This window comes from Synchiropus splendidus, chromosome 3, assembly GCF_027744825.2.
Source record: "Synchiropus splendidus isolate RoL2022-P1 chromosome 3, RoL_Sspl_1.0, whole genome shotgun sequence".
In the NCBI taxonomy this organism is placed as follows: Eukaryota; Metazoa; Chordata; class Actinopteri; order Syngnathiformes; family Callionymidae; genus Synchiropus; species Synchiropus splendidus.
Genome location: NC_071336.1, coordinates 11,582,806 through 11,867,127, shown reverse-complemented (window position 1 = coordinate 11,867,127; position 284,322 = coordinate 11,582,806). Strand labels below are relative to the sequence as shown.

Genomic DNA, 284,322 nt, shown 5'->3' with positions numbered 1-284,322 from the left:
AGCACGATCTGTGGCAGACACCAGGTCACTGCGTGTTTCATGGGCTCATACAGGAAAAAAAAAAGCTCTGAGAGAGTCTGCAGCGAATCAGGCCCCAGGCAGAACAACAACAAAGGGTCCAGATGGGCCGGTACCCTTCATGGCAGGTCAGTCCCAAACTGGTCTTGGCTGAGAATCAAAGCATGTGTGTTCCTGAGAGGTGGCCTTCAGAGCGAGGAAACAGAATGATTACTTTTTGGAAAAGTGGCCATGAAAACCTTTGAGGGTGTTTCGCTGCGACACACTTTGGAGGGTGACGCAATCAAAGTGATGTCTGTTTGCAACGTGGGGGAAATTTATACATTGATTATGTCATGACTGCTTCATGTTGTAGGAAGACTGGGACTTGATGGAACTTGTCAAATTATTTTTTCATGATTCCTTTTGAGTTTCACCAAATAAAGAAATCACATGTTTCTGAAAGTCTTCCAATCTGAGACTTTAGATGGAGGCCAATCTTTTTCCATTTTCCCTCATTTTTATACATGAGAGGAAAATGTATCGTCCGTGACGAACATTTATCGATGTTCCAACTATTTTGTGAAAAAAAAATTCAGTCCAAATCAAAAATAAATGGAATAGTCCACAGATTCGGAGAACACTTAAGGTGAAGAGGAGAGTGCAGGCAGGGTGGAACAGGCAAGGCAACACTCAGTATTAGCTGTGCTCTTGCATGAAATAAGTTTGTTTTGGTTGTAATTTCTTTTCATATCTTTGCACTCTACAGATTTTCTTCTTCAGTTCGGGTACTATTTAGATTTCTTCTTCTTTTACATCCAACCTGCAAAGATGAAGCCATTACATCTTACGATGGTATTTACTGTCAACAGTAACCAAAAACATGGCAATGAAGAATAGACACAATAATAAACAAAACCTTATTGACTCCATCGTGAGGATATTTTGAGCTTTCAAACAGGGTCATGCCGTAACAGGCCTCTCTTGTCTGAGAGTGTCCCTGCCTGAAGAAAACATTGGCACAGAGGAAGACAAACACATGCTGCCCCTCTGGTCACAACTGAGAGTCACTTCTTCATCCATCTCTCACTTTCATGTTGACTGTGGGGGTCCGACCGAGGGTCTAGTCCCCTTCATGCATCACAATTTGAGCTGCAGCCAAACTGCCTCCACTGCCGCTTTTATTTTTCAACACTTGCCCCAAAAATACACATGACAGAATGATGACAGCTCGGCGGCCAGAAAAACACCAGCAGGCCCAAGAGAACGAGGGGAGGAATTAGAGAGCAGAAGACAGGCCAGAGGAGCCCCAACAAAATCTGAACAATGTTTAGCTTATAGAAGGAGCAAAATGAGGACAGCAGTTCACGCTTCACACCGGTGTTTGTGCATCTCTATATGTGAAATACTGATCACATCTTCACACAAGGGTGACTCTCAATTATGGAGCATGAACATTGATTTTCACTACCAGACACAAGGGGACATTTCTGATTCTTAATGTAAAATGAAATCACAGTATGAAACGCAATCTGTGAAATATCAATTCTGTTCAATGTTTTAAGGACATCTAACTTTTTGACAGCACATATTTACGATCTCAATAAATATAAATAAAAATATACAATAACTTGAAGAAACAAGGCTGTAAAATGAATTTACCTGGTTGTTTCACCACAATTCTAAGCTATATTAGCCCACCACCATTAATACATTAATACAACTAATATATATATATATATATATCTTGCAGGGTGTCAACGCCAGATAAGTCTAAATCCTGGTCTTGAGCAAGGGGGTCAAGACTAACAGTCCAAACCAGGCAGAAGTACCCAAACAGGGACGTGGCAGAAGACACAATGAGGTGTCAAACCTCAGACAGACAGATATGATGTAAAACTAGGTAGGATTTAGATTGTGGGAATGAGTCTGGGTACAAAACAACTGATAATGAGCAACATTGCTCGCAGCACTATGAGTGTGGGTGTGGTCAGTTATGGATAGGACTGGAACCACAGCAAGGTGGAGTCCAGATTGACAGACAGGTAATGTCAACTGAAACAAAAATTGGATGTTGCATGTTGGCCTCCGCCAGGGCTGCCCTTTGTCACCGGTTCTGTTCATTACTTTTATGGACAGAATTTCTAGGCGCAGCCAGGGGTCGGAGGGGATCCAGTTCGGGAACCACAGAATTTCATCTCTGCTATTTGCGGACGATGTTGCTCTGCTGGCCTCATCGGACCGGGACCTTCAGCATGCACTGGGGCGGTTTGCAGCCAAGTGTGAAGCGGCCGGGATGAGGATCAGCACCTCCAAGTCTGAGGCCATGGTTCTTGACCAGAATAAGGTGGTTTACTCTCTTCGGGTCGGTGGAGAGTTCTTGCCCCAAGTGGTGGAGTTTAGACTTGTTCTTGAGTGAGGGAAAAGGGGAGCGTGAGATTGATAGACAGGTTGGTGAAGAGAGCTTATTGCTTCATATATGGTGAAGAGGGAGCTGAGTCACAAGACGAAGCTCTCGATTTACCGATCGATCTAAGTTCCCACCCTCACCTATGGTCACGAGCTTTGGGTAATGACCTAAAGGATGAGATCACGGATACAAGCGGCTGAGATGAGTTTCCTCCGCAGGGTGTCTGGGCGCACCCTTAGAGATAGGGTGAGGAGTTCATCCGGTCATCCGGGAGGAGCTCGGGGTGGAGCCGCTGCTCCTCCACATCCAGAGGAACCAGCTGAGGTGGCTCGGGCATCTGATCCGGATGCCCCCTGGACGCCTCCATGGGGAGGTGTTCCGGGCATGTCCTACCTTGAGGAGACCCCGGGGAAGACCCAGGACTCGCTGGAGAGATTATGTCTCCGGTCTGGCCTGGGAACGCCTCGGGATCCCCCGGGAGGAGCTGGAGGAGGTTAGTGCGGACCGGAAAGTTTGGGCTTCCTTGCTCCGAATGCTGCCTCCGCGACCCGACCACGGATAAGCGACAGAAGAAGGTGAGGTGTGAAGGTGGACAAAAATTGGAGGAAACCGTGAACAACATGAGGAGCCCAACAACTCCTTGAATTACCAACTCAATTGTCAGTGAAGCTTTTTCCCTCCATGAAGAAATGTTGCGGAAAATCATCTCCACTTGCCTGCAGCGCTGCCATTTACTGGATGAAACTCAGGCGTTTTCTTCGTATGTTGTCCTGCTTTGAAATAAAGCAAAAGCTAGCGGAGTGAAAGTATTGAACGTCATCAGTAAAATAACACATCAATGTGCTGGAGTCGTTTTTTGGGCCACATAGTTTTGTTCTTCTTTTTCACCAGACTTGAGCTGGTGATTCTTTTGCTATACAGTCTTTGAATCCTGAAGATAAACGCAGCGCTAATTTGCCTATTAAGAGGATCCCTTCTGTTTCATTCTTAATGAAATCTATTTCCTCTTCTGGCTTCTAACACTTCCTCCAGTGGCAGCAGACAGACGAGTGTCTTCATGTATAATTCAGCGCCAACTTCTTCAGGCGTTTACAACAGTTACCTGCTGTTATATAACGCCGTGGTTTCCGTAAAATTAACGTCCCTCCTTAGAAGCCCATTTTCACAGGAAACTAGATTTAATCAACTGCTCATGCATGTCATTGAACACCCTCGCAAAAAACACACCCCAGCTTTGTTCGCGTATTTACTAGGATCTTAAGCAAATGGGACTGCGTTGACAGGAAGTGAACGTGAAAGTGGGCTTGTAAAGAACACCAGAGCAGCTGTACAACAGAGTGTCAATGTGGGTGTACAGCAGGCGAGATGGAAGAGCACGTGGGGTTTAACTGTGCGTGTGAAGTTTTTTATGTGAGGGCTGAGCTAAGTAGAGGGAGATTTGAAGGCACAATAAACGATAGCACTTGAGCTACATTTTGCATTTAATAGTGCCTAAGACGTGACAATGGGAGTGTGTCTTCTGTGTGTACAGAAAATGGTAGTTGAAGTCTGGAGAATACTTGGACATTAAGTGAGATCGATGCCCCCTCTTCCACTTCTTACACACTTTGTGTCATCAAACGGTTATCTATCTCCACCGCAGATTAAGGTGGCACATTCTGTCAGTCAAAGACCAGACATTTAGAATTCAAGGTGCACCATTTTGGATGGAAGATTATCTCAATCTTTCCACTTGATATATATCTAAAACAGAAGGATTTCACTCTTCCTTGCTCAAACATCTTCTATCTCCCCGGCCAGTATCAGGCTGCACATCACCTGCGTGTCTGCTTCCACTTGACCTTTGTCTGACAATAATTTAGGTTATGAACATCGACGACACGCCTGGATGACCTTGTTAGTGCCGTCGCAGTTGCGGGGAAACACATGAATTCAAATGAACATGAAGAGCAGAGGCTTGTATGAGTGAGTTCCGCTCCGCTTCCACGAGTGCAGCTCATTATATGCAAATGTTGTGATTTTGATTATTATTTTTTATTACCGTTTTTAAAAAATGCACTTCAGAAGTTTACACTCAAAGTCAATGTTTGACATTGTCAAGCAAAGTTTATGACAATATTGGAAAAATCTCAACAACTAGCTTGGTTTTAAAATGTGCTTCCCTATGAGCATATCAACTCAATAATAAATGAATAAAAGATGAGACTGTGGGTTCAATAATTTGTGATTTGAAATGTTTATGCACTAAAATGAGACACTTTTCCATCCTCTATTATTGTCTGAATGTCTGAGGACTGACTGAGGACTGAGCGGAGGCGGTAGTTGGACAAAAGACGGCCACTCTTTCTCTGTCCTGAACCCCAGTCCAGATCATTCTTGGCAACACTGAGCTTTCCCAGGTCGAGTGAGAGACAGAGCACTTCAACGACTGATGTCTCTGCCCCTGGGTCCCGTCCAAGGTGAACACCGGACTGAGGGGGCTCTTTACTTAAGACTGAACATCCCACCAAATCTGTAACGGAGTCCAGACACCCTTGGAAAGAAAACTCATTTATAAAGATTCCGTCTTGTTTATAACTCATGTTTGATCATTAGTCTAAAACCGAAAGTGCAAGCAGCTGAGTAAATCCGAGCTTCGATAAATCAAGAGCTTAATACTCTGCCCTGCTTTTTAGTGGGGAAAAAAAAATCTGCTGCATCATTCTATCTGTAGTTTCATCCCCTCCTTACACAAGAGTGGTTTGCAAGAAGGCACTTTTACAAATGAAAATACTGGTCTCAAACTTGGATGTGTTGATCCTGATCCCAGCTGCCCCACTTTCACTTTGCCCACAGCCAAATGGGTGCTCACCTCAAGAGATCTCTAGACCAAAAGGTCAGTAACCGACAAAACCTCTTATACAAATTCTGAATATGAAAATTATCTGGATTAAGGGACAACTCTTAGTGGAGTCTGGGCTTATTGCTTCATACTTAAGGGCGATGGGCCTTGCAGACTGGCAATGCAATCGTATGTTTTACCACCACCATGTGCTCTAAATGTAGGATTTGGGCCAATAAGAAGAAGCCTAGAAACCCCTCTCCATCAGCAGTGGTGAGGCACCAATTTTTTTTTTAAGCAGTTCTGTACTTCACACCAAACCCAAGCTAATATCCATTAAAATTTTAGCCAACGTGATCCAAACATTCTTTTGCTTTCCCGTTATTTTTGGTGGATTGGATGATCTGGCTCAATGGATTTAAGACCGTGATAGAAGACACAGCTCATGATGGCCTTACAAGGCTTCATGAAATGGTGTCCTCAATATCAGAGCTTAGTAGGTGCTCCTAGTGGTCAAAAGTGATGGAGATTCAATTAAAATTATTGTTAAATCCAAAGATTTTAGAGCAAACAGTGCCATCTAGTGGGGCTTGAAAACCAGGATACTGTTTCATGAAGCCTCATCAGTCCATTACAAGACAAAGCCACAACAGTCATCAGCGCAATGGAACAGTGATAAGCAGCTTTATCTCACGCAGATGTCTGACGCATTTTTTGTACTGAAAATGCCACAGCTCTCCCAAATGAATGTCAGCAGACCAATGCATCTGCCCCACTTGTAAGTGATGAGTCAAAAAGCCTTTGTGGCGTTGCACTTCCATCCTTGAGTCTAAGGGTGAAGCTCAATGAAGATGTGATATTGGCACATGTTTCAAGAGCTCCTCTCCAAACCCATCTGCCTTCTGATTTTCTTTATTTATTTCCAACAATATAACCAATAAATGTTGCTAGAATCTGAAGAAGTTTAACCACCCTATTTCTTTGTTTATAGCTTCACTTCAACTGTAGCTTGCAAAACTGCTGTAATTTTTCTCTGATTTTTGGAGGTAGCTTTCATTCAAGATGTATCTTGTGTTGAGAAGAAAAAAATATTGTTCTCATTGCTATGTAAACAACTGTTTGTTTTGTGTTTTTTGCTCTGATGACTGATCGTCATGAATGTACTTTAAAAACAGTATTCATCAACACATCCTACTTGTGTGCCTGGAATTGAGGTTTTGCTGAATAAATGCTGAGCAGAATGATAATGATAACTCCTATGAATTTCACATTTGAGGCCTATTTTCCTTCCTGTTTGGAGACTTTTCATGAGTGACAGATCTAAATCTTTCTTCCATCCCTCTGGACAACATAAACACACACACGACAGCTTCCATACTCGGCTCTCTGATGGCCTACGGTTCAAAAACAATAATAAAAGCCCCGGGTCGGGCTGCCAGGGGGCAGCTGGAGCTGAGGCAGGTTGAGCATGCCTAATGAAAACTTAATGCTTGCTGGCAGTGACTGCCACTGCGCTCGTCTCCAGGGATTTAAGATCAGGCCCGCATCAAGCCAATGTCGAGATCTGTAGCGGCCAAAGTCAAAAAGTCTGGCACTGACTCTGGACCCAGAAAATCTGCAAAAGAGATCTAAACAGGCTCTGAACAGTTGCCCTCGTTCTCCAGCTACAAAATTCCTCCCCGAAGCTTACCCTGCACGCTGGCCTGATCCCTCGGAAAGCTCCGCAATCCTGACTGCCGCTTGGATCTGGAATCTTGAGCGAGAGCAAAATTACTCTCAGTAGGAATTAGGTCAGCGCAGATAGGAAGAAAGAGGCGATACATATCGAGATAAATGTGTACAGGAGGAACTGGGAGGAGGAGACTTGTCGGAATGTTGGTGGAAGTGGACTGTCAGCCCGCAGAATTTAAATGAGGAAGTGTCTGCTGTCTGGATGCGGCTGGTGCTGGTTAATTCAAACCAGAGTGGGAGTGAGACAGACACAGAGATGTGAAGATATGAGATGCTAGTGCTGTGATATTCCCATGTAATGAGTTCCTCTCTGATCCGAACAAGGAGGCTGGGAAGACGGAGGGAATGGATTGATGCTTGGAGATGTTGGAAACAGAAGCCAGCCGCCGGAATATTTGAGAAATTGAATTAGCTGCCAGATTACTGAAGCTCACTTAAGAGGCTGTGGTCAGTTACAGATGTGTAATCGTTGTTGTCAGCGTGGCACATGTTATAACCACACACACACACGCACACGCATTGAATTAAAGTGAAACAAAATAGTGAGTCGAACGTGTAAATATTGACGTAACCTGATTGTCGACTACAGTTGCTCAAGATTAGCGCTAACTACTGATGTTTTGTGGATTTGGTAAGATATGACAGATTTGGGTCGATGTGTGTTTTTAGCACTGAAATATTAATTTCACTTGGACTGCAAAGTTGATCGGTGTAAGATTATTTGGTCTAAATCCAAATGTTGACTTCATTTAGTTGTTGACTAACATCTGAACGTTGGAATCTGGGTTGAACATAAAGTTCTGATCTTGCTCAGATCAGAATATTCCCTCTAACCAACAGGAAAAACTAAAGAATCTTTTGTGCCGATGGCTATATTCAAGAAACCTGTTGATTTTATCAACGCATTAGATCATCAACCTGGACAACCCTCTCCTGTGTGCCCACCCAAAAAACGCTCTACATGTTTATACTTATCATTCTCCGCTTCACGACTCTTTGGGCCGTGGATAGGTGTTCCATTCATATCTGCAGCGACTACTGTATAAACACTGTACTGCACAGTGGCTGCTGACAGAAGACGAAATTGCAAGAAACACAAAAAGTCAGCCTTGACTGTCCGCATCATGTTCTCTTACTGAGGTGTGACTTCAATTTACTTTAGTGTCAGGTCTGGATACCAAAATCCTGATATATATCTCTCATAAAAGCGTCCAGAGAATACCAGCAGATCTCAAAGAGGTTTATTTGAAGATACAAAGCGTCTCTGCTGATATTGTTTGGTGATGACACCTGTGTTTACTGTCAGTCTTCCTCAGAATTCCTCGTCTGTCTTCAGCTGTAAAATGTCAGAACCTGAATTTGAGATGCAACACATCTCCACATCAGCCAAGAACCTGCCTTCCATCAGCTGCACCCAGCCCAGTCCAAGAAATGAGGATAATGGCGATAAGCATTTTTCCTGGACTCATGAAGGATTTTGGGTCTTTTCCTGGTGCGCTCCAAAACGACTCTGTGAAGTGGGGCCAGCCCGGCCTGCTGCTGGAGCTGATGACTTGGCTCTGGGTTTAAGCGGCTCAGAGGGACTGGTGTGCTGATCCCAGGGTTTCCAGGACTGTACTGGGGTCACGCTGGAGAAGGCCACTAAATGTTGGTGGGGGGGAGATGCGTTCCAGCTGCAGTGACTTTGCAGACGATGAAAACTCAGATTGCATAATGAGCTTTAAGAGATGTGTGTGAGTCACATTATGTTCCAGAAAAATACATTGCATGAGTCAAGCTACATTGAGATGTAGCACTGTGAACTTTGGATCATGCTCAACTTGAATGAGTTTGAATGATATTAGGGATGGACTGATGAGGCTTCATGAAGCAGTGTCCTCATTTTCAGTGGGTGGCACTTTTGTCTTCAAACAATTGTGATGTTGAAATGGTCATACAAATTCAAAGGTTTTAGAGCAGAGAGTGCCATAGTTTGAATGGTTGAACTCGATGCTACCATGGTATTCACAGATCCACTGAAATCTAGTGTTGTAGTACTCGAAATCAGTCTGGGTCTGAAGACAGGTCTGTGGACCACTTTTTGGGTCTTGGTCTCAAATGCATTTTCACTTGGTCTTGTCTCAGTCTTGGACTGGACGGACTCAGGATTTCTATTCAAGACCAGTCGAGACGGACAGAGAAAACAGAAATGCGGCAGCTTCCTTCCCGGTGTCACACACTTGTGGGGACCATGCCTCCTCTGCACAGTGGAAGACGGGGAAATTGTTATTAAATACCTTGCTAAAATGATGTGTTGCAGATGTGTTTATGTGAAAGCTCATTTGTGCATCAGTTTAAGACTCCTTATATATTCTGCCTATTCTGCCTCGGTCTCCACCTCCAAGTATCTTGTCTTGATACTCTCCAGTTAAGATAATATCTTGCTCTCAATTGGTCCGGTCTTGATCACCACAATGCTGTAATCTTTTCAGTATTTAAAAACAAAAGTGTAAAATGGGTTGCACCTAACGTGTGTGTGCATCATCGTCGACAGTTGATGGTTCCACTGGATGCCGGTATAAAGCTTTACTTCTCATGAAGCTGTCTTGCTTGCTCTCTGCGCTCCACAAAATGGTCACAAAAAGGAAACATTTTCAGAGCGTCTTCTTATGAGCTCTCAAAACCGGTGAATACAGGACTGAGGACATGTTGACATCAACTGTAGAAACATGTTCAGGGTTTTTTTTTTGGAGCAGATGTGAAGCAGGACACTGCTCTGAGCACTGAAAGGGCACAAGTGATTTGTTTTATCCTGCTGCGACTATTTCTTCACACACGTCACCAACAGTAATATTCCTATACGCATTTTCAGACCCAAATAGATTTCTATTTTTGTGGAGATGCAGGAGCTTTGTATGTGTTCCAAGGTCGGAGCAGGAGGACAACAGGCCAGCGTCACTGCTTCGTGGGATGAGGGCCATGAAATCACGTCAACAAGACTTGGATTGATCCAAACTTACATGCAAACACATTAGCTTTTTCTGCCTGTGAGCAGGGAGACAGCTTGATCTGTCACAGGGACTCGTGTCTCACCTCAGTGTCTGGAGGATCCGCTTCAATGTGGGAGTCAGGTTGTGTGACCGAGACCTGCATGAAAGAGACAAGCGATCGCTGCGATCACAACACATTAGCTCCACTGGCTGCTCACTGTTCCCCATGAGAGGAGACAACCTGCCAAAGATCCAGGTCTGGAAACACGGATGGAAGAGGAAGGAATTTCCATCCCCCCCGATTATCATCCATCAATGCTTTAAACTCTGATGAATCTGTGCATCCATCCCTTCACTCGTCTATTAGACAATAAAAGCCTCACTTGCAGCAATGCATTTTTCTACCACCACCACAGGACACGTGCATTCATCATGTCTTTGGCATCAGCATTGCATCAAAACAGGTGTCAGCTGAACTCAATAATTCCTTCTGTAATTTAATTGATCACTGTAACAGTGATCATGATTGTTCATACATCTGTCTTCTTTCCCTCCACACATTCATATTTCATTCAGCCATCAACCCATCAATCTGTCAAGTGTTCGACTGAACATTTACATCTCATTCCATCTATCTATACATATTTTTTTTGACCTTGTTTTATTCAGAACCATCATATAATCTTTCATTTGTTCATTTTCATCCCTTCACTTTTCATCTATCAACCCATGTTTTGTTGAGCGCTGGCAACATCCATCTTTAAATCAGGTTACGAAATGCATCCCCTTTTCATTCATCCGATCTGCTATCAACCATGCGATATTGCCCGCCAATGCATCGACCCGTCGCGAGACTCTTCAGGATGCCGTTCACTTATTCAACAAGTGGGTCCGAGGCCCATACAAGTAATAGAACTTTCCATTACTCTTAATTTCATTTGTGATCAACAACCATATTTAATCTACTTACACGTAAACAAACCAAAACCTTGTGAAATGACATGAAACCATGTGATCATTGCAAAGATTTTTATCTGTCATCGAAAAGTGAACCAGGTGCAAGTCATGTTCATCAAATTTACTGAAGAAAAAAAAATACACTTGATGCAAGCTGTGGAGAAAATTGGAAAAAAACTGAGTAAAATTATGAATAAAATAAATATAATAAAACCGTGTCTTAATATTATAAAATAAAAATTGTATATTTGCTTTAAACTCCAAAGAAGATATAAGTTATTGTAGTTAGTGTAAATATCTACATAAAATTAATTTTCAAAACTGCTTCAACAGGTGCTTTCATGAACAGTTTTTACTGTTATCATTTTTTCTTTTGAAGAACTCCTCCATAGTTGTTCCATAGTCAAATCAATTCAGTGACACACTACTGCCACCATACGTAGCTAATGTATTAAAACTGAGCGTCTTGTGGCCCTCACGGCCCAAAGGTGTAAAACAAAAAAAAACTTTTTGCAGCCCTCAACGAGGCGCTCGTGGCCCCACCCCTATGGTTAAGAATCTCTGATCCAGTGACAATACAATACGTAGAATATAGAGTCACTGTGAAAGACTGCAGGAGGAATCTATACAACAGGAACGAAGGACGAGCCAAGGCGTAGTGAAACAGCTATTTATTCATTTTAAAATAACATCCATCAATTTTCCAGTCCACTCATCCAAGTGATCATCTGTGTTTCCATCCATCAGCGCATGTTTATTATGTTCATCTGTTCACCAAGTATTGGCGCACCAAACCCTCTAGTAAATCTGACCCTTTGTTTCATTTCTCGCTGAAATGATCAGTAAAAGTATTAAATGCATGACGCTGTTCTTATTCTCAGCCAGTTCCTCTCAGCTCAGTGACCTCTATCACCCCGACAACCATTACTTCTTTTATCCTGCTCATCTGGAAACCCGGGAAACCTTCCACTACCTTTTTATCGCACTTCTCATTCCTCATCTGTCCTTCCTCCATTGTAACCAGCTGTGTCCGAGCGAGAGCGCATAGCTGGGACACACACACAAACTATAGTTGTTCAGCCTCGTCTCAGATCACCTGAATATCTTGTCCTATTTGGAATATTATTCACTTTAACCTTAACAGAAAACTAGCAGCTTTTTAAAATATTTCAACTTTTTTTTCATTTTTTATCATTCAAAAAAGGAAAAAGAAAACTGCACCATGTTAACAAGAATATTTGTCTATTTAAAATATGACCCATATCGATTAAAAATATGGCCCCAATTTTCAACAATTAAGTTGAAAATACATTTTTAAAAATGGTTTAAAAAAAAAACAAAAAGAAATCACCTAGACGCACTAGCACGTTTCAAAGTTACCAGCTCTTGTTTTGAAACTCGACAAGCAGAATTATACTTCCAGATGTGCTTTGTTTAATGTGGATCCACTCAGGAATACATGGCTTCTGAAGCGACACTGTGGAGTCAGCGAAGGTTATAAATGAGAGAACTGAGGAATAATGAGTTCAGCAGATAAAGAACAAACTTTCAACCCTGTATAGACACACACACTGTGCAAACAAGTGACTGCATAAACACTTCAGACAATGATACACGTGCAGACACACACTGCATTCCCTCAGTGGCCACACATGCATTAAAGTCTTCAAGAATCTCCATTGGAATGAGTCTGTGTGTGTGCCTTGTATGGCAATACTTGTGAGGACAGATCCTTGGAAACACACCTACTTGTGAAGATATTTTGCCTATTTTCTGGTCCCCACAAGGTTAACCCCAGAATCCTGTTGAAGTCCTGTTTGAGGTTAGCCATTTATTGGTGTGAGAGCTTTGAGGTTGAATTTATACAGAATGGCAAAATGAAATATGAACTGTACATTCACAAAACTGAGGTCGTGCTGGAAACAAGTGAGCCGTGGAAAATGCCTGAGATCGAAAGGTAAAGTCAAAAATGGACACTTTGTAAATGTGACGCCAAATCTCAAGAATTCAGGAAATATTAACAATGTTACAGTTCAAAATGCACCATTGAAGTGAGTATTGTTATTATTGTTTTTATGTTGAGCTAAGGGGAGCTGTGGTCAGCAACTACAGTAAAGTAACTAACAAAGTAACTTGTAATCTCATTTGTAATCGCACTTGGTTAGAGTGATTTGCATGGTAACTTAAGTAAGGTAAGTTAATTTCTGGCAATTTTGGCAAACACACGCACAGCATAAAATACAGTACAAAGTATAAAGATCACGGAACACAAAATAATGTGAACAGATATTAGACCAAAAAGTTTAATGAGAAACAACTAGTTTTGAGAAATGTTTGTTTTATCATTCAATGAAAATATAGATTCACTTCTTAAAACACTTTTTAAAAAACTATGTTTGTGTTTTGATTTTTTGCTTCAGTGGGGATTTTAATAGTTGGATGAAGGGTGTATAATTCCGCCAATACTACAGTTTCATGCACCATGTTTCACGACTTCAATGCATCCTTGTGACTGCAAGAAAGCTGAAGACTCCACAACTGTCCAAGCCCGACCTGAACGCACCACAGCGTTATCAGGTCGGTACACTTGGGGCTTCTACAAAACACAATCTGCAGTCGATTAGCGTGTTCCCATTTCACACCTTTTTACAAACATTCTACTGCGTGGGATTCGAACTTTGGTATGCGCAGCATACGTGACTGAGTCGGAACCCAGAGTACCCGTAAATGAGGTGTTTAAAAAGAGCACACCGGCACATCAGAAAACGGAGATGCATGAGTTCTATTACTTGTCCAGCACAGCCTCATGTCATGTGGGAGCGACAATGGTGATGCAACCATCTTCGTGTGCTAGATAAATAAGTCCAGTGTTTTTGTTTTAACTTGCAGTTGTTGGACAGGTGGCTGTCACAGTACTGTTATTTAAATTGACATTAATATTGACAGCTCAAACGTCGCCATCTCTAGGTGCGGATTCCCCAATTACTGTGGTCCAGCTCAATAAAGTTGTCTGTGAGCCAGACCAGCGTCAGGTCATCAGCATGAATGTGCTTAGTTTATGCTCAAAACTTACCCGAATGTTTGACTCCTCCACTTGATGACTTATGTCCTGGGATAACATCAAGATATATGCACAGCATGTGTGTATGTGTCTAATGTGTACGTGTTGTATCCGTCCATCTGTTTGGCTCCCAGTGGAGCAGATGACTCAGTGGTTGTCAGTGGACATGAAGAACATGATGCAGGGCTCAGCCTTGGCTGCCCGCTGGGTGGTGGCGTCGCAGCATACACACATAACACATCACACTCTGCCTTCCTCTCCACAGTCCTTCTTCATCCTCTTTCCACATCTTCAACTCTCAGTTTTCCTCACCCAAAAAGGTTGAATCCGGTGTTTCAGAATGTTTCCGGGGAGTAAACAGACCACCAGTGACGCCCTCCAATCTTTCATCTCAAACAGTTTGTGGAGAAGGTGACACTGATTGACGGCATCGCTTCATGTTCCATCAGTCCTGGGAGATGACTGACAGCTAAATATTCTATGTCGTGAAATAATTTCAGAGACAAATTTAAAAGCTCCCATGAGTTGCTTTTATCAAAAGAGCTAAAATGGTTGACTTCTGATGAGAGTTCAGGAGCTAAAGCGCTTATATTTCCAAGCCTTTATTTGAGAGGAATAAGACATCAATGAACGCTATCTGGTAACTTAACATTAGCAGCAACTGGAAACAATGTTGAGATTAAAAACAAACAGAAAACAGAAAGAAAAACTGCTTGCCAACCTCATATATCAGCAGACATATTGTAATACCTGTTAAATAGTTAGTTTTATTGTTGATCTGCAGTGTTCTGTTTGGTTATGTTGTTGCAGAAGTGTGTCAGAGAGGGGAGGGGCAGCGGGACGGAGTTGCTCGGGGTTGTGGGAAGAGAGAGCGCGGTGCGACAAGCGTGAAGAAGTTATCTTCGGTGTGAAATAAAGACCCGTTGGAAAACATCCTACACTCGTTGTGTGGAATCCTTTTGGATATTACAATATTTTGACTGGGTCAGATTTAAAAAAAAGTTGTAAATTTCCTCCAACAATAAAGGTTAATACTGTAGCTTGCCAAACAAAGATTTGCAAGATGGTTATGATAACAAATGTCAACGTAATGTGAAAACATTTTACATCAGGAAAAAATGAGATAAAAACCTATATCTAAAGAAAAGTACAATTTATTCATTTACTTCCAAATTTATGTCCCATTCATGATTTCAGGCTTCCGGTCAATAATATAAATGTAAGCTATAAATATCAACAAAGATGAGGGAAATAATAGGAGAGACGTGAAGGAGCAAAGGTAGGACAACAGCTTTACTCTTCTGCTCACTTGTGCTTTGTTAGTTGTGTACGTATAAGTGTGTGTTTGATTGGCAAGATGAAGCTGTGTGTGTGTGTGCGTGTTAGTCAGGCGACAAGACAACGGACGTTGTCAAAGTTTACAAAAAAAGTTAACCATCTGCTCTCAATTAATCTCTGCTCCTCGCTTCATTGTCTCTCTCTCCAAAGCCACGTCTACAACAGTGTTTTACATCCAAGCTTCTGTTCCTCTTTTCAAGACATGCATCTGTACTGTCGAAGCGCTTCAGAGTATCTTTAAGAATACAGTTTACTGACACAGCATATCAGTTGTACGTATGACCAACAATAATGAAAACAACCAGAGGCACTCATAGGCTTAGTCGCATTTTTAGGGATGCACCAAACACTCGGTAGCAGAATAGAATCAGCCGACTGGTGTAACACCGCACACCGCAGTCCAAACAATGATTTTCACTTCAAGTGCACGACGCGATGCCATGTTTTTTAAAATACAAAAATGAGACATAGAGGTGAAATGAGCTCTGCGAGACCACTCCACCATGCTGGACGCACAGAGAAAAATCTGGCAACATAATCCTCCACTTCAGCGGTGGCAGCGACAGTCCTCCCGGCTGCCCGGTCGGCAGGTGGCCGAACAGGAGCGGATCAACACGAGTCAAAATGATTTTGACTTTCCAACCCATGTCTCACGTTTTTTTTTTTTATCATTTCTTTGTTGTCCATCATGTTGAGCATCAAGTGCAGCTGGTTCTGACCGTTGTCATGGTAACGCACAAAGTGTGATTCAAAATCAGCATACAGTGTTGAAATTTTAAAATCTTTCAATCCGGGGTCTTGAACCAGTCAAACCAAAACATCCAGAACCATCACATTGAACACGTCGGCCCTCCAAGGATGTGTGTTGAGTCCCCTCCTTGTCATCCTGCTGACACACAGCTGCACTCCAGTGCACAGCTCCAACCTCTTCATTAAGTTTGCGGATGACACCACTGTGGTGGGTCCCATCAGGAATGCAGATGAGACGGACTGCAGGAGCGAGGTGTGAGCCGCCTGGCCGGATGGTGTGCTGACAACAAGCTCTTCCTGGTTGCTGATCAAACCAAAGCACACATGTGTACATACAGAACATACATATGGCCGCATTGAAGAATAGAGCTAATAAAGCAGAACAAAGCTTACTTGACCTTGACCTTTCTCAATAACTCACAGTTCAGTGCATGGAGTTGTTCAGTGCTCAAACAACACAAAGAGCTGAACTACAAGAGGAGAGGTGTTTTAATGTGAAAAGAAGATGGGAATGATAATGTGAGAGACGGACTGTTGCCCGGGAAACTCTGGAGGACTTTATCCTGGTATATGAGGCAAAACGCACTTCATTTTTAAAGACTTGTTTCAGTCATCTAACAGCTGATGTTCTGTTCTTAATGGTATGAAAATTCAAGTTATTTATTGGCTCCTCAGTGGTGCTTTTCGGAAGGCTTTGAAGACCACCATGGCAAAATCTCTTTTGGACAGAAGTCATTGTGATTTTGCTGAGGATATAGTGATCTGTGGGGAGAGTAAAGATGAGTTGGAGGAGAAGAGCGGAGATATGAAGCACAGTACGAGTGAGACAGAATAAATGTGTGTGAGTAAGGAAGTGGCAGGTGGACCTGTGATGCCTTGAAGATTTTGGGAGGAGCCATACAGAGTGATGAACAGGGAGAGCAGGCAGGATGGAACGATAGGGACAACTGTGAAGGGTGAACTGTGACAGAAGACAAGAGTGAAAGAGAAGCTCCATCGGACATTAGTGAGGCCTGACATGATACATGTTTACAGATAGTAACCCGGACACAGAGACAGGATGCAGACTTAGATGAGACGCACAGGTTTTCATTGTGAGTGACTAGGAAGGACAAGTTGATCAACGAGGTCCACCGAGAGACAGCTCATGGAGAATGTTTGGAGACCAAGTTACGGAGGACAGAGTCAGGTGGTTTGGACATGTAGAGAGGAGAGACACAACAAGCGTAAATAACCCGGCAAAAAAAAGGAGGAAGACAATCACTGAGTGTCATGGCTGTTTTAAAGGAAGAGATGAACAGGTCATGAGTGAATAGTGAGTGTGCATGAGATAACTTACTGTGAGGAGGAGCAGGCAATCTCGCTGTGGGAAGCACCAACAGACACAGAAGAAAATATGGTTTTTATATTTCTACTTCAGAGCAGGCAATATATCTAATCTAATTGATGAATTCTTATTTTCCAGCTCTAAATTCTTCAAATGTTACTATACACCACTTTGGTCAATGTCATTGCATAACACAGATTGCCGGTAGCATGGTGTCACCAACAGTAAGACTTTCGTTAAATAATACTGAGGTCTGTGTCTCCGATTGGGCTGTACCTCTTATAAATATGTCACATAATGCTTCAAGGAAAACTGCTGAGATAAAGATTATATCCTATTCCTATTCACTGAGATGGCCGTCTGCTAAATGACCAAATGTATAATATACCATGAAGCTGCAGTGGTCAAAACTGCATTCAGGTAAAAGATCAACAAAGCATTAGAGAAATGACAACTCAAGTACTGAGGTGCTTGTCATTTGTGACATTGGCTCATCTGGAACTATCATAGAAAAATTGTGAATGCTTGTGTCAAAAGAGCATATTAAGGAAGAGATGACCGCCACATGTTTTGAAAGGTTGGATTCAGACATAGGTAAGTTAAGACTGCTGAGGTCTGACAAAGTATTCACTGCGCTACTTTATTTCATCCAGGGAAAACAATGACCCACCGGTGTTGGTTTTCCTCAGACCATGAAGCAGCCAGTGCATGTCAACCATCATTAATCTGGTGACCAGTGCACAGGTATTTTAGCGGGGAAATGCTCGCGCCAGAAAAAAGGGCATTCATTATGTAAAATGTCAAAAACTTGTTTTTGTGGTCCATACATTTGAGCAGAATTGATAAGGAACGCCTGATCTTTTTTTCTTATAAATATGACAGGGACTAAAAAAAGGGCATGCAGGGAAAATGTCTGGTGCTTGAGCACTGCCATGGGGCTCTCTGCGCACGTGCCTGCCAGTGATGATGGTCACACCATCATGTCGCTGATTCAGAGTTCAGATAATGGAGCTGCCATGAAACGTGGGTTCGGCTCACAAAGATGAAAGTGAAATTATACTATACTTTCAGAATAGCAGTGTAAGATCGATACATCAATGCATCGATTCATATTCCTGTGATGCCACTACATCGATCTGTGGTCAGCAGGTTGGCCTTGTAAATGATAATTTTATTTGAATTGTCATTAGTAAATAATGCATAGCACTTCATCACGGCAGACAAATGTGTTTTTCTACACTTTTTTACTGGTAAACCCCACTCATTTGAGCTGGCCTGTCACTGTCGCTCCAGCAGAAAACAAAACAGCATGGCAGGTGGCAGTGGCACGAAACGTGATCAAGCCTTCATTGTGTGAAACATTTTGGCTTTTTGCAAGAACAGAGGTGTTCTAAATAGGTCTCTTGCTGTTTATTGGATTTGTAAAGGTGAATTAAAATATGGCAAAGCTCTCCAGCCAACCATGGAGGCACCTCCCACAGCGTTAACACTGTTAATGTTAGTGCATGGTTTGATCATTAGAATGAGACTTGCAAGTTCAACCGCTGCTCATTTAACCTGAAGAGATGTTGCACTTTATTTTGATATCTGAATTATGACTTTACATTGGCAACGTTTGTTTTTCCACGTACACATATTACAGTAAGACTAAAAAAAAAAAGGTGCAACCAACATTTCTTCGGGTTGAATGAACTGTCAATCGTATCGGAAACCTCAAGTCATAATACTAATCACTGTTGTGGAGTTGAATCACTACACCTCAATTCTGAAGCATACAGTCGTATATCCCAGATGAAGACTGCAGGCACTGTGGTATATCCCCGTTGAATTGTATAATTTAATGTACGAGGGAGAGGAGGGAGCACCATGAGGGATAGGGAAACGTACGGAAGCTCTCCTCACTGAATGATAGTGACGGTACGCTAGTGACAGTAGTCAAAAACAACTAAAACGCATGGACGTTTGACGGGCTTTTAATAGCAATTGACACAATGTTACATGGAGAATGAAAGAGCGCCATCCCATGGCTGCAACATCATCTTCGACTTTTTTAAGTGTTTCGCTGCTGCAGAAGGTGCAAGATATGAAAACATTGAAAACATCATCGTGCAACACTGAAGGTGTCAGTAGAGGAGTCCACTTTCCCAACATCATTCTGTTATGCCATGGGTGTGAGGACGGTCTTGCTTACTGAAAGTTTCTGCAATGCACCGAAAGTGGTTTGCAACCCACTTTTGGGTTACAACCTGCCAGATTGAGAATCGCTAGTCTAGGAAAAAAGTCAGATGATTTCATGATCATATTTTCGCCCCTCGAAATTGATGGAAGTAGTTTCAGTAGTTGCACTCTTGACTGGATCCATATTCATTGTTGTTTGTGCTGAATTTCTACTGGGTCTCTGGTAATGCAAGTTGTTTTCCTGTTTTTGACATCAGTTATTCATCACTGAGAAAGCCTGACCTCAGCCTCCTAAAGGCTTCCAGCATCTTCACACCAGGCACGGCGCATGTGTTCCGCATGGCCAGCACAAATGGATTATTGTTATTGTTATTATTCCCTCCTAAATCCCTGGCTGACACATTATGAAGTCATTGCGGAGCCGCAGATCCGCTGCTCCGTGGCACAGATGAATAAATGGAAACTCGGCAGGCAACTGATCCGATCAACAAAGCAGAGAATGCAGGTCACTGTCCTCAGAGCGAAAGTGTGCTGCGGCAATATTCTATGAATTATATAAAAAGGAAATGATGACAAATACTTAAACCTCCACTTTCTTATTGACACTCACCAGCACACAGGGAAGAAAGTAGGTCAACAGCCAGAACGCCACCCTGCTCCTCAGTCATGTGCTCCGTGACCCAACGTGCAAATTCACCAGGATGTACCAGTGCGCAGTAAAACTGATGCGGGGAGCGGGTCAGAAACAGCAATGTTACACATTCAACATTGAGGGTTTGGTCAATTACATGTATCGGTCAGATTCTGCGGGGATGAACAGAGGATTGTAGGGAGCACCCATGTTGAGTCTGAGGTCAGTTTGTCAACATGCTGTCACACTGGAATGCATTTGAAAAAATGTGGCCTCCATGCATGGGCCGTCGAAACTCATTTGGTCGGTTCACTCAGGATCGGCTTTGGCATCACTAAAAATACAGCTCGGTCAGGCTCGGCGCGACATGTTTTGACAAAAAGCCGAAAGGCGCCCAGATATGACACGTAGGCACTGCTGGTGATGGATCTTATCATCAGTGATGTAACTGTTGGAAAGAGTCTTCCTCATCTCGCTGCTGTGAATGGAAATAGACAGACCCAGATCTTGAGCCAAAAAAGGAGAGAAAACTTGTCTTCCTGCTGGTTCTCTGGTTGTTTTGTTCGATGGAGTGATGACACGGCGATGGCATAGAGTCTCCTCAGACCGTGTTCGCCTTGTGGTTCGCGTCAAGTGTGGCTAAGGTGCGCGGTCTCTCAGGGGCTGTGAGCCAGAACACTGTTCCAGTGATTAAAACGACGGAGACTAGCCGGAGGCTGGTAGTTGGCACAGATTCTGCTCCCCTCAACTTCACCCTCCATCCCTGTCATATCAGTGCCAGCTGTCAGTCACAGCACTGGCAGGGACGCGCCCTCGCTAAGCGCAGTGATACATCTGTCATACTCGCATCACACTCTGCATGCAAAGAGTCTCTGAGATTTGTAGTCAGGAGAGTATGAGGATGGAGCGAGGACGTGAGGACAGGTGCAGCGGTTATGAAAAAGGTTGACGAATGTTTGGCCTCTTTCACAGTCAGAAAAGTGATTCCTCAATATTTTGATATTCTCTGCATACAAATTGTAGGTTGTGGTGATTTCAACTTCTTCATGCAGCAGAGTAAAAGTTGGACACGGTTTTTTTTTAGGTTGAAAAGAATCATTAATAATTCACAAGTGCAGGGAAAAGTAAATGCGTTTGCTCACGCGGATGTAAACATGCCATTTAAAATCTTCCTGGCTCCTGAAAAGGAAAACATGGACCCAAAATAAAAATTAAAGCAACTGTAGGGTTCCTGTTTGGGTCATGCACAGAGGGTCAGCACGCCAAAGAGACACTGGTCAAGGACAATGTGGCCGAATGTGGTACTAACAGCAAAAATGTTGCTGTTAGTACCCAATACATAGCTCTAATGAGACATGAAGGAGACATAGCAATGTCGGAAATTGTTCAGTCACGATATATTTAATGGCTTCACAGATCTCTGCCTCCTACAACGCTGCCTCCGTTTCGTCTTTTGTGCAAGAGGTACATTGTCAACGCTTCTTCCACAGTCGCCATGTTTCTTTTGGAGTTTGTCGTTGTCATACACTTTTGACTCTGGGCTGCTCCCCCTGGTGGATATATTGGTGAACAGCAATACCAACGTAAATGACACATGGAATTCTGTGATCAGTGACGGTAACATCCGGATACAATTTCATATGTAAAGGGAGCATAAATTGGCCTTGAAGGTGACTGCACATTAGCCCCACCCACGAAGAGTCCTCAACATTCATAGCCATGTACTTGCTAAACATGAACAGGTCCGGACAAAAGGATCTTAGGGCAGACTGTTAAGTTCTGAACATTGCTATCAGGAACAGTGTATGTAGCCTCTTAAAAAGCTCTTTGCTTGCACGGGTTTCACACAAAGATGTCAGACAATGACTCTGTAATGCCAGCCTGTGTAAGGATGTGGTTGTCTTCTGGACATACGTCCCGCACAGGATGATAACAGGACTAAAGAACCAAAAAGTGAATTTAACTGGGATAAATCTGCTGCTGCCACTTTTCACTAACTGGGAAGTGAAAGTAACTTTTTCCTCTTATCTTCCCTCGATGACACCCCCACGTCTCCTCCACACATTTGTCTTCATCAATCTGCTTCCTGTAAGCGCTTCAATTCTATTGGCCTGTCATTTTTCAGTTCTGCCCATCAGTCAGCAGAGCGATGATTAACCGGGTCCAGCCTCCATCAGGACTCAAGGCCCCTCATGAATGAGAGCTACTCAACCCGGGTCACAGTATCAAAGTGTTGCGGGGAATGAGGAATGACTGCCAGGTGCTAGTCTAGGTCACCACCAGTTCAGTTTCGGCCCCATTCCCACTGGCAGTCGAACATAAAGGGTTAAGTAGCAGCAGGCTTTGCTACCCTCCGGCAGCTCATCAGATTACTCGCCAACATCTCTGAGGTTCTTCCAGGATGAAGTGGGAATTCAGGGTCAGGATGGAAACAGAGGTTTCATTTCCTCCAGACCAGATCCGGGCTGCGTATGGGGGGATGCCCTTGTCCCGGAGCAATAAGTGGTTAGACCTCAACGATGGAATATGTAATGTGGCCCCTCTTTGCGTCACAACATTCAGACGCTTAGGATTACAGTTGAACACAAACAACGGCTTTTATTCGTGAGGATGATACTTCTGAGGTAAACAAGAAGTAGGAAGTCCCGTGGTGATGAGAGAGCATTATTTGCTGATGAGGAAAAAAGAGGATTGAAGAAGATTAAAAAATATATGAGGTCGTTACAAGACCAAATATTTCCTTTACCGACAAACCCAACAGCAAAATAAAAAAAAAAAATGATGAATGAATTATTTTCTTAATTCACTCGCTGACCACTGTTTTGTGAGAGACACAAGAAGAGTGAAGGAATGGTTGCAGCAAAAGTTTCTTGTTATATATTCCAGACTTGCGACAGCAAGTCAGTCTCCTCCAGCTCAATCCATCTTGCACATCATCCATCCTCATAACATTCCCCTTGTCGTCCTCCTTTATCACATCCTTTAACCTCTTTGGTTGTCTTCCTCTTCTCCCTAATATTGATGCGTCCATCACATTTTCAACATTTTCTCAACATGTGTGTCCACTGTCCATGTGACATGAGTCCTGAAATGCTCCCAGGGGCCCACGACAGATCACATCTCTTCATCAGGTCTGCCCAGCAGTGAGTTACCCGGCCGTGGTTCAAGAAAATATGCATCTTCAAAATGACGCAAACCAGTATCGTCACCCATATTCCTGTACGATGCTCACTCACTCACAAAAATAGCAACTCTTTTCAAGTCCACCTTTGCAGCCCAGTGTGACGCAGAAGTCAACTTTCCACCTCGCATATTGACACACTCAATTAAAGCAGGTTTTGCCTTCCATGGCATATCCTGACATTGCAGGGAGGATATGAAAGACGGAGGTTGGGGCTTAGCCACATGGTGTTGCTCTTTCATTCTGCTTCTTCAATGATGTCACCTACTATATTTAGTACTGATGAGGCATCATGAAACAGTCTCCGCATTTTCAAAGTGGACACTGCCTCTTCAGCCCATCACTAACAGTAAGCATCATGCACCGGAGTCTCAGCGCTCTCTTGGAGGCACCATCAAGGCACTGAGTCACAGAAACACTTAGGTGTCAACAGGCAACACAGAAGGCTTCGGCATCAACATTGGCCGCAAAAGTCCACTTGCAAATAGACGCTATTTGACACCTTGGAAGTGAGAATGTGTTTTCCCTCACAGACGGAGCAATAGCAATCAGAGCCAGAAGGCCCAGACTTCCCACTGCCCAGAAAGCTCCGGGGCAAGGGAAGTCTGGGCCTCGAAGGCGAGGCATCCTAAAAAGGTGCCCAAGCCACCACAGCTCCCGACATGGAGGGACAGAGCTTCCACATTCATTTCTCCCCAATGACTGAGCTCCTCAACCAGTCACTAAGTCCATGAGTCCTTGCACGCTGCCAAGAAAACAAATTTCATCCGCAAACTTGTTCTTTTGGACTCACACAGTTTGTGACCATGGGTGAGAGTAGTGAGAAGACATGGCCTGAATGACTGAGGACTCCATAAATCCATCTGCTGTACACAAGATCCACCATCCTCACTCATGAACAAGAGCCCAAGTTACTTGAACTCCTCCACCAGGGGAAGTCAGACACCTGTTTTCTGCCTTGCATTTAGTGAAGCTGACTTTCATCCAGGCTGCATCTCATACTTATGGCTGAAAAACTTCCCAATGAGAATTAAAGGTCTCTCTCTGAAGCAGCCAGCACCACCACACGACCTGCAAGCCACCATGATGAGACCCTGAGGCCACCAAACTGAAGAGCCTTTGGGGGTCTGGCTCTGAACGCGTGTGCTTTTTCTGCCCTTTTAGAGGCACAGTAGCAGCAAGAAAGGCCCTGTACCATCTTTAATGAAGACAAATACAATGAAAAACCTACATGCGAGTCTTTCATTTTCTTTCCTCCTCCTGCACAAGAAGCAGACCAGCTCCTGTTCCTGCCCACATTTAATTCCCAGGCCCATAACTCCCGCATCAGCAGATCCATGTGTTTGTGGAGTGCGACACAAACAAGCACGGCCACATTCTCTGCAGCCTCTCTCCAAACATCAGCCCAGCTCTGCCCGCAGTAACAGATTTGTCCTTAATTGGCCGGTTGTCCTAATTGACTCCAGCTAATTTATGGATTAGATTATTTTTACCCTCTTGACTAATTGAACTATAACTGTGCTCCGTGTTCCCGGGCTCGCTGGGTGAGTGGGTATAATTGCTCCTGAGAGCTGCGGCTGGTGTGGGAGTTGATGGTTTTTGCACCATCACATTCACTTATGTACAGCATCCGCGCTGGCGACCGGAGGTGGAATAAGAGCAGAGTCCCAGCAGGAGTAAACAGCGGCCGAGCACATTTCTCAGGCTGATGGAGTGCGGCGCCTTCAGGTGCTCGTCCATCCAAGGAGTGCTGTTGGTTAGACTGTTGTAGCAGAGAAGTCCGTGGCTCAGAGGCACTACTGACAAAGTGAAACTGCCGCTTCTGGAATCTGATCCTGCCGGCACAGGCAGACTGTCATCGGTCTTATGAGGGAAGAAATCACCTCACCTTTGAATCATCTCAGTGGGAAATACTGGTCAAGAAGAGGAACCAGAAACAGTTCCATGTTCAAGGTAAGAGACAGCACAGCTGAGTAGTAGAGATGCTGTGCGGTGGATGCCTTCCTCTAATGGACCCTTCTCAGCTGTTGGTGAGTTGCCGGCTGTGGATCTAAAGACATGTGAGAGACCTATTGAGCCTGGCTGAAAATTCAGACTTTTGCCTGCATATTTGGTAACTTTGTCATCATCTGCATCAGAGTTTAGGGTCACTGCACCACATTTCAAATAGCAATGACCAAGTACATCTACTCTGAGCTTTCTTCAACTGACAAAAAAAATCATACAGTATATCTGTACAGTAGTTGCAGTAGTCTTATGTCTCAGTTATTGCTGCAATAACACACACCTTCCCTTTGTCCTCTTCACATATTTTCTTCATCTTTGACATATGTGGAGATTACATCTTTTGCCTTTCAGCGCCATGGTTTTTAAATGTCGCTTCACAAGCCACATTTAGTGACACTGCCACGACCCTCTTGTAGTGACACAACGCAAATTTCAGTGAGAAAAAGATGGACGGAACACGAGCACATCCGCACACATCTCTTGATCTATTCAGATTTTGAAAAGGAAGCCAGTCAACATACAATATGCGCGATAATGTACATAGTACATAATGCAGAGCAATGTACACGAGTACTCTGGGAGTTTCCTCAAGCAGGGGGAGGAGGGTTTTTATTCTGAAGATCCACTTCAGTTTTTACATCAACCATCAAAGCAAACTCTCATTAAAAAATGATCCATTTTATTTTTCTGTTTATATTGTTAAAGGATTAAACAGTAAGTAAATAACTTTTTTTCTAATGATGTCCAACTGGCGGCTGGAGCAGCTGATTTTCCTGATAGAGTCAGTCAGCCTGAGAGAAACAGAGTGAGTCTGACACCGAATGCCTTCATCAACGGCTAAGAGTTTTAGCTTCTTTCCAATACTGTCATTAACCACGCAGTCAGCATGCCTCACTTGACTCTGCATTGATCTGGAATTTTAAACAACCTTTTGCTGAGCCAAGCGGTGGCTTAGACAAACAACTTCATCCAAACAAACTTGCACTTTAACTTACTATTTTCCTGTGTCTGGTGGCACTCAAGTTTGCCTTTTCAGTCAGAGCCAGAGCGATGCTACCAGACGTGCAGGCTCATCCTCAGTGCCCATGAAAGAGCAATTGTCGGACTATTTATCTTTGAGAGAACAACATCAACGTCAGCAATTCTTTTTTAAACCTGCCATGCTCTGTTCATTCTTCCTCTGTTGTCAATCAAAGACAAGTACGCCTCAGTCCATACAATGTCTGTGTTTATGCTCTGAGAGTGACACTGACACAATGAAATTACAGGGGAATAGATGGTTTTTGTTTGTACTGCGGGCCTTTTTGCAGCGTCCAATATTTGCACCAGATAAATGTTGATATGGATTTAGTTTTCTAAGGGTTCCAGACGCTTCATTTTGGGTTGGTTTTTTTTTGGTTTTATCTGCATCTTTCCTTCTCAGTTTCAGCTGTTAGGACAAAAGCTGCAACTGTAACGTCTCAACAACTCAAAACACAAGTCCAGCGGATCCATGTCAGACCACACTTGTTTTTTGGCTCCCGATTCTGATGCCACAGAGAAAGTAAGAACACTCCTTCCAGTGAAGTCTAGAGATGATTTCCTGGAGAAGATTCCTGGTTGAAATGTTTTCAATTAAATGTGGATTTCTGAGCGCAAATGTCTGCAGCTCAAAAACCCGCCTGAGGCCACCGCTGCCGTTGTTCCACACACAACAATCCATCATCTCAGCTTCAACTGTAACGTCCCAACCAATAAATCCTTGCTGCAGCTTTGATGTGGCAGAGGTTGGAGCGGAGCAGCTCGGTGTGTCGTGGCGTAATTGCAATATTTTCACTTCAATCATGAATTCCACGGACAACTCCGAACATCGAGGTGCTAAATTATTGACGGACACGGTCGTGGCAATCAAGTCCGGTAAACACACCTGAGACCAAACAGGCAAACACCCGATTGTAGTTTTAGGCTATATCTCCACCTGCCAATCATCTTCAAACTTATTGCTGCACACAGTTCATTAGTCCAAACATCACAAAACATCATGTGAAAAAACAAAGGAAGGTACAGAATATGAGTCCAACAGTCTCAGCGGGATTCGCATAGATATTATTTTATATCCCTTTTAAGGATCCATGTGGTGCTTCAGTGTGACAGGGAATCCAACATGCCCGACATCCCACTTCCCTGCCCCTTCAGTCGTCACCAACACGACACAAACTTTTCCAAATCAGAATGGAAAAGCCCAATGACTGGCAGACAGACGCAGCTAACACTCCAGTAGAAATGTTGCCGAGTAAGTCGGATTGGGCATCATCTTTGGAGGAGCTACATCCATAAGAGATATCAATGTGAAAGGAGCATTCAAACCTCACAGAGACCTGCAGTACTTGGAAAATTTCTCAGGTCTTTTGTGAGAGCCTTTGAGAAAACACTGGCTTCAAGATGTTATTAAGCTCCCTTTCAAGGTCACAGGTTTGTTCTGCTCAATACGTTACAACCTGATGCTTTGAAACCTTTTACTTGATGAGCATTCGCTGGTAAGTCACCGCTGCTACATCTCAAGTACTAGTGCAACACTGTGGAGGACCTGAAGTACTCGTATGAAATGTAGCAATGAATATGAAGCTGCTTGCTATGAACAAAGTCAGGGACACAAAGGCCCCTGTGCTCTGCCCTCTCTATTATGAGCAGTGGACAGTTCACGCATGGATGAATGAACATGTCACACGTCTCGTATTAGACCTCCTCCTCTGCGGACCGTTGTATGCCAAGATTGTTTCATCACTTTTGACGTGTGGATGTTCCCTGCTGCATAGGGCAGAAAAGAACTTTCGTCGAATCTCTCAACCTGGCATGTCAATCTTGCTCCTATTTATAGTCTCGCCGCTCTCTCTTCATCTCTCCCTCAGTCTCTAACTGTCTTTCAAGGTTTCCTGACTCGCACTCTCTGCCTCCTAAATGTGCCTCCTTGTTAACACGAGGGCTTTGGTGTGGGAGGAGAGACTCCGTCCTTCCAGGATCTCTTCTGTCTCCTCTCTCCAAACTGACTCACAAACAAGAAAACTCTCAGACGCAGAAACAGTATCGCCCCCCAAGGATCGTCTGCTCTCCTGCAAAAAAAAAAAAAAAAAACAGAAATACACCATGAAGACTCCAGCAGCTATTTGTAGAGCTACAGATCCTGACCGGCCGATATGATGAGAAGTGTTTAGTATTCTGGTCCTGGCGCTCAGTGTGAGGGGACTTAATCAATTCCAAATTATTGCACCTCTCAATAACTAATGGCCGTGTCTGTGCAGGAGCAATGATTGATGAAAATACTATGGACAATATGAGTTGGACACACTGAGGCTTTATCACTTTGTGATTGAGAAAGAGACACTGCTTCAGCCTGTTGTCAGCTTCATTGGGCATTGGGATGAATGAAAGAGAAGTAGATCGCAGTCGTAAGTGGAGATGGAGAGGGATGCTTGCTCTGACATTAAGAGAGTGTTATCAACTCCTGTGACAGGAAGAGAGAGAGAGAGAACTGGCTAAATGAAAAACAATTGCTTGACAAAAACTGTGTAATTGAGTCGTCAGTTTAACAAATAAAACAACGGTTCACTATCCATGTGCAGCTCTGCCACATAGCGTAACATTCTAAAGTATCTTTGGAGACCACATGAGGTAAGAGTTGATGGAACGTCCCTATTTTCACTCCAGCCTTGGGTGAATTCTCCTGGTCTCCCATATGAGAGCGGAATGCTCCACCTTCCAAAGCTTTTTAATCTTCTGGAAGTGCCTTGATAGCAAAGTTACGATGCTGAGAAAAAGTTTCATGTATAGACAATCGTCTCCGAATAACAGTTTCCTTCTACCCGACCCTTGTGCCATGATGACAGTGGTGAACCGTCTCTGTCAGCATGGAACACTGTCGCCTTTCACGCCTCTTTGTCTCTTGGTGTAGCCAAAAATATCAACGTGTGTGGTGCCATCTGGTGGTTTTTGGAAACACATGGAATCATGGTTATCGGCGTGAACAGAGTTTTTTGCAAGGGAGATAGTCTGGGGAATTTGTTAGCCCCGTGGGGCAAAGGAATCAGAGGGGAGCACTTGGTGTGAAAGCACCCTAAGAGCTCAATTATACGCCTGCCCCATTAAGAAACAACACCAACTCCATCTGTCACCCATTCTTTCTAACTTGGGTTTCTTCAGGGTAGCAGGGTAATGGAGCTCATCACAATGAATCAGTCCAAAGGCAGGGGCAGAGGACTCCCCGGGTAGATTCACAGTCAGACATCCCCTCACGTCTACAGAAAGCGTGAGTCACCGATCCATCTGACTTCATCAGATTTTGTGAGAAAAGGAAAGCGTTTTGAAGACAAACCTGACCAGGCACGCGGATGATGTAAACAAGTCACCCTGAAAGAACAAGTTTTATCCCCAGCCCAAGGATCCCTTGTGCTGGAATCGGTATTTTCAATTTGCCTGTGCAGAAGAATCCCGAGGCTGTTTGTGAAATGAAGTCAGTGAGAATGTCTTACTGCATAGATTCACAATCATGACACATTCATATTCGCCACCTGTTGTTATTCTTCCTTGACTTGCTGTGTGATTCTACCATTGAAAATCCAATATCCTCACCCAGCTGAACAAGACCCAAGCAGCAGGGCAGCTGGAGCTAAGTTGGTAGTGCCTGCTTCCAAGTGTATCATTCCTCTCCAAGATAAATGTATACGTGGCCCTTGAAACACTCTGTTTGAACCACAAACATACACCTGCATTCCATGAAAGTCTCTTCCTTCCACTTCAGTTGTTTCTGCATTTCATTGTCATTGATGATCTTGGCTGCATAGCTTAGTTCAAACCTTGGCACCTTCATTGCTCACATTAATTTGCACTAACTTTTCAGCCAACCATCTCATGGGCCACATAAAATGACTTCAGGAATCTGGATTTGGGCCCCCAGGCCTTGAGTTTTGAGCATTAAGAGGTCTTGTTATAACTTAGCAGACACAGTTCTCTCACTCTCTTTCCCGCTCACATGTACTGTTAGTGGAAAAACATAACCTGGTACCTTTATTTTGAAACCCATAGTTGTAACTTTCATTGATGCAATGGATATTATGGCTTTGTGTTCGACAGTACTTGGCTGTTTGTTTGTTGTGGCTTGCTGCTTGTTGCATGGAGAGGACCTTGTTAGAAAACCTTGCCCAGGGCCTCGAATCATCCTCGGCCAGCCCTGCTGTTTTTCATGAGCTATTTAATTGTTTGTGCATCTGAATTTACACAACAATTCTTGCGTCTGAGCTGTTGATCTATGACTTCCCTGAAGCACAAATCATCCCCATCATGACTTCTGCTCACATTTGGACAGGAAAAAAAAAAAAAAAGTCCTATAAACACTGTTGGTTGGAAAAGCTTTCCACAAAGAGCTTCTGTCACACCCACGACCCAAATGGCTGTTTTGTGTTGTCAGTCATTCTTTCCCCAAACATTCACTTAAGAGTTGCAGCCTTTATTATCCTGCCTCACAACAAAGCCCAAATTCATCTCTGCTTTCTATCTGGCTCATCATCTTCCTCACAGCGCTACGACTGCACTCAGGGGAGTCATCTAACACACACACACACACACACTCCCTGCTGCCGTGTCCCTGATGCACTTGATAGCTGCTGATGGAGGCTGTTGTGAGCAGCAATGTTCTTTTCTCTGTGTTGTATTCTTGATACATTAGCAGCTTCTTTTCCTTCTCTCTGTCCACCACACACTCCTGAGAGTGTCCCCTCCCGTGATTACTCTCATGCTGCATCTTTGGCAAAACTCCACCCCCTGCTGAGCCCCTTTCCGAATTATTGCCATTGATTTGTGTCTTTATTGTCTCTACAGAGGAGCCCTGCTCTCCAGTGTCACACCGCTATGACTCTGAGTGCAGCTCAACACTGCCCTCTACTGGTGCCCTGTACACAGCCTGTCTGCAACGGCTTTCTCACAGATGAATCACCTGCATGCTGCATCTGAATCCAAAGCGACAGTAGACAGAGGATTTTAGCTAATGTTATTGTCAAATATCATTTCATGTGGAGCGGCATGATGTGCAGTGGTGAGTGCTGGAATGTAGTAACTCCTACATCCTGTCAGTGTGTCGCTGTTGTGTCCTCTCTGTGCTTGCATGGTGTGTTCTCCAGTCCAAACACATGCAGAGGTGAACAGGTGACTTAAATGTCCATCGGTGCGAGTGTTTGTTTTTCAATATATGGCATGTGAAAGGTTGCCTCTCGCCCAAGCAGTTGGGATAGACTCCAGCCCTCAAGACGCCAGTGGGGAACGAGCCTAAGAGATTTGACCACTTAATGTGAATTGACTCTGTAATGAGACATTTCATTCAAATTCCCCTTGAAAGTCTGGTCTGGTTGGTGTTGATTATTTTCGGTACTGGGAACATACTCCAAAACAAAAAAACACACAAAACACTCACCAGTGTGTCTGAATAATGCATCATGTCTATATGAAAGTCAAGTCAGCATAATGACTTGTGATTGGTCCAGTGGATTTGAGCTGGTGTGTGTCATAGGTGAACTTGTTGATGTTTCCTCAGGGTGTATATCATTAAAAGGCGGCAACTCCAAAAGTTACTTTGCCCTCCCTTCACCACCATGGAACCAAAATCTTCAAAACTTTCATGGCAGAACACAAACAAATACTGATCAGAAACTCAAACAAGGGTAGGACTAGGCAACCAACAGGACAGTAGTCTGGTTACCTCCCGCATTGATATCTGTGACTCTTGGTCCCCCCTCAACGTCCCTCCACAAACTTTCCCACAGCGCTGGTGATCATAACCAAACCCCCTCCAACCATCACCTCCAATCATCAGCCTTGCAAATACTCTCAACTCCATGTTCCCACTCCCGTCTGTTCCCTCATATTCTTCTTCTATCACATCTCTGGCGCTCCAGAGACTTTATTTGGGGTGGTTGCATTCGTTTCCGGGCCTGACCAGGTGCTGAAAGCAACATAAACAGAGCCTGAAACAGTGACCCAATCCGTGTCAACCCCATGAACACACAGGAAGCAGGTCTTCAAAAAATACCCAGGTTAATATCTGTAAAAATTGGGATGCACCTAGTGTATCGACAGTGACGCAACAATCGTGGCAGCAGGCAGGATATTCCATCATGATATAGACTTCAGGTATTACCTAGGTATTACGCGGTAGGTCGGCATCAAGCATCCAAGGTCTTCTTTGAACTTCACCACAGAAGGATGAGGACCTCTAGCTGGACTATGAAAGGGTTACAGTTTGGAACACACGCCCTGGTGGATAGAAACTCACCACCAGGGGTGTAAAGCAATAAATGCAGTTTTTTTCATGAGACTGGACTCATTGAGATGGACCACGTGGAAATTTACGATTCACTAGAGTGACTTTTGATCACTTGTTTTTACAGATGTTTGTTCTCTGATTTAATGTTTTTGAAAATTACAGATATAAAAATGTGAAGTTGCTATTAGCATCCATATGGAGATGTTTTCCTTGACACAAACATTATGCTTCCACATGTGATGAGTTTTGGAAGAAGAAGAAGAAGAAGAAAAAACTGCTCATGATATTGTTTTGTGATTCTTCCTGGCTCGTAGTGTGTGAGGACAAAAAAGTGGAAGGTCGGCAGATTAAAAGCTGAAAGTCAAAATAATTGCATCACAAAATTCCCCTTTCTGAGCGAAGCACCAAATGAAGTATTAAAAACACATTCTGTAGTGTCTGAGTGTTTGCCCGTGTCTCCATGGTGACTCCACGGTGGCAGACGTGTCCCCGGGTGACCGAGTGCAGTGGTGGCTGGTTGGATGCAGGGACGCTCCACGACCATCTGCTGCATATTAGAATTAGACCTTCAGCCCAATTCAATTAGCGGGCCGAGCCGGTGCCACTGATTGGACGGGAGGGGGGGCAGGCTCCGCTCCGCTCCTAATGTCTCACGGTTAACATGATGAAGAGGAGGGATCAGGACAAGAGGTCAGTTTTTGTTGATTTACATATTAGATTACTGATAAAGGGAAGCAGTTCAACGCACTCTTATAAACATTTTATGAATCGGATCAAACAGAGAGTTACGGTAAAAGGGGATGTGATAGCATCTTAGATAAAGAACACCAGGTCGCCTCTCCTCCAGTTAAAAATGTCTGCTACGGTCAAACTGGTTTGGTATCCAGGCCATCACAAGTGTTTATTTGTTGGTACAAAATTCTGAACATTTTGAACATTTTGTAAAGACACTATATAAATGAAATTAAAATTTTGTTTGTTTTTTTTGCGAGCTGTTGAGGTCTATCATCCAGGAGAGACTCAGAGTAGAACCAATGCTACTCCACTTCGAGGGATACCAGTGCCTTGGCGAGGTGTTCTCACAATGTCCAACAGGGTGGAGGCTCATGAGTTGACGCTTGTCCCGGGAATAAGGAGGTTTCCGTGGAGCAGGGAGCTGGACCTCGATGCAACCTCAAATAATGGCGAGAAACTGGGCGGAAGGACGTGTAGACGTGGCCAAAGGACTCAAGATTTACTGCTGCGTACTAGAGCTGAACAGCAATGTTTTGTCAATGCTGAAAGGGAAACTGTCTTGATATCGACTTAGCCAAGGAGATTTTACTGACAAAAATTTAATGGCAGCCCAATCTTGGCCTTCAAGGCCAGTTAAGCAAGTTAGGAAAAATTACATTTTAAGAGGGTCCCAACTATAATGCTCCTGGGTCTGCGCTCGATCACAGACTGATGTGTTTTTGACCACATGGTTCATGGATCAGAGAGAAAAATGCTCTGCCTTCTAGCTTAGCTCTCAGCCAGACATTTGCAGAAATCTCATCTATTTTGCTGCTGAGTTATCGTCTCATCTCACTTCACTTCGACCTCTCAAACAAGAGATGCCAGGAATTTTTCACCTCTGGACATGAACCGATCCCCACTTCAAGAGCCAATTGTGTTGCTCATCTTCATCCTGGTCATATCATCAGATCCGACATGTCATCCCCATATTTGAACGTGAACACGCCAAAGTTTGAAGTTGTTTTTGTTTTAACTTCCCAAAACCAGTGACAGTTTTGCTGGCTTGCAAACCACAAGTCTGGCCACATTTAAAGCCAGATCAGATGGAGTGAACTAATCTGATTGGACGGAAGATTTAAAAATCTGAATACGTCCACAAACACTCTGATGGAAACTATTTTTTCTGGCGAAGGTAGAGAAATGGATGAATGAATGAGACCATTGTCTCCTCCAGGGATGTGAGCAGTGTGTGGTCCACAGCACAAATGCTTTGTGGTTGAATCTGTGCAGTGGTGCTGAAACTCAGAACTCCAACTTGGGCTCACTAACTGTCACTTCCTAGACTGAGAGGCTTAAAACATTGAAAAATGACAATGTTGCAGTTGTTTTCCTTCCGTTGCATTTTCTGTCTGAAACATTTTGCAGTGGTTTTTCACTCAGTAGCACATCACAGAACGCTCACAGTCGATTGAATCATGCTTTTATCAAGACAGATCGAACAGTCGTCTGCAAATATAATCAGAGCGAGATGTTTATGTAGCTAATAATGTAAAGCCACATTTGTATATTTCAGGGTGAGAGCGAGGTCGCCAAAAGCACACACAGCTGTAGTCTAATCTCCGCGCTGAAGTCCGTGTAAACACGCGCACACAGTAAGAGGACATCAGGGATACATACTTCCTCATCGATGCTGTCAAATACGCTCGGAGCCCTGCGAGACATAATGCACAGAAACACGAGCTCATGTAAACAGAGTGCTCCATGAATATGTTCCCAATTATCTGCCCCATATTTTTCTGATTCTCCACTGGCTTCAGACCGCCATCTTAGGAAAGCCTTTAAACAAATGCTGGGTTGTGCATGAACAATCTGGGCTTTTTTGTCTTCAAATAGAAAGCCGCGTTGAGCGAGTTTCTGCCTCCTCGGTTTGCGTGTTTCAGAGATGTGATTGTGTTGCTAAAGCACGGAGGGCACCTTGTCGACTCTAGTTTCTCGTCTCTCACCTGTTTCCTCACACCTCCCCAAACCCCGCCGTGTATCAGAACACCACGCTGTGCAAACATGCCCTCAGGCAGGCACCACACAGCCGAGCACACACACTCTTTCAAAAGCAGCAAATACACAATATAAAGCTCCAAACCTCTGCAAGATCACGTCTTGTTTTAAAAATAAAAGCACAGAGCAAACACAACATTCATAATAATCAACTCGCTGTGCTTGAATGCTGGAGCACTGATGTGAAACTTTTTCATGATGGAAAAACGATCATCATTCGCATGCCTAAAAGAGAGCCAACAGTTTTCCCAGACATAAGAATGGCGCTTCCCCCAAAGCTGTCCATTCTTGTTTAAAATTGGTAGATTTTTTTTTTCAATCAGTTCCTCCTCTCAAACGACTCAACTATGCCTTGAGTCTTTCACAACACGAGCACTTCTGAGATGCTACGATACTTGCTGGAAAATGATATGCGTTGAAATGGCGTAACCAAAAGAAGAAAATAAACCTTCCAAGAAGTGACGCCTCGTGTCATCTGGCAGCTGCTTCCATTTCCCTTCAACGTCACTACAGTAGCTTTGAGCGCTAGAATCCATTGCATGGAACCATGATGCGGGAAAACCAGCAGATGTTGAACATTTGCTTCAACATTAAAGCAGGACTTTGTGTAGAACCAGGCTTTCCACAAAGATATGTGACCAAACCTGTGATACTACAGTACAAACTTTGAATTGCACAGACCAGCTCATTTCCATGTCTATAACTATAACTCCAACTTAAAGTCCAGTCAGAGAAGCCCTGGAGAAGGTTGTTGAAGTGAAATCTGTGCAGTGCATCTGTGTTAAAGCACAGTGTTAATGCAAAGCCATGCAATAAAGGAGTTAGGAGGTGAACACAGAATGGAGGCAACGTTACCGTGGTCTAACTCAATACTTCTCTAAGACTCGCTCAATGTGAGCGTGTCAATGAGAGAGCCAAGTATGAGTCAGGGAGAGAGAAAAAAGCAAGCTGCGATGCTTTCAGAGGGACTCTCAAATCAATCACTGGACTGCAGCTGAGATGCAAAACAAAAGTGAAAATGTCATGTCTCTCCGGTGGATGCTCCAGAGCACGACAAACCTCAGATCCCATGGTGGTGTTTTGGAGGTATGAGTACCCTCAGTGACCCCATCATCCATGTATATTCACATTGAATGTGAATTATCTGTTCATGAATGATCTATATGTATATATAGAAGGGTGTTTAAACCCTTCTATACATGTTATAGAAGGGTCTATATATATATATATATATATATATATATATATATATATATATATATATATATATACACATTTCGTTCCAGACGGCCATTTGAGAAGCGATTTGTTCGAAATCTGAATCGATTTTTCCCATTTACCAATTAATGGAAAAAGAAATAATGTGCTCCAAGCCTTAAAATAGTCTTTTGTAAGAGTGAATGCAGAGTGTCTGCTGCAGGTGCACTGTTCGTCTATGTGTGTGGCCGCTGCATGTGGGAGGGGTTGCCGAGTGAGTGACGTCTCTCCAGAAGTGAAGAGGTGCCCGGTGCGTGTCCAGCTCTGAATGTGCGCTTCTGTGCAGTTGGGCTGTGACAAAGTCATAAACCAAGTAACGCTCTGTCCCAGACTCGCCTCATCCCTGTCCCAGCTCCAGCCCACAACAGGACATCAAACCCTGGAGTGCGCGCTCCAGCCTCGGAGGTGTCGAGAGTGTGACACTCAACCACAGTCCAGGGCGGAGACAGGAAGGGTTTTACACCTCAATATGAAAAAAAACAGTAAATGTAGCTAACAGGACACGTCTGCACACAGACACAATAACAAAGCACGTAGTGGGTCAGCTGAACGGTCCGTGCACGTTATGTTTTTTTTAGACTTTTGACAGTGGAGCCTCAACCTAAATATAAGAGTATAAATCTTGTTTTACGCCTCCACTGTACTTTCTGTCATTATGAATTGTGACAGAAAAATTAAAATCTTCCTGAGGGATGCGGAGCACAGGTGCAATTTCCTTGATCCACGTGGATGTCGACACAGAAGTGTAGATACGAGTGGCTCTGACTCCCCGTGGGTCTCAGATTAATAGTACAACACTGAGGGAAGTGTTTTCACTGTGAGAATCCTCAAAGAGGGGGATTGTTTCGGTGCCCATCTCACACCACCAGCATGTGAAGACTGGATTAAGTGCACTTACAGTTCAAGTTGATGAATACTTTTTCTTCAAGTGGTTCGTTGAGTCCACTGGGACGGAGATACGGTAAAGTGGAGGTTTTGGCTCAGCGGCTTTTTGCTACAGAGGGTGTTACCCACCAACCTGTGTTGTGCACAGTTTCTAGTGAGGCTGTTAGTGCTTTCAAAGAAGGTCAATGCTGGTCACGTTGTTCAGTGAGAGAAGGCATGAGTCACAACACTGAGTCAGGCATACGTCAGGCCACACTTGCTCGCTTGAGCAAACATACATTTTTCCCATTTCAGGAACCACATTACTGTTTGGACCGTTGATTTTCCTCCTGTTCCTATTCCCTGTATGCGAGTCGATCATAGATCTGCATTGGTGTAAAGGTTGTTCCTATTGTTCATCATTCGACAGGCATATATAAACCGTCGTGTGGATCAGCCCTTCATTATAAGTCCTGTCAGTCAGGACACCTGCTTCACATCTCCAGGACCTCCTCTCAAACCTCTCATTATTTTATAGGACAAACTTTACATCTGGTTCTGTGGCTCACACTGCATTGCATGTGTTTTGTCAACAGTCCCACAAGATCGAGGTGGACAGAAAACAACATGCTCTCTGAATCACTTTTTCCATTCCTCCCTGCTCAGCGCTCGGTTTCCTCTGTTTTAAATGGATGCACACACAAACACCTGTGACCAACACTGGGAACACAAAGTGTGTTTTCACCACAGTGTGGTCAGACTTTGGCCCCTGGCAATAGATTTTTTTTTTTATTTCGCCAGAGACACTTTCATATAAATCAGAGCTGGGACTTCATGTATGCTCTTTTATGCACAAGGGACAGATAGGGAAGGTCTTCTTCTCCATCATTTATAAAATGTATATTTCCAATGGAAAGTCGGCAAACACGAGCCAAGAGATGAGCATGATATCAATCTGCCTTTTCATTCTTGGAGGTTAATTTTGGCCACCTTATCTCTCTGTTTACTTTCACAATGCATAAATACAATTTATTATCCCAATAAAGAGAACTTCAAACAATAATCACACCCTTATATTTAAATCCCCCACCTTACCCATAAACAATGAGATTTTCCCAAATGACAAGATTGTTATTTGCATTATACTTTGTACTTTATTTGTCCAGGATTAGCATTTCAAGCCATTGCGCACAACATAAAATGACTTGGTGGTCCAGATTCAACCCCTGGGCATTGAGCATGTGCTATTGTAGAGAGTACAGAGAGAAAGTTGTTGTTTTTTTGTCTGGTGCAGGTCTGCCCTGATTTCCATCCAAATTTGTAAGGGTAAGCACAGCCGCCTAGTTTAGAAAAATAGAATCATTGAACTAAAATTACACATCATCATCATCATCATCATCATGTTCTCCTGAGGTGTAGCTGTCTTCTCCAAGTGGAAGACTTGAGGTGTCTCCGGGACAGTCTGGGTCCGCACTAGGGCTCTCCCACCGATTGAAAAAATCATTTGTAAAAAACTGATACTGACTGAAGGACATTCTCTCAATGTTGAAGAGCAAGAGTTTTACCCTGAGTATATTCTCATCAAAGACCAAGCAAACCTTTTTTGAAGAATGGATCCAGACAAATTGTAGAGAAACGCTTTTTGGCCGTTTCAATCATTTGTCCCATATCTTGTGACATGGATGAGGGTCTGACTGTTGACTGCAAATTGATAGTGTCCGTAGATTCCACACACCATTCCCTCACTCGTGAGCAAGACCCTGAGATGCCTGAACACGATGTACTGCAGGGATCACCTTAAACTCAGGAGTCAATTCCAGCCTTTCCCAGCGAAATATCAGGGGAGGGGAAGGGGCTGAACCTTCAGTCAAAGCTCGGCCGTAAGACAGACTGTCTTATTAGTTATTGTTGAACCACCTAGTCCTGACCTGTTCAGGGTTGCTGGAGCCTCTGTGCTGCCAGGGGTTTGTTGCATGAGAGGTATTTATGTTGTTTCTGGTGGAAATTAGAGACTAGTTTTGATAACTCTTTTGTCAGACATGTTTATCTGCTGCAGCTTGTTATTGCAGAACCACAACATCTTTACACTTCAGTGTATTCAGACATGAAAATCTCAGTAAAACTTGTCAACTGAGCATTGAGACCCGCTGGAGTTTGAGATCAGAGGTAGAGGCTGTGTTGACACATTTCTCCAACAAGGCCTGTATTGACGCAACCGTTTTCATCAGAGGTCGATTCCTGGACCTTGTTGCTCCCAGTGTTAATGAGAGTCTGACAGGAAAGAAAATGGCAGCCTCAGTATGAGTGAAGTATGAAAGAATTTGTGCTTCACCTGTTTTCTGGAGGTCAAGTAGAACTGTGTATACTTCAGTCTGACCTAAAGACCTGCCGCTTTTTCTCCCTCCACCTCCCTGACTGCTCTTTCACGCCAGCTTTTATCCTGGCTCAGATGCAGACAGAAGATACTCCATCCTCCTCCGACTCTGTGACCACCATCTTTTCAGCTTGGGAAGAACAACAAACGGTGACAGACTTTGACAACGCTCTCATCCATGCACACGCATGTATAGATCATTACCTCACTTTTCTTTCTGACCTCCCAGAGATATGATGTTATGTAAATGAGGCTGGGAAATTAGCATAAACGTGTGTGTGTGTGTGTGTGTGTGTGTGTGTGTGTGTGTGTGTGTGTGTGTGTGTGTGTGTGTGTGTGTACGTGAAGTGGGGCGTGCACGTGTGAGCTGTGTGTCTCTCATCCTCGGTCCATTCCAGGAGCTCAAATTGACATTGGGGACCTGGTTATTAATACGTGGAGTGAAGATGTGATGTGAGTGTGTCTCATGTGAGTGTGTGTTTGTCCGTTTGTGTGCAGCTTGAGGGACTGGTTGCTCGCCTCATTTGTGTGCCTTGATTGGTTGTGTGATTTGTGCTGAGTGAAGTAGAGAGATGCATGATTCAGAGCCCTTGTGTGAGCGTGCACGTCTGCGTATACCTTATTGCCTTCTTAGCTTCTCTGCGTGTGACCTATACCGCACTCACTCAGGCTTTCCTTTGTTCCTTTTGTTTGTCACGGGCGTCCTGTGTGTGAGTGCGTTCATTCGTGCCTGCGTGTGTCTGAAATCATCAGGTGTCACCCTGTGAGTGTTATCCCTGCCAGGAGCAGTGGCTGCTGTTGGCATGGCGACGGCTGCAGACTCCGCTGCCATGGTTTCCAGGCACGCCGGACTCACATCAGAAGGTGTGTGTGAGGCTGCGCACGTGTCGGTAAATGTCACACTTATGTGTTTTAAGAATGTTGAGAGGAGCCATGGCCATCGCATTTTCCGCCCAAGGATCGACAAAAGTGTGCTTGCTTGGGAGGGTCGTGTGCACGTGTGTGTGTGTGTGTGCACGAGTCAGGTTGCGCTAATCAGCATAATCAGTTACAGCAGAGATGATTATGTGTCAGTCAGTCAAACATCTTTTAATTATGGAGAACTTTTCATTCTAAAGTTGGAATACAAAGTGTTTCGTGGAAAAAAAGGATGTACAGAGCATTTCAAATGAAAACAGTAGAACCTCTCAACCTAAATGTCCAAAAATGATGGTGAAAGCTGTGCTTTTCAGTTTAATTGAACAAATATAAACAAAAATACTGCATCGTATCGAACCATCATTACATTTCTAGTTTCATCACAGTCTTTCTCCAGAGGTTCAAGTGGACATGGAAGCCAGCCTACAGCAGTGGTGGACTCAAATGTTTCTCCTCCACTGTGACCTGCTCGAAGGAGGGGTTGGTGAGGGTGAGGATGGTGAGCTCTCATCACTTCTACATTGATGTTTCTTGGTGTATTTATTAGTCTTGTAGTCAAGACCACGTCGCGACCAGAGCGTACAGAGACCAAGACCAAAATGATCAAAATCCAGCCATGCGAGTGCCAAAATCATCGCATTTCAGTTCTTATTATTTTATTTTTAAACAACCATTGCGGTAAGAAATGAATGTCTATGTCTGCATGACTAATAGACTTCGGCCTTGGTCTGGTCTCGACACGGTCTAGTGCAGGGGTTCTTAACCTTTTTGATCTCGGGGCCCACCTTTCCCAGAACAAGTGGGCTCCGGGCCCATTCAAGTAACAGAACTGATTCATGACTCTCAATTTCATTTGTGATCAACAACCATATTTAATCTCTAACATACCAAAACCTTGTGAAATGACATGAAACCATGTGATCATTGCAAAGATATTCATTTCTCATCAAGAAGTCCAACCAGCAGCAGAACCAAGTGCAAGTCATATTCAGCAAATTTACTGACAAAAAAAGAAAAAAATGCATTTGATGCAAACTGTTCAGAAAATTGGAAAAACTGAATAACACATATAATAAATCTAAGTCTAAATATCATAATATGAAAATAATAACTCCATACATGATATATGTAAGTGTAACTGAAAGTATTGCCATAAAATTGCAGTTGCTTTCAGTTTTTGCTGTTGGGGGGAGCAGCATCACTTTCTTCTTCATTTTTTTCTTTTCAAGAACTTCTCCATAGTTGTTAACTGTTAGAGATTTGCAACTGTCAAGTCAATTTAGTGGCACACTACTTCCACCATACGTGGCTAATGTATTAAAACTGAACGTCTTGGCCCTCGCGGCCCAAAGTGAAAGTTTTCTAGCGTGTTTCATGGCAAGTATAGTGTATAGTATAGCAAGTACAGTGCGTGAAACACATCATTTGAGGAGCCATATACATTAAGTGATAGAGCGAAAGAAGTCTTTCTTTTAGGCGGCATGCTGCCATCAACGTCACCCTGCGGCACCAAAATCCACTTGGAAATATTCACCATTTGGAGTGAGTTTCACCTCATTTTGTATTGAGGTTCATATATTGGCAAAATTTCACTTCAACTAAACACCTCAATGATTCTATTGTATTGAAGCGTTACTAACCCTTGGGTGTCCAGAGGGTAAAGATCAGTCTGTTGTTTGACTCAGTAAAGCTCCAGTTGCAGATGATCTAACATCAATGGCCATTCATTCAAATTGTAATTCCATGTCATGATTCTCTTTTTATGTAACAACAAATAGACTGGATTACAGACCGGAAACACATATAACCACAACTCAACCATCTTTTTTTTATTTCTGACCAGTGCTTCACACAGTTCTTTTTCAATGGTAGTTTCTTTCTTTCTTCACTGGTCACACCTGGACTTCGACAAACCCACAGGCGCATCAGGTCACCAACACACTGGCTCATATGAATGAAACATTCTTCAGGTTCACTGTTAACTACATACACATGGGAGAGTTTCCAACAACTCTCAACAAACATAAATACAATTATTTTTAGCTGAGGACAACAGGACCGGGCAAATGTCACAATGTCACAAAACTGCCACCATAACATTGAGAAAGCCATTCTGAGGGCTCTCTGGTTTTCCACTGAATTATAGCCATGTAGATGAAACAGCCTTCTGTTCTTTACGTGAGGAGACGAAGCTGCCTTTCTCGGGCAGAGATGCACTTCTGATTGATCATAGGGATTCAATAGAAATAAAAACCCTTCATGTCTTTTCATATTAAGATTTCCTACAGCCAGTGCTCATATTGTCTCAACCAACAGTGGTTGTGGACGGGCACCAAACTAAGCAAATGCCAGGAGCTGTGTGTGTTGATCCATCTGTTGCTCGGGTGATTCGCCGGGATGTAATGTTCCTGGATCAGTGTCAGAGTGGCCCTGGTGGGAGTCCAAAGTGTGTAAGTGTTCATGTGTGTGATGATTCCCCGAGACACATGGTTCGCACGGCTAAGAACTGGACCAGGATTAGTGCCGACCCACCAGGGAGCTTTGGTGCTTTGCTTGGGTTTTAATGAGACACGGGGTGTTCGTGTGTGTGCATAAAGATGTGTTGATGTGTGTGTGTGTGTGTGTGTGTGTTCCAGCCATGTTCCATGACAGCAATGAAATGAAATGATGGTTCAGTGTGCGCTTCAAAACCAGACTATAATTATCTATTACACAAGTGCATGAAGACCAGTTAATACCCTGGACGCGGCAACAAACACGATTTCACATTTGTACACAAACGGAGAGACCCAGAGGTGTGGCGACCGTGGGTTTATGGGTCTGGGTGGGTGAACTGGTGACCTATGAAGGGGGTCTCTTGTTTTGGTATGGGCTCCAGTCACCAATAAAGGCAGCCATACAGAATAGATGAACAACATATTTTAGCCAGAGGCTTCCTGCAAGGATAGCAACAGTGCTACAAAGAGATGAAATGCACTAAAAACCAGTCTGGTAAAATATACATTTGAGTTTTGAGGATTGGTCATTTCCCGACATCCTTTGTGGTGAGTTACGGAGCACAGAAGATCTCTCGCAAGTATCATGGTGGGCACCCAAAAAGGAGAAATGGAGTGGAGGCAGCAGAGGAGTGTTCTGAGAAGAGTATGAGGTATAAGAAGAAAAATGATGCAAGAGAGAGAGAGATAATGGAGGGTTCTTAAACTGAGTAGTTTGAAGATTAAGCATTGAGCATGGACAACTGTGTTCAGTGGAAGATGATTTGTTGATGCCTCCAATTGAAGTTCATGGATTTGTGTGGTTGACCAAAAATAAGATCACCACAGCAGACCAACTGCCTGCCTTCAACCCCAGTCAGTCCTCTGTGCTGCAGCCTCAACTGTGTCCAAGTCCCACTGAGCCCACACCCTCCACCAACATCCCCCCCTGCACCAGCCTGCACCTGACTCTCACCCAGCTGAGGACCAGCTCAGGGTGATAGAGGCGAAGAAAGCAACGGGTCCAGACGGATTCAGTTCCAGGCTTCTGGAATCCGGTGAGGACCAGATGTGTGGAATTGCCCAGCACATGTTCAACCTGAGCTTGAGGCTGGGCATCGTCCCCATGGAAGACATCCTGTCTGGTTCCACTTGCAAAGCCCTGCCAGCCGAAGGAGCTAAACCACTAGAGGCTGGTGGCTCTGACATCTCATCTGATGAAGACTCTGGAGATTGTTCTCCAAACAACACAGAACCTTTGTAAGTGCAGGAGTTCCTGGTCCACTGATCACACCGATGCACAAGACACGTCGCAGCTAGGATGATAACAACAACAACAAACATGGAGGAATCCCTGAACAAAAGCAAACAAAAGCATCTGTTTGCTTTTGTTCAGGGATGTTTTTCACTACACAATGGCCAGGGTTATTATAAGACATGTATATGTGTATATATATATATATATATATATATATATATATATATATATATATATATATGAGAGCATCAGTGGAGGTGTTGTTGGGGGGAGTGAAGGACGAAGTCAGGTGATGTTCGGAAGCTGATGGGATGATGCAACTTGTGCACAAGAAAGACCCTTGGGAAAGCAACCAGTCCCAGGTGAAGCTGTACTTCTCTTGAACAAACACGTTGAGCTCCATCCAAACTTGGAAGGTGACGACCAGGATTGACCCTGGGACCCAATGTTTCTGACGCACCGCCTCATACTGGAGTAGCGTTGATGAGTGCAGATGAGGGTTTGACATGAGGAAAATGTGTGAAACAGCCCCCGGGGGATTCTCTTCTGATCAAAAATGGATCAAAGTCAGGTTGAGACTTGAAACAGCAACTTGAAAGGACCTCGTCGTTTTGTAAGCCATCACAAAATCTTCTCTTCAACATTTTTGCGGGCAATGTAAGCCGATGGTTCCCTAATCGCGGAGCATGACTGGCAGCTGTGGTCTTTTCATTCTTCACAAAGGGAAGGTAAAAGAGAATTATCTTCTATTTCAAAGCGATCTTAGCTTTGCAAGCGGCTGTCAACCTGCCCCCTCAGGGGTTGCCCTGATGGCTGCCTGGTCCAGGCAATAGCAGGCGGCTGCTGTGACGGCATGAGTCCAGACGCAAATCCGAGTCGGACTGTCATCCCCCTTTGAGCTCCCTGTCCATCATAATACAGCAGTTGTAAATACAACATCCACCTTAATGGGGTGAAACACATAGCTGCTCAAACTGATGCTCACCACTAGAAGTCTTGTTTGGTCCTCCAGCAGTACATAAGCTTTTGCTTTTGAGATTTAAAAAATGTTTGTCAGCAGAATAGCACTATATCTGATGGGCATATTTCAATGAAACTTGCAGGGCTGGTCGGTCCTGGGCAAAACTTAGAAGCGATTTGATTTTGGTGGGTTTGGTTGGTGCATTTGGATGTTCTGAATTTGACCTGATGGTTATGTGCCCTGTTAACTTCAAGTGTGTTCGACTCACGTATGTCATGAGATCCTTCTTGGTCATATATAGGACTTAATCCCACTGATGGGTCACTAAGAGAAATCCAGTGGAATCTAAAGAAAAGCCACTGGCATCAGCCATAGATGGTTAAAATTCTACTTCCTTTTAAGCTCTATGTCGTCTTTGTTTTTCTGCATTGCCCAGCAAGTCATCTTTCACAGCAACACCTACCCTCCTTTACTTTGTCTTCCTCAATATCATGTAAATCAAAGGAAACATGTGACCAGCTTCACCCTGCCGCAGTGAGAACATCGACGACCATCAGTGATTTACCTAGGGCAACCCAACACCTCAAAAGGTCAAGTCCAAGGACAAGAGGAGCAGTCAGCTCGACCTCTGGACAGGAGAGACTGAAGTTCACTCAAAGTTCAAAGACCCAAAGAAAAGCTCTCTTGGACTGTCGGCTGCTCCTCAGACAAGCATGCAGAGCTCTGAAACTCACCCCAGTGCTGTCACCGGATGCGCACACCCGTGCACAACGGAGCAGCGGTGCACCGTCATATGCTAAGCTCAAACCGCCTGCATTATTAATTCGGCTGTGATAATGCTCGTCTCTGTGAAAAGCAGATGGCACACTTTCAGGTGGCAGTCATGTGTGCAGGAGAATGGAGAGCTGCTTCATCCACCGGGTGTTTTTTTTTTTTTTTTTGTCTTCATCTCTCCAGATTTAGCCCAACTTCTGTTTCCGTCTTCATACCTGCAAATTTCGGAAATGTTGGGGTTATTGTTTATTTCCATGTCTACACAAAGGCCCATCCAGAGTCCAGACCCATGCGCTTTCAGGGTGCTGATGAAGGGGTCATTATTGCGGCGAGACGCCTCCACTATTAGCTAATGGATTCTCCTCCATCTGGTCCGACAAGCTCCACCAGCTTCTCATTACGACCTCCATCAGCCTCACTTCCTGAGCAGAGGTTTTAAAAGCTGCGGAGTGCCCCCTGCTGTTTAGCAGACCGAACGCAGCCTTTGTTTGTCTGAGTCACCCTACTGTTAATGGACCTGATCAGCTCCCTCGACCAAGCGCGCCTCCACCGGACATAAAGCACCAGCACCTCCACACTAGCACAGCTCGGCGTCTTCGACAACCGCCACAGCTGCATGCTAGCGGGTAGTTCCTTTTCATTTCTGCATGTCACTCTCTCTCTCCTGTTTTAATTCCTATTCTGGAGACAAAAGAGCTTTTCTTTGCTGGATTACTCCATGATGGACTACATCAAAGGTGAAATTGTTGCTGTGATGTGTGATGGCAATACACAGTGTTTGACCAAAAAAAAGAAGAAATAACGGGTGGACCATTTTTAGCTTCAACGTGGAATGTATTCACTGTCTTTTTTTATTTTTTGTTATCTGTCTGCACTGTCACAGGATTTCTTTTCAGTTCTTTTACTGATGTTGGATCGTCTAACCACATTGCAAAACCTTCCTCTGTACTGGTGATGGGCTGATGAGGCTTCGTGAAACAGCGGAACTCATTTTCAGAGCTCAGTCGGAGGTGCTCTCAGTTTTTCTAAATGATATGAGATGTATTGAAATAGTATGTGCCCCATCAATACCCGAACACTGGGTTTAACTGGATTCTGTATTTCGAAACAGCGTGTGATAAATGACGCGTCGAGCACCGCCTGAATTCAGTGCATGGTGTCTCTGCGAGGCTGTCCTCATTTTCAGAGCTGACTGGGCGGTGCTCTGCACTTAAAAATGTCGTGAGGTTTCATTGCAATGGCCGTACAACTCCAAAGATTTTTGAGCACCTGAAAATCAGGACATTGTTTCATGAAGCCTCATCAGCCGATCACTTCTGCTTTTCAAAGGATTGGCAAATGCAGCAAGTGTATCTGTATATTTCATGTATTAATTCACTTTCTCTCGTCTGTTACCTTCACAGACTATCTTACCTATTTGGACCAAGATAAGGAAGACACCCTGGAAAGGTCGTCAGCCAACCACAGGACACGTATAGACAAGTACACACACTCGCACCTACGAACACCTCAGAGTCAAAAATAAATTCTGGGTTTGGACTGTGGGTAGAAATCAGAGCAAACCCACACATGCACAAGGAGAACATACAAAGTCCATGTGAAAAGGACCTGTGTTTGCCCGAACCAGACTTGCCTGAAGCTGGAATCGAACTGGGTACCTGTGAGGCTGCAGCACTTTTGTGTTGTTGTCAGAAGTCTTTTTATTGAACTTTTTTTTCTTTCTTTTTTTTTTTTTTGAAGATACACACAAACAAAAGACAACAATATGAAAGTCTACCAATTGCAACAAAAGAAAATCCTCAAAAAATGAAATCAAATGAAAATCTGCATTGATATGAAAACAAATACTGGTGATATAACAACTGTAAATGTAACTTACAATAAAGTAGATAAAGTATATCAAAATAAATTGAATTGGAGGTCTGTCCAATAAAATGTATATATTTTATTTTATATATATATATATGCATATTTCATTTGTATAATGTGCAATGATCACCCACTACTCCTGCATTGATTTACACTTTTTTGTTTGTTTAATATTTGGAAGGGAAAAAATAAACAAGCCACTGTTTCTTTATGTTTATAGGAATAGTATGTGTGAATATTTTTGGAGAGTTTCCATCCAAGTTTGTTACATGTCATAACATAAGGGTGGGGAGGCTGTACACAGAGGAGCCGGGCAGGTTCAGACTGGCAGCCATTAACGGTGGAACATTTTCCTGCATCCTCGAAGAACACTGTGACAGCTGAGCCGGTTGGATGAAAAGACGCTTTCTTTTGAGAGGTTTGAAAGAAACAGAATATGAGGAGATATTTTCAGGCCTGATCAAGTCGCTCTGGTTTAAATGTGTGCCTGATTTCTGCCTCCAAAACCCAGAACAAATAAGTTCAAGGTCTGCTGTGGATGGAGCAAATAGATATCATGCAGAGAACCCAATTGGAGTTACAATTTTTATATTGTTAGGAAGGTGGTATGAGACTCTATACCAGGCCTGGCCAACCTGAGGCTTCCGGCTCTTTACAGAATGAGCCACAAACTGGCTGCGACCTTGTGACACACAGGGATGTGCTTTAACCACTATACTGCAGTGAAAACAATGTGGCTCCTACTGGTTGGCCATCCCTGCTCTATACCGACTCAAATCAGTGACTAAACAGTTGATAGAACTTCATTGATACTGAGGAAATCCAGTCAGGAAGCACAACAGCAAGAGACTCCGGACAAGATATGGCTCACACGCGGTGCAAGTGAATCCTACTTTAAACCCCAGAAGAGCCAAAACATGGCAAAAAACGCCTCTTAAATTCCTGTTTGGTCGGGAAACAATTTGTGTTGAGCATGCTGTCACCCGAGAGATGGCCTTATTCCTTCTGGCTTGATGGAGGAAGGAATGGAAGCTGGCATGGTCTCCACAGGAAGCAGAACCAGGTTTGAGTAATGAAGACAGAGAGAGCAGAGCAAACATTCCACCTGATGGAGCGAGTGTTTATTCACCTGCTGTGCTGCTTCATCCTCATCAGTCTTCATCTTGTTGCGTTAAACTGACTTTTCATGAAGTGTCTGAAAATGCTGCCGAGCAACATCAGGGGATGGTAGACTGATTCCCTAAATGTCAAACCGATGCGAAAATAGAATCCATGCTTTATCCATTGAGGACTTTCCGAAGCGAGCAGGCAGAGAAATGAACCAGCGTGTCAGTGGAAACAGATACTATGATTGATGATTTCCAACCTTCCAACAACTCTGGCATCAATGGAGCGGCGTTAATTATCATTGAACTCTCAACATCAATTATTATCGAATTCTAAAGGCCAGCAGAGGCAATGTTGGCCTTTAGAATTCTGACTTTTATTCTGACAAGCTTTTCGTAATTATGAGTCGGAGTGAATACACAGGCAGAAATCTCTGCCTGAATATCAACCAAAAGTATTAATTAGACTTGAAGTATCCTCTTTTGCTTTTCATGGACGCCATTTCAAGGCAGGGTTGTGGAAGGGACAGTTTCTGGTTGGAACAGCAGCTTACAGGCTGAGGCCATGAGTCTCTGCGCTACCAATGAGCCAGACCTTCAAGCCCCAACTTTGGTTCACCACTGGCAGCTAGTTGTAAAATACATGAACCCTCTTGGTCAGAATTTCCGAAAACATCACATTCAGTTTCATCGCTGCATGGATGGGTCCGCAAAACTCAATCCTCCTTGAATGAAAGTACGTCACATTACATGCAGTGGTTTTCCAACATCTATGATAATTCCTCTCCTCTCCTCACCTTGAAGTTAAGAGCTCTCACTCTTGATCGCACCCTTTCCATCGGTGTCAGAAATGAAAGCACTTCCTGGTCTGCCTATTTTCATCTTCGCAGCATCAACCACCTACGCCGCCCCTCACACCTCAAACCGCAGCTATATTTGTTCACAGTCTAGTCAACTCACACGGTATTGCTTTGGCTCTGAATGCAAAACTCAACTCTTCCTACTTTCCATGAGGGAGACCAGACAAAGACAAAAAAGTCTGGCAAAGTCTGGCCTTTTGGTGACATGAGGCCCTCTGCCTTAGTCTGTCTGGCCCAGATCAGAGTTTTGTGATATTACAAGGTCCGACAGTGAAATTTTTTTTTTTTCATTTTACTCCTCCTCAACATAAATCACAGTAAAAGACAGCTCAGAGCATTTTAACTCTCATTTGTATATCTAACATCCCTTCTCTCTCCCTACTCTGTGTTGCATGTTGAGACGATGATATTTCCGAGACAAGGCTGAGACCATGAAAACACACATATTTGTATATCTATCCTTGTGGGATCATTGCTGTTATGCTTAATCCAGCCTCTCACCCTAAACATGACCATCCAACCCTAATGGCTAAACTTAACCGGGCATTAAACCTATTATTAAAATTATTATGACCTTGTTATTTTGAAGTCTTCATCCTCAATTTGAGGCCACAAAGGCATCCATCCCCACAAGGATAGCGTTTTGTCAAGAATTGGTCCCCGTAAGGCAGGATAAACAAGTACACACGCACAGGGTTGTCACACCATCATTGTGGGATCCGCTCTTTGACATAGTGCTTTCCCCAGCAAAACAAATGGCTCACCTTAACCAGGACCCCTAACCAAACTTAAACCTAGTTACAATGGCCTTGTTGTTTTAAAGTCTGGAGGCTTGACCTTGTCGGGTGCTACAGTGGGTCCTCATAAGGATAGATATGATTCAACGTACATACACACAGAGAGTAAGAGAGAGGACAAATCATGTGTTACGTTAATGTTGAACTAACTCTGCACTTCTTATGTTTGCTTTCCAGGTGTCAGTAAAAGTACAATGTTGCGTTAGACTCTTGATGTTACTCGGTGCTCTTTCCTCCCAGATGCTTTGCGGACAAACACTTTGTAGACAAAGTGGCAAAAGGGTCACAATTAATCTAGAAATGCAGTTGAGTCCGAGTCCTTGAAAATGCTGTAAACATTCCAGAAGGAAGGGTTGGGGTTACGACACGTGCAGGGGGGAATGCCTCTTGGTCTACATACAGTAGGATCTTGAGTTGCTCTTATCATTTCATCAGGTACCAAGCTCGAGAAGCAACACTCCATGCAACATGCAACATGGACAACTGACTTTGCTGCAAACAAATTGACACCTTGGAAGCGACAATGTGCTTGTTTTTACAGTGTTCAGAAGCAAATCAGCTTCTGATATCAACAAGGTCTGAAGTTGTTTCCACCCAGCCATCATTGGAGGCCCAACACCAGCGTGCAGCCTCCGCCCCTCTCTTCAGTGAGTTCTCAACCACAGCAGAGTATTATCCCATGGGCATCAAGTGTGAGAAAGCCGATCATCGTTCCATCTGTCAGAGCTGGATAGGAAAAGAAAAGAGTGGAACTCTGCTCCAGCAGTGAGTGTATGTTGACGTCTCTCGTAAATAAGTGTCTGTACACTGCATCCTTCTGTTTAAATGACTCCAGCTCACCTCCGCGGTGCAGCCCTTCCTCCACTCGCTGCCTTCTCTCTCCACTCGTGTCTCATTTGTTATGAAGATCCCAACAAGTGTTCCTCAGGGGCCTGTCTAAGACATTACACATTATCACCCCTCAATCTGACATGGACGTGTCGGAGCGTTTATCACACCTATCAGGATGAAGCCTCCACATAAGAGGGTCTCCCGGGTGGGAGCGAGTGTTGGCTGAGGAACTCATCCAGAACTCAAACATCATAGACGCTGACAAACATGAGGATCAATCTTTGAAATCTATGATGCTCTTCACACTCACATAAACACTCGCGCGCGCACGTACGACTCCCCTGGGTGCTGTGGATCCGCATTCTGTTTAATTGAGTGTATCTCATCACCTACTCATCAGTTTTAAGAGCTGTTCCACTTTCTATGACACTTAATTGTGTGTGTGTGCGAATGCCAGAGCGACTCAGGATGAAGATGGAAATGAAGAGAAACACTTACCTCACCCCACCGCAGCACCTCCGGACACACCAAAAACAGATTAGAAATAGATGTGTGTGTGTCGCAACTTTTTAAATTAGCGGTTTAATTAAATCAATACTGTTTTATATTTCAGAGCGTTTGTAGCCAGGTGATATTGAGACAGGGTGAGACTGTGCAACTTTTCCTTTTTTCAATCTCAAAGCTGACAACCAAACAGACTTGTGTTGCGATTGAATGAATTGTGATGGACCTTCTTGGCGGCGCAAATTAGACATGGTACTGGCCTTTTGCAGCATGAATGGTGAAAGAGAATGGAGTCGTTTCGCTTCTCGATGTAGAAAGTCATCTGAATATAATGTTGTACTAAATATAGAACCATCATCCTCCCAGCACATGATCATTTTTTTTGTTTTCAAAAACCCAATAACTGGTAGCTGTAGTTTCTCCACCACCTGCTGACTGAAAATCTCAAATCATCAATGGGTTAACTAAACAAAAACACAGAACATCACATTGATATCTGGGTATTGTCACGGCATAGTCCGTTGACCACATAGACTCTACAACTGAGGTCTGTTGAAGTGCTTTAATAATAGGTTAAAACTGTGAGAGAGACATCAAAGTGCTTCCTTTGTTACGCACTTTTCCGCAAGCTGAGATGCAGGTGAAAACAGCGTTAAAAAAATAATAAATAAATTTAAAAAAAAAATAACAAGGAAGGCATCTTTCACCCTTCTCAACCTACAACACAGTGCTGTCCAATTACTGGTAATAAATACCCCAAAACACAGACCCCTAGAAGCTCAGTCTCATGACCTCATGCTGAGGAGGAATGGAAAAGTAAAAAAGATAAAAGTATAACAATGAGCAAAAAGAAATTAAATATAGATGACAAATACATTGAATACATGGAGATAAAGAATTAAGAGTAGTAATAATAATAATGCCAACAGTAAACTATCAGTTATGTGTGTTGCAAAAATAACAAACAAAAGCAGGGAACATTCTGATAAACAACAATCTGCTTTTAAAGCGAGAAAAACTCTACTTTGGTTGCAAAAGCATGGACCAAGGTTAGAAAATGATGCCTCCCACATCATTGTCAGCTACAGGATCTGAGGGCTTATGACGGCTCTGAGGGTTAAAGAAGTTTGGATAGATGAAGTTTAAGAATCTCAATTTGCAAATGAGAAAAGGGAAAACAGCTACAATACCTGTGAGACGCCTTGCGTCACTTTCTTTAGTTCCACTCACAAGCTATAAGCTTGAGAAGACGTTGTCTTTAATATTTGATTAGGAATGAAACAGAGTGAAAGAACCTCATCAGTTCTTTCATCCTCAGTTAGACGCGGGTGTCTGGTACACATCTGAAACTTGATCTCCGATGACATTGTCCTTCTTCTGCCTTACCTTCAATCCGTCTGAGACATGCTTCAAATAAAACTCCCAACACATCACCTATGCAAATGTGCATGTGTCAATGCTCAGGGTGACTCATGTTTCATTTTCCGTCAACTCTTCTCGTGTTTTCATGTGTTCCATCCACATTTCACACCCCGCCTCCAACACGCTCAACTTTCAGACCCCCACCCCACCGTACCTCCCCCTCACGTACCTGCCATCTTTCACTCTCTGACTCAACACCTTGTACTTTGCATGTCTATTTCTAGTCTCTATCTTCTTCTCCCCACGCCAGCGCCGCCACCCCCTGCTTCTCATTATCCGTCTCTCTCTCTCCGTCACTGCTGCATGTCTCAGCTCTGATACCTTCTATTCCTGATCCTGGCCCCCCCACCTTTGCTCCTGTACTCATATATACATGCGCATGCTGTGAGAGACTCACTCTTCCTGCTCTAGTTCCTTAGGCCTGTGACAAACAAAAAAGAGCCAAAGAGATTTTGCCAAAGAAGGAAAAACCAAAGTAATTAGGCCAGGTTGTTTTTCAGCTAGCATTAAAGATGATGTCAGGCGTTTTCAATAACAGGAAAATCAAACAACCAAATATTAATCATCCTCTTCAGGAAGAAATGGGATGTCAATAGAAATTTAAGAACGACTTGCAGCTGCATCAAAGAAACGCAATAATCTTTAGCGTCTCCAGAAGGTTGTTGAAAGCAGTGCGCCCTCATTTTTACTTCATGCAAACAACAGGTGGTACACAAGACATTCATACACTATATTCATCTATCCCAGGTACATAGGTAAGTAGCAAGCAACACTCACCATCCTCAGGTACATAGACAGCCATTCTCTCACTCTCTCTTCTCAATTTTAACTGATCAGTCAAACTTTTCTGGGCTGTGGGAGGACACCAGAGTACCAGAGAAACCCACGCATGCTGCATGTTTGACAATGAGAGTCCAACAAGTTCCAACAGAAGCGTTTTTCCTAGAGTCCAAAAGTATCAACGCAGGAAGATCAGTAACAGGGTCGGGTCAAGGAACTCAACCCCAGCAAAGCCACAGTGACAGACATGGCAGATATGACTGGTGAAGGCCATGCCAGGAGAAAAAAAATTTAAATGAAGGAGTCACAGCAAAATGCTCAGTTAAAAAAAATAAAATCCAGGAACAGCAGATCACTGTGGGTCAGGATGGCATGGAAGGCTATAGCATGCATGAAAGCATTGCCGATCTGGCAACGGTGAAGAGCTTGTAGCTGTTTATTAGTAGGTTGGGTGACAAGCAGACTGAGTCAAGACGCCTGTGTATTGGCAAAACTGTGCCTAGACTGAGTACAAGCAAAACTTTCAAATGAAAACCAGACATGGCAAATATGTTATAGTCAAAGTTATAATAAAACTCTCTTTGTTTTAAACTCTGTTCTGTAGTTCTGCATTACTACCCAAAATGTTAGAATACCTAATTCCCTACATACTTTGGACGTATATTACACTTTACTCTATGGAGTTGACGTGAGTAAAATAATGCTCATCAATTGAGGCCTGTTTTTGTCAGCACTCTAGAGGGCCAGGGTCTTAAACAGTTCAGCATGGATGTTGCCATCTCCTGCATTTCTCCAGTGGCTGCTTGGAAGGTCAAACAAGACTCTGTCAGAGTGTCAGAGTAAAGCCTCTTGTTTTCACCTGTTTGACACAGTCCAGTGGGACGACATGAGCAGGAGAGTTTATACAGTACACCAGGAGCATCAAATGGGAATGGTGAGGGATGGCACCTGCCATTGTTTGGCTCCTGGGGAAATTGTAAATCTTTGTTTTTTAAATATAATTTATGAAATTGCTTCTTCATTTTATGATAGAAGAGGATTCAGGCTGTTGACGTGACTAACTGACCTGCTATTGAGAGAAATGGATATGTTTTATTAGGCTGTTTATAGACTGTTGATCATTGGACGGAAACAAACCAGCAACCTTGTGAATAAAGAGGAGCTACTCTACACGTGACAAGAGGCACATGTGAGCACTGGAAACCCAGCTTACTTCTTCAAAAACATATTACACTGATTAAAAAAAATGTGTGGCTATTTAACCAACACATTTGCACCACATATTGAACTGAATTAAACCTTGAAAACTTGTGTGAGAGGAAAAGTTTTACCATGGTTGTATGGGTCAAAATGTTATCAGAAGATATATATATAGAAGATTGCTTGGAAAAACTTATGAACACCTAAACAGGTAGGTATAGTCGACTTCTCAGTTTGTTTAACCGGCTGAACGTATCAACTGGTAAATGAACTAATGTTTGGTGGTTATATATGCTTATTTGAAATAAAATTTAAGCAACAAGTCAAACCTAAGTGTGCGGGTGGAACTAAGTTTTGAGACGAACATTTGAAACACAGCTGGAGCCATTATTTGGTGAGAGGCAAAGGACACCCCGGTCAGATCGCTTGTCCATTTCACATATAGGGAGAAGAGAACTTACAGACACTCACACCTAATGGCTATTTAGGAGGAAACCAGAGTGCCAGGAGGAAACCACACCTAGCACAGGAAAAACATCCAGACTCCACTCAGAGAGGCCGCAGATTTACCGCAGCTTTCCTTTCCTTTAAATGTAACTAACAGAGGAAATGACTTGCCATGGGTCTACTGCTCCTTTTGCCTTCTCTAAGCCATGGTCACCACAGTTGACAATGTTCATGACAAAGTGACGGATGTGGGTCAGAATTGTTCCCAAGATAACACCCTTACATCTGGCAGGAACTTAATTAAATGCACAATTGTGTTCTCAGGTGTTTGATCACGAATCTGTTCCAGCTGTATTTTTTTTTTCCAAAGTGAAGCAACTTTCGCGAGCTGACAGCAGAGAAGAAAATCACTGCTTCCTGTTTGAACTTGAACGAGCGGAACATCACAAGTCGACGTCCCTGTAAATGTGAGTGAACCTTTAATGTTCCCCTGCCTGGTGTTTTTGTCGCTGTCGTCCCCACGCAGATGCTGATGTTAAATTATGGCACATTTTGTAATTTGTCATTCAAACTGCCGCATCTAACAAACATGGCTGCCATCGGTGATCAAAGCGTAAAAGCAAACACTTGTTCTGTCAGAGCACTGTGTTCTCTAGATTCTTGTCAAGTGTTCCTGCGACTTCTAAATAAAAACCTGCAGTTGCGACCTGAAATGTTGTACTAGAGTTCATCAGACTGAGGTGTATTTAACAATGTATACTTTTCAATGGCTGCTAGACATAGACAACTTGTGATGTGAGTTGGTAATTTGAGAATGCATGTTAACCAAGAAGAGGCAAACTTTGTCAGTGTCAGCTCTGAGATGCTGAGTTTGGACTCTTGCTGAAGCTGAGTTGGCAAGTGGACTTCAACATCAAGACCCCAACCAAAGTCCAGAATATTCTTTGAAAGGGGCTCTTTTGTACTTTTGAATGTTTTAAGAGTCATCTACAGTGTTAGCAAGATGAAATCTCTCCTTAGGAAACAATGCTCTGTGAGTCATGTTCATCCATTTCCTAGTCATTTTCGGTGCTTTTAAAAATAACAAATATGGCGCCAACACAAATGCTGCCTTTCACAGATTTATTTTGCCGACACTCCTCATTACACCACGGAAGCTTGCTCATGTAGCCCTCAAAGGGTTGTGGATTTAATAAGACTCTGCACTACATAAATGACAGACTGCGTGATGATCACAAACTGAGGGAGGCTGAGAACATGTCGACTCACAAACAGTGACAGCGTTCCTCAAATCAGCATCATTGCATGGTGTCAATGTTACTCATCCATGTTGAAATGCAGCCACTCGCGCCCTGCCAAGATGACACATAAATCAGCATTGTTTATGTTCACAAACAAACATGCTTTTTTAGGTTACGTTTTGAACGGTTGATCCCTGAACATAGTGGCAGGAAAAAAAAAAACATACTTCCGTGCTGCATTTCAGGTAGGGGTGTGGATCGCACATCACAGAGAAAGGGACGAGGAGACATAAGGAAGCTCTCTTCTATGAACTACAAATAGATATTACGTGGCTCTCCTCCCTAGTGATGGTGCAGAGACTAAAACGCGCAACCTGTGACAGGCTTTCAATAGCAGTTGACACTGCTACATGTGAATGGCGCACCATCCCATGGCGTACCTAACCCCAACCACTCTTTTTGACTCATCGCAATGCCAATGCGTCAACACGCAACTCTATTAGTCTGTGATAATTCTTAAATGAAGAAAATAATTTCTGACTTGGTCAGAAATGAGAACACATAAAATCTCTAGCAAGTTGTCATGGTGGCTCAGGGTAGCAGACCCAAACACTAATATCGCTATATATATACAGAGGACTCGACACAACAAGGATTCGTTTAACACAAGGTTTTAATAAAAACAAGAATGTTGCCACCAAAATGCAGACTGAATCGAACACGCAAGGACAGGGAAAAACTTGAAACAGAAAATGGGCGAAATAAAGTCAAGCCTAAAAAACGGTGACAACAAAAACGCACTCGGGTAAACTCACGAGGCCCAAATCACGAAAAGCGCTCAGTGGTGGAATAAACACACACGCACGAGGAAGAAAGCTAACAAGAGAAAACAAAAAGTGAGTTACAGAAACACTCACACAAAGCATGCAGCTAATAGCAAAAGGCAGAAAACAAAACGAGGAAGAAATCAAGAAGGCTTAAAGATAAAACACGCACGCATGATCTAAGAGTTATCAAATAAGTTGGGAGAAATGCATGAGGGGAAGTTCTTAGGTGGACGCCAAGTAACCATCTGGCAACACAGTCTGGAACCAAAGTATTGAAATCAGTGGAGCTTGATTGGCGCATGGGTTCCAGCTGTGCTGCTGTGAAGGTGGAAAGAAAACAGAAACAAGGCACCAAAAAACGGAAATGGCAAAATGAAAGCACGAATTTTGGAACACAAGTTTTTGTCCGGTTACAAGGATCTGACCATCTTCAACAAGGACTTGTTGGGCTTTCTGGGTCAATCGCGTCATTCTGGGATTAACGGTGATGAAAACATTGTCTGCACAACTTGCCAAAGCTTGGTGACATTCATATTTTCCAGTAAGATCATTCAAATTTCAAGATGGTGTGATGGACTGCTGATTTAATAAGCTAACCTGCGACACTCCAGGTAAATAATAGCGTGCACAGAACACAAATGAATAACCAGTGAGTGTGTCATTGTGGAGCGTCAGAAGGCCAAGCAAACTCCTGTGGACAGATTGAGAGATTTGGGGAAGGATGGGAGGAGGCAGATGAGATGAAGAGACTGATTGAGACAGAAGTGGAGTGTCGCCTCAAATTGGAAGTGAAGTATCTACAGCACTTTGGACACACGCACACATACATACACACTCATCATGGCACAATCAAGGAAGGAGGGAGACATGAAGCACACAGCTGTGTCCTGTTGCCCCTGACGACCATCTGCCTCCTCCAGTTTCTCTCTGGTCTCAGTTCAGCCCTTACACATCATTACCTGGACCCCCTGCTGCCACCACCGCTGCCTCGCCCTCTCTCCTGCCGCCACTAACAGCCCAAACTTATTCCTGCTGGCTGGACGCGGAGAGTTGAGGCCTGGCGGGAGGTGACTGAGATCGAGGCAGGTGTGCCAGCCAGGACAGAATCCTTTTAGCCTCCGCCTTCAGTTCTAGCCTGCGATTCTTGAGGCTATTTTCTGCTCCCCTTCCTTCCGCATAAACATTTTAATTTCTGAACTTTACCCTACATTCTCTTCACATAGAGGAAATGGATACTGCTCTATCTCAAAATCGCATCAATTCAGTTGCATTTTTCACATCTTTCCTGGTCATCTGCACTGTTTTGTTTGCCATTTCCTCCATGCGCGGTCCAGACTCGAGCTCATCTTCTGGGACAGCGTTCAACATTTTCACAAACACATTTTGGCCGGAACAAAAAGCCCGATAGGATTCCTGTTCTTCATCTGCAAATCACCTCAGAAACGGCCGCTCTAATCTTTCTGGCTTTGTTTGTTGTTTGATCAGGAGTCTTTCAGCTGCTGTCACATTTTTGTTGCACATGTTGTACCTGGCCGCATCATCAAAACCAGGTTGAACCCATGCAGGGAGATCTCAACAAAAGTTGCCAGATTCCACGTGTAGATCTATTCATCATTCTTCTGAGCTGAACCAAGGGTGTGGCCTAAACCAAACGATAAAAACGAGTTTCAAGCCCATCGTCGTGATAATATATCCCAGTTGTCGTCACTGTGATTGTTACGGCAGTGACGGACTGGTTACGTTTTGAATGACGCTACTGTTTGCTGTTTTTTCCATCTACCCTCTGTGGATCCCAAACATCCTTGAAGTTTTACGGGAAGACTTGCGCCAGTTTCTCCCAATTTTGGAATGACTAATCCCCTCCTCAGACTCTCCGGTGGGCATATTGAACAATATTTGAGGAATGGTTCTGGCGGCACAGCCGAGGCGCCTCTGAATTATTCAAGTGAGACGTGAGCGAACATGAAACCTGAACACTAAAAATGACGACTGAGACTCCGGAGAGACGGAGCACGTCCACTCACCCTCCCGTCGCAGCACATCCATTCATCCCCTTATTTCCTCCGCTCCATTTCTCCACCTCTAATTGCTCCGTCGGCTTCTCCTCCTTCAAATTCATCGCCTTTCATGCGTCGCGTCTCTTATCACAGTGAAATTTATCTCTTCACTGTTCTCGCCGCAACTCCAGCTGTGTTTGTGCTCCAGCTGAGACACAACCAGCAATCTATCTATAAATCAATCACCGTGTCACCTGCTGGCACTTTTGCCAGGATGTGCATCCATGTATTCATAGCCACACCTTCCACTTACCCCCACTTCCCCTCAATTCCCTTTTCCCGCTCTTTATCCAGCTCTCATTCTATAACTGACAGAATGTATCGTTCCGTTTACCTTGTTCTAGTCCGTGCTGGTAGGTAATAGTTTGCCTTTGACGCCTCACTGCTCCTGCTCCTCTGCTTTTATATCACATATGTCTGAGAGCTCTACTGGGCTGTGATAGTCGAAGACGTCCAAGATGGGCCTCCCTTGTCTGTTCCCATCCATTTCGGTGGAAATGACTGACACCTAAAGTGCTGACAATCAGACAAATTCCACCTTTGAAAATCTTTGGCCACATTTCATGCTGCTGTCAGAAGAGTTGAGAGTTTTCAGCTGCTTGGACGCCCTGCTGACCCCACATTGAATGTTAACGTTCTGTCACAAAGCCATTTGGATTGACTTTTTCTGTCATAACTCAAGTGTTTACAAGTAAGCAACAGAAAACTTGATTTAATAAAATACAGCAAAACAAGTGAATCTCCAAAATAAATCAACTTTCATCTCACTGTGGCGATGAAAAAACATTCGCAATATTGTAGACGGCAGGTAGTGATGGGCTGGTGAGGCTTCTGTTTTGAAAATGTTTAAAAATGTTTCCAGGTTTCCTTGAAATGGTTGTACAAAGACAATGTTTTTAGGAGAGAGTGCCGTCTAGTGGACCCCGAAAATGAGGACGCTCCTTTATGTAGCCTCATGAGTCCGTCGCTGTCAGTTGGCACAAATTTGACGGCACAAAAAGGGAACTAACCCGGTGGTGACAGCACAAAGTACCAGGAACACTGGATGAGCAAATTTTAGATCCTGGTTTTCATGCGGAACTGTATTGAAGACAGCTATAGTACAAACTGTTTCCATAGTTGAAACATGTGACTTTTAAAAGTGGCAATGGTACAAACCAAAAATTCTTCTTATTGACGCTGTGACTGTCAGGAAAGAGGCCACTTCTGTGAGAGAGTCTGGTACTATGGGATATATTTAAATGATCAAGATGAATATTGTCCATGTTGTACATGTCTCACTGATATGTTTTGCTCAAAGGCTGTGTCAGACTGATTTCAGTTCTCAAGAGCTGCAACGGGATCATGCAAAATGGAAGCCATCATCATCATTATCATCATCTCATCATAAAGACTCCACACTGGCGTCTCTCTCTCTCTCTCTCTCTCTCTCTCTCTCTCTCTCTCTCACTCTCTGTCTCCCTCCACCCTCCTCACTTCCTTTCACACATTCATATATATTTTGGGAAGAGTGCTTCTCATGAATCTTCCACCTGCTTCCATCCTCCTCTCCCTCCTCCTTCCTTCTGTTCATCTGCTCCTCTATTCATCTCATTCCTCTCCTGCTCTTCTTCTAATAGCGCCATTTCTCTTCTCTTTATCTCCTCGTCAGCATTGATCCATTTCCTTATTCTGTCGCTTTCAGCTTGACTGACAATTCCCAAGTCACTTTATTGTCTGTGGTGTTTGCTTATGAATTGGGGAGAACAAGGCATCTTTTCACTTTTCTCTCTCTCTTCCTATCCTGAAAACTTGTCAATTATCCACATTAGTGAGCCCTTGTGCTACAATTAAGACCTATTATTGCTTTTTGTTATTATTGCAGTGGTGTGACATATGTCACATACATACACACAAGTAGATTAAGACAGTAAAATCTATTTCACAACACAACAATACAGTTTTGTACATCAGTTTCTTTCATAACTTAATATTAATCTGGTCTGATCCTTGGCTCCACCAATTGTTTATAAGCCTAAAAACCTAAGAGCAGCTCCAGACAATGACTAGATCACTACTTGAATTTTTTAATTCCTGTGCTGCAAACCACACCGTCAGACAAGGAGGTGGTGGCTTTACATCTAAACCCAGAGTCTCCCTGTTGTAGATCCTTTGACATGTCCATCCAGTATTGGTGACCTTCAGTGATGTACTGCTTTACATATTGCCATGGTTAACTCCTTCAACCCAGGCCTGCTGGAACAACCGGCTGATGATGGATCAGGGAGCGGAGCTTTGACGCACACACATAGAAAAAAAAAAACCCTACAAACAACACATGTCACTCAAGAGCACAAAATAAGCAGCACGACATGCAGAAAAACCTTCTTGTGAGGATGCTGTTTTCTGTTACCATGGCAACTCCTGTAATGTTCTTGTTCCTGTTATTTGGCATTCTTCGTCCTCCATCACCTTATTTTTGTGCTTTCTCCCTTTTTCCTTTCCGCCTGACTGGAATTACTGTGATTATGATTATAGGCATAATAATCATGATAAGCACGGCTGAATTACACTCTCACCAGCGTCCTTCTTTTTCCCTTCTCCTTCAAACTTGCGCTTTCTATCTCTTCTCCCCCATTAGCCCTCCCAGCTCACCTCTTGTCTTTTTCCATTTCCTGTCCGTCTTTCATCTCGGTTGTTGTGGTCTTTTCAAACCTTTGCAGTCCACCGTCCCTCGGCTACTTGTCCCCGGCTCTTGCGGTTCTGCCGCTATAAAGAAAGATAATAAATTTGCTATTCGGTCATGTTGCACTCAGGAAATAATTACGAGAGAGCTCTTCACATGTGAAGTAGCTCCGGCTTTCATCACACCGCGTCCTTCATTACGCCGCTGTTTTCTAGTTCTGCCGTATAATAACGTCCATGCGGATCACAATCAGAGCCCAAACAAGACGGGTCCTTGCAGGACAGAATGAGCCCGACAAACATAGTCGTAGGAAATAAAATTAATTTAAAAGACTATAATAGTAAATCTGGGGCATGCAGCAAATATAAGGCACTTGTGGTTGACAAATGTTCAGAGAGAAAAGGGAAATTGGTATTGCAGTGTTTTCCTTTATATTAAGGGGGGAGCCAAACTGAAGTCCTGACCACAGGGTCATCACAGCAGGTCAACCTCGGGCTAACCTCCGGCTGCCACTCATGTGACAGTCTGTCCCACCGTGCCAGCACACTTTTCTTCACCACTTTTAATCTCTGTCCATTACACGACATGACTTTCCCCCAATACATTCACGCACGTTGTGATTGTGAGTCCTCTTCTCTGATGCTCGTACTTCCACGTCTCCAGCTTCTCAACTATTGCTGATCTCTGTAGTGTCAGCAAACATCGTCTGCGGCCTCATGGTCTTCATATCATATGTGTTGCCAATCCTCACATATTTCTGACTCTGCTGACCTCATACAATACCACACTTCCTCAACAGGAACACAGGCTCTCTATGGACCCACAAAGACAGTGCAACTCCTAAGCGTCACCCTCAGTGCAACCATGTTGTGCATCATTACCCTTTAAAGATTTGGGGCCTGGCTTTTGGGCATGATTTTTGGGAGATGCGCAATTCAGCGAGACCAAAAAAAAACAAATGGCATGACTGCTATTTGGAAGGTGGCATTAATCTACATCATGTTTGTATCATCGTCAGAATGTCTGATGGTTAAAATAAGTAATAATATATAATATTTCTATCAGGGGTGGTGCCCCAAAACCAACATGAAAGTCAATATTTGGGATAATAATTAAAATGTTACAGGTACAGCTGTAGTGTGAATAGTTTCAAAATATTTTATAGTTTTGACTGGGCCAGGTGAGCAAAAGATTATTATTACTTATTTCCACCCTTATCGCTGGTCCACATTCCAAGCTTCTTCTTGATATACTGTCCAAGGAGATTGTTAGTAGCAGTATGCCGGGCACTTAAGTGGTGTCGGGACAGAGTTCCCTAGTTGGCTTGCCTCTTGCAATTTTACAATAAATAATAACAAAATTTGGGTGCCACATTATTATTAATTTCTGAAGTCAAGTGTACTGCTTCTGCAAAATATCATAAATGGAGCCATCATTGATGAATCACATGTATCTATGAAGTTTTCATTGACATTATCAGAGTACACAAAAATGGGGAAAATAGGCTCAAGTGTTCCGGGCAGTTGGTCTTCATAATGCAGGGGTCTCAAACCGATCCTCAAAGGGCTGCAGTGGGTGCAAGCTTTTGTTCCAACCAATCTAGAGGACATCTTCTCACCAGTCCGGTGTCTGAAGGCTGAAACCAGTTGACTGTCAGGCCGGTGCTGTTGTTTCAGCTGACCCCTGCTTGGCTAACCTACATGTGCTTGCACCCAGTGCGGCCCTTCAACACCCCTGTCATAGAAGACAGATGGGAAAACACAGCGGTGTCCTTCCAAAAAACGTTTCTCGTAATTTTTACCAGAATGACAGATAAAGGCCAACTTCTAAAATTGAGCTAAAATTGAACTAGCTTATGCGATAAGATATAGAATTTTGTGTTTCTAATCTGATTCGTCCAAGTAATTGTTGTCCCAACTAATTTTTGTGAATGTGCGCTTACTGTAACAAACAAAGTGAGGTTTCATTGTTGACGCATTTGAAGAGTGTAGAAAAATAAAAGGGTGTCTAAAGAATAAAATGTATTGGTTGGTAATGTTGAAACATGAATTGGTCTATGCAGCAACCTTTCAATCCATGTCCTCGGAATATTCTGTCCATTCACCATCTTCAGACAGTGAGGTCAACTTGTACTGAACAAGCTTTCAAGCGTTCTGGAAATGCTTGTCCCTGGAACACACTGTTCATCGTGATATTTGAGAGTTTTTTTTTTCTTTTTTGTTAACATGAATGTCTTTCACTGACGTCATTTTAAATGTTAGATTGTTTTCATGGCAGAAATGTTTGTATCATCTATAATTATTAGTTATTAGTCTTTCGCGACTAATGACATTTTTTAAATGTATTGTTTAATGCTGGTGGGATGTTTTGTCAGAAACAAGATATTTTCAGAATAACTCTTGCCTTGTGGAAACTAATATGTATTGACTGATTTGACTCTTAAAAAAAGTGGTGGTACCAATAAAATGATCACATAAAACTAAAGTCAAAAGTTGTAGAATCTCTGGGGAGATTGCACAGCTAGGCACAAAACAATAAGAGGATTAGAAAAAAGATTTATGGCTTTAAAGACATTTGTTTTTATTGGAAGTGGTGTTTCCTTAAACCCGTCATGATGACCTTGAGATTCCTTTCGGGTAGCAACCGCACAACTCTGTCTTTCCCGTGATAAATTATTTATCTGTTTGCCCCGTTTGTTCAGTTATCATAAAATCAAGTCAAGTTGTTGAAAGGCTGCAGGGCACATGAGGTTACAAATTGACACGGCCATGTTAGCTTTGTGCGATTCATCGAATAGAGTTGGAGGCTCTTTGCTTTGCACTCATCTTCTTGGATGCTGTTATTATGGCGTAATGACTGGAAGATTTAACATATAGAAAGTATTTCATTCAAGTATTTCTTTAATGGAAAATATATATATTTAGACCTGATTTGAACACTGCAACAGTAATTCAATTGTGTTTGTGTTGGAGTGCATCAGAGTGAGTACATGAGGCCTCAGAAAAATGAATTATTGCATTAGTTCGGACTCCTAAAATGCCTGTAAAGAGCTCAGTCCGACTACTGGAGAGAAATTTTAATTTCTCGTAGTCGGGCTACATGACCTGGATAATGTGGTTACTAGCTAGACTAAGCTAGCATGTAGCCCTGCAGCTCAACTATGGTGGGTGCTGCGCAAGCTTCAGCTACACAGTGGCAGTAAACAAATTCCAAGATTAATAATAGTCTAAAGATGTCTAATAACCTTCTATAGAATCGAGAAGTCGAGTGTGTAACCTGATGCAGTATGTGTGTTGCGCTGTCTTAGCCGATGTGATAAGGGCGTTTTGATTGTTCGTTCACATGAGAAGATGATAGAATGTGATCTGTTGTGGGTGTATTTACCACAGCGCCAGCAACAGTTAGCATTGTTGCTAAGTTATTCTGGGCATTAGTTACTCGACATCTATGATTCTTGCGATACAAAGAGAGTCTCCTGAATGTTTCATTCTATTCAGAAACTTTAGAGTATAATCAATCACATGATGATGAAATATTCACACGGATGTGCTGGTGAGGCTTCATGAAACAGTGTCATCATTTTCAGAGTTCAGAAGGTGGCATTCTCAGTTTAAAAAAATGAAGTGAGGTTCAATTAAAATGGTTGCTCAAATCCAACGATTTTAGAGCAGATAGCGCCATCTAGCGGGCTCTGAAAATGAGGACACTGTTTCATGAAGCCTCATCAGCCCGTCACTAAATATTGAACCCATTCAGTGCTACATCGCAATAACTTCCAAATTATGGAAGTCCACATTCGGAATTGTTCTGACAACAACTGACACACTCAAACTCTGCACAGTGATAACTGCTGAAATTAAGAACTATCCAAAATAATAACTCTGCAGCAACATTTTCAAAGAAAATCACCATTGATTCCCAAGAAGAGGAAATGGTTGAGTAGACGAATGATTCAGTGGAGCTGGTGCGGTCAAGTTCTGACACAAGCTTCGACAATGAGATGCCCTAAGGAACCAGGAACCAGGAACAAGTGTGTGTTTGAGTGTGTGATGATTTCGCTGTTTTCAGTGGTCATGTCAATAATAAATTAAATTAGATGATTGATTTATGGAGGGAATGAGCAACAGAAGGGACGTTGACCCATTGCTTCAGCATAGGCTTGGTTGGGGGAGAGACTTCAAATCAGTGTCAAAGTTTTGTGGCGGAATATTGTTTCCTTGTGCACTCAAATTGATTTCAATTATAGTTGTGTATTTTATTTTTTTTAAAAACATAACAAAGGAACAAGACTTACGGTCCTCTACTGGGTAGTGATGGGCTGGTGAGGCTTCATGAAACACTGTCCTCATTTTCAGATCTCAGTATGTGGCGCTGTCAGACGATGGGAGGTTTCATTTAAATGTTCTTTTTAACAGACACTGTAATTTCCAAAGCCCCTGCAATGAACAGGATAGGGTCCCTCTGACAGAAACCAAAACACAACTCAACACATTCTGTTTACAAATCAAACAAAGCAATATCAACAAATCCAAGCACTTTGTGAATGAGAGACAGACACATTGTAATTCGCAGAAATGTCATTGTTGTTCTCAGTGGCACAGAAGCCCCTTGGTGGAGAAATATACAGATGTTTTATTGTGGATCCGAACACGCTCTCAAGCTAAAACATTTCTCGATTATGTTGATTTCAAGCTGAAGCAGAGATGCCGACGCAGCAGGAAGTTTTCAGTTTAATGTTCCAACTTAAGGATATTTTTTTCCAGCTGACTGCAGATGTTTTATTGTTTATGCTGCCATTTGACTTCGTGGGGATAACAACAATGCAGACGTAATATCCAGGATGGGACAGACAAAAGAATATTGAAGACTGCACCAGCCTGTGAGTCTGCTCCTGTACAGCAGCACACTGAACCGCTAATACAATGATGGATTCGAGGAGGGACGCTGGTTCAACACTCGATCAATAACAATATCTTAACTGACAGATTGATGAATACGGCAGTGGTTATTGATGTGTTTATTTTGGTGTTTGCAAAGATTTACGTGACATGATGGATCAGTTGACAAGCTGGACTTGAACCTGACGCATGCTAAGCACATGAAAATGAAGACCACCGCGTCATCGAGATCAATACCAGCCATCCGCCTGCTGATGTGTCTCTATTGTCTTCACTGTTTGTGGCTTCTGCGTTTCGCACTCAGTTTGAAAAGTCACAGCATGATGCATCTAAAAGGCCGGAAAAAACCCACCCATCTCCCACAGCAGCGAGACTGATGACTGCCGCCATGTTAGCTCGCTGCGCTCCGGATCGATAACTCTTCATTACCAACTCGCCACTGTCCGCTCCTGTCTGTTTATTTCTATGCTTTTGCTTTGTAAAGCGCTGACGGACGCCTGGGAAGACGTAGGGTTAGCAACTGAAAGCACAAAGGCGTTAAAGAGTCCTTCAAAACAGAAGCAGCTGATGAGAGACAATGACGCTCATCAAAATGTCCATCGGCAGAGGAAGGTCACCGTGGTTGTTATTTGTGATAAATAATTTGTCTGAGAGTGAGATGCTGGGATACTGTGCTGACATAATTGTCGTGCGTGTTGCCGGGTTGCTACGTGCTGCCGTGCCTGACGTTGAATTTCAGTTTCTACCCTCTTGCTTGAAGACTGATATCAGATTTAGCATTATGTCACAGTAGTGACAGCAATCATGAAGCATTGTGCGTTGTTGTTTTTTTTTTCAAAGCACTTTCCTAGTTGGCGGGATCCTCACTAACATTGGACCCAGAGACGTGCAGGTCGGATCAGAGCCGACCCTTCTCACCCTGGACATGGACTGTTTGTTCCTCTTCCCTCTGGCAAGAGGCTATGGTCCATCCAGACCAGAACCTCCCGTCACAGGAACAGCTTCTTCCCCTCAGCCATCAGACTGTTGAATTCCTGAAGAGCCTTGTTATTTTATTTTATTTTATTTTATCTTATTTTTGTTTATTTTATTAATTTTTTGAATGGCACTTTATTCCATAGCACTTTCCTAGTTGGTGGGATCCCCACTGACCATGGCAATAAATTGATTCTGATTCTGATTCAGATTCTGTTAGACTCTAAACAGTGTCTTCTCTCTAATGCATTTAATTAAATTTAAATTCACTTTACTTACTTTAAAGGTTTCCAGGAAACACAACAGAATTTCAGCAGCCATGTCTGGTTGGAGAACTCGGCCTGACTGTCCTCTGTTATAAGTTGCAAATTACCCGAACAACATGAACAAAAAACAAACTGTTTCATTCTAAAAGAGCCACTATTGTATTCAACAAATCCACATACAGTGTCTTCATGGACTGAAATGAAATGGAGTAGCACGAGCCCAACGCAATCAACCTCTTTGTGTTAAAAATAAGAAAATAATAATGACTGAATGAACTCCTTGTACGCCATGTACCCGATATCTGTGTGCCACACACTCACCACTGAAACAGTGGCTGCCAAAAAAAGCTGCACACCATGTCCTGCTTCATCTGGTACGCAGCATTTCCCTCAATGATAATCCTGTCTGCTTGTGTTTCACAGCGTCCTAACCTCCACCAGAACATTAATACCATTTGTAAAAGCATAATTAAAGTAGAAAATTCCATTTTGCTAATGTGTCGAGTCGAGTACTTAGCAACTTTCAGCTCCATGAAAAGGCCAGATCAACCAGCAGGTCTCTGAGCAGTGGATGACTGGCGATCCAATCTGCAGTTTCTGATGGATTTTTACATTCACATGAAATTTGGTCCAAACATGACTCAGCGTGGGCAATTGAGCGATGTTATCTGCTGATTCTGGGTCAGTTCGACCGTTTTGAACTTTGAAAATGCATGTTAGGGACATGATGTGCCGAGCTTTGGATAAAAATATTCAGGCGGATGGTGGAGATGGGTTTTCATGTTTAATGTGAATGTGTTGAATCCTCGTGTCAGCTTGTTTAAGTGCACCTGTCCAGCCTCTTTGAATGTTTTCAGCCAATGCAATGTATCTGACTCGGTCAAATGGTTCTAGTAATAATCTTAGGTCTGTTCAAAAGGGCCTTATTATACTTAAGAGTTATCACCGTAAAATATCCTGAATGATGAAAGATGTATTGTCCGGTTATTTAGAATTGAAAATAAGCCTTCACTAGCTTTGCCCACTGCCCCCGACTACAGACTTTCATGACCATACCTTCTTTCAGGAACTATATATTCTAATATTAGGCAAGTCTGTAGACCAATGACACAGCCACCAACAGTCTATTGGTCGGTGCATCTTAAATCACACAGTCAAGCACTTAAGTCATACTTAAAAACTGAAACAAAAAACTAGATACTGAGATGAGACGGGATTTGATTGTCAATTCTGCCATAAGCATTATATACAGAGGTTCGAAATGTCATTACTGTGCAGTGACATATACAACATTAAATCAGTGACGTGCAGTCAGGGGAGTCAACAATCTTGGAAAGAAAAAAAATGTAAAGTCAAGTGCAGCTATCTGCTTATGTTTTCTTCTAATTCGGCCTCACTTTCAAAATGGAGGATTACATATCTGAACTCAAACAACTGCCTTAAGTGGACTTTCAATCGAAGCAGGAAGTAATGTAAGACCATTTTGTTGTTGTTGTTGTTTTGTTGAATTAAATATGCTTTTTGTATACTGCAGTTTGTATGTCAAAAAGCTGATATGAGATTTGAAACATAACCTGTTCACTGCTGCCAGTCAAATGGTGAGAAGGCTACTCTGTAGGGTTCATGTGTTTGTAAATCTGATAGTTATGAAGTCAGTGCCTCACCAGCCATAAACCTCACTGCACGTCACTGCGTTAAACCATGTATAAAATACAACATAAACAACATGTATGACTGTTACTTGCATGATGTCATGATGTGCAGTGACAAGGCTATTTGTGCACAGTGCAGTAACTTAATACTAATTGTGCTCAATGTAAATAGCTTAATAGTGCAATGTTGGGGGGAGAACCGCAGAGCAATAAGACAAAAAATGTGTCGACTTAGCAACAAGAGTGCAAATAATTAAATGCAACTAGGAGTGTAAGACTGGGATACACAAGCACATGTAACAAAGCACATAATGGTGTAACAGTGTACATGTGGGTGTGTGTGTGTGAGTGTGCATGTGTGACTGAATCAACACACAAGTCCCCGAGATTCTAACGTCGTACCATCCATACTGTGGTGCAGGTAGAGGTCGCAGCGTGGGTAGAGAGTTCAAGCGTCTTGATGGCCTGTTGGATGAAGCTGTCCTTCAGCCGGCAGGGTTGCAGCCTCCTTCCTGATGGTAGCAGATTGAAGGTGACATCAGATTTGTTTCTTTATTTATTCAGAAGGATACCGTGTCATTGGGAGACGGTGCTTTTCTAGTTGAAGTCTTATGTTGCCATTTAATCACTCCAAGGAAGACGATGACATAATAGTGTCCTCTGATCAGGTCTGGTGCGATGAGGCTGACCAACACATTCAAAAGCAAAGAGTCAACTAACTTTCAATAAATGAGAGTCCAATAGGCGGCTGCTGAGAAAGGTCCAATGCCTTACAACAAAGATTGTATGGATTGTAAAAATATTTAATAAAAATAAACAAGTAGATAAATAAAAAGTCACGTTCTGTACGGCAAAGATGGCAGAACGTTTCAGAGTAATGAAGCTGAGCTCAGCTCAGCTGAGTTGGAGATATCTTGATGGCTCGGCCAGAGAAGGAGTGTGTGTATCACTCTTGCATGCCTTCTCCCGCAGAATCGCAGAAAGTTTCTTCTGTAGTTGCCTTCTTTTTTTTCTTTGTCTTCTCAGCATACTACGTATGCAAAAGTGCTTCATCCCACTACAAAACGGTGGGTGCGGTGCTCATGAGTCCGTCCAAATGAAACGGCATTCTTTCCAGCGAAGGCTACCTATCTTGCAGGACAAGTCCTCTGAACAAAGGTGAACTGCTGGTTGGTGCAGCAGCGATGAGGGCCTAAACTCCACGTCGTCTCCTCAGTTAGTGCTAATGAGAAATGACAGATCACAGCAGCGGGGGTCGACTTCCTGTGCTGGCGCCGTCCTCCCGTGTCCGCGCACACACACACTCGCTCTGGGTTTAATTAGCTGTACAGTGCCGTGGTCACATATAATGCGGCTAATTGGCAGGGCAGGCACCATTACCCTGAGCTGATCACCATCCACTGGGTGATGAGGCATCATGAGCCACTGACCACAGGCTGCCACGAGGATCCCGGCCTCACCCATCCCCGCGGGCCGACTGTACCAATTACCCGGGCACACCGGCTCATGGAGAGGGTCTAGTCAAGGCTCTTGGACTTGACCTACCTTCATTAAGCCTCACTTTCCGATTTGATCAGTCATGTGCACCCACTGTGTGATGCAGATTTACACACCGCACAACAAAAACATGACTCCAACGGAGCGGGAAAGTTAGGGCATCATTTCTGAGAGAATGAGTCCGACTTCTTTTTTGGGTTCCTTTAATCAGAGAGTCAGCCCGAGGGGAGGTTGTTGACGCACACTCAGTAGGCTACTTCAGAGCGCTCCATGAATGACCTCCATGACCCAGACACTGTGTCACGTTCTTCTAAGTTACAGTGTTACTGTTTAAGTTTTAGCCTCTCATTAATATTATTCGTGAGGTCAGCAGCTTCAGAGGACAAACACATCTTTCAACTTATACAACTCAACAGTTTCCTTGTTTTATCTGACATGGCTACCAGTGCTTGACTGAACATGATTTGATGCGTTGCTTGAAAAAGGAATTTTCTGCATAAGTTTGACCTCTAGAAGAAACACATACACATCAATCATCTGTTCTGTGACAACGTCAGAGGATTGTCAGAAAATGTTGCGGCATAAACAACTTCCCGATGTCTGTGGAACACACCAGTCAGGTCAGGGATCAGGCTGAGTTTAAAGAAAGTTCTTGGAGCGTTACGGAGGAAAACTAGCACGCCATGACAACACTGTCCCTGCTGTCAGACATAGTGGTGGCAGCATGCTGCTGTGGGGCGGGCGGGGTTCTTCTTCAGAGATGACAGGAAGGTGGATGAGCCAAACAAGGGGCAGTATTGTAAGAAAGCCTGTTGGAGTTATTAAGTCTGGAGTAGAGGTTCACCTTCCAGCAGGACAAGAACCTGAAACAGCGAGCCAGAGCTATGATGGAATGGTTTAACCCTTCAGGCGCTTCAGGAGTTTCTTTCAATGAAGTATTCAACTTTGATATCAGTCTTTCAAAAGGCTGAAGCTTGAGAATGGTAAGAGAAAACAGTATACCATCAGTAAGAAATGGCTTCAGCATGGCCTGAAGTATGAGATGGAGTGAATTGACTCTTTATTTTACATAGCTTTTGCAGTTGTTGCACTGAGCTACTCATTCTCATCTCTCAAGCAACAATAACGTAGACTGGGCATCATCACTGTTATTTGGAAACATCACTGCTCCTCCGCCGTGATTCACAGTGCATTTTTTAGTTTCATTTTTTCATTTACTTTCTCGCAATCTCACGTTCTGGTAAACAAAGCATCAGCTTGTGGACCATCAGCTCGGACCCTTCGCTTGAGGCCATTCATAAACCAAGTGCCACATTGTTACACATAGATGAAATTTATACAAGTCAAAATACAAATATGAAGCCTTATCCAGTTATTATTTCACACAAGCGGATGGCGGACACCTGTAACTGAGCAACATTTGTGGGAGCGTTTCGGTCACAGTTTTGGAAAGACGGCGCATCAGTCGCATAGATGAGAGAGGATGTAGTTCCACTGTAGGATCACAATAGCGGTGGAGACAGCAGTGGTCTTCAGCCATGATCATTGTTGCTTTAGAGGTGAGGAAGAGTATCACCTGTGGATTAGATTAACGTAATGTAATTCACTATGTCCGGTGACATCATATGAAAAGAAAAGAAAATACACGAGTGATTTTACTCCCATACTGAAGATTTTTACAGAAGATGCCTTTTCAGTAAATATTTTAAGCTACAGCCTTTTGAAAGTTGAATATTTCAGCAAAAAAAAACAGGTCTAAAGGGTTAGTAACATCCAAGATAGTCAGTCATCTTCTTTCTGTAATGACCACCTGTAATCGTTTTCAAACTCACATTGTAAGATCTATTAGTGGCCCAGATGGGACATTTCTAGAAAACAATTTCAAGCTGCGGTTGTCTTCTCACTAGACCTTTTGATAAAATCACTGCACTTTTTCCAGTGATTTGTAGAAAAACATTCTTAAAAGAAAAGAAGAGCAAATCCATCTCAAGTGCCCAAACTCTCACAGCTGATCGCCATGACGACAGAAAATCCTTCCAATTGTCAGAGTCAAGTGGCAATCACCTTTAGAGATGAATTCATCCTGGCCCTTGACTTTCTTTTCAGCAGATTGAAAGTTAAGAGAAGAAACTTGCTTGCTTCTGTGGTGGCTATGAATTCAACAGTCACAGATCAAGAACCATGTGGATGATGCTGGGAGGAACTTTCGGGGCTTGAAGCAGGTAGATCTTTGCTTCTTTAAACTTCCTGCTCAGGCCTCGACTGATGCGGCCGCTATCTCAGAATCAGAATCAGAATCAGAATCAGAATCAGAATCAAATTTTTTGTCATGGTCAGTGGGGAGCCCACTAACTAGGAAAGTGTTTTGGAATAAAGTGCTGACAAAAAAATAAATAAATAAATAAAATAAAATAAAATAACAACAGGGGCTGCTCATGAATTCAACAGTCTGACGGCCGAGGGGAAGAAGCTGTTCCTGTAACTGACCCCCCCCCCGATGTTGTGATATAGATTCAAGCACTGCTGGGATTTCTTTCAAACGCCTCAGGGTCAAAAAGAACTTTTCAAAGTTCAGTAAAACAAGCCAAGCCACAACAGCTGCCATGCGCTAGTTTTTGCGCTAGAGTGTTGGACCCTCCTCATGCTAATCTAAGCAGTTATTATTTTTGGATGGTTCAAACGGTCGTAATGAGGTTCCTATTTGACACGAAAAAAAAAAAAAAAACATTTCAAATAATCATTATTTTTCTGCAACCTGATGAGTTTCACACTCATTTTCATGTTTAATTGGGGTCAACTTTGCTGAATTAGCACCTGTGGTGGTATTTATCACATTAGCAAGAAATGAAAGGTAACAAAAGTGTCATCTAAACTTATGGGAGTAAGACAACAACAACAATGTTGATTTGGGATGATCAACTTTGAGGTCAAGTGAAGTGAATAAATACAGTTCTCAATTGGCGTTTAATATTTGCGCTGAATTTGTTATGTCCTCATTTTCAGAGCTCAGTAGGTGGCGCCCTGGGTTTAAAAATCTTAGCCTTTGAACCTCCATTTGAATAAAACCACTCATTATTAAACTGAGAGCGCCTCCTACTGAGCTCAGAAAATGAGCACACTGTGCCATGAACTGTCCCATGAAGTCTCATCAGCCCATCACTACCTGTCACACCTAAAGACAGTATAGATTCTCTCAGGAACCATGATGTGTTTGCTCAAATATCTGGATGTAACTGTGGTACTACAGTATGTGACTAGCCTTCTTGTTTACTGAGAAATACGAGCGGACAAACTTTTTGACCTATTGTTTCAAACAGCAGCCCACTCAAACATGTTATATGTTATGTGCTGTAACAATGAATCTGAGCTTCCCTCAGTTTAACACGAGTCATGACATTTTAGATAACAACTGTGGCTTGCTTTATCCAGCATGGTTTTAGATTAGAAAGCAGAGCGCAGAACACAGCGAACAATTTACCTCCGTCCACATTTTTATCTCACTTTCTCCTTTCATAATCCCTTTTCATCTCGGCATGATCTTTTCTCCTGACTACTGCTTCTCAGTCAACTCCTTTCAGACGCCGCCATCGTCTTTGGTCCGCCTGACCTTTTACTCTGACTCTTTCTTCCTCCTGCTCGGCCTGACCATCCCCACTTCTGTACAAAGTGGCCACAGCTTGACATTTCGGGACAATCGAACGAGTGGTAGTGCTTATAGATTTGTGACTGCTGCGCTTCAGAATGATGTCTTTTGGCAGAGTCGTTGGTTTCCTTTGACTTTACCATATTCAATAACTCTGCGAGTCTTGGTCTCTTTATTGTGGGAGTTTTACGACATGGGGGATCATCAGGCAGCATTTATAGAGCACAGCGTTGACAGCAGTGGCTTATGGAAAAGTTTAAATGGATTTAAAATGCAGTTGTGAAAAATGAAAGTTCAAAAGTGAGAGCTGTCCATTTAACTGCAGGACAACAGAGACATATGTGGCCAACTGTTACGGCAACTGTTTAAAGTTAGCTCCATTGGTGCTGTAAGATTATGGAACACATATTCACCATTAAATAAGAAATTACTCTCTTAATAATCAGTAAACAGGGAGTATGGAGTGCTCTCTTCAGCTATTGTCCCTGGGTACAGTATAGTCATGGTTAATGTAACAACCAATGTACGTGTGAATAAGAATGTGTCCCCTCACCTGCAGGTCACCTCCAAGAAGCTCTCCAATGACTGCTAACAGAGTCACGTTCGCCAGTTATGACTAGTTTACATTTACATCTTTCACAATAAGGTGTGGATAAAGAGCAGCGATCGTATTTTATGATGAAAATTTCCTTTTTCGCGAGCTGAATTCCTGTCCGAACATACTCTGTGCTGAGGTGCCGTGCGGGCTCCGCAAAAATAGAACTGCCGCGGAATTGAAGCGGAGCGCCAGCAACGGCACTCTGCAGCAAGTGGAAATCGACAAATTGAAAACAATTTATTCTTTTTGAAAAAAACGCCACACAGCTCCACCTCCGCCCCACTTCCTGGCACGTGGAAAGCTTAAAATATGAACTTGAAACTATCGAATCAAGAAACTATGTTTGTAAAACTAACATTTCTACATGGTTTACCTTCACAGTTTCTGTCTGCACTCCGTCATACACCCCTTCATCCTCGCTCAACTTCATTCCCAAACTTCAAGATCAAGTCTCATATCTATTTTGATTCATCTCGATGTATTCATCTTGAGACTTGACCTAGTTACCAGCCTAAGCCCTTGACCTCAGAACCTAAAATCGAAAGGGAGCAGTGTCCCTTTCAGCCCATGACTTCGACTCACAACCTTGCAATGAGCGTAGGCTGGTTGCAACTTCATTTTAATATAGAGTTGTAAATAAAATTCAAATAAAGTTCAGTCAACATAAGATATATATTTAGTCAACACACAATATGTTGATCAATTCCAGTGCAATTGTTTCATTAAAAAAAACTTATCTAAATAATGATAAACTTGTATTTCTTTCAGCAAATGTCTTTTTTTAAGACGTTCAGCAAAGGGCCGGGGCGGCGCAGGTTTTTGTTCCAAACCATCAAGCCCACACCAATCAGGTGTCAGCTGAAACAAGCAACACCGGACTGACAGGTCATTGGCGCTTAGGTTGGAACGAAAACCTGCTGTCATGTAGTAAGCAAACTATCCGACCAACAATGAATCAACTCTACCTGGAAGTCACCTTCATTTTCACTCGTGTCCTTCCAAACTTCTGTGTCCCAGATACTGCGCACAAGTGGGCCACTCGAGCTGGAATTTACAATTTCTGTCCTTATTTTTTTTTGGCAGACACAAAATTAGCAATCATTCTTACAAGACCCATATTTAGTGGAGAGGTTTTGGCCTAAATGCCACATATTCAGCCAGGGCCTCTTTTGGCAGAGCAAGGCCATCTTGGCCACGCGCACTCTTATGTGGCCTGAATGTGCGCCACCTGGACAAGGCAGGCTCGGGGCTCCTTGTGGCAACAGTTTGACAAGCGGGACACCACCCGAGGGTTTGTGTTCTACGTGCTATGTAGGCCAATTTAATGACGTGTTAAAGGCCACCGCTTTAGTGCCGGTGGGTAGCAAGTCATGGTTTTAAGGCACCCACAGTCTCACGCGTTCACTAATCTGTCACTCCGCCGAAATCAAGATCTTCACCTTAACTTCTGTGAGCAGCTTCGTTTGACAGCCACTCTGAGCTTGTTTTAGAACGTGCAGAACAACGTGGGAGTGCTGGGTAGCGTCTGCGTCAATACACAAGCCCACAGAAATCCAGTTGTTACTCGAGTTGAACGGCAAAGAGTCAGGAACTTCCCGTGATTAAAGAAGCCACCTCCTGGAGTGATGAAGATAAGAAGAGTGAGAGTGGGTGTGCGGCCGTCTTTCACTCACCGCTTCTGTATTCCATCTGTTAGATTTGACAAAGTGCAGTTTCACACTGACATGATCACTGGAGGATTGCTGAGAGGCCTCGTCGTCTCTTTTGTTCTGACAAGGTTCTTGAGTGTAAGCTGCTCTGATAATGAAGAGTGGGCGGGATTCATCACTTTCCTTATCTCAACAAGTTTGACTAAAGTTTGACTGATAGTTTAATAAAAGTACATGGCACCTCTGTCCGTCTCCTGGGAAGAGTTGCGCTTTGTTTGTCATCCACACACAGAAGGTTTTATTTGACTGGGGCATCAGGTGTGTGTGATGCACTGCTTCAAAGCTTCTTGTGTAACCTTTACCGCACAGTCACAATCAATTTTTCTTGTGTGATTTTGTTTAGCTCCATCAACCTACGCCGCAGCAGGGTTGGTTATTCATGTCATACAAAAGTTTGGAAGGTGAGCACAAGTGGTTGGCGAGGAAGACATTAAATAATTACAGGATCAATAAAAACGTTCACATACAGATTTTAAATTACGTTTCAAATTACTTTAAATCACTAAAAGATGTAAACCAGTTTGTCATGATACATGTTGTATACCGTGCGCTATAGGCAGTAACGTGAGGAGCCGCTGAGACGCGACATGACTGGCTGCTTGCTTTCTGTTCACACTCCAACAGTGCCACCAAGTGGCGTGTTGCGTTTTTGCAGTTTCGATCATTTGATCCTCGACTCTGTCAGGCCCTGTTTAAATTCCGCGGACGATGTCATCCCTGAGAGTGAAACTAACCTTATTTATACGAAGGGCATTTTGTTGTGCCTAAGGTGACTCGAGATATCAGGACGAAAATAAAAAAGAATACGTTTCTCAGGGCTGGTTTCTGGGTGATACAAGAAACGACTAAGTGCATTGATTGTACCATTCAAAGGGTGTGATGAAACGATTTAAACTGTACAAATGCTAAGTATTATTAGTAGTAGTAGCTGTAGTTGTGGCAGTAGTAGTAGTAGCACTAGTAGTAGCAGTAGTAGTAGTAGTAGTAGCAATAGCGTGAGTAATGTTATCATTGCAGAACTTAAATAGCATTAACTTGCTATTGATGTTTTCAAAATATCGTATAAATAAAAAACAAATACTATTCAGTTTGTTTTCCGTATTCAAAACCTTAGCAGGACCATTAAATGTTATTGTAGACAACCAAAATTGCTATAAAACGGGTCAAAAGTGACATAGTAATTCCATATAACAGGTCTAATTAACGACTTAGAATTTAGCCCAAGGGGGTCGGGATAAGGAATGATAGATTTAGTTTTGCTTTTTCCTTTGTCGAGGTATGTCTCAGTCAAATAGTCAAACTTGACAGACGTGAGCAGGACTTTTTAAACTAGAACTTTAGCAGTTGATCTGTTTAAACTGACTTTTTTGGGGTGTAAGAAAAGGACTTTCGATCTGCGCCCCTTGCCATTTTGCACTTCAAATATTTGGCCGCTAGATGGAGACATAGAATTCCGTAACGTGGAAGAGTCTTGACATTAAATCACCTTATTAACCCCAGCCGGGTTCTTTATTTATTTATTTTCACTGACAATAAAGGTCATTCCGAGGCATCTTAAAACCTTGTTATGATCAGGCAGCACGTCACATCGCAATTAAAGTGCCAATATGACAGTCCACAGATCACCACAGACCCCCTACCTCATGGTCTGCCTGCACATAACATCTGACCTCTGTAGATCAAGGCGCAGATGTTCCATCCTCCCCATTTCTTTGACTCTCCACCGCCGCCCTCATTGGGCTTCCAACAGCTTCTGGATGCATTAGTGCTGTGATGCTTGTACCTAGTGTAGCTCACCCTCACAGCCTTTCTTCTCATCCTATTTCTCACACATTTCTAGCCAAGTGATTTTATATGTGAAATTGTGAAACAGCGATGTGAAGACACAGCGATCCTGTTCTATTCGTGCAGCAAAATACAATGTTTCCATTCGTCTCCACCAATCACTAGGCCCCTTTGACTCCATCGCTTTGTTTCCTTTACTCTGTGTATGTGTGAATTTTAGCTTTAAAATCATTGTTTTGCTACCCAGAGTACACCCATTGCTCTCCCTCTATGGTTTGGGAACAGCATCAGTAGCATATTTCTCTTTCCATTGGTTTTGAGGTGGTGGTCTAATGTGGTGGACTACCTCACCAGAGTGTGCATTTCAACAGTCAGCAAAACTGTTACACAATCCAACATCGTCAACTTGGCAAACAACCTGTTGGGTTCCACATGAAACTAGATTTAGAATTTTGGCTGAATATGAGATGTTATGTCATCACGAATTCCCAGAGCAACAGAAACCAACAGGCATCCTCCTGGCTGTTTAGTCATGGTGAAGTCGTCATGTGCTTTCATACTGCACAAAAATTACAGGAATACGTTGGGCATTTAGAGTAGTACGACTGTAGCCCGCTTTGCAACGGATGTGGTATTTATTGGCATCGCCGTGGCATGACAGCTCATCCCACAGTCACCAGTTAGTGTCCTCCAGGTTTTACTGTAGAGAGCTATTACAAATTCCTGTAGTCTGCACCAGATACCCGTCTTCCAGATATGAGGAACTCAATCCATCATAAACATTCCAAACCATCCACAGAAATCTTGGTCTTACGCCTTCACAATAACAGCAGACGTGATGACGTCATAGGACATTCTTCATGAGAGAGGCCCCTCCACCGTCTGACTATTTTCACTCATTTATTCTCGTTTTCAACCTCAGCTTCTGTTCATTCAAATGACAGGAGTAATGGACTACAAACAGTGGTTCTCACACTAACTGTCATGCTAGCAGCCAAAATGTGCGGTCGCTTATCATCTCATTGAGAGCGAGTGAGGTGACAGTCGGCTTCTGCTTGCTTTGCTTCACCAGTCAGTGGGTGTTAAAAGAAAGAGAGAAGCTTAATTTTTTTTGGCCTCCCAAAATTAATCTCCAAAGGTTTCTGACATACTTATTTATAATCATTGCCAACAGCTATTCATTTACTATGAAAATAGTACAGGTTTTGCACACCACATGGAAGCACAACAGCTGATGTTTTTTTTTTTGTTTTTTTTTCCAGTGGGTGCTCCTCCTCTGAGACCAACTTCATCAGTCAGACACTGCTGGAAAGGATATAGATGGATGGATGAATGGAACAAAGGCCCCATCCACAGACAGCGATTGTGTATTCTCAGAGGATGACAAAAATGGAACACATTTTACCAAAATGAAAAAACAAGGATCAGAACGAACAAACAATCTTGTCTCCACCTTCACAATTTGATGGCAAAATCCTGGACATTTTTCCGTCCGCGCTCCTTCAGGTCTGATGTTTGGTCTGATTTGAATTTGAATTCCCCTTGTAGCTCCTACTGGAGACCACCCCAGTCCAGGCTTGATAAAGAGCCTCTTGGACCTGAAGGAAGTCTGTGTTTGGTCTTTCAGAGGAGAGTCCTTCAGTTTGAATGCAACCTTGAACTCCACTCCTCCTCCCTGCTCTCAACACCCCCCACCCGTCACCCCCGCCCCTCATTAGCAGACCACTCTTCCTCCCAGCTAACTCTCTCCAAAGTCCCTCTTGTTTTCCCCTTTCACTTGTTTGTTCTGAGTCCTCACCAGCGGGGCAGTCTGGCTCTTCTCCCTTCCTCCTGAGGCTGACAGATTCCTTCATTTAGATTCATTTGTTTGAATAGTCTCTCCTTCCGTCCCTTCTGGTTTTCAGCGTGAGGAAAATGGAAATTAGCATGAAAATATCCTGCAGCACACCTTTGATGAACGCCTGTTTTTGCGTGTGGGCCCGGGAGCGAGGGTTTGCTAACACGGGATGATTTTCCGTTCTGTGTCAAGCCCCATCAGAACAATGGATTGAGGGACATCACATGAAAGAAAGATCCTAAGCTACAGCTTCAAATATAAGGTTTTCAATTCAGGGTAAGACTAGTTTAAGTGATTGAACCAGAATCATAAACTGTTCAATGTACAGTAATGTACAAGGAACGTTTCCTCCTTTATAGGCACAAACAGGCTGGATGGCTCTGTGAAAGGAGGAATGCTTCATGTTCGGCTTATTTTCACTGCTCACTTTCACATCTCAATCTCCTTACAGCCGAACATGAAAACAATCCCTTGTTGCGTCCTCGACTACTTAAAAGTGTTGCTAGATCTTCAATTGAATTGTATAATAATTTAAAAAGTATATTGACCAAAACAAATCTACATCGCAAGTGACGCTTGTGACCAAGGGGCAGCCTTCTGCTCTGGAGATGACGGTCTTCAAAGACGATCATTTACAGGGTTGTCAGCATTGCAAGGTAAATATCCATTCAATGATGTTGAACAAGTAAGAAGAATGAATGAAAGACGGGAAAGTGGAGACAGGACATCCACAGTTTACCTTTGAGGTCAAGGTAATGGAGAACGTGAAGCTTTTGACACCAAACAGTGACTTAGCATGCTGAAGTCAGCCTCCAGGAAAAGTCACAATAAGCAACATCACAGACCTCATTTCCACCCACTCTGTCGTTTTGTTTCCCTACATGTATTATATGTAAAAAAAAATCTAGTTTAAAATATCCATTGAGGAATGACCTACTACCAGCATGTGGTAGTTATATGACCATGCTCAAACAATGCGCACACCAGGAACACAAAGACAAGGGTGGGGAGCAGCAATGAACTAGAAAACCTTCAAAATGACAGTAAATCCAACTTTTGTCACCGTGAGAGTTGATTACAGTGATCGCTTGGTTGTATATTGTGTTAAACTAACACAGTTGTCTGTTTTTTTAGTAGCCGGCCCTTGGGAATCTGAACGACCCTACAGGGAATCAGCATCAAACTCCTCATAACAGTTTCTAATCAGCCTTGGACGTTTTATCAGAGAGACAAATGAACAGAGCAGATACACCCCAATTCATTACCTCCACCTAGTGACGCGCTGATGAGGCTTCATGAAACACTGTCCTCATTTTCAGAGCCTGCTAGATGGGCCTCTCTTCTCCAAAATAGTGGTACCTCGGTTCTCGACCACAATCCGTTCCAGCGATTTGTTTGAAATCTGAATCGATTTTTCCCATTACACCTTCACCTTCACCTTCACCTTCACCTTCACCTTCACCTTCTTCTACCGCTTATCTGGGGTCGGGTCGCGGAGGCAGCATTCGAAGCAGGGAAGCCCAAACTTCCCGGTCCGCACAAACCTCCTCCAGCTCCTCCCGGGGGATCCCGAGGCGTTCCCAGGCCAGACCGGAGACATAATCTCTCCAGCGAGTCCTGGGTCTTCCCCGGGGTCTCCTCCCGGTAGGACATGCCCGGAACACCTCCCCAGGGAGGCGTCCAGGGGGCATCCGGATCAGATGCCCGAGCCACATCAACATCAAGGACCGTGACATCGCCCGGCATGGCACAGCCGGGGCCCCACCCTGGAGCCAGGCCTGGGGTTGGGGCTCAAATGCGAGCGCCTGTTGGCCGGGCCTCTGCCCATGGGGCCCGGCTGGGCCAAGCACGAATGAACAACATGGGCCGTCCCTCCTGCAGACCCACCACCCACAGAGGGAGTCATAGGGGTCGGTGCAAAGAGAACTAGGTGGCAGTCGAGGTCGGGAGACCCGACGACCTGGTTCGTGTGGACATTCTCTGGCTCTTTTCCCATTACAATGAATGGAAAAAGAAATAGAAAAAAGAGAAGAAATAGCCTTAAAATAGGCTTTTGTAGGAGTGAATGTAGAGTGTCTGCTGCAGGTGCGCTGTTCGTCTATATGTGTGGCCGGTGGCGTTCAAAGTCTGGATTTTTGTTCGAAATCCGAAACAAAAAAATCTCAAAATTTTTGTTCGAACTCCGATTTGTTCAAAGTCTGGTACGTTCAAAAACCGAGGTTCCACTGTAATAACTTAAACTCTGAAAATGTATCTACCAATTGGAAGGAAATGCTGATCACTGATGTCGGCACTTACTGTAATATAACCACTTTTTTTCTGTTACGAGTAATGTAGCATGTTACTATTTCCAACTGAATCATTCACTACTCTGGGTTATTTTTGTAACGTTTGGCGCAGGAAGAAAGAGTACTGATGTGACGTTCTCGCGAAAGTCAAAAATACATTTCTCTGCCAGCGCCACGAAGACGCCGGTGTCACAGCACCAGTCAAATGCAACTACTGCTTCCAACTGGCGAATAGGGTTTGAACACCTGAGTCATGTAGTGGACAGGGATCTTCTTCAATAATCCAGCATTTTTATCCAAGTCATTTTGAATTACTTTTTTTAAATTAATTTCTGCAGGTTTCTGAATATGACACAATAGGACATTTGTATTGGCATTCCAGTTTATGTTAATATTTGTGACCTTGACTTTTTTACTGTGAGTTTACGTTCAATGTGTTGATGTAGTGTGTCGAAATAAAATATGAACTCTACAATCAGACAGCTGAGATTGTGCTGAAAAAATGACATGACTGGTTAACAGTCTTTCAGGTGAGATTTCAAAACACAATCTCAGAATTCCCATCAGCCACTGCTGTTGTGCTGATTTCTCTATTGCTAGTGCCCCTAGTGTTCTACAGAGCTTATTTGAATTGGGTTATTAATTATATGAATGATATTTCTGCTTGTTTTTTTTTTTAACAATAATGTAAACTAAATGTCATGTCGGACAATGATGTGGGTTGATAATCCCAACATGCCTGGTGGAGGTCTTCACCCGCTGAGATCTTTTCCGGGTGTTACTGTGAAGCAGTGGTGGGCTGTGCAGTTCACACCACCAAGGCCTTCAGTGAGGTCCCACTTGGACTGATTTCATACAGCCTGGCAACACATGCTAGCTGAATTCTGATTGGATAAAAACTTTCAACCAGAAAAACAACACGGGGATGTACTTCGACATGAATATGATCATTAAGCATACTATATTTTTGTACAAATGAAATTAACTTTCATAAAAAATACACTGGATTGGATAGAAATTAGAAGGAAATCACAACCCCTCTTTTTTTATTCAATCATCTGCCAAACTGGAAACGTTGTTTTACCGACAACTTTATCCATAAATTAGATAGGCACAATGTCAGCACAAGAGCAGATGCTGGGCACAAGAAGTTGGAGTCTCCATCATACAATGAACATGGAACTGCGTGGATGATCGGGGAAACTAACGACTGACAGCTCCTCTCTGATTGACAGGTGGATTTCTAAATGGGTTCGAGTGTTTCCGGCGGGACTTCCTTCCGTACGTGGCATCCATTTTCTCTGGAAACGCTTGTTTAAACGCCTAACTGGCATCGGCCGAGACAGAACACCGATGACTGGAAGTCGGTTGTTTAAAATAATATGAAGAACTTTTCCCGAAAGTGCGGAGGCGGAGCTGCCTGAGACCTGAACCTGCGTGAGGGACGAGAGAGAGAAGCAGAAGAGGGAGGGAGGGAAGGAGGGAGGAGGAGGAGGAGGAGAGGGGACAGGAGGAAACACTCTTCGCTTGAATGGAATAAAAACTGCGCAATTTCTTTTGCACACGCTCTCCTCCCTGAGTCCGCGAGCTTTGGGCTCGTGGTCAGTGTTTGGAAGCTTCGCGAGGCTGCACGGTTCCAGCAGCTGGAAGAAGGGGGACTGTGGAATCACCTCAGCGGAGACATGACGGTGCAAAGATGCACAGCCGTCATGTCTTCATCCCCACAGACGACGCTGAGGCTGATGTTTTGGGGAGAGGGCTTCTGCTTTTTTGGGTGGGCTGCGTCAAAGGAGGCTTTGCTCTGCGGATATCCTCTTATGAAATGGATCCACACTAGAGTTTTCATCGTGGAAGGTGAGTGTAACCATTTTACAGCGTCTATGCGCCTTATTAAGTCACGCCACGTCGCTTTTTTGACGAAGCCCTGTTTGATTTCTCAGATTTAATTCAAATGCGTGTGCCCACACATGTACGCCGCGAAATATGGACGTGCTTTTTGATGCTCCAAGTAATGACTGGGACGAAGAAGCCATGGAGGCGTCGTGTTTTTCCTCTTCGAATCCTCGCGGTGATGTCACGCATTTGACTGTCAGGAAGTTTTACGGGAACGTCGCGATGTCGCAACCGTGGGTTGGGAACTGTGGCGGCGGGAGCGCTGTGGCTCCGCTGTGGGCTCTCTGACACGTTCATGTCGGGGGAGCGGGAGGGGGGCTCGCGGTTCTCAACTCAAATGTCATGTGGCGAACTTATGGCGGGTTGGCTTTTCCAGGAAAGGCGTTTGAATTTTGATTTCGGATGTATGTTCATGTCTCCACCCCTCTTTTCCGAGTGTAATTACGATGCTCCATCTCTTGGTGGCGCCACCGTATTGATAGTTAGACGGTGGTATATTCGTATCACGTCACCATCAAACTTTGATCGTTATCCTTATGGATCTGTTTTGTTTTTACATCCAAACTTTGTTGCCCAGAATGCGATAAATATATAAGATGAGACTGCGTCACACACTCCCACAGTGTATAGTCACCATTTACATAAAGAAATTCGCATTTCGACGCAAATATAATTTGGCCGGTCGCGCCACACAGAAATAAAGATGATGCTGACCGTGATTCATTTTTTCAGTCGGGCGAATGAACCTTCCGTTTTATTGTCAGACAGTAACATACGGATAACGTTGCGGAAAAACATTTCTCTTGCGTCAACCCTGTATGAGCGATAAGAGGTCTGTGAATAATCACCATAGTATTTGACGTTTAAGCAGGTGAGCAACAAACTCAGCTCTCGTTTTCTTACAGTCGTTAAAATATTTTATGTTGTTGTACGTCTGCGATGTTGATATCATTGAACTCATAAATACAGGAAAAAGATGGTGACTTATGGACTGGATGCCTGGAGGGACACATTTTGCATCCAACACCTTCATTGTTGCAACATTGAAACACGTTTAAACATAACATAAAATAATTTTATATTTAACAAATGGCCCCCACTTGCAAGGTGAGTCTGTGTCAGACAGGACTCCACCTTTGAGTTGCCAATACTAGTAATACTGCACCGATTCAGCCTCTTAAAGTTGCATAGGTGAAACATTGCTGGACCGGGAGCCGATCCCGACATTTAAACTCTATGTTTAGTGGGCACATTGATGTCATACGCGGCGCCCGTCATAATGACAACATGGCAGCAGCTCAAAGCAGATACAGCGCAGCTGCAGCGGAGTTTTCAATTTCCACCCAAACCTGAGTGGATCACTAGTTTGTAGCTGACTCGAATGAATGAATGGATGGATGTCCGCTGCAGCTGCGCGCGTGTGTGTTGGGGGAAGTGCTTCGTTGAGCGACCCATTATGAATAATACAATAATACACTATTATAACAATATACAAAAGTTTAGTATAAATGTAATAATGTGAGACGCTGAACTAACGAGCTAAGTCCCTGCACTATCCCACTTAGATCCGTGAATCGTCAAATAAAATCATTGCAGAGTCTCTGTAACTACATATATTGTTAAAGATTTTCTTGAATTGAACATACGCTTTAAACTACCATTATAAACATGAAGTCCTCCTTTCCACATGCTTCGTGTGGGTCTGTGTGCTGCAGCGGTGAAGTAGCACAGGCAACATTTGGTAAACGCTTTGTTTTGTGTTGTAAGTTTGTAATTCCATGAGAAGTAATTTTTGCGGATCTGAAGTATTTTTTGCGGATCGTTATCGGTCGATGCCCAAAGCCCAGGAATCAGTATTGTGTCGGGAATATAAAAGTCGAATGTATAGTACATATTGTTCTCTTAAGGCATTGCGAGTGTTTTTGTAATTTAAAAAAAATGAGCTCGAATATTTCACTTTTGTTCAGTGTCTGTTGTTAAATATTAGTGTTTTCCTGCTTAGTTCTTAATCCAACACAAGTAAAAAAATAAAATTCATCTTAAAAGTGTCCCATGCTGCTAAAATGCAGGGGAGAACCCTTGGTAATTTGTGGCAATATGTTGTGTGCTCCAGCAAGTGTGTATGGTGTTTATTGGGTGTTTTACTGTTTGCTAATTTCATCATTGCAATTCCTTTGCCCGCATCCTTCACAGACAGTCGTCCCTAACAACAGATATTGTTGCTGGCTGACCAAGTTGAAATTGTGGTGATTGTACGCCAGTTTTCACAATTATACTCAAAATAAAAGTGGAAAATCAGATTGCTGGTTGATCCAACTTCTGTGTTAACTCCATTAGAGCCCTCATAAAGGGTTACTTGTGTGTGTTTCCTGCATATATGCACTTCCTACAATGTCAAGAATCTGATGATACACAGGAGGTAGCTCTGAGGGGTTCCTCCGAGACCTACCTACGGGCTACAGTCAACTCCTGACAGAGGATGGAAAGGCACATGATGTCTCAGAGGTCCTCAAATGGATTCAGGTTGAAGGAACAGGCCAGTCTGTAGCACCAATACCTCCGGCTCTCCAAGACTGTTGCCCCACAAACCACCGCCAGCACCCCACACAATGCTTACAGCTCCCTCGTGGGGTCCCTGACACTGTCAGCAATTGTGCTGCACAGTCAGATTTGTGGCCTGTTGCCTGCCATTTTGTAAACTTGTGGCATTGTTCCTGTTCCTCCGTGCACTAATGTGCCGGTGCTTGCTTCCTGCCTACCTGTGAATTAGCCTGTCCTGAGGTATCCCCTCCATTTTCCTGACACAGTGCTATAAGATAGAACAATCTACTGCTATACAGTATGTTGACAACCAAGGTTTGAGGTGTCAAAGAAACACTGGCTACACTTCTGGGAACAGTTTGTCATTGTTGACAGTGCAATGTGGCGTTTCCCCACAAGGTGGTGGAAGATTGCTTTCTCTTAACTAGCCGATTATCGTGAATACGCCCCAAAGCATGAAAATAAGAATATGTTGTCTTTCTAAGTGAAGCTACAGCCGTCTTAACTTGAGCTCATGACAAAATGATAACTACACTTGTCTTGTAAAAATCGTGCTAGGACATAATGATCGGTAAACCAGGACTAACAAAAGATTTGAAGGTTGTGCGGCTCTTAGACGATATGGCAAAGGGAACGTTATGTTATGTTTGCGGAAGTCAGCAGTTGAGTGAGTCTCAAGAGTAAAAGGAACAGTATAAAAGCACACTCCCCGTCGGGGAATTGAACCCCGGTCTCCCGCGTGACAGGCGGGGATACTGACCACTATACTAACGAGGAGTTGACTACATGCGTGGATATACTGAGTTACATAGGTGCCTCGCAGTCTGAAGCCGGCATCAAGCAGGTGTTATAATTTTTTTTTACTTTCTTTTACAGAAATGTCGATCATGGCGTGCCTTTGGTCTACGGATTTTAAAGTCCCCTGATCCGTCATAGTGATGTCACATCAGAGCTCGGGCTCGAGGTAAGTGTCCAAAGAATGTAAACAGTGAGCTAGTTGTGTTCGATCTGTATGAAAACGGTTGGAATTGCAAGAAATCTAAGGACATTTATTATCAGGCAAGTCAGCCGGACTGGACAACAACAGTTTTTGTTCATTAATCGTTTAGAAAAGTAGTTTGTCTTTTTGCTGTGCTTTATATGAGCGTGGTAATGTCACCTCCATGACAAGGGGTGGCGCCGTGGGCTCCTGAGTCCTTCTGTTTCTACTGACCTGTCAGTAGAATATGGACAGGCTGAGACATTCTGAGACATTTGTTTGTACTCAGAACACAGCGACCGGACTGAATAATCCACTATTCAACAGGTCCACAATCAGCAAATTGGAGCGATTCTCGCCCGTCCACCTCATCGTAGCCAACATGGTGGGAGTAAACTCGCTGAATAATTATTCAGAAAAGGCCTGAGCACTTTTTTTTCTCTGTTTATGTTGCTTTGCCATAGTACTAGAGTGCATGTAAACATTACGTGGCTGCAGAGTTATTGTTTGATGCTCGACTCCGGTCACACAACTGGAGTTTTGAAAAATCTGAAGCGGGACTTGATTTAGTTTCAGGTTTCAATATGGTGAAGAACTCATACAACTGAGCCTTAGGTCTGACGTGTGTGAGCCCCTACTTGATAAGCAAATAGTTAACGGCTCTGACAGGTGAACATGGCTTTATACCAGGTTTGTGTATTTACCACAAACACCAGAAAACTTATATATTATATTAGCTAGTCATCCGCCACTCTTCTTACCTTTTCAAAGAGGACTTCACAGTTACAGCCAATCTATTTTCATGTGAAGCGGTGCCATCACATGGAGCCTTTAAGAATTGCAGCAGCCTTGACCAGGAGAATGCTTTTAGAATGGCTCAGTTTATTCTCCAATATAAACATTTGGCGGCAGTGTATTGACAATATAGGGCCAGACGAAATTGTACGCTTTATCGTTGTGAATTAGTTCAGCACTGTCTCCAATCATTCTTCGATTTTTGGGAGACGGTAATGAAGAGCAGATAAACACTGCTGCCTCCTCTTGTTTGTGTCTCAGCAGTCCTGTAATGTGGCAGTGACGTCACTCACCCCCTTTAGTGTCCACTTACTATTTAGGAGAAAGGTCCTATGAATAAAAAAGGTTCCTATAAATGTTCCTCGAACTAAAATGGGATAGCAGCCAATGAGTAGAGTCACAAGCCTCTGTTTAAAAAAAAAAAAAGGAATCACACAGCTATTAATAAGTAGAGTAAGAAAATGAATGTGGACTCCCCGTCGGGGAATTGAACCCCGGTCTCCCGCGTGACAGGCGGGGATACTGACCACTATACTAACGAGGAGCTGCCGTAGTAGAGCTAGAGACTACCAGTAAAAAGCAAACTAACCACTTTGTGTGTGCACGTTAAAAGTCAGAGGAAGTGAGTTGTGAATTTCTGATGCTAATTTCTGTTGTACCAAGACGGACACGTGTGTGATTAACAGCAGTCCTTTTTATGATTAAGTCAAGTCTATCAACAAATTGTGGCAAGTGTGGGACACCTTTTCTTTTTGGTGGTTCTATTCGGGTTCTGTGCTTTTTTAAATGTATTGTGAAGTGAAAGGTCTGGTAAAGCGAGCAGGAAAGGAGAGCTGAGTCAGGCCGGCAGCATGGTGTGGGTGAAGAGCACAGAAAGGAGAGGAGGTGTGGAAAGACTCCTCCTCCTGTGTCATCATTAGCTGTTGTCATCATGGAGGAGTAATACGAAGGATGTAGCGTCATCCGCCTCCTGCTGAGTTATGAGTAAAACTTATTATTTCTGGACTATGGTTTTGTCAGTTTTAAACATGAAAAAAGAGTGAACTTATACAAGTATGACTGAAAATCTTTAAACAACACCCCCAAATACAGCATGTTTTAAACAGCGAAATATTCTCTCACAACCCACAGATCAAGGTCAGCATCCTGTCGACGTGATATCTGTTCATGTTAATTGAGAGAAACAAGTTCAAGTCGATGTTCATGAATGAATGCTGTGTGGTCATAAACACTGAGGGCATCATTCACTCACAATTGCAAAAACCATAAACGATACTGAAAAGCGAAAACCTGGCTGAAAGACAGATACATTTATATATATATAAACAATAAATAAATATATTCTGGTTCAAATAAAGCCTCTGTATGAAACGTTGATCTGGTCTGAGAGTTCGGGAGAACGATGAAGGATGTAAATGAGATCTCAGACTCCCGATTCTCAATTTTGTACGACTGCTGAAGTTATCTGATCTGGTGAAGTATTATTTGTTAAATCTCACTTAAACACAGTACTTATCCAATTGCATGTTCTAGAATCATTATTTTGCTTGTCTGTCAACACACTCACTCAAGGTGAACATATTACAAGGCGCCTCAGATCTATAGGATCATTTTGCAGCTTCTGCCTCCCTTCTCTGGCCTCACATGCACAAAAGACTTGGGGGAACAGAGGAGGAGGAGATGAGGGAGCACAAAAGACTGGGAGCTGTGTGCCTGCCCTGGGGGAAAGGGAGGGTAAGGGGTAGATGGAGGGCAACAGAGGGTCAAAGGGGGGCCAATTGGGATGTGAAGAGCTCTGGGGCTGAAATCTGAGAGGCATAAAGCTAGCACAAGAGGGGTTTGGGATGGATGGAGGTGAGCGGTAGGGAGGGGTGTTCTGAGGGAGAGCCGCCTTGGAGCGGCAAGGGTTTTTGTTTGGATTTGTTATGAAAAGGGATTTGGTTTGAAAAAGTCAGAAGACAGCAGGATTTTGTCAGATTTCCATTTGAAGAAGATCTTTTGAAGTGGCACAAAGAATTTAAGTCGCGTAGGTCTTTTAAGAGGATGTCCACCACTCCCTGCTTGATTTTTCTCTCTGCTGACTCAGCAAAGTTTAAGATTTAGACCTTATACAATTTGTGATGTTTTATTGTTGCTATGGGTACCACACACGCTCGGGTGGTCAGACGGACATTGTACAGCGTGATTCGTCCTGCATCAAAAGCGTTACCTTGACTTGTGTGTCATTTCATGTCCACAATACTAGATACACAACATTATACTGGAGATTCTTCGACTTGTGAGTTTGATCAGCTCCATGATGGAGCTCGTACCTCAAATGATCACACTGGTAGGCATAACCTCCTTCATCTCTTCCTCGTCCCCTATTTCCTCTTGCGTCTTTGTTAACTTTGTTGTCTGCACTGGCTTCAGACTTCAGACAACAAGCATTGTAAAATAATGCACAAACGTAAGCAGTGCTTCATGCAGGGATAGGCTTAGATTCCCAGGACTCACTGCCTCTCTCAGCTTTGTGAATTGTGAGTGTGGATGCCATTTCTGATACCTTAAATTTGTGATGGAACCTGGCTTATGAGAAGCCTGGATTTAACAATGAATGAAGTATAGCAAGACTTTTTTCTTTGCTTTTGTGCTATAGAAAAGGTGTTTTATTTTTGTTTTTTGATGATACAATATTAAGCTGAAAACCAAACAAAAAAACATGGTTTTGGGTCATTGAGTTCAGTCTTTGGAAATTGGGTCATTATGTGACTGCAAGGTGAGTGACTCCATAATTAAGGAAAACAAACTGCTGTCTACCACCTCTGACCTTCCTGGGATCCTGGACACACAAGAACGCTCAGTGACAAACACACACTTATCTGGACATGCAAAGGCACACAGGTCTGGGCTTGATCAAGCTAACTTGTGTGCATGTGTGTGTTACCAGTTTAAACAGGCTTGTCTCGGTATGTGCACATGAATTAGGTGTCAGTTGTGAGCTTAAATTAAGCCATTTATTTAAAAAAAAAAAAAAAAACTGAAAACACAATGACCGGTCAGAGTGGTGTGATCACGTCAAGCTGTGTGTGTGTTGTGTGTTCCTCGAAAGCCAACTGTTTCCCTTCTTTATCACTACTTACTCCATTAGTGGCACTTGGCTCTGAAATCTATAAATACAGTCGCTCATGTCTCTGTTATGATTAAATCAGCCCATACCGAAGACTCTGAAATCTGGTGCTTTAGTTCCTGGAATGCGACCATGACCGCAGAGTATTTCGTGTTGCTAGGATACAGAACAGCATCTCATAGCGTCCTAATAGCTTTTGCAGGAAGGTTTTAGAAAATTACCGGATAAATAGGTGATTTAAATGACAAGCATGTGGCCGCATAACAAACACTTGACGGCTGCGATCTTGATGTCTTGGGATGAAGTGAGGAGGAAGGAACGTGTTGCCACGTTTAATTGGTGTTGAATTTAACCAAATAATTGTGTTTTAAACCTATGCATCAGGATATCAAGACTAGTGAGGGTGTATTGTCTTCAGGTATGTAGTAATAGCACTGTTGAGGTGCTACCTGCATGATGCTATTATTCTGTTTATGTTATTGTTTCTGCGGTGTTAGCCTAACTACTTCTTCCCTCGGGCTTCAGTGGGACCATACGACCAACTAATCTACACATTAGAAATGTCAGCTTGCTCATGAAGTTAGAGAAGCTCACAGTCAAAGCCTATCATCATCCTGCCCAATGATGGTCTAATTATGAGTAGGAGATGTCTTCTACAGTCATCGGAGGTGAAGCTTTTCTGTCAGGTTTGATCAAGGAGTTTATTGTCAAACTTTATTGTCGTTTTTCCTGGGCTTCCCTCTGGTGTGGTCGCCTCCTCGAAACCCCAGATGGATCCTCTTTGTAGTGACACAGGCGACAGAGGCTCGGTGTCGGGTTAGCGCACACACTCGTGCTCCGGCTGGCTTTGAGGCAGCAGACTCATTCATCATGTGTGTCTCTTGTGAAGGAGCTGCTGCTCATTGTCTCCTCCTGCTTCTGCTTCAGGAGTCAGCGTGACGCCTCTCCCTGCTTCTCCTGAACCCCATCCCTTCTCTAATTTGAATACTGAACTACATATTCATGCGGCTGTCTTGTGAAGCAAACTAAACTACAGCGTTATGGTTGCTATTGTAGCTCAATTATTATATTATTATTATATATTGAAGTTATGTGGAGAATTGAATTTATTGAATATCTCATGATTCCTCAGATCTCCCGAGGACACGCTAATATGGTCCTGGTTTAAAAATTCCAGAATAAACCCTTAATTATGTTGTAAACGCGACTGTAAAGCACCAGCTGTTGCGGAGTGAGAAGGTGCGGCCAAGAAGCTGAGTAACAAATCACCACAGGGCAAACAAGCCTTTCAAGATATAAATTATGAAATCATGACCTTAAGTTTGAGGCCATCCAAATGAACATGTAACTGCAATCTTGGAATGCATTTGAATTTATCAGACTACATTTATCAGTGCATGTAGTAAGTCGCTTGATTCACAAACATCACTTAACCTTAGCTCTCGTTTTCCGCTCCTTATTTCTGCGATAAGCGAAACAATAAGATTTTGATTTGATAACAATGTTTATTGAAACCTGAAAACTCTCATCGGTCACTCAGCCACAACTGTCAGAAATATTTGCTATCAAGGTTCAATTCCACCTTGAGGTAGCTCCGTGTTGATACTAATAGCCAGTGGTTGGATGACCAAGTGACATGTAATGACAATGGGAAGTTGTGTATCTTGTTTTCCGTGCTGGTTTAGGAACAACTATATGACGTTGATGTACTGATTCATTGTTGTGTCGAGGTTTATTTTGTTCGGTTCTGTAGCTTGCTGTCATGTTGGTCTATTTTATGACTCCAATGGCGCTAATGTGTGAAGAAACCAAAGTACATCTGAGACAGAGTGCGATAGGTAAGATGCAATATGAGCCTGAACCAGCAATAAAGTCACAGTCTGGTCGAGATTAATGTCTATTTACTGTTAATTCAAATCTTCATTGAAGTGTGTACGTGTGTGTTTGTGTGAGTATGTGTATACATGTGCACTACATAGGGCATGTTCAGGGCTAAGTACAAGGTTGTGTTGCCATGGTGAACATGAGCATGCGGTGCTGCAAGGATGCGCCTGATTGGTTCACTAGACATGCATGGGATGCTGATGTGGGCTCCCTGCCAGCCAATCAGAGAGTGGCTGTGCCGCACTGTTGCTAGGGGGAGTGGCCTGGACGAGAGTCAGCTGGGTTTATTCTCTCTCTTTCTGTCTGCCAGTCAGTGTTTTACTCCCTCTCCCGCTCTCCTCTGCTGCTCCTTCCTCTTTGCCCTCGTTGACTCTGTCTCCCCTCCCTCCTCCTCCATACCCTCCTTACCATTCCTGTCTACACTACCCCACTCCCCTGCTACGTTGTTTTACACTTCAACACGTGTGAGGGAGAAGGAGGAGAGAACATGTTGAAAAAAAAAAGGACTGAATTATTAATGAACACACACACACAGATGTAATTTCGCTGTTTGTTTATCATGTTTTATAGTGGATCTACTTATTTGACAGGTGTCTATAATAATAACCAGCTTTAAAGTAAACTACTTTTTTCCCACATTAATAAAAGAATCTACCGTACATACTTGATCTCTGCTTCCACAAGAACCATTGCATCGTTGATGACGCCTCTGTGCGGTGACATCATCCTTTCATGGAGTGATGAATGACACTTCTGTGCATCACCATAAAAGTAAAACTGTTCACTACGCATCCCAAACATCTGTTCTCCACACGTTTTTTACTCCCACCACCCCCACATCCTTCCGCCTCCTCATTTCCTCCTTCACACTTCCTGTTTCCTGTTTCTCCTTTCTGTTCAGTTTTCTATGAAATGCATTGTGACTGAGATTAGAAGATGGTATTTGACTACAGCTGGAAAATAGAGATACTTTTTTGTACGAATCACATGAAACTCACATGCTATTTCCTTCCCCTACGCTGTTACTCCAAGTTTGCGCATGTATTCTTTTATCCTACCATGAAAATTGGTACTAATAAAGCACCTCGGAAGTGAATGTACGTTAAACTTTGTAATTTTGACACTGAACATTTTGACTTGTGTGTGTTCCTGGTTATTTTTAGGTTGGACCGAATGCTAGAAGGATTCGTTTATTTATTTATCAGCATCTATTTCCAGAATTGAATTTTTAAAATTTGAAACTCATGCACAAAGAGAGCGCACACTGTTATCTGCTGATTAAACCGTGGTTACACGGGGAGGTGAAAAAACACCTACAGGTATAAAACTATTTTTGTCATTTAGATTTGAAAACAGACGGTGCTTGAGCGAGGGACGCTGATGACAGTCACACCAAGCCTTTCTAGTTTGTTACCTTTCTTGGTTGAGACCAGACAAATGGGGATGGCTTATTAAACAAAATTTATTGCAAAATGACCTTTCCTTGATAGGCGTGTGACAGTGAGAATGTCCTATGATAGTTGCTTCTTTCAGTAGCTAACATGTGGCTGTGTGGATGAGAGTCATGCTAAGTGAGCACAGTTACATAACAGCCCAGAAAACCGAATTATTGCATTAGACCGTCTTAAGATCAGACTTAAAATCCATGTAAACAGCTTGGCTGAAGAGTTGACTGTCTTTGTTATGCTCCCATGCTGACGCTAATGTTGGAGTATCTCATGCATGCCGCACTGTCTTTTTATTTTTTCTTACTCTGCCACAGCACCCCTATAGTCCTGGCATATGTACTACATAATTTTTGATAGTCTTCAGTGACTTTTTGTAGACAGCAGAAACGACTTTGTCTTTACTGAGAACTTTTTTGAAGACAGTATAGAAGATGATCGTACAGGAAAATGACTTTGTTTGGATGTAGCCTAAATTTCACATAACTCAATTTTACATGCCTCAGGTAGTATTTTCAGTGCACGAATATAAAGCAAATGGCAGCTTGGTTTTGTGTGCTAAACTTGTGTTGTCTGAAGTATAGTTCTTAATTTTGACTTTTTCTTGACTGTTAGTTACTGTTAAATGACTCATGGCAAACTGCAAAGGAGGTCATTCGCAATCTTGGATTTAAATCATATCTTTTCAACACTCGCTACATGTTTTGAAGGGTATGCCATGTCTTGATAAATGGCTTTGTAATTCTCTGTGCTGCCCCTTGTGGCTAAGTCTAAATAGCGCGCACAGTTCTAGCAGGGGAAAATCTGCTCCTATGTGACTGGCTTGAGGTTTGCGGATACTAAGACACATGCAAACTGATTGCTCACGCAAAGGCTTGCCTCTTTATTAGTATGTGCAACCTGGGACAGTCGTAAATCTGCCCAGAGAAAATCAAATCAGCTGCAGTCTTTTGTCCATTTTGGATTTAACCTTCTTTCAAACATAAATTACTCAATGATTGCTCCTTGTCAAATTTGAAATCCAGCTTGAATATAAATGAGGATTGAGTGACAAACAGTTGTGCGGAAACAGAATTCATTCAGTGCTGCATAAAAGCTTCCGTTGACATGTTCTTCTGTTCGTCATCCACATCTGCATTTACTCCATCACTGGTCTTCTCAATGTGACCAATGACCTCCCGGCTGCTGACCTCATCAATAAGAGGCTAGTTTGGGGGAAGGGCTATGTCAAGGGTGTGTATGTGTGATCTGACTGACCCTTGTGAGGCCCCTTTGCATAGTTCGATAAAGGAGGAGGGCTAGCAGGGGGCCATTGTCGTCTTCAATCTTTAGGGTTTATCCAGTGCCTCAATTTTTGTGTTTCGGTTACAACCAACTATTTTTCAATGACTTTCATATCTTCACCACTGTTACCACTATTTCCCCTTCTGCAATTATGCATTCTCGACACCTTACAGTTCTGAAACTACAAAAGCTATTAACCCTTGATTGCCAATACTAAGGGTTTGACGTGAAATACTCCCACAACTACAACCACTGCTGCAGTATAACTCATCGAAACTACACAATTCTCAACATTTTTTTTCATTTTCATGTTATTACTAAACCACTGGTGTTTTTCTCTCTCATTAAAGTGCTATATCTGTCACATTGCCACTTAGCTGCTTGTAAAATATATGTGAGTACTTTTTTATTTTATTTATTTGCAGCACCACACTTTCTCTTCAAGAACTACTTTAGTTTTCCAACTTAATCTTAATGTGTAATCTTAATCCTAATGTCACACACTCATCAAGTAACTTGTCATTTAAATAAAAATTGTATTTACCAAGTTTCTTTCAGACAAAAAAATGGAGGAAGCACCTGTTAAGTTTTCCACGGATCCCAAAATATCAATCTCCGAAGCTAATTGAAAACTAAAATGACTCAAGCGTCATCTAGGTAAGACGTTCATTGTTGTATTTAAACTGGAAGCTGCCTGATGTTGCACTAACTCCTAACTTAGACACAGATTTTACAGGTGCGTGGGTCATCTCTGTCAAATGACTGCTGCATAGGAAAAGCTCAGTTGAGCCTGGCAGCACCTTGAAAGGCAAACCTTCTCCACTCAGCCTTCGTAGTGTACGGTCTTTAGGAAAGGCAAATAGATGTCCTTCTCCTTGTCAAAAAGACTTCCCCATCTTTTGCAGTAAAGAAGAATCAGGACAGTGGCAGTGGTATTTATATAGTGAAAGGGAAATAGGGAAATATATAGGGAAATGCCAATACGTGAATGACGGAGACTATGCATTTCTCAGTGTGGTAGTAATCCTAATCCCATTTTACTGCTCCTGCTATCTCCACCAGCCCCTTTGTGACATTATCCTCATGTACAACTACTTGAGCAGTACGTCCTCTCATTCTGCTGCTGCTTCACTCCCTTGCGGATGCTTTCTCCCGTCTCTCTTTAATTAAATATCTGTGACTGCAGTCTCCTCCTCCTTTTCCTGTCTGTTCTCTCTCAACCTTTCATCCGTCCTCTCCTACCGTCAGGTAAGGGGGGTAGTGATGAAGATTAGGAGGAGACTGAGATCAGGCTGTTTGTCTGGAGCCAGTGGAAACCTTATATCTTGACACAGGGAGAGATTGGAGAGAGCATGGAAGGGTCAGTAACTTGAGCAGAGGTCATTTTTCCATGCGCTGCTTGTTAGACACACACAAATGCATGCGCATATTCATTCTCTAATATGGAACATTTCATACCCTTTCCTTTTCTGCATCCCAGAATCGATGATGTAATGACAGTGTTATGTTACAGAAGTGATCGTTGGCTTTCATCTTGTGGAAGCAAATGCTGAAGGAATATGATTGGTTCATGTAAGCAGCTGGACAATGGACTTCACTCAAAGCTGTGCCCGGAGGCAAACATACACTTGCACATAGACACACACCCACACAGGAAATGGATAATAACTACAGGAAAACAAGCACAGAGGATGCTATTATTCCTGTTTTACATTATTATTTTCAAATGATTATCCATCATATTCTAAATAGTTGCAACATTAAAATGTGATTTTCAACCTGGGAATTTTCAGCATTTGTGTGCTCATATGCTTTTTTCAACATGGATGTATGAATATGAATATTTTTATTCCAACAAATATTCTCTTTGTACCACAGATGAGTCAAGCAGCATATGCCTTATTTTTCAAGGTAAACCTGTAACATTGCAGATAAATCTCAGGTACAACACAGGCACAAAGAAGCACAATCAGGCATATGTTAGATGCTCCATAAACCTCTTTTGTATCTCAGCTCAACCAAGGTTTCAGTCAATGCTTGTGCGGTTGCCTCACAACTATCACTGCAGCCATATGTGCCAAATTATACATACACATAATTTACCTCTGTAGGAAATAATCAATTTCTACCAAAAATTTACTAAAACACGTCTACTACAGATATTTTTCTTTTACTCAGAAAAATTGAGCTGTTTTGACGTCCACTCAAACCCACAAAAAATGACCAAAAGTCATGTAGCAGGCCTGTGGGTGGCAATGTAATTCTCTAGTAACAAACAAAGAAAACAGCAAAAGCTTGAGTACCTTGCAATATTAGCGTAATAACTGTGGTCATTTTAGCAAATCTGTGGTCACCTGCTTCCAGGATTTTTTCTAGGATTTTGAAACAGGGCGTCCATGTCCTCAGGACATGCTGTTTAGTACCTTTGAACGATGCAAACGTTGGTGTGCTCTCTTGGTATATCAACTGTTGCATTTTTATTGTTGTGTTTTTCTTTTTGAACCAACAAATGCACATTTTGATTAACACAAACCTTTCATCCATTGGGGTAAAGCCTCAACTTCTTTGTTGTTGAAGAGTCAGGCTGGCCAGCAATTTTTTATTTGTTGGTGTAAAAAATACGAATATCTGGAAGATGTAATAATAAGGTTGCTTGTAAAACACAAATTTCTGAATAGCTTATTGTAACCAAATGCATCAATGTTGGTTGTGGCTCAGCCCCTTTCTATTAGCACTGCAGTATTCTCTTACCCCCCAACATTGTTGTACAAGGTCAACAAGGACTTGCCAGACTGAATGCACCAGATGTGTCATGTCATAGCACACGGTCTCTCCCATGGGTCTGTTCAAGAGCCTCAGAGGGGAGCTGTAGTTCTCCCCTGGACTGAGCTTTTCCTGGGCGACATGGCACATTGTGTGGCCTGGCATTCATCCAGAAGAACCAGACTAGCCGCCTCTGCCAGCCTGCCTCCCCTGAGAGCAGAGACAAAGCTGGGTTACAGCCAGACACTCAACACTTTGTGAGTCGCTCTTCATCCTCCTTTCCTATCCCGTGTATTTCAACTCTGTTATAAGCGTTCTATCTCTGTGTTTCTCTCTGCTGAGACTGTATTATATTGTGTCTATTTCTAAACACTAAAGTTTAACACTAGAACATTGCGTGAACTGTGTAACCGAATAATGTAGGGCATGCCAATTGTTTGTCCTGTAAACGAGAAAGTCCGCTTCACGTGCCCAAATGCTCCAATCGAACATCCATCAGACGCGAGGCGCACCTGAGGAACTGATTCTCAGACAAGGACATAGTCTCATGTTGAGCGCTGCAGTGTTTCCACAACACAACACCAACGTGGCAACGCACTTATTTCACTCATTAAGTAACATTCGCTGACCATGATTATTTGCCTGCCTTAACTTTACCGATACCGATAAACATCTCCTAAAAGGATGTACCATTGAGATTATGATTGTTTTCTGCTATGATTTTAATGACCTCACTTACATACAGAGAGTAGCTTGACTAAAGCTGAACATACACAGTGCAATTTTTGGCCCACGTTGACACGGTTTGTCACTTGTTTTGGGAATCGGCCCAACTTTAGTCCCAATCGTGTGTCTCACATCGTGTAGTATACATGGTGTAAAAGCGTAGGAGCGATTGTCAGACGAACGATTGGTAGGTGGACTAGAGGTGTAAATCGCTTTTGATATTCTCCTGACGGAAGTCATGTCTAATTTAGCATTTGCTGCTTACCTCCACCTCCCCTTGGAGAATTGACAGGTGGTCAGCAAGAGCTCTTCAGTCCTCCTGGTTCCGAGGACCATACAGGAAAAGTTGACAGGTAGAAAGAAGATGTTTCCAACTGTTGGATTAAACTCCGTAGACAGCGATCATGCTGACTGTGTAACTAGTTTAGCTTCAGATCCAGAATCAGTGCGTCAGAGCGATGGTTCAATGCCATGGAGTTGTCATCTTCAATACACTTCCCTCGGGAGGTTTTGGTAGACTGAATAAAATTTAAAATTCAGGAGATTTTGTTTGCTTTGTATCACAAGAATGATTGATGTGAAGTATCTAAAGTACAGTGTACAGGGTTGCTAGCATGGAGGTAAAGTTGTCCTCTTAAACCAACAAATCACGTCTTCTGATCTTCTTGTGAGACGCCCTGTGTGAATGCAACTGAAGACAAGTCTGTAGTAGTCGAGGTAGTAACAGCATTATCCAGGTTGTGTAGTCCGACTAAGAGAAATTCAAATTTCTCTCAGGTAGTTGGACTAAGCTGTTTGCATGCGTTTTAAAAGTTCAAAACCACCAGACTAACACCGTAATTCGGCCCTCTTCAGGATCACACAGGGCTTGCCGAATGCAAGCTATTGTTTAAAGGTGTGAAAGTTAAGAAAACCATCACAGGTTCACAACTCATAAAACTAGACGAGACGCAGGGAAAAAAAAACATTATAAATGTGAGTGTGAAGTTCCTGTAATGAAATGGATTCTTCTCACTTATGAGACATTTTGAGCCTTTGTTCTGACCTTTATGCAAGTTTACAGCATTTAGGGCATTTTTCTAATTGAGTTGGCCAAAGTAGCAGGAAATTTAAAATCAGGATTAACTTTCCACCTGCCTTATTAAACAGCAACCGTCCCACTCATTTACTCATGGACCATTTCCACTTTGCTAGACTAATACACACACTTGCACTCCTGATCTCTGCCTGTGTGTTACACTGTGTCTGTCATTCTCCGCTGTGTGTGGCCTCCACATCAAGCAACCACTAGACTCGAGCCTTAGCCACTGGGCTTAGCTCAGTCACTATATGAGTGTGTATTTGTGTGTCAGCCACCCACGGTGCTATCGCTAACAGCCCTGGTGAACTACAGACATGTGGTGCTCTATATTTTCCGCTTTAATTCATTTAATATTGTTTCCCTCCAACTGCTGTTCATAAAATTCCCATTTGCTTTATCGTCACATCTGTTGGTCATGTGACTAAATGCAAATACACTTTGTGTGTACATTCTCATCCGACATGTCTGTGTTTGTTTTCTGGAGCCACAATATTCAAAATTTTTATGTATGAGATGTTCACTAACGGCATTATAACAGCCTTATATTGCTTTCTGATATGGAGAAGCTTTACACTTATATTTTGCATCAACATAAGATTAAGGCATTCAATAAACAATCATATGTGTGGACACCTCTTGTTAAAGCTATTCACATAAAAACTGGAAATGTCTCATAACTAGTTACAATTACATAACAAATAACAAGCAAATGCAAAATGGATGTAAGTAGCTGTTGTCGACAAACAACCATAGGACAAATGATTGTTTTTGCTGATATAAATATTTTGTGTGTGGTCAAAAGTGCCTTTGAATCCATGAAATTTTTTTGAAAAATCTGATCACAACTGCTGAACATCTTTTGTACCCACAATGGCACTGAACCGTCGCTCCGATGCTGTGATGCAGGACCTATTTAGTTGGTCACTGAGCACGACCTTCATGCATGTCTATGTGTATGTGTACATGTCTTTAATTCAACACAGTGTTTGCAGTCCTCTCTGGGGCGCCTTGGAACTCTAACATCAAACATTCAGGTCATAGTCATGCATCTCCCGAGCATCCCCCTCCTCTCTCTCTCTCTCTCTCTCTCTCTCTCTGTGATCCTGTGGGAGCAGTGGAAGAGTGTCCTGCAGATAAGGGGCCCCAGATTAGACTGACTGACGCCTGATGCAGACCTACAGAGGCACAGCATAAAGCACAGAAATTATATTCCTGATACAGTGCTTCAGTAGGATCTCAGTATGTGTGTGTGTGTGTGTGGGCTTCAATTATTGTGTGTTGATGTATTTTCGTCATCAATTCCTAAAAACTATTTTTACTCCACAGGCTGACTCACACACAATTTCCACCGAGATTCACGTGCTGGAGAAACATTCTCACACTGCTGCCTTAGCAACCACGACTGTGTGTATGTGTGTCACATGCTTTGCTCACTCAACAGCTGTATTTGGTTTGTGTATCTGACAGCAACCACTTTTTTGTTTCACCGGCTATAAAAGAACTGACCAAGGATCCACACTCATACACACAAACACACTCACAAGATTCCAGATGTTAAGTTCCACGTTTGTCAAGCCTTTTGAAAGTAAAATGATGTGGGATTCTTCTTTGTTCCTGGAGCCATTCACACTTTCCTGTCATTGACTGTTCAGTTTCACGTGTCTCTTTGTTCCATGACTCCGTATTGTGGTGAGAATGTTCACTGATTTAAGCCTGGGAATGCTGACTCAGCAAATGTACCTCACTCTTATAAAACCCTGGTTTACGCAAGGTCAAATAGTGCAGACAGAGTGTTATATTTTTTAGAAAATAAATGTATACGGGTATAGAGGTAGTGAAAACAGATGACTTTACGTGTCTGGGATCAGTCATACAGTGTCAGGGGGTCATGGTGGAGACAACTGTCAGAGGTGATCTGTGATGGAAGGGCAGCCGCTAGAGTGAAAGGGAAGCTCTGTCACTGTGAAAGAAGTTGTATAGGATGGATGAGAGACAAAACTCATCAAAGAAACTTGAATTTTGTCTACTCCAGCGGGAGGCAGAGTCCCAGGTGGGAATGTTTGGGGAGCATCCTTAATCACCATATGTTCTTCGCCAGGCCTCGATCTTTTCTCTGTCTTTCATCAGCTTCTGGGAAATACAGACTCTTCAGAAACATTCTCCCTGTCGCTGCCCAACATTCATCTCTTAAACACACCAAGCAACATTTTAATGTGTCAGAGTGTACAATAAATTCCTTTGCCCAGCTCTGTCAAGCAACTCATGTCCACGTCATTAGGAATTGTCGCTGTTCTTTATGATCAAGGGTTGGGCTAAATGGAGCATAGTTATTGGAAATATTTTTAGGGAAAAGCAGGCTCTACTTAAATTCAATGATAAAATATTGTTCTTATCATCACTAATACAAAGAATATGTTGACAGGCCAGGGGCCTTTGGCAAAATTAAAAAGACAAAACAATAACCTTCCTTTTTGCATCTGGTCGTCACATGCTCATAGCACTGTCTGTAATGAGGCTAACTTGAGTTTATGAAAGGCTGAATATGAAAATGCTATTCAGGTTGTCTGTCACCAACATTTGTGATTATCAAAATTGATCAAGTACCATTGAATGAAGATGAACACATGAACCGATGAACTTGACTTATATTAGGACTACAGGAAGAATATGTATATATAGACAAACAATGCTGCACAAATGAAATTGCTTGGCACACGTGACCAAATTTGAGCAATTCTTTGTGAATGTAACACTATGTGATAATTTGTAAAAGTAGTGAGTTCAAAAGCATTGTGTGAAATGAAACACCTATTTGATCAGTATTGCGATTTATGTTAAAAGCGTTCAGTGTTGGCATGGAACATTAAAAACTGCTTTCACAATGTTGTGACACAATTAGCAGGGCAGGTCATGAGAGGGTTAAAATGTGCACCCACTGCTGTAGCTGCAGATTTCACATGACACATTGTCTAAAAATAGCATCTAGACTTGCTCACTGGTCTGACTTTGGCCGGATAACTAGCCCCACGCCGCTCCCCTCCAGATCAGGGAGCTCTCCACCCTGCCATGAAATCCGCTCCCACTAAACATTCCTCTCTGTGGAATGAGTTGACTCCCCTGTAAATTAGAGAGCGGCAGGGGGGCAAGTCATTGTTTTGCTGCAACAAAAGCTGGAGTGACTTCCAACTGGTGGTTTGTGGCTGGCAGCAGTAAGAGAAGTTGCTGCCGCTACCGTGTCATGAGGTTGGAGTGCCTCAGGGCTCCAGCCTGGCACTTTTCTTGTTCCAGATTCCCACCTCTTTGTTGTGTGTGCATGCCTGGATGTGTACATGCGTGGACCCTCAGGCTGTTGTCAGGCAGATGCTTGAAGGCAGTCTACCCAAACACCTGAAGATGGTAGGAGTGGGATGAGAGAGGAGCTGAGGTAACAGCATCATAATACCCAACATGCATGAAATCTGAGGGATGCTGCTAGCAAAGCTAGGTCCTACAGCTAGACCCCCTCCCCTTGCCTAACTCCTCCACACAATCTGGGTCCTGGAGCTATTCAACCGATGAGATAATCCGTCTACAATTGTCAGGGGATTATGTTGAGATGATGAATGTTTAAGGGTTAACCTGAAATGATTGCATTTCCGCTAAGGTTTGTTAGCGTTTTTTTCGGTACACAAAATATGATGCAAATCCAGCTGCAGGCACAGCGTGCTGTTGAGCAAATAATTTCTTTCAAGTGCTTAAATCATCTATTCGATTTTGGGGAATTTTGGTGAAACTATATTCCCTCTGAGTCAACATTGATGTCCTTTTACCTGTTTACTGCTGATTTATTTGTGATTCTACCACCACAGTACTCGTAAGCAAGTATTTATTATAAAACAAGTCATAAAACCAAAGAATGGGATGACAAAGATCCAAATTTACACCTCACCCGGCCACACAAAGCTATATGTATTGTTTCTTTAGCCATTTAAGCTACTGTACCCCAAATGTTAAGTAGAAAAATAAAGTATGACTTGCCAGACAGGTCTTTCAAACATACCTGTTTGTGTGTGGATGGTTTTCACTGCTCTTTAAGAGGCGCTCTGCTTGTTCTGTCCCACTTAACTGGCCGTAAACACGTTCTGATATTTCACTTTCTTACATCATGCTGCTGTTTCGTTTATATGTTCTGTCTGTTGTGTGTGTCCGGGTGCATGTGTGTTTATTAGTGACTGTCTTTGGCGTGTGAATTTTGTCTGACAGCTAGAATCACAGGCAGCCAGAACAACAAGTTCTGCTCACTTGCATGTCTGTCTGATAAACATACACCTACACATGGACTCTGCTGAACTCATTTCATAATTTTGTTTCTACCTTTCAGGGACGTCTGTTCCAGATTTCAGTCACAACAAAGAGCAGCAGGTAAGATTGTTTGTGTGTGTGGGTGCGTGTGTACTCACAAGCATCTATATATCCTAATAGGTTATTGATGTACTGCTGGATTGGATGGCTTCAGCAGACACTGTAAAATGGGTTGGAGCCCCAAGAGAACACATGATATCACACAGACACATGCACTCAAACACCTCATTCTAACACTTCCTGTCTGGTTCTACATTTCAGTCCATTGCCTCTCATCATGTTTGGGCAGGTCTCTGTCTACAGCAAGTATCCTCTCAGATGGAAAAGTGAAGTTTGTTCATCTGTTGTGGAGAATACAAATGGCTGTATGATACATTTGTCACTAAGCATACAACAGTTCACAAGAAAGAGGGGTCTGAAATTACTGGTGACCGAGAAGATAGGTTAGTGTTAGAGTGTGTGTCTTCGTTTGGTTCCTGTATGAGGGTCATAGGTTTGCGTACCAACTACTCGAGGCTGCTTGTCCAGGTCCCTCTGAACTAGATGTATAGCATCTAAAATAGTGATCTTGTCACCGAGGGTGCATCGGCAGATTCTTCATCATGAGACTGGGCTTCTCTACCGACATGATTCACCTCAGCCCACCCAGTTGCAATAACACACAGATCTCACAAGAGTGCTTCTTGAATTTTTTTTTCATTCGGGCCTCTAAGATTTGTATTTTACCATTTAAATGGCAACAAAACTCCAGCCAAAAATTCGAGCGACTTTATTGGTGGTTGCAGTTGTTTTGCTAGTTGGTCAAATTGTGTCCATTTGTTTCAATGAGAGTCTATAGTGCCACCTCCTTGGAAATGCTCCAGATAAAGATTTCAGGACTTCTGCCAACCTGATATCATTGGTCAGGTTACAACTCACGTTCAGAAATCAATCAGCCCACAGTGCAAACCGGATAAGCCAAACATAGAACGTCTGCCTTCTAACAGATTACACCGCGTTGTACTAGCAGCATCAGGCCGCGTGATGATGAATGAATGATGGAGGGATGGTGTCAGAAGAGACAGTGTTAATTGAACACAGCTGTACCTCGTTATTCGTTAATTGGCAATTAATCACCCTCCCCTCTTCTCCCTGTTCGTATATATATATCGCTTGAATATGTCTTTAAAAGCCATGAGAGGAAGGGGGAGTCAATTATTCACAGCAAGACAAGGAAACTCTGTTCACGCTCAGCTTCCATCTCACGCTCACTCTCTCCTCCATCCTCTGCTTCCATTCAGCCTCTTAATCTGCTTTTCTGCTTTTATCTGCGCTCTTGCTTCCTTCCTCCAATGAGTTGCAGCAAGAGAGACGTCACAGTATAGAGGAGCAAAAGGAATCATATGTCAAACAAAAATTTGATTTCATTTCATGGCAATAATAATTGCACATGTGAGTTTTAATTTACTTTTCTGTATGACTTCTGTGTTTCTGATGATGATAACATTTTTGGTCAGAAGAGTATTTCTTACTTGTGTTGAAACTTAACTTAAAATGTACCACCCAGCAGATCTCTCTCTTTCTTTTGCTTATATTTGGTAGGTATGCTCATCTATTAGAGGTGGAATTACGTTGAAGTCTTCCACAGAATATCATTCCACCAGTTTAAGTCACATTTATCGCAGATCAACCAGTGGTTTTAAACTCCATATCAGCCTTTACTTGTGGCATGCCGGATGTGAACTGGTGGATGGACTATGTACAGTAGAGAGACATTTGCTTCTTACTTTGGCTTGTCCAATATTGTTGACTTTGACCTCTTGACAAGGGTTCATGAAGTTACAAATATTGATATCCAGTGTGTCTCTCTAATATGAGGATCTGAAGTGGATTGATGATTTCACATGGTCACAAGTCATTTTACTGTGTAAGAAGTGACAGTGACAGGTTATTGTCGTATCATATGCCTGGACCCACTGGCATTGTTCTCACCCTTTCGTCTTCACTTCAGCCCAGTTACTCCTCTGTCTCTGTCCCCTGCCTGTACTCACGTCCTCTTGTTTCCCATCCCACTCAATTAAATATACTCTTTGATGCTTTCCTCTTTTCCTCCATTATCTGCCACAGACTCTTCTCTGGACGCCTCCCAAAACTGCCTGCTATCTATCTCCATCCATCCATCTTCTCTCTATTGTGGCTGGCACAAGTATTAGGAAGCACACCGGCCAACATCCAACTCAGCAGGGCGAGGGATTATGTAATGTGCTGCTGTGTTAACCTGCGTTCAACTTAGGTTCCACTGACATCTTCTCACCTGGCTCAGCTTCCAGCTACTTGTCTGCGCAACATTTTTAGCAGACATCTATTACTTATTTTGAGGTGGGGTGAGAAACTCAATATGACATTTGATCATGTAATTTTTTTATGATGAAATTCACATGTTCATAGCTCCATCAATACACCTTTCATAATGATACAACATTATCATGATAATTGTGGCAGTTAACAAGGCGCTGCTGCTACTGCTTACTACACCGCTCTAGTAAAAGAAATTGTCCCATGTTATTATTTTCTGATTAAAATCAGTCAATATAATATGCATATTTCCAAGAGAGCAGCTTTTAATTGGTGATATGATACATGAATATCACAAAAATGCTCGACAGGTTTGTGTCAGGACTGTTTCTTCCCTGTAGTGAGGGATGAAAGGGAGTTGAGGGCCGGTGTCTATAGGAGTCACTGAGTGCAAGCACCTATATTTCCTCCAGCCGGTGGCCTGGTCCGAGAGTGCAGGCTTCCATACCATCAAACCCTCCTTCCCCCCACCTCTTTCTCCCCGACTGTACTCTGCTCTGGAATTCCATCCTTCTGCACGTGACCGGCTCCCTGATGTGTGTGTGTGTGTGTGTGTGTGTCTGTCTGAACGTGAGCTTAAGGAAAAATCCTAGAGAGAAAAGGAAACATGAGTGTGTGTGCATGCGTGTGAGTATGTGCATTCAAATGGGTACTGCATGTTCCAGACATGCTGCGGTTCAATGCAGACTGATGCTTAAAAATTATTGGATGCAATATTAGCCATAGTATATACATTCTTAACATACCCATAACAAAGCAAAACAATGCTTTGCCCAAAAAAAGATTTGTTGTTGTGGACTCTGTAGAGTGTCACAGAAAGATGTAGATCTGTGAAAGACTGCAATAGCAGCATGCCCATTATCAACTGTAGCTTCAGTAAGATGTTTTAAATAAATATTTATCTGAAAAACTGTGCACTCAGAAGAACGTGTTTATTTTGGAAAACCAGTTTGGTCTGGTCATGAAATTCGACCCAGGCAAATAGAAAAGTCATAGAAGATCTGGTGTTTCTCGATATGGAGCACATGGAAGTCACTACTTGCAAAACTGAGGTTCGTATTTGTTATGCACTAGGGTGGCGTTCTTTGCTCTTTGACTGTGTTGTACGTGCCCAAAGCTTAGTGTCGGACTGTCAGTCTACTGGGTGAGTAATGGATCACTCCAACTGTTTCTGTGACTGGGATAATCCCAAACTGTCTTAAATCCCAACTGGATCATTGCATAGTCTGAAACAATACATTAAAAAGATCATGTGCCATGATCAATGCTATTGTGCTGCTGCTGCCACACAACTCTTTGCCGTCAGCACATTGAAACTGTTTTGAAAAGCCATCATTATTACATCATTTACATTCATCATTCACTCACGATTGAAGGTTCATCACCTTGCACCTGTCTGAGATATGAAGTATCTAACTGAGTATGACTTTTACTAGTAAATAACGGCTTGTAAATAATGCTTGGCTTGTTGGCATCATTATCATTTAAGTGCAGAGACATCTTTTCCCATTTTTGTTTTCTATATACTTTGTATGAGCTCTTAGGTGAAGATGCAGCATTTTTTCACGATTATAACATTTTAGATGAAAGACTGGAAATGGAACCATGGCTGAAAGATAAATTGTCAGTGTATCGTCATCAAGATATGAACATTCAAAATGTTAATAGCGTTAAATCAACAACTTCAATCCCAGTTGCCATTTAAGGTTTTACTCAATTAAAAAAAATGTGAAATTTAGATCCTGGTCTTGATTTATTTATCTGTTTGCGGGAGAGGCATTAACATGGTCAAACATCTGCAATAAGTATAATAGCGCTGCAAAGTCTTTTCAGTTTGACACCTTTCTTGGCTGACATTTACACCCAAAATCAAGAGTCACCAAACTGTTCCAGAAAGGGTCGCAGTCAGTGCTGGTTTTTGTTCCAACCAAACTAGCACACACTGCTTCCCCAACCAGGTAATCTGAAATCATTGACTGTCAGCTGCTGCTAGTTTCACCTGCCACCTGAGTGGTTGAACTGTGCGTGCGTTATTTGTTGGAACGAAAACCCACACCCACTGTGGCCCTTTCTTGAACAGTGTGAAATCTTAAAATGAGGAGTAGCAGGACTTGTGCTACATCCAAATGGTGACACAGGATTTGTTGTCCATTGTTTAACAAAAGAACATTTCATAAAATCCCACTGACAACGACCTCAAACAATATAGTCTGCATGCCCAGCTGTAGAAGGTGCTGTAATAGAAATAAGAAAACGGGTCATAATGGGCTGATGAGGATTTGGGAAGCCATGTAAAATCTAAAATCTTCAAATTTCAATGAAAACTCACATCTGATTTCAACTGAGAGCGCCTCCTACTGAGCTTCGACAGTCAGGACACTGTTTCAAGAAGCCTCATCAGTCTGATGTGGTCAATCTGACACAACCGACTTCCTTTCCTTGTGAACGTGACTTTATAAATCAAGTGGCATTTTTGAACTGGAAAACACAACGAGAAGGTTTTCCACTACATTAGGGAGACCTCAAGGTGGAACAGTGGGGAAAAAAGGCGTAATTGGAAGTGATTGAAGTGGAGCAATTGCATATGGGTAAGTAGTGGTTGACAGTGTCAGATACAAAAGACTTGATGAACATTATTTGCGAGGTGATTTTTTAGAGCTTCTCATTTTTATCACGAGCTGGTTTTTAAGATTTTATTATTTTATTTTGTCATTACATCACACTGAAGCTGGAGACAAATGTAGGTAGAGTAGCGAACACTCTCCTTCTGCTTTCCAATCCCATCTGTTTGACACACAGGAGGAGGCAGAGGGGGGGAGGAGAAAGGGAGGCAGTGGGAGGAGAGAGGGACGGGCTGGCAGACGAATGAGGCCAGATCAGGCTGAGGGAGAGAGAGGGGGGGCGCTGTTTAGAAAAAGGCAGGCTGGGGGGTTGGGCTCCGAGAAAAAGCAGCGAGTGTGTGTATGTGTGTGTATGCCTGTTCCTTTCTTTGTTTGACTACTGAGTGAGAGGAAAAAAGAAGTGAGATGGAATATAGAGAGAGTGTGTGAGAAGGAGAGAGAGAGCAAGAGAGAGTGGGACTGAGAGAGGCGGAGGAGAAGAAAGGGTTCAATGTCACTTTTATTTTTAAAAGGCTGGAGAAGAAAGAGGACTTCCTGTTTAGTTTTTTTTTTCTTCTTTAGTCCGGGAACAAATAAAAACATAAGTCAATATTAAGGAGAATATCCAGGAGCGTGTTGTGCAGGCGGTGTGTGACTGTGTGTTCTGGAGTGGGTGTGCAATTTAAAGGGAAAGCTCACAAAGCTGCGGGTAGGCAGGCTGGTGGGACGAAACCCAAGGTGCTGGGAATCTGCTGAGCTGGCGAACCGACAACCTTCTGTGTTTGGATTTTACTCCACCGAGTCGAGCCCAGAGAGTGTGTGTCACGGTAAGACAAGACCTCTCAGCTGGAGCAAGTTGTATGTGTGCGCGTGTGTGGGCAAAAGCAGAACACAAAGACAGCTGTCTGTGTGTTTGTGTCACGGGGCTTCCCAAACTTTTGCATGTGATGGAGAGCTTGAATTCTAGATATTCATGGGTTTGTAGATGGCACCAATGTGGTACCTAAGAAAAAAACGATCAATGTTTTCTAGTGGTAAATTGTCAAATGACAGGAAGTGAAGCAAAGTGGAATTTCACATGGTTCTTTGTCTTTGGCTAGTCGGCTGTCAGTACCGGTGTCTTTTTGCCGGTGTGTCGGTACAGCTTCACTTGACTGGTTTAGACCAACGAAACAATTCTTCCTTGCTCACTCTCACCTTGTCACCTTGTTTCAGTCCGTCATGTCTCACTTCCTATATCATAATAATTTGATGTCTCTGACTTCACTGCCAAAACCCAGATCATTCAATGTCTTTACCGACGAAACACACATCTTTTATGCAGTTTTAAATAGACGGTGCGCCTGTGTGTGTGTGGATGCATGTGTGAGAAAGACAACACTTGTGCCCCTGCATCTGCCTGGAGCAAATATTTTGTGTGTCTGAAAGAGAGGTTCTGTGTGTTCTAATTAAAGCCATGTCATGGTGTTTGAATCAACACAAACTTCCTTGAATAAAAGCTTTACTAGAAAGGCATTGCTCGACTGAAAACTGATCCTAAAACACACTCACGTGAGCGCTGGCTCACACACACACATCTACACTCCTTTATTTGCCGCACCCACCCTCCCTCTTCTTCCCCTGAGATGATATTCTCTCTTTTCTTCGCTGGCGGAAGTGAGGTATCACTTACTGCTAGAACACATATATCTTCTTTTATTTTCTACAACCCTTCAAGCCATTGCTTCCTGTCAAGCTGCTTCTGTCCAATCATAACAAGTCAGCCCAGTTCAGCCTGGGACACTTGCTGGGGGCTGCTGAATGACATAATATCCCAAAAAGTGTTATCATACTTCGGACCAGTGTAGTTGTATGTACTCATTTCCTGTGTTGAACAGTTGTCCTGGAGGAAATGATTGAACCTAAATTGTTTGACTTCTGTTTCTCATCAGACTAATATTTCCAGAAATCTATTCCACTGCTTCTAAAGACATGAGCGCCAGTGCAGTGCACAACACTGAATTGATTCTGTAGGGCACATCTTGTGAAAGTGATGTGATATATGCAATGTGTTAATAGGCTTCATGGCCAATCACAGTATAAGCTGTCACACTTGGGTTTAGTGAACTTATGTGGACGTTCTAGTGCACCAACCGGTTGAAACCAACACCTTTTCTGTGAGGCATGTGCAGACTGATAAGGTGGGTTTTCGGAGTAGGTACAGCAAGAAACACTAACAGCAGTTGTTTTGAAAACACTTGATCCTTGAAAACGCTACTTACTGGAAATGGAACGAGGGCTGAAAGATAAATTGTAACTGTGTCGTCATCATGATATGAACATTCAAGATGTTTAATTTCGTTACATCAACAACCTCAATCCCAGACGCCACCTGCCCCTACATTTCTCCTGTTTTGGGTTTTACCCAATTAAAAAGAAATGAAATTTAGATATTGATTTAATTTGATTTATTGGTTTGCCTGAGTGGCATTAACATGGACAAACTTCTGCAATAAGTATAATAAGGCTGGAATGTCTTGTATGCATAGTCAACTATAATGAACCAGTAAATTAGTCGAGTAGTCGTGATGAAATCGTTCTGTTAGCACGAACCGCATTAAGTGGAGCAATGCCTGAAGAGGCTTCGGGACCACCGCGACCCAAAACATTGCAAGCATGGGACACATCAAGGGACACGTTCCCTTCACACGGCAGCACACATTGAGCAATTAAAATTGAAATATAAAGTTTCAATGCACCATTTAACTCTGCACAAGTCTTTACAACATTTTACATGCATTTTTTTTATTTATATTCTACTGTGTTTGCAATAGTACTATCAGCCATGTTGGTGTGTGCGTCAACCTGCACATGCCGCATGCTGACTGTTCAACCAAAATAGTAGTCTGTTGCAGAACCCAAAGTATAACAAACTCATCTTTGCTCCTCGTTTCTCTGATTGTGGACAAGACTAATTTTAGTCGACCAATAGCCTTCCAAAGTAATTTCATAAAATATATGACAGAAAATATGGTAAGATTTGCCCTTTGCAGTTTCATGTGAATTTTGTCATGCAAGTCAAGAACTTTGTTGAACGTCATTCAAATAATTCTGCTCAAGCCGGATTCATTTTCACTGCATGTAATAATTGATAAATGATTTATGTCCTTTTACTGAAATTGTTTTTGGGTGTGTGTCAAATAATGTGTTTAGCTTCACTGTATGTTCATGTTGCCAATTTAATGAGGCTCTTATAATCCCTTTAAGTTCAATGTGAAAAACATCTAACTGCAAAATGGGGTTTAAATTGGGACTTTGACCTCAACATTCCATGACTCTCATCAGGGTGGGCGTTTTTCTGCTCTGTAGTTTTGCATAGTCATTAGAGGGGGAGGAGCGACCCAGCCCAGCTGTGACTGAGGGCGTGTGTGTTTGACTGATAAAATATGAGGCTATGATGACAGTTGATCCCACTGTGTAGATACAAGCCACTTCCTGTGCACACACACACAGATGTGCACTAACACACATGGAAAGATAATGAAGGTTTATTGGGGGGTTGGGGTCTGATTGAATTTGGCTGAGCATGTGTCTCTCCGTCACCCCTTCTCAGCCCTGGGGCAGCCCCTCCCCGTCCCTCACAACTGAAGGGGGGAGATTGTGCATTCATTGGAATGGAGGCTGAGATGGCAGTGGGGGAGGGGAGGGGCTGATTGAGTGTGTTTCTGCCTGCCGAAGAAAAAGAGAGAGAAAGGAGAGCAGAGGGGGTGGTGTGCGTGTGTGTTTAAAAACAGGGGGGAGGCAAGAGCAGACGAGCAAGAGATGGGGGAGTAAGAGGGAGGTTGGCTGGCGCCGTGGCTGGTTGTGTCGGCTGGATCTGGGCTAATAACAGTGCCAGTGAAAGCCCGAAAGTGTCAATAAATGTTTGTTAGTCTGACGATTAAATGTCACTTCAAAGACTAAGGCATGTTCGACTGCTGCTCTAGTGAGGAGAGATCATGCCGGTTCTACACATCACTACTTGTCTGTCATGCAAGTTGTTGGGAACCTCAGTGTCCCCATTCCATGCAATAGACATTTTGGATACTGAAATATTTAACATTTGCGTGTCAGAAATTCTCTTGAGTGCACTACTCATAAGCTAGCGCCATGAAGACATGGAGGAGACTTAGAAATAATGCTACTCTAGTGCAGTGGCACATCTCATTTCAGTGTTGTGAACAAAACTTTGCATCAACTTAGAGGGAAAGGTCTACACACTTAAAGACGACACATGGAACCATTCACATACAAGTGATGACAATGAACCTTTGGAGCAGTGCTAATGTTGGCATGACTGAAGTAAGGGCAGGGTGCATGAGTGAGCTCTGTCACCAATTTTGGGCAAACTTTTCAAATGTGACTGTGAGAAATGTAAATGTCTCTGTGTACATTTTGGAGGGACAGCTGATCACCTCAAAAGAGGCATGTCCCTCTGTGGTCCGGCCTGTGACAGTAGCAGCAGAATACCACTGAATTGAACCAGCATCCCAGGACTGAGGTAGAAGTACATGGTACTCAGTAATTGTCCGCATTATCACTGATAACTTTTGACCTCTGAAGACCAGGTTGAACTGTAAGTGCACTCAGATCCATCCATGATCTGTCAGCGCAAGGCAAGACACCTGCGCTCTAATGTGTCAAATACCGACCATATACAAACAGACTTTTGCGTCCCCCATGGACGTCAGCTGTCTGTGTTGCATGTTGACGCCTACGGCTTTCAATTGTAAGAAACTGTCTGCCTTCTGCGGCATATCCTGACGCCGTGGGCAGTGAAGGAAAGACTGATGTTGGGGTTAGGGTTACACCACTGGATGGCGCTCCTTCCTCAAATGATCATGCGTTTCAGTTAAGCTGCATTGTGAGTAAAACGCATACAACAAGTGTCATGCTCCCTCTTCTTTTGGACCATCTTTGGCGTCAACGTTGGACAGCACAGTCCCCTTGAATATAGCCGCTATTTGACATCTTGGGAATGAAAATGTGTGACATTTGGAAAGTGATGAAAAATGTTGCACCTGTTGGCACACATCGAGAAATGGAGAGGACAGAGAACACCTTGAGGGAAGCCACGGCTGTTGATCTAGGAGCGTGTTGCTGCAGCTGGATGTGCCGACTGCTATTTGTTTTTGTTAATTCCTTTCACCATGTCTTCACTATGCTTTTCACATCTAAAAGGAGAATAGTAATCTTTGAGCTGCCGGTGGAAAAATTGTCCTCGCACCTATCATGCATAGAATGAATAGCAGGAAACAAAATCAAACATTAGTAAAAATCCATTAATATACAGTACATTCCAAATATTAATTACTTACTTTGTACTAGGACCAGAACTGTAGCTATTAATAAAACAGTAAATACTGGAAGCCACTCAGAAGACGTTTTTTTTTTTTGTATGGTCATGTTACATAACAATTTGTGTCTTGGCCAATAGAGAATGAACATACTCTCTGGAGTCCAGGCAACAGGAATCGTTGAAAAGCAAAAGCAACTGAAATTATTCGTAGGTTTTATCATGAGTAATTCAGTGAACCATCTGACTCATTGACCGTTTTCTTCTAATTCATTTGTCTCTGTGCGTTGACTCTCACTGTATCTTTAACCTAATTCCACAGTGAACTTTGACTCACAGCTCTGTTGTGTAACATCTACGATAACAAAGCGTGTGTGTGCGTGTGTGTTCCTGACAATACCTCCCGTTCATTCACAGCATAGCTGCTGATCAAGAGACTTTGATTCAGTCAGAAATATGTTGCCGCCTGTTTCTCTGCACTAGGTACTGTAAGAGCTAGCTATCGCTAGCAATGTAGCACAGCCTACAATTCAGACTAGAAGGGAGGTAACAGTTTTTTCAACACTGAACTAGGCAGTACAAGCTAGCACAAATTATTTTGTAAAATAAATAAGAAGTGTAATTTACGCCTGGCAAATTACTCAGAAGTGGACTTGTTTTAGTGTCATATTTTGCATTGTTAATGTTGAGCAAAGTTTTCACGAACTGCTCATCTTTTTTTGGGTGAGCCAGCAATACTAAACTACACAACTAACTTGTTTACATATGGGGAGTATCTGGTACTCTACAGGAAGCAATCAAGGACATGCAACGTTTGCCTGTCAATTTCAAATACAATATGGTCGTGTTGCAGTTAAGACCGCCTAAGTCGAAACAGAGACCTCTGCCTACACAGACCAAGTCCAAGACCAAGAACTTGAGGGCCTGAGACCAAGTTGAGTGACTGAGAACAATGTGGGTGTGAGCAGACTAAATTCATTATACAAGAAACCTAAGCCTGTAAGTCATATAGACACATTTTTTTCCAAAACAATGAACTAGTTATTTGTTCTGTATTCATTGGTGTTGGTCTTGACTCAGTCTAAAGCCCACAAAGTCTTGGTATTAGACTTGGTCTCTGTATGCTCTGGTATCTGTCGTGGGTCTTTAGTTAGCAACGAAGGCCAGCACAATTGTCCATTCAGTAAAATACTGAGCTCCTTGTTTTGGCTTTTTGTAATTGAAGTGGTTTTCAGTTCATTTTGGATGTAGGCAAGAAAGGAGGAGGTATGGGTGTAACTCACAGTCACAGTTTACAAGTGTGTCTGGGGGGCAGTGGGTGCACTGTGACCTCTGTGGGTCTGTTTAGAAGTGTGTGCGTGGTAACATGATCCTGCCATCCCTCCACTGTCTGTCTGCACCCTCCTTCTCTCCTCCATAGGGTTGTCTCTTCTTTCCCATTCCTGCTTTATCTCCATTTCAACTTTACCTTTTAAATCCCTGTCAATCAATGGTACAGCTGTTGGAGCTCTCAGCACCAGACCACTGCTGGCCTGCATACATCTGTGCTTGTCTGTGTGTGTGGGGGCATGGGTCTGATTGTAAATTTATATAACTTAAGTCCCTCCACTGTACTGGAGGACTGTACTGTTCCACTGGTAATAACTTATATTCCACACAGTACGGTCAACACTACTGTGAAAACAATGCAGTTGGATCAATACTGCGACCAAACCTTTCATGCAATATAAAAATGCACTGCCACTCTGGAAGATGGGTTATGAATAAATGATATCTGCGGAGAATGCAGATTTGAATTTTGGGCTGAGAAAATGATTTAGGGTTTCCTCCTATAGTGAGCTTTTCTGACGGATGTAGTCATTAGTGCATGAAGCACAGACACAAAGAGAGATGCAGACACAAGCGACAAGGGCAGGAAGTTAACATCATAAATAAAATGTCAGGACCAGGAGCGCCTGGGAGATGATGCTCAGAGAGCGTGAAATCTACTCTGCCCCCACCTTTTTTATCTGTCTGTGTTTTTGCATCAACGTGCACATGTGAGATGCACGCAGTCTGACCTTTCTTTAATGTACTTGTACATGCAATTGTGAAATACTGCCATATACTGTGTACTGACATATACTGTGTCAGACATTTCTGTATTTATATGTAGATGTGTGGATTGGTATTTAAATGTACCCAAGTAAGGCTTGTGTAATAGGACTGCACAATTATGACCAAAGTTATCACATTATCCTGATAATAATTTGCCATTTATTTATAGATCACAAGTTGTCATGGTGTTAAGGAAAGCATTTGTATTTTAATTGTGTTAATTTTAAAATGTGTGAACAACATTAGATATGAAAACATGAACAATTACTACTGTAATAAATATGTTATTACAGCCGAAGTGCAACATAATACAAACAATTATAGAATACAGGAACGAGTACAGTTATACACCCGGACATGCCAGCAGAAGCATTAAGTATGTACATTTGCAAACATGAACAAAAATAATCTCATTCATGTCTGCCATGTTCAGACGGCTCGGGTCACAAATGAATGATTGACAGGTGTAAGTCAGATGCCGTACTACTGGTTTGGTTATAAGTAGGTTTGACTCAGGCTCTCTCCAAATTAGATCGCAAAGTACTAGTTTCTGGATGAAATCTTGGGCCCAGTAAATATGTGTATTGCCGACGATCAAATTGGTTCAATATGGCAGCCAAACTTTGATTAACTGTGGCACCCTAAAGTAACTAAATTCCTGACAAAATGTAATACTGCTGAAGGGAGAAAAGAGTCAAAGTAAACTATCGGTACATAAAAAATGTTTTAAATGGGAATCTAATTTCTGATCAGAACAAGCATCAACCCTTTCATATATCACTGTAGCACCATGGCAACGAACATGTATAGTATGGAAACAAATCCTTGAGAAACAGCCTTGTAGGATAAACGGAATGGATGACAATATAATAAAGAAGGACATTTTGCAATGAAAGTCTCATCATAATGTGAAATATTGTCATTTCTTTATGTAGAATAAAATACAATTGCCAGTAGAAAAATAGTGTTGTAAATATACAGTAATTCAGTCCGATTGAGGCAGTGTAAAAGAGGTACATCCTCATGGCATGATGGACTATCTGAAAAATAATTCAGTCAAATCATAGTATAATAAATACATTTTACACAAGTTGTCACTGTACAAGCGCAGAGCTTTTCTGAGATTTTCATAGCAAAACAGTGACCTTAATCCACGAAGATGACATCCTTATTAGTGTTGGCATATTGTGAGCAAGTACTCAAGTCAGTGCGCCACGATGTAGATGGAAGGGCATGTTGTTGTTTGGAAAACATTTTCAGGATCATGCATGATGATGTCACAGCAAAGCAGAGAGAGATTAAACTGGTTAGGGAGGGCTAGGGTTACTCCGGGACACAGGAACTCGGTGACACACATGAGCTACTACAGAGAGGTTGCGTGCTTCCGCTTCAGCCTGAATCTGTTTTCATTGACTATTCCGTACTTATATTTACTTTAACAATTCGTTTACATTTACATCAAAGTATCATATAGTTTAACATAGTACAACTAGTTAAAATACTATAAATACTATAGTGTACTTTAAACATCGTAAACGTGTTTTGACTGGAGAAGTAGAGAAGGATGCGTAACCCAAGGGATAAAATGTATTATTTGTGACCAGCAGAAGTGGAACTGTAATAATTGGTGTAATATTGGTATTTGTTAAGAAATAAACTTTGCATAGATGTATAAGATTACGCATCGAAGCCATAGCAAAGGGGGAGGGGTCTCAGTGGTCTGCTTGTCCCCATTGCAAATCAGACTCGTTGCCATGGGTACAATGTTGACTTTGCTGTGATCTTCTTCAGTAGTAATGATCTTACAGACAGTTGTACTGATGCTGTCACAGCTCCCTGTATTTTATTTGTATTCATGTGAATCGTGTCCAGGGCCTATAGATAATCTGTGTGTGAGTGCGCACGCATGTCCTTGACCAGCTGCACAGGGCAGAGGAAATGAGGCGGAACCCAATCTGCTTCACACCTGTCTGTCGCTCTCAAGGGAGGAGCTTGACACAGACAGACACACACACCCACAGTCATATCATGCATGTAGCGAGGCTCTACTATTCTTGGAGCTCTTGATGTATGAAGGGACATGTTCATTAAACCAAGAACACGCACGGATGTGAATGATGGAATGAGCATTGATAGAACAATAGCGGAACATTTATGACGTGCGGATGAGAGGACTCTGTGGAAAGTGAAATGTTGTAACCTGTTAAAGCATTTCTTTCAACGTCTATATGGACTGCATTATTCATGTTTTTTTCTAAAACAGAAGAGGGTGAGCCTCTAACAGCATTTCATAAACAAATAAACTGAGTCATTTTTTTGCTCAATCGGTACAATTGAGGACTCTTCGAAGGTTTATGCCCCAGGTTCCAGGTCTCTGCGATGAAATGCATACTGTTGTGTTGTAAATAACAAAAGCTTTGACTACGCTCCAGATAAATGCTGCTTTTGAATTTTGTGTTAAGTAGCAGACAGAGACTGATTCAGAAAACTGACTGGAAATGTGAAAATATGTAAATTATAAACTTACAGCGTTGGTTTCTTGGTGTAGTTTGTTGACACATGGCATGTGTAGCCCACTCTCAGTCTGGTTACTGACAGTGTTGTTTGCTTTGTTGGACGTCTGGTGGTTGATTGTTTTCTCTTTGATCAGTGCCTGCAGGGACTTGTGTTACACAAAATCTCACGAGTAAATTTGGTATTGCATCAAACGTGTTCGGTCTTAACCCGACAGCAATCAATTTATATTCTTTGCTTTGATGATTTTCAGGAGCACTTTATCACAAGTCACACTCGTATTAAAAAAAGTGCTTGAAAATAGTCGCCTTTCTTGGTGAGAAAATATGAACTAGATAGGTATTCCCACGGAAGAATGGTATGCGTCAAGGCTAAACCTGGAATTATATATAAATGCACACTAGTGAACGAGAATGAGCCATGTCCGCTTGTGCGTTTCAGAGGAACATTCTTACATAACAATACTATGTTGGACACATAATTGAAACAACAGACAAGCGACAGTGTAATCGATCTTGACGCCCATGCATTTTTTGTGGTTTGTGTGCCCTTTGTTGTCGGCCTATTTAATGCTCCAAAAAAAATCATTAGAATTTTGATGATGTCGCTCTGTCTATAGGGTGGAGCTGACAAACGTTTGGTTTGTCTTTGAGAACTGCTCATCGTACGACGATTCCTCCAGTCTTGAAAGACATTCCTAATTCCCATGTGTGAACTGTTAAAAGAGATCTGGACCCGCAGACCTCGACTTGAACTAAGGGGAAACTTGGCATTTTCATCAGAAAGAACTTCCTTTTCCAGGTCACCTAACCATGCTAAGGGTCCCACCAGTGTTGTCCTCCTTGAATATTAGTGGAGGTGTGCCACGAGGCTCCACGCTGTGTGCGCTAATTGCTTGATGTGTGTGTTTGAGAAATGGCTGTTGCATCTCCAAAGTGCCATGCATACAGGAAGTGAGAGGTCACAGAGTCTGGAGGTCAATCTGGCTGTTCCCTTCCCCCCTCAAATACTCCGACACGGATACCTCCTCGAGATCATAGCGGATATTGGGAAACAATACAGCCACTGTGTGTATATGCACACCAGTGTGTCTGTTTGGTCCAGTTAAGAGGCTGCAAGCCACCATGTGAAAATCATGTGAGTCCAGGACAAGCAGAATATCTTGTGTTTGTCCCATGTGATTCTTCACACATACACACTTTGACTGTAAAGATAGTCAGCAGCCTTACTTTTTAATCCCTGCGGTGAGATTCCCGGGTTTCTCTCTCAAGTCGACTGACCAGGAGCGCCAGGATACACAAGTTGCATCACTGGCACAGTTATGTTCGATATGTGATTCTGTGTGTGTGTGTGAGATTGTGTGTGCGTGCTTGTATGGTTTTCATAACATGCGCAAACATCTTAGTCACAAAAGCACACGCTGCTTTTGGCAGCTATAATATTCAGGCTGCTTTCATTAGCCTCAGTCTAGACTTCATTTATAACCAACTGTTCACTTCGCCATGTCTTCTTCTGATTGTGTGTGTGTGTGTTAAGCTCCAGTCAGTCTGTCACCCTCCTACTCTTTTACAAGGGAGTCATTTCTTTTGCAATACGAGTAGAACTTGTCTGATCCTTTCACCAGTGGTTGTGTGTTACATGACATCCCAACACTACTGTGGCCTGAGTAGACTTGTTGCTCAGGTTTGTTGTGTTGGACCTACCCTGAAGTTGACTTTAATAAATGATCAAAAAACTCAACAGAATTATTAAGAAGTTTAATTTGTTTGACTTGTTCACCTGACTTAAGACATTGTCATTAAGCGCTGTAGCGTATCCCAAGTCCCCACCTATGTTGCACCCTCACAGGTCTTCTGAATGCCTTGATAAGGCTGACCTAACTCTGACCACTCATTGTAGATACTACACTTACTCAGTCGGGATCTGCTCTACCTGTTTCGTAGACTAGTGACACACTCCAAGTGGGTGTGACAACATTCCGGGTGTCCTCACCAGTGAGGACCTCCTGAACCAGTTTCTAGGATGACGGGTTGCTCAAGCTTGTCAAGCGCAACACTGTTTTGCTGTTTTGCTGAGACTGTACCTAAAGACGAAAAAGTAAAAGTTGTTGTCATGAGTGTTTGTGTCTGCTTACATGGAAGTCACTGCCTGGACTTGAAGAGAAGTACTGAATCATCTGTGACTAAAGTGTCAGGCATGGCAGTTCTGCTCATGCCACGCAGGCTGACACATGCCTTCTCTCTCTCCCGGTGCCTCCCGATTGTATGGTAGGTCAGTTTGTTGTGGAGTTGTAACTGCAACAAGCTAAGAGTGACGCAAGTATGTGAATGTTTGATTGGACATTGATATGGACTGAGTCACTGGCGCCAGTGCAAGTTATAATAGGTGAGCAAAAGGTCAGGTGTGATAGCCACACCTCCGATTGCCTAATATGTGAGTAAAATAATCCTGATAGTTCATGAAGTATGTGTCAACAGCCACATCTACACAATGTAGTGAACAACCTTCATACAGGTCTGTAAATGTAGCTGACTATAAAAATTAAATGTGAAACAAAGAAAAGAAAATATATTGTTCAAGTATGAAGTCTACCTGTGAGCACTGTTTTTTCCTCCTCATCACTACTTAAGATTTTTGTCTACTTCGAGGCCGTAAGACGTTTTCCGTCCTTCCCACCTCCTCCCCCTCCACATGCAGTCTTGCTAATCGATCAAGGTTAAATGATTGTGTCAAAGCCTCTGACATCCAGTCGGTGTGTCACAGCACCCACACCCACACACACTAGCAAATCTGCATATTTAAACCCACACCTTCACATTTACAACACACATATTCACCAGGAAATACACAGCTGTGAGGGCAGCTGTGGCCCTTTAAGGCTTGTGGCCCCTCACCTCAGGTTATAGGTCAAATCTTTAACCTGCAGTGGCCGTTGCACTAGCTGTGTGTGGGTGTGTTTGATGCCTGATATCCCTAAGAAAGAATAGAAAAACAGGAAGTGGAGGTGTTGAGTAACATGGACGCCAGAGTCGCCAGACCTAGGGCAGACAATTGATGCAGTCAACATGGATCTGGTGAGGACTGTGTGTGCTTGCGTGTGTGTGCCACCTGTTCCCGGTCATGTGACCTTACGCCAACTCAGTGATTCAGTGTCAGGCTGCAAAACACACATACACAGATGGCCCAAGCCCTTATGTGTGTTCTGGGTGTTACACACTCACACACAAACAGGTGCGTTGCCACCTTGGTTAGGAATGAATCGACCAGGCAAAATGAAACCGTGGCTGCTTGAACTTTTGATCTTTGACATCAGTACTGATCGTTGTGGGCGACCCACTTTGGAATGTCACACACGGTTGATCCATTTCAGCTGTGTGTGAAAATCAAGGAAGCTGCAGTCTGTTTGTGCTCCACAGGTTTGAGGTGCAAGAAGGCTTTTATTTTGTCTCAAAGAAACCTTGTTGGAGATTAAGCTGACCTAGTTTTATTGGATCTGCTTTCAGGTGGTGGACAGTATTGCTGAGGCCTCCAGGACAGGGACTTTGATGCCCATGATCTCTTGGTAAGGATTTTCGTGGATAATGTGCCTGTTTTTCAATGTCATTCAGTGTATACATATGTTCAGCACTTTAAATGAATGTTGTGATCCAGGCTTTGTCAGTTTATATAACACCAAGGATTGGACCTTGTTCTGAGGTTGATTTCTCAGCCCTGACAAACAAATGAGTGCAATTTCAAACTAGTGAGGCGCTGCAACAAGGCATACCTCTGACAAGGATGTCATTTAACGTGGCTTTGTACAGCCAAAATGTGTCTGTTCCTGAAATGATCATTGAAATGCAAACCTTTTACGGTGATTTGAAAAAACAGAAAAAGCACAATATTGTTGGCATTATGAAACTATTTGTATACGTTTATGACACTGTCCACACAGAGAAGGAGTTGGTTGTATTCTCACAAGTTCGGTGTCGGATCTGCGTCCGTACGGATTTTTTTTTTTTCCGTCACTGTATCTGGTACTTTTTGAAATCGGGTCGCAGAGTTTCGTAAATGTCATGACACCGGAGCTAGATATTTTTGAAAAGGATGACGTTACAGCCCCATCTGCCTCGGCTCTCTCCCCGAAAGTCGCCAGTTCTCAACAATACTGGCAAATAAGAGAGTAGTTTAAATTCCTCAACAACTGTTTGTCGGTGCAATATGGGCATTTCAAGGCAACAATACATCAGCTTTTTGGGAACAGAGTGTTCATTACAGAATATCCTTCACATGTGTTGTGTTCATGTGTGTGGTGGGGCTGTGAAATGTGCAAGACAAAACAAGCATTGCTTTTATTACTATTTATGTTTGGTGGCTCATAAGAGGCGATACTGCAGTTTTGTGGATAAAAGCAGGGCGCTATTTAACAGCATCAGTTCACTATGTCACTGTGATCCTGTGTCATGGGCCAAAGTCTGGTGATGACTGAACAGGAAAGGTTCAACCTCAACAGAAGATCAGCTGGACCATTTAGCGCTTTAAGATTTTATCATTTACGTTGTTGTGTGTGGTATCAGGTAGTGAGATAGTCTTCCATCTGATGGCACGGTGCCGCTGCGCTGGGGGCACCAGCTTATAGTAAATTGCAATTCAAAGACTGTGTTTATTGTTTAGTGTTGTCGAATTTGGTTTTCAGTGACTGACTTCCTTTCTGAATGATCAGACCAACATTTGATCTTTTTAGTGCGGCTCAGTGGCCCATCACATCTGGGACGCAGCACCCCTGTCATCGATGAGAAACCTAGAGTGGCAGCACCACAGTGGGTCAGTAGCATGGTGGAAACCAGTGGTCATGGTCCAACTACCAACGTGCCACATACCGTATAAAGCTTGTAGTATAGTGTTCGATAATATTGAGGCTGTGATGGAGGTTTGGAAGTGGAAGAAACAATAATTACTTATTTCCGACAGCATGATCTAATATGTCCCACCAATACTAAATTGTAATCGCCAAGTTCGACATTTCTAATAATAATAAAAAAGACCAAGTAATTTCTCTAATGATTTTATCTTATCCCAGCTGAAACAGATGACCAGTGGAAACATGTGAACTATCTTAATAATTCATTGATTTCAGTGAGCATATTAAACGTGTTCCCTCTAGTCGTGAGGTTTGACGACACTCATTTCTAATATGCTGTAGCGTGCATAGAAACACCATTGCATTGTGCCATGTGGCATCAGAAACCATCTGGGGGGCTTTGTCCTATCACATGTCATTTTAAAACTTGAGGTGACGTGAGCTTTTGCTCTTCATGTGTTTGGATTTCAAGTACACTTGCTTTTATATGTGTCCATGCGTGTGTGTGTGTGTGAAGTGTGGGGGAGATCATTGTCGTGTCTGTCAGTTTCTCAGTGTACCCAAAAGGCTTACTCACAGTGTCCCCCTCCACGCACTCACATTCCCACACATATATCAGAGGCTGAGAAGTACCATCTGTACCAGGGACAGTCGACCATGAACCACACACGTCTTACACCGAGTCATGTTTACAACACTATAAGGAACAATGCGTGCTGAACTGCATACGCTCCTCCTCATGTCTCCAGAATATCTTCCCCAAAGTCCTTGGTGTCGTTTTAGGTTTTATAAAAGGTGGTCAGGGATGATAAAACTTCATAAAACTGCACTTCTCATCGCTCTGTATTGTTGGGTGATTTAAACAAACATTATCCTGACTCAGGATTTGTACTTGTCCTGAAGTAACCTTGATTTAATTGGCTTTCAAAGGGGCGATTAATGCGTATGGTTACACACGATGTATTGTGTCATAACTATGTGTGACCGTGTGTGGGACTGTGTGTGGAGGGACAAAGTGTGTGGTACACTTACCTCCCACCCATGTGCCCACATCAATCAGCAGTCTTCTCCTCTGCGTTCTGCTCAACTAATGGTCTCCTTACATTATGTACAGTATGCAGAAAACTCACAATCACATTGTACTGCATATTGCAAGAAAGTTAAATGTCGATAATTAAGGAGGACGTAATCACTTCCAGATGTTACGATGAAACACGCGCCATATGGGAGGATTTATCCCAACATACACGCACACTTTGTTGAGCCTCAGGATTTAGTTAGCAGTTCTCTCTTGCTCTCAGTGTTTCAGGTGTATCAGAGTTTGTGGCTTTGCCTCCCTGAATCACTTTTGGGACCAAGACTCTGTACTGGCAGTGTCTGGCCATTCATATATATTTCACTATTATCAGTTTTATGAGTGAACTTTTTTTCGTCCAAGGATTTCAACACTATGCATAATGTTGATTTGTAAAACTTAGGTCTGTTCAGGAGTTCTAGTAAAAGCCTGTTAGTTTGATGTGCCAGTCCTCTCCCTTCAGTATAACAAGTGCCACTGAGGAACTCATGCCCGCTTTCTTTACAATGATTACACTGTGTTAAATGACCAACATGACAATGGACCCTCGGTCTTTCTGACACTGCTGGAGGGATTCAGCTCAATGCTTGTCTGCGACGTGACCATTGGAATTGACTGTTTACATTTGTATCTTCTGTCATCATCACTTTTTACCGTGGTTGCTGAATTAACCTCCTGCTGGCCTGCCAAGTTGGCACTTTCCAAATATAATCTAACCAGAAGGGTCGGACTGTAACCGCTGTAAATGTCTGACACCTCTTATTTCGAACATGTTGCTTGATACGCTGAGCTGTGTCTAATTCTTAGTGATCTCCAGGAGTAGATAAGGTCTGCAATAAAACTTTGCGGTTGGGGCAATGTAGCTTCCTCGTTTGTGTTGCTGAGTTGAGAAGATACACTATCATCACAAAGAAACAAAGGTGTGTCACACATTTATGAGAAACGAGTAATATGAGTAATTTCATTTCTTTATGATGCATTCTGAGAGTCGTACTTATGTCATCTCCTGAACGGTCCGGTTATTTTTCGACTGTTGTTTCGTGAATAGAAGATAAAACATTCGATAGGTTTTAAAATGAGAGTTGAAGGGGTGGCAACGTCTCCGGTACCGGGTGAAAGAACCGAACCCGGATTGCTCTGTCAGGGAATTCCGGAGCCGCTCGATGACGTCAGGGCCTGTGTGTGTGTGTCAGCGTGAGCGTGTGTGAGAGACTCTGTCCCTTTAAAGCTGAACGGAGCAGCAGCTCGATCCTGCCCGGCTGAGGAGGAGCTCGACACGGAGAGGTGGCGAGCGGTAAGCGGACACGTTCGGAACCAAAACCCGGAGAAGCAACACCTTCATCGGACTCCGAGGTCTAACCTCGGCCGGCTCATGGACGATATTACCGCGACGGACGGACTCTATATCTGGAATATTCACACCGACTCGTTGGGATTTTCTCTGCCGACTCGGAACTGTTCGGTCCCGGATACGAGGAGTGCCTTTAACCGTAACATTCACTGGATTTAAAAGAAGAATTGCTCGGAGTTTTTACATTTTATTTATTACCATTTTCGCTGTCTTAAACGGTGAGTCCGCTCCCAAGTTTAGTTTCACTCGATGTGTATTTTAATCTGAAAATCGATTCATTGGAGTCGATAGGCACTTTGATTATATTAACCATATCGATTGATTGGTGCTTTTGTTGGGATCGATCGCAACGTGAGTAAGTTATCAAAGCGAATTCGGTTCCATTCAGCGGTGTCTTCGGGGGAGGGGTTATGAATGTGTCTGTGTCCCCTTTAATCCCGGTGTTTGTGTGCCGTAATTGAGATCATCGTAATCCCGTATGTTAACCACGTGGTTTGAAGGGAATTCCTACTTCTGTCGCGTTCGGATAATAAGAGAGTATTGTGTCTCATTTGAGGGAAGCTATTTTTGTCTTCACTCTTCATCACTCAGTTCCGTGTATTTATTTGGTTCGGATCCGGTATGTTTGATGTTGCCAAGGCGCTTCGGCGGTTTGGGTCACTCGGTTCATCAGATAGCCAGAAAGAAGTGTGTTCTGTGAGATCTGCGCTTGTGTGTATATCGGGGTGTGCAGCAGAAGCGCTGGGGTCGACGTCCCCGCCACAGTCAATCTTTCACACAAAGAGTGGGATTGAAAGGAAGTGATTTGCATCACCTCTCTGGCTCTTATTGGGGGAGGGTCGCTGTGTTTTTGTTTTGCCTGCTAAGGTGACGTCTGGGGACGGCGGGTTTCAGGACGGACGGTCACGTGACCTGTCGTCAACTTGGGTCTCGGGTCATTCTGGTTTATGGCTTCGAATGAAGGAGTCGTTTCAGAGACACTTGCTACTGCGCATGTCTTGTTCGCATTGGGTCGCTCCTTCAGCCATGGAAATGTTAATTTTCATTCATGTTTGTTAATGGTTACCACAGCGACACGCCATGTGTTCTGGGTTCCAGTGTGTCTGTGTGTTTGAAGGTGGTGTCATGAGCGCAATTAACACGCCGAGGTCAGGAAGTGCAGTTTGTTTGTTTGTGGGTGGGGGTCATGATCAATTCTGGTGATCGAACCCAGAAACCTCAAAAGTTGCACACTCGCAGCCATTCTTGACTCTGAATGAATAATTGCTGCCTGTTGAACCAAAAGTGATGACAAACAGTTTGTCATGTTAAACCGACCCACACATTCACAAAGTGGCTACTGAAATAAAAGTGCTGACTCAACAATAAAGTCTGAGTCACACGCACTCACTCTCGTGCTTCAGAGCTGGGTTTTTTTCCAAGACAGATGTCTTACTAGAAACCTTTCGTTGCCACTGTTGTCAGAGAAAATGCACATCATACTAGAATCGTTTCTCCCATAGTGAAGGTGTCGCTTCTTGTTTCAGAAAGCAGGATAGTGATGGCTGGTGGAACATCTGTCCCACACCAACAGGCTGAGTGTCAAAACTTCCACCTGTGAATTTGGAACAGCTGAAAAAACATAATCCAAGCAGTCCTCTTTTTAAATGGTCTCCTTTGATTTGGGAACACTTTCTTAATATAGAATGTGGATATAACATAATATTGCTTTATGACATTGCATTTCCTTCTGTTGTGTGTAGTTGAGATGCGCTTTGTGACAGAGTGAAATGGTATCTAGTCATAAATGATTTGGATTTCAAGAAACATATGTTGTTTCACTGCATCCTCTTTGGATAAGTCCTTGATCTCGTTGATGCTTGCCCTTAGCATCTCTCACTGGTCTAAAAACAAGCAAAGAGGTTGCCACTCAGCATTTAGTATTTTTGGGTTCTGTAAACATCTCGATCTGTCTGAGTCGAGCGGGAGGCTCTTGTAAACATGCACACACCTGTGTGGTCATGTAACCTTCACTTTGGTCGCAGCTCAAGCAGTTATTAATCGAAACTGATGTTTCTGTGAGGTTCTGCATCCCAGTAGACCTGTCGGTAAACAGAACAGAAATTATGTATGTTTGAATACTGGTGACATTTTTATTCCCACAAACTAGCAAGTATGAGTCACAGCTTGGAAGTGTGTGTGTGTGGGGAGTTTACACACACTTGCATACACGTGGTCTCGAAGTGTATTTTCAGAACTGTGACTGAAACCAACTGTTTTAGCTCAGTGGCCACAATTCAGTCACAATTTTATTTCAGGAAATGTCTGACGTCTGTCCCAGACACACACAGACTTCCTCTTACGACAGCTTCCTCTCCTCTCGGTTTCACGTCACACTAGTGGTAGGACCTAACTTGTCTGTCTCTCATCTCATCTTTGTGACTTTTGTTTTGTGAGATATTATCTTTCAATGATTCTACACTTTCAGTCTGCCACTTCAGTCTGCATTTCCTAGTGACACGTGATTGACCGTCCAGATCATGAGAAGAGTGTTCACAATTACATAGTTGGAACACACTTTGTCACATAAGCACTTTGTGATAAGGCCAAAACCTTATTTCTAACCCCAGACTGATTTGATGTGACATGGACATTGTCATCTCTGCACCATCACATTGTCACACTAGCCTGCCAGGTATAAAATACGCCTCAGAGGTGGGAACAGATGGAGCTTGGAATGACGTCACAGTCCAGTTTGGTGCATTTAGTGCGTTATTGAAGACTGTGAAGGAGATAGTGACGTATGAAGAGGAAACACAAAATCGCAGAATGAAATGAAATTCTACTTCCTGTTTACATTTGTGGAAGCCATCTTTGATTGCGTGTGGTGAGAATTCCCCCACTTTCTGACTCAGGTGACGTCACTAGGCCTGTATGTGTGAATTTCCCAAGAGGTCCAAGCTCAACTGGTTCATAGATGTGATATTGCATTTTGGAAGCTGTTAGATATTAAAATGCACTCAGGTAAAAGATAAGGTTGTAAAAGCCACACCAAAACCACAATGTAAACCTGGAGTGGCTCTCTAGGAGTTTGAGCTCACTGACAATTTTGGACTTGCTTTTGTTAGACTTTTACTGCTACCCCATCTATCAGCCTCAAAAATAACAGTGCAGAGTATTAGCCTTCTATCTAATACAGTTCTGTTTTAGCCAGCATACATTTGCCTTTGTTGAGGGAAGTGTCTTTCTTCTTATGGCATAACGCCTGAGAATAAATTCTTAATGACGGGATTAACTGGGTGAAATGTGAGTTCACATTGACAACCTAGTCGTTCTATTGTGTCCTCAGATGACTCTATATTACCATGAATAGGCTCCTTTTTTTAAAGTTTGATATCCCTGCTTGCGTCATCGCTTTGGCTAGCTCTCACAAACAAGCAGCCTAACATGGATCCAGGTGGAGAGTTAGGGAGGGGGCGGACGGAAGTCTTTTTCACTGTGAGAGGAATGTTTGGTGTTTCCTCCAGAGCTGGATCTTTTTCAGGTTATGTAACAGAGCAGAGACATGGGCATTCTTAATGTCATCCCTCCTGCCTTATCAGCTCGTGTTTTATCTGAGGAGCTCTGTAGCAACTTCACTAGGACTGTGGGACACCTGGCAACCTCTTTCCCCACAGTTGTCTTTGTGATGTTCATCATCGTAAAAGTCTTTAATCTCCAGAGGGGTCAGTAAACGACAAGTCGTTCAGTTTTACTGCTTAGCTGCAGAAGAGGGAAGCATGTTGTTGATTGGCTTTGGTTGCCACAGATGCTCGTCACTGGATTTAAAATTGTTTATGCCTTTTCAATAAAATTGTTTAAAGTTGTTTTATTTGTTTGTTTTGTCAATTCAATCACAACAATAGGCTGCCTGCACCTGGATATTTATTTAGGCGCACCTCTCCCCCAAATATTTGGATGTTAACCCTTATTTCCTGTTATAAGCATAAAAATTTGAGTGAACCTTTCATGATAATTCATAAAAAAATGTCTTCTTACTCATTGGCTACTTGGTAGCTAGCTCTGGAGTCGTAGGGTGTCTTGAAACATTTGGGAGCGCTGACAACCGGCACAATTGAGGCTGTCCTTATGAACATGTAGTTCTCCCACAAAGATTCATGACTAAAATGCATGAATTTATTCACATTTCTCTTGAGGGTTAGTACAACCGGTCCACATTGTCCCTTCATGCGCATCCGTCCCATTGATATATTGCTATAATCATCACCGGTAATGCTGCCATCCTGCTGACAGAAAGAGCTGTTGATCACTGCCGCCATGGTTGTTGTGTGACTGATTCTAATAATGCCTGGTAGGGAATTTCTGCTCTTTACCCTGACTGACAAACAACAGTGATGACAGAAATATATGAAGGCGGGCACTTTCAGAAAAACAGCGTGGGGGGAAAATGGGGGCATGTGGGGAAGCTGAAACTCTCTGAATTGGTGCGCACACTGAACGAGTGGGAATTCTGATCGTCATCAACAGACACTGAGATGAAGCTGTAAATATGCATCTTACAGTAAATATATCGATTCACATTTTCATTGAACATTTATGAATAGACATTAATGACTGACATAAATAATCTTTTTTGCTTTTATTGTTGTGCGGTGTTGCTTCTTTCGTTTTCAGTACCATCATTTGCTGAAGTGATTCTGAAATCATAAAATGAACAGACCTTTCTTGACTCTTCTGTCAGAGCACATCATTATAACTGGTATCAGTCCATACAAAAGGGAACAGAAACTTGACCTGTATTTGGTTCATAGCAACAAATGCTATGAAATGCTTGCTAATGAATTTGCCGAGTCGATTTTGTAAGCTGTCCATTGAAATATTTTCAACACAACCAACAGAAAGTCCCTTTTAAGTCGATGAGTCACCCTGTTTGTTTTGCTGTGGTTTATCTGAGACCACACTTTCTTACATTTCTCTAAAAGATCTGAACTCTTCTGTCAATCTTCAAAGAAAAAGAAACCTTGATCGGCTTTGTGTCACCATCTTTGCTTCGCACTAAGATCAAGAGGTGACCTCATGAAGTTGGAAAATTCCGATATCGTTGGTTAAGGTTGCGGTAGTGAAGAGTGTTTTCATAAAGCTGAGTCATCGGGGTTCCCCTGAATGTTACCACTCACAAACTCTTTCAGAGGACAACGCCGCCTTCTGTTATCTCATCATTGGTCTTCCCTATACATGTGTCAAGGGGGGGGTCACGTTGCATTTTTCCCCATCATCATTGTCTTTCTCCATGAGGGACGGGGAGTTGGAAGGGGGTCGCTATTGGACGCTGTGGGCCAAACCCACCTTGTGAAAGCATCCTGAGAAACCAGATTTTGATTCATCTTCTGATCTAATTTAATCCTGTGTACCTATCTCAGGTTCTGTGGGTGACATTAATGTCTGTCTCCTCGTCTCTTGCAGTATTAAGGAGACTCTGGAGGATGAGTGCGGGCAACTCGACCCAACTGTGAATCAACAGTCTCTTGGACTCTGAAAGGTAAAAACTCACTGTGTTCTGTCTGTAACACAGAGTAGTACTTCTTACTGAGCTTTTAATAGCGATGTGGGTGGAGAGGGGGCAGATAGGAAGTGGTGGGAGGGAGGACAGTGTGTGATCGATTCAGGAAAACCGGAGGAAAAAGCAGAGTAACAAAGATGACTCACAGCGTGCAAGTGTCGTCGCAGTTTACGCAGCTTTAATTAGCAGCCATGATGTATCTGAGGTTGTGGGTACCAATCCTTGTGCCTACAGTGGTGTTTTCATCCACAACTCTCAACCTCTCATTAACTAACACTGTCATTTTGAAACTTTAATTATGTGCCTGTGCAGTCTTAACTGTGGGACCTGTCGAAAATAAGGCATTTTATAATGACTAGGAACATCACAAGGTACAACGACAAACAAAAAATGTTTTGTTTTTTTTCAATTATTTCTATGTTGTAGAATGGACACAGTGAAGAGTTGACCTTTTGAAGCTTCAACTTCAGCATGACAGAGCAAACAATGCAGTCACACTTGACTCTCACATACTTCTTCCCATAAACGCAAGCTAACTATTTCTGAGACTTAATTGCACATTGAGAGTCCAAACAAGAGGCTGCACGTCTCCGCTGGTTTCCCCACGGCTGCTCTTTGTCTATTTTGATCACATTTATGAGTTCTGAGTGTATAAACCGTCATGTCCTCTCCCAGATGTAGTGATGAAAGGCACGGGAAATCATTTGATTCTAACTGTTAGTACTGATCTAGGTAAATGCATCCTGGCCAAGGAATGTATTTGTATACAAGGCTGCAAGGACTGGCTAAAAACAGGGAAAGAAATCTGCAGCTTGCCCCTTGATCTCATCAAGCAAACAACGATGTAAATGGCACCCTTAAATTGCATAAAACAATTGAGTTTGAACGAAAGGAAAATATTACGTATTACATGTTGTTTAAGCCCTTAGTGTTATGTCTGGCATTTTGTTGTCCAGATGTCTAATGCATAGTGCTTGGAGGACAGTCCTGGAGACAGAGCCCTATCATGTGTATATAAGGTTGTCACTGTGCTGTCGCGTCTTCATTTTGCAAAATTATACACTTTTATTTGAGTAGTCCCTCTGTGTGTGCAGCCTTTTTTATGTGCCTGTGCCATGCCTTTTTCAGTAGTTTCATGTGGATGCCTGAAACCTGTACATATTTTACAGATCACTTTTTGTGTTGGGGATCAAATCATATAGGAAAACTGCATTTCTGTGCACAAGGCCTTTGTCAGTCATCAAAGTCCTTCAGCCTTTTGTAGCTGGTCACTTCAGTGGCAGTGAGCCTCTCTTAATCTATTCTTGCGTCCTGTTCAGGCCGTCTGTCACCACCCCCCACCCTCCCCATCACGCCTGCTGTAATGAGATTAAACGCTCACAAACACAAAGACACACATACACATGAACTAGTGTTATTTCCTTGCAAGTCTGAATTAATGGTGCTGTTTGGCACCGGCACTGTCCACACACACAGGCACAATTGGCACCTCTTACACGGCCATCCCGCACTCACAGGATCTTGGCAACAGACCAGAGGCATCTAACACCTGGTCTTTTTTAGCCAAGTCTCCCGTAAGTGGACTATCTTGCTCTACATCTGCCCTCACCTGTGGTCACCTGCCACTAAACCACCTGGCCACTGAAAAAAGAAAAATCTAGCAAGACCTTGTCTTTGGCTCCCTCTATAGGATGCCCCATGAATTGCAGTGTCAATTGAAGTTCTCTGTTGAATGTTAAACCACCTGCTCACTGCTTACCTGGATTCTGTTAGTTGACCACATGTCTGTAGATTGCAGACAGGTTTGACAAATTAGATAGTGATTTAAAGATTTTCAGTTGCCTGTCTTTTCTATTTCTGTCCGTAGTTGCTGTGTATTAAGGTTCCATTCCTGAGGAGGACAATCTCTGTGTGGTGGTGAGGCCCTCTCTGTGCTGCAGTGGAGGGCTTCACAGGTGCAGATAGTCCGGTGAGTTCAACATTCGCAGAGAACAATTTTGTCTGTAGATACATGACCACATTACACCCGATTAAGATTATAAAAGTTTCAAACATCACATGATCCTCCATTTCTTGTATTTCTTTATTTGTTCATTTGCTCTCTGTGCAGGCTGGATGCATCACGCAGTAGAGCAGTTTGGCGGGCGTGGCGCACGGGAATCCTTCCCACTGGATGGATTCAACCGGGGACCTTGGGCTCCCGTGGGTGGCCGATCCTGGCAACCGCCTGCCAGGTCTGTCTGCGTGGCAACGCAAAAACAAAACTATCTTGACACCTGTCTTTGGGAATACCTGATCCATGTTATTTCTTTCATTTTGAAAAAATGCATCTCACATTGAAAATCTTGTGTTGATCAGGTGTTCGCCTGGAATGAACCAACACCAGCTGATTCCACATCTACCTCCTGGTCCAATTGCTGGACTGAATCATCCAAGTAAATTCTTCAACAATGGGTAAGAAGTGATTGATTGCTGTTCTTTTGGTTAGTGCAGAAACAAATGCGTGAGGTGAGTTGGTGTGAACTGGAGTTTTGTCAATTGCGCAGGTCCATGCGAGGAGGCGAGAAGCTGGAGCACCCTCAGCCCATGCTGCCAGGCATGCAGAGGGAACCACAGAGACCCCCTCCTCACCCTCAGTACCTCCTGCCTCCACCTCCCCATCGAGCCTGGGAACAAAATGGCCCACTGTATGACCCTCACAATCCACAAACACACCCCATGATCCCCCTGCCCAATGAGCATTCACTTAGGCTCCATAATGGACCACCTCCACCTAGTCCGCACCTCCCTCCTAGTCGCCCCAATCAGCTACTGAAGGTGAGCACTTCCTGTTGCTCCTCTTTGGTTTTTCTGCCACATTTGCTCATCATGCTGTCGCTTCAGTTCGGGGGTCCTCAGGAGCAGCATGTCCCTCGAGGGCCACCATTGCTGGGAGATGAGATGTGGGCTCAGGTGCATCAGGTAGAGCACTTAATTGCTTCTGGTCATTTGCAAGGGAGACAGGTTTTTGCTTCACCTCCAGTGCTCATCCACTGCTTTCTGCCTCCACAGCCACGGACTTTTGCAGGGAAGATGTTGGGCGGTCAGCTGAAGAGGCCAGCCCCTCCACTGGGAGAACATTCAGTCATACAGCACACGCCGCTGCCACCAATGCACCCATTGTGCCGGCAGGCTCCTGAGGATTGTCCTAGCCCCAACAAACGAAAGAAAAGCTTGGATCAGGTACCGCTCCTATTCAGTTGTTATGCCGATGCTCAGCCAAACAGACACCCATCAGACTATCTATAAGTGTTGTGATGTCTGTGTGCCGACCACGGTTGTTTTACTTCCATGACCCTGTTTTGTTTTCTTTAGTTTTAATCTGCTCTTTTTGTTGGTGCTTCAGATTCCTGCTCCCAGTCAGCATCGTTTCTCAGGTCCTGTGTTGCCCCCTCAGCACCAAACCTCATCGCACCACCTGCCCCCAAAACCAGCTTTCTGGAATCCCATGCACAAGGACAACGCCCCTTGGCAGCCTCCGACCTTGGAGCGAAAGAACCCCTCCTCCCAGGAGTTCCAGGTTCGACCGGTGAGATTCCAATCTTCTAGTGGTGGTACATCGTGACGACTATTTAAGGACAATGTTTTAACAAATAGACTTGTAGGTTGGATTCAAATGTGTCGAAACACTTCCTGTTCTGGGTCAACATATCAAGTTTTCTAAGAGGAACTGTCAAAATGCCTGTCCTAATTAAACTTAGGAGGAACCTTTTCATGATTGTCATTAGTGATATTTAAGGTGTTGCAAGAGACTCGCTGTTACACTGCTAAAAAATGTAAAATTATGAAATTTAAGGGTTTGTCCCTAATCCTTGGCTCTGTTTCCACCAGGATCAGCACCACCGTGGGCTTGGCAGCTACACCCCAAAGTCCTCCCCCGCATCCTCCACCACCTCAACTCTGTCGTCTCCCTCGAACCTCTCTCCTGGTTACAGCCGTCAGCTACAGAAGGATACGTTTCAAATTCAGGCACGAAACCAGCAGTCCCCATCTTATCGTAGCCCCAGCTCTAAATTAGGCCCATCTCCATCTTTCATGGACTCCCGTGGTCCTCACCAGAGAAGCCCTCAGGTCGGCAGTCAAAGCGGTATCCAGGTTCTCTCTCACAGCTCTCCCACACAAAGCAAAGAGGACAGAGAGCAGCAGGTCCGCTCGTCACCAGCAAACCCTCCTGCCACCAGCAGCAGCGTGCCTTACAGCCACCTACAGCATGGGTTGGGGCTCCACCACCCGCCCGTCCCCCCCCTAGCCAGCAGTACCTCAGTAACACAGCAGCGTTTGCCCCACGAGGTGTGGAACTACCAGAGTCGGCCCAGCAATCACTCTCTGGTGAGTACGAGTCAGAACTGCATTTATTTGAACAACATTGAAAGCTTTGACCTATTCCATCACATTTTATATGATGGTAGCTGGTTTCAAACATTAAAATGTGCAATAGCATGAGATAAAACTTCCCAACAAACCCATCCTCATGTAGTGTCCATCCTTTTGTACTGACTCTCTGCAGTGAGTAGATGAAAATGTTATTTCAGTAAAAAAAAACAAAAATTGTGCTGTTTGTCTTGAGGAGTTGGACGTGAGGCCACCAGGACCGATACCTCAGCACCAGGAAAGCCGCAAACAAGAGGTGGACGCTAACATTCACACTCGGATCCCGCCACATGCCGGTCCTCCACCTGCTCCAGCCCGTACCCCAGTCATCACCTCTAACCTTCCGACCCCTCACTCCTCCTGCTCCATTTACAATAACACCTCAAGTGTGACATCCGGTCACTCTAACTGGCCCAGTGAAAGAGAACCATCATTGCAGCAACGCACCACCAGCAAAGACACAAGCTCTGCCTCACGGCAGGTGCAGAACTGTCACACCCGACCACTGCCGCCCCAGCACCATGCATCGACTAAATCTCCAGAGATCAAGACCCAGACTGACTTCTATTCGCAGGCTGGGCTGCAGCAATCGTTCCCTGCCGTCTCAGCCTTGTTCTCCTCGGGACACCAGAGGGCAGGAGAGAGCGTCATAACCAGCAGACTCTCCACCCACAGCTCTCTGCCGACTTACTGCTCTTCAACCCTTCCCACTCCCTCTTCACAAACGTCTAATACTGCCACAACCTCCAGTCATAGTCATCAACCTACATCTGCCCCATCTCATCTATACCCTCAACAAACAGCTGCTCAGTCCCAGTCCATTGAAGAGGCTCTGGACAAGTTGGACGCTGAGTTGGAGGGACATATGCAAGCAGAAGAGAAGAGAAGGAGGGACCGGGAGGAGGCAGTAGTGCGGAAAAAGAAGGAGTGGGAGATGAAGCAGAGGCTGGAGGAAGAACGCAAGAAAAAGGAGCTTGAGAAGAGGAAGGAAGAGGAACAAAAGAAGAAAGAGTTTGAAAGACAAGAAGAAGAGAGGAGGAGGAGAAGAAAATGGGAGCTGGAGGAACAAGAGAGGAAGCGGAGGCTGGAGGAGGAGAAGATGAGAGAGGAGGAGAGGAGGAGACATGAAGTACAAAGGAGAGAAGCAGAGGAGCACAAGAGGAGAGAGGAAGAGGAGTGTAAGAGGAGAGAGTTGAAGCAAAAAGAGGAGGAAAGAATGAGAAAGGAGCGTGAAAGGCAGAGGAAAGAGTGGGAGCGCATGGAAGAGGAGAAGAGGAGGGATGAACAGCAACAGGTGGAGAAAGAGAAGAAGAGGGAGTTGGAGGAGAGCAGGAGGAGAGAAATTGAGGATGAAAGGTGCATGGCTGATTTCAGTAATCTGAAGGGAAAGGAGCAAACTGCAATTGAGAACCTGGAGCGTCTCCTGAGTGCGACCTCCAACCCAACACCAGCACCTCCCCGCCTGACACCTCCTGCCGCCCCACCAACCTCCCAGGCTTCACCACCATACCCCTGGCTAAGCAGAGGTGGTGTTCCTCCTTGTCTCTCAGGCCAACCCCCCAACAACCCTCCTCTGGAGAGGCTGCGTCCACCCCCCCTCACTCCTCAGACAGAGTACGCTCGGGAGAAGCAAAGGCAGCGTGAGATGTGGACCAATGCTGGAGCGACCTTCGACACCTCCTCTAGTCACAATACCTCAGGTATAAACCCGTCAGCGCCACCTAGCAAACCTCCAGCCATGCAGCCAGCACCCATCCAATCCAAAGAAGCACAACACTCACTCCCCCCACTAGCCCCCAGAGAGCCTCCCAAACTCTACCAGGCTTTCCCCAGAGAGAGTCTGTCGAGCGGCTCCAAGGTGGGCCTTCAGAAAGCGAGGAACCCGACCTCTGACAGTGCCCAGTTTGAAGAAGAGCCTTCAGAGATGTCAACATTGCTCCCTGATGGCCTGGCAAACATCATGGCCATGCTTGATGAGTCCATCAAAAAGGAGGAGGAGCTTTATAAGGAAGAGAAGACTGCCCCCTCTGCTCTCCGGGACAGCTATTCCTCCAGTGTGCAGCCAATGAACAGCTATTTGTGTGCTCCAGATCTCCTTCCTGCACTAAAGCTCCAGGAGGACTTTGGATCGAACCCTCATGCCAGCCCACCTGTTCTCAGCAGGCAGGGTTCTCTGGCGTCGCCATGCAGCCGAACCTCTTCACTAAATGAAGAGGACGAAGAGCTCCTGAAGAACTCGCCTCTAAATCCCAAACAGGAAATGGGAGTAGGCAACTATCGCCACAGTGACTTAGCCAAGCTCTACGGGCTGCCGGAACAGAATAAAAGTGAAGACGAGGAAGAAGATGATTCCCCGTCTTGTTCCCCGCCACCCCAGAGGCCACACCTCCATCAGACAGGAGTCAACAGCATGTTCAAGTCTTTGGCAACTGTTCTGCAGGGCCAAAAGTACGCTTACAGAGGCGGGCCCTTCGGAAGACCCCCTCCTTCAGCTTTAGTCGGGGTCAAGTATTCCTCGTCTCTGTCATTGGGTCCAGATATTTGTCGACAGGAGCAGACCGGCTCGCCCACATCTGAAACCACCGACACCGCCTGTAATGCAGTGAAGACTGAGGAGGGGAACATCAAGGTGGAGGATGATGATGTCAGCAGAGTTTATGAAATTGGTCAGGAGTCTGCGAAGCGTCAAAGTGTTCAGACTGTAAAGCCAATCAAGTTGATCAAGGAGGAACGGCAGCTGACGATTGTATCGGAGTCGTCTCTGGCGGAGTTGGGGAAAAGCTGCGAGGTCATTCTCAGTCGCCACTCCATGCCAAAAGAACAAAATGATATGAGAGCGAGGCAGGACCCGGAGCAGGCAAAGGAGCACAGAGAGAGGGAGAGAAACAAAGGAAGGGAGAAGGACAAGAAGCACGCACACGAAGGCAGTAGGAAGCACGAGGACCGAAAAGAGAAGAAGAAACATCGGGAGAAGAAAGACGAGTCTGCGTCATCATCTTCATCCTCTTCATCTACTCACTCCAAACGACACAAAGAACGCAAGAGCCACAAGGACAAGAAGGACCGCCGGATTTTAGGAGACTTGAATCTACAGAGCAAGGACAAAAATCACAGTAGTTTTGAGTCTGAGAAAAAGAAGCGGAAAGATGGATCTGGTGCCAGTTCCACGAGTGAAACAGAACACGCAGAGTGGGCCTCAAGAAGCTCAAGTCAAAAATCAACAGATCACAAAAGAGACTCGGGTGCATCGCTGGGGTCCACGGACTTCCTGAAACTGAAAGCACTGTCCGACGGGCCGCCAAAGGAGCTGAAGATTCGCCTGATCAAAGTGGAGAGTGGAGACAGGGAGACGTTCATCGCCTCGGAGGTGGAAGAGAAGAGAATCCCCCTGGAGGATATCAGCATCAAGAACACGGCCGGAGAGATCATCCGCTCCTGCAGGTGAGTCCCACCCTTCCCACTCCTCATTTGAATCATTTCCACTATGGATCACAAAAATGTCTTCTGAACTAGCAGGTACTCAGTTGACAGCGTGAGTGATTTTGTCTCCTGATGTCATTTCGATTCTCAGGGGAGCCAGAGTCAAGGGGAAGTTCCGAGAGTCGTACCTGCTCCCGGCGTTCTCTGTCAAACCATTGATGACCACTGAGGAACCCATCCCCCGAGAAAAACTCAACCCCCCAACCCCGAGCATCTATGTGAGTGTGGAGCTTTTGATGCCTTGAACAGCATTAATTTTATATTCAATGAAAAAGTATAGAATGCGAATTTCATTATTCATTGATCAACAAAAAGTTCTGCACTGTGATGCTATTATTGACATTACATTTGGTCTTTCAGCTGGAGAGTAAGCGAGACGCCTTCTCACCTGTTCTGCTGCAGTTCTGCACCGACCCAAAGAACCCTGTGACAGTGATCCGTGGACTGGCGGGATCTCTGCGACTCAGTGAGTTCAACACTGCTGTTTAATTCTTAAGGGGAAGAGGCATCATGTCATGCGTCACTGCTGCAGCTTGTCTTGCACATGAAGGTCACATGTGCACTTCCCTCCCTCTTCTCCAGATCTGGGACTTTTCTCCACCAAGTCTCTGGTGGAGGCCAATGCTGAGCAGGCTGTGGAGGTGCGCACGCAGGTTCAGCAGCCCGCCGATGAGAACTGGGACCCCAGTGGGACGGGCCAAACTTGGCCTTGTGAAAGCAGCCGCTCCCACACCACCATCGCCAAGTACGCCCAGTATCAAGCATCCAGTTTCCAAGAGAGCCTCCAGGTACACACAGACTCAGGCATGCTCCTCAGAAATTGCATATGAAACATGCTAACATGTGTTGTGTTTCTGTAGGAGGAGAAAGGAAGTGATGAAGAAGATGAGGACAGCGAGAAGAAGCCGAGTGGCACTACTGAGACTCCAAGCAAAGAGTGCTCTAAAGATGGAACCAGGTAAAAATCTTGTCAAAGTTGAATGTGCTTTATTTGCAATGAGGTGTTGAGCATTTTGAAATGCCTTTGTCTGCAGCACTGAACAGAAGTCCGTCGGAAAGATCATAAAATTTGGCACTAACATCGACTTGTCAGACCCGAAAAAGTGAGTGCTTCTCTTTTGAAAAGTAAAAGATTTAGGCAGAGCGAAATAAATCTCGGTTCAGCACCAGGTGCATGTTTAAGTAGCTAGAAATGACGATTCAGTGAGAGTTTTTATATCTGATTTATTTAAATTGAAAACATATATGTCTTTCAGCAGAGCTAGAGCATTTGTTCGTGACTAATCACATGTCTCTGGCTCAGGTGGAAAGCTCAGCTGCAGGAGCTGCAGAAGCTGCCGGCGTTCATGAGAGTCTCATCCAGTGGAAACATGCTGAGTCATGTTGGTCACACCATCCTGGGCATGAACACGGTGCAGTTGTACATGAAGGTGCCGGGCAGCCGCACACCAGGTACGGACTGCCATGATTGTCATTGTTTTCAACTGTGTTTGTGCAGTATGGGCTCATCGTTTCTCTGGAGTTTGCTGACACGTGTGTCTTGTCATTCATCAGGTCACCAGGAGAACAACAACTTCTGCTCAGTCAACATCAACATTGGCCCTGGAGACTGCGAGTGGTTCTCTGTGCACGAGAACTACTGGCAGGCCATCAACGACTTCTGTGAGAAGTGAGTCTGGTGACAGCACTCTCTCAGCATCGCCACTTTCCACTGGCAGTCTTCTAACGCTGGTGTTCCTCAGGCATGGTGTGGACTACCTGACGGGGTCCTGGTGGCCAGTGTTGGAGGACCTCTACAACGCCAACATCCCGGTGTACCGCTTCATCCAGAGACCGGGCGACCTGGTGTGGATCAATGCTGGCACTGTGCACTGGGTCCAGGCGGTCGGTTGGTGCAACAACATCGCCTGGAACGTGGGGCCGCTCAATGGTGCGTGTGGGAAGTCTTCACACTATGATATGTAGCAACGTCCTGTTTTTAAGACTGGTGTGATCGTCATGGCAGGGTACCAGTACCAGCTGGCTCTAGAGCGCTTTGAGTGGAACGAGGTGAAGAAGGTCAAGTCCATTGTCCCCATGATCCATGTGTCCTGGAACGTGGCACGGACGCTCAAGATCACTGATCCTGACACCTACAAGATGCTCAGGTGAGTTAACTCTTCAGCTGATCCTCCGCTGCGATCCTGAACAAGTCAGATTATCTGTGTTTTCGTGTTGGGCCAGCAGGGGCACGATGTGTGCAAAAGCTAAAAGACAAATCAATCAAATGCCAAACCTATTAAACTAAAAACCATGAGATGCAGCTTTACTCGTGTTTTGAGGACCTAAACTTGAAGTCTACTCGTAAATCCAGTGTGGAACACCTGGCTCTGTCTCTGACAGAACACTAGGGTGACAGTAAAACCAGACACACTGAGAGTTGTCAACATGCATCATGACCTTGTCTTGACCTTGGCCTCCGCAGACACTGTCTACTCCAGTCCATGAAGCACATCCAGATCCTCCGAGATCAGCTGGTTTCTGAGGGGAAGAAGATTTCTTATCAGGGTCGAGTCAAAGACGAGCCGGCATACTACTGCAACGAGTGTGACGTGAGTGTGTCCCCACGGGCCTGGTGTGTCTGCCGTCATGTGTGCTAATGTTCTGTGTGTGTGTGAGGCAGCTGGAGGTGTTTAACCTGCTGTTCGTGACGAGCGAGAACAGCAGCAGGAAGACGTACGTGGTTCACTGTGAAGACTGCGCCCGCCAGCGGAGTCCAAACCTGAACAACGTGGTGGTGCTGGAACAGTACTCCATCGAGGAGCTGATGAACACCTACGACTCCTTCAGCCTGGTGAGCAGCCTGCAGACTGGTGGTCTGTGTTGTCACCTTCTGAAGCCTAACGCCGTGTTTGTCTCCGCCCCCAGGCCTCGGCCTCTGCCTCGTCCCGGTGACAGAGCCCCTGCTCCCCCTTCATCTCCTCAGAGCCATAAAACCAAAAATTAAAGACTCAGTTATGAACGTTTACCAATCATCACTGTTTACAACCATAACCGCCAACAAGACCAGTTTACGTTCACAATGGTGCTCTTCCCCTGTTACCGTGACAACCGTGTTGCCAGGTGCTGTTGGTAAACAAACTCTGGAGGAATTTGAGTTCTGTATTGGACACGTTTTTGTCCACTCTTTTCTTGAACAATTTTGTAAATGGATTTTTGTCGTGAGGTGCTGTTTCTCTTTTTGAAAATAATTTATTGTTTTGTTTGTAACCTCGATCAGCCTGAAACTACACCACATTGGCCTTTCACTTGTATTTAGGAAATTAAAAAAAATACTTATGATAGAGATTTTTCTAACGCATTATAGAAACATACAATTGAATGCTTCATACGGGTTTAACAAACTTTGTTTTCTTAAAGGGGCGGGGCTTATCTTGTCTGGTTTTATGTGTACATCTTGTCTTTTGAGTCAGACATTTGGTTCCTTTTTTGTATTGTTTCACTTTACTGAAGAATAATTTGTCGTTTTGTGACGTATCTTTTTTTCAGTTTCGGGTCAGGAGGAGGGTCATTGTACATGTAATTTAAACATTCCCTCTATTTATTGGATATTGCTGTTTCTCTGTTTTCAAAAGAGTTGAAAACTTTGTTTTGTTTAATTTTACTGATTGTTTTGTATGAACACGCTGTCTCTCTGGTGCTCTGAACTTTCCTCCCTGCTCTCCTGATATATAAGAAATATCTTTATCTTGAATATAGCGCCACCTCTCTGTAGACAGTAGGCACTGCTCACGTATAGAAGAACGGAATGCTGTGTTTGTACGGAAGAAAAGAATCACTTCTCCAAAGTGTTTTTGAGATTTCTTTTTTTTTTTACAATGGTGTAGATGAGGTTTTAACAAGATAGATGGTGCTACACGTTCTCTCAGAACGACCTTTTGTTTGTTTTATTTGAGATTTCTATTTTTCCTGTTGCAATACTTCTTCTCTTTGTGGTCGTTTATTTATAACTGCACTGTTAGTTCACACACACACACACAGACACACACAAAACTGAGCCAGAATTGTCTTAAACACTTGTGAACTTGTGTGACATTATTATGACCATTAATAAACGCTTTTTGAATTTACTGCAGTTGTGCTCTTTCTGTGGCAGTGTCAGCAATGGCTTAGGTGGTTTCAAGTTCAAATCTGTAGTTTTTCTCCAATGTGCTGCACCAACCTCCTGGTTCACGGATTTGGACTGCTCTCGTAAGGTTCTGCTACAAACCTACATTCAAAAATAGGACTGTTAGTCAGACCTGTCATCTATTGCATCTATCAATGTTTTATTTTATTTTATTCATGACAGCACTTTAGTCCAAAGCACTTTCCTAGTTGGTGAGATCCCCACTGACCATGGCAGTAAATTTGATTCTTATTCTGAAATAAAAGAAAATAGCATCAGTTTATAATTGTTCATTCTGCAAACATTCTTTCCTTAATCGTCCCATGAAATGTTGAAAATATTATTTTAAAGATTCATTTTCAATAGTTGCAAGTTTCCCTTAGGCAGGCTTTTCAGTGTGTCCCGGGGTCAAGTCCGTGGTCCCGCCTGTGTGTCACTGGAGGAAATCCTGCTTCAGGGTTCAGGAAGTCCCCTCATCCGTCCATCTGTCCGTCACATGCCGTGGCTCTTCTCTGGACACAGACTAAATATTTCCATCACAATGTCGTGATATTGTTCTGCGCGGAGAAATGACCCGTGAGAGAATCAGGCGATGTCAAGCAAATACTCAGGAAAACAAGGAGCTAAAGTTTAAATTGACAAAACAGGAGGTCCATAAAAAAAACCACCAATGATTTGTGTTTTTTGTTCAGTGTTGAGTCTCGACGGCTCCATGTGGGTTTAAAGATGTAACAGTCTCTCTCTTCTGCATCAAGCAAACTCCAAGCATATAGTTCAGAGGCCGGGTTACTGGGGCTGCACCTGAAGTTAAGAAGCCCAGACCTCCCTCGCAGTGGTAACCTCCTCTCAGGGTATAGCAAGGCATTTCTAAGAAAACCATGAGTCATAACTCTCCAGCGAGACTCCTCCCTGTTGGACATACCAGCGGAGCGTCCACCAAGCATCCTGAAATGGCTTCTCCTGATCAGGTGGAGAGGCAGTTCCTGTTTATCAGGACTAGTCGGTGTCTGTGCTTTTGTCACCTTCAGAGCCGTACACAGACTGGTCAGGCTGCGGTCACAAGGGACCCACAATATACTGTTTCTTCAGGTACGATAAGAGCTTTTCATGGTGACAGTTATTGTGGAGGGGTCAGGCCGAGGGGGCAGGTGGTGGTCCCACATGGCCAGTAAAGTTGTCGCCCCTCCTGCCCACCAGCCTGTAGATACCATCTCAATCCAAACACAACCCTCCATGGGGAGCAGAGCTGGCAAACAAACAATCATAGAGTCAAAGTGGAGAAAATCAGGATCAGATTAGTGATGTCAAGCTCTCATCTTCTCTGGTCCGCTCCTGGTTGGCTGTAAACAGATCCCGCCGCTGGTTTCCCATCTTGACAGGACGTTTCTTGTCTTTATCATTAAGGTCTGAGCTGAGGTGCTGAAAAACATCTCCTCACAAGGCAAGAATGAAGACCTTGATCCACGGGTGATTCTACTGAGGAGGTAAAGAAGTTGCGTTCGCCTCTACTGGTCTCCTCAACTTATCAAGCGTTCACTCCCTGTGACCCCCAACATGCACCACCCATCCCCCACTCCCTATGAGCCCGGGCGAGGGGAGGGGGTACAGCCTGCCCTGGATCGGGGGGGTGGAATGCCTGTCCTGAGTGGAGCTGTGGGATAGGGGGCTGATAAGACTGGTGGGTGGAGGGAAAGTGGGATGGACGGCACCCTGGACTTGGTCAGGCTCAGGGTGGAGGGAAGAAGGGGCCTCAGACAAGAGCGAAGTCTGACACACAAAGAGCTACTTCATCCTCTGCTCAGCCTGTCCATGTGGTCTGAAGATTCAAACCAGCCGGCACAAGAGGCCACCGAGACGCACGACAACTTTTCCAGCTTGAGAAGAATCCCGGAGCGAGCAGGGAACGGCAAGACTCCGGCTGAATTCCACAGCAGACACGACAGAGGCTTCAAACTGGAGGAGCAGCAGCCAGACGTCCAGCAGAGTGTGAGTATGGCTGTTTGGGCATTTGATGGCCAGACCTGACTAACAGCCTATAACATTCCTACATCGGTGGATGGCTGAGCTGCGAGAAGGTCCGGGTTCTGATGGGTACTAATCCGCATCATTTGAAGTCGCTCACTCTGTGTTCGATGGAGGAGCAATGTCTCGTCACCTCCGGCTAAATATCATCACTCAAGATCATAACAAATCATATTTGCTTCACTGAAATAACCTCTTAAGTAGTTTGGTTACAGACAGTATGATTCACGCGAGGGAACTGGACGAGCCTGCTGTCACGAGAGCAGCAAGATTTCAGACGAATGCAGGACAAGTGTACTAACGTTTGGATGGTAATGTCACTTGTGGCGAGTTACAGGAAAGAAAAACTCTGAATGGAGGATATGACCATAAAAGGAAGCCTCCCTTTTTGATGTTAAACCTGTTTCATTGAAAATAAGTGTTAAAAAATCACTTAAAAGATGGGGTGGAAGACTCTGACAGCAGGGGACACCCTGGACAGCTATCCAGGAGAATAGTAACCATCATAGTCTGTATATGTTGAAGATACAGTAGTCCGTCCTCAGTTGTCTTGCAGAAAATGATGGGAAGCGTAATATGGTGATATTCTGCATCAGACCTGGGCCTGTCTGTTTGTCCTTGTCTGCGTGGTGTTGCCATGTCTGTTTCTTCTGCAGAGCTACCTGCGCTGTCACCTAGATAGATGCTGCTTGTCTGCTGTCTGGTGCTGAGTAATCACAGCAGCGTCTGGCTCTGGACAAAAGGCTGAAGAACAATAGCAACTCAGTCTGCAGCATCCCCACATGGGAAGAGACGAAGGTCACGTGACACTTATTACAATGTCACTGATAAACATGACGATAGAGAGAAAGAGAAAGTTGGGACTAGTTGGCAATTCACTGATGTTGATTGTGTCTAGGGCAACGTGAAATATTGAAGCCTTCCAGAAACATTTACTTTAAATATGAAGTTGGGCAGCAGAAAATCAAAGTTCCAGTCTGTTCTCCATAACAATCTCACATCGACCCTTTTGATCCGATATTATCCTATTATTTTTCATTGTTTTCCTCTATTTATTAGTTTTGTTTTTCTCCCCCATGTTTTGCATTGATTTATTTGATTTTTTTTAACACAACTGACCCCAAAAGTCATTGATTTGCATAAAAATCTTAAGATTAAAAAACATTTATTATATTTCCTCTTCTACATTACAATAATATTTGTTTAAATGATAATTGAACTGACTTTGTCCTGAAGTTTATATATTTATTCTTGCATATATATATATATATATATATATATATCCTGGCCTCACTTGATCCCACATCCCAGGAGTGTAGTGTTTTCTGAAGCTTCAGATGAGCATACATACATCACAGTAGTGTTCCATCATCTTCACAGTGTTCGACGGCATGAAGTGATGAAAGAAAACTAAGAGACCATTGTCTGTGCTGAACGTCCGACAGTGAACACTGAGTCCGTGTGTCGAGTGTCGTGGCTGTCAGATCAGGATAACTTGTGTTCATTTCATGGACTTGTCAGGTTGCAGGTTTGAGTCTGATAGTCACAGCGCTGGACCATTTTGGGTCCAGGCAGGCAGCTGTTGTGGTTCACTGAAAGTCAGCGGGTCGACAGGAAGGTCGGCGTTTAATCAGAAGGGAAGTTGAGAGTTGATCAGATTCTGATGAAAAGAAGCGTTTGAAGGCTCCGTGATCAAAGAATGTTTGTGTTCCCATGAGGCTGTGTGGCGTGCGCACGTGTCAACTCTCGTGTCTGGGGTCTCCTCAGTTCAGCATGAGCCTGGGCGGCACCCTGGAGCGGGGGGCTCACCACCAGGCCCTGGACCTGTCTGAGGAGCTGCCCCTCCATCACAGCCAGAACCTCCATCACCAGAACCACCTCCCACACCACTCCCATTCGCTGGCCTCCCCTGCAGTGGTTGCCGGCAGAGAGACCCCCTCCCGAGTGGTGGTGCCACCTCCTTACTGCGCGGCGGACGGCGGCGGCGGCAGCGAGGCTGCCCCGGAGCTACGCGGGTCACTGGACTGCTGGGCCTGCTCTGTGCTGGTGACGGCTCAGAACCTGATAATCGCTGCCATCAACGCCTGCCTGGCGGCGCTGGTCTTCGGGACCATCCTGACCCCCGCCACTGCCATGGTGGTCTTTGGCTTCCTGTGTCACTCCACGGTGAGTTGAGTGTGATCTGGTGGCTCTCCGGAATTTCCTTCCCAGTTCTCTTTACTGACCACAGATTCTTTCGGTTCCTCAAACTCTCACAACCACATGACCCCAGATTAAGTGCGGATTAACCAAAACCTGAGGAGCCGCTGAGAAAGTCTTCTCTTGAAGTTGGACAAACAAGTCTGACACAGTGTTGAAGGACCAAATGAATTTATGTTTATATTGTTTGATATTCTTTAAAAGATCACACATGACTGAAGCACAAACCCTCCTCAGTATCCAAACTCTCTATCTATCTATTTATATAGATTATATATATATATATATATATATATATATATATATATATATATATATATATATACACAAGTCGTTATATACACTAAAGACTTTACTGAATCTTCACCATAATTACCAATGGTGTAAGAAAAAAGACAAACAAAAAATCAAACATAATATGATGGTTATTATATGAGAATACATATTTTAAAGGCCCGTGGGCTACTCCTTTGGTCTCTGTGGGCTGGGACCATATGGGTAAGCCCTGATCTCAGTGATAAAGAGATTGAGCTGCTGACATGAATAGCCACAAAAAGAGTGGAGCCAGAAGACAACCGCTCAGTTATATGTAGCAATATTTAAACCTACTTTTCACGGACTGTATTAATTTAAGTTGACTTGATATCTGGAGGTTTCCTCAGCTGTTATACTGTCAAGTCAGAGCTCCTCTCACTGAAAACAGTCGCACGACCCTGACTCAGAGAGTCAAAGTCTTGCGATGTGAGCTGCGTTTCAGGATGACCCACCGAAAACACATTCATGACCGTGAGTTCCGCGACTCCTCATGTCCTCCTCACAGGTGCGACCTCATGGGACAAGCCCTTACTGCTCCGACCTGCTCAACGACGGAGGCTGCGTGGCTCTGCTGGTGGTGGGCTTCCTCCTGGTGACGCCTCTCCTGGTCCTGGCGCTGGCGGCCTACTGCCGCCTGGCCAGGCATCTGCAGCTGGCTCTCTGCTTCATCCCCTACAGCCGAGCCGTCTACAAGAACCTGCCGGCCAGCCATCACCGGGGCCTCGGAGGAGGCTGCTGCTGCGGTCGAGACGAGGATGAGGGGAAGGGGAAAGTCTGGGTGTGAAGAGAAGACGGGAAGTCATGAGGAGGGCGCTACTTCCATCAGCACAGCCAATGTGTCTCTCCACAGCCACTTAACACAGAGCTCCTTTTTTCCTTTTTCTTTTTGAAAGGTCTGAGAATCAGATGCTGTCAGAAACACTCAGTGTCTCTGTGACTACAGTCGGAGCTTCCCAGCTCCTGCTCTTGTGGAGGATGAAACAACTATACTTTCATAAAACCTGATGTGCTACTATTACACTTGAGTTACTGTACAATTACCTGCGATGTTCTCTTTGTAATCAACCTTGTGTAAGGCTCTATTCCATTAAACACCTCTGTCACGCATGACATCACCAGTTGTGACGGAACTATGACTCCCATTTGTATAACGCCTGAGGTGGACTTCGTACTTTCAATAAAAGTGTGTGTTTTGCCGTCGTTCTCATGAATGTGCGAGTCCTCAAGGGGAGTAGTATGAGCTCTACCGCCGCCTAGTGACAGGACGTAGGTACTGTCGCACCCTTCAAGTCGATTTAAAATATGCAATCGCAGTTTTTTTTCACTATATATTTCATGACGTGGCATCCTTTTGTTTTATTATCAAACAAAAAATGTGCAAATATGTCGCACTGATTCACCACCACCAGTCGAGTTTTTAAATATCTCATGTCAGCTAGTTGCCACCCGCAATTTTGTGAGAGAAAAAAAACTGCATGCTTACTCCTCTTTCGGTCTACAAGTATTACACAGTGAGGAATGTGTGGTCCGTATTATAATCGAGATTACTCACGTACAGCAGTCAATAAATATACATAATAACGAGACTTAAAAATGAAGTCAAATGAATGCAACAACCACCAGAATGCATTAAATTAAGAAAATGTGAGCATTTTCCTTTTTTTATTTATCTCTTTAATACTTAAAGATTTTTTCTTAAGTAGCAAATGAAAACTTCAATGATTGTCAGACAATTTTGAAATTTTGAGTTGTCTTTATGGAATCAACTGAGGACGACAAAGGGTTTATCAATATATATATATATATATACACATACCCAAAAGTATGCCCAAAGGTTCTGTTTTCATTTTGAGAATACCATAATGTATCTTTTTATTTGAAGTGAAAGGTGACATATTAAACTCTGGCAACACAACACACAACTATTTTATTTGTAAAAAATGTATAACTTTTTTCGAGAGTGTGCAATTTGGCCTCTGAAAACATAGTAAATACACTTGTGTAGCCTATTAAAATAGATGGAAGTCAAGAACACAGAGTACTACTTAGCTACCGTATATAACCGCAGCACAACAACGTTGACATTCTAAAGTTGAAGGGTTCAAACACAAGTGGAAAGTTGGCCATGAAAAGGTTCCAGTGTTGTGGATCGGCTGTGATGTGAGGTCAGAGGTTGTTGTCGTCACATGTTGGCTCCGTGGTCATTGGTTCCTGTGCTCTGCAGGTGATTATCACCTGATAATCTCCTCTGGTGGACGGCGCCGCAGGACGTGACTGTCGCTCTTCTCTGAGGACGACCAGCAGGTGATTGTTCACCTCCAGATCTGCACCCGACCGCCTCTGCCTCTATTCCAGCAGCAGCATGTCCAAAACCGGGGAAAGGAACCTGTCCACCACATCTGCTGAGTCAGCAGCTTCCGAAGGGTACGTGTCCATCCTCTGTCACACTGTCTTCATGATTGTGGCTCCAGGCCTCATAGAACTTGTCAGATTTCATGAATAAACTGCGCATGGCCACAAAATAAATAAGAGGCGTTGGTGAACTGAAACCAAATCATCAGGACCGTCAATAGATTAAAACCTTTAATCTAAATTAATCGCACTAAAGCTGAGTTAACTCTCGATTACTGCCAGTGAATCACATGTTTTGTCGATGTTCTAAATGTAAAGATGTGCGGCCAACAATGCTTTCCTCATGCAAACATTTGTTGAGTACAGCAACACAACAGATACTGTCAAGAACATTCTTTAGAATAACCTGAAGAGGCTCAACAACATGCTATCAGCAGAACATTGTCAGCATTATTGGCCACGCTGGGGTTGATCACATCTTCCTTTAAGTTACATTTAGAGCAGATACAAAATGTGTGATTCACTTGCCATTAATTGTGAGTAAACTCTGTAGCGCGATTCATCGAGGTTAAAAAAATAAATCTGCAACATTCAACTTTCAACCTCCAGCAGACAATACACTGCGTTCCACTTCAACTCAGTGGCAGGATCGATGCCAAACTTGTTTGTGTTCCGGCTGCATCCCAGCTGGCGAGTGGGAGAGGAGCGCTGCCAGTTTGGCCCCAATCTCATTCTCATCTAAGAGTCAGAGGTTTAAGTCTAATTCTGTATTTCCTCTTCATGGAGACGTTGCCCAGGCCAGCAGACTTTTGACTTGAGTCCTCTGCGGTCGGATGCAAGATAGCATGTGCTGACATTACAGTACACGCCGTATCCTCACTCCACGGATCATTGGTGACAATCCTCATTGTTTTTCAGAAATGAGGGCTCGTCCAGCTCGGCTCAGCCTTCTCCCTCTGGCTCTGTGTCAGAAGCACCAAAGAAGTCCAAGAAGAAGTCCAAGAAGACGTCGGACAACCGCACCAAAATTTACTTGTCAGTCCTGAACAACGTTTTTGGAGCGGTGAGGCCTCACTTGACCTTCAGTGACCTCGCACTAGCAGTGTCCGTTTCATGTAAATCAAAGGCGGAATTGAGATGACATGATAAGGCAGAAGACTCAAGAGACAGCTTCTCTCATTCAAATCTTGCTTTTATTTATAAGTGTTTTCCTGTTTATTTTTACGTCTGATGGCGTTCCGTAGCTCCTTTGATGTGAAGGGGGAACATGTCAGGCAGTGGAAAGTGTGGACCTCAAAATCCATGTCAGAGCTTCGGTCCTAAACTGCTCCGCTGGTGTTAGTGAGGATTACTGTCACACTCAGTTACAGCTGAGGACTCAGAGTCAAACACCAACCCTGTCTGCCGGTTGAGTTTTCCATTGTGTCATGATTTCCCTAATGATCGGAGAATTTATATTCATTTTATCCGTCATATTCCACGTGTGGAAGCAGATCATCTATTGATTTTTTCTTACGGGTGACAAGTTTTGTTTTTTCATTTTTTTAATTTCTGTAATTATATGTATTCATGTTGTTGGTAAACGTTACAAAGAATAGCTTTTTCCTTAAATGTCGAAAATATATGAAGGAAAAGTATAAAGGAAAGCAAAGTGGTTATATTTATTTTAAATTGAACCGATTTATTTTCTGATTCTGCCACTCTCTGTTTTCCAGTACGAGCCCAGTGATGGTGGCTGTTCAATTGATTTAAAGGAAAATCTATGAAACAAACCGTTAACAGAAGAAAACCACGTTTGTTTTTTTTCACTTCTGTTTTGTATGTTTTGTATGTTGACAGGAGCGTGAATTGGCCCAAGCAGAGTTAGACGGTAAGTTAGTACAGTCTACAAACCTTCCAGCAAATACAGCATGTAAATGTAAAGCTCTGACACATGCTCGTCGATGGTTCAAATCCTGCTTGAGCATCTTTGGGTGAACATGTCTCTCCACTTTCCCCAGAATTGCAGGAGGCATTTAAAGAGTTTGACTACGACCAGGACGGATACCTGAACTACAAGGACGTGGCCGAATGCATGAGGACCATGGGCTACATGCCCACGGAGATGGAGCTGCTGGAGATCGTGCAACAGATCAAGATGAGAAGTGAGTTTTGCATTTTGTAAAATTGTACATCAAACCTGAGAGCAGATACTTTGTAGTCTTACCAGACCCACAGCCTTCGTACGTCTTCTCTTGTCTATGGGAGAGGCTTCATGAAACAGTGTCCTCATTTTCAGAGTCCACCAGATGGCACTATCTGCTCAGAAATCTTTGGATTTGAACAACCATTTTTAAACAAAGAGTGCCACCGATTGAGCTCTGAAAATGAAGACATTGTTTCATGAAGCTTGATAATCGCATCAGTGGGATTCAAAATGATCATGCAAGACGGCCATTTTGTCTCCTCCTGAACCGTGTCCCTAATGCTGGTTCCGTCCTCAGTGGGTGGGCTGATGGACTTTGAGGACTTCACCGAACTGATGGGACCGAGGATGATGGGAGAGACGGCCAACATGTTGGGACTGAAAGAACTGCAGTCTGCATTTTTACAGGTCAGTCCTCACATGCGTTTTTCTTTCAACGTCTTTTTGTCGTTGAGCTGAAATAATCTTTGTCGGTTCTCAAAAGTTTGACCTGGATGGAGACGGGATGATCAACCAGGATGAGATGAAGGAGGCAGTCAAGTCTCTGCTGGGAGAGAAGCTGAAGAAAGGAGAGCTGGAGGAGATCCTGAAGGAGCTGGACATCAACGCTGATGGGGGCATCGACTTTGAAGGTGACAGACAGACTGAGGTCATGAGGTCCGAAAGCCATAGACATGTCCTCTTTACCGCTCCGGGACAAACTTAAGGTCAGGACTTGAGGTCAGGAAACAGGAATCCGAAAGTGCCAATAGCACTCATGAATTAAATGAGAAAAATAGTGTTGCAATTCAAAATGCGCACATTTTGGTTAAAATAGATCAAACAAAAAATGTCTGTATAAAACTCACAGAAAACTTACCATAATATGACAAAAATGTAATTAATTGTTAAATTAAAAAAAAAGAGATTCAAGATTAAAAGAAAACGAGTGTAAATATTTTTTTTTTCATTGACACAAACTAACTCAATGTGTTTTGTGTTCCCATCAGAATTTGTGATGATGCTCTCTATCCGCTGACGCTCAACTCCACTGCACCACCGTGCCGCTGCAGTCCACTGACTATTGCCAGGAAGAAAATGTAAATGATACGAGAGCTGCATGTTGACTTTTCAGTCACTTGATGGCGTCTGTCTGCGTGTTGACTGTGAAAGAATGTATTTTGCTATTTTAATAAAGAAACTGTACTAAGGTTGTTGTGCTTCGGCCACCAAGATTTGGGTTTGGTTTGTTAAATAAACTTTATTCCAAAGCAGCAGAGGACAGAGGTCATCGCCTGGAGTCAAACAGAACTCAAACAAACACACTTGTGTCGGCCATACTCATCAGATTGCAAAAGCTAGCAGCTAAGCACTTTGTTTCTACCACTTTCTTTCCTCCGATAAAATAAATAAAATGTAAATTATAATTTTCACATTGAGTTTCAGGGTTGGAGCAGCCGGTCATTACCTAAACCTGAAGCTGATGGACAGTAGTTACCTGTTATTCAGTTAGTTTATCAACCGTGTCTGACTCATAACATTTCTTGACATTCTGAGTTTGGCTTCCATCTTACCTTCATTCATCATCACTGCCCCTGACAGCGGCCACTGCACGACCTGCTCAGACATCACTAACTCCTAACATGGAGGTCAGCGCTGCGCAGCCTCACCCACCCGACCCCACAACACAGCTGAACACTGTCTGTATTAGTGTTGAGCAAACTCACTCGGCACATCCACTGCACTCACTCCTAGTCGTGGAACCTGTGAGCCACATGGTCTACATCTCGTCGGAGAACTCGGCCATGAGGTCATGCACCCAGATGTCCTGCTCCTCCTGGGAGGTGTCCACCAGGTAGACTGTCAGCTTCCTGTCCCAGGCATGCGCTGCCTCCTGCACGGCCTCCACCTGGGCCACCAGGGGCTTCTTCTCCACATGGTTCCTGAAGACGATGGACGCCTCCTCGGACCACTGCTGCACCCTCACGCCTGCAGGCACCGAGTCAGGTCAGAAACGCAGACCTGTGTATTGAACTCTGTGCTTGGCCTCCACTCACCAGCCAGCTGTGCCGTGATCCCCTGGAAGGGCAGCTGCCTGAACTCGTTGATCAGAACCCGCAGTTGCGTGCAGCTCACCAGCTCGTGTTTACCGTAGTCCAGCTCGTACACCGACACCAGACCGTTGCTGAGAATCCCCTTCACCAGAACTCGGTACCAGCTGGGAGGAGACACACAAGCAAATGAGGGATAAGCTCAAGTTTTAGTTTTAATAGATCCATCAATGAATTAAACACTAACATGCGCTGACTTCTGTGCCTTTCAATTTATCTCTTGAAATAAAATTCTTTCACTCTATTTATATAAAATAAACATATCCAGTATATTAGAGACGGACAGATGAGGCTTCATGAAACAGTGTTTTCAGAGCCCACTAGATGGAACTGTGCTCTAAAATCTTTAATCTTTAATATTTTTTAAACCAAGAGCGCCACCTACTGAGCTCTGGATATATGAGGACACTGTTCCATGAAGCCTCATCTGTCCATCACTAATTTACAGTATTTTCTTCATAGTGCCTGAGACATTGACAACTACAAAGAAAAAAGAATCACATTGACAGTTGTTACCACATTATATACTTATTTTTGCAGAGCAGCAGTCACTTCTCTTCTCAAATAGTCTTTCAAAATGGCACACTTTATTCATATGAACTGAAAACTGAAAAATTCCACAGCAACATATTTTTGCATATGAAGATTGTGCAGACATTTTCCCTCATATTTTTATTGACTTCTACTGAAGACTGATAGAGTGAAAAAAATCTGTATTTCCCTATTCCTCTCCTTAATATGAATCTATATTGTTTCTGCATTATGTCCTTCCTTTAGTTTCATTTTCATGATTTCATTTCAAGCACGTTAGCCGATCACAGCCCTTTTGGGAGTTGACAGCTCCCACACATTTACTGCGTACAATCTTTATAAATATAATCGTTATCAATAATTTAATATCACCAATTGTCTTCTTTGTTATCTTCATTAAAAAATATATTGAATTAAAAGGAAAAGTGAAAAACAAAAGAGGCATCTTGAGCTTTTTAAAACCACTTTCCTTGTGTCCTAATGCTAACGCTGCATCACACCACCTCATGTTTGCACGTTCACATTGCTCTTCTTTGCAAAGGTAGCACTGTTGGGGTATGTTCCTCACTTCCTGCTTCACTCCTGTTCCTTTGTATAGTCATGCTTTTGTCCTCCCCTCTCGCAGGGTGTGGACTCTCAATCGCAGTGTTTATTGTTCCCTTTTTCCTTGTGCTACACTTAGACACCCAGCCTCCATTTTACCCTTTGGACTTGTGTGGTGAATGTTGTGTTTGTACTTTATGTGTGACTTTGTTTTTGAGAGGCGTCGCGTCAGCTCCTGTTTCACAGCCGGTTCCACATGTTTGAGCATTACATTTTAGAGTCAGGCTCTGGTCCCAGATATTTTCTACTTTATTCTTGACCATTTTTGAAAAATGAAACTCTACATTTACGACTGTCATTATTCTTTTAAATAATGAATTAAAGGATAACTTTCTCACGCAATTACTTTAACAACCCTCACAACAATCCCAGCAAGACTTGTGTTTTTTGCCCTGCTGTAAATTAAACCAAAGAAATGAGCATAGAAACTTGTGAGAAGAAAATAAAGTCATTGATGTGGTCAAAATCACAACTTGTACATGGTGAATTACCAGTCAGGTCTGCGCAAAATGCAAATTAAGATTAGAACAGGAAGCCCACAGGTCTCACTTGTTCTCGACTTTAGCAGCATATATCTGGTTCTTCTCCGCGCTGAGCAACGACTCTTCCGTCGTGTTGTAGTAGAGGATCATCTCTCCCATCAGCACCACCAGCTTGTACATGTCTCTCCAGGGCTGCAGCACAAAATGGCCGGGGTGACAGACAACTGACACGTACACGTCCATGTTACTGCCTGAGGGAGGAAAAAAGAGACGTTCACTGATCTGTTGGACCAAAAAGAAAAATGAAGAGACATGGAATGAAAGCCAGCTGTCCTTTTCCTCACCAGCAGGGGGCAGCTCCAGAAGCGGGGGCACAATGAGGGGAGCAGAGGCGTGAGGAGCTCTTGACCCGTCGATGCTTGTGACCCCTTCACCTCCCGCTTTGGGGCCAGACATGGCCTTTCTGAGAAGGGGCTTCACCGGAGCAGACCCTGGTGAAGGACTGCTGAGCGGAGAGGCCGGAGTCAAGGCTGAGGCCTTCACTGGGCTGCGGACACAAACGACTCTCTCCTCAATACCAAAACACATTTTAATGAAGAAGCTGCAACTAACTACACTAGTGAAGCTGCACGGCTACAGATAAGGAATAAACTCTCACCTCTGGTTCCTAAAATGAATCAAAATAACAGGACAACAAGTCAGCAAAACATCAAACGTTTTGTACCTCTTTGTTGACCACCCACCTGTGGCTGGTGAGGAAAACGTCCGGGCGCTGCTTGAACAGGTCGGACTGAGCCAGTTGGTGGTTAAGGCTCCGGGCCGGGTCGTGGAAGTTCTTGTCGGGGAACAAATGAACATAGATGCAGTTCTTGTTTTCGTCCACTCTGGACACCTGAGGGACGACATTTTTGACCCGGCATCAGCTGTGAAACTCAGAGACATACAGTAAATGTATAGACCTATTTCACTCTCTTTTGAAACAATATCATCAGTTTCTGATGGATCAAGAAGTATTAAAACAAAATTTCACTAAAGGAGAAGATGGAAAGGGAAAAAAAAAGAATATTGATCAGAACAACATTGAAAGAATGACCTTCAAGCTGCAGTCAGAGGTGTGGAGAACCTTCTCTCGGAGCCACTGGACAGACTCAGGCGTCCAGGATCCTACGCCGACCGTCACGTCCTCCAGACAACACTTGACCGCCTGGACACGTGAGGACACTTTCTTCAGTTGAATCTGGACGGGTCACAGTGTGTTTGCAGGTGGAAACTCAAACCTGCGGCGGGATGGCCATCAGGTCCCGCAGGAAAAGATGTGGGATCTCTCTGAGCTCGATCACCTCCACCGAGGCCTGAACACCCACGTCGATGAAGAGAAGGTCCAGCACTCGGCTGCCGTGCAGATTTGTGATCTGAGCGCACAAAGACATGAGTATGATCTGGATCCACAGCTTGGATTTGACATTGAAACAGGGCTAGTCTTCACCTCCACACGGGACCATTTTCCTTTCAGCCGAGCCAGACAGGTTTTCCCACAGAACGGCCTCGACACCAGGAGCTCTGATGTCACCTGGAATCAAGACAATACGTCAACATATTGCAAAATAGCAAAACAATCAGATTCTGAACCAGAAAACCAGTTCATAACATGCTCTGTACACAACATATCATAATAAATTAAAAAAGAAATTATATTATAAAGTGCAAAAAAGCTATACAAAGAGCTTAGAAACAATGTGCAGGAAAATGCAGTTCAAGAAGAATCCTTCACAGTAAATTTTTTCAGGGATGAATTGTACGTTTTTATTGCCACAGGAAGAAAGGACCTCCTCTGGCACTCAGTCTGTTGGTCCATGTGATTTTGTATTGGACCAGGAGCTCATGGAGGGAGTGGGTGATGTTGTCCAGGATGTTTCAGGAGCATTCTCCTCTCTCTCCATAACCGTCTCCAAGGAGTCCAGTTTCACCCCCACCACATCACCAGCTTTGCGGATGAGTCTGGTGAGTCTGTTAGTGTCTGCCACTGTTAATCTGCTGCCCCAGCAAACCACAGCGAACAGAATTGCAGTGGACACCACCGACTCATAAAACATCCTCAGCATTGTCCCGCAGACGTTGAAGGACCTGAGCCTCCTCGAGAAGTAGAGACAACTCCGTCTGTTTCGAACCTAGTCCACTTCATCAAGATGTGCTTTAGACTTTCACATAGTAATGAAGAAATACTTGCAGCAGTGGCACATCATGCTCAGACTGTTATGAGTATTCGGACATCGAAGAGAATATGTCCAGTAATATGTGGTTTGTATCGGGGAAAAAAATAGTCAGAGATTAAAGTCAGAATTCTTACTTTAATCTCAGAATTCTCACTTTAAAGTCAGAATTCTGAGATAAAAGTGAGAAATCCTCTTCCCTACTGATTTATTTTTCATTAATACATTATTCCAAATCATGAAATGAAATTGGATTTTTGTTGTGACACAACGCTTCATCTCAAAATCTAGTATCTGAGGCTCCTGATGTAAATTAGCTGTGGATCCACCAACATCCTAAGTAGGCCGCTAATGACTTTAATCCAGATTATCAAACTAATCTCAATCTGTTCCATTGGAGGAAGGCAGCCGGAGATCAATGAGAGTGGTGAGTGATGCGCCACAGAGACGGACGTCTGGTCAGTTGTGTTGTGTGAAGCTGTCACCAAAAAAACTAACCACACTTACCTGTGACAGGAAGTAGGTTTCTATCTTTTCCAGAATCTGGTTCAGTTTGGAGAGTCCTCTAGAGGGCAGCACACAGCAGACGGTTCCGTCAGAAGACACGCTGCTGACCATCACGTTGGTGTAGACGCTGTTGCCCTGAGGAGAGCCATTCATGAGATTTGACTACGCCCAAGAACTGTGCCACACACACACCTGTATTGGACTGGCCAGAGCCTTGTCATGCAGTGCCTTCATACAGGCAGCATTGATGTTGACATCATCATCCTGAGACGTGTCATACAGCACAGCGAGGGGCGTGTGTCCCCTCTGTAAGATCTCAGCCAGAAGGATCCGCCCACTCGCCATTGTTTCAAACTTCTTCAGGACGTCAGCATCCTGACAGAACGGCTCCAAGCCTGCAGCAGTGGTGAGCCCGTGAGAAGGAGTTCCCGATGCAGACGTGAGCAGTAAGGCGGGGCCCATACTCACCTGCCAGGGAGCACTTGGTCGCCTGGAATGGCAACTTGAGGAAGTCTTCGTGCAGTTGGAAGACTTTATTACAGTGGACAGTCTCTGAGAACCCATGATCAAGGTAGTAGACCTGCCGGGGCAGAGCCAGGGTCCAGATGTTGTCAATGTCCCTGTTGAGTCCGGTGTCCTTCATTCTCCTGTCTCCTCACCTGCAGCTTGTCCGGCATGACCTCACACACGCGTGCCCTCAGGACCTCCTCCTCCTCCTCCTCCACTCGGACAGCCACCAGCTGACCCACTGTCGGTGACGACACTGGAGTCTTCTGCTCCTTCTGGTCCAGGCTGTAGAACTTCCTCATGTTGTCCTCCATGGACTCCTGAGCCAGAGAGTAGCATTCACCGATGTACCTGTGAAGAACCAAAAGGAGCCATTGAGGCATTCGGAAACGACCTGAGACATGTAACTAGACTGTGAATGCACCTGAGGACCACTGCGTTCGTGTTGGTGGCCTCCACCACCAGCACAGACGGGTACTCTTCCTTGGGAATCTGCAGAGCCGGAACCTGCTGCATCTCCTCCACCTTCTGCTTGACCTCCTCACCTGTCGTGGAGTCCCTTCTGACATCCTCTTTGCCTCCTCCTTCACTGCTCCTCCTGTACAGAATGGCTCTCTTGGGGTTGTCAGGCATGGGGTAGTCAATGGTGCAAAAGTCAGAGAGCAGCTCCAGGTTATCCAGGACGTGAGCGGGCAGTTTAGTCTGACAATAAGAGGAACGATATCCAGTGACAAAATGAAAATACTTTTACATTGACTGTTTGGCTTACTTTGTAGGTGTCCTGGAAGAGTTTTGGTAGAGCATGAGCCCAAAGGCCATTGGAGTACTTCACTAGCAGCTCTTCCAGTTTCTGCTGCAGGTCTGGGGTCAGAGAGCTGGCGGGTGGAGGAGACTTGGATGGGTGGGAGGCAGGACGGGTCACTTTGCTGGAGGGAGCACCCTGCTGGGTTTTGGTTGGGTTTGAAGTTTTAGCAGGCGCAGTATTAGAGGTGAGGTTATCAGAAGGGGGTGTGGTCTGACTGCCAGCCGGGTACAGAAGGAGCTCTGATTGGTTACTGCTGCAGGTCTTCTCCACCTGCACAAAGAAACACAACACGTATTCACTACGCCTCACGGAACTACGATAAATTCAATGTTTTAAAGAAGATGGAGAAAACAATGACTTTTATAAATGTCAACTGAGAGAATACTGTGTCATCAACACGTACAGTACATATGTGCGTCCAAGTCTCCAGGTCCTTCAGCGCCTCAGGTGGGAGGTCCTGTTGGTACAGCTCCTTGTAGATCTGGGGCAGTTTGGACACCCAGAACCCGGTGCTGTACTTGGACAGAATCTCCTGGATGCAGGTCTGGACCTGCTGGGGGTCATAGGGTTTTGCGCTTCCCGGACCGACACCCTCATTCTTGATCAGAGGAGCTTGCATGTGAGAGGAGATAAGAATGAAGTGTGAAGTCGCAGTTTGAAAGTGTCTGTCGATGGCTCCTCACGGGTAAACACATCACCAGCAAAGCCTTGAAAAAGAGCTAATAACCCTGACAGCTAAAGTACTCACAGCTGGTGTGATGGAGGTTTCTGGAGAGGTGGGCGTGGACTTCCTTCTGAAAGCGCGCTGGTAGTGTCATCCTCTTGTCTGGCCTGACCAACAAACAAAAGCAAAGTGATAACATTTCAGAGTGGCAACAAACAGAGACGATCACAGACATGATGCCATTTGCTTAGATCAGTGGTTTTTAACATAGGTTCGATCGAACCCCAGGGGTTCGGCGCAGAGGTCAAGACGATGAGTCTTGACCTCTGTGTCAATTCAGGATGACACATTACATTGCTTGGCCAATAAGCACTGGAACGGAATTTACACGGAATATAGCTCGCTCAGTAGTCAACGTGAGACTGTTGTGGTCGGCTGCTGGATATAAGGAAACAAAGAAAAGGAATAGACTTTGCTGTGAAAATGACATGAGAGTGGCACTTGCCAAGGTGAAGCCATGCATATCTGGACCGGTCTCTCAAAGCAGAAGTCACACTGTGTTGGTTTTGTCCCTTGAACAAGGAGATGTTCATGCGTGGTTCATTTTGTGCACCAGTAAAATAAACATATACCTATATCTTGAATTTGAAAGAAAATCGGCTTAGTTTGAGAGACGACTGACAGAAACTACTTTGAGCTGAAGAGTGTGTGGCAGCACAGTTGTGTGTGAGTGAGGAGCATGGGCATCAGGGAGGATCTCAGTGTAGAGCCACTGTTCCTCCACACAGTCAAGTGAGGAGGTCTCAGAGTTGAGATGTGTTTGAGACATCTTGCCTGTTGGGAAGTGGGGTATGCAGCAGACGACCACGCAGCAAGCCAGGAGACAGTCGGAGGAGGCTTTTATGGATGTACCTTCAAAAGGAACGTCACTGGCAGTAAAGCAACGTGCATAGCTTCCTTATTAGGGAAGTGGATGGTATCTCTGACCTTTGTTTGCAAGCAAGAAACTGAGTTTAAGGCATCCTACCTCAGTTCCTTGGATTAAGATAGAAATAAATGGAAAACTCGCCAAAATAATTCCAATTCAGCCAACATTAAACGAATGTAATGTAGGATTTGACTAATCGTTACAAAGAAAAAAATATTTTATTGTTGTATTCATTTTAGAGATAGTACATTTGGAATAACGATCAGTCAACTCACGACGCAACAGTTGAAGAACCAACATTCACTGTCGTTTCTCAGACATTGCCGGCAGAGTCACTCCAACACCAACCACATTCCTCTCTCAGTACCGCAGTGGAGTAACCGCAGGATTAAAACCATAGATTTCCTCGGTTTGTTCGTCACTTCCTCGTTAGTATAGTGGACAGTATCTCCGCCTGTCACGCGGAAGACCGGGGTTCGATTCCCCGACGGGGAGAAACTTTTTTTTCTTCTTTCGCCCGGTGAAATTTGCATTTACTTAGATTTACTTTTTAATGCATGAGGGTTGGACACTGATGAAGACAGGATTACACAGCATTAGGAACAGTCACCGTCACCTTCTTTTTCCCAAGTGTTGCATTACAGCTCCTCCTCTAGACTTGTGGACCATAAACAAGGCTTTACTGTCACATGGTGAGTTATTATTTTGATAACAGCTACTGACTTCGGCACTTAAACAAAATCTTCCAGACGGAGCCCAAACTCAGGCTGACAAAAATAAATAATTAAGAAGCAAAAATGAATAAAAAGCATAGCAAAGCCGCATGGCAGCTACTGAACCATGTCATCAAACCACATCATCCCATAAACTGGCTTCGTAAAAGAAAAGCTTTTATCATAAATGTGTGAATCTCTGTTCCTCTGCCAAGAGACTCAGACACTGGACTCAGTAAAAACTTTGAATAAAAGAAACACAGATGTTTGTGTGCTTCAAAAACTACATAAAATAAGAAACAGATAGCACTGCTGATGACTTGATACATTTGTGGAAACATTCAAATGCCCTGTAACGTTGGAATGGTTCAAATACGTTTCTGTAATAAAAAGATCTGAATGTGGTGGCAGGGCGCACACACATTTTTCACACACACACACACACACAAATGTAGAGAGAAATGCTGAGTCATGCTCCCAGGGTTTAGATGAGTTAATCTACTGGAGAATAGACAGCATTATCTCTCTTCCTCAACCCGTGACCAGTATTTGTGTCCTGTTCAACTGGACACACGCTGTGCTGTGTGGACTCAGGCGCATCGCTGATATCTAGCTTTCTAAAGTCCTACTTTTTGATCTGCTGACTACCAACTTCACTGACAAACCTTTCTCTTCAGTCCACATTTCTAAGTTTGCCATGTTTTACTTCTCTTAAAGGTCTGACTGAAGCGCACCTGTGACCATCTTTGAAAGTGTCTTTGGTGTTCAAGACTCTTGGCACCCCTGTAACTTCACCTATTTATTCACGTTTCATGTATTTGTGTTTAGTGCAAAGACGACTGTCATCACAATTGAGGTGCAAATATTGAATTTCTCACCTGTCTGCAGGAGTCACTGACTTCCTGCCGGTGTTCGGAGCCTTGTTGGACTGAGTCCCAGTCTGTCCATCTCTTGCGTCTCTGGATGGTCTGAAATCTCCTGCACCTCGACCCCCACAACCCCCGCCTCGTCCTCCTCCACGCCCGCGATGACTTGGCTGTCTCAGAGATGTCTGCGGCTTAGCTGCCAAAAGAAAAGTCCCACTTGAAGACCACTTTCCAACAGGCCGGAGCTAATAACCAGTGATGAAACGCAAGCATAGATGATGTGGGAAAGCTGCTGCCCCCACAACTCTGGGAACTGTGTCGGCATGACTTGGATGTGAGCAGTCATGACTCAGACTTGACCCACAACAAGGAAGGATGACTCAGATGTGGGCATTGATCAGAGCACTACGCACAAACTGCCAGGTTTGCACTCGTTTAGAGGATCATCTTAAATGATCTGATGAGTACTGACCTCCCCTGATGCAACTCTTACCAACACTGAGACAAGGTGTGATTTTCTAGCCACAATTTTCAGTCCAAGAATCTCGAAACACATCAACAGTTTTGACCAGCATGCAGCAGAAATAGAATTAGCCCGGCATCAACACACAGACACAAAGAAAAGATGTAAAATGTTCTGAATCTACAGGGCACTAACATGCGTAATCCCACAGCAGAGAGAGGAACGCAGAGGCATTGAAACAGTCTGAGTGAAAATCTGCAGCGTCACCTCACCAGCTCACGCACACTCTCGTGTTTGTCTCGGCATGAATGTAAATAACCCTCAGCAGTCTTCAGAAGAAAAGGCTCATACAGAAGCCGAGCGATCAGCAGATGGATCAAACATCTCCGCCGGCTCTCTGCTAACAGCTTCTCTCCCTGCTGCCACCTCCCACCTCCTCCTCTCCAAACATCCTGCTGCGTCACAGAATCCCACCTACGAGTCTGAAACATTTGCATCCCTTTTCCAGAATCGCTACCTGAGATCGCTCAGGGGGACACCTGCCCTGCTCATGGAAATAATCCAAAAGCTATTTTACACTGTAGTGTCGATCCACAACAACACAGTCTGACCGCAGAATGCAACACCTCAGTCCGACTCTTACCATTGAGCACAAGTGGGGCTGATGGTTTGACCCTCATTTGTGTGTTGACCAGGTGAGGTCGCCCCATTTTCTTGGAGTTGCGCTGGCGAGCGACCACCTTGGCAAGATTAGGGTTCTCATGAGAGGGGAAGTAAGTCACCTGCAGAGAGGACAGGGTTTGAGTTCTGTCTACAGCACGCAGATGAAGGCTGGCGTTTTATACTCCTAAACACAATGGCGCCATCACACTTCAACACATGATCTGTACCTCTCCAGACCTCTTGTGCTCTAGGTGGACTACGGAGGGTAGGTTGGCCAGCAGACCCTCTAGATGATTGTATCCCATTTGTTTATGTGGAATCTGCTCCCCGGTAAGCTCCTTGTACTCCAGCTGTAGCTGAGACAAAGACACCCCAGCCTTGTTGGCCAGCAGGATGGCCCTCAGCATCTTCTTCACCAACTCACACTCAGACATCTGGGGACAAAAGGCACAAACACGACGGTTGCATGAATCCAAGGTGTGGTGTGAGAATTTTCAGCGCAGCTTTGATCAAAACAAAAACACTGAGTGTATCAAAAGGTTAAATTAAATTAAACATTACACAGACAAACCAACACTGTAGAAAGACACACACAGAAATACAATAAAAGAAAGGCCAAATGTGAATGTGCCATAAATACATCAGAAGTATCAACTACTATCGAGTACCTAGTTACAAAAGCAAACGTTAACGCTGCGCCTGTCCAGGAAAATGCTTGACAATTCTGCTGCTGTGGCAGCACACGTCAACATGTAGTCCAGCCATGTTTACACAGCAGTCCTGGAGTCACAAGTGACCTGCAAGGGGCTCAGACAGACCAGTGGAGAACTGTGAGAAGACATCATGCCAAAGGTTGATAGGGAAGTAGGTTAATACATGAATTATCCCCTCAGATCTACTTGTTGAGTTAACTCCACTGAGGCCATAATAACAATGGAGTGCAGTCAGACACACTTCAAATATCTCCTCACTAGTGTTCAACTACTTTTGCTACTTTTACTTGGACAGAAAGGAAAGTAAAACTATATGACGTCACACTTGGACTCCACACCCTTCATCCCAAGTGAACTTCTTTGTCAAAGCTTTTTCTGTGTTTCATGGAAACAACAATACAAACTAAAAACGAAAACGAGTTGGAAAATGTCGCCATGTCGACGTAAACAAACGTCGCGTGCTGTAAGTGGTGACATCGAGTTAAGTCCTCCTGACAGCTCCGGGACACGCCGACAACAAGTACCAAGCCCCATAACACTGCCGGAAAATGAGACGGCTCCCTTCAAAATAAAGCGATCGGTGCTCAAACAGACTCCGAAAATATTTTATGCATAATTCACAATTGATTAATTACTACTACGACTAATAATAATAGTAGTAAAATACCTGTCATCTTCACATTACTTACGTCTTAAGTGAAGATCACTAACCATCAGTCTTATCTGGTGGGGGTTGTGAGATAGTACCTCTTAATGGACATGTGCATTAAAGTACCTAGCCATTTCAAGAAAAAATATTCATACCAAGAATGCGTATCTTAATAGAACTCTTCATTACTGTGTCTTTTTCAAAATAAGTGTAATTTATCAACATCATATTTCTCAATAATTGGTAGATATTTTTTGAACGGCCATTTATTTTGAAACCTTCATCCGGAAATCGCAGCGCTTACGCATGGCAATTTATGCGTCGCCTCATCTCAGAAGATTAAATAGTCGATAAAAAAAAACTTTAAGTAACTCCCGCTCATGTATTTTAACAAAAGCAAAAAATAGACAGACTATACCTTGTCCGGCACTGGCTGTTAGGTGAAGTTAGACAAGTGAGTTGGGTGGAGTCCTCACGGTGCAGAGCGGCCGGAGCTCCGTGCCCGGTGTGTCAGAGTCGGCGGACCGGTCGCCCTCTCCTCCGCCTGCCGATTGGTCCATCAAGCACGACGCTCATGCCGCGTAAGAAAAGTAGTTCCCTGCGCTGTAGTCGTCATGCGTCATGCATGTGATGGAATGTCACGCATGGGGGTGTCTGATGGCGACTGACAGTATATATATATATATATATATATATATATATATATATATATATATATATATATATATATATATATATATATATATATATATATATATATATATATATATATATATGAATTTCAGAACTAAAACTGTGAAATAAAAAAGTAGTGGCCTAAACATTCATTCAACTTTATAATACAATTACTAAAAGGTGGGGGAAAAAACAAAACAATGGGGAAACATCGTAAGTGAAGGTGGTATTGTTGAATTAGTATGCATGTACAGAGACCAAATATTCTATTCCATTAAAGTTCTAGTTCTGGGTTCTTTTCTCGCTTCAGAGGCGTTCTAATGTCATAGTGTGAGGAGCCACCAGGGGCGCTAACGCTATCACACCGGAAGTGAGCTGTCAAACAGCGGATTTGGCAACCTTCTGTGTATGATTTTTATTAACATACAGAAAACGGGGGTTTTGCTATTTCACTTGTTACATTTGGGATTTGTGTCTTCGGTTGTGTGGTAAGGGAACATACGTTTTTTTGTTTTTCTTTTTTTAGACGTGTCCAGTGAGTGACAAAATAAAGAGTGTTAGCCGTGTTAGCGTTAGCCTCCCTTTTTAGGACATTATCAAGTCCAGTGTTAGAGCTTCCTCGTAAAAAAATAATAAGTCAACCGATATGGTGTACGATTTCTTTTTGCGCCAGTCACGTACAATTCTAGTCTACATAATCGTCTAACTGTTTCTGCTTCGATTCTGGCTGCAACTCAAAACAATGAAGCCATGCGTAGTGTCTTGCCTGTTTTTGTCTGTGTATATATATATATATATATATACATACATAATGTATGCAATACTGAACATTTTTCTCCGCACATGTCAGTGTTAAGTGGTTAGACAAACCTGAAAAGTAATATAGTTATTATTGTGATGATGAGGGCTTAGAGTTGGTGATTGAGCACTGAGTTGGTGGTCTACTGTAAAGCAACATCACCTCATCATCATTTTGTTCAGTTCATATTGTTTAAGTTTTCCATCAGTTTCTATTCGTGTGACTTTATGGACAGGCATGCTAGCATTTTCACATCTAACGAACAGATCATTATGAATCAGCTCTAACACTGACATCATTTTGACGGTATTGATTCAAATGTTTACCTCAAGGATGGGAACATCTTCAAAATGCAAATTTCACTCACGTATCTTTTTTTTTTTTTTTACTGGTGTATGGTTCATTGTCTCCCTTTGTCCTCTCAGCTCGAAAGCCCTGTCAAGGATTAGGAACAAACAGAATCATCCTAGGTTGATGTACTAATCCAGACACTTTGAATAGGTGTTGTGCCATTAGAAGTATACTTTAATAGTGACAGCATGCATTTGATCTCAATACATCAGTGCTCATAAGTCAGTTTTGATTATAACTTTTCTTTTTTTAAATTACATTAATTCAAACAGTCGCTGTGTATAAATGACAAATGGAGTGGTGAACGGAGATAATTTTTGGTTTGCTAATGGTGGGGTATTTTTTCATGTGTTTGATGTCAATAATAGTAATGATTTGAAATCAAAGTGGCATAAAACTTAGGTGAAGGGACCTTTAGGTGTCATCCTTATGGAGTATCCCACACCGTAAGCAACTATGTAGCTAATCTTCTTTACAGCATTACATGCATTATTTCTATCTTTCCTGAGGGAAAGACCTAACTCTCTCTCTCTTACTTTATCTTTGACTCCTCCCAGAATCCTCTGCACTGTCTTCTTCATTCAGTTTTCACTTAGCTAATGGAGCATTGACAACTTCTGCCTCTGGTTTCGCGTCTCTTTAGTCATCTACTGTTTGCTTTTCATCATGTCTCTAAACAGGAGACATTCTTACACTCCCCGGGTGAGTTCATGACATATTTTAAATGTGATAAGGCTTTGTAAAATCGGAATAATATTTGCACTCTGCTAATCTATAGGCATACATTTAAAAGTGATAGTTCGTTTTACCTTTCGATGGAAAAACAGCTTCAGCATGAGACGCCCTTCTTAGGTTGCTTTCCCATGGTGTGGCTGTATTATCTGCATGAATTCACGTGTTGCTAAAGTATTAGTAACAAGGCTGCTCTGCTTCAGGCCAGCTTGGTCCTGAATGAACATCTTTGTTGCTAGTTGTCATTTTCATCAGGCGGTTTGTGGATTTCTGGGACATATGACTGAATGCGTCAAGGCGTTTTATTTGAAAACCAGTTTTATAGGCCAGTCTTGTATACATTCACACTCTATGGAAGACTGTAAATTCTTATGCTTATTAACCTAAGGTCATCTGTGTTAAGCCAATATAAACAAAAGGGTCCTTCTAAATCATATTGTCTCACAACGTACCAAACAGTAAGGTTGTTTTCTGTCGGTGTTAAAAATTGTCTCATTAAATCTTCCGGCTAATCTTTTGCTTTATCGCATTTTTGATTAGGAGCATCTTACAAAATGCCAAGTTGGTTTGTTTGTTTCTTTTTCTTTTTTTTTTTTTTTTTTGAAAGAGGCGATAGATTTTCATCTGATTTGAAACTTATATCTGAGATTTTGACTTCAAATATGTTTGTCTTCTTCTAAGCTGACCAGCCCATTGATCAGCAAGATGAGCAGCGGAGGATCTGTGGAGAGTGGTAAACCTCCAAAGGTGTCAACTCAAAATATTTGTCCGCTGCTTTGTCTTTAGGTTCTTAGCTCATCCTGGTGCTTTTGTCTCTTCTCTCAGATTGGCTCTGTGGTGGAAGTGACTGGAAAGGGCCAGCGTGGCACTGTGGCTTATATCGGTGCCACCCTCTTCGCCTCGGGGAAGTGGGTGGGCGTTATCCTGGATGAACCAAAAGGGAAGAACGATGGGACCGTGCAGGGGAAGCGCTACTTCACTTGTGAGGAGAATCACGGAATATTTGTCCGCCAGTCTCAGGTAGAACATGTTTACATTCTTTACATGACCCAAATGTGCATGTATACATTTGATTCTTTTTGACTATTTATCTCATTCATGTCAAACATTGGAAACTTCCTTGTGTTTACTGTTTTGCTATCCCAAACACATGTGAGCCCAGCATAGCCCTAACTTGACTTAATAAATGTACTTTTCCTCAACACTAACTACATAACATCTTTGTACCAAGTTTTTTTCATTTTATTTTTAATGAATTATTAATATGCAGTTAGATCAGCGAAATATACTCACCTTTAAAACAACGATTACCAATATTAAAACAGTAATCTCATTGCAAGCTGATTCCTAAGATGAACCAGCATATGCAAAGAATATCTTTATTTTATGAGCTATTACTGAACACATATTTTATTTACTGACTTCACTAGTGTCCAAACCATAATATATTTATAATGGAACTCGCAATGCTCCACTCACTTGTATTTCTCTGCAGATCCAAGTGGTTGAAGACAGTTCCAGTGCCAGCACCCCTGAAGCTCCTGAGACCACTTCCTTCAGCAGGACACCCAGGCCCAAAGGTGACTTGACATGGAAAAAAACCCCAAAATGAAACCGTGCAACTCTTGTCATGTATGTAACATTCAATGATCTTTGTTTCAGATATTCCTGAGACTCCCAAGTCATCCAAACAGGTACGGGTCTGGCTTCCTGGTTGAGTTTAAGCGTCCTGTTGGTGTGCGTGCTAATTAATACTGTGTTCTGTCATTGCTGTTCCAGACTCCTCTAAACATTAAAAAGGTAGAAATGTTCAGTCTTGCACACTGTCACTCTCACAGGGAGACTAGTGGTTTACCGATTATTATTTTAATCTTGAATACTATGTGAGGCGAAGATCTAACATACATTTCCATTGAAGTTGTGGGTTCTGGAAGATATTCTGAGCAAAACAGCGTTGACAATCAGCATTGTATAAAAGGACAAACTAAATAAGGAATCACGCACAAGTATGAAGAATCTTGTAAATCACTTTCTTGCAAGTTTGTAGATAACTTATGAGTCCCATCCAGTTCTTGCAGCCTATCTTAAATTTGAATTCATTTTGGACAACACAGACATCTATTTGATTTAGTGACCAAACCACTTCTCTGTTCACTGTTTTAGTTGAGGAGGGCCTTTGTTAAATCAGTGACAATATTGACAATGACAATATTACAGTGAGTGGAGGAGAACTGTGTTTTAATGGTCTTCACACCAACTCATATTCAGCACCACGGAATAGAGTGAAATTGTGTTTGCTCTTTATCCCACACAGGAGTGTGTCGACAGCCTCATACATTATTAGAAATAAGAATCTTCCTTTTCTGCGGTGTAAAGTTAAACTGTTCAATCTGTCAACCACTAGTTCAGGCTCATCTTTTCTTTTTTTTGCCACATTTGCACGAGACATGGTGAAGTCACAGATGACGTGTTTGCAGCGTCACTTGTCATCAGCATGGTTGTATCTTCAATGACATTACTGGAGTCCAATGGAGGGTGTCTTTTACTCACAACATTGTCCTCATGGTTTTGGCTCCTCACAGCTGCCCTGCATGACTCATCCCTGTCGCTTGCATGCTGCAATTTAAGCTTCACTATTAACTGTACTCATTTGCTGCTAACCCTTTGTCTTGCGACACTTACAGTCTTCAGTCCGCCGATCCGGAAAGGTGAGCTTGTCTCCAATAACGTGGGATGGTCGAGGGGCATGAGAGCTAGTGTTCAACAGAGTTGGTGTATTTATTCGATCATCGCCGTCTTAAATACCTACTATAGTATGTTACCTGTTCGCTAAACTAACTCATATGCAGTATGTGAGGCGTTTATTGGGCATTACAAAAAGTGTTCACCTACTACAAGTTCATTAAAATGTGAAGAAGAAAAAAAAAAATTTCATTTTCCATAGTGCTATTTTCTGGAAATCATAAAGTTATAATGGTAACATGTCACAAGTTGACAAAACCTTTTTTTAAGTCTAGAAACCTTTTTATGATGTATGATGTCACTTGTTCTTTCAATGTTTTTACTGCTTTATGAAGGAATTCTTACATGACTATTTAAAATGAACATATTTCCAGAAGCCTATTATTTTGGTGGTTGAAGGATGTATAGACTTCTAACAATGCGCTTATTCAACGCCATTCTATGTATGGATGAGCATACGTTAGCTCATGCTGATCAAGTCTCTGTGATGCTGCTGTCAGTGGACCACGCCCTCTCGCCTGACCCCTGCCACTTCCCTCCCAACCCTCCTTATCCGCTCACCTGCTCATCCCAACATGCTGCTTAGGGTATGAACCAGCACCTCACCTCCTAAGGACTGTCTGCTCACTGGGAACTAAAAGTCTGGTTTTACAGTTGCAAAGAGGGTCTCTGGTGTCGGTCACGTGGTGCTCTCTTTCTAAAATGAAACTATTCCTGTAGCAAAACCTTTCTCTGCAGTGACACAGCCCATCATTAAAAAGGTTAGATTTGCCGACTTCTCTCATTTCCATCCCATGCCTGTCCTGCAGGCATCTCGTGAGAACCTGACGTCTTCGCTGTCCGGTGATGTCAGTGAGGCGGGCCTTTCCTCAAACCAGGGAGCCCTTGGAGCTCCGATGGTTCCACAGCCCAGTGGGACTCCTGCGGCAGCACCAGTGGCATCAACTGTCCCTGCAACACCCAGCAAGGTGCGGATACTTAGCTGTTGATACGTTTTTTTTAATTATTCATTTGTTTATGTCTCACCTAATTATTTATTCAAACTTGGGCAGGTTGAACCTTCTGTTTCCAAGCAGGTAGTTTTTGTTTTGTTTTATTTGGTTTGCCAATGGCTGCATGACTCAGCACACCATAATGGTCTGATCCAGCATGAACTAATTCACTTCTATATTCACTTAAAAATTAAATGTGTGAGACTTTCAACAGCAATCGCACAATTATCATTTTCTTAATCTGAAAGTAATCCTCAGAACCCATTTATAAGAGCTATAATAATAATAATAATTCATAATAAATGTTGGTGTTGGTTTAAGGTCTTTTTTTGTTTCCGCTAATGCTGTTATTTCAACTCTAAATTGCTTTAACATTATTTTGTTATGACACATCAAGTTAGTTTTGAATGTTTCCTTAATCAATTATCAGTATTAAATGACACTGCTATCTTATTATATTCATAATTTTCTCCTAAATGCTTCTCTTATATAACGCTTTACACCAAAATAATGTGGGCTGGATGCATTGCCATAACCCGGAGTTTGGCTTATGTTCCGCAGCGATACACTTGCGCTGAATGTTGTGGCAATAAACTCTAGATACACTGAATCTTTCCTCCCTGCTCCAAATAATTTTAATGCAGCTTTATGTAATAGCTGCAAGTTTTGTACCAACAATTTTGTATTGTGTTATAGTGCTGCTCATCAATGCTGCTTTCTCGCTTTTTTCAAGGAGGAGGAGTCGCTGCGCGCTCAGGTCAAAGACCTGGAGGAGAAGCTGGAGACACTTAAGATGAAGCGAACAGAGGACAAAGCCAAATTAAAGGAGCTGGAGAAACACAAGATCCAACTGGAGCAGCTGCAGGAGTGGAAGAACAAAATGCAGGAGCAGCAGAATGAACTGCAGAGGCAGCTGAAGGAGGCCAAGAAGGTCTGGCCATTTCAACCTCTGAAAATAAATTAAATTAATATTATTTAATTGAATAGAGTTTGGTGGTTGTGCATCTCTCAGCTTTTTTGATGAAGCTGTTCTGTTGGCTGCTCATTTGAGATAAACATTTAGGTAAAAAAAAGACTTGGAAAGAGGCCGTCTAGCTTAGGTTATGAAACCAGAGGTCTTTCTTTTCAATATTTCCTTACCCATCAAGAACTCCCCAGGCATGGCTGCTGTTCCAGGCTGTCTTGGTGATGTCACCATGTGGACAGCACATTTCTTTCAGCTGAACCAGCCGAAAACAGAAATATTATTGTTTCCCCTCACCAAACTCTGCTAGCTTCCCTGATCGCAACTTTCATCTAAGTATTACTTAAAACATTCATTTTTTCCTTTGTTTCTAAACAGGAAGCACGGGAGGCTCAGGAGGCTAAAGATCGCTACATGGAGGAGATGTCAGACACAGCAGACGCTATAGAAATGGCTACACTGGACAAAGAGATGGCAGAGGAGCGGGCAGAGTCCCTGCAAGTGGAGGTGGAGACTCTGAAGGAGAAGGTAGAGGAACTGTCCATGGATCTGGAAATCATCAGACACGAGATCTCTGAGAAAGGTTTGGCCTCAGCTCAGACTTCTACTTTGCCTCCACCGTTTACCGTTTATGTTGATCTGATGTAGAATTGAATTTGTCCTGCAGGTTCTGACGGAGCGGCATCCAGTTACCAAGTCAAACAGTTGGAGGAGCAGAATGCACGACTGAAGGAGGCGCTGGTCAGGTGTGTTCCCGTTCTCATTTGACTGTATTAGTTCTGACCTTGGGAAACAGTCACGCAACGTTCATGTTGTTGGTGAAGATTCAAGACTTGACAAGTGTAGTGATGCAAATATTGAGATGAAGGTGCTTGAGAGTTGTGACGATCAAGCACCCGGACAAAATAAGTTGGAGCAGGTGTAGAGTTGTTCTTTTCTCCGATATCTTCAGAATGCGTGACCTCTCCGCCTCGGAGAAGCATGAACATGTCAAGCTTCAGAAGCAGATGGAAAAGAAGAGCTCTGAGCTGGAGACATTCCGTAGCCAGAAGGAGAAGCTGCAGGAGCAGTTGACACAGGCTGAGACAACCATCGATGAGCTGAAGGAGCAGGTGAAGCTCCTGGAAACACAAAAGCATATTTATTCATATCCACTCTGATGTAAAAGGGATAACGCTCTCTTCATGTTTAGGTGGACGCAGCTCTGGGCTCTGAAGAGATGGTAGAGACACTGACTGAGAGGAACCTTGACCTGGAGGAGAAGGTCAGGGAGCTGAGGGAGACTGTAACAGATCTGGTGAGCTTCACTTCAGATTTTCAAAGCATCCTCTACACCAGACCTGGGCAAAGTGCGGCCCTTTGACTGTATTTATGTGGTCCTCCTGGAGTCAGAGTAAAACTATAAAAGTGATCACGTCAGAATGTTTGACATTTTTGTCTTGTGCATTGTTTTTTGTTTATTATGATGCAACTGAAACATAACTTCCTTGTTTTATTTATTTATTTATTTAAATTGTTTGTCTTTTCCGTATTATTTTAGGAGTATTTCTTGTCCCATAAAATTGACAGTAGATTTTGAAATATATGAGACACATTGAGAATATTTAAATTGAATATGGTTTAGATCTGCACATTTTTTAAAGTCCAATTACTTTTTTTTCTCTCTCTTTTGGGTTTGACAGCACCTCTCCACAGTCGCAGTATCTAACCTGGCCCCTTAGGAAATGTAATTGCCCATCCCTGCTCTGCACTGATCAGCAAACACATCCCTCTCTGTCTGATCTAGGAAGCAATCAACGAGATGAACGACGAGCTGCAGGAAAATGCCCGCGAAACTGAGATGGAGCTGCGGGAGCAGCTGGACCTGAGCGCAGCCAAGGTGCGGGAGGCGGAGAAGAAGGTGGAGGCAGCTCAGGAGACGGTCGCCGACTACCAGAACACTATCAACAAATACAGAGACCTCACTAACAGTCTCCAGGTGAGCGGAGCCTTCCATGCAGCCATGAGAGTCGACTTCCTGTGACTCTGACTCGCTGTCGTCCCCCAGGATGCCAACAAAGAGCTTATGAGTCAGCAGAGTGCCACGAGCGAGACGGTTCAACAACCTGCTGCTGAGCTCTTTGACTTCAAGATCAAGTTTGCAGAGACCAAAGCGTACGCCAAGGTGGGCTCATGATTCCATGCAGCTCCTTGATCTCCAGGCGGAGGCTGTCAAGAGCAGGCCTGAATGTATTTGGCTGTTCAACTGTCTTGTTTCCTCATATATATCTGTGTGTCTAGGCCATTGAGATGGAGCTGAGGAAGATGGAGGTGGCACAGGCCAACAGACAGGTGTCCCTGCTCACTTCCTTCATGCCAGACTCCTTCCTGCGTCACGGAGGAGACCATGACTGCATCCTGGTGCTGCTGCTCATCCCCCGCATCATCTGCAAGGTACCACCAGTTGATGTTTTGTCTGCCTGAACCTTCTCACAACTCCATCCATATATGCTTGCTCCCTGCAGGCAGAGCTGATCAGCAAACAAGCTCAGGAGAAGTTCGATCTTAACAGCTCCATCACGCCAGGAACAGCTCTCCGGGGACCCCCTGGAGAGCAGCGCAGCTTCGCCTCTGGACTGGTCTACTCCCTCAACCTACTGCAGTCTACGCTGCATAAATATGAGCAGTGAGTGACACCTGGATTTCAACCAAACCAGAGTTCATATTCAGAAGGCAATTGTCATAGATCTAACTGAAGGACGTTGAAATGTTCAGGGCCCTGAACTCGTGCAGCGTGGAGGTGTTCAAACGTATGGGAACTCTGTACACTGAGATGAGCTTCCACGAGCGATCGCTGGATTACTTCATTGACCTACTGCACAAAGACCAACTGGACGAGACTGTCCAGGTGGAGCCACTTACCAAGGCCATCAAGTACTATCAGGTAACAGCCTCAAATCTCCCAATGCTCGTGTCTGACTTGTTTAACATGACCGTGTCACGCAGCAACTGTACAACGTCCACCTGTCAGATCACGCTGAAGACTGCACTGTCCAGCTGGGAGACCACATCAAGGTATGTCTCCAACTTAAACACCATTGGACCATATTATTCTGTCAAGCTCCAAAGCCGAATTCAATCTTTGCCCTGCAGTTTACCCAGAGTGCCCTGGACTGCATGGGTGTGGAGGTTGTTCGTCTGCGGGCGTTTTTGTCCGCTGGTCAGGAGAGTTCTGGCCTGGCGGTTCTGCTTAAGGATCTGGACACGTCATGCTCCGACATCCGTCAGTTCTGCAAGAAGATTCGCCGCAGAATGCCAGGAACAGACGTGGTCGGCGTTCCTGCTGCCCTTAGTTTCAGCTCTGAAGTGAGGAGGGGTGAAAACATTTTTCCTCAGAAGAAGAGAGTGGTGCACGCTGAGTGTTCATTTTCCCATAGGTTGCTGAGACTCTGACCGAGTGCAGGAGGCAGCTGACCAGGGTGGTGGCCGTGCTGCAGGAGGTGGCTGCTGCAGGAGCTCAGATGATCGCTCCACTGGCTGAACAGGAAGGACTCAACGCCCTGAAAGTGGAGGACATCGTCTGCAAAGTAGTGGAGCAGGTATCCTGAACTTTGTGACCCTGAAGGCCAGCCACCGTGCTTTCTTTTGGCTGCCTAAACTTTTGAATGTATGTGAACCAAGTTATATTGATAAGGGCATTTTTTTTCTTCCAAACATTCTTTGACCTTTACAAACACAATGCCACAATTTGAGTTATTGAAAAAAACAAAATATAACTTCTTTATCTCTTTGCAGGTTTATGGTGCTCACGGTCTGAACGCTCTGGAGAGTCTGCGTCAGTCCTGCAGCTCTGTGATCGCGACCATGAACAAGATGGCTACTGCCATGCAAGAGGGAGAGTACGACGCCGACAAACCTCAGGGCAAGGTACCAGACCTTTGTAATGTGAGCGATTCGTGGAGGCTAAACATTCTCAGCTCCCACTTTTCACATTTACCTCCAGAGTGCTCCTGTGGAGATCCGAGCTGCTAGCGTCAGGGCAGAGATGACCGATGCAGAGGGACTGGGAGCAAAACTGGAGGACAGAGAAACAGTCATCAAGGAGCTTAAGAAGTCTCTCAAGATCAAGGTGAGTTGCTTTGTTTTTGAGCCCTTCTTAGAGCAAACTCATGTCTGTATTTTGCCCACTAGGGGGAGGAGCTGAGCGAGGCCAACGTGCGTCTGAGCCTCCTCGAGAAGAAGCTGGACACATCCACGAAGGATGCAGACGAGCGAGTGGATAAGATCCAGAGCAAACTGGATGAAAACTTGTTGGTTTTGAAGAAGAAAGAAAAGTAGGCCAGAGAGATGGAACCTTTTCTGTATTCTAGCTCTGCCGGTTCTGACTTGTTCTGTGGTCAAACCTCAGGGAGTTTGAGGAGACCATGGACGCCCTGCAGGCTGACATCGACCAGCTGGAGGCTGAGAAGGCAGAGCTTAAACAGCGTGTCAATAACCAGTCTAAGATGACCATTGAGGGTCTGCGGGGGCCTGCCATCGCTGGAATTGCTTCAGTTGTTCAAGGATCTGTCGGAGGTGAGGTTCAAGAATTTGGTAAATTACATGTAGTGGCTGATTCATTTTTCGTACAAAGCGATAAAGCAGCACAGGATTCTGAATATGATGAGTATGAAATGGGTTAACATGAGCGTATGATCTTTGATCTGGGAGTCTGAGGTCATTTTATGTTCACTAAAAAGGCGTCTTCTGCTCACCAGGTACAACCTCGGCCATGTCTGGTCCTCTCCAGGTCGTGGACTCTCCTCTGCTCAGGCAGCAGGTTGAGGCTCAAAGACTCGGCATCAAGCATCTCAAGAATGAGAACAACCGACTGAAGGTCCTGTGGTTCTAGTGTCAGCCCTCCTTTTACCTTCAGGAAACTCTAACCCGTGTTGTTCTGCCCCACAGGCAGAGAAAATCCGGGCCCAGCTGGCCTCACTGCCGCCCCTCTGCCCTGCCAAACTGCCACAGGTACCAAAGTCCCCCTCCACTCCTCCTGAAGGGCTCAACACGGGACTCTACCGCCGTACCGACCAGCTGCTGGCCACGCTGCTGAAGCTGAGCGCCGGAGTGAAGGTGGTGGATGTGACCGGGAAGACGACAGGTGCCCGTCTTTCAGTGATCATTTTTCTCAAAAGACTCTTCTGTAAATGGAGGCCTAAAGTTCCATTGACATGCTTGATCTTTTACCTGATGAAACAGTTACATTTCATGAACTAACCTGTCTTGTGCTCCCCAGTGAGTCCTGGTGCTCAGCTGATGGAGCAGATGGCTCGACTACAGAACCTCAGTGATGCTCTGAACAAGCTCCAGGTGAACCTCTTCCTTCAGTGCAACCATTGTCTCTGCCCTGCTGGGTGTCTTAAACCTGCAGCTCCTTCTCTTCCAGGGGGAGGTAGCAGAGCACGTCATCAGCAACCAGCCTGGAGCCAAAGCTGCTACAGACTTCGCCACATTCCCAGTATCCTCCTATGTTAAGGTAGAAATCCTCCTTGCACCTCAAAGTCTTTTGGTTGAAGCCACTGTATTTTTAACTTGGAAGCTAGTTGCTCACTGCTGCCTCCTAACGGTATGTGGTGGTGTTTGCTGCAGGCTAACGGAGAGAAGAAAGAGGGGACGGTGTTTGTTGGTCGTGTGGCAATTCCCTGCACCCGAGGACAAGAACAAGTCCACCGACTCGTCCTGTCACAGCAGCAGCTGACACAAGTGCACAAGCTGCTGCTGGACTAGAGACGTCCGCCTCACACTCGACAATTTTCACTTTCTTGTATTGATTAATAAATGGGCTCACTACGTTCTGTGTCTGTGTTTGACTTCCAGGAAAACATTTCAAATAATTACAAAGCAAAAACAAGCTTTTTACTTTGGAACAGTGAACATACAGATCATCGCTCTGCCTGTTTTTCTTCCCCAAATACAAACTCAAAGTAGCTCCTCATTTGATAAGAGTTTGCCTTTGTCCCTTAAAAACTCAGTAAAAAAATCTACTTTAAACCTAGTAGTAGCTGCCTCTGGGTCGTCCTTGGTCACTGTATGGTTTGTAGTGGTGATGCGTGAGCCGGCCCCTCGTCGTGTCAGCGTCCTGCCTGTAGCCTGCCATCGGGTAGTGGAATCCTGCCAGACAAACGGCACCTTTACCACCAAATTTCCAACCAAGTGCAAAGAGAGGCATCTTAAATAACCACAGTTTATACTCTGATGAACCTAACCTTAGCTCAGGAGATATCACTCTGGTTAATGAACTAAACTAGTTTCATCAAACATCCCACCCATTATTTTACGGATTTCATTATCAGTCAAATGATTAAAAAAAAAAAAAACTTAAAAAAATGAGAGCAATTGTGTTTCTAAAATGATATCATAGAGAGTGTGTAATACTGACGTCTCTGGTGCTGAGGAGGAGTCCTGGCAGGTGCTTGTCGTGTTGCTGGTGCAGAGAGGTTCGTGAGTGACTCTCCAGTGAGACCACCAGCAAGAGGTTGCACCTGATGATGGCTCCCTGAGGAGACAAGCCCAGCAACACTTCTGAGTGTATCTCATTGTCCTGTGTGTCAACGCCACAAACCAGAAAGTTGTTTGATAGCATCATCTGAATAATGCCACATTCACAGGTTAAAAATAATAATGAGCTTAAGTTTGCTCAGAACACACAGTTAAAAAATATGCAGAGACTGATGACTAGAGAGACCTGGTTGGTGGGACAGATGTCTTCAGCATAGTGCGCCATCTGCTGGCTAAGACTGGGAGCATCACTTGTATGTTTGGTTTGCGTTGAACAACTGCGTGGTGTTCCTCACCAAAAGCAGGCGGTGGGATGACAGGGTCACTCAAGCTCACTCCCCAGGCCTGGGCCACATGTAGCATCAGCATTGAGGAGATGCGTCTGTGCACGATGGCGTTCCAATGGATGCCATCTTTTGCTCGGTGCCTGAGGGAGAACCTGAAGAGGAAGTGGAGGTCGAGGACATCCATGTCGTAGGCATCAGCCAGAGTGGCGCTGTAAAAGTTTGCCTCGATCACATTGTGACTTATGGCAGGAGCTCTGTGGGAGATCTGAGGAGGACAATAGTGACTGTTTTAGTCTGACACAGAGGAAGTCTCTGTCATGATTCATCTCCAGTTATCCAGAGGTTTCTGTGTGATGAAGAAGACATGCCTCTGGCACGAGGAAGCCCCCTCGGATCTGCTCTGCCAGCGGCATGGTCTGAGTCCAGATTACCAGGGCTTCATCTGGGAGCACCCCGTCAATGTGTTGGAAAAACTGCGACAGGTCCCTCTTGTACTGCGACACCCAGTCGCGGCCATACCTGCAGACACATGCCGGTGAGTGGATCTGTGACGGCCTGCGCCAGATGGTGCTGATGCATTTACCTGGAAATGTCCCACAGACAGGAGTTGATGATGACAAGGTCTGGCTTTGTGCCGCGTCTGAAGTCTTCCAGAATGCTCCGCATGTAGCTGGAGTACACTCTGGTGACAAAATAAAAGCGCACCAGATGATGAGGGGACTGGAACTGCCGCACCTCCCGGTAACTGGTGCCGTTGTGCAGTGGGCTCAGACAGCCTCCTTCAACGAGACGGTCCTGCTCAAAGGTGGTTTCACCCTGAGAGAGGAGGATCGCAGTGAGCTGAGGGTTGATCGGTCTTCAACCATCATCCCTGAGCAAACCTTTGTTTTCAGCTGAGCCTGTGTCAAGTACTTGTCCTTCTGCAGCAGAAGAACCAAGTCCTTGTAGACAGCACGGAGGTCTGACACACACACACACAAGCGGATGCACTCGCTTCAACGTCTGTGTCAACGTTGTTCAGGTCAGACCTTCTGAACAATGCGGTCTACTCACTTGAGTCGCCCAAAACCACAACAAACTTGTTGTGGAGCAGCTGGCGGGTCTGCTGGTGACTCACACAGCACCTCACGTCCTGAGGAGAACAAACTTGCATTGGATTTCATGAAGTCTCCCTCTGAAGCCAGCATGTGCATCCTCCCTGCTCACACCCATCATCACCACGGCCTCCTCTATGGCATCCATGACCTTCAGTGTGGCCTTCCTCACCTCCTTCCTCTGCTCTCTCTCCTCTCCATGTGTCCTAACTCTACAAACTTCTCTTCACATACAGATTCGCTCCAAAACTGGTCTTACCAACTCGCAGAAAATCGAAGCATGTGGGTATGAAGTCTCTTATTCCCTGAAGAGTTCCCTTGACAGACAACAGAACCAACCTAAGTGCATGTCGTCTACTGCGGTAAAGCCATATTAAAGTGTGAACCTACCATGTTGAAGTCAGTTTAAAATGTATTATGAATAACAATACTTAAAACAAGACCCTAACGTTGAAATCAGTCTCTCCTCGTACTGTTCAAACACTGACTTTGGAGAGAGAAACAAACGTCGATTCGACTAACCGTTGCGATAGAGGAAAGAGAAGAGGCGTTTGTAGACAGTCGGGTATTTTTGTGTAACAGTTTGATACACGCGTTTCTTGTGCGCTGATTGCAGCGGTTTAAAATCGTTACCGGACCACAGTGGAGCACTGTACTCTTCTGTACTGCATACCGACTACACATTTGCATACTTACTGTACACACTTATACAGTCTGTAGCACTCTCGTGTGCAACATACTGATGTAGTACAGTAAGTATAGCGCTCCACTGAGGCCTCTGGGCAAATAAGACCCGACTACCCTCAAACGCGTCTCCCGTCACCAATCAGAGCAGACCGTTGACAGTGAAGTCGAGCGGTTGCTGGCGTTTGTCTGTCGCTCGTGCGTCCTGCTCTGCTTTTTTAGCATGTTCTCGCTTTTATTTCGTTTTAAAAAGTGACTGTCGACATTGGCGAACGTGAGCGTCTCATTTTAATGGACATTTGCACTTTTTAATGGACTTCAACATGGTGAGTTCTCTATTGAACATGTCTCACTGCGTGTTTACCGCAATCTGCGTCTTATTTTGCAGTCAGTGGTGGTCACTATTTAGGGAATGAGTTCTGTGGCTAACCGATTTCAGACGTGTTTTTCATACCCAACATGCTTTGACGTTCTTCTGCGGTGAGTAGGAAGGTGAAGGACAGTTTGGAGACGAAGTTAGGGAGGCCAGCCGCAGGTGGTTAGGACACATGGAGAGGAGAGAGAGCAGAGGAAGGAGGTGAGGAAGGCCACACTGAAGGTCATGGATGCCGTAGAGGAGGCCGTGGTGATGATGGGTGTGAGCAGGGAGGATGCACATGCTGGGTTCAGAGGGAGACTTCATGAAATCCAATGCAAGTTTGTTCTCCTCAGGACATGAGGTGCTGTGTGAGTCACCAGCAGACCCGCCAGCTGCTCCACAACAAGTTTGTTGTGGTTTTGGGCGACTCAAGTGAGTAGACCGCATTGATCAGAAGGTCTGACCTGAACAACGTTGACACAGATGTTGAAGCGAGTGCATCCGCTTGTGTGTGTGTGTGTGTGTGTGTGTGTGTGTGTGTGTGTGTGTGTGTGTGTGTGTGTGTGTGTGTTCAGACCTCCGTGCTGTCTACAAGGACTTGGTTCTTCTGCTGCAGAAGGACAAGTACTTGACACAGACTCAGCTGAAAACTAAGGTTTGCTCAGGGATGATGGTTGAAGACCGATCAACCCTCATCTCACTGCGATCCTCCTCTCTCAGGGTGAAACCACCTTTGAGCAGGACCGTCTCATTGAAGGAGGCTGTCTGAGCCCACTGCACAACGGCACCAGTTACCGGGAGGTGCGGCAGTTCCAGTCCCCTCATCATCTGGTGCGCTTTTATTTTGTCACCAGAGTGTACTCCAGCTACATGCGGAGCATTCTGGAAGACTTCAGACGCGGCACAAAGCCAGACCTTGTCATCATCAACTCCTGTCTGTGGGACATTTCCAGGTAAGTGCATCAGCACCATCTGGCGCAGGCCGTCACAGATCCACTCACCGGCATGTGTCTGCAGGTATGGCCGCGACTGGGTGTCGCAGTACAAGAGGGACCTGTCGCAGTTTTTCCAACACATTGACGGGGTGCTCCCAGATGAAGCCCTGGTAATCTGGACTCAGACCATGCCGCTGGCAGAGCAGATCCGAGGAGGCTTCCTCGTGCCAGAGGCATGTCTTCTTCATCACGCAGAAACCTCTGGATAACTGGAGATGAATCATGACAGAGACTTCCTCTGTGTCAGACTAAAACAGTCATTATTGTGCTCCTCAGATCTCCCACAGAGCTCCTGCCATGAGTCACAATGTGATCGAGGCAAACTTTTACAGCGCCACTCTGGCTGATGCCTACGACATGGATGTCCTCGACCTCCACTTCCTCTTCAGGTTCTCCCTCAGGCACAGAGCAAAAGATGGCATCCATTGGAACGCCATCGTGCACAGACGCATCTCCTCAATGCTGATGCTGCATGTGGCCCAGGCCTGGGGAGTGAGCTTGAGTGACCCTGTCATCCCACCGCCTGCTTTTGGTGAGGAACACCACGCAGTTGTTCAATGCAAACCAAACATACAAGTGATGCTCCCAGTCTTAGCCAGCAGATGGCGCACTTTGCTGAAGACATCTGTCCCACCAACCAGGTCTCTGTAGTCATCAGTCTCTGCATATTTTTTAACTGTGTGTTCTGAGCAAACTTAAGCTCATTATTATTTTTAACCTGTGAATGTGGCATTATACAGATGATGCTATCAAACAACTTTCTGGTTTGTGGCGTTGACACAGGACAATGAGATACACTCAGAAGTGTTGCTGGGCTTGTCTCCTCAGGGAGCCATCATCAGGTGCAACCTCTTGCTGGTGGTCTCACTGGAGAGTCACTCACGAACCTCTCTGCACCAGCAACACGACGACCACCTGCCAGGACTCCTCCTCAGCACCAGAGACGTCAGTATTACACACCGCACACTTGTTCTCTGCAATAGGTTTTTAGAAACACAAGCTTTCTCATTTTTTAGGAGCATTTCTTTGTCATGTTACTGATCCAAATAATGACCAGCAGTAAAATGGTAATTTTAAAGTGATGGGAAGTTTTATGAAACTGGATGTTTGTTCCATCAAACTGAGTCCCATCTCCTGAGCTGGAAGGAGCTGCCAAGTGGAGCTCAATTATTGCAGAAATATTGCGAACCTCAGAACTCACGTGACAAAGTATGATGTTACACCGAGCTGCTAACGTTAGCTTCTGACAGGGAAATGAAATTGACTTCACCGGCTGATTCTCCACGCACCATCACGATAATTGATGCCACTGCAACTTTTTGTTTGTAAACAAGATTGTATTATCAGTGCATCAACACAACAGTTACACAGTTTAAACTCCTTCAAAACTAGCTTAAACCAGTTCTTTAAGCTCAGGGACTGAGACTTGTTGGTCTCTGACCTACTCTGTCGTCACAATGTTCACCAGACACAGGCTTATATCCAAGTCAAGACAACATGTGCGGTCAAGGGTTGATCAACGATCATCGGCAGGTGGTTCTAGTGAGCTGTGATTTATCATTTAAATCATTGTCGGTGATGTCTGTTGGCTCCGCCTTAGAGGGGGAGTCACTCCTTTGATCATAGGTCTGTGCTGGAGCTCTCTCTCTGCAGTCTCTGGAGTTTTGCGCACTGGTGTTCAATGACATAAGGAGCGCTAGTTCTATTCACCACGTTAAAGGTTGCACGTAAGCGATAGTTCTGATGCAGTTGTCCACTTTCAAATTATCATTGGTTTTCATTGGACTGAGGTCCGTGTTGGCACTTTGTCACAAATCACAATTGTCACAAAAACAATGCTAGCGTCCCCCACTCTGTGGAAACGGTGGTGTTAGTGCTAGCCATGTTGTCAGTGTCACACTGAAGGAAAGTGTGGAGGGGGCAGGGAAATACAGAAGGGCAAATACTGTAAGCAAGTGGAGTAAGAATCTATTTTTTCCCACCTCGTTCGAAAATGTTGGCATGCTGTTTGTCTGGCAGTGTTCACCTACCCGAAGGGGAGCAACAGGCACGACACTTGCGTGATGAGGCGTCGGCGCAGGCGTCGCCACTACAACCCGTACGCTGACCAACGACGTCCCGGAGGCAGCTACTGCGCTGTTTAATGTTTGGGTTTGTTTTTTACATAGTTTTTAATGGACAAACTCTTGATAAAAGAGGAGCGATTTTGAGTGTGAAATTTGTACTCTAGGAAGAAAAAGACACAGATCTGTATATTCACTGTTCCAAAATAAAAGGCTTGTTTTTGCTTTGTAATAATTTTAAATGTTTTCCTGGAAGTGGAATGTGGACAGAACAGGTCCATTTATTATACTTACAAGAAAGTGAAGATAGTAGAGCGTGAGGTCTCCTGTCCACCAGGACTCACTGGGACCTCACAACAGTCAAGTTCTCACATGAAATGTAACTGAGCCATCAGATAGAAGGTCGAACACGTCAGGGGAACTGTGGTCCTCCATTTACAGGAAAGTCTTTTGACAAAAATGATCACTGAAACGCAGCCACCTGTCTTCCTCCCCCTCTCGTCCACCACCTTTCATATGGCGCATCTTCCTGCATCAGGATGTTTCGATCCTGACAAGGTGTTGTCTCATGTAGTCGTGATTCTGACACACACCCAGCCAGCCAATCAGAAGTCACTGCTCAAATCTCTACACTGCAGAACGATTACTTACCAAATCCATGTTCTTTGTTGCAGTTTTGATGGTACTGAGGATGAGATGTGCCTCATCACCGACTGCTGCACCCCATACAATAAAAATAATTTGCCACATTTTTAATTCTTCAAAATGTGCTGCGTATAAAGACAACCTGCAGAGGTTTGACCCCCCCACACTTTCAAGAACCTGGGGTTTCACACATTTTATATTTTATATTGCACAGTAGTTCGACAAAAGTTGGAACATTGTGGTAGGGTCACAAAGGTGGTCAGATCTGATATCTTGACTTAAACATTATGCCAGGTTGCCATTACATTGTTGAGCCGTAACTGGTTTATTGTGAATCGATTTGAAGTACTGAACTAACTGTTCTACTGAGCACATACACTGATGTGGGAGCTCTGAAATAGGAAATGGAGCTCTGAAATGAGTATTTCTTGAACATGTTTTACGTACTTTGTGGCCACATTTTTTTGCCATGTCAGGTCAGGGGCTCCACACACGTCACTTGTGTTTCCTCCTGCTGCTTTGACTTTACAGGCGTTGCATGTCTCCACATGGATCTCTGCTTTCAACATTTACACCAGTCACTTCAGGTCAATCCTCTGATTTGCATCTGATAAAGTAGCAGTACATTTTAATAATTCAGCAAAACAAGTCAGAAAACATTTTTTATTTGGTAAACCTTAATAGAAAGACGTACATTTTACACCAAAACAAAGTGAAATCTTATCAAAAGTCACTTTCACCTTCATATTCTATCACTTTAATTTCATCTCCCCCCTCCTCGTCTTTGCCCTCCCCTTCCTCCTCCTCCTCCTCCTCCTCCTCTTCTTCCTCAGCAGCCTGGTCTTCTGGCGTGTGGCGGTGAAACTCCCTGTAAATTCCACTCAGTGCTCTTGCTGCTTCTAGAGACACCTTCAGGTGACCAATCACCTTCTGCTCTTCGTCCACACTGACAACTGCAGGAAAGAAACACTATCAAACAGGAGTCGTGGTGCTCAGCACGCCAACACCACAGCGCAATAACACACTGTCAATTTGTCTTTCGATGACATCACTTCCTGTCAGCAGCAGCTCCTGCAGCTCCAGAAAAGCAAAGCCCACGTCGATGCACTCATCTTCATCGTCCATTGGCTCACTGACCACCGTGAACTTCAGCCTGCATGAAGACGTTCATCACATTCACCACAGGTCAGCCATGTTTTCCTCCCAAGTGTGGTGGCATGTTTGCCCTACCTGCCCTTGTTGGGGTCACTGCCCTCCAGCATGGTGTACAGGTACTGTCTGAGCGGAGCCGATACGGAGCCGTCGACATAGATGACTGTCACATGCGGACACAACATGATGCGGGTGTAACATGGTAATAATGCAAACCTATGACGTGGAACGATGGCTCACCCCGGCTGAAGTTGTAGTGGACCTCCTCTCCCTTGGTAGGCTTACGAAGGGACATGGGGGTCTCGGTGCTCTCCATGGGCACACCCAGTAGTCGGTACTCCACATAGACCTGCTGCACTGACTTGTCTTTTGCCACCACGGACGATGGTTCAAAGGACAGAGATAGAATCTCCACTCTCAGCTTGTCTCCCTGCAGAGCACAGCTCAGCATCAGATGATAAATGCTCCCACTCCCACCACACAAGACAAGGAGTAAACTGGCTCAGCTGCACTTGGGACATGTTTCTCTGACTTTCATACCTGTTTCATCCGCGGTGCACGTGGAATAATCACAATGTCACTTTGTGAGGAAGTCGATTCCGACGATTCTGATGAGTCAGCAGCACCTGGTGGAGGTAGATAAGGCATCATGAAACATGGAGTCCTTTTTTAAAAGAAAATGGTGTGAGGTTTCACTGAAATGTTTTTTTTCAAATCCTAAGATTTCAGAGTAGAGAGTGCCATCTAGTTGGCTTTGAGCCTCACGTATGTCTTCTTTGTCCTCCGATTCCTGATCTCGTAGAGGCTTTGTAGAAAGAAAAAAAGACATTTCACTCAAACCGGTGAAACTTCTGCGGTCAACTGAACCTCTGACCAACTCAAAGGCCTTATGTTCTCCACCTGCGTTCTGGAGTCGTCGCTGGAGCTTCGTCTTCTTGTTGAAGTGGCAGCTGAAGTTTCCTCTGAAGATCTAAGAAATATTTCAGCTTTACCTCTGATGATGATGATGCACCAAAAATATTTCACTGTTAAAATCACAGCGCTCGAATAGTGAAGGAAAGCAGCGTTCCATACATGGCAGCAGGAGTGGGCGTGGCCAGAGCAGGTTTCTCCAAGCGAGACCTCTTGACTTTTCGCGGCTGGCGAGTTCCCAGTGGTTTGACCACAGTGGTCTGTTTGGACTTGTGTTCTGATTTAGACTTGAAGACACAAAACAGGTTTCATTTCCGGCTCTTCAGTTAGATTGTAAATCTTGACGGAGGGATCTTTACCCAAGCTTTGGTCTCTCCAGGAGGTTCGGCCTCAGTCAGCTAATGACAAACAATGAAACCACAAAAGGAAGCAGTGAACATTTTCATCATCATCTCATCCACAGTAAAAGCCATCGTGAAGCATCACCTTGATTCTGGGTTTGGCGACTGGCCTGTCTGATGCTCCGCCTCTCCTTCTCTCCCCCACCTCTGTCTCCACTCCTCCATCATGAAGAACCTTCGGGGGGTCCCCAGGTGGCTGGAACGGGTATTTCCACTTGATCATCAGTCTAATTGTGCCACGTGGCGATCCAGCTGGATCACGCAAGACGTAGTCACCTACAGTTAGGAGACCGGGAGACGTTTAGAAACCCAGCACACTCACTTTCCTCATCCCTATTGATAGTTCAGTTCAGTTTTACACTAAAGAGCCACCATGTCACTCTACTTTAGGCAGAATCACCTGTTGGCCCACTACTGACCTCGGATCTCTCTTCCTGTGGAGAGGCTTCTGAGAGGGACGGGGGTCTTGGCCAGATAAGCTGGAGGGATCTGACCGTCGCTGTCATCAAACACGTACACCCACAGACTCGTGGTCCTGAGAGGAGACACGGTCATGCTCCTCATGAAGGTCCAGCCCGACATGTAACAGTTCCTTCCTCACCTCAGGTACTGCAGCACGTCAGCGGTCACTGCCAGAGGGTAGCTGGTGACGTCATTGAAGACCGGCTCGCTGGACGATTTGACCGTGTGAGAGACGTGAGGCGGCAGATCATAGAACCTGTAAGTCAGGTACGTGTCGGGAAGAAGTCCCGGCCAGCGGGCCGTGAGGCCCACACAGCGCTCCAAGGCCATGACGATCTCATTGGGAATCCCTCCGCCATAGTCGTGTAACTCCTGGTAGCTACTGTCCTGCCATCCTACTGGGACCTGGGCAGGAGACTTTTGGGGGTGTCTGCCGGTCATTGACTCCATCAAGTGGTCTGGAGGCTCAGCTGGAGGAAACAGTCGCACCCAGAAATCCAGGACTCCGATAGGTTCACCCTCCAAACCTGAGCAGAGACAAGCATATGGAAGGGATGGGTTTGCAGTTAGATTGAATTCATTTACATACATTAAGGTATTTTAACTATTTTCACTATTTTTTTCCTTACATGTTATTTCTCTTTTTTTCTCAAGATATCTGAGCTGACTGAATATGTTTAATGAAAAGGTTATTACCTCATAGTTATTGCATTTATCTTGTTTTCATTTTGTAGATGATGATGATGTACCAAAAATATTTCACTGTTAAGGAGTGAAATATTTGAGGCAAAAATGTAAAAAGGGCCTCAGTGTCTTGGCTCAAATATTTACTCCTTATTAAAAACAATATCTCCTTTCATAATGGTACATCCATCGAGTAACTACATGATTACTTTTTCTTGCTCTTTCAGTGTCCTTTGTATTTTCCCCAAAACAATTGCATTTTCATGCACACTCATTTACCTCTTTATTTGCTTTATTTGTCGTAGCTATAAAAGTTTCAGTTGTTTGTATTGATAATCTGACTGCCTCTGTCTGATCCTTATGTCGCTTTTGTACCGTCTTGACTGTCATACTTGTGTATCACACAGTGTATTTTCTATCAAACGTTTTCTTCCGACCGATTTATGACGCATGTTGTCCTACCTGTGATATTAGCACGCCCACTGAGACGCTCTCCTCTGTGCTCCAAGGCTTCCTCCAAGGAAATAATTCCACATCCTTGGGTCACAAACCGGACCCCTCCCAAACCCTGATGCAGCTCCACCCTGACCTTCGAAGCCTGGTCGTACAACAGCACCAGGTCGCGGGCGTTCAACACATAGGTGGAGGTGAACTCGTACTCGGGCTGGTCTCCCGACACCAGCGGGGTGGCGAGAACCTCAAAGTCCAGGAGTCCATAGGTGAGGAACGTCACAATGTCATCTCCAGTCACATGGCGGACGCTGGCCATGCTCCGCAGGGCCCCTGGTGTGAACGTGGCTCCCTGCATGTGACAATTACACCGGCTTTTAGAGAGCCGTGTCCACACCGATAGGGAAAACCCATCACCTTGATGTGAATTTCCAGCAGAGACTCTCCAACTCGAAGAGCAGAGCTGTCCTCTTCAGCCACCGAGTCCGCCTCCAGACCGGCTGAGGGCCACGTGTACTGGACTGGGATGGTCCGTTTGAAGCTGCGAGGGTTGTACACCAGCTCTTTGAGCTGCTCTGCAGGGTGAATGCAAAGAAACAAGACGCACAAGCCATGTTAGAAGCAGTTCCTCAAGCTCTTGAATATAAGAAGAAAAAACTAATCAAAACACCTGATGTAATTCCATACTTGACTACAAACCTTGCAAGGTTTTAATCTGGAGAGCTCTCTTGGACAAGAGTTTGTTCTTCTCCTCCATCCTCACACGCACTTCCTCCCTCTCTCGCTCCATCTTCTGCTGGACAGTGTTCAGCTCCTCCTGTGGTTGAACCAGAAGACCAAGGTAAGAAGGTTTTTCCAATGTTTTGATGCGACTACAGATCCACACCTGCAGGTCTCGACTGATGCGGTTCTCCAGGAGCAGCAGATCTCGTGTCTTCTGGAGCTCCAGCACAGTCTCTGTGTACTCGGCCGTGCCAGCGGGAGGAAGCTCCACATTCTTGTCAAGGAAGCTCAGACTCTCCCTGTTCTCCTGCTGCATCCTGAAGGCCTGCAGAGATGCAAGTGTTGCTCATGTCAGTTATTCCATCTTTCCTGGATTATTTGAAACAGACCTTTATCTGCAGAAGAGTCTCGCTGAGATCTTCAACACTCATGTCAAACTCCTGCAAAACGTAAAATGCATAATTTAGATCACAATAATGTCAACTCATAATTTCCATATAGTGGTGTTTGGCACCTTTGTGACGGAGTTCAGTTTGTCCTGCAGAACCGACACCTGGTGTTTGTAATGCAAAAGCTCCTGATGGAGCTGCTGGTCTGAGCTTGTCACTGCAAAGCCTGGATATTATCAGAAAGAAAAGTGGTTGGGATTTATGCTCAATAGTCTGGAAGAGATGATGCCCACCTGCAGGGCTCAAACTCTCTTTGGACAGAAGCTCCTTCTCACGTACAAGCTGCTCATTTTCCACCTGCAGCCGATTCCTCTCCTCCCTCTCTGTCCGCAGCATTTCCTCCAAGTATCGAACGTGGCTGCGACTCTTTTCGGTGTCTTGCATGTCTTTATAGTCCATTTGAATCCCTTCGTTGGTGCTGTGAGTTGATAACGTCCTGGAGTGCAATACATCACAGTGTGACATCACTTCCTGCTTTTTCACTCAAACGAAACATCCATGTCTCATACTTTCAAAAGTTGTTCATAAATTTCTTTATATGTGGCCCAACAAGTTGACCCCTGACCTTTCAAGCAATGAATCATAGTTTTCTTTGATCAGGTCTCTCTCTCCTTCCAGATCACAGACTCTCTCTTTGAGCTGGAAGAGAGCACACATCAATAGTAATAGTTCGGTGGATCCTCACTTGTGGGGACCAATTCCTCTGGGTGTAAGTTTGCTCCAGAGTCCTGGTTAAGCTGAGCCGTGTGCTTTGGAGTGTGAAGTTAAGGGTGAGAGGCTGGGCAAAGCATGATGGCAATGAGCCGTCCTCACAAAAATAGCGAAACAAATGTGTGTGTGTGTTCAAGCATATCTATCCGAGTGAGGTCCAATTTTGGGGAAAACACGCCCTTGGCCCTTAGGCTTTTTTGGGGCCCTTTTGTCAGACCCCACAAGGCTATATAAAATAAGGTCATTTTAATAAGGTCATTGTTTGGTTCAGTTTAGTCATTGGATTTGGATGGTTTAGGGTAAGCGGCAGGGGACAACATGAGACTGAGTGGTCCCCACAAAGATGGTGTGACAAACTGGTGTGTGTGTGTGTGTGTGTGCTTTACCTTCTCTAGACTCTGCAAGGTCAGCGTGGCAGTGTTCAGGTCTGTGTCCAGGGTTCGAGCTCTCTCTCTCTCCAGCTTCAGCTGCTCACTCAGATCTTCAACCTTTTCCAGCAGAGCAGCCTGAGCTTCTTTCACTGACCTTTGACCCTGCAGGTTCATGAGGCAAATATCACAAATATAAAGCTTGCAGATTACCATCACTATATGTGAGACGGAACGTGTTTACCTCCTCCAACTGTGATTCATAACTCTGTAAAGAAAGTGAAGAAAGAAAATCATTTGTGCACGATGAACAGTAAAGCAATCGTTTTGAAAGGTTGAGCTCTTACCTCTTGCAGCTGGTTGAACTTCTCCTGGCTCAACCGTAGGGCGGCGCTCTTCTCTGAAAGCTGCTTCTGCAGACGGATGAGATCCACGTTTTCTTTTATATTGATTCTGAAACAGAAGATTTTAATCAGTATTGTCGACATGTAACGCAGAACAACAGAAGAGTCATATTATGTCCTTTAACTTCATGACTAGTTGAAGTTTTACTAGGTTCTAACTGCCCTCCGGTTCTTAAAGGTGAAGGAGATGTGGTCACAAAATGATGATTTTTTTTTTCAAGTCTTGTTGTGCAGTCAGAGGTGAAGTACCGGTGTCTGTCAGCCTGCTGCCGCATCATCTCTTTGATGGCTCCTTCCATCTCCTTCTCCTTCTCTCTCAGTGAGTCCTGAAGAGCCTGAGTGGTCAGCTGCATGTCCGTCATCCTCAGCTGCTCTGTCATGCTGGGTCTGCATGGAGAGAGAGGCAAGGGAGGCTGGGAAATATAAAGGCTTCTTTTGTCACACCTCACAACCCACCTCCACTCTGGCTCTTCTGTCTTGGTATCATCGAATGTTGGACCGTAGCGGGGTGGAGCGGTCTGGGCTGCTCTCCTGACTCCTCCCTCTGCATCGCTTCTCTTTCCTTACGAAGAAACAAGACCTTGATGTTTGAGATTCAACACAATCCGACCATTTTCTGGGTTTTTTTTGTATATGTATGTGTAGTTTGTCCATATAAGACATATGTCAGTTGGACATCATAACTGCTTATTAAGTTTAGAACAACCCCCAACACACCTCTGCTGCCCCTGTGCAGTGTGTGACCCCCGAGGTCCAGTATGTGCTGGCGGGCCAAGCTGAGTTTGTTCTGCAGGACGCTCTTTTGACTCTCCAGAGAAGCCACTCGAGCCTCCAGCTCCTGCATTGTGTCTTCCAAGTCTCGCTCCTTCACTGCGCTGGACTCGGGCTGCGCCTGGCGAAGACGCACCAATCTGGTCGACATCCTGCGGAGAAGATGGGGAGTCAGAGCACGAGGGGCTCAGTGAGGCTTAGGCTCTGAGTTGTACCGGCGTAAGCGCTGCTCCTGAGTCCGAGTGTGTTGTCTAAGCGTGCTGTTATCTTCCTGCAGCTTGAGACACAAGTCCTCCAGTTGGTCTCGTGGGACACGAAAGAGGCGCTGAGGATCTGGAGAAAGAGCAGAAAAGAATGAAGTGAACGTAAAGTGACATGTTAAGCTCTCATATCTGCAGTTCATCAGTTTAACTGGACCTGGCTTGGACCTGTCAGTAAAGACGGAAAGGTACAAAACCAATTTTGCTTTGACCAATAGACACAAGCCGGAGTTACCTTAGCAGCATGATCTACCTTACTTGAATTCATGTCATCTCATAGTGGTTTTAAACAAATGACTCCAGTGGTTTCACCTTTCATCTTCATCAGTTGGCTCTTCTTCCATGACCTCACTTCCCGTAAACCATCTGAGTGAACAGTTATTGTAGATTTTTATTTTTTAACAAACTAATGAACTTACTTTGTCCGGATACTAACCCGGCACCGTCGGCATCAGTCCTCCTCTCATGAGCCCTACATCTCTGACCGGGAGATCGCCGGCCGTCTCATCCACGACTGGTGACATCACGCTTCTTTAAAAGGTGGACACCTGACTGAATGACATACAGAGGCAGAGCAGAAGTTGAACAGCGACACATTGTGCTACACCCAGTTCAATTTAAAGAACGGAAAACAGTAAAGCGAATAGAACACACAAGTCTAAGAAGGCACTGGCAATGAAACTGAGCACTTGAGCGAGTGTTTTTCTGGTTTCGACTTGGAGCGGTGGTGGAGCACAAAAGGTTAAGGTGAAGTCTTTGCTACTATTGTCAGCAGAAGATTCTTGGAAGAGAATTTAATGCAAACATGAGCACGGATCAGCACTGACTTGAGACTGAAAACACAGTATGGTAAGGTTCAGCTCCTTGGCATGACAACTATTCCACAAGTTCTTGAATCTCACAGTGTGACTTTGATACTGCTGTACCCACCGCACACACTCAGTAGTAGTCACAACGGGCTCCTGTGGTTTGTTGTTCAGTAGGAGCAATAAATTAGCTGCAAAATCTTTCTATCACCTTGTTGACTTCGGTGAATGTCTCCATCCAGTGTTGACAACAGGAGTGTGGCTGCTCAAATCAAGATTTCCTTTTCCCCTACCTCAGATCAGATCTCCAACTCCAGATGATCACACATACCCAGAGGAGGCTGAAAATATCGTCCCAAATGCTTCCAGATACCTTCCTGCACATGTATCATAGGTCCATGGATGTGGCCCTCTCCGTGCTCCAAGACAGCTCCATCTGTCCCTCCAGGATAATCCTATCACTGCTTTAATCAGATTAACAGATTGTTTCTGTGTTGAAGTCAGCCCTGTGGTCCAGCCCACCCTCAGGTTGTTAGACCTAATCTGACCTCAGATCAGCAAATATGTAAAGCAGTGGGTAGAATAAGGGAGGAGGAGGAGCATATAGTGGAGTCAGCAGCAAAAAAAAATATCCTGTCGATACAGGGGTTGGACAAAATCATGGAAAAACCTTCAACCTTTTTTAGCTTTAAGGTGTTTCCATGATTTTGTCCAACCCCCGTATGTGCCCTGTGATGGACTGGTGACTTGCCCTGGGCGCCTCCTGCGTATTACCCTATTTTTATTTCATTTGATGTTTTTTTTCTCATCATTTTGTTCTGGATCACTTAATCCCAGCTCGCTGTAGCTGGGGTTTGGCATCACAAATTCAAATGGAATGCTATAAGTTCATCCCACAAGGCAGGTGTGCTGCTCGACACATACGCTGACAAGTTTGAAAGTAGTATTGTTATTCTCTAAAGCAGAATTTGAAATCCCCAAACTTGAATCCCACAACCTTTTGTTCAAAAAGCAATAATTTCATGACAATTACGGAATTATTACTACTGTAATTACTGTACAATATCCCAAAACACATTTAAAATGCTTAGAAAATAATGTTTATTGTTTTCAAAAATTCCATTAAAATTTTGAAAATCTTTTTTTTTTTTCTTGTAAAATAAATCACAAGTGTGCCCCTCGGTCAACAGGCCGGATGGTGAGTGGCTCTCTGTTGGTCCTGTTGCTGCTTATTTCTGGGTTAAAAAAGGGAATCATTTCCTCTGTGAAGTGAAAGCAGGTGAAGGAGTAGATGTGGTTCTTGTTCTCGGCATCGTAGAAGGACACCATCCCATCCTCGATGTCTACAAACACCCCGATGGCCCGCGGCCTCTGACGGAGGTTCAGCAGCACCGCCTCATCTGCACATGCTCGAAAGTCACTGCCTCTTCTCAAACATATCGCCCAGTAACCGTCCTCTGGGCTGAGGGTGACCTTGCCCTTCCTGTTGATGGATGTGCGGGCCAAGCCCAGGTCCCACGCTGTCTTGTCTCCAACATCAACCTCCCAGTAGTGCCTCCCACTGGTGAAACCCTGCAGTGCGAGTTATTAAAATCTTAATATTTGTCTCAAAATAACTTGCACTCGAACATTATCTTAGCTTATATGTAACATTAATTACGTCTCCAGGAATCAGCTGTTTACTCACATAAAACGCTGTTACTATATGTACTGTTAATACTATCTATACTCCAGTTTTCCTTGATGTTGGACATAATCATCTCACACACACATAAATAACACAGTCCTTTCTTCAAATACTGTTGAGAACAATAGCTGAATCTCCTCTCATATGAATGAAAAAAACTGTATAATGGGCTAAGAAAAGTTATCTTTCATATATCAAGTGCATCACTGGTTCCATGAGGTGTCTAACAATATTTAAAGTCTTTTAATACACACTTTATCTGAACTATCTCCAGATTGTGCTCACGCTGATGTCCCCTAAAGGCCACTTAGTTCCCTCACATACAAAAGCAGAGACATCTGACAGGCTGACTTTTGAGTAACATCTGACCATGGTTCCGAGGACACAGGGAGCCGAAGTGAACCGCTCAGGTAGGTCCTCCAGGTCCTGCTCCTCTTCTCCATCCCACACTTGCGTCCCGTCATCAGACACTACCAGCCAGGCGTTTGCCGTCCGCACGTCCATCTGTACCTCAGCTGTTGGACACGTTTTGCTTTTGTTTATTTGCATCAGACAACCACATTTCCATCAGTACCTGCATACTGCTTGATCTTGTTGTGGTCTGTGGGGACACAAGGGGTGCATCAGGCGGGCAGGACTTGACATATATACAGTAGAATATTTACTCACCTTGAGTGTCCAGTGTTTTCACCAGTGACTGCAGCTGCTGCTCCATGTCATCGATAGCTCGTCTCACAATCCCCAGATTAACGTCTGAATGGACCCCCGTGTGAGGGCTGGTCCACATGGCACGTGAACTCACTCCTGGAAACTTCAGATAGCACAACACCTGGTAAATAACTTGTTTTTCATCATGAAGCAGGAGCAGAAGTCTTTCTTCTCCAGCCATACCTGGTGTTTTCATGCATATAATGAAGAAACAGCTTCAAGTGTCCTAAAATGTTTTTATATTTAATTCCCCTGAATAGACAAATTATTATCTATTTTAGATGACTGAGCGGGTCATGTGCCATCATAGAGCATCCCTGCTGCCTCTGCCATGATCTGACCTGTAGAAGATCGACGTCATCACTTTCCAGTTCTCGCCTTCTTCTCTGGAGTTCACTGATGTCGGCCTGCAGCTCTGTCATCAGCCCCTTGGCCAGCTGGTCAGCCTCCAGCTGTCTCCGCCTGATGGTCTCCTCTAGAAACTCCTGACGTCTCTCCATCCAAGCAAACAGTGAAGAGAAGATCCTCCTGCTCTCCTCCAGGTCCAACTCCGAGTTCTCCTTTAGAATCCACATGGAAAACTTGTGATTGTGGCATTGTTATGAAATAAATAGCTTTAAAATGGCCACAAAATTCTTAAATTGTGGAAGATATTCATGTTGAAAATACATAAAACAACATCACATAGAGAATGCGATGCTTCAGTTCTATTTCACCAAATGTTTGATCTGAGTTAGCTTAGGTTTAAGACTTCTTTGAAACTGATGCTGCTTGTAAGCAAAAAAGTAGAGTAAAAAGTAAAAAATCATTATCATTGTAAGCATTTCCCTTTGCTATACATTATGCAGTGGTAGGATTAATCTTGGCACCAATAACAGCAAATAAATCATTTCGAACTACCAGCAAGATGTCTGCGTTCTGTGATGTCACTTAAAGATACAATACTAATTTGAATAGAAACGCGGGTGAAAACACAAAAGAGACTTTTGAACTGATGCGCTAGCTGCTAACTTCTGGACCTGTGGAAATCTGTCCTCAGTAAAATGACAGAAATTTGTTGCATTTCCAAAAACATTGAAACATGGATCATGTTATCCACAACACTTGAACAGATGCGATCCTTAAATAAGTTTACATTTTCAGAGCTCCTGAAATGGACTTGGATCAAAAGGCACTGATTAAAAAATAAAAATCCCATTGGCAACTGACCCGGCTGAGTTCCGTGGACACTCTGATCTCTTCCAGCTTCTTGAGTTTCTCATTTACCTTCTTGCCAATCTCTATCGCAAGCTTCCTGGCACGAATCTGAAAACAATGCCATCATTTTTTAACATCAATAAACACACAATTGGTGTGTTTCATCGCTTGAACTGACGATTGTGTTGCATGTGTTTCCAATATTAAACAAAAACTGAAGAATAAAATTTGAAATAAAAACATTCTTACCCAGTTTCCATTGAACAAGTATGGGCAATGATTTGTTATAGAGATAGAAAAGATGACATTTAACATGTGATTGTGTTATTGTGATTCAATATTGTTTACAGAAGATTCCATCCAATACAGACATCAAATAATGTCACATGAAATGCAGTGACACGCCTTTGCTTTAGTTGTTATTATTATTATAGGGGATGGTGTCACACTCCATGGAGCTTCATGGAGTTGTGTGCCTTCAACTGAAATTGTCTGGGATTATGTTTTACGCTTTAATTTAAAAAAAGAAGTGCAAGCATACCCTTTGTTGGCTGTCCTCAGGATCAGTGAGTTGGTGACCGCTGAGGTCAGCCAGCCTCAGGTGAGGACTCAGGTGAGCCTCACAGTACGACATCAGACACCCGACACAAGACTTCAGAGCCACAGATCGGGTCTGGGTGCAAACATCACAATACACGACACGTCCAGGCAATCTGCTCCGTCTCACAGCTCTGATCTGCTCTGACATCTCTCGAGCAAAGGAATTCTCGCAGAGTTCTGGACGTCTACTGAAGGACGTGTGACATTTTGGACACCTGGTTGATTGCGGGGACTCCCAGAGGGGCGTGATGCAAGTGAAGCAGAAGCTGTGACCGCAGGGTATGGAGACCGGGTCGGAAAACACCTTCTGACAGAGGAAGCAGTTGAACTGCTGCTCAGACAGAAACGCAGTGGTGGAGTTCATCTCCTGGATGAGGGACAAAACACAGAAGTTCAGCCAGTTTCCAAACATCAGAGTTGGACAGAACCTTACGAGAATCATTGACAGATCAGCAGTACCCTTAAATGCTTTCATTCATTCATTCACTCAATCTTCCGCTTGGGGCTGGAGTTCTAGTTACTCATGTGAAGGACATTCAAAGGTCAGACGGTTGTTTTAGGTCACAAAATGACCTGGTTTCTTTCACAAGCGGTTCAAATTTGAGGTCGGTTGGACGTGCAAGTGTGAGAATGTCTTATCGAGATTTTAATAATCAACCTGAAGTGACCAAAGTCCTCCGACTCACAAACCTGTTCACGGAAGACCTAAGATTTATATAGCTGCATTTTAATAACTCTCGGAGTTGTCAGGAAATGTTCTTACCTTGTCAGTGATAACAGTCTTCTCTTTGGCTGCCATGAAAAGGAAACTCCAACACAAAGACTGGAGCCAAAGTCCTACTGGACCCACGCCTTCCTGGGGCTGGGTCTCACACGCAAACAATGTGGGAGGAGCACTGGAAGGGTACACACCATTTCCCTGTTATCCAAGCTAGTAAGTAGTTTCTCTGTTCAGTCATTGTTGACAGAATAAGTCAAACTACACAACAGATTGAAGTGGAGCTGTAGGCAAGAGGTCACACTAGACATGGTCAATATAGTAAAATGTCAAAACGAGTGATTTATAACCGTACATAGTGATTAATAACTTTATAATCCCTCCCTCTTTTTCATTGTACGTAATAAAATACTGTTCATTGATAAGTCCAATGACCGAGTGGACAGCAGTTCAGAATCATTTCAACAGTCATGATGCCCAGCTCAGTAACAGACGTTAATCTGCTTCCATCCAGGCTGAGAAACTGCCGAAATACTGAGAGGATGTTCATGATCAATGTCTGCTGTACAATGTTTTGACATTTCTGGATATTTATCTCAGGATATTTATAGGGTACTATTCATTTAATATTGTCTAAAAGAAGATTAGAATGTCTTTATTCTGGGGTCCTTTTAGGATAGTTAGGATGGATGTTTAGATGGGTGTGTTTATATTATCCAAACTTTTCATGAAAAACTATTTTAAAGAACAGCAGTAAAGACAGAGACACGGAACCAGAGTTAACAAATGTTCTCACTGACTGAAAATGTCAGATCCATGTGGACCAAAGGCCCGATTGACACACAACTAGTGTGAATATAAGTGACACCAATGGACTAGATAGTACTTCTGTGGTCGTGCATATTTGGAAGAGTTTGGAGAGTATCCGTAACAGTTTCCCTTCAGTCACTGTGGTGTATTACAGCTCCATTTATTGTGTCGTCACATGATGGAACGACCTCTCTCACGAAACAACAAGAAGACCAATATTGTTCATCTACATTTGTTTCAATGATTTAACTCACATGATCAATTGTCCAGAATCCAAACACACAATAACGCACACCACATCATAAATGACTGCTGAACACAACAACCCCATCACAAGTGAAATGAAATGTGTTTTTATATGTTATAAAGAAGCACATTCTCAGGTACACACAAAGTTAATACAGAAAAATCAGGTGAATCCAAAGCAATTGACAGAAATTTTCACAACGCACAATAAATTGTAATGCTATACAAAAGACACTCACAGTAGGACACAAACAGTCCTGTAGAGAATAGAAGTCAGCAGGAAGAGTTTGTGCGACACACTGCTGTCTAGTTCATCTTCCTGAACTCACATGAGGACCAAGCCCAGACTCCAGCATGGAGAGGCTGAGTGAAGGTGGTGTGGACTCTGTGGAGGAGGGTCATGGTGTCAGAGACGCTGTAGAAGGACAGAAGACCTGCAGAATGATCCAGGTACACACCCACTATGGAGGGATGAACACTGGAGACTGTGGTTCTGATGCTGTTGTGTATAAATGAACAATCAGAGTCGGAACAGAGCAAAGACCAAGATTTGTTGTTAAATCCAAATCTACTTGCTGCTCCTGATGTGCTGATGTTCTTGTATGAGACGGCGATATCAAGTTTTCCTGTCACCTCCAGCTCCCAGTAACAACGTCCAGTCAGAGATTCTTTACTCAGGACCTGAAGATAATCAGTGAATCTGTCTGGATGAGGAGGAGGAGACTGATCTTCCCTCATGTTTGTCACTTTCCTGTTTCCTTCAGACAGCACAAACCATGAGCTCGCAGTGTTTGGATCCAGAGTGATGTCTCGTGTGAATAGGAGGAACTCATCCCTGGTCTCGGGCTCTGGAGCGAGCATCAGTGAGATGTTGGTCCATGTGTCACTTAGAAGGTCCTGGATGAGGTCTCTACTGGCGGACACAGCTGCTGCCACTTCCTCAAAGCAGCAGTGAGGTCGGACGTGGGTCCTGGAGGAGACCATGGGAAACATGTCATCACTGACCTCTGAGAGCAAGGAGAAGTTGTGGAGAAAGACTGTGTGACTGTTGGTGAGCGCCAGCTGTTGCAGCTCAGCATCTTTCTTCTTCAGCTCAGCGATCTCCTGCTCCAACTGCTCCTGAAGTCCCTGGACTCGTGCAACTTCAGACTCCTGCCGAGATCTGATCTGCTGCTCCTCATCAGACAATCTCCTCTGGACATTCTGGATCAGCCAGGTGAGTGCCTCCTGACTGTCCTTCACTGCTTTATCAGCAGAGGTCTGTATGTTCCTCTCCTCCTTCTGAAGCATCTTCATATCTGCCTCTCTCTCCTGGATCCTCTGCTGGATCGTTCCACGACTCTGATCCACCTCTTTCTCTCGCTCTCTTCTCTCTACAGCGACAGAGACAATGTTGTGGTTCTTGTGTTGGTCCACAGCACAGAGAAGACAGATGAGCTGCTGATCTGTACGACAGAAGATCCCCTTCTCCTCATTGTGTTGAGAGCAGATGATATCCTGGAGCTGTTTGGACGGGTCCCCCAGCTTGTGTCTCCTGAGGGCCGTATCCTCTAGATGAGGCTGGAGGTGTAGGTCACAGTAAGAGGTCAGGCAGACCAGGCAGGACTTGACGGCTTTCATTTTCCTTCCAGCGCAGGAGTAACAGGCCACGTCTTCAGGTCCAGCTAACATCTTCTTCAGCTCCTCCACTAACTTTGCTAACATAATGTTCTTCTCCAGGGGAGGCCTCTGTGCGAAGGTGCGTCTGCACTGTGGACACTTCTCATCTTGTATGTCCCAGTATCCTTGAATACAGTTCTTACAGAAACTGTGTCCACAGGGAAGAGTAACTGGGTCCTCCAGTAGATCCAGACAGATGGAGCAGGAGAGAACTTCAGCCCTGGTCTCCATTTCACTGACGACTGTCTCACTTGAGGCTCCGTTCAAATATATATATGCACTGATATCAGAGTCACATGAACCGACTTGTTTTATCAGAGTTCCTTCAAACCCTTCTTGTAAATGATTCAACTTTCCTCTGCCACGGTGATCTGCAGAGGTGTGGACTTGGCCACATGACTCCAGTCAAGAACTCAAACTTGACTCTGACATGTCACTGAAGACATGACAAGAAGCAGTGAAAACAGTCACATGTGACCAGAGCCAAGCCTGCACTAACACACAGAAACCAACACACAAAAACAAAGTCTCACACTACTGTGACACTACAGCAGTAACAAAATTATTGACCAGGGAATGATAAGCTACAGTAGAGTTCAACTCTTGATAATTTATGGCTGCATGACTGGATGGATTTCAGCTGTGAGTTGGATTTATGGCCAGTGAAGGTGTATAAATAATAGATGTGATGTGCCAAACATTTCACAGTGAAAGTGAGGGAGTGTGTTTTCATGTTTGTTTTCATCCGCAAGAAGAATACAGCAGAGAGCTGGTAAATAAAGGATAAAATGAAAAAAAAAAACAACCAACTATAGATTTTCAGTAATAGTATACATGTTTAAGTTTATTAATTCAGTATTTTAGACAAATTTTAGACTTCATCCTTCAATAAGTCGTTTAATAGACCTACTTCCGCACGTGGTGTTGATATTTACGAGTTTCCTCTGTGCACTTGGCGCAACAGCCTACATTTTATAGACATGTAAAATCATTTTACATAATGACTTCGATTCCAAATGTCATCACAGATGCAAAGAAGACGGCTGCGAACAGCAAAAATTCAAATAGAGTTTCATATTTTGGTTGTTATTTCTCTACATATATTTTGTCTATATGATTCGAGTTTTGCTTACTCTGACTGCTGAATCATTATTATATTATATTTATGTTTTTTATTTTTATTTTTATTTAATTCAATAAATTAAAGTCTGGTGAGACCCACTTGCTTTCTATTTTTAAACAAAACGAGCCCAAACTTTAATACGGAACGTTCCCTCGTGAGAAAATGATTTTTGAAAGATTCTTCTCTACGTCATTATTTCCCAAAATGTGTGTTTTCTTTGCGCATTAATGATTTCAATTAATCTTTTAATAGACGTATTTCCTCGTTCGCTGTTCACATTTACGAGTTTCCGCTGCGCACTTGAAGGCACCATCGCGTTCCCGCGGAGAGGAGATGCACCGAGGAGCATGATGCGAACCTGACCGAGGATCGGCGCACACACACGGCCTCTGTTGCGCTCGGTATTAGAGGGCTGATGGAGGAGCAGGAGGAGAGGACGGAGGAGAAGATGGGCCACAGGGTGGAGCAGAGGCAGCGCTTCCTTTGTGGTGTCGTGGAAGGTAAGACAGCGGCCGACTCCATCCGCGACCTGCTGGATCACGTGACGGCAGCTGGTTTTTCAGAAGCCCAGCGATTGACCCACTTTTGTGTGGGCGACGTCTTGTACAGTAGGTCAGGTGATGGAGCTGAAGCCGAGCGCTGTGATAGTAGCGGTGAAGGTGATGGAGGAGGAGGAGACGGTGGTCACAGGGCCGTGACAGGTGATGGTGCGAGCGCGACAATTAAGGCAATTAAGAGGAGGAGGATGTCGACATGTTGAGAAACTCTTAACTGATTCAACTGGGCCACCATCTCCTCATTGTGCTCGACTATCTCATCCATGTACCTCGACATTCCAAACACCTCAGAAACCTGTTATTTTGATAGGCAAAACGGCAACAGTGGAAACTCAACATACAATTACAGAAAATAAAAACTACGTTGTGGTCAGTAAATAGCACACTGCAGCCATTTCGCACACCACTACATCGTTTTATACTAGTCTTTCCATTGAAGATGTTTCCGTTGTTTCCGGCTCAGGTTGTCCACAAATACTCCGTGCCATCTCCCCCAAACAGACTCCGCACATGTCTACACCACCATGTCATCTACCCTCAACCCATTCTGTGGCGCCCACAAGGATACGATTGTTTTTATGACCAGTATGACCCACTTTCACACAGCACATTTATTCAAGGAGGCAGAGCGACCATGGAGAGCTCTAAAAATAGCAGCAGGATGAAGAGAGTGGCGGGAGATAAAGAAGGATGCTGCTGAATCACAGCGAGGAACCAGTGGAGCACTGGAGTGTCCACCATTTCTTGCAGTCATGGATCTCCTCCGGTGCTCCGTGCTCTCCATGAGAACAAAATACAAACAATGTCATACTGTAGCAAACCAAATATGGATCGTGTTGATGATGTTGTCTTTTAATGTTTAAAACCACTGTACATGTCCTGCAGGATTCTATGGCCGACCATGGTCAATGGACCAGAGGAAGGTTCTCTTTCATTGGTGAGTGTGTTGTGGTCCTATCTGTGTGTTTTCCTTCTGTATGACAGAGGTAGCTGTGGCCCCATCTGTGCAGGAAGTGAAGCAGTACAAAAAAAAACAAAAACTCCCACTAATGTGAGTGGGTCCGGCGAGGACCTGTTTCTATGGAGACAGCAGTTTTAATGTGCCAATATTATGCTGCCAAATGGTGTTCAGTCATTGACTTTCATTTCCTTATAAGTACATTTGTGTATCACCTCATAACTTGTGGTTGCGCTAGCTGGCTTCTGAAGTCCCTGTGATGCATGTGTGTGTTCCAGGATGCAGCAGTGGGGTTTAAACACATACCTGTATGGACCAAAGGATGACCTGAAACACAGACTGTTATGGAGAGAGGTCTACTCTCACGAGGAGGAAGGTATGGTGTGGCTGACTTCCTAGTCAGTGTTTCCAGGCATTGTCGTGCTGTTAGTAAGTTTAGTGAATCGTCCACAGGTGTGACACCGATGCAGAGAGAGGATAGTAAATTTGGTTGAACCCTCAAAACATTAGCTGCTATTACTTAGGCAGGGCAGTGTGGAGTGCCTTCATAGAGGCCATCATTAATAGATGTTTGAAGTTTGCTCACTGAAAACTGAGACAAAAACACAGTCATTCAGACTTATGTAGACTCTCATGAGATTCCACATCATCCTCAGCAGGTTCTTTTCATCACGTGGATGCAGAGTTTTTAATGATTTTTGAGTCAATGATAAGCCGTCGTGCTGAAAAACAAATATCCCCTCCTCTCCTCAGCTCAATTGCAGACCTTAATCGCAGAGGCAGAGTCCCGAGGTCTGAGGTTTGTCTACGCCCTCTCTCCAGGCCAGGACATTGTCTTCTCATCGTCTTGTGACATGACTCTTCTGAAGCGCAAATTGAAACAAGTACAGAGAGCTAAACCTTCACGCACTTGACTCATCTGACCCAAACTAAAGAAGTCATTCTTTTGTCAGGTGGCAGATCTGGGCTGTCAGGCGTTCGCTGTCCTGTTCGACGACATCGATCACTCCATGTGTCAGGCTGACAGTGAGGCCTTTTCTTCCTTCGCGCACGCGCAGGTCACAGTCACCAATGAGATTTACAAATACCTGGAGGAACCGCCGGTCTTCCTCTTCTGCCCTACAGGTGAGAGAGGAGCACAGCTGTCTTGTAGTGGGGTCAAATGAATATATATATATATATATATATATATATATTCTTTTTTTTTTCCAAACAAGACATCCAAGCGACACATCACAGCATGTTATTAAAGTAGTTCAATGATGTGCTACAGTGAGTCAAATGAGTGTCACCACACAGCAAGTACTGCACATGGAAGCTGCAGACAAGTGTCCTGTTGAAAGTGAACCCCCCTGCAGGGGTCGATTAAAGGAACCGCATGGAGACGCTGATGTCCTCTCAAGTTACAGTCTGCCTGGTTACATCAGTGTCTGGAAGAAGTGATCTGTTCTTCTGCTGGCTTCCTCTGTCACAGTCCCATATACCGTACTCAGGGCTGGGACTCACTATTGTGATGTCATAACCAAAACATCCATAATGAAGAAGACTAACTGTGATGGCGCTGATGGAGGGAAAATTCAAGTTGAAAAAAACCTCAGTATGGCGGCACAAGAATGTTCTTATGTGTCCGTATGCAGCAAACTGTACACTCATCACTGGAGCATTTTCGCTGTGATGTTTAAGCTTAGGTGAGAAGGTTGCGTGTGCTCAATACGGTGTTGAATGTGAACATATGATTCATCGAGAGTAGTTCCTTAAAAACACCTGTAATTAATTGGTGCCAACCATTATTGTAATTATTGTCCTTAATATTTGGCCAAATAAAGAGAAAGTTGATAAAACAAAAATAGATCCTAATGATTTAAAATGACATCTCTGAAATATGAAAACACCGGAAAACGGGAGCATTAAGACATAGTGACAAAGTGACAAAAAATGCCATTAATGACTTTAAATATACCAACAATGTTAATAATTAATTCATGTGTGCGTGTGTGTGTGCATGTCTACAGAGTACTGTGGGTCGCTGTGTACCCCCAGCGTCTCCAAGTCTCCTTACCTCCAGACAGTTGGTGAAGATCTGCATCCAAACATCACAGTCATCTGGACAGGTTTGTCTCACACTCACACAGGTTTGTTTTGCTATTTTTGTGAGGGCCGCTTATTGCCATAACCCTTTCCCCAGCCTCTCATCCTTAACATCACCATCCAATACAAATGGCTAGACATAACCAGGACTCTGAACCGAACTTCTATCCAATTATAATAAACTACTTTTCACCCTCTGAACCTTGTGAGGACAGGCCAAAATGTCCTCACAAAGCAAGATGTCCTCACAAGAAGGTTGTGAAGACTTGGTTCTCACAAGCCACACACACAAACCTCCACTCTCATCTAAGAGATGCTTCATGTCTACAGGTGATAAGGTGATCTCTCGGACGCTGTCTATGGTCGGCCTGGCTGAGGTGGAGGCCATTCTACAACGTCCCCCACTCATCTGGGACAACCTGCATGCAAATGACTACGACTCCCGCCGTCTCTTCCTGGGCCCTTTTAAAGGACGAGAGCCAGAGCTGAGGGGGCGTCTGAGAGGTCTGCTTCTCAACCCTAACTGTGAATTTGAAGCCAACTACATCCCACTGCACACACTGGGATCGTGGCTGCGATCGGGAGGAGACGGCAGCACTGGTGAGAGGAAGCATTAAGTATTTATCAGGGAAAATTGTGCTGTGAGGATGACATCACTTCCTTCGTGTTGTAGATGAGGAAGGTGCCTATTGTGATGAAGGAGCCCTCACTGCAGCTCTAAGAGATTGGATGGAAGAACTCAGCCAACCTTTACAAGCAGGTAGCACACTTCCAAACTGAAGCCCTCTGTCATTACGTCATTCATCAAAATGATCTGACACATGACACATCCTCCATGGGGTCTCAGGTCGACAGAGTTCTCGATCGGATCAGCGCTACTCAGCACCAACATATCGCACCAGAGCCCACGACAAATCGGACCACCCCTCCTGCGTTAGAGCCGCCCCTGTGGTGGATAAACTCCCTGTCTTCCCTCTCAACTCCTGCTCCCCGCCCCCGTCACCCACGAAAGATAAGGAAGAAATAGAGAAGAAGAAGTCAGTCCAGTCCACTCAGCAAACCCCTGGATTCAGACCTGGACCCCCGACGGTGGGAGGAAGAGGTCAGAAGACCCAGGGTCGAGGCCTGTGTGGTGGGAAGGGTCAACTGAGCGAGTCTCAGGTGCGGCTGCTGGTGGGATTTCATTACCTGCCGCATGAGCACGGGTCGTCGGCTCAGAAGCTGCTGCAGGATCTGACCTGGCTGAAGAGCAACTGCCACCTTGTCTGTGCCAACGGGAAGAAGAGCCAGGCTCAGAAGGTGGGAGGGGCTGGACGTTCATGGGACTTCTGTCCAGGTGAGCTTGACAGACATGCTTGTTCATCCTCAGGTGGAGGAGTGGCGGGGTCGCGCCTCCAGGTTCCTGTCTCTGTGTGACGACATTGCGCAGCTCCACTGCAGCGTGGTGGGCGGAGCCAACAGAGCAGTGCTCTATGATCTCTACCCGTATGTGTGGGATCTGAGGAACACAGCTCTCGTGGCTAAGGCCTTCATCTACTGGCTGGGTGAGATGGACGCTCGCATTATACATGACTGGCCGCTGCTACTCGACATTTACACTGAAGACTGTACTGGACTCTACTGGTACTAGCACCGAAATAACCAGTACCACTCTTTCCCATAAAAGTACAACTAGTCACAGCTAATAATGAAAGTATCGCCGTGTTGTTGTCAGTTTAGCATGATAGCATTGCTAATGAAACACAAGTGATACTGTACTTTTCCTGATGCTTCATTTTCTTCTGATGAACCCTCAGATGGTCGAGTGCTGAGTGACAGCGCCACCATGGGCTCCTGGAGGAACTGTTTTCACTGTAGGTTGACACTCCTCGGATGCTTGTTTTCCTCCTGCGTCACTGAACCAGTGAGTGTTTTTGTGCTCCAGGGTGTGGGAAGGCGACTGGGGCGGAGCTGCTGGGAGGGGACTCTGAGCCCTGGGTCTTTAAAGGCGGTGTGTCCGGAGAGGTGCAGGTGTGAGCAGCTCTTTGTGGTTTTGTTTTCATTTGCTGCTAACGGTGATGTGGTCGGGCTTGTGTGTAGATGCTTCTTCCAATAGGTGGCAACAGTGAGCTCTTCACGCACCCGCCGCCTCTCTTCCCTACCTCTCGTCTCTACAACATCAGGCCTTACCACAGCAAAGACAAGGCAGGTTGAGGCTCCTTTGGGCTGATCATTTACTTCAATTTATACTGTGACTAAGTTCAATTTCAGCATGGTATATATGTATAGCTTTTGACTGTTACTAGCTGTCAGAATAAGATAGGCATTTTGGATTTCACAGTGTATTTCATTATGATGTATGTTCAGGTCGAGTTGTACCGGATGGTGCGCCAGCTTCACCTGAGGACACAAGGGGGTCCTGAGTCCGGCACTACACACCCAGATATTATTGGCGACAGGTGTGTGTTTACCGTCCTCTAGGCCGACAACATCTGCACGTACCTAGTTGGGCTAATGCCTGAGTGTCTCTCCAGGTGTCTGGGTCCCTGTCTGGCCTTGTGTCCGGAGTACAGCTTCATTTTGGAGGACGAGTTGGGTGTGTGTGGCTGTGTTTTGGGCGTTTTGGATGTTCGCTCATTTGCCAAGAGGTGCCAGGCTACCTGGCTGCCTGCCATGAGGGACAAGTACCCATCAAGAGCCAACACACATTCCAACGTGCCGGTATGTGGATGAGGACTCGCTCCTGCACCTAGATTTAAAATAAAGGAAGTGGGACAGTAGTGTTCTTGGCTGTAGATCAAAGTTAGACCCAAGAATATAGGGTGAAAAAAGAGTATTGTTCACAAATCAGTAGACACACTCTGTTTTTAACCTTAGATTATAACTGAAAAAGTCCTCCTGGACTCATATTAGCATCTGATACCTGTGTTTATTTCTGCGGTGGTGGTGGCTTCATGGGTTATTAGATCTGGACCATAATGTGTTTCCTAGTTTTCCATGTTTGGTTTTCTCAGCTGACTTCAGGGAGAGAACATATGCTTGCAACCACCTGCAAGGTGGTGCTAATGATATACTGTAAGTTTGTTTCCATAGCACCAAAACAAATTCCAGAACTCTCAATAAGAAAACTCAGCACTGATCATAGAGTCTGCTTTTTGGCTTAAAATGAGTTATATTGGTGTTTATTTTTCTTAGTAGCCTCCACAAAGAGTAAGTAACAAACCTACAGTTATTCATATTGACATGAAACAATCCATAAGGCATATATAAAAGTAGAGTAATGTACCAAGTTATCTCAACAGATTAAAGAAAAAAACATAACGTAGCACTCTTTACACCAAAGCAAATACAATCGTATAAATATGATAAAATAACTTAACTAACAATCTACTCAGTAAATGGCAATTGCAACTAACTGTGCTGCCAAAAAAATCAACAAATAAATTCGTTGAATAATTGTACTCAATAATGGTTTAAGATGTTCTATAAGAGCTTGCTCTTGCGACAAGAAAACGCGCACCATGTTGAGCTGGCTTTTTTTAGGCTTCAGCCAATTTCACGTCAGATACATAGCGACCTCTAGTGGACTGTTAGGAGAGGCGCTTGACTAGATTACGTTACATTGTCTTTATTCCTCCCTCAGTGGAGAAGCTTTTCTCCACTGACCACAGATATTCGAGATCGACCAGAAATTTCCATAAATATATCATTTGTCAAGTTATTTATTTATGTGTTTTAAATGTGTCTTTCTTGAAGGACCTGATCCAGCTGATGGAGGAAGACCAGGGAGAGTACCCCGACTCCCTTCTTTACCACTTCCCCTCCCAGCTCAGGCTGGATGCCTTGCCGGAGCTGGTGGACATCAGTGTCAGCCGTACGCTGCTCACCGCGCTCCTCACTGCGCTCAAGGCCAACGGTGAGTTGCAGATGGACGGGTGAAGGTTATCAGGGAATTTGGCCTGTGACTTTGCTCACTTGTGTCTGCGTAGGTTCTCAGGGTGTGTTCTGTGAGGTCCAGCCCACTGACCGTCAGAGGCTGGAGTTCTTGACCAAGCTGGGTTTCCTGGAGATCCTGAGAGGAGAAGCGCGCAACAGAGAGGGCGTGGTTATGGGGAGGCTGCTGTGAAAACACAAACACACATGTACACACACTCACCCACACACTCACACACAGGGGGAGGTTGAAGAGCCAAGGTCAAATCGCACTTCAGATCTCATATCGATATGATCCAGACAGGAAAACTTACTATGAACTTAAGTGAATTTCTCAGAGTCAGTGGCGCTGTGGTGCAGCGGTTTCGGGGCCATATATCTTTTCTCACCACTTTAGTGCATATCAGAGGCCTTTCAAGTGTTTATTAAACTGCGGTTGAATTTATTATCAAATTTCCATCTCAGCATTTATGGCAATAATGTACAAGTCATAGTAGAGAAAAGAGCAATACATAAGAAAAAAAATCAATAATACCTTGTGCACTTCTGACCTTGACGCTGAGTTCTGCTTTCACCTCCAAGAGTAGTTTTGGACTGCTGTGTTTGCAGGTTAGTTGTAATGAAACTTTATGTGCATGAAGAGTTCTTTACAGAACAAAAATAGGATGAAACTGAGAAAACAGCATGACAGTTCAATGAAAAAAAGATGTTTTTTTTTTTTTGTTTTAGGCTGACTAGAGAGTGTTAACGTTAGCACTTACATACCAACAAAAAGAAATGCAATCCTGCACACTCATACATAGCGCTTGGGTCCTCACCGTTAGGTAACACATGCATGCCTGTATGTGTGCTTGTATGTGTGCGAGCGCGTGTGTATGTGTGTGTTTGTGCGCATGAAAAAGTATACACTCTAACGAAGCACAACTTCAACTAAAGTCTGTTAAACCGAGAATGTTCATTTTTATATTTCAACTGTTTATATTTTACTTACTGTTACTTATTAATATGAGAATTATGATTTATTAACTTTACTATGCTTGGTCTGATATTCAGTCGATTTTCTACTCTTTCTTAACAGCAACAATTTAGCGTGGAAATATAAAGTCACCGCAAGTGTGCCACAATGTGTACCAATAAGATGAAATAAATGCAGAAGTGGGAAATAGGAGTTACTATAATTCGTAAGCACATGGATGTGTTGACATGTATTTTTTTTCTTCAACTTAGATTTCAAGTGTTTTTCAGTCTCTGCCCAAGAAGTTAGAAAGAACAAGACAAGAAATTATTTTTACTGCGCAATGTATTTTCCCCCCCAATTTCACCAACAAACAATAGGATTGCTTGCTTCCAAACACGCATCAATTTCTTCAGTGGTAGATTCCTTCGTAGTAATTTCTATTTACAATTCAACATTTAATTCTGTTGGATCTTCCAAATGGTGGCACTCTTGTTAATCCAAAGTAGGATTAGTTTAATGGAAGTAAAAAAAAAAAAAAAAAACAGTAGTCAATTTTTCAAGCTTCTCTCTGTTGAATGACGTTTCTTAAAATTGAAACAAAAACATATGATTTGAATTACAAAATTAAATTATTCCATAACATCTGAATATGAGATCAAATGCCGATATTCTGGAAAGAAATAAGTACATTAAGTCATGTAAAATTATTTGATGTGAAAGCTCTCATCTTAATTTGAGTCACTTCGGCGCGCGGTACGTTCAGATTCAAACTCCAGAAGAAAACGGCTCACCTCGAATGTCCTCCAGGTGGCAGTGTTGAACTCCTCCAGGATTTAATGTGTTACTGTCAATCACGTGACACTAAAAATACTGCCCGTGTAAAGGACAACTTGATATGAATGAAGATTAAGTCATTTTTTTCGCATTGTTGTCATCACAATAAAACAATTTGACTCATTTATGATGAATTTTCCTTTTTTCTTCTAAATCTTCAAAAGGCAATCAAGTTTTCTGTCTTTACAAATACAATCATAAAATAATAGACCAGAGCCAGATGAGGTGGTTCTGCTTTTTTTTTTTTTTTTTTAATTGAAGCTAAGAAAATATGCCACACAGTTTGGTTCAAAGTTGTCTCCACAAAGAGACGAGCATGGAGCTAAATAATCCCAAAAAGAGGATCACATTTTCTTCCCGTCTCTGGAGAAGCCAGGTGTCACACGTGACTGCTGCCTCTCCGTGACGCTTTCCCTCCGCGCCACTGAGCTTGACAATGCAGGTTTACTTCTGGAGCGCGGACCTCGTCAGTCGGTATTCGATATGTCGATAAACTTCCACCCAGCAGCAGCATGAGTGTGGACGTCAGCGTCGAGGCCCAACTGCATGCTGGGAGTCCCACCTGACATGAGACATTTACGGAGGAGTAGATGCCAGTGTGAAATGCTTCAAGGACACCCCCCTGACATCATAGACAAACGGAAGGGCATCTCAGACTTACTTTTCCCAGCAGATTACTCAGAGCTATGTCCATGTAGGCAGACAGGAACGCTGGGGACACAGACACAGAACCAATCACTCACCGATCAGCCGGAACACCTGGTGAATATGACGCCTTTTGCTGCTCTTTTGAGAGGCTCTTGGGCATTTCTAAACTCCCCAAAAACGCATCAAGCTTTCAACAGCTACTGACCACTGCGGTCTCGCAGCTTCCCAAAAGAGCTACAGGTTTGCTGTATTTGTGTTACCGGTGGCTACAGCCAGCAGGTGAGTTCTCCAGGAGAAGGTGAAGAAAAGTCCTCCGACTGCCATGCAACCAAGAGAACCATTAAACCCAGACAAACCCGAATACAGGAAGTGAGGACGCACTGCCAGGGACAGACCTACACACACACACAGACACACACACAATTCAGTATCTAATCCATACGCACGGTGGTGTCATAATTACATATAACCTTGAAAGTAAAACCATAAATATAGACAAATATTTTTCTTTTTTTCCTGTTTTACTTGGAGATAAAAATGATCCACACTGTCGTGATAAAAGGTCAACCAGAGCAAGCGCATGCTGTGGCTGTTTCCTAGGCAACAACCATAAGGCAAGCTAATTCAATAAAACACCACACATTTCAGGAGTTATTGACATGACATCTGCAGCCAGACAGATTTCTGCCCGTCAAGTTCGGTCATTGCATAATGGTGTCTTAACAAGCGGTTTTGTACATGCAGTGCATCAACAGTTTTGTCTCAGAGATGAGACACAGTGAATGATATCAGCCTGCGGTCAGTGCTAAATCACAGATAGTCGAATCTTTTGCGGGGACAACCAGCACTGACATTTCACCCACAGTCAAAATAAGACATTCTATCTGGACCAATACTTACATCCTGCAGTCTTCATTATTATCAGCGAGATCAGAAATATACATACAGGCTGGCATCAACAGTTATCTGCTGTTCAACAGATCTAGGTCAGGGCAACTGAGAGAGGCGGTCAGCTGATCTGATCTTCGGTGAAGGCTGTGGAACACGAGGCCTTTTGCTCTCAGCTGATTCTGAATTACAGACATCCAAGAGGAACATATGACTCGTTCAACGCAACAGCCTCATTTAAGAGTAACTTTCCCTGCATGGCATCCCTGCATTTGAGACACCTCAGCACTCCCTGTATTAAAAGAAAGTTTGATGTGTCTCTTCAAAGTTTCTATTCTGTTTTTATCCTTTATCCTTGAGCTCAGCGGAGAGCAGAGGCTCCGGAGTTCAGCCCCAAACTTAAACCTGCGCATCATTTTCTTGTTCATTATCCCACCTGATCCATTACTCCGAGAACCACAGTGTTTTATTGCACACACTTCCTGTGTGTTAACCTGTTCAAAAGGCTCAATGAAATCACCTGCGGGACCTTGCTGAGCCTTTCTTCTTTGAGCAATTTGGATAACAGGGAGCACATTAAAACACTGAGGGGTGTATGTCAGCACTGATAAACTCGGAGCAGATTCACTCTTCCATCTCAAACGTCAGCTTTCACTGTGTTCTCTGAGGATTTACACCTGCTTCAGTGACTCTTTTTGAGGAATGACTCAACCATAATTACAACTTTTGAAGTGCAGGTGGCAAACAGCATGAAATGCCTGAAAATAAAAGTAGCAGACGAAAAGTGTTGTTGTAGACCTGTCAGATGTGTTATATGGTAGCTGTTATAATGAAAGAATGAATGAGATATTTGTGTATCTTGTGTGAGTGCCACACAGCTGCTGGGATTTAAAGGAAACTGACTGTGCGGTCATAACACAACACTTCTGCTGCTCGCACCCAGCTGGTCGAAGGTTGGCCCTTCCCCTCAATTTGAAGATCTAATGTTAGTGGAAAGTCAACATGGTGGATGGGAGAGGCAGAATCATAGCCCTTTATCTACTGCGGAAGGTGTGAATACACAGAACAAAGACAAAAATAAATCTTTTGTAGACAGAAACTTGAAAGATTTGGAGGTCCTGAAGCAGAAAAAATTGCTGTCTGCACCAGGGCTGGATGCTTTTATGTTCAAGGATCAAGAAGAGTTTGCGATTGTTTTCATTGTTGCTTTTTGCAGGACTGTTGTGTTGTTATCTCATGTCATGTCATTTTGACTCTTATCAGGGCAGGATCAAGGGTCTTGATTTAGGGTCCAGGCTGGCTGCTTCTAGCACCTTCCTTCTCCATATGTATAGGTGCTGACTGTTGAGCAGAACAGCCACCTGTTTGCGTCCGAATCTGAAGTCGTCTGGGGACAAGGTGGAATGTAAACTGTCATTCTGGGCATTTCTTTGCATCATGGAGGTTCTTTGTGTAGCTTCTCCAAAGTGCCTGAGTCATTTAACGATATGTTGGCTCACGAAGCAAGAGGTTGATCAAGAACAAGAATTGCTGCTCACCAACATGACAAAGATGACTATTAAATCTGAGCAGGACATGTGATGTCACATGACATTCGCAATACTTTAGTGCAGTTTTATACCCATGACATGAACCAAAAGATGTCAATGATCCCAAGTGAAAACAGTGAGTCAGAGTAGCGACCGATGGGATCTTTGTTCCTTTTCGTTTGTCAGAATTCATTGAAAGAAGGAGTTACTGCACCAGATGACTCGAGTGGTCACGACTGAGGGTGGGCACTTGAGTTGGGTCACATGACTTACCAGCCAACGTCCCCATGGCCGAGCCAAGAAGAGCGTGAGCAGCCAGCAGGGGAGAGTAGAGGAGGACAGCCGCCAGAATGATGAGAGAGGGGCCCAGGGCATCACAGGCAAAGATCTGGCCCACTCCCAGAGGAATGCCCAGCATCACCTGAAGGAGGTGGACAACAAGCGGGGGATTTCGTTGAATCGCTGGGCATTGTTCTCAGTGGGTAACTTCTCTTTGTGAATCATCCACACTGGTGCCAGTTGGTTGTTTCTATGGGAACGTGTGCGTGCGTGTGTGTGCTTGTGTGTTCGTAATTCATCCTCAGCAGACCGAAGGCATTATTTAAAAATAGCATCAACGTCACAGAGGTTCTGAGGAGAAGCAGAAGGGAGGTGCGCCCAGCTCTCACGGAGGGAGGAAAGAGGGGAGAAGACAGAGAGATGAGGGAAGGAGGTGAGATAGAGGACAGGTAAGAGAAGAAGTTTCCTGAGTGATAGCTTTGATTCAGTTTTATATTTTATTCATGGAACATTTTTTCCATCCAAATATCAGCGTATGTGAAGCAGGTAGACGATAATCTCTGTTTCTATTCGCTAAGTGTGATGAAGAATAACATCAGTTGGGTGTTTGGAAGACTGCGTCGTCACCGTAATTATCAGATTAAGAGTTCAGGCTCATTAGGCCTGCTGCAGCTCACAAGCTCCATCAGTGACTGTTGCTAGGTAACAGGTGAGTCATCCCAACTGTTCCCGTCTGTAGCTGGATGCCTCTCTGGAGAGGAAGACGGCCCCAGCTGGTCTCTGCCGACTGTTGCTTCGCTGCTATTGCGCTGAGAAATAACCGGACTTGGTGCTGAATACTTCAGATCGATAGGAAGATTGGTGTAAATCATCATCCAGTGAGTGAGGAATGGAGCATAAGTTCATCTAAAAATGTTTTGGACCAGACGAGAAAGGTTTAGAACTGACGTGGGCCATCTTTAGGTTTCAAACCTCACTCTATAAGTGACCAACATTTAAGACAAAATGGCATTGAAAAATAAAGCAGACAAGTCATGTGACTGTTGAGCAGAATGTTGTGGCGTGGCTGACTAGAAAGGACCACCAGCTACACATCTCCTTATAAAGATGTCTGAAAATGAGCAACAAACTGCGGTTTCATTGAGCAGGTTATTCATCCTTAAGAAAGAGTGGTTGATAAATTTGAAAGGATGAAGCCAGGTGAAAGTCAGATATAGGGGGAGGAGGCGATAGGAAATGTATGGAGGGCTGCCTCTCAGTCCTTCTCACCTGCACTCCCTCTACAGCCGTGGCATTGAGCTCCAACATCCAGGCGGGTGGAACATAGTGGTGTGGGAAGTAGGGGTGTTGGTGTCCGGTGCAGAGCAGGTAGAGGATGATCACAATGTTGAAAGGAAACACAGAAGCAGGCAGGTTCCATTGGGCCAGCACTGTACTCAGGCCACTGTTCACAAACACACTGCAGAGCACAAAGAGCAGCTCAGAGAGACGATGAAACCCCCAGTCAGCTGACTGAGAGCCTCACCAGGTAGCAGAAGCCAGGCAGGCGGGCAGAAGCAGCCACCAGTACCAGTCCCCCGCTGAGCTGAACACTCCCATGAGCAGAGACACCAACATGCCGTTGAAGCCATGGAGACCACCAGAGATCTCAGCACTGAGATGAGGTTGTCAAAACAAAGAAGATGGTGTGACCCTGTGATGTCACCAGGCCTCCGAGTTGATGAACACACAGTGTATGATGTCATTTACTGAGTGGCTCTTCCAGCAGTTAAAGGCTAACTCATGTCTTGCTGATGGGTTTCATCAGTAACCTCATAACAAGGTCTGGAAAAACTCATCTACTGATACACTAATCTGCAACAACCTGGACACACTGTCTCATTCAACACTGATGGAGCATTTGTTGTGGGCATCTTCTGTTACGGACCTGTCCAGTCCGATGAGGGCAGCTGTCAGCGTGGACGTCAGAACTCCCAGAGTTCCCAGCAGGCACTGCCAGGGGGATGTCCAGTACAGAGCGCTCAGAATCAGAGCTCCACTCAGCGGGTTGTTGGCCAGAATCACTCTGGTGACCCCTCGAAGGCCCCAGACCACCAGCTGCAGCGCCACAGGCCAGTCTGGAGAAGAACAAAGCCTTGACCACAGGTTTTTTGTCCAATTCAGACTAAATTCTGCGCCATATATTCGATAAAGCATTCTTTGTTTTGTTGATCGGTGGAATTATTTTTCATGTAAATCCGCTTTCTGAAATGTGTTCGCTCTGAAAGGAGCTTCCTGAAATAATAATCATTTATTTGGATGTACGGTTGTTTTACCTGAAGTCGCAGAAGCACCAGACACAGATCTTGATGTGGTTTGAATTTCTCCTGTCCACGTCCTTCATGTAACACCATCCATACTGCTCCCCCTCACTGGCCCTTCATGCTGGCAACTTGCCCATCCATCCTATATGTATAGTTTTGTAACTTCATCATGCATTTCCCTTGATGAACGTCGTACTTCAGAGAAGAGCTGCTCATTCATTACGCTCAACACAATCAGCTCACTATTTGCTTTTGGCAGAGTAAGACCATCAGCCATGGGTTTGGAGAGTGTGTGTAAATTGGGTAGCATGTTTATCTCTCAGTTAAATAAAACAATTTTGCATATTGCTCAGTATAGCAAATCTGAAATCCATGTCTCTTTCTGGTGGTGTGAGAAAGTGCAGCTGCCTCCAAGGTAAAGGGACAAAGAAACTACTGTAGTATTCCAGGACGGACGAGCCATCGTGTGTCTTGTGGATGGAAGTTGCAAACACTTGAATGTAAGTGAAAGCAGTTTCATGCAGACATCATTATCCCACCTTGTAAGTGTGAGTCCAGGTGTTCCATGTCGCCAGTCAGCAGCATGATGTTCCTCAGCAAGCTCCTGCAGACTCCATCTTTCTCATCCATGTCTTCCAGCTGGGCCTCACCCATGTTCGGAGTGTCCACTTATCCTCTCAAGTTCCAATGACTTGCTCACAATGCTGCTGCTCCACCTTCATCTCCCTCCACAGACGAGGAAAACTTTCAGGGAATGAAGTCCACCCAAGTGAAGGAGGATCAGCTCTGCCTCCTCCCTCCCTCTCTATGCACATCCCTTCCTTGTTAGTGCTTCAACTCAATCATTGTTTGACTTCCAAACCACCTGGATGCTCAATTCTAGAAACTTCTATCGCAGTCACACCACAGATCTCATTGAGAATGATTCAATCACTCACTCAAGTTTCATGACATTCGCAGTAGTAAAAAAAACGTAGTAAAACAAACACAATAAATAGATAAATCAGATGATAGTGAAAGCACTTCCATCTAGTTACTTAAAACCCATCAGTAGTTTGTCTGTACTGTATTATCAGGGTCATTGCTATGTAGCTACAACATGTTGACCTCCTTTGTACCAAGGTTGTAGTTTAAGTAGTAGTGGTTGTATTGTTGCAATAATAGTGAAATATGTAGTAGTAGTACGTGTAGTATGTAGTAATAGGTGGATGTAGAAGTAGTATGGCAGTTCTTGTAGTTGGCCGCATTACTTCACAAATATGTATTTGAACACTCTCCAACATTCTCTGGCTCACTCTTGCATAATCTTTATAGAAGGGGATTTTCAAACGTGCCTCCAGGGGCTTCTCTGAACTAATTCTCCTCTCCTTGTAAAACTCATCCAGAGCTGAGTCCCAGTTTGATATTCACAGAGTGACCTTTTAGCTGGATGTGCCCTGACCTTCAGCTGTTCAGTAACCAAGTTCCCGCCCTCAGATTGTGGTGCAGAGTGAAGGCCGGTGCGACATAAGCAGCAATAACCAGCTGCGTGTCTGGTAGCATGGTACCATGTGGCCAACAATGACCATCAGTCACAGTCATCATCATATTAGGATCAGTCTTAGTTTAGCGCACCTCTGTTTGAACCTGCCACCAGGAGGCACATGATACACTGAGAGTGCTGTGAAGGGTCCTCAAAATTATTTCAGGAAAACACTCTGAGCGCAGTGATTTTTTTCAACATCAAATAACTTGGTAAAAGCAGAAGAAACACACATGTATGAAGTTTGAATAAGCGTCGTATTAAAGGCATAGGGGCTGATTTACTGAAATGGACTGCACAAGTGAACAAAATCACCCCCTAAGGTTTGATAAAGCATTTCATGTGACGCTTGTCACAACCCCTCTCGCCATGCTTTTGTTTGTTTGGACACGTCCTAGCTCCAGTTTTGGTTCTTGTCTTCTGACAGTGTCGGGCTCAGCCGGCAGCTGCACCTCATTCCTCTGATTGGTCCCCCACTCTCTTAAGGAGCAGCTCGAGGTTCATGCAGCACTGTGGCCGGTTGAACTCTGTTTATACCAGCTGCCCTGTTTTGGCCTGCGGCTGAGTGTTTTTCTTAATGTTATTCTAATTTTATTCTCTTGTCTTTTGTTACGGTTACCACTCATGTGTTTCTGTTGGACTATTTGGATGACGTTCGGACCCTGATCATCATGTATTCTCTTGTTTTGGACTGTGGACTGGGTCCACGGTGGTTTTAGTTTGAGCTGCCGTTTTGTATTAAACCTAGCTTTTTGAAAGTTAGTCATGCTCGCCTTCCTTAGCTCTTGCTCCAGGTTCGCCTTCCCATTCTGAGTGCTGACATTACAGTCTGGCCAGCGTGGACTCTGTGGTAAATCAAGGACTGGCACATGGTTGTGTACGCCCTGGGTGCCAGGATCTCCACTTCCAAAGGAGTCATGATGGTGTTGTCTTCTCTGTCAGCCTTGGTCCAGTCAGCTTGCTCTTTGGACAGTCGTCCGCATTTGGTTTATGATCTTCAGCCGAGTTCGTATGCCCCACACTGATGCAGGGCCGCACAGCTGAAATGGCCGCCTCATTGTGGGAGGCTCTGTCACCTCTCCTCGATTGATTCCACTTAACACAGACTCAGTGCCTCGCTTCTGGGACTCCACCAGTCCAACACATCGCTCACTGAAGTCTTGGTCAAGTGCCTTAAACCTGTATTGCTCAATAGGAAATTCACCAATTTGACCAAAAGGCGATATGAGCTTTGGTCACGGGAAGCTTTGAGTTGCCCGGCTATTGCGAGTGACAACCGGCAACAAGGGAGACATAGGGAGAATGGGGTGTCGAGCATCCAGCTCTCCCCTTGCCCTGACTTTGGTGTTCCTCCTGTCAAGTCTCCAGCTCTGGAGGTCTACAACCCATGCAGCACGGTCACACCTGCCTCGCTGCCCCCGTCTCTCCAACGGGCAGCTGGGTGACATTCTTCAGAATTGTGCAGTTTGTCCTCCTCACCCCTGGACCTCACACATTCCCAGGGCTCAGGTGAGCAACACCCCACACCCAGACTGCTCTGTTAACATCTGACTAAACTCTGACTCCAGTTAGAAATTTTGTGGATAGGAATTGTTGATATTTAATATACTTCAAATGTCGGTACAAACTATGTGTACTTGTATTTGTGAACACCTGGCTGCAGTAATTTGCCGTGGGGAGACGTCACCTCAATGAAAGAAGCAACAGAGCCTTTTTCAGACCTGGTTCAAAATACCACTTCAGTCATTACATAAACATTTGCTGGATTTGTTGTGCGAGTACATCCCTATAAACAACCAATGAATCACAATCCTCGGATATAAAAATAATCCATGGGGAAAAAAACGTATAAAAACACTCTTTTTGTTTCATGATTTAATATCTACATTGTATATATCCAGGAATGGGACTGTAAAATCAAAATGAAGATGGACACGAATTTTTTTTCAATTGTATGATCAATGAAACTTACTGAAAATAAGGAAAGTCTGGTTGGAATAAATAACAGAAGTTGAAATAGAAGTGCTGTTTCCTTTCAAATCTATTAAAGGGCTATTATACACTTGAGAATGATTACTGATAGTGACAAACATTTATACCCCATTTGTACTTGCCAAGTCAAATGTTTCTTACTGGGGCTCAAGGATTCACGCTGAGATGAAGAGCTCTGAATACTAATGAAAAGAACGCAACCTTCAGTGGTCCGTCGTGTCCTGGGTGGTATTTTTGCAGAAGTTACGTAATCTGCTGATGAACAGGTCTAAATCTCCCACCAGTTATTCCATCCATCCATCCATCGTCGTCCGCTTATCCGTTGCCGGGTCGCGGGGGTAGCATCTTCAGGAGGTCACGCCAAACGCCCTTCTCCCGAGCAACATCCACCAGCTCCGACTGGGGGATCCCGAGACGCTCCCAGGCCAGCGTAGAGATATAATCTCTCCACCTGGTCCTGGGTCGACCCCTCGGTCTCCTCCCAGCTGGACGTGTCTGGAACACCTCCAAAGGGAGGCGTCCAGAGGGCCCACCAGTTATTTTTTTCTGCAAATGATCTTAGTCATGAACAGTTTCCACCAGTTTGCTCATTCATATTTCATGACGACATGGAGGTGTTCGAGACTCGCGAGTCACATCAGCTGAGTCAAGAGCGCGGACCACTGACAGGAGAAGAATTATGCAGTAAAAAGTGGATGATGATGGAAGCACGTGAACATTTTCATTCTCAGGAATTCTACTTCAGATGAGTTAAAAATCACATCCTTCCCATGAGCTTCCTATGTTCTCTGATCCAAATATATCTTCTCCTGCTTGTGTGTCAGCATTTTGATTTCAGGATGTGGAAGCAGCAGAATTTATTGAAAGCTCAACAGTCAGGGATGTGAACCTTTGTTTTGCTGAAATTGTCTGCCAGATGACGAAAGTGAATCTCGGCCAGCAGAGTGTGAGTGTCTACAATATAGAAACATTGGGGTTGTCGCTGAAAGTCGCTGCCCCTAACTGACACCTTGTATTTTGACTGTCACGCTGCTGAGTCACATCAGCCCCTTGAACCACGGACGAGGTTGAACATTTGGATGGTTCATTCGTCTATAAATGAAATCACAACTTTACGCCACTGTATTTTTGTCTTTTTTTTCTGGCAAACTTTAAAAAAACTTCCAAAAATTCCCAACATGTAGAGAACACAACGGTACATCAAAAGACTAATAGAGTAATAGATTTTCTGTCATAACCTCTGTATTGCTCACCTGAAGTCTGTCCCAGTAAGAATGAATGAAAGGAAAAACAAACACTAGAGCATGGATCTATAAAAGTATCTTGCTAGCGAGGTGTGAACATCTAAAGTCACAAACAAATGAGTCCATTTCGTTTTTCTTTTGAAGCAGCTGACTTGCTTCTAACAACACAACAGCTGCTGATGAAAAAAAAAAGGTAGCAGCTCCGGAGAGTTTAATCTGGGCTCGACCTTTAAACTTAATCTGACGCCATTAAACCAGTGACATTGTTGTGCAGAGACGGACGATAAGAGCAATTAGCCGTCTGCACTGCGGGACAAGAGATCGTTACAGTGGCTCAACATTAATGAGCCGTGTGTGTGTGTGTGTGTGTGTGTGTGTGTGTGTGTGTGTGTGTGTGTGTGTGTGTGTGTGTGTGTGTGTGTGTGTGTGTGTGTGTGTGTGTGTGTTTGGAATCATTGATGCTTTAAAACATGAATGTCTGAAAAACACCTATTCCACAGCAGAAATGCTAAATTTTAATGATGAAAAATAACATGTCTGGATGGGACTTGACCCCAACATCTCTGCTAGAATACACAGCGCTCCTAACTAGTCCGTCCATCCACGTTCTTTGGTGAATGTGGGGTCAGGTCCCGGGGCAGCAGTCGAGGTGAGGGGAACTCTCTCCGCATCAGAAGCTTCCTCCACTTCTTCTGGGGAATACCAATGAGCGGTTGTTATTATTGATAATGTGCATTCATCTCCATTTTATACGTCTCATTTGCACCTTCATTTATGACAAGCCACACTTCTTGTGACCTTGCCTCCGTCTGCACTGTGAAGCTGGAAGCAGCCGAAAGGATTAGTGGTCTCACGCAGACTTTCGCTCGCGACCATTAACATCAATTAGCAACCACGTCCATCCTGGTTGCTGTTTCCTTCTGAAGTGCTAAAAGTTGAAGACAATAACTGTCTCCGCTGTTTCTCTTGACTTTCAGTTGGACACATCTTTCTTTATTTATTTCCCCTGCATTTTTAAATGGCTGTTCCCATGAGCCCGGCAGCTCCATCAATAGCTCTGACTCAACCGCCAGCCCTCGCCACATCCGACATGACTCCATGTGAATGATGCTTGCCACTTGCAGAATGCTAAACAGGGTTTGGTGCTGCACTCTCCCCTCTACCCGACAGCGACACTCCTCAGAGCAGAGCAAGTGTGGCTCTCCATTCTCTCCTCGATTTCAGGCAGATAAATGACATGCTTTGACTTGTCTGATGAAGGTGGAACTGAAATAAACTACTGCTGCTGGAACTAGAGCTAGAACTCTAATACGACTTGGTGGGGTCCAATTCTTGACAAAACACATCCTTGTGAGGACCCTTGTGGGGACCATTTGGCTGGACCCCACAAATCCAAGCATCAGTTTGATAAAAACATCAGAATAATAGTGTCATTATTACTAGGTTGACATTTGGTTCAGAGTCCTGGTTATTGTTAGCCGCGTGTTTCGGGTGAGAGGCTGGGGATAGGGTTGTGTCAAGGTATGTCAGTGACGGTACTCACTAAGACAGGAAGACAAACGTGTGTGGGGGGGGGTGTGTTCAGCCAACCCTTTTGACCAAGGTTTATTTCACTATTTTTGTGAGGACCTCTCATTACCATAACCCTTTCCCCGGCCTCTCACCTTAAACCTAACCATCCAAAACACATGGCTAACCTGAACCAGGACCTAAACCAAACATAAACGATCCAGTTATTTTGAAGTCTCATCCTCAAATTGAGGCTTAACCTCGGAGGTACCAGGAAAAGGTCTCCACACGGAGGTGTGTTTCCACAAACGGTCCCCACTGGTATGGCTATACAAGTTCATACACACGCACATCCTTACTTTCACAAATGCAATCTGACCTGTTTGCTTACAGGTCCTGGATCAGGTCATGTGACCATCTCTGCTGGTAAGATAGTTTGCTGTCATTTGTCAGTTGCTGAGAAAGACCACGAAGGTAGAGTGGAACTGCCCCATGACGGGTGTGACATCTCAGCTGTCTTTTCTCAACCTGCTCAAATTAGAAGAAGGCTCACTCTCCCAACAATCTCTAGAAACACTGGCCCTGCTCCATAAAATGACCAGTTATGTCTTTGTCATCCTGGATTCTGCTGCCACTCCCCCTCTGTTGCCATGACAGCAAATGTCAAGGCAACCGATCACCTCTCCCTCTCTCTCCCACATACACACACCAGACATCTTAGTCTTGATGGTGTTGCCGTGGCAACAGATGTGAAGTCCATATGGGATCTGTATTTTGGCAGGATGTTTTTGTTTGGTAGCTGACAGATAAGATTTATGAATCCAGTTTAACTGGTGTTTGCTTTTTGTGTGCTTGGATGACTCAGTTCTGTTGTGAACTTTTTATGGTGTGTCTGCAACTCTCTGTAAAAGTGAATATAGCAGTCCTCAGTTTACTGCCCGTGCTGCTTATCAATAATTAATACAGTCCCAAAATACAACTTCACAGCACGTCCCTTCGGTCTGTGGTTTGGTGGAGAGGGAGCATTGAGCTGAGTCAGCCATTTGGGCAGCACTTTACTTGATGAGATCATTGCAAAAGCACCTAGCAGAGATGACATCACCAGCAGCAGAGGAAGAAATTCCGATGTCATCGGTTGTCATCTTAGTTTGGTGTGCAGGCTGACAGGCGCACGGTCACACTCGCACACACATGAACGCACACTACGTCAAATAAAGCAAAGGACACTTAGCTTGCAACGTTTTATATTTTGTATCACTACATTTACATTTCATCTGTCTTTGTGCTCAACGTCTGAACACTTTCAGTAAACATTATAGCTCTCTGACGCACGCGCTCACACACACACACGTTCAGACAGGCATATGCACACCGGCACACGCACTTCCCCTAATTCATTTCCTGTTGGACCTGGACATTTCCGTCATCATGTAGAAAACAAGTCAAATGATTCTACCTGAAAAGCAAAAAACATACATACCGGAAGATGTAGGACCTAAATTAGGTACAAAATAAAGATGCTTTTACTTTTGTGATGCACAGGTGTCACACAAAGTTTCCAGGATGGAAGAGCGGAGAAACACCAAGAAAGTCTGCTGTTACTGCGTCAGTAGGCTGTGGCCGAGTCAGCGCAAAAGATTGTTACCAGGTGGGTCTTTAGGATCCCCTTAAGCTATTTGGTTCTTTCTCCCTCGCTCGCGAACATACACACTCAAACACCCAACACGCTGAGCCCAACAACTTTGAATATAGAAATGACTGATTGTTTGGTGGACATCACTGAACGGAACATTAAAGTCTCTGCGCACTCTCACCTAAGTCCAATGGCCACAAGCCAGCAGGTCAGGAGGCCCCGCCCTCCAGGAACTCCAGACAGAATAAACTCAAGGCCGGGCGCCTCAGTCCTCCGACATAGCATGCCACTTGGCTATTTGACGACGCGGATGGTCACAGATCTCCCGCCAGTGTTCACCAGCGGTGCCTGCCGCTGATGTGCCCATGAGCAAACGCCCAAGCACGGTGTTGGGTGAGTCCATCAGCAGCAGCTCCACGCTGGTGTCCCTCAGGCCTTCATCGGAGGGAAGGTCGAATGCGAAGAGCTCATTGAAGACAGGGTTGGGCGCGCTCTTCTTCACATGGGTCTTTTTCTTGCACACCCGCTTCTTGCCGTGGTACAGGTTCACTTTCACGAATGGGTCTGGGGACGACAGGAAGAGGGCTGAGTGTCTATGTTCGGGCTGCAGAGTGAGCGGTTAGACCTCAATTCAATCAGTGTTGCAATCGATAAAGCGAAAATGAAGGACGTTAGATGTGTGTGTGTGTGTGTGTGTGTGTGTGTGTGTGTGTGTGTGTGTGTGTCCGCTCTCTATGGCATCGTATTACTTCCCTGCAGTGGTGGATTCCGCAGCAACTAAATACTATGAGTGCTTGAAATACGGGACTGCTGAAATCCCATGCTAACTACAGCAAGGACTCTGGGTACCTGTGGGTCCAGTGTTGTCTGTCTTGGGAAGATGACGGGCTTTGAGCACGACCACCGTCAGAGTGTTGCTGGTTGACTGGTAGCACAGAGACAGAAGCAGCTCGCCGCGACCCGAAGAACTCTGGAGAGCAAGCAGAGATCCATATCACAGTTGATTAATATTGCAGCACAACAAAGCAGATGATGTGTGAACGCTGGTGAGTGAAGTTGCACACACAGCATTGGAAAGGTCGTGCAGGTGCTGTTCCACAAAACTGTCAAAAAATGCGTCGTGGAATTATGCCAGTTTACATCTGACATTTACAGCTCTTGAAATGACATTGAATGCAGCTTCAGTTAATTGTGATCAAAATGGTTCAGGTTGCCATGGTAACAAGAATTGACTTGACTCATGACTTCACCATGATACAATGCAGAATGTCCAGTACTTGACCCTGTTTTCCAAAGAGATGCTGCTCATATTTCACCAGTAATGTGTTTGGCCATGACCTGAACTCTCATCAAAGAGCCAATATCGATGCCTGGAGTGAACACACACCAACTCACCAACAGAGCAGTGAAGGGAACATGATAGCAGTCCTGCTGCTCCAATTCCTTGATCAATAACCCTGCCCTCAACAAGCTGGAATAGGTAGTGAACTTCTCGTAACCATGACCCCAATGTTATTTGATGCTTTTAATCTCACATATCGTAATATAATATCATAGTGATTTCTTTTTTGATGGTCAAGCAGGTGTCAGAAACATATACTGTATATGATGTTACGACCTTGAGCTAATGCGGAAAGTGTTGTGATGTTTAAATGAGTTAGTTCTCATGGATCTGGACTTATTTCTGTTCCTCACCTTCACGTTCTTCTTGATGATCTCCCTGCTCATCATAACACGGCCCTCGGTCAGGTCAATTCCGGACAGCGGCACCAGCGTCTCCCCGATGACCTCGTCGCGGGAGAACCGATCGAAGCTGAGCACCATGAAGTGAAGCGCCAGCTCTGAAACACGGCTCAGAGGAAGCCCGTAGAAGCTGAAGGTCTCATCAAACGTGGGGTCCAGAGTCTTCCTCAGGACCCTTGTCTTGACGCGGTGCTTCTTCTCTGGCAGCAGGGTCAGCTTGATGTAAGGGTCAGACGTCAGGGACTGGTCATCCGTGGGGCTCAAACCGTGGGCTTCCTGGATCGCAAAAAAGAGTTACCTCAGATGTCAAATTGTATGTCAGCGCTAACAGCTGCCTAGGTGCTGCCAGACGTCCCTTTCCTCTGCTTCTTAAGATCTCTGACTTGCTGGATCTTGAGAAGTCACTTTTCAAGACATAACTGTGTTGTTGATGTCAGTTAACAGATCTATATATTTTCAAATTTGTATAGTGATGTGCTTCTGCTGCATATCACCAAATATGTATCGGAGTTTTACCTTAATGTGAACGATAAAGGCCTTTTTCTCCGGTTGGTATTCCAGAGCGAAGTGCAGGGTCCCAAGTCTTGCCGGGAGCTCCTCTCCCTGGGGCTTCTCCACGGCAGGGGTTGGTGCCTGGCTGGAGAGGGCGCTGCTGGGTGATGCAAGCTCCCGGCAATCCATCACTCCAGGTTGTGTGAATCCAGCGTGTGGAGATGGCAGCTCTAGCTCAGGAGAGCTGCGGACCTTCTGGTGATGGTGGTGAAAAGGCTTGGTAGTGAAGTTTCCGTTCAGATCCCGTTTCTCAAGATCAAGATGCAGCGCAGCTCTGGATTCGTTTGGACTCGATGCCAGCTGTCCATTTCCGGTCAGATTCATGGCCATGTGACAGTTGCCATTGACATCAGTTTTGCAGGTGTTGCCGCCCGCCATCGCCGCAGCGGCAAACTTCTTCTTGCTGCTCAGGCTCTCCGGGTAGATGTCAACACCTTTCAGCATGTGGACGAACTTGTATGAGGGCGTCTTCTGGGATTTGCTGTTCTTACGTTGGCAGCAGATCCAGGCGAATGCTGAGACGGTGAAGACAAGCCCAAAGACGCTCACCACTGCGACGCTCACTGGGGTTGCCACTGGATCAGGAGAGGAAGACAGAACCAGTCAGTAAAGAACATCCGCCATTAGTCATCCGCCACAAGTAAAAAATATTTGCGACTGACCCTCCGATGGAGCGCTGCCCTGGACAGAATGGCATGATACTTAAGTTCATGAGAATAGCTTTAAATCATGGGGCCACACCCTCTGCCATCTATTAAAATATAGGCGAGGAATTTTGACTAGTTTGTTCTTTACTAAGTGTATAAAAAAACATGTATTAATAGAGCATTAAGGGTGTATTATTATCTCCGATCGCTGAAAGGTATCATCGGCGAACATCATAGTCACAGCTCCGATCGGAGACCCCACCCCTGCCTGATGGGAAAATGCCTCCATTTACACACACTAGAAATCAAATCATTTAAATATTTATGGATGTAATTGTTATGTTTTCATCCAGGTGTGGTCCCTTTAAACAGAGCAGCGATCAGGGCTGACGCTATTCATGTGGTCCTTGGCTAAGAAAGTCAAGTATGATACGCTACAATAGTCTATAAAACACTGTATTTTAATATAAAGGAACATACCCAGCTGAGCCCCATCCTCCGTCATTGGAGCCATGGTTGCTGTCCCTGGTGCTGTAACAGCAGAGCGGTTTCTCCGTCGGAAGGTTCTGGATGATGCTGGTTCACACCGGATGCTGGCGGTTCAGGTTGTCCGTCGACTTTGATTCTCCTGACTAATTCAGGTCCGATTCAATAATTCAGAATCAGCGGCAGAGCCAGCGAGGTAAAGATGCTCTCTGTCTCCAAGGCGGCGACACCCTGTTCTCTCAGTCCTGCTGCCCCCTCCTTGCTACCTCTCTCTCCCATCTCTTTCCTCCCATCCCCCTCCTGTTCAGCGCTGCCCCTCCTTCCTCCAGTGCTGACTTCATCGACGCTGACGCAGAAGTGACGGGAGCTGGAACACAACAGCTCTGCTGTCAATCACAGCACATGCCATCCCAAAAAACATTTGACCATTTATGTCTTTCTCGGTGAGAGTGCTGTCTTCCTGATAATTGAGATCCCTCCTTCCTTTCTTGCTATTGTTCAACATATTTTTTAAATTTTCGGTTTGTGTTGTTATACAGCCCTGGGGTCACACACGACTCTTTACCACCCCTATCCTTATGAGAACAATGTAAAGATAAAAAAAAGTGAAACAGTATTTACCAGAGGTTAATTTTTGTTGGCAGTAAAAATGTATCTACAGCATTTAAATCGAAAAAAAAATTCCCTCCTTCCATCAATCCTGCATTTTTCCATGGTCAGGTTACAGAGCCCTAGTCAAAGCCCTTCACCCACCTACAAGTCGTTTCCTCGCGGACGGACTTGTCCTCGACTCCTCAGCAGGAAGGCATAGAAAACTTATCATGATAAAGAGTAGCAGAGGTTCTACTTTGAGTCTCACCCCACCACTAGTGATGGGCTGATGAGGCGAGTCCTCATTTTCAGAGCTCAATAGGTGGTGGCGCTCTCGGTTTAATAATGAACGTGAGGTTATATTGAAATGGTTGTCCTAATTGGCAGCTAAGTGCATCATCTGTATCATGTTTCATGAAGCATCACGAGGCCTCACTTCCGGTGGTCACAAACCAAAACTCATGACTGTCGGGGACATAGGTAAGTCGATAGGTAAAACCGAAAGCGCATGCGGTCCTCATGACTGGAGATGTTGACTAGTCTACTGACTAGTGACGGGCTGCTGAGGCTTCATGAAACTGTGCCCTCCTTTTCAAAGCCTACTAAACGGCACTGTCTGCGCTATAGTCTTTGGTTGTACAACAATTTCAATGAACTAAGTCTAGTCTTGTGAAGCCTCACCATCCATTCCTCATTTTCTTTCTGGGAGAATACGGAGACACTTTGAGAACAATAGACAACGGAGTAGTCTTGTCCCAGTGACACTACTCACCAGGGACAGGGACTCACTAGATGTGGATCTGCCTATACTGTATGGAGAGGGCTCTTCTCTGAGGTTCTTCCAGATGATGAGGCTCATCTTTGAATCCACATATGGTCCACAGTCCAGACAGTCCTTTTTCTTGTCTAATAGTGGGCACCCACTTGTTTTCTTTCTTTTCCTTGCTGGCGTGCACAGATCGTATTCAATTCATGTTGACCATAAATAAATAAATAAAACTGAACAAAAATAATTGATGCATTTTCAAGTTACAACAGAAGAGTAGAGCGTCTACAGCGTAGCAGGGTTGTTTTTAATCTTGAAGGAACAGCAGATGTGAAACATTAAGGTTGGATGGCGTGAGTGTCTTTCCTCATCTGTGCTGATGTCCAGAGTGATACTGAGGAACAGTTGCATAACGGCCTGGATGAATTATTCATATTTGGCCGTGAACCTCAAGATGCTGGTCAAACAACACACAACTGCACATCAACAGTTTGTGATCACACTCACGTTTGATACTGCTACAACCTTTAGAACCTTTCAATATTTGCAGAAACAGTTGTTTTTGACTTTTACATTGTGAGTCAAATTGTGAAAATGCAAAATATTTCGGGAATTGGATTCCTTCTGTGTGATGCGAGCTGTATCATTCGAAAAATTCACATCACTTCCTAATGCATCATGTTGAAATCATTTCAATCCAGCCATTATCAGACTGGACTCTTCAGAGTTTGTGAACAAAGAGACGACTGATATTATAAACAAAATACAAAAAGTGTCTAAAAGGTTCTCCATGGTGGTGTCAAAATGAGTTGAGCAAAAACAAGAATTAAAGAGGCTGAACATGTTATTTGGCAAATGTTTTATCACTTGAGGCAGCTTTGTATGAAAATAAATATTTTTGTTTTCATTTATTAATGTTTGTTTTTTGTTTTTGTTTTGTTTTGTATATCACAATCTCAGACATGGTATGAATTGGAATATTTGGGGATGTTCATCAATGGTCCTGATTCACACACAGCGTCAGTGTTGCTTGTCAGGTACTTGACAAACAAGTGAGAGTCAGCAGTGTGTGCCTGCATCCAAGCTCTCTGTGAACGAAGTTGTCTTCTCCTCTGTTCATCCTAATACACAAAACTGAAGGAATGAACATGTACAGTATAGAGAGTTTTAATCAACCAGGATCCACCAAATTCAGATGAGATTAATCCTATTCAATTCGCCACATCACCTTACTTTCTAGTTGTATTCCTTCATCCCGTCCTTTTATTGCCACCTAGTGACATAATCGCAGCATGACAGCACCTGCTGCGTGACAAGGGCCAGTCTGACCATTTCCGTTTCCAAAGAGCAGGCACCAATTATATGATATTATATAAATATATAATAATTAAATATATAATATTTAATAATAAATAAATAAATGAATAATTGTAATAACTACACAGGTGAACCCCAATGCGTTGTGAATTAGAGTGAATTAGATTGTAGGGTTCATTTTGCCTTCAATCACTTTAGTTTGTGATGAAATTGAAATTGAAAGTCAATTTGGAAAAACCAAGAACCTGCTCCGACGACTCTCAGGGCAAAGACAAGAATGACAAACTCAAAAAGTTAACAACTCAAGTTCAAGCTTTGACACAAATGGTGGAGTCACTTCAGCAGTCAACGTCACTGGGTGATGCCAGGCTACAGAACCCACATCAACTGTCTTGTCACTGTGCAAATACCCAAACAAAACAGGCACCGCAAAGAAGAGGGAAACCACATGGCTGCCCTTCAAAAGGATCAAGCCAGGGGGAAACCAGACGAGGGACAGTCTGTGACTAGCCACAATAATGCGTCCCAGCCAAATAACACTGGCACAGAACCGTCAAAATCTAACCACTCAACACTCACGGATAAAACAGCCTGTGACAGGCATGTAGGTCATCTGCCTGAAGAGGAAAGGACTGTTGTACAAAAACTACTTCATGAAGAGTCTAATGCATTTGCCCGCGACGCTGACGATATTGGCTGTATCCCTGACCTTAAGATGGCCATCACCATGAAAGATGACATTCCTGTACAGCGTTCATATATGGCCATCCCTAAACCCTTATATAAAGAGGTCAAAGAGTACATTCAGGACCAACTAAAAAGGTGGATCGTAAAGTCAAGGTCACCTTATGCTGCTCCAGTGGTGTGTGTACGAAAAAAGGATGGATCATTGCGACTCTGTGCGGACTATCGCCTCCTCAGTCGCAAAACAATACCTGCTAAGCACCCACTCCCACGAATCCAAGACCTGATGAACACACTGGGTGGCTACAGTTGGTTTTCTATATTGGACCAGGGGAAGGCCTACCACCAGGGCTACATTGCTGAGGGGTCCCGTCATCTAACAGCCCTTCTAACCCCATGCGGTCTCAATGAGTGGGTTCGTATCCTGCTTGGTCTTTCAAATGCGCCAGCAGCTTTTCAATGTTGCATGGTGGAGGTTCTGGACTCGTTGCGTGATGACTGCTGCATTCCTTATCTGGATGACATTTTGTGTTTTGCAAAATCCTTTGCAGAGCACATGGAAGGCGTGAAACGGGTCCTGAGGGCCCTGCAACTGTATGGGATAAAACTCCATCCCACCAAGTGTGAGTTGTTCAAGAGAGAGGTGCGCTATGTTGGGAGACTGGTGTCAGCTGATGGTGTAAGGATTGCTGAAAAGAACTGCAAAAACTGCAGGTGATGTTCGGAAGCTGGTGGGACTCTTGTCCTACTACAGGTTGTTTGTGCAGGATTTTGCTGGGATAGCAAAACCCCTATGATCTGCTGCAAGTAAGGGCAAGACTAGCCACACAGGAGTCACTGGAGTCTGGTAAGGGAGGCCACCTGTCCTCATGAGCTCCCATACAGTGGACATCAGAACATCAAGCAGTCCTGGATCATTTGATTACAATCTTGTCTACTCCACCTGTGTTTGCCTACCCAGACTTTAACCTGCCGTTTGTGTCACACACACAGATGCATTTGCAAAAGGACTTGGGGCAGTACTATACCAACGTCAAAAAGGGAAGTTGAGGATTGTGGCTTATGGGTCAAGAACTTTGTCCGCTGCAGAGAAGAACTATCATGTGCACTCTGGGAAGCTGGAATTTCTTGCACTAAAGTGGGCAGTGTGCGAGGAGTTTAGAGATGATCTCTTCTATTCTCCACATTTCACTGTCTATACAGACAACAACCCCCTCACTTACGCAATGAGCACCGCAAAGCTCAACGCCGTGGGACATTGATGGGTTGGGGAGTTGGCCGACTTTAACTTTGAGATCCGTTATAGACCAGGAAAGGTCAACACCCTCTCTCAACTGCCACTAGACATGACTGAATATGTAGCTGCTTGCACGGAGGAATTATCTGAGGAAACAGTCCAGGCAACATGGGAAGGGAGTCGGCAGTGGAAGAAAAGGATGTAGCCTACGTTGCAATGATGAACTTGTCTCAAGAAGCAAGGCAATCCAATTGGCCATGAAGACCTTATGAAGGCACAGAGAGACGATGGTACAATTAATGAAGTCATCAAGCTTAAGGAAAGTTACACCAACTTGACAAATGAAATGAGAATGGGTGCACATGGTCCAGTGAAGCGACTCCTCCATGAATGGGAAAGGCTACACTTGGAGAACGGATTGTTGTGGAGGAAGACACTGCAAAGAAGGCAACTGGTCTTGACTGAAAAGTATAGAGACATTGCCCTGAAGCTTCTCCATGATGAGAAGGGCCATGTTGGGACAGAGAGGGTAAGTAATCTTTCAAGAGACCGATTTTATTGGCCCTACACGAAGAAGAAAATGGTGAATTTGAAAAACACTGGAATGACTCTCGGGGGTGGGAAACAGCCGAACAACGCCTTATCATCCTCAGGGTAACCCATCAGAAAGACTTAACAGGACCCTCCTTCAACTACTTCGAACACTGAAGGACAAGGACTACAACTAGTCCATGCTAATAACTGCACAAGGCATGAAGCCACTGGATACTCACCTTTCTACCTTCTGTATGGTCGTCACCCACGGCTGCCCATAGATCTACTATTTGGATTGGGAGCTGAGGAGGAAAATACATCCCCAAGAGGATATGCAGAAAAGTGGGCAGCAAGAATGAAGGAAGCCTACAAAGTTGCGTCTGAACACAGCCGTCAGTCAAGCGCCAAAGGAAAACACTACTGTGATCGCCTTGAGAAAGGAGTAAGTCTAGTGGCAGGTGACCCTGTATGAAAGAGGTGGCCCGGGGAAACTAAGATCTTACTGGGAAGACACAGTATATCAAGTCAAAGAACAACTGAACCACGGCCCTGTGTACAAAGTTTCCCCAGAGAAAGGAGAGGGACGAAGTCGTATCCTACACTTCAACCTACTACATTTGGTGAATGACTTTACCTCCTGACCCATCGTCACCGCCATCCGAACTGACAAAGAAAGTCAAAAGTCCCAACCAGTCTCTGTCATCATTTGCGAACAACAGACCATGTCGAGAGATGAGTAAACAAAGTTGGAATGAGCGTCAGGCTAATAGTGACTTATCAGAGTCTGATGAGGAGGAAGAGACTACATACTCGATAAGATTGCCTTTGAGGAGACGAATCGACGGAGACTGTCAAAGACCTGTGGAAGAGTCAGAGGAGGACAGGAATGTCTGTCACCTGCAAGAAACATTGCCTGAGATGTCAAGCGACCCAACACTGAATCCAGGATGGCCTGATGAGGAGGGAGACCTAGGGGTGACCGGGTCACAGGAACATTGCAGACCTATATCCCCTCAGTGTGCGAGTGAACACCAAGAGTATAGTGCAGCGTCATTCATGTATTACACCTTCATGGCAGTCAGACAGCCAAGATCTTCACACTGATTCTAGTCCGACACAGCCAGCTGTGAGGTTAACTTACGATTCTTTGGGTGAGCCTTCCTATAGGTCAGTGTGGGAAATACAACACAACCCAAACCACCTATCTTACTTGTCGATGCACCAGTGGCGACCCTGCTGTGTGTTTACACCGAGCCGCTATATTACACAGGTACATATATACATATACATATTTCATCAACTTAATGATGTCAGGAGTCATTATTTGTTGGGGAGTGTGTGACGCCCACTTATGTGTGGTCACAGAGTGTGTGTTATATTTCATTTAATTGTTCAGCATGGCGTTGATTAACCGGCAGGTATATATTAGGTCAGTAGAGGGCAGGGAAGGACAGAGGTTGGGCATTGAACGATGTGTGGGTCGAAAGGTTTTTTATCACCACTTTCCTCACTATCGACAAATGTGTGACTCTGTCCACATTTTGTTGCAGACGGCGTTCTACTGACCACATTAAGACATCACTTTTTAACTATAGACAAGGTCACAGTATTCAGACCTGTTACATAAACAATGGTGACTTTCTCTTCTCTCAGTGACATGTGATTTAGTTTTTCGTTCCTATAATCTCTCCCGTCTATTGTCAAACCTCCGTTACTTGTGTCTGTTCTTAAGATTTCTTGAACGCGCTTTGTTTTCTGTGTGTTTTCAGCATGTTAACAGCGTGTTGAAACTGTCTGAAGGACTCTTTGAACACGGCCTGGAGATGTTCAGTTCCCTCAAGTCACTCGTGGAGGAAGGAGAAAACTCTTTTCCCTTGACAAAATCCATAGAGAAATTTCTCCATAATTTGAAGCTCTGGCTGGATGACATGATTGAGTCAAACAGGGCTGAAATAAAAAGCGCTGAAGAACGAATTAAAGAAATCAAGCGGGAAGTCATGATCCTTAGGCAGAGCCCCAACTGTCAGCTGGTGCCAGACTCCTGTTTGATTCATTGATCTTGAAATATGATGCACTTATACAAATAAACCAATTACAACTCTCAGGTTACAATGTTGTTTCTTTGACTCAAAGGTTACTTTTGACACCAGATAAGGGCCAACCTTGGTTTTACAACGTCTGGCCATTATGTTCCCTCTGAGTTGAGTTTTTGATCTTGAGGTTCTTTTTCAACCAAACAAACCGGCCACTTGGTGACTGACATTTATGGAGCAGTTGTGTTTGGTTTTGTTTCTGGTTAATCTCAACACTGAGTTTTGGTTTCCTGTAAACATGAACCAACACCTACTGCAAGTATTTCATGAGCGAAAGTGAAAGAAGTGTTTCTGGAGAGTATAAAAAGACGTCCCTGCCACCATTGAAGCGTCTCTCCCACGTCTCTCAGCGTCAGCTCCTGGTTCAGTGTCCTGCTCGGTGACTTCACCTCGTACTGACTGTCGTCTCAGCAGCGATGGCAGCAGCACTTTCAGGCCGCAGTGCAGTGGTGATCTTCATTCTGCTGGGTGTGGCTTCAGTGGTGTCTTCCAAGGAAACTACGGTACATATGCTTATTGGAGTTTACTCTTAATATTGAAAAATACATTCTGAAATATTTTTGCTAATGTACATTTTTACAGGTCAACATAGCGGATATGTTTACCTATTTGGAAGAAAAGTTTGAAGCACAGAAGGTACGTGTATTTTTCTGGAATGTTACATGCCAATTTTGTAGATATACAACTGAGACGGTGTGTTTTTTTTGTTCCTATATTTTTTCTTCTTCACATGTCATACTATCACTGTGGCCGCTGGAGAATATGGTTTCCCAGCGAGTTGTTTCCCAGTTTTTGTCCTATCCATCACAACAATTTCAATGCATATCTGTTTTCAGAACACTGACAACATGGTGAAGGCGTATACGGGACTCTGGGATAAATTCCTGAGACTTTTTGACACCACTAAGTCGCTCTTCAAGAACGAGAAACAATATCATCGCTTAATAGAAGCAACTGAGCAGCTCCTCCTGGACTTCAGTCTTTGGTTCGATGATATGGCTGAGAAGAACGCGGCTGAATTTAAAGAGACAGAAGAATCGCTTCAAACACTTAAGAAGCTTGTGAAGATTCAACAGTCTTTAAAGGGGAATCCAACCACTGAGCAGATTCTCAAGATTTTGAAGGATTCTAAAAAGCTTTAACTGTCAACAAGTGGTGACAGACTCTGTGTTTGTTTCACATTATTGAGCTTGGATATGATGTACTGTACTTGTGCAAATAAAATAAACCAATTAAAACTCTGAAGCTCCAGACTGAAAGTGTTGTCCATTCCTGATCTGTTGCGGTCTAAAATTGCATGGCAGTATGGCCGTCTGGGTGTAGCACACAGGCCAGGAACTTTTTCAACTACACTGTTGTGCCTGCCTGCATGCTGGCCTTGTCCAGCCAATAGATTCACCATCTGCCCAGATGACGCTATAAAGGTCCTTGCACAATGACGGTGGCGCAAATAAATGGTGTGAAAAATTCTGATGCGAATATTGATGTGCCCGTGTTCTTCAATTTTACATGGAATATCGCTGGATTTGTCATGATATCTCCAGGGGTCTGGCCCAAGTGCTCAATCGAGGCTCTGAACAACGAGAGTAGGCTTGACAAAGAGTTTTAATACAGATTAACAATAAATAATACACAAACCGGAACAAAGAACCAAAGGAGTCGACTCCAGAAGTGGAGTAAGGAAGACAAACACGGAGGGAAAGGGTCACAACCTTAAAACAGAAAAGCAGGTGAAGTAAAACTCAAACCTGACTAATGGGGACAACAAAAACGCACTGGGAAACAAAGTCACGAGGCCCAAAACAACAAAAAATGCTGAATAAAACCATCCAAAGAAAACAAAAGGTGAGTAACACAAAACCCTGACATGCGATCGAAGATAGGAGCAAGATAGACAGAAAACGAAGCGAGGAGAACAACTGAGATTAACAAGCACACACGCGGAACAATCAAAGAGAAACAGGAGGTCTGAATCATGAGAGAGAGAGAGTTTTACCGTTGGAATGCAAAGTAACCATCTGGCAACACAAACTGGCACTGAGGTGTAGATGTACTGCTGAGCTGATTAGATGAATCGGGGCCAGCAGAGTTCTTGAGGAAGCTGGAGGGACAGGGACAGGAAACGGAACACACACAAAAACAGACATACGACAAGCGGAGGATCGACAAAATAAAGGGACTTAATGAGACTGCTGAAATGTTGTGTGTGTGTGTGTGTGTGTGTGTGTGTGTGTGTGTGTGTGTGTGTGGAGGGAAGCTCCTCTTGAAGGAAGCGCTGCCTGTCAGCAAGAGAACTGTTTAGATGGACACTTACATCTCACAAACAAAACTTTGGAAAAATCAACCTTGTTCTGAAAAAATAACGCAATGCAATTTCGCTCAGCGAAACAAGGTGGCTGATGTGCAAGCTTGTGTTACACATTTCGTAAGGACAACGAATCAATATCCAAACATGTGTAGGGTTTTTCTTTGTTCAACTTCCTGCAACACAGTCACACGTCACTCGCCTGCAGGTTCATCCTTGCTAATCCTTATTTGACATGTTTTCACTTTCTTCAACAGCAAATACACTAACAGTTGCAATCTTTGGGTACATTTACACAGACTCCCGCCAAACGCACACTGCACACGTGACACCATAAAAATGAACCACACGACTCGGACGCACACAACTTGTACACAGCCTCACACACACCGTCCCATGTACACCGACAACACTTACGTCCACTTTCATATAGTTCACTCCCACACTCACCTGCAACACAGTCACACGTCACTCGTCTGCAGGTTCATCCTCGCTAAAGAGTAAGATGGACCTGCAGAGTCCACTCGAGCAGCCTTTAGCCGTCCTTGACATGCCTGACTAAATGTCTGCGCCTGTTCGCGAATCTGTGCATGTATCCAAAAAGTATTTTCATTTTACAAAAATAATACAAAACGTTATAAAAATAAATAATAATTGAGGGGTGCCTATACTTGTGAGTCCCACACTTGCAATGAAAAACAGCAGGTTTGAAAAATTAATCACGTGTGAAATATTTGCACCAAAAGATGTGCAAGGACCTTAAGAGGCTATTCACAATTCTTAGGTCACAGATTGATTCTTGGGGTTCTCTGTTCTCTCCAACACCAATTCAAACGTAATTTCTGGCATTACCAGACTCCTTCTACACATTTCACTCTGTCTGTAATCAGTTATTTAACTTTACAGGGGTAACATAAGGTCCTATCAACCATTTCTAGTTTTTACCCTTCTTGCCTACTAGTTAAGAAGGTTTGGAGAGATTGCCATGAGGGCACACGCTGGACTTGTAAAAGACATGCTATCACTAGGACAGTAGGTTGTCAAAAGTCAGGAATTATGTCCATGATCTGAAACTCACAGGAATTCACTTATACAGTATACAGTCAATGGTAAGCATTATTTTGTTTTGAATCAAGTTCTTTCTCAATAAAAAACACACAGCCACTTGTTGATGAACTTTCATGAATCAGTTGTGTGCTGGTTTAGTTTTCTTTCTGATGAATCTTTTTTCTTTCTTCTTGTTTCTTTTTCTTGTAAATATTAGTTTCATCTCTGATGAGCCAACACCTACTGCAGATATTTCATGAGTGAAAGTGAAAGAAGTGTGTCTGGGGAGTATAAAAGACGCTCCTGCCTTCATTCCCACGTCTCTCAGCGTCAGCTCCGTGTTGAGTCCCTGCAGAGTAACTGCTTCATTTCAGCAGCGATGGCACTTGCAGGCTGCAGTGTGGTGGTCCTCTTCATTCTGCTGGCTGGGCATTCAGTGACCTCCTCCAACCTTGACCAGAAAATTGTGGTACATATGCTTTTTGGAGTTTCATCATAATGAAAAGTTAATATTTTGGTCATGAATGTCTTTGCAGGAAAAGGGCCAGTGGATGGTCAAAGTACTGGAAGAGAAGACGACACAGCGCAAGGTGAGTGTAATATCCTTAAATGTTACGATGACAACCCTGTAGAAAACACAAATGAAAGTTTGTGTTGTTGTCTGTGATTTTCCAATCATTCCATTTGTCATGAATTTTATTTTACTGCTTTGGATCATCTTCACATCTGTTTCACTGTCATTGTGGCCCCACAGTTTCCCAAGTCTCACTCTTGATCATGTTTAAGAAGAATTATTTAGCCTCTTATTCACCGTCTGCATTGATCACCTGCTGTTTATTGATGTCTAAATCACATCGCATGTCTCACAAGTGAATACTGCGAAAAGGGTTTTTGTGAACTGTCGATATTTTTTGTAAACAATGGTCACGTTCTCTTCCCTCAGTGACATGTGATTTAGTTTTTCCTTCCTATAATCTCTCCCGTATTATTATATTCAAACCTCTGTTACTTACTGTCTGCTTTTAAGATTTCTTGAACGCGCTTTGTTTTCTGTGTGTTTTCAGCATCTTAACAGCGTGTTGAAACTGTTGGAAGGATTCTTTGAACACGGCCTGGAGATGTTCAGTTCCCTCAAGTCACTCGTGGAGGAAGGAGAAAACTCTTTTCCCTTGACAAAATCCATAGAGAAATTTCTCCACAATTTGAAGCTCTGGCTGGATGACATGATTGAGTCAAACAGGGCTGAAATCAAAAGCGCTGAAGAACGAATTAAAGAAATCAAGCGGAAAGTCATGTTCGAGGCTTAGGCAGAGCCCCAACTGTGAAATATGATGCACTTGTGCAAATAAACCAATGACAACTCAACTCAGGTTTCAATGTTGTTTCTTTGACTCAAAGGTGGGTCCACTTCTGAACCTGTTCTAGTGCACTGCATGATGGGAACAGCACCTGCTTGATTCCTGTACTAATACTGCGTGTGCATTTAGCTACTGCCTGGCACAGAGATCAGCTGTCACTACATGAAAGCAGCGTTGTGCCGTCAGAGACTGTCAGGTGTGCCGAGGGCAGAGTGATCCAATTTCACCTAATTTGCCCGAAGGTGGAGGTGGGCGATATGACATTAAATCATGAACAACAAGAATGTGTTGACGTGAGGAGACTACATGGATTCTGTCACATTCTTTCAATACACCAAGGGTGTCAAACTGACCCGCAAAAGGGCCGCAGTGGGTGCAGGTTTCTGTTCCACACTGTCGATCTATGCTGATGCTCTGATTCGTCCCCCACTCGCAGCTGAGCTGCACAAGTTGCTCCAGTTTCCATACACACTCACAGCAGAGGAGCCGGTCAGGTGAGCAACTTTGAGTTATTCTCAAACCTGACATGCCTCGTACTCAGTCTTTCTCAAAAAGGGGGGGTGGGATGGCATGGAGAGATGCCACGGGGGGCACATGTGACCGTGGAACATATTTTTTTTAAATGTAATTGCACATCCGCTCGTGATTTTTTTTTTTTTATCTCAGGCAAATTGATGCACTTTAAGTCTTTTCTGTTACAGACCGATGTTAATAAACTTATTCTTTACTGTAAGTTGATCTATATTACTTTCATTTTTCTTTTCTTTCATTTTAACAAGGATACAATGTTATACAGAGGTGTGCTTATGATCATTTTATAGACAATTGATACTATTTACATAATAGTATTTACATTAAAGTAAATGCAAAACCAATTAAATGTGCTCCAAAATGTGAAGAGAGAATCGTTGCAGTTACGACGCAAGCTGAGGTAAAGAATGTAAAAGATATGTCTGGAAATTCCCCAAACTAGAAGTTAAATTGTCTTTTTTTTTCCCTTTAGGACACCGACTAGTAACTTGCTTATTAATCTTAAAAATACAGGTGAGACTGTGATGAGAAAGATGAGAAACAGTTCTTTAAAATAAATAAATCATGGTTTATTTTTGCCATATTGCCTGCCAATTTCAGGAGACATTTTTAAACAAATACATTTTCTGCTACTTGTTTCTGCAAATATCATGCCAAAATAGCCGAGTGTCAGTCGCTAAAGATTCACACAAATTAAAAGGGATTTTCTACCAGACTTTCAACTAAGCACAGTTGTGCTTTGGCCGAGGTTCCTTTGGTGGTGGAGCTCAGGATTCTTTTCAATGAACCAAGTGTGCCGTGGCTTGAAAAAGGCTGAAAACACTGCATTAAAGGCATCACACACACTGCAAATCACCTTTCCCCCACTCACACACAAAGTCCAGCGTATGCCACTTTCATGTTCGCGTGTACCGACTAGCAATCAGACAGAGAAGTATCTGTGAGAGCGATATTACTTTTGACACCAGATAAGGGCCAACCTTGGTTTTACAACGTCTGGCCATTATGTTCCCTCTGAGTTGAGTTTTTGATCTTGAGTTTCTTTTTCAACCAAACAAACCGGCCACTTGGTGACTGACATTCATGGAGCAGTTGTGTTTGGTTTTGTTTCTGGTTAATCTCAACACTGAGTTTTGGTTTCCTGTAAGCCATGAGCCAACACCTACTGCAGGTATTTCATGAGCGAAAGTGAAAGAAGTGTTTCTGGAGAGTATAAAAAGACGTCCCTGCCACCATTGAAGCGCCACGTCTCTCAGCGTCAGCTCCTGGTTCAGTCTCCTGCTCTGTGACTTCACCTCGTACTGACTGTCGTCTCAGCAGCGATGGCAGCAGCACTTTCAGGCCGCAGTGCAGTGGTGATCTTCATTCTGCTGGGTGTGACTTCAGTGGTGTCTACCAACCTTGAGGGCACTGTGGTATGTAGGCTTTGCAGAGTTTCATCTTTAAAAACTATAGTTATAATAGATACGTCAATGTGCATTTTTTACAGAAAAAAGGCCAGTGGATGATTACAATCATGGAAGAAGAGCTCAAAGAAATGAAGGTGTGTGTGGGTCTTTCTCTGGAAGTAGCATACTGGTGTCCATTAATCAGCTAGAAAATTCAACATTACGACTTCTTTTTGGGTTGTTGTTCTTGTGTCTGTTTTTGCTTTTGGCATGCAATCTGGTCAGGTGTCTCTGGAGTGAATGAGGAGTGTGGGTGCCTGATCTCCTACCTTGCACAGACATCCTACCTCAGGTCGCACTTGTGGCATTCATTTTTTTCTTTAAAATGACCAGTCGCATCATAAAACAGTTGAAATTGCTGTTATTTATTTATACACTGTTACAGCTTAGTAGAGTAGTAGAGTTCAGTAGAGTCACACCATGGTATTTTATTATTCATTTATTATTTATAAGCCAAACCTTTTAGTGATTTTAGATTTAGTGGCTAATATAATTTCTAATATTCAATGTAACACCAGAATCACTTCACGTTACTTCATGACTTTTTTTTTAAACTACTGTCAAGCTGTGTTACTTGTTTGCTTTGTTATTTCGTGTGTACCAGTAGAAATGCTTTAAAATGTAGCATTTTTATTTACTAAATCCTGTAGATGATTGTATGCAGAATAGTGTAGGATTTTTGGATCTAAAAATGAACATGTGGGTTTACTTGATAAAGTCACAAATGTGGTCAAGTGTTTTTTTGTTTTTGTCACTAGTGATGTTTTATTTTTATTTGATCGCCACGTTCTCACGTCATTTGAATCTTCCACTAGAATGTCACATATATTTCTTTTTCTTGTCAGACTGAGAGTGAGCTACTGAAGGCCGTCAACATAATCTCAGATGAATACCTGAAACTGGTTGATGACATGGAGTCTGTCTTGAAGATGAACAGAAATCCCTTCCCTGTGGTGAACACTGCTCAGATGCGACTCTCATTGCTGACTGCGAAATTTACAATGGAAAGTACAATTGAAGAAAATGCATATAAAATAAAGGACGCTGAACGGAACATCAAGGAAATCAAGCAGATGCTGGAGAGTCACAAAGAGTTTTTAGCAGAGCTCTAGCGCTACGCTCAGGCTAGTGGTGCATCTTTGTTTGATTTACCTTTTGAGCTTATGAATGAAAGAAGTGCTTGTGCAACTAAAATAAACCAATTAAAACTCTTGTGCTTCAATGTTTCTCATGTTTTTCTCTCTCTCTCCCCCCAGATATGTACAAGATTTTCGTGTTCCGTTACACCTATAAAAGAAAGTGTGAAACTGACTCAACTCCGTCTGTACTGTGGCTAGCATTAGCAACACTAGCGATGCTAATGCTAATGCGAGGAGCTGCAAAGTTGGAGTCGATTTCTCTGCTGAGAAAAGAAAGCTTGAGAATGTCTGAGGTTCTTGAGAAGGCTGAGAAATCCAAAGGGATTTGGGGCCAATAATCATTGGACAGCATGTGGGATTTGAAGAGCCTAAACAGTACCGTACATGTACAGTGCAAGCTCTGCTCAGTAAACAGGACTGCAGCCTCTGGAACAGGGCGGCCGCACTTTTTCAGCTCACATGACCAAGTCAAAAGGTTCTACCCACAATAGCAATGCAAACCATATTGGGGTTTTTTTTTTTAACTCTAACTATTATCATCATTTAAATTATTATTTAATATTGTCTATTCTTTCCTCTTTCTTTCCTTTTTTTCCCCGTTTAGGATAAAAGTCTAGCAGCCACGGGTCATTGTTAGTTGGCTGTATTCTGCGTGTTTAGCTGGAAGTAAAAACTCCTTAATCTCTGGACAGAGCTCTCAAAATCTTTGCAGGAATTTCCCGCGACTAAGACAATTACAATTACGTGACTCACCCGGAACGATCCAGTCCATCCTCACCTCCTCTATCACCGGCTGGTACAGCAGCGCCACCTGCAGGGACAAGAGCAGACTGCAGCGCATCGACCCAGAGACGTGCAGGTCGGATCAGAGCCGACCCTTCTCACCCTGGTCATGGACTGTTTGTTCCTCTTCCCTCTGGCAGGAGGCTACAGTCCATCCAGACCAGAACCTCCCGTCACAGGAACAGCTTCTTCCCCTCGGCCGTCAGACTGTTGAATTCGTGATCAGCCTTTGTCATTTTATTTCTTATTTTATTTATTTATTAAAAATAATTTTATTTTATTGACAGCACTTTATTCCGAAGCACTTTCCTAGTTGGTGGGATCCCCACTGACCATGGCAATAAATTTGATTCTGAATTGACTCTGATTCTGATTCATTGGAAACAAAAGCATCTTTTGTTCAGGGATGTTTTTTGCTGCACAATGCCACTACTCTGAATGTATTTGAAATTGTTATACAAATACTTTCAAGACATTAAAAGAGCTTTACTTTAAATAAGGTGCGATAAAAACGTGAATACAGCCACCATCCTGATTTATTGTGCCATTGTCACACTGATGCAAAATAAACTAAAAATTTTGTTGTTTAAATGTACGTATGGATCCATCATTTTATTCAGTGATACATCAAATTCATTCAAATTGAAAAATGTGGCTTATTGTATATCTTATATGATTAAACTGAGATTAATTGATAAAAAATTCTCTAATTAACTAGGTAATTTTTTTTAATGGAATCCCACCCCTAGTAAAAATAGATTTCCCACTCCAAGCGAAAAAGGCTCCTGTCAAACAACACCGTGTTATTGAGAGCTTTTGTGAAGCTTTGTTGGTTTCTCGGGCTGCTGCAAGGTGATAGGGTCAAGTGACCGAGTCGTGTGAGTTCAACAAGGCTGGCAGGTTTTACAGTGTAGTGGCAACATCAGGTGCTCATTGGCTGATTTGTGAATGGACTCTAAATAATGACCATCCATAAATGTCTATGTATAAATACATAAAGTGACATTTATACTGTTCTTCTCACTTACTAGATCAAATACCATGCTCTGTTTGCATTTCTGCTCTCATTGTGGCACATGTTTCTCGAGACCTCTAGTTGATGATTAACTGAAAATGAAATGATGGAATTGTCCTTCCAATGTAACTGTAAATGGACTTTGGATACATCGGCTGTCCAGTCCATATCCCTCCTCCTTTTTGACTTTTATGGTTCAGGATCAACTCTACACCAAAGCTCTTTGCTCATCTGGTTGGACTTTACTTTGGCGAAGTTGAAACACCATTTTTTGGTAAGTTGTCGCCACAAGTTATTACTATTATCTACTGTACAGACAAATATCCACAGACCATTGACGGTAGACTTTAAGAGCGCAGGAAGCATTTTTCCGTGCTCAGAGAGAATGACATGGATGAAGACTGGCACCTGCAACAAGAGAAGAGCGGCTGTAAACGATCTTTGACAGAGAACTGCGACGTGATGCTAGAATTTCAAGTTCTTGGTCATACACAAAAAATCAGAGAAGCAATTTACAACTTTACTACCTTTATTATAAATACAATGATTAAGTTTTTTTTTATTTAGCATCTTTCAGAACAATGCACACAAATTGCTTTACAGACATACAACAGGAACGTGCTCAGAATTTACTGCATGTTTGAATGTCTGAACATGCATTGTGTAAACGTGGTGGTTGGATAACGTCTTGGCAAAAGCAGAAGTAAGCTAGAAGTTCAGATGATGTGCTGTAAATGCAAGTCTATATCCATGAATTTTAAGGTGGAAGTACATGTTAACTCTGAGGAGAAGGCTCTGTCGCCCCAAGATTTAAGCTTGACTCAAGCAGCAGAGACACACCTGAGGATCAGAGGGTCCTGGTGACAAGATGTGAATCTCTACCAAAATAAAGAGTAGCCATTTGTCTTTGAAAACACAACAAACAGTGACAAGGTGACAACAATATTCATGATTATGTTTGACAGCAGCGGAGACACACCTGAGGATCAGAGGGTCCTGGCTGACTCATTGGGGGTCAACTTTTCTGCAATGTAATCAGGGGCCAATCGAAGATGGGAAATTGATCAATCAAATTGGACAGAAAGTCAGTTAGAGCCAGTTAGAAGCCTATCTGCTGAGTTCTGAACCAGCTGGAGGCATGAGAGAGTTGCAGTAGTCCAGTGGGGGAGAGATCATCACATGACTATGTTTGTCTGAGTCCGCGTGTGAGAGCAAGGGTTCACTGTTCTGAATCCTCAAGAGTCAAATGGGACATGAGATTTTGGGTTATAGGAGTTTTATAGGAGTGTTTTTGGACAGGCTGCCAGGCTGCCGTCAGGGAAGCCAGGAGAAACTGCTGCGTGAAAGACCAGCCTTTCTGTTTTTGTCTGGCTCAGCTGAAAACTCAGATCTGGACTCATTGTCAGTTATTTCAGGAGTCTCCAGCGCTTTGCTTTTCTGGTCACTGTACTGCTGGATGACCCATGACCTCTGATGAAGACGCAGCTCTCAGACAATGGGCAGTGCATTGCATTGTAAAGCATTTTGTAATGACGATAACTATCACAATTTTAGCCCTTAGCGGTCAATTGTGATTCAAATAACTTCAACTCCAGTTCATCTTTATCTATTAGGTGTTAAGAAAATTACAGTTGGACTTTGCTTCTCACAGCTTTTTGTGTTGTGCCAGTGGAAAGAAGCATCTCAATCCCACAAAAAATAATATGTCGTATTCTCAGCTAAAATATAACCGTTATATTTGTTCAAGTTCAATGGTATAGTGGCTCTTTATCATTTTTTCATGTATTAAACTAGTGCAGTTCCAAGTCAGCCTCTTTAATAATATCTAATGCTAGCAGACCTATATTTAAGTGACGTGTGCATAAAATAATTTCACATTCTTGATGTTTTTTGCCAGTGTGAACTCACAGATGGCCTTGTCGGGACTCAGTGGCAGAACTGTGACACGCCAACAGCTGGTGTTTGTGATTCTGTGTTGCATAACTGTTCTGGTGTTTCTGTCCTTCAACTGGAGCTCAGCAGTAGAACCAGGTGAGTAACAGACTCAACAGCTCAGCTCAGGTGGACACCAGAACAGATGTTTGAAACACAACAAAATGGGACAAAAATAAATGGAAATGGAAATATTATCCAGAATAATTTATGATATAAGATGATTTTATGTTGACAAGATGTGAATTCCTACCAAAATAATACGTAGCCAATTGTCAAACTGTGACAATTGGCTGTGTTGGTAGAAGCAAAGGACAGAGTTGTCACACGGAACGATTAGTTTGTGGATTTCCTCAATTGGTTTGTGTTTTTGTCTTGTGTCAGAGGACGGCATGCAGGAGCTGAGGAAGTCCCTGTTTAGGGATTTCTGCGACAGAAAAAAGGCATCTATATCTGAGGGGAAACGTAGCATTGACCAGATGAGCAATGAAGACCTGAAGCACCTTCTGGTGGACGACAATCATGGAATCATCTACTGTTACATTCCCAAGGTGGGAGACCATTCACAGGGTGCCACCAGAGTGGCTGGAGCCTGCGTCAGAAAATATAGACTCACTTTGTTATTTAAATGTTGGTGCAGTTAAACTTGGAAATGTGTCCACATGTGGTGTACAGGCTGCACTTTGCACAGGTCAGCTCTTGGGAGTTGAAGATGAATGACTCAAATGGAGATTCATTGTCATCTACTGCTTGTTCCTTGTATTAGATCAGAAGGGCCTGGAGCCTCTCTGGACCGGTTCAGTTAACCGCCATTGTTTTTGGACTGTGGGAGGAAACCAGGGTATATTGACATTTATGAACTTTAAGTACATCTCACCATCAGGTGGCGGGCACCAGCTGGAAGAGGGTCATGTGGGTCCTCAACCAAAGCCTCCCATATGCTGACCCCTCATCCATCCCAGGACACCTGCTCCACGTGCCTAATAAGCTCATGCAGCTTACCAGCGGTCCCAGGGACCTGATGAAGGTCGGAATTTATGACCTTTATCAATATGGAGTGAGAAAACAGACCTTGATCACGTCTGGTGGTTGCAGGTGAAGCTGAAGCACTACACCAAGTTCCTGTTTGTGCGGGATCCCCTCATGCGCCTCATCTCTGTGTACTGGGAAAAGTTCCAACGGCCCAACAGTTACTTTTACCAAAACTTTGGAAAGAAAATCCTGCGCCTCCACGGGAAGTGGTTGAACCCCCCTGAAACACTAGAGGACGCTGTGAATTTTGGAGTCAGACCGTCATTCCACAACTTCATTCAGTACCTGCTGGACCCCACAACCGAGATGAATGAGCCGTTCCAGCCCCTCTGGAGGCAGATGCACCGACTCTGTCACCCGTGTCACATTCCGTGAGTAACTGACATCTCATCCTTGACTTCTACCAACTCGCTGCGGTGTTGTGTTGTAGTACTCGACATTGCTTTTTTTTGTCTCGATCTCAAATGCATTTTCACCCGGACTCAGGATTTCTATTCAAGACTGCTCGAGACTGACAGATAAAATTGCTTTTTGCTCAGTGTTATTGTGGATTTTTTCTTTGATATTTGTTTGAGGTGCTGCTTCTGTTGGTTGGTTGGTTATGTCTGCTTATGTCATTGGAACAAAAAAAATCCTTATCCTTATCCCCTGGTCCTGGGGACTACAACGCAATTGCAGAGATATCACAAGTCCTCTCTGCTCTCTCAGGTACGACTTTGTGGGCCACCAGGAGACCCTCCAGGAAGACGCTGCTCAATTGCTGAGAATACTAAAGCTGGAAAACGACATCAAATTCCCACTTCCACACGCGAACGTGAGTTCCCCTCTCTCTGTGATGGAGTGGTACAGTACAGTGCCTGTCGAGGAGAGGAAGAGCTTGTACAATCTGTATGCAAATGACTTCCGACTCTTTGGTTACACAGTGCCAGATGCTTTTTTTGAAGAATGAGGTCAAATATGCTCTTACGTTATTTTATGCGTTTATACGAAGAGAAGGGCTTCTCTGGAGTGGAATCTGCTCTGAAATGACAGGTATAGGCATTGAATGGAGTGAGGAAGTGGTGATACAATACCTCCACAGAGTGCTGAACCTACCTCTGACTAGTGTGACGCACCACAAAAACTGATGGTGTCTTCACAATCGCGAACGATTTCAATAAAGGGCAGCAACATTACGCTGGTTGATGACCGGACTACTGGAAACAGCAGACACAATTCAGTCGCTCCTTATCTCATTATTTCTGACACAGCTCATTTATTTATGACTACACTGGAGTTGGTCATGTGACCAATAAAAACGTCTTTTGCTTGTGTTACATGTGACTGTGAAGTACATCTGTTTGTAATAAAGCTGTAACTGTAATTGTAATAAAGCCTGATAAACACCCTGCTCTAAAATCTTTGGATTGGCATCACTGCTGTTCATAACAAAGCTCAACTAGTCAAAAAATGTTTCCTATTCACATCTACATTATTAAAACACTCGCATAAACAGCGATAGGCATGTCTTGTTTTGCAAAGTTTTATTATAAAAACAACAAAACTGATTTGGGTTCAGAATTGAAGGTGATGATGGTTGTGTGATCGTTCAGGTCCAGTTCAGCACTGCTACAGATGCCAGCGTTTGCCCAGCATCCTTAGTCCTCAAGAAAAGTGATTGACATTTGCTTGACCACCTTGTTGCGTCTGTGGCTTCACAGTCCATCAGTGGCAAACGTGAGTGTGCCCAAGTTGTTGACAATTTCTAGGTGAAACTGTTTGGGAATTCAGTGGGTGGGGTACTCCATTTATGGCCGTGTTCTTAGGGACCTATGCTTGTTGACCAGTGACATAAAGGACACACACCCAGAAAAGTTGAACAGAGGATACAGGAGGATGTCAATATGGCTTTTTTTAGCGTCCACACTTGTGGACTCTTTGAGACGCTGTATTTACATAAGCATATGTACATCAGTGTCCAGAACTTCTCAGACATAAATAAATGTACTTCATATCTTTGTCCGTCTGAACTTTTTTGGTCATCAGAACAATGTGCAAAAGTCCAAAGTTTTATATGGAGCTCTCTTCACAGCGAGCCAGTGGGGCCGGCGATTTGAAGGAAGGGTATTTGGCAAGCTCCTCTTCCAGCCCTTTCAGTCCCGCTGACAGCCCGTCCCCCAGCTCCTCGTCCACTTCACCCCCGCTTCCAGAATTCCTGCCCCCCCCTTTCGGCCTCCCTCCGTCCCGCTCCATAGTCCGTCCATCCAACGTGTCGGCTGCTAACATGTATTTGCTGCCATTTGATCTGGAGTACGAGAGGGTTCCGTTGCTTGAGTTGTCATGGTGACCTCCACCGTTCCCTTGGCTACTCAGTAAAGTTGTCGAGGTGGTGGTGGTGGCGGTTCCGTTCCGCTTCTCCATCAAGCGGAAGCCATCCGAGAGCAAACTGGCACTGCTGGGCGACTGCGGTGTGGCTGAGGAGCCAAGCAGTTCCCGCCCCTTCTCTGATGACAGCGAGTTGTCCGGCAGCTGGCGGGAGACGCTCCTCTGACGCTTCAATAGGTAAAGCACCAGGACACCAAACAACACACCGCTGAGGAAGCACAGGATGTAGATGGCCAGGACGTGTCGACCCCTGCCTTCACCCACCGCCCCGCCAGAATGTGGGTCCTCCAGGGTGAGCTGATAGGCCGCTCTCCGACAGGGGGAAGTGTCCCGGACTCCTGCTGTTGTTTCCTGTATCAGAAATGAGAAAACATTTCTCTTCAGAGGAGGGCTGCGCTCAAGCCTTGCAGGAAAGGGAAGGGGCGCCCACCTGGCAGGTGCACGTGTACGTTCCTAGCGTCTCCGGGGTGACCGTCACCTCCAGGTCAGAGTGATGTTGACGGGTGTGGCGGTGCGGGGGGTGGTCCCAGCTGCAGGACCGTGCCGTCAGCTGCACGCAGCGAAGCAGCAAGCGGAGCCCTAGTGTGGCACGCAGCTCTCTGATTGGTGGAGAGCAGCGACCTGAGGGGGTTGATACAAAACTGTTAGTCCAAAACACACAACAGGTGACAGGATGAATAATTTACCTTCGTCCTTATCACACTCTCGAAGAGCTTTATCGACCACGTCACCCGGACCTGGACTGCACACACAAAAGGCATATTAGCGAGTAAACACTTTGGTCCTGTATAGACCAGATAAAAGCACAGAAACTGTGGCAGGACTATCATTAAAGTTGAAGGCACTTAATGTCAGAATGACAAGTCTCTTTAAAGAGCGAGTGTCTGGCTTTGATGTAAGAGACGGATGATGGAGACACCTACTCCAGCTCTGTGGTGGTGCAGCCTGTCTTCGAGCTCCACACACACCCCAGTCCCCGTGCCTGAGCGCACACCTTGCAGGAGGTGAACATTTCACAACCCACAGCCTGAACGTGGGCCAGCGACTGAGGACTTCCAACTACAGCGCCATCCTGTGGACACAGAGCAAGACGGTAAATTATTATCTCCCATCCAGACTGAAGTTCCAGCAAGTTTGATAATACAGAGGGGTGTTTCACTCCACAATATTTAAGTAGTGTCTACATGCTGACTCCAACAGGATGGAGGAGAAGGCTGAGTACCTGATACAGCAGAATGTTGTTTACTGGCTCCTGGGATGAGAACAGAGGAATTTCCTGAAGGAGAGTGGCGTTTTGACCCACTACTGCCACCCGGTGGAGCTCACCACGATCTGGAATCGCAATCAGAAGGTCGTATTTATGAGAATAATGATAATGCATCGTCATTTATATGGCACCGTTCAGAACGCTGTTCCCAAATGTGTGTAGGCTGAAGAAAGGTCTTACCAGTCCCGAGATGAAGCACCGCCCCCCTCCGCTCCTCACTGCCACTTCCCTGTGTCACAGCCAACTTTGTATATGTGATTCCCTTTCGCACCAGAAGGGGCGCTGCTGTCACACTGGTTTCCATCAGAGGGTGGTCCCTCACGAAGGTCAGCACTTTATCAGGGAGCTTCAGGGAGGACTCAAAGCCCTCTGCCCTCCTAGCGTTGTTCAGACACTGACACAACAGACTGAGTCAACAATCGTTTGATACAGTCAAATGGAGCGTCCACAGCGGTACTGCTTTAGCTACCTGGCCCGGTCGCGGTGTTGGGACGGGTTCAAGGTTGATCCAGTTGTGGCAGTTTTTCTTCAGCTCCTTAAAGGGGCCGTCCATCACTTTACTGATGTCTGAGAGACTGAAGACACACACTGCCGACAACTCTTCGCGTTCCCTGCAAAACAGACACGATAAATGTCACTTCCTGCTTATGCGGTTTATTTCATTATGGCACCAAATTCACTGTTGCTCCAGATTCAAATCAGAACTGATGATCATTACATTATGGGGTCATTTATGTCCAGCTAGAGTTGGAAAGCTATATATTTTTTAATGCTCTCTACTGACCATTGAGATGTGAAGAGTCCGTAGAAGTGTGTGCTGTCGGGGTCCCCTGGTGTCAGCTGCATGGTGAAGACGTCGGTCAGGATGTTGTACCGCTGGCCACTGGGCTTGTCCTCACACACCAGCTGAGCCTTCAGGAAGGTGGTCCAGCGACGCTGCAGAGTCTTCATCCCACCCACATCCGACTATGACAAGCCACAAGTTAGCCTGGGAGCCGAAATACGGCCACCTGCATGACGACTCACCCTGCAGACCCGGGCCACCCTGGGAACCTTGACTTTGGTAAACAAGTCGTATTCTTTTGCCACTTCAGTGAAGAAAAAGTAGATCTTGTCGTCGTCACCCGTCGGGTTGTTGTCCGGTGACTGCTGGATGAAGGCCGAGCTCACAAACTCTGGATCTGGTTCACACGCACACATTTTTGACAAAGATGAAACACATTTTATTTTCCTATTAGCTCCAACTGCAAAAACATAAATATGAATTTAAGGGACAAGACTTCCAAATAATATTTATCTACATAACATCTATCTTGTTTCATCATGTTGTAAATAACTGCTTCTCCTGTTTTGTACATGGATACTAGTATCTTATCTAGTAACTGGAAAACCTCTTTGTGAAACTGGTACATCGTTTTGTGTCGTTTACAGAAACAATTGTGAAGAGTGCATTCTCACCACTAAGCCAGTTGATGGACTGCTCCGTACGGATGCGCTCCTGCTCCGGACCAGTCGCCCGAGAGATGTCAAAGTGAGTTCCCAGAAAGTTGCTTGTGGCTGCTGTGTACAAGGTTCCACCTGAACACAATGGAAAAAGCCCCAGGGATTAAAAGAAAGTCACTCTGATGGTATTTGACTGACCGGTCAGTGACAGCAATCGATTAGTCTCCATGACAACAGACCTGCCATCACCGCAGTATAATGCTGACTTGGCTCGAAAGGACACTTCCCCTTCCCAGTCTCCATGTTCACGCCTCCTTCATCTGTTTTCTCCAAACTGAAGGAGGAGAGGTCCTGGGGGATCAAGGCGAATTAAGAGATAGTCAACTCGGGACTTGAACTTCCATGGCAACACAGGAAATGTTTGGTGCCAGTTTCTGTGCGTGTGTGCATATGTGTGTGCGCGTGGGCATGTTTTGCCAGTCTCAAATCTTGACAATCCACCTTCTTACAAGGACATTTTGGCCTGTCCTCACAAGGTTTAGAGGGTTAAAACCCTAAAAAATAGTTCATTATAACTGGGAGCAAGTTTGGTTCAGAGTCCCGGTTAAGGTCAGCCATTTGTTTTGGAAGGTTAAGTTAACCGGTGAGAGGCTGGGGAAAACATTAGGTCAATGAGAGATCCACACAAAAACAGCTACACTTACAAGAAAGGCACACTGTGGATCGAAGGCGTAAGTTCCACACACGTACACCCGTCCATCACCGAGAAACTCCAGCAGGCGGATGTAGTTGTTACAGTCCACCTGTAGGGGGCGACAGAACATCAATAACAAAGACAATAAAGAGTCAATAAACGCTGAGCAAATGATCAAACATTTATGGAGGTTTATAATTAGGGACAATCGAGTGTGTAAATTGAGGGCTATTGGACATTTGTGAGTATAAATTATTTTTGCATCATTGCAAAAACTGCTCAGGTTCTTCTACTCTGAGCGGAGTCACAGACCTGTCCGTTTGATTCAACCTTGTTCATGCTAAACGTCACTGTCTTCCTCTGTTTTCATGTTCCTTTTCCTTCCACCCTCTCCTTCCTTCCTTCCTTCTTTCATCAGTTTTTCTGCCCTGCATCCCAGTGGAGCAGGAAACCGCCGATCGTGTAAAATAGGTCGCAGCTAATTACACTTCCTTGATGTTAAAACAGTGACCTTCTTTGTTTACATCTGATCTGACCCAATTTCTCTCGACTTCAGGCAGGTTTCCTATATTTCCTGCCTTGTAACAGATCTGAAATCCTCAGAGCCAGGCCGGGGAAGACGCTTGTGTCTGTCTGTGTCTTTGAAAATTTGTCAGAAGTCTCTACAGTTGGTTGAATTGTTACTGAAGCACAACAAATGTGCTCTTAATGAATCCCTTTCTATGGACCCTAAGCTAACATATGCCATAGACACACGAGCACACTCATCTGGCCTGACTCCCAGAATTCCCCATTTGATTCAGAGAACTACACTCCAGTGCGTACAAAACTCTGAGCTATGGCTCATGGCTCAATATCTACCATTTTGACACAAATCTAACACTGTAGTATTGTGCAGTTGGGGAGCACTCACACCAGCCTCTCTGAACCAAGGCCTTTGGACCCCTGAAGCAGAGCGTGTTGGAGCTGTGTGCCTTCTGTTCTGTATTAACCACAGTACACTCTCTGAGCTGCGGGGCTGTTACAGTCCCAATGATCAAAGCTGCGCATTTGAACAACCCTGGTTCACACATCATTACACATCAACATGGTAAAACTGAAATGAAGCTTTGTTCCATGGTGACTGATGAAGTGGTGACAGGAAGGTCCTTGACCATGGCTGCATGAATTATTACGTTATTTTACTTTTTGATATCAAAATTGCAGTCACAAGATCATTGTTTTCACCTTGGCCCGACCGTATGAAAAATTCAAAAGCTGTTATTTGAAAAAGTCGCTTTTTCCCAGGGCTTGATGCTTCACTACAGCCTGAGGTAATACAGAATGACAATGTTGTCTTGCTTAAGTGCAATTATATTGGGAGTGTTGGCCAGCTGGGGAGAAGGAGCGGAGAGAATCATGCTTCAGGAGCATATGCACTCTTTTGACTCTTTGGGTGACTGAGTTCAGTCTCAGTGGAGAACCTGTCAACACAGTATTTAGACTTAGACTTAGACTTAGACTTAGACTTGACTTTATTGATCCCTTTGGGATGACTCCCTCCAGGAAATTTACGTTACGTTTAACATTTCTGATGACAGTCTTTCTCAATCGTCCAAGTAAAGTCCCTGCTCATGCATGTATTTATGTTCACATGTCAAATTTGGATACTTGCCCATTGGCATTGACATTTTTGGAGGTATTGAATTTTGCTCGACTGTAATAGATCATATTGCTGCTGGAGATGAAAACATTTCACCAACTTCAGGTTAAAATACGGTTAGATTTACATTAAATTTGGCCAACCATTTTCAGTTGTGATGGCTGCCTAACTCAGCGGTGGCTTACTAGATGCTTATTTCGATCCAGCTTTAAAGCACACAAACAATAACTCATACGAAAGTTGAAAAAATGCTTTTAATAGTTCCAGTTCACAGGCAGTTTACTGTCCTAATCACCAGATATGGACTCTGTTGTAAGCCTTCTGCTGCACTATTTTGGAACCGTTCAACCGCTTACCTCGGCTGGCCGGCGTCACGGGTCACTTCACAGTCATTGGTATTTATTCTGATTTGGCAACGAGCAAAAGACGTTCCATGTCCTAGCTCCCTAACAAAATATTCCGTCATAGAATGAGGAGTGGAATTGCTGGAACAACAACATCACGTGACAAATGGGCAGCAGACATGCTGAGCCAAACACACACAACAAGACACACCCATCTGCACATGCAAACTCACACCTGCTCGCGGCTCACCTTGGTTTTACCCTTTGCAACACATGACCGCCTCTTCTCTTCAGGTACACTCCAAATGATCTGCAGCGCAGAACCATGACATTAGTCGCTCATTTTTATTCATAAGATAAGCAACACACCAATGTTGTTGTCATACCTTTCTGGGTGGGCTGTTGAGTTTGTTGGTGTCCACTGACAGGATGGCATCTCTGGCTCCAATGAGGAGGACACCTGTGCTGCGGTCCAGAAGAAAAGTGCTGAAGTTGGACACACCGCCAAACCTGTCCGGACCTAGAATATTGTCTGGGCAGAAGAGAAGTCAGGGAATGAATTGTTGTGCTCAGAAGAGTTTTTATTCACACAGAGATGTCAGGAGGAGTTCGTCTGAACAAGATCTTCTGAGAGACAACGAAGAGAGCGACCCACGTTTGACCCGACACTCTCACACAATCGGCACCGAGCAATAATCCCTTAATCCCACTTAGAAGGGTTTCCTCCTCACTCTTTTTACACACTCACACACAACAGAGCACCGCACGTCTGTGAATATTTGGTCCACAGTTGAATAAGGATCTGGCGATGTCATGCATATCCCCACACAGGACCATATACTGTACTGCTATCCTGTAAGATTTGATAAGATTGCATTGAGGTTGAAGGCAACATCAACAGAAGTTGTGTGACCAGCATACACTTGTTTCACTTTAGTTAACGCTGCCTGATGTGAGTCCATATGTCTTTTTTGTTTCTCTAGTCATCACCTCTATCATGACACTCTGCATGCGACAAAAGTCTTTGCTATCTTTTGACTGCAGCAGGTGCTGCACTGAATTTTGTTAGCACACTAGCCAACGCTCAAACCCAGTGTGAACGTTCACATGATCTTGTCACATGGTTGCGTGCTTGCTGCCAAATAACAGTCGAAAGCCTCAATACAACTCAAAAATAGAAACACAACAACACAAGTATTAATGCACTAAATATCAATACAGTACACTTGAACTATCACAACAGCAAATGTATTTGTTTTAGAGCACAGCCGCAACTATAGCTGCTACAGTATAGCGACTACTAGGGCAGCATCAATGAAGCAGGAAAGCAGAGCATTCTCAAAGAATTTGGACATTGTTTCGTTGTGCCATGCTATTAAGTTTGTATGAGTTTATACATATGAAAAAAGTGGGGTTCAGCGCACAGCACAGATTGAGGAACGGCCATCACAGACATATACTCTGTTACATGGTGATTTAGTTGCCAAGACCAACAACAAAAGTTTCCTTCATAGGTTGATCATGTTCTATAAGTGGGTGCTATGAGTCGCCAGTGACAGGAGACGATCACCAAGCACCAAGTCAACGACTGTAAAAATGCCAATACTGCGATCGAGAAGGTAAAACTTCCACCGTGATGTCTAGCTGCTTTCTTTACATGTAGAAGAGCTGGTGACGTCAGCGGACTGCAGCACTTGATTTATATATCCTTAAAGCCGTTTCAAACCAGTCGTTTTCACTTTTAAATAATTTACGTTTTTACAACAAGGAAATATCACACCAGTTCTGACTCAGAACGCTGCATGACGGTCTGCTCCTGTGAACTTATGACGCTGATCATGTATGTGAGAGAGACACAGGTGGATACAACAAGCCACTGTGCTGGTTTCTGGCCTTCCCATATTTCCCCACACAGTGAAAGCCGTTCATTGAAAGTTCTTGAATCACAGCTTAATATCTGTCAGCACCCAGCGAATGGATAAGCAGTACGGCACACTGGAGCTGATCTGTTTGACGAAAGGCCTGACTCCTCTAGTGGGGCACACAATTTGATTTAGATGAAATCTTAAATTAATTATATAAAATTATATTTGCTTATTATAAAAATGACCCATTGCTCTCTCAAACTGTTCCAAAAGGTCTGTAAGTTTTATTTTCAGTTCACCAATCAGGTATCTTAGGAGTGTTAACCACTTCTCAGTCTGGTGTTTCTTGTTTCAGCTGAAACCTCATCAAAATCTCACTTTATTAAGAAATTCCATTCATCTGGAAAATATGGAACATAATATTCTTAAAATAACTTGGATTCAGTTTCACAGATCAGTGCTCATAAATCCTCAAAAGTTTTCATCATGAGCACTGATAAAGATACCCAGCAGACTGGTGAACATCCCAACACAGGTTGATACATGAAATCCTTGTTTGTGTCCAGGGAATTTTTGAGCCTACAGCTGAAAAGGGACGATAAAGACTTCAGTATTGCAGCCAGGACGGGGTCATAAGTCTGAGATTTAAAGGCATGAACGCTCTGGTTCACTTATGGGACACTGATGTTGATGTTGGTTACACTGTCCTCCTTTTTGTCTCACTGACCTCGTATTAGCATTATTCTGCCCTCCTCAACAAATCCACCCTCCGCTCACCCTGTGGCCTACAATCACCCGAAGACAAGCAGAAGATGTGAGTGCTGGTGACACGGGCCGAAGGCAGGGGGAGCAGGGACGTCCTTGTAGGCTTGTTCACACTGGATGTGTAGGACATGACACACTAACACAGGCGCGCACACACACACAGACAATCACCACCTGCTGTACTTCCTGATGCAGGGAGATGACTCCTAAAGCGGCGCCATCTGCGCTTCGCACACAGGCCTGCTGACATGATCACACATCAAATATTTGTCTTTCTCCTCACAAAGACACATGACACTACATCATCGTTTACTGAAAATGGCATCAAACGTGTCAGTCAAGCTGATGAAACATGGAGAACTAACTTCCCGTGTTAAATGAAATAAGGAACTAACAAGCGACCGCAGTTGCCTCCAGTTATAAACTATAGGGCCAGCTGTGGACGCGGCAGCTGCGTCAGTTGATCACCAAGACCCTAAATAACCTCTGAGACACGCTCAGCTCCAAACACGCGGTTCACTCGCTGCAGTGGACCTGCAAACATCAACATGATGCGACCGTGACGGCGCAGCGTTTAACAGTCGACGCCGGCGTGTGACAGTTGTGGAGAGTTTGGTGGACTTTTCGTTCACGATCGTAGTTATAAAGTTAATTTTAATACAGGGAAGGTTTGATAAAGACATTGGTCGACTCTGAGTCTCTGGATTGTGTGTTTGTTTTATTAGATGGAGTGGTCCTGATAGGTTTTATGAGGCGGTCGTCTGCCTTGGTTCACATCAACACATGAATGTCTCCCGCTGCGCTGGCGCCTCGGCGAAACACCGTGGTGAAAATAGTTGGATATCGGATGGACCTCCGCTCCGGTATTGGTGGCGGCGTCCTCTTCTGCGTACCTGATTAGAGTTCACCAATCACGGACACACTCTCACAGGCAGCGCTGATGCTACAACCCGGCATCAGTTAGGGACCATCAACAAATTCTAAAACGGTCAACATATTAGCGAAATCTTCAAGAAGGCAATGGAAAACAACCATTTTAGGAGAGAGAATTGTGAAAAGGTTTTTCATCACACAAGACAAAGGACTGACAGTTTGTATCATGATTTGGAGAATAGAATATGACTAAATGATCATTTCTTCTTTCTAATATTTCTTCAATAGCATCTAGGTAATGTGTCCAGACTGGTCCAAAGTAAACTGCTGAGAGACATGAGATACAGCAGACAGAAAGCTCAATTTAACCCCTAAATAAAGGTGGCAGAGCAGTCTGTCAGACACCAGACACCAGAGACGTGAAACATGAAATTTCTCATCTCTGCACTTAGTTAACTACTATATTTAAACACAAACAAATAATCATGTTGGAGACAAACTCCACTAATAAGTTTCATCATAAAACAGTTTCAAGAGAGACTCTATTGTGTCCAGCACATTGAATAGAATGAAAATGTATACTTCGTAATAATTAACATTATCGCTGAAATATTTATCATGATTTTTTTTGTCCATATCGCCCAGCACTAATGTTAAGTAAAGTCAGGATGTGGAAGAAACAATGCACAAGTAGTCAAGGCTGCAATACGACAAATTTCACCAGCTCAAAATGAGAAATCTTTCTGTTATTAAAAAACTCACTATTAAATGGAATCCCATTCTGAAGTCAGACAAGCAGCAAACACCGCGCCACGTGCCATCGATGCGATCGTTGAGACAAGAATCGACTGGAGATAAATATTGGAGTCTGGGTTTGTTATACACACTTTTCATAAATAAAACTGCTCTGGTTCTCTTCAGATAAACTGACTTTAAAAATAAACAAGCGTTTGGCACAAACCGTGACTAAGGAAAAGCTGGCGGGCCGTCAAAATAAAAGCAGAGCCGTAATTCTAAAAAAGCCTCACAGCACAAGTATAAATGAATCAGGAGTCTTAAAATATAAACTCTTCTCCCCTGTCATGAATGATTCATCGATCATCCATTAAACATGAGTGACGGCAGCAAGGGGAGGGCCGTGTGTGTGCATACTGTATGTGTGTGTCTGCGTATGTGTGATGTACCATGCATAGCCATACTGGTGGGGGACCAACTCTTGGTAACACACCTACTTGTGAGGACATTTTGCTTTTTGGGGACAGTTTGGCTGGACCCCACAAGTATAAGCCTCAATTAATACTTCAAGATAACTGGGTTATAATTAGGTTTTGGTTTGGTTAAGATTAAGGTTAGCCATTTGTTTTGGATGGTTAAGTTAAGTGTGTGAGGCTGGGGAAAGCATTATGTCAATGAGAGGTCCTGACAGAACCAGCCAAACAAACGTGTGTGTGTGTGTGTGTGTGGGTTTTGGCATACTTGTGAGTACCAAGACTTGACTAGCCACCGTCTTGTGAGGACAATTTGACCTGTCCTCACAAGGTTTAGAGGGTTAAAACCTCAGCTAAAGCAGTTTATTATAATAATAGTATTATAATAAGCTTGGTTCAGAGTACTGGTTAAGGTTAGTCTTTTGTTTGGATGTTTAAGTTATGGGTGAGTGGCTGTGGAAAACATGATGGCAATGAGAGGTCCTCACAAAAATAGCGTAACAAACATGCGTGTGTGTGTGTGTTTGTCCATTAATGGTTCAATAAAAAAATTTTACTCGGGTGTTCATACACAGGTCTATGCCTGCAGGGCACTGTGGCGGTTAGACCAACCAGGAAGTGATAAATTATACACCTTCTTCTTGCACCTGCCAATCAAAACTGACAGGAAGGAGAAAATATGTGCACACACACCAGCACGCACACACATGACACACTCTCCCCACCACATTCAGGGGGGCCATGTCCTCCCACACTGCGATCAACACAACTCTGTTATAACATACCAGAGGACATACAGCACTGGTCATCAAAATAATACTTTCCTTAAAGCAAGCGTTTTATCATCTGTGTTTAGCTCACATTTTTTGTGAGACTCAGTGATGGTGTGTACAACTTCACTTGGGTAAACTGGACAATCTGAGTTGCTGTGGGTTCTACACACACAACTGATGCAGCCCAATTAGCAGTCAATATTGATGCAAAGAAGAAAATTCCTTGGTTGGAATCCTCCTTCCACACCTCAAAATCTCCACTCCCACTCCATTTTCCACTTCCACAGTTCCCCCCTCCTCCTCAGGGTTGGGGGTGCTGGCTCAGGGTGATAAGCTGCAGCTCTACTAATCACATTTGCCCTAAATTCCTCCAAGCACTTGGATTAGTGAGTGAGTGTGGACGTGTTCGTCTGTGAGTGTTGAGTATGTCTGTGACTGTTTTTTCTCTCTCAATGAATCATTAATAACTGCTACACTGAATACAAAAGCATATTTACGTTTGAATATCTGATGTGGATGACGAGGAGTAGGCGGAGGAGTTTCAAGTTGCCTCCGGACCTGGGATGTCTGTCAACTTAATTTTGTTAAAGTTGAGAAATAACTGAAGCCTTTCTTCACCTACTACTTCCTTTACCAGCGTCTCATCTCTCGGGTTATTAGGCACTACCAGGGGTCAAAGGTCAAGCTGGTGGGAGTTGAAAGCACAGAAGCCCAGTGCTTCAGGGTCAGTGGAGAGAAGCTGTAAATAATGATGCTGGCGTTCCCGAAAAACATGCGTGTACGTGCACTCCAAATACACACGCAAGGAAAAAAAAAGACTCATTAAGAGAAAGCCGACTAGTGTGCCACTCACAAGACACCCACAGACACCAGGTGACCCCACATCCTCCTCAAACCCCTGTCTGCCTCAGAGACCACATCCCAATCTTTTAGACTTCATTTTAAGTGCGGTGGGAACATGTTGACTCCAGATTTGGTGACAGCACCATCTGGTTTGACATCTGCTGAGGAAGAATGATGTAACGTATGTGATACATTGAAAACCATGGTCATGACAACTCCAACTTCTTCATTGTGCATATTATCTGTAGTGATTTTATATTGTTATAAGCACCCGATTCAAGCTCACAGTGAAATCATCTATGTTATTTACCCTCCCAGACCACTGTTTTTACACTTTAAACTTTAAATTAACGTTTGGTGAGCTCAAACTGTATTTCCCTCTTGACTCCCCGATGGAACATCACGGTTTTCCTGCATGACGGTTGTAAATAAACAACCAAATCATTCAGTACTTGGGACTTGAGAAAATGTTGACCTCACAACACCGTTTATTTTATGATACTTTTAGTAGATTAAAGGACTCCTTTGGTCTCAAGGTGGTGAAAGAGTATTGGACAAGTGAACTGAAATAATTCTGTCGAGCTAAGAGGCCAAAGAATAACGGTATCATTGTCATTCTTACATGTTTGCCTTGTTTTGTTTTTTTTTAATAGAAACTGACTGCAAGCATCTAAACTCAGATCTTTGCAGTAACACAGATATCCACAAGAAAAATTCCAGTTCTATGAATGAACAGATCGAGCAGACATGTCTTGGGTTTGACAAACAAAGCATAGAGAAAGACGCCTATGGATATCTATGGTCTATATTTGTTATGAGAAGAATGACGTAGAAGGCTGTTTATGACCTGAAAATGTATCCCCACAAACATGTTTTACTTGTGTTCATGTGAAATGATTCAGACACTTTGGAAGGAGACAGTGATGAATAAGTAAAGCCAGACAGTTGCGATTCATCCCCTGAGTGCCAGAGGTGTGGCGCAGTGGAGGACGATCAAAATAAGACACCACTGAATGGTGTCAATAAAACAATTGTGTTACTTCAACTTGACGTGAGGCCTAAGTGTGTTTGGGTCAACCTTTCCAAGCATAAATAAACACAGCCCAACATAAGGGCCTAATGAAGTATCATTGTTACATTCCCCGCTGGGGGGGAGGGGCTCTGAGGGGTTAGATGCAAGTCGTAGGCGTGCGTGTAGGTTAATGAAAAATGCAACAGTCTGGAGTGTGAGACGGGGTCAATCAGACCAGCTCTGTCACTGCTGATCATTCATTTAAAAGCACACACTGCCACAGAAACCATTTGACACTCTTCACTTGCAAACCAAAAAACAACAAGAGCACAAAACCAAAACATCATTCTGCGAATAGCTTCAGTCATTCAGGCCTGGACCTGGGGTGATTAGAAAAATACAAAATGAGAAGATGAAACTTGAAGCTGAAGGTTCTCAGATGAATATCAGTCATGTCACTGGAGGGAGTTTCTATGAACAACACCCTGAGCATGTCCTATCAGTGGCTACTGCAGCAAGCCAATGCAAGACTCTGTAATCCGCTAACCCTGGATCATAGTCGCATAGTTCCCTGTCTGCCCGCTCTACATGTTCAAACCATCTGAGTCTGGCCGAAATTCTCCACACAAGCTGTTCCTCTGATATACCGTTTTCCTACTGAATCAGAAACCCAGAGCATCCACTTTGGATTAAAAACATTACAGTGGAACCTCACATCCAAAGAGAGTGCCACCTCTTCAGCTCTGAAAAGTCAGAGAAAAGACAGTGCTTCATGAAGTCTCTACAACCCATGACTACTGATGGGAGGATGGTGTTAGCCTGACATGTTCAAAAACCTTCCTGTGACCCACATGCTTTTTTAAGGGACCATACTAATATCGATATCTGGCAGCTTAGGAATGCAGATAACCGGTATTAGACCAACAATTCTGGGCAAATGTATGTCTATCACATTTGCCGTTACATTATGGAGCTATTCATTTGTTTGCAAATCTTCTATGAGAAGGAATAAGACAGTATACATTCTTATACATGATGGTTTTATTGCTTAAGTTGGACAGAAAAATGTTGACTGACTAAAACGGTTCAATATCCCATATAAGATGTAATGCAGTCAATGGCCTAGCAGATTAAGGGAGAAAATTCAAAATGAATATATCACTGATGGCCAAAAGCATGAATGAGCAGCAGGCTACAGTCTTCACACAAGAGGGCGACCGATATGATGGAGGCAGATAGCAATGTAGACCAATAAGTGTAAAACGGCCCAAAAACGGTGGATCTTTCGGTCAACCTCTGGACTGGGCTATATTGTGGATTAAGTTCCCAAACCAGCTGTTTTTTTGTGTTTGCAAGCGTAGAACATAAGCAAAGGAAAATTCCATTATATATTGATTCAGCACAGAGCTAACAATGTCAATAACAAAGGTGCTCTTCTCCAGTATTAATGTCCGTCTTTGTTCTTGCTCAACACCGATTTTTTTGTCATCCATACTTGAAGCACTCTGACAGGAAAGAAGGTCAGGATAAGTGTTATCTCTTTAGGGTGGTCGATCCATGTGGTGGCAGCCAGTCTTATGATGGTTAAAAATTAACTATTGATGAGAACAAGAGAAGACATAACAAGCAACAAACCATTTGATATACAAAACGGCCAAGGAAAACAAAGATACAGTACGACAGCACTCGACATCAGCAGTGAGCCGTAACATTAATATCACTGGTACAGTCTCGATCTACTGTCATGTGTCTCAGCACGAGAACAAGGGCTTGGTTTCTAAAAGTCACACTCGGTTTATATCGTGGTCAGGAACTGAGGAAGTGGTGTAGCAGAAGTATGAGGTTTTGCACAGGAAACAAACATTTGTACTTGTTGCAATGCTCGTCTAACCTGTCTCTCATCATGTTACTGAATGGTCCTGAATGATGTGGACAAGGTAAAGGTCTCATACTACACTGACTTCATCGATATTAATTCAATGTGAAGGGACAAATCACAGCACAACACTCAAAGCGAGAGACTGAACACCCAACTACCCCACTTCCGAGTCATCTGGAATCTCAAATGCACTTTACTGAAATTAACTTTCAAAATGCTCAGATTGTCACTGAGCCTTCTCTGTGAAGGCAGCGTGGGCAGCATGGCTGCAGTTGAGCCGGACTATCGTGACGTCTCCACCAGTGATGTAGAAAGCCGGGAAGTATCTGAAGGACTCAACTGACGCTCCTCGGCAGGGTGCTTTCAGGAATCTGCATCTAATTCAAAATGCACGGAGGGTCCACCTTATACACGCAGGCTGAGGCTCCAGAGACCCCAAATAACAGTGAAAGTCAATGTTGCAGAACATTTACTGCGCTGCCAGGACGACCAGGTTGATGATAGTTGGATTATTGTAATTTGTTTCACCATCGATTTTTGGCATCAGCACAAAATCACGCACAAAGCCACCACCAGTGAAAGACTGTCATTAATCATGTTGGCGGGGGGCTCTGTTCATTTATCTTCTCAACAAATGTACACACACACAGGAGACAGTGATAGATATTCAGAATCTATACTTGCAACTTCAATGTGCGCATGTGTGCATTCAGTCACTAGATTTGAGCACATGCATGAATGTGCTTGTTTTCAAGAGTGAGGGTTCAAAGGTCATTTCCCACGATGCCCTTGCAGCTTGTCGTGACGCGCTTTTACTCTGAGCGGCAAGAGGAAAGGGCGGGGCTTTCCTTCCGGAGCCAACACAATGGACACACTCAGGAACAACCTGATTTATGCAAAAAAAAAGACTGTTGTTACTACCAGCTTTTACAAACACCACTTTCAGTGTCCACACACAAGATGAGATGGAACTTGAACCAGGTGGCTTTGACAGACAGAGACACTGACGCAACCTGACCCTAAACTTGTTGTTCGACTCCAAAGTAACTGAATTCCATCAGACATGGTGAGAAACTTCATGCCGACACATTCACAGGGACACACAGTTCAGTTTGCTTTTATCTGAAAGATTAACTGAAAGACACAACAAGCAACAATGCTTTTCAAAGGTTACATTGACTCCCAAAACAATCTGAACCTTCCACTGTATCTGTCTGTGACGTTGTCTGCGTGCCACTGAGGAAACTGTGAACCATGACCTTATGTCACCTCCATAGTTTTGTTGATACTGTATTGAAGTTCTCATGCTGACAGTACATGCATTGATTGACATGCTGCTTAAATAGCTGTGTACTGCGAGGAAATTAAGTTTTACTTCAAGCTCAATAGAGCTTCTGGTATAGAACAATAACAGTAAAGTAAACATAAGTAAAGCTTGGGCACCTTTTATCTTTAACAATCTGAGGTTTGCAACATGAATGACATGAATCACTTGGGGTGTGTGTGAATATAAGAATGAAAGCCTGACAGTATAGTGATCATTCGGAGAATGTATTGAGATTCAGTCCAGTGGGAAATAGGCACTGACCTCAAAGCAACTTCTATTACTGTGCACTGAAATGAAGCCCAAAAAGACACAAAAGGACATCAGTTGCCTACTGTTATGTTTGAAAATGGTAGAACAACATGTCAAAACGACTTTTGACGAGGCTTCAGGAAGACACTATATTCTAATGAAGCCATGCTCTTCACTTTCTCCTGCCGGCACACACACACTTGTAGAACCTGCTTTACCACGCCCAAGTCTCCGCCCGCATGCATTGTGTGTGTGTGTGTGTGTGTGTGTGTGTAAAAACTAGGTCATCTTTAACCACCAACCTCAGTCATGCCGACATGCATGACATCAATCCTCTGATGGATTTCACCTGCTGTTATTTTCATTTACGTGCTATCACAAAGTGATCATGAAATGAAAATGGAAAAATTTAAATTGCCCTGCTGTGGGACTAAAACCGGTTATCTAACCTAAATCATGTAGATGCTTCTTCAGATGAACAGATTTTAAATAAAAGAAAAATAATAGAAATGAATCATTTTAATCACATTTGCCCCAAAACTAATTTAATAATAATAATTAATAATGAAATGTGAAACTAAAAAACGGGGACTGGGACTGGCACTGGGGCTTTATACAGTACACCTCAGCCAGGCCACGTTATTTTCACTCTGACATTGGTTTATCACCTTTTTGGCCTATGTTAATTCCATCCATATAATTAATCTGAAATGAGTGCAATGTGTAGTTTGGGGAAGGCCATCTTCTTTTCACCATAGTCACAAGAAAGTTGATTGATTATGTTATTAGACTGTATTTTTGTGTCATGACATTTTTCTTTACTGGCTCACATCACCCTTAGTAATGGACAGGAATGTTGTAACATCCCATTTCTGACCTGTCCTGAAAACAACAATATCTGACCAAAAGCAGTTGCGTTACACACAGAGAATGACCATGACAGAGGCAAAAATCTCATGTGTAATCTCATGTAAATACAATAAATACTTGAAAGTATTAGAGAGGTTGAGAATTTACCTCTAAAGCATATGTTTATGGAAATAGAAACATGAATCTGACTTTATAACAGTGAGTGTTTTGTCAGGCGAACACTGATGTTAAAAACTATTGATGGCATTAATATTTCATGGACACTATTTAAACTGACTGATCAAAATAACAGCGATCCCAAACTCTGTGGATACTGTGGATAACATAATATTGACTGTAAAAGTCCCCTTTAGCCTTTCTCTAAAAAAAAAGTGTCCTTTGTGTGTTTATTGACGTACTGTTCCCTGAAGCAGCTGATCTGATGACATCAGCGCAAACCAGCGTGACTCTGCAAACCCCAGCTCTCCAGTTGTTATAAAAAGCATCCAAACTTTATAAAGAATTGAAAGACAGCCAGCGTCCTAGGCCTGACATCACAAGAGCAGTGGTGTGTGTGTGCGTGGCAGCACCATCTATTTACCACATCTATTATACACGACCAACGTCTGAGAGGATCTCAAGGCCTCTCCTAAAAGTCACGTCTTTCTCAGACAACGTTTGTCTCATCCCGCAGCAGTGGAGGTCACTCTGGCCCAGCCTGACACGCAGATTTATCTTGGGTCGCTCCAAATGTGACTAAATCTGAAGGGAGCAACAGAGAGAATATAACTCATCTGCACAGATTCACAGCGTGTAATATTCCCCAGCCTCCTTGGCTGCCAAACCTAGTTTGATACAGGGAAACAGAAAATGTCAGTCCAGATGATTCACCTTATTTTATTCTCTCCATTGAACATTTTGGAGGATAGAAGAGGAGCTGAAAAATCAACTTTGGATTTCAGTTTGTGCAGAAGACAATTACTTTGTGATGAAAAAAGTTGAGAGGATAAGCAGCTGGGGAGCTGAGCTGAAATAACAGAATAGTGGTGACCTAGCAGGGTGAACTTGGATTGCTTCATTCTCCTGTCCTGGTCAGAGATTAGAAGGTTCTGCAGCTTTCTCATGTCACTGCAGGAGAGTCGAGGTGTCCACTGATCGTGTCCATTCCATCAATTAAAATAAAAAACCATGCACGCCCTATGGGGGTGACATTTTACTCTGACACGAACAAGAGCACACACAGACTTGACAAAACCAAAAAACTAAGAAGTCAATTGGCTAATGAAAATCTTTACCTAATCTTGACAAATAAGAGAGGAGCCACTCATCTGATCTACTGGACCCCCCGCCTCCTAATCCATTTAACTGCCGCAGAACATCACAAACCCCCACAAACTACCACCCAAACAATCACCAGGAGGCCAAGTGTCTGCATGTGCCTGGATGTGTTACATAATGCTATGACAATACATATGAAGACAAGTGGCTGAAAACAAAAGCAATGCAATTCTTAAGGCGCAAAACCACCCTGATAAGATAGTTTTACATTGGACCTGACAGAAAATATTAAGAGAAGAGCAAAGGTGTGTGTGTGTGGGTGTTTTTAATGAACAAAGTGAGGACATTTTTGCCAAGTGAGGACATTTTGGCCGGTCCTCACTTTGTCACTTTGAGGGTTAAAACTACAAAATAGCTCAGTTATTATCATTGGGTTTTAGTTTGGTTAAGTGTGAAGGTTAAATTTCGCCATTTGTTTTAGGCTTTTAGGGTGAGAGGCTGGGGAAAGGGTTATGTCAATGTATGTCAATGACAGTCCTCACTAAGATAGGAAGACAAACATGGGTGAGTGTGTGTGTGTGCACACATGTAGGTGCATGTGTTTGTTGAAAGTCACTGTACGAAGAAGTTCGATAGATTCACATTAGGTCATCGTGAGCAAACATTGAGGTGTGTGAATGTGAGTGAGTGAGATGGGTGCATCTGAGCATGGATGTCCAACTACAATGGTAGCTTTGTGGCTTCTAAGGTTAAACATCAAGCCACTGTTGTAGGCTTCCAGGATCCTACTTCACTGGCGAGAGAAAATGAAAGAATGCCAGCACATATTAAATATGTCTGCGTATAATTTTGTAATATAACAATGACAACTGACAACAGAGACGCAGTATGTGAGGTTGCCATCTTTGACACCACCTGAATTACTGTATACATTCATTTTACAGCAGTTGCATCGGGAACGTTGCGAGTCACTACCATACATTGCGCAGTTGAGATCCGCACAATTCAGCGTGCAACCAATCGGCCACAATTTGTGAAAATTAAGACTTCCCATCATGCCTTGCAATTCCTGTGTGCCTTTTATGTCACTGACCAGGAAAGCAGCGCAAACCATTTAATAAAACCCAAACTAACAGCAGGACTTGCTCCAATTGTATCAATGATTCTCATGCAGCGAGGCAGTAAACATGCACAGGAACTGCCCAGAAGGAGAAAACATGGTCCAGATCCCATTTTACAAATTCAACACAGGCCAATTAGTCCCCGCAGTCACCATGATCCACGCTCTGTTCGTGGATGTCACACCTCCAAATTCCCTCTTAACCTCTCCCCCCCTCCACTGACAAGCCCATATGTTTGCAGGATAAGATCCCCTAATACATTAAGCCAAAGTGACACACTCGCGTATGTGCACCCACATTCACACATTCATAGATTACTTTTTACTCGCTGCAATTTAAACTACTTAATTTAACGATTCTGCGTCATAATATTCAAATGACAGATGGAGCAAGTTTCGCACCTCATCTCAGAACTATGAAATACTTATTACTGATGCAGAAGCTGGTTAAGTGTTAAGTGTAAGTGTTGGTTTGTGTCATCAAAGTCTGGTGTTATCTTATTTATTGTTTTTCACAGTAAAGGAAAAAAAACATTTAAGGACATATTAAACATTTCAATAATTTGGAATGTCTCACCAGTCAAAAGTAGTGTGTGTGTGTGTGTACTTGTCTATCATGCCTTTCAGGGACCAATTCTTGACAAATACTATCCTTGTGGGGACTTAATGCCTTCATGGGGACCTTTTCCCGGTCCCCACAGGTCCAAACCTCAACTTCAGGATGAAGGTTTCAAAATAACTGGGTCATCATAGTTGAGTTTAAGTTTGGTTCAGAGTCCTGGTTAAGGTGAGCCATTTGTTTTGGATGGTTCTGTTTCGAGTGAGAGGCTGGGGAAAGAATTATGGTAATGAGTAACCGCCCAATGTCCCCACATGGACAGCAATCCAAACGCGTGTGTGTGTGCACTTTAGTCTGCTCCTCCTGCCTGCAGCTGCATCAATCTAATCAGGTCCACTAATGTGATTCGGTCCCGAGTGGACACAAGAGGTCCCTTACATAAAAGCACTTACACCGATGAGATCCATGATGTCATGCGGGGCTGCACACAGCACGTCACAAATACGTGTGTCATTCAAAAGAATGGTAGCATTGAGTGAGCTGAACTTCACCTGAGTTGTGAAGCAGGTTGGTGTCGTCAAACACACACAAGCAAACACTCAGGCTGCCTCTATTGTTATTTCAAGTGAGAGGATGGAAGTATTGTGTCTGTCTCACTATAAAGAGTATATTCCCGCCTGACCCCCCCACCCCCCATCATGCACGCACACAAACACACGCGCACGCACACAAAAACTGAGCTGACACCTCAATTATGATAATGTACATCAGTATTCATGTTTTATGTTTTCAGCCACACACAAAGTGTGGGACAGCAGCAGCCGGAAAGGAGATGCAGAAGAGAAACACCCGACGATCAAATATGTTTCCTTAATTTTGCCTCTTTTCATGTCTGTTCATGCATTTCTGTCTGCATGCTTCTCGAAATAACACATTTCTTTCTTTGTGTTGTTGTCACAATAAGCTGCCTGCCAGAAGAGCAGTCGGCCGTATTTGAATAACCCTGTCAGACAGCAATTTCACCAAACACACCTTCTTTACATAACAACGCAGAAAATTACAAAGGCTCAAAATATACAAAGGTTTACGTAATAGAAAAATATCGTCATTAGATATTGACGACTATCTTAGATGAGACTATGGATTACCTTGAATAGTTCATCAGTTGTTGGTTGTGGAATGTTGATTCGCAATTTATTTTTACATTGGATGGTGATAATGGAACACGTGACTGAAATGAAAGTGGCTAACATCACAAAACACACTGCAGCCTGACTTGTTCAGTCAAAGCAGAGTAAAGCACCAGGCTCAGAACAGTACTGTTTTGCCTTAGATAACATTTTGAAAAGGTCAGAACTCTTAAGTGAGTGGTGATACGCAAGAGCCTTTTTCGAAGACAAAATAGTTGTACTTAATAGAAATAGGAATTAACAATATTCTGGCTTTGTAAGAGGCTATCCTTTAAGTTGTATGTTAATGCTACGTTAAGGTTATTGCATAGGTTAAGAGACGCCAAAAAAGGCCGAGACAGCACGTCTGCTGCACTTCACACACCCAGACCTCCTAAAGAGTGTTGCCCTACGCTCTCATATTCTCAGCATCTCTGTTATAACAACCCTGTCGTTTCCTACTGGTCCTCCCTCACCCACCGCCAACTCCCAGCCCCCTGTAATTACCACCTCAGACTCCAATTAAAAGACACCACAATAAAGAGCTGAGTGGAGAGACTGAAGGAGGGACAGCATGAGACACACGGGGGGGGGAGGTTTTAATGAGAGGTTGATCTAACCAGATACACACAAACACACAGCTACAAACACTCCAGCTCGGATCATAAGCCGGTCGACAAGAACATATATTTAATCCAGATAAGAGCCGGCGTGTTGTAGGTGCATGTTGGCAGCAGGTGTGTGCACCTCTGCATCAGTGGCACTGTTGCATTTCGCCATCATTTCCTAACACCTGCCAGCAAAAACACCTAGTCTCAGTGAGTAAAACTGATTAAAGCAAGTAGATGCAACCACACGGAAAGAGACAAAACAGAAATGATATGTTGCTTTTCATCTGGTAGGCACAAACGCAGGAGACGCTATCAATCAATATACACAAAGCAGGAACAGCAGGAAGGCCCTTAATGTCAAGCTGTCTGTGTGTGAGCTAAAGTGTGTGTGTGCAAGAAATACACTGCGTGGTTGTGTGCCAAACAGGACTGCCAAAAGACACACACTAGAGAGGCTCCATTGACTTGGCTGCCAAGCCAAGAATGAGAACTACACAGAGAGGAAATAGACCTCAGGAATAACTCGGATACAGAATCCACCCTGACACATGCTCTCTCACCCACACACACACACGCACACACACACAAGACGTCCGCAACGTTGCTGCGTGTCTCTCAAGCGATAGCCACTAATGATGATTTTTATGGCCGGGTGTGGCCACTTGTGAGGAGCAGGAGGAGCCAGTACACCTCTGAAGTGTGTGTGTGTGTGTGTGTGTGTCTGTCTGTGTGAGTGCATGTGTGTGTGAGAACTGTAAATTAACAGCAAGTTCTACAGTAAACAGGTTGGATGGTGAACGAGTTGGACTGGAAGATCCAGTTGAAATGAAAGTGTTTGTGTGCTCATGAGGTGTCTCCCAGCCTCACTCTCTTACTTAACTCTCAATAAAGGAATCCATATAACGTCGAGCTGAAAGAAGCATTCTGAGTTCATGACCTCAACCACTTGACAATGAAATGACAACCAATATTAACACACATATCTTGATGATAGTATTCAGATTTTGGTGACGTATTTGAGATGTGTTTCCCCACATTCTGTTCACCTGTTAAACCCCTGACTTTACAAATGCAGCTGGCACAAAAGTTCCATTATTCCGTTCCCACTTTTCTTCTACAACATGACCTCCACAATATTAACTTTCATTTAAACTTCAAACCACATCTCTCCCAAAAGTCCAATTTAAATATCTGACGCGGAGCGAAGAGGAGGAAATGTATTGTGCTCAGCATTCTGACGAAGAGCTTCCTCGCAGCTCCCGGGAAAACTGACGATCCAAACCGATCGGATCTAATCTGTACGAAAAGCGCCTGATTATGGTGATGTGACGACCAGAAAATTAAAAATATACTGCCACATTTCGATTGGACTGTGACAACTAAAGCTGAAGAATGGCTGGAAACTGTGGTGTGAAGTGTTTGTGTGAAGGAGGAAAAGAGCCCACGGCGGTTCAGAGCAGCCTGTGTTTCCTTCCTGCTGCTTTCTGCTGACACACATGATCTGCTAACATTGACTCAGTTTTATTCATGCTGACAATTTTTGACAATAAATGGGATCACTCCGTCCTCGAGCACTATATCTCCGCCTCAGGATGTTTGGGTTACCAATTTGCTTTCATGCATTCCTAATACACTCCAGATTATTACTTGTCTGATAATAACAGTCTGCAAAAGCGGCTGAGACTGTGAGGGTGAGAGGTGAAGGTTCACAATGCTGTTGCTATCTAACACATATTAAAGCTGTGTAGCCCCTCGGTAAGTCAGCAGTGGTAAAAATCTCTCAAGCACCCAACCATACCCAATAATTACTATTTAAAAAATGTAAAGAATATCTTCTAATGGGCAATATTGCACTTGATTTCTTGTATTCGCCTGGTTTTCTGCAGTACATGTTGACATGATGGGGTTTAGGGCCTTGGATTGAGTTAGGTAACTTGACCGCAAAATACTTTAGTTGTGTTCCAATGATGTGGGGTTTATTCTGACAAACACATCTTACACAAAACACATGATGAAGGGGAATTGGGGATCGAGGACACACTTCCTGTTGGTGTCAGAGAGGTGCTCTATTTCTGTGTGCACTTGCGGAAATAAGCCCGGTGAACTTTGACCTCTCGTTGAACCTGATCTTTTGGATAGCACGAACCCAACACATACGGTTTTGTCGCATGTCGCCAAGCTCCAGACGGTATGTGTGGTCTGATAGCAAGGCTTCCATGTAAATATTTGCGTTGCCTCATGGATACTAATTGATGTGACTGAAGGGAGCGGCACAAAGGGAAGCAAGTCATTCTGCAAGTCAACGCACTGGACTTTCCAGCACGGCTGTTTGTAACTTTAGCTTTTTACAACAAGTGGAGATGAAAAGTGTCAAAAACAAAACCAAAATTACGTTGCAGGAAATTTAATTTGGAAAGTAGCCTTGCAGGCTTAAGCACTCTAAATTTAGGCAAGAATTAAAACTCATCATGTGCTTTGGTTAAATAAAAAGGTCAACAGTAATATTCTGCTTCATAAAGACGGTTTCAGGATGCGTGTGACTGACACAAGTGATTTCGGGGAAGCAGCCCGGATTGTCTGCTGGCGTCAGTGAGCGGGTGGATATTTGTGACCCTTGAACTCTAGCCCTGTCTGGCCACTTCTCTGATTGGAGAAGGCAGTGTGTGAGTAACTCCGTTTGCGTGGTTGAGTTCAATGCGAAACTGTGACTTACAGAACACGCTGATTCTCATCACTGAGTCAAGCAGTGAAACTCGGCTGAACTTTATGACCCACGCAGAGATGTGTCCCGCATGAGTGAGATGGTGGAACTGCTCCAGTTAGACCTCCTGACACATCATTTTAGTTCAATCCCCAGCCACATAGCACACAGTCCTTCCTTAAATCATTCATGTTGGGTTGTTCAGCTGACTAAGGTGTCACATGACACAGAACGACTTGGTTTTTCTTTCAGCAAAAGGCAATAGAATTAATCTGGACATTATTCCTCCAGAGTTGCTGTGACGTCTAAGGTTTCCCACAGGTTTTAAAGCAAATATCCTGTGAGGTTTGATCAGCCTCCTACATGGGAAAACTGTGTCACTGACCACATGACTACATAGCATATGAGGAGGAGTCATCACACCTTGAGAAGGTCACGTATAACTGAACACGCAACAAACCTCAAATCCCACCATGAAATTGTTTTTGAAGCACTTCTTCACTCTACTGAAGGGATTTTGTCAAAGATCTTGTCTGCATATGACGTGTACAGTTGACGAACACGCCAACACCTCTAGAAACTTTAGATTTGAATTTTACTAGTTCCAAATGTGGTTTCAAAGGTGTTGCATCTCACTTTAGTTTGGTTTCCAACGTTCCCATATATTGCAATGGTCCCCAATGACAGACAGACGACTTTGCTGATGTTCCTGAGTTCCATCTGGAGGGTTTGAAAGTTGTTACTTGTACAGCATCTAACTGCTGGTGCTCAAGTGCGCTGCTACATGTGTAGCAGACCAATAAAAATTAGAACTTGACTTCACTAAACACAGAAAATAAATCGACTTTCATGATAAAATGTCTTCAGTCAACACTGTTTTATATCACTATAGTAGTAACAATTGAGGAACACTACCAGTGACCTGGTGAAGAGCGAAGTTCAAAGTTGTTCGGCCAAATCACTTATAAGTTGATCTGCTGCTTGATCAGGGATCGGTACATTTCCTACCACCAAAATAACGTGTGAAATAGACAGAAAACATGATCCTCTAGCAGTAGTTGGCAAAGCTGGATTTGTGTTTATTCAGCCTGATGTAGTACCAGGGACACAACAGTCTGCTGCCGCCCACCTCTCAACATCACATAGTAAACCCTCACCACTCTGAGTCTGCCTTTTATTTTTTTTTTCAAAAGAAACCACCATCCACACCCACACACACACATCTCGCCACCAGCAACAATAAATCTTCCAGTGCTGGTAAAGCAGAGGATTCTTAAATCAGTTAAGCTGCTGTGGACTACAAACATCGGAAAGTACAGTTTGGGTTTGCTCGACAAGAAGATACTGCGGTTCAGCGGGCAGATTCTGGGTGGCCTGTGGAGAGCAGATCGGAGACACTCTGCTGGTATTACAGTAGGATGGTTGTGTGTCCTGCACGGTAAATGGAACCTGATCCTTGTGGTTGAACAACCGCACACACCCCCATCACCGTTGTCCTCCCCACCCTCCATGTGCCAGCAGCCTAATGAGTTTCATGTGAGTAGCATTAAATCTGCTGTTCCACCAGTAAACTGGGCTGGGTGGAGCAGAATCACACCGGCAGCTTCAATTTACAAATCGTTTCATAATCGATAAACTCACTATATTTGGTGTTTGAAATATTCAGGCCAAATGCTTCAAGAGTGATGGCACAGCGTATTGTTCACAGTTTTTCCTTTTTGCTAGTCAGAATTTGATCACTTTTTGTTGCAGAAAGTTTTTAAAGCCAGAACCAGAATGTATAAAAAAAACAATGTTCAGAATTTTGTTCAGCATAATAATCTGGACACTTAAAAAGCAACACTTATGATATAGCTTGTTAACACTATTGACTACAACAACAATAAATTAAGTTATCTCTGTCCAATTCATGGCCCCAGTACTTCAGTCACTACTAGTTGAAAATATAACCAGTTAAAAACACTATTGCAGCACAAATCAATGGACTAACATGTCATTCAATTCCATGCAAAACATTTTACGCACAACTGCCAGCCAGCGTGCTGAAAATGCAGCCTTGAACTTATAGTACAAGGCAAATGAAAAATCCTCGCCTGACAACCAGAGTACTTTTGCTTTTGATTTTTTTACTCAACTTACATGCTACCCGGCAGCTTCACTTTACACCTCAGTTTATTCATTTCACTTGTTTTATTTTACTATACTTTATATAACGCTGACTGGCAGCAGAATTCAAACGTGAGATGAGGTGTAACGTCAATTTTTTAGCTACTTTTCCCTTGAAAGAAGTCTAACAACTCAAGACAAAGAGCTATTGGCACAAAATAACTCCTCTGACTGATGACCAGTCAACTTTTACTAGATCGTAGTAGGAAAGCGAGCACCAAATCTGAGAGCCACACGGAAAGCTTCGCCTTCTGGTTTAGTTCAAAACAGCTATTCAAATGAACCCAATTACGTAACACTACAAAAATAAAAGTGACACGCACAATAAAAGAAGTAAGATGGTACTTGCTCTCATCTCCACTTCATGGGACAGAGAACTAGAGCGCCTCCCTCTCGTCTCTCCTCCACTGCTGCTCTCTGGCTCCGACTCTGACTAGATTTGTTGCGACGCCAGCGTGCCACAGGCCTCAGTTGCGTAATCACTCAGGGACATCTCACAGACTCAGCATTCATCAGAAGAACCGGGGACAAGCCAGACCGTGTGTCAGTGTCAGAGTGAAAGGGTTAATGAGTGCGGAGCGTGGACATGGTGGAGCGCAGCCATTCTCATTCAGAACGGCTGCAGCCTAATGGTCACACGGGCGCACACGAAATGTTTTCCTCCTCGCTGCTCTGACATGTAAACACCGTCACATGGCGCAGAGAAGGAAAAAGGAAAAGGGAAAACGTCGCAGCTGGAGGGGGAAAGATTTCAGACAAATAAACGTGTCTGACAAAAAGCAAAGACCTTCGCAAAGCCCATTAAATAATACAGTCAGTCACATGACTGGTAGAAAGTGGAACTTTTTTATGAGATTCTTCTTGACGTTTTAATGTTGTTTCTCTTTTGTACTTCAACTTTGATCATCCATGTCAGAGTTAAAATTAACGGTAATATGCTGACGTACTGGTTCTCATGACCAAAGTAGTATGCTGCAATGTGCACTTCCACATGAGAGTGAAGTGGCTGGCTCATCTCCTAATTCACCTTCAGCATTATAACTTACACACTGGGCAACTTTCTCCCAAAAGTGACCACACCTTTGTAAGAATACTGTAATAGAACTTGGTGTCAAAGGAAATGAGGTTGCCATCAATATAAGATACAGCTTTCGCTGATGTAAAGGGGCAGAATTGGGGGGGTTTGGTGTCTAAATGTTTTCCAGCACTTAAAAGAGCACAGTTTCACATGCCATATTACTATGATCATTAAGGCTATCACCACTCTTATGGAAAGACCTCCACATGAAGAACTACTACGGCCACGATAGAACAAGTCAGAAATGGTTAGTGTGATAAGATCGAGTGTGTGACACAAACCCAGTCGAACTTCCCTGATTAAAAAGTCAAAACAAGACCAGTCGGTTTAACTGAGTACAGTCCTTGGTGATTATAATGTACAAGTTTAGGCACATGCGTGCTGCTGTTTCACAGTGTTCACTTTGTGCTGTAAGAAGCTTCAGATCTCCAAAACAGATCCCAAAATATATCAGCTCGGATTGTAGGAATCGCCTTGTTATCACGTTGCAGGGATAGACGTTCGACTGTCTGTGATTTTCCAGAAAACAGGAAGCCAGATGAATCTTTGCCAGTGACCCCGGCGGTCTAAACAAAGAGGGGTCTTGTTTGAGAGACTCTTAAAACCTCCAGACCCACATCTGGGCTCTGTCATTACTTATTCGCTTCACAAATTGGGCTGAATAAGATTGCTTAAGAATGGCGACCTCAACCTGACGACACCTCATGTCCCACAGTCCAAGAAGCTCGTTTCTCCTTCACAGTAGCTGCACTTGTTGTTCATGAAAACATGTGCAGCACCTGCTAGCACGCTCATCAATCTGGTCCAGACTCTGGCTCCGCGCCCGAGTGCGTAAAACAGACGCGCAAAATGAAAATACTGAGGAAACCGACCACTCTTCTGGACGTCGCACTCCACATGAATCTGACGCGCATTGTAGAATTTAAGTATTGAATAATGTAGTTTAAAATGTATAAATATAAGTGTATAAAGGGATGCGTAAAACAGTAGTTCTTGGTCAGACATAACTCTTAGTCTCCAGCTTTAGCCAGGGGAACTCACCTGCTGGTCCGCTGAGAGTGGCCGCATGGGAAGCTCCGGAGAGCAGACAGCACACCGGCAGCAGCAGCAACATCAAGCCTGCAGTAGTGCACATGACTCGGCTCCTGTGCGGGTCCAGGCGGGGGTGGCGCGGGGTGTCCGCTCCGTGGATATACTGCTATACGACCCAAGTCACCGGTTCAGATGCGATACATCCCGGTCATTGTGGTTGTTGATTCTGAGAAGCCAAAGCAATAATAGCAAAGAGTGTCAGGCTGGTCTGTCACCGGGTCCCTGTCGCGGCACAAAGCGCACACAAGTGCGTGGACCCGCAGTCACTGTGACGGGGTTTATCACCCAGGCAAAAAGCCCACAGCAAAGTGTTGGACGCAGGACGATGTAGCCCGCACAAACTGGAATAAAGTAATCCAAAGTAGCGTCCGTCGGCGGGGAGGAATAATCCCGGTGTGGGCGTCTGTTCCGGGTCTGAGGTCCAGTGTCAGGGACTCAGCCCTCTGCATGTTCTCCGCTGGGCTTCATGGTTCATCCAGGACACAAATGCACGTTCCAGAAATACGTTAAAATAGACGCTTCTCGCGGACGCAAATGAGCACGCGCGGTGTCGGTGCGGCTCGAACTCAGGACGGCGGAGCGCGCGGTGACCGGATCGAGGATGTTGTGCTGAGCTCGGCTGTCTGTCCCCGCCCTCTGGAAAAATCTCAGTACAACAGGTAAATTGGTGACGTCAAAACGGCTGGTCCATCATTACTATTATTTTTTTATTAGTCTTCTTACTATTAACAATAGAATGTGGTGTGTGTGCACCACCAAACCAGCGAGATTTTAATCACACTTTGCATCATGTTT

At 43.9% G+C, this 284,322-nt stretch overlaps 14 protein-coding genes, 1 long non-coding RNA gene and 3 other non-coding genes across 40 annotated transcripts; 9 read left to right on the top strand and 9 right to left on the bottom strand.

Moving 5' to 3' along the window:
- Positions 1-85,552: 85,552 nt before the first annotated feature.
- kdm6ba (lysine (K)-specific demethylase 6B, a) lies at positions 85,553-146,557 on the top strand. 5 transcript variants are annotated; one of them, XM_053861219.1, is made up of 26 exons: positions 85,553-85,906; positions 89,363-89,450; positions 106,913-106,953; positions 125,256-125,314; positions 134,461-134,536; positions 136,425-136,526; positions 136,668-136,791; positions 136,916-137,011; positions 137,104-137,374; positions 137,441-137,518; positions 137,609-137,779; positions 137,943-138,125; positions 138,428-138,925; positions 139,167-142,408; positions 142,539-142,665; positions 142,808-142,913; positions 143,030-143,235; positions 143,308-143,405; positions 143,482-143,550; positions 143,751-143,899; positions 144,002-144,116; positions 144,190-144,377; positions 144,453-144,594; positions 144,912-145,038; positions 145,110-145,280; positions 145,355-146,557. In XM_053861219.1, exons 7-26 carry the CDS (start codon positions 136,673-136,675, stop codon positions 145,379-145,381), a joined length of 6,183 nt encoding a protein of 2,060 aa, XP_053717194.1. In that variant the 5' UTR covers positions 85,553-85,906; positions 89,363-89,450; positions 106,913-106,953; positions 125,256-125,314; positions 134,461-134,536; positions 136,425-136,526; positions 136,668-136,672; the 3' UTR covers positions 145,382-146,557. The 5 variants fall into 5 exon arrangements, with proteins under 5 accessions (XP_053717194.1, XP_053717189.1, XP_053717192.1 ...); XM_053861214.1 differs by having other exon boundaries at positions 139,164-142,408; XM_053861217.1 differs by lacking the exons at positions 85,553-85,906; positions 89,363-89,450; positions 106,913-106,953 and adding an exon at positions 112,171-112,654 and having other exon boundaries at positions 139,164-142,408.
- On the bottom strand, positions 89,192-89,263 carry trnad-guc (transfer RNA aspartic acid (anticodon GUC)). Its single transcript has one exon. It is a non-coding gene; the product is annotated as a tRNA-Asp (tRNA).
- On the bottom strand, positions 90,733-90,804 carry trnad-guc (transfer RNA aspartic acid (anticodon GUC)). The gene has a single exon. It is a non-coding gene; the product is annotated as a tRNA-Asp (tRNA).
- Positions 146,558-148,021: 1,464 nt separating the features above from the next.
- On the top strand, positions 148,022-152,219 carry tmem88b (transmembrane protein 88 b). Its single transcript, XM_053860614.1, has 4 exons — positions 148,022-148,078; positions 148,397-148,580; positions 150,384-150,782; positions 151,636-152,219. Exons 2-4 carry the CDS (start codon positions 148,404-148,406, stop codon positions 151,912-151,914), a joined length of 855 nt encoding a protein of 284 aa, XP_053716589.1. The 5' UTR covers positions 148,022-148,078; positions 148,397-148,403; the 3' UTR covers positions 151,915-152,219.
- A 1,166-nt stretch (positions 152,220-153,385) lies between these two features.
- Positions 153,386-156,856, top strand: LOC128756191 (calcium-binding protein 2-like). Its single transcript, XM_053860504.1, has 7 exons — positions 153,386-153,554; positions 154,401-154,545; positions 155,322-155,352; positions 155,483-155,626; positions 155,966-156,075; positions 156,152-156,299; positions 156,657-156,856. The coding sequence occupies exons 1-7, from the start codon at positions 153,493-153,495 to the stop codon at positions 156,683-156,685; spliced, it is 669 nt and encodes a 222-aa protein (XP_053716479.1). The 5' UTR covers positions 153,386-153,492; the 3' UTR covers positions 156,686-156,856.
- tdrd7b (tudor domain containing 7 b) lies at positions 156,534-169,626 on the bottom strand. 2 transcript variants are annotated; one of them, XM_053860502.1, is made up of 20 exons: positions 169,480-169,626; positions 167,927-168,133; positions 167,680-167,818; positions 166,586-166,769; positions 164,151-164,233; positions 163,806-164,014; positions 163,367-163,672; positions 163,022-163,299; positions 162,750-162,948; positions 162,559-162,670; positions 162,283-162,485; positions 162,091-162,225; positions 160,860-160,943; positions 160,651-160,785; positions 160,467-160,577; positions 160,117-160,265; positions 159,718-159,920; positions 159,441-159,624; positions 157,704-157,864; positions 156,534-157,635 (listed from the first exon to the last, which is right to left on the bottom strand). In XM_053860502.1, exons 2-20 carry the CDS (start codon positions 168,131-168,133, stop codon positions 157,427-157,429), a joined length of 3,291 nt encoding a protein of 1,096 aa, XP_053716477.1. In that variant the 5' UTR covers positions 169,480-169,626; the 3' UTR covers positions 156,534-157,426. The 2 variants fall into 2 exon arrangements, with proteins under 2 accessions (XP_053716477.1, XP_053716478.1); XM_053860503.1 differs by lacking the exons at positions 167,680-167,818; positions 167,927-168,133; positions 169,480-169,626 and adding an exon at positions 167,309-167,469 and having other exon boundaries at positions 156,615-157,635.
- Positions 165,418-165,489, top strand: trnad-guc (transfer RNA aspartic acid (anticodon GUC)). Its single transcript has one exon. It is a non-coding gene; the product is annotated as a tRNA-Asp (tRNA).
- A 462-nt stretch (positions 169,627-170,088) lies between the features above and the next one.
- Positions 170,089-182,133, top strand: LOC128756259 (dynactin subunit 1-like). 8 transcript variants are annotated; one of them, XM_053860615.1, is made up of 32 exons: positions 170,089-170,224; positions 172,300-172,365; positions 172,444-172,638; positions 173,114-173,198; positions 173,281-173,312; positions 173,398-173,418; positions 174,303-174,326; positions 174,861-174,947; positions 175,170-175,328; positions 175,413-175,436; positions 176,086-176,283; positions 176,695-176,899; positions 176,984-177,062; positions 177,269-177,428; positions 177,509-177,613; positions 178,103-178,294; positions 178,364-178,480; positions 178,597-178,749; positions 178,821-178,981; positions 179,071-179,239; positions 179,302-179,370; positions 179,449-179,661; positions 179,733-179,894; positions 180,091-180,222; positions 180,299-180,424; positions 180,487-180,629; positions 180,704-180,870; positions 181,053-181,171; positions 181,243-181,438; positions 181,574-181,647; positions 181,724-181,813; positions 181,927-182,133. In XM_053860615.1, exons 2-32 carry the CDS (start codon positions 172,324-172,326, stop codon positions 182,062-182,064), a joined length of 3,837 nt encoding a protein of 1,278 aa, XP_053716590.1. In that variant the 5' UTR covers positions 170,089-170,224; positions 172,300-172,323; the 3' UTR covers positions 182,065-182,133. The 8 variants fall into 8 exon arrangements, with proteins under 8 accessions (XP_053716590.1, XP_053716592.1, XP_053716593.1 ...); XM_053860617.1 differs by lacking the exon at positions 174,303-174,326; XM_053860618.1 differs by lacking the exon at positions 174,861-174,947.
- A 165-nt stretch (positions 182,134-182,298) lies between these two features.
- Positions 182,299-184,275, bottom strand: LOC128755941 (PC-esterase domain-containing protein 1A-like). Its single transcript, XM_053860052.1, has 7 exons — positions 184,176-184,275; positions 184,004-184,083; positions 183,706-183,938; positions 183,491-183,641; positions 183,132-183,387; positions 182,717-182,833; positions 182,299-182,448 (listed from the first exon to the last, which is right to left on the bottom strand). Exons 1-7 carry the CDS (start codon positions 184,273-184,275, stop codon positions 182,330-182,332), a joined length of 1,056 nt encoding a protein of 351 aa, XP_053716027.1. The 3' UTR covers positions 182,299-182,329.
- Positions 184,276-184,915: 640 nt separating this feature from the next.
- Positions 184,916-188,585, top strand: LOC128756262 (PC-esterase domain-containing protein 1A-like). 3 transcript variants are annotated; one of them, XM_053860628.1, is made up of 9 exons: positions 184,916-185,226; positions 185,389-185,537; positions 185,612-185,690; positions 185,834-185,913; positions 185,979-186,211; positions 186,276-186,426; positions 186,530-186,785; positions 187,082-187,198; positions 188,273-188,585. In XM_053860628.1, the coding sequence occupies exons 2-9, from the start codon at positions 185,502-185,504 to the stop codon at positions 188,395-188,397; spliced, it is 1,077 nt and encodes a 358-aa protein (XP_053716603.1). In that variant the 5' UTR covers positions 184,916-185,226; positions 185,389-185,501; the 3' UTR covers positions 188,398-188,585. The 3 variants fall into 3 exon arrangements, with proteins under 3 accessions (XP_053716603.1, XP_053716605.1, XP_053716604.1); XM_053860630.1 differs by having other exon boundaries at positions 184,918-185,226; positions 185,389-185,477; positions 188,273-188,583; XM_053860629.1 differs by lacking the exon at positions 185,389-185,537 and having other exon boundaries at positions 184,918-185,226; positions 188,273-188,582.
- A 935-nt stretch (positions 188,586-189,520) lies between these two features.
- rpgrip1 (RPGR interacting protein 1) lies at positions 189,521-197,956 on the bottom strand. 6 transcript variants are annotated; one of them, XM_053859820.1, is made up of 30 exons: positions 197,808-197,956; positions 197,145-197,260; positions 197,021-197,074; positions 196,664-196,781; positions 196,395-196,600; positions 196,134-196,239; positions 195,927-196,064; positions 195,621-195,726; positions 195,518-195,541; positions 195,292-195,438; positions 194,760-194,833; positions 194,428-194,630; positions 194,260-194,360; positions 194,135-194,185; positions 193,909-194,070; positions 193,722-193,839; positions 193,440-193,597; positions 193,035-193,374; positions 192,028-192,415; positions 191,846-191,961; positions 191,512-191,702; positions 191,385-191,423; positions 191,188-191,312; positions 191,014-191,107; positions 190,879-190,918; positions 190,654-190,739; positions 190,354-190,543; positions 190,192-190,276; positions 189,987-190,114; positions 189,521-189,914 (listed from the first exon to the last, which is right to left on the bottom strand). In XM_053859820.1, exons 2-30 carry the CDS (start codon positions 197,230-197,232, stop codon positions 189,685-189,687), a joined length of 3,906 nt encoding a protein of 1,301 aa, XP_053715795.1. In that variant the 5' UTR covers positions 197,233-197,260; positions 197,808-197,956; the 3' UTR covers positions 189,521-189,684. The 6 variants fall into 6 exon arrangements, with proteins under 6 accessions (XP_053715795.1, XP_053715800.1, XP_053715799.1 ...); XM_053859825.1 differs by having other exon boundaries at positions 191,014-191,083; XM_053859824.1 differs by having other exon boundaries at positions 194,260-194,351.
- A 722-nt stretch (positions 197,957-198,678) lies between these two features.
- On the bottom strand, positions 198,679-205,370 carry LOC128755940 (uncharacterized). The gene is made up of 9 exons (XM_053860051.1): positions 203,810-205,370; positions 202,470-202,498; positions 201,648-202,073; positions 201,119-201,214; positions 200,251-200,469; positions 199,871-200,012; positions 199,776-199,802; positions 199,571-199,716; positions 198,679-199,086 (listed from the first exon to the last, which is right to left on the bottom strand). The coding sequence occupies exons 1-9, from the start codon at positions 205,368-205,370 to the stop codon at positions 198,679-198,681; spliced, it is 3,054 nt and encodes a 1,017-aa protein (XP_053716026.1).
- Positions 205,371-206,567: 1,197 nt separating this feature from the next.
- On the top strand, positions 206,568-215,705 carry si:dkey-183c6.8 (protein O-GlcNAcase). The gene is made up of 17 exons (XM_053861071.1): positions 206,568-206,762; positions 207,705-207,756; positions 208,056-208,153; positions 208,531-208,661; positions 208,731-208,902; positions 209,790-209,888; positions 210,196-210,465; positions 210,539-210,625; positions 210,713-211,164; positions 211,235-211,409; positions 211,662-211,718; positions 211,790-211,875; positions 211,945-212,049; positions 212,212-212,303; positions 212,379-212,565; positions 213,601-213,760; positions 213,834-215,705. The coding sequence occupies exons 1-17, from the start codon at positions 206,678-206,680 to the stop codon at positions 213,968-213,970; spliced, it is 2,445 nt and encodes an 814-aa protein (XP_053717046.1). The 5' UTR covers positions 206,568-206,677; the 3' UTR covers positions 213,971-215,705.
- Positions 215,706-215,849: 144 nt separating this feature from the next.
- Positions 215,850-221,961, bottom strand: si:dkey-183c6.7 (urea transporter 1). Of its 2 annotated transcripts, XM_053860337.1 has the most exons (8): positions 221,756-221,961; positions 220,841-221,030; positions 220,439-220,567; positions 220,183-220,372; positions 218,908-219,055; positions 216,478-216,612; positions 216,231-216,280; positions 215,850-216,131 (listed from the first exon to the last, which is right to left on the bottom strand). In XM_053860337.1, the coding sequence occupies exons 1-8, from the start codon at positions 221,868-221,870 to the stop codon at positions 215,949-215,951; spliced, it is 1,140 nt and encodes a 379-aa protein (XP_053716312.1). In that variant the 5' UTR covers positions 221,871-221,961; the 3' UTR covers positions 215,850-215,948. The 2 variants fall into 2 exon arrangements, with proteins under 2 accessions (XP_053716312.1, XP_053716313.1); XM_053860338.1 differs by lacking the exon at positions 216,478-216,612.
- A 6,759-nt stretch (positions 221,962-228,720) lies between these two features.
- syt4 (synaptotagmin IV) lies at positions 228,721-232,825 on the bottom strand. Its single transcript, XM_053860133.1, has 5 exons — positions 232,539-232,825; positions 231,376-231,986; positions 230,812-231,135; positions 229,966-230,086; positions 228,721-229,680 (listed from the first exon to the last, which is right to left on the bottom strand). The coding sequence occupies exons 1-5, from the start codon at positions 232,570-232,572 to the stop codon at positions 229,382-229,384; spliced, it is 1,389 nt and encodes a 462-aa protein (XP_053716108.1). The 5' UTR covers positions 232,573-232,825; the 3' UTR covers positions 228,721-229,381.
- Positions 232,826-249,983: 17,158 nt separating this feature from the next.
- On the bottom strand, positions 249,984-284,114 carry sema4f (sema domain, immunoglobulin domain (Ig), transmembrane domain (TM) and short cytoplasmic domain, (semaphorin) 4F). Of its 3 annotated transcripts, none has more exons than XR_008414156.1 (17): positions 283,477-284,114; positions 260,497-260,642; positions 260,361-260,420; positions 258,135-258,233; positions 257,670-257,781; positions 257,446-257,565; positions 257,014-257,168; positions 256,772-256,953; positions 256,457-256,598; positions 256,168-256,381; positions 255,943-256,052; positions 255,644-255,792; positions 255,407-255,462; positions 255,151-255,341; positions 253,452-255,071; positions 253,324-253,376; positions 249,984-253,213 (listed from the first exon to the last, which is right to left on the bottom strand). XR_008414156.1 is itself a non-coding variant. In XM_053859347.1 (15 exons), exons 1-15 carry the CDS (start codon positions 283,568-283,570, stop codon positions 254,406-254,408), a joined length of 2,496 nt encoding a protein of 831 aa, XP_053715322.1. In that variant the 5' UTR covers positions 283,571-284,114; the 3' UTR covers positions 253,256-254,405. The 3 variants fall into 3 exon arrangements, 1 of the variants encoding a protein (XP_053715322.1); XR_008414157.1 differs by having other exon boundaries at positions 253,324-253,371; XM_053859347.1 differs by lacking the exon at positions 249,984-253,213 and having other exon boundaries at positions 253,256-255,071.
- Positions 251,303-253,737, top strand: LOC128755939 (carbohydrate sulfotransferase 12-like). Its single transcript, XM_053860050.1, has 5 exons — positions 251,303-251,423; positions 251,709-251,875; positions 252,208-252,351; positions 252,420-252,727; positions 253,065-253,737. Exons 1-5 carry the CDS (start codon positions 251,303-251,305, stop codon positions 253,303-253,305), a joined length of 981 nt encoding a protein of 326 aa, XP_053716025.1. The 3' UTR covers positions 253,306-253,737.
- LOC128755597 (uncharacterized) lies at positions 255,572-256,364 on the top strand. The gene is made up of 3 exons (XR_008414158.1): positions 255,572-255,813; positions 255,921-256,071; positions 256,150-256,364. It is a non-coding gene; the product is annotated as an uncharacterized LOC128755597 (long non-coding RNA).
- Positions 284,115-284,322: the final 208 nt, after the last annotated feature.

What these genes read in the sequence shown, in the direction of transcription:
- kdm6ba (XM_053861214.1), top strand. Translation starts at nt 136,673, where the DNA reads ATGCATCACGCAGTAGAGCAGTTTGGCGGGCGTGGCGCACGGGAATCC. An exon ending in GAAAGAAAAGCTTGGATCAG is followed by an intron (nt 137,780 to 137,942) that starts GTACCGCTCCTA and finishes TTGGTGCTTCAG; the next exon opens with ATTCCTGCTCCCAGTCAGCA. An exon ending in GACTTGTCAGACCCGAAAAA is followed by an intron (nt 143,551 to 143,750) that starts GTGAGTGCTTCT and finishes TCTCTGGCTCAG; the next exon opens with GTGGAAAGCTCAGCTGCAGG.
- LOC128756259 (XM_053860615.1), top strand. Translation starts at nt 172,324, where the DNA reads ATGAGCAGCGGAGGATCTGTGGAGAGTGGTAAACCTCCAAAG. An exon ending in CTCCCAAGTCATCCAAACAG is followed by an intron (nt 173,313 to 173,397) that starts GTACGGGTCTGG and finishes TTGCTGTTCCAG; the next exon opens with ACTCCTCTAAACATTAAAAA. An exon ending in ACGCTGCATAAATATGAGCA is followed by an intron (nt 178,982 to 179,070) that starts GTGAGTGACACC and finishes TGAAATGTTCAG; the next exon opens with GGCCCTGAACTCGTGCAGCG.
- tmem88b (XM_053860614.1), top strand. Translation starts at nt 148,404, where the DNA reads ATGTGGTCTGAAGATTCAAACCAGCCGGCACAAGAGGCCACCGAGACG. An exon ending in AGCCAGACGTCCAGCAGAGT is followed by an intron (nt 148,581 to 150,383) that starts GTGAGTATGGCT and finishes GGGTCTCCTCAG; the next exon opens with TTCAGCATGAGCCTGGGCGG. An exon ending in GCTTCCTGTGTCACTCCACG is followed by an intron (nt 150,783 to 151,635) that starts GTGAGTTGAGTG and finishes TCCTCCTCACAG; the next exon opens with GTGCGACCTCATGGGACAAG.
- LOC128756191 (XM_053860504.1), top strand. Translation starts at nt 153,493, where the DNA reads ATGTCCAAAACCGGGGAAAGGAACCTGTCCACCACATCTGCTGAGTCA. An exon ending in GCAACAGATCAAGATGAGAA is followed by an intron (nt 155,627 to 155,965) that starts GTGAGTTTTGCA and finishes TTCCGTCCTCAG; the next exon opens with TGGGTGGGCTGATGGACTTT. An exon ending in TGCAGTCTGCATTTTTACAG is followed by an intron (nt 156,076 to 156,151) that starts GTCAGTCCTCAC and finishes GGTTCTCAAAAG; the next exon opens with TTTGACCTGGATGGAGACGG.
- si:dkey-183c6.7 (XM_053860337.1), bottom strand. Translation starts at nt 221,870, where the DNA reads ATGGGTGAGGCCCAGCTGGAAGACATGGATGAGAAAGATGGAGTCTGC. An exon ending in GGCCATGGGGACGTTGGCTG is followed by an intron (nt 216,613 to 218,907) that starts GTAAGTCATGTG and finishes GTGTGTGTGTAG; the next exon opens with GTCTGTCCCTGGCAGTGCGT. An exon ending in TGAGTAATCTGCTGGGAAAA is followed by an intron (nt 216,132 to 216,230) that starts GTAAGTCTGAGA and finishes GTCTCATGTCAG; the next exon opens with GTGGGACTCCCAGCATGCAG.
- rpgrip1 (XM_053859820.1), bottom strand. Translation starts at nt 197,232, where the DNA reads ATGTCACCAGTCGTGGATGAGACGGCCGGCGATCTCCCGGTCAGAGAT. An exon ending in GCGACGACTCCAGAACGCAG is followed by an intron (nt 190,919 to 191,013) that starts GTGGAGAACATA and finishes CTTTCTACAAAG; the next exon opens with CCTCTACGAGATCAGGAATC. An exon ending in GGAGGACAAAGAAGACATAC is followed by an intron (nt 190,740 to 190,878) that starts GTGAGGCTCAAA and finishes TACCTCCACCAG; the next exon opens with GTGCTGCTGACTCATCAGAA.
- si:dkey-183c6.8 (XM_053861071.1), top strand. Translation starts at nt 206,678, where the DNA reads ATGGAGGAGCAGGAGGAGAGGACGGAGGAGAAGATGGGCCACAGGGTG. An exon ending in GGGAGGAGACGGCAGCACTG is followed by an intron (nt 210,466 to 210,538) that starts GTGAGAGGAAGC and finishes TTCGTGTTGTAG; the next exon opens with ATGAGGAAGGTGCCTATTGT. An exon ending in GTGTGTCCGGAGAGGTGCAG is followed by an intron (nt 211,876 to 211,944) that starts GTGTGAGCAGCT and finishes GCTTGTGTGTAG; the next exon opens with ATGCTTCTTCCAATAGGTGG.
- sema4f (XM_053859347.1), bottom strand. Translation starts at nt 283,570, where the DNA reads ATGTGCACTACTGCAGGCTTGATGTTGCTGCTGCTGCCGGTGTGCTGT. An exon ending in GGACTCTTCACATCTCAATG is followed by an intron (nt 256,599 to 256,771) that starts GTCAGTAGAGAG and finishes TCTGTTTTGCAG; the next exon opens with GGAACGCGAAGAGTTGTCGG. An exon ending in AGAGTGTGATAAGGACGAAG is followed by an intron (nt 255,342 to 255,406) that starts GTAAATTATTCA and finishes CAACCCCCTCAG; the next exon opens with GTCGCTGCTCTCCACCAATC.
- tdrd7b (XM_053860502.1), bottom strand. Translation starts at nt 168,133, where the DNA reads ATGTCTGAGTGTGAGTTGGTGAAGAAGATGCTGAGGGCCATCCTGCTG. An exon ending in TCAGTGACTCCTGCAGACAG is followed by an intron (nt 164,234 to 166,585) that starts GTGAGAAATTCA and finishes TTTGTTGGTCAG; the next exon opens with GCCAGACAAGAGGATGACAC. An exon ending in CCTCTGACTGCAGCTTGAAG is followed by an intron (nt 160,266 to 160,466) that starts GTCATTCTTTCA and finishes GTCGTCCCTCAG; the next exon opens with GTGTCCAGAGTGGACGAAAA.
- LOC128756262 (XM_053860628.1), top strand. Translation starts at nt 185,502, where the DNA reads ATGGATGCCGTAGAGGAGGCCGTGGTGATGATGGGT. An exon ending in AGGCCGTGGTGATGATGGGT is followed by an intron (nt 185,538 to 185,611) that starts GTGAGCAGGGAG and finishes TGTTCTCCTCAG; the next exon opens with GACATGAGGTGCTGTGTGAG. An exon ending in CATCCCACCGCCTGCTTTTG is followed by an intron (nt 186,786 to 187,081) that starts GTGAGGAACACC and finishes TTGTCTCCTCAG; the next exon opens with GGAGCCATCATCAGGTGCAA.
- LOC128755940 (XM_053860051.1), bottom strand. Translation starts at nt 205,370, where the DNA reads ATGGAGACCAGGGCTGAAGTTCTCTCCTGCTCCATCTGTCTGGATCTA. An exon ending in AGTCTGGGCTTGGTCCTCAT is followed by an intron (nt 202,499 to 203,809) that starts GTGAGTTCAGGA and finishes TTTTCATGGCAG; the next exon opens with CCAAAGAGAAGACTGTTATC. An exon ending in AGACTGTTATCACTGACAAG is followed by an intron (nt 202,074 to 202,469) that starts GTAAGAACATTT and finishes TCCCTCATCCAG; the next exon opens with GAGATGAACTCCACCACTGC.
- LOC128755941 (XM_053860052.1), bottom strand. Translation starts at nt 184,275, where the DNA reads ATGCAAGTTTGTTCTCCTCAGGACGTGAGGTGCTGTGTGAGTCACCAG. An exon ending in AGGCTCAGCTGAAAACAAAG is followed by an intron (nt 183,939 to 184,003) that starts GTTTGCTCAGGG and finishes CTCCTCTCTCAG; the next exon opens with GGTGAAACCACCTTTGAGCA. An exon ending in CATCCCACCGCCTGCTTTTG is followed by an intron (nt 182,834 to 183,131) that starts GTGAGGAACACC and finishes TTGTCTCCTCAG; the next exon opens with GGAGCCATCATCAGGTGCAA.
- syt4 (XM_053860133.1), bottom strand. Translation starts at nt 232,572, where the DNA reads ATGGCTCCAATGACGGAGGATGGGGCTCAGCTGG. An exon ending in GGAGGATGGGGCTCAGCTGG is followed by an intron (nt 231,987 to 232,538) that starts GTATGTTCCTTT and finishes CTCCTGATCCAG; the next exon opens with TGGCAACCCCAGTGAGCGTC. An exon ending in AGACAACACTGGACCCACAG is followed by an intron (nt 229,681 to 229,965) that starts GTACCCAGAGTC and finishes TGTCGTCCCCAG; the next exon opens with ACCCATTCGTGAAAGTGAAC.
- LOC128755939 (XM_053860050.1), top strand. Translation starts at nt 251,303, where the DNA reads ATGGCCTTGTCGGGACTCAGTGGCAGAACTGTGACACGCCAACAGCTG. An exon ending in TCTACTGTTACATTCCCAAG is followed by an intron (nt 251,876 to 252,207) that starts GTGGGAGACCAT and finishes TCTCACCATCAG; the next exon opens with GTGGCGGGCACCAGCTGGAA. An exon ending in TGTCACCCGTGTCACATTCC is followed by an intron (nt 252,728 to 253,064) that starts GTGAGTAACTGA and finishes CTGCTCTCTCAG; the next exon opens with GTACGACTTTGTGGGCCACC.